The sequence below is a fragment of the Miniopterus natalensis genome, chromosome 19 (assembly GCF_054644295.1).
Source record: "Miniopterus natalensis isolate mMinNat1 chromosome 19, mMinNat1.hap1, whole genome shotgun sequence".
In the NCBI taxonomy this organism is placed as follows: domain Eukaryota; kingdom Metazoa; phylum Chordata; class Mammalia; order Chiroptera; family Miniopteridae; genus Miniopterus; species Miniopterus natalensis.
In genome coordinates, this window is record NC_142099.1 from 19,771,346 (window position 1) to 20,015,138 (window position 243,793).

Here is a 243,793-nt window from a genome sequence, read left to right on the forward strand (position 1 = left end):
GTTTAAGTGCCCTGTGACAATCGGTTTTTTGGTTTTGCCTGTGGATTAACTATTGTGCTTTGTATCAAGATAGCGCTAAATTTTTAACATTGTGTATATTGTGACCATATTGTCTAAGAATACAGACAATGAACAAGAACAATTACAATACCTACCCCAGCATGGCCTACACATCATTGAAAAACAGCACTAAACAACTGTGTTGTTTTAATGAGAGGGAGATAGAGGGACCCATATAACAGGATTAAAGAGGTGAACAACCAAAACAAAGCATGCTGCACAATTTGCAGAAAAGAATTGGGGACTGAGCGTGGTGAAGGAGAAGAGGAAGCATTGACACGAGAATCTCACAGATCCAGGGTGGGAAAAGCAAGCACTTCTCAATCAATCAGCGAACATTTGTGAGTGTTTGCTGCGTGCCCGGTGAAAGATACAAAGAGCAGCAGACAGTTGTGTGAGTGATTACAAGAGATGTCACAACCATTGAGATACAAATTCAGTTAACATTTTAAGTGACAGCTCGTTGCTTTTACATTCCAATTTGTTTATTTTGAAAATAATCAGAATGCGCAGAAAAGCTGAAAGAACAGTGTAATGAATATCTGTCTTCTTCCCACCTAGATTCACCGACTGTCAACATCTTGCCACACCTTCTTCATCTCTCCCCATATGTATACACACTCTTCCCCACCGCCATTTTATTGTTAATCCTCACTGGAGGATATTTTTTCCATTGCTTTTCAGAGAGAGTGGAAGGGAGGGAGGGCAGAGGAGAGACAGAGAGATCGAGAGAAACATGGCCATGTGAGAGACACATGGGTCAGTTGCCTCCTGTAAACTCCCCGACCGGAACCGGGGATTGAACCTGCAACCCAGGTATGTGCCCTTGTCTGGGAATGGAACCTGCAACCCTTCGGTGCTCAGGCTCACGCTCTAAAAACTGAGCCGTACCAATCAAGGCCACACTCTTCTTTCTGCCAAAACATCTGAAAGTAGGTTTCAGACATCATTCCAACATTACCCTTAAATGTCAACCTGCATCTCCTAAAAACAGAAACATTCTCCTACCCAAGCATAATGCCCTAACTAGATTTAAGAAAGTCAACACTAACTCAGTTACATCAACCAACATTCATTCCACACTCAAATTTCCCGACTGTCCACCTATCACATTCACAAGTTCTTCTCTACCCCATAATACACTTCTACCATGCCTGGAAAATAAATGCAACCTCCTTAGGTCTGTTTCCCCCCATTAAAGATGAGCTATATATTAATATTTATTCTACTTAGACTTGCTTTATCTGTGACTCATGAAGAAAATGATTTGGAAAGCATGTCAGGATAGGCTACCACATCACAAGTAGCCTCTAGGTGTCCTCCTTGGATAGAGGAAACCTGAAGTTGCTGCCAAGGACTCGTCCAGAGCAGTCACTATTTGAAGAGACTTTTTTCTCTACTCAATATAGATTGAAGAATCTAAAAAATGACTAAGAATTCTAAACAGAACACAAATAAGCTCAATTTATATGGTTCTACAAACACTTGGCACACATGAGCAAGGTTGGGAGCTGGAGAGTGTGAGGACGATAAAGCATCAGGGCAAAACCAGACCAGGGTAAGTATTTACAGGCTTATTTTCCCTATTCTGTCCCTTTTAAAGGGATCTTTTTATTGCTCAATATTTCATACCTTTGTTACACTCCTCAGTGAAATGGGTAGAGAAACAGAATGGAATGAACCTAAAAAAGAAGCCGTATGAGAGATGTCTGACAGGAGTGAGTGATTCAGGAGGTGAGCAAAAGGGACCCAGAAAGGGTGGGACTTCCCAAAGAGAGAGAAAAGAGTTATTTGGGGGGTTGCTGCTATTACCAGTTGGACTTTGGGGAGAAATTTGTAGGGGATTGTAAGTTATTCTGCCGTGTGTTGGGTGGCATGATTCTACTTAAAGATCTTTCCTCAGATTTATTCCAGTTAGAATAATGTTATTTACTGAATACTAATTACTATGCGTCAGGCAAGTGCTAAGCACTTTGCACACATTTCTCATATAAGCCTAGTAACAAACCTGTCCACTATTATTATCCCTATTTTACAAATAAGAAAACATATTTAGAGAAGTTAAGCAAGTTGTCCAAGGTTACGTAGTTAGTAAATGACAGAGCCAGGAGAGCCAGGATTCTGGTCTTGTCAGACTCCAGAGCCTGTGTTCTTCTGTGTTCCACTATAATATAAATCATTTGTCACTGTCACATGCAATCTGGCAGCACATGCAAAGGCATAAAGCAGCCCACTTCTAGGTTCTGGGTCCCTGCTTGCCAAATTCCACATGTCTTAGGAGTTAATACTGTGACTGCGGGGTTTCCTAGGACAAAGGACTTTCAGTGCTAAAACCAGGAAAGTCCCAGGCAAACCAGGACAAGTTGATCACCTTACCTGACACAATGTTCCTGTGGTGAGTCTGGGAAAACCAAGCACTAATAGAACCCCTTTAAAAAGCAACCTCAGCCTGGCTGGCATGGTTCAGGGGTTGAGCATCAACCTATGATCCAGGAGATCTTGGTTCGATTCCTTGTCAGTGCACATGCCCTGGTTTCAGGCTCTATCCCCAGTGGGGAGCCCGCATGCAGGAGGCAGCCGATCAATGATTCAACATTGATGTTTCTCTCTCTCTCTCCCTCTCCTTTCCTCTCTCTGAAATCAATAAAGATATATTTTTTAAAAGAAAAGCAACTTCAGATGAGCTTATCGCTGAGTGAAGAGGATCATCTTCCCGCAAGGCTCTACTATGCCCTGTGCTGAGATCAGGGTCAAAACTGTAGGAGTATCTTCAGTCAGTAGAGTTAGTGGTCAATGGTATCACCTTATATTACTAAGAAACAATGGTATCACCTTGTATCAGTAAGAAACACTAATACAAGGTGCACTGGCCTAAATCTACTGACTGATCAATGTTAGGGGCTACCCACTTGACATTTTATTAGCTAACATCAGCTGTTTTCCTATATTAGTTTATACTAGCTGTTATATCAGTGGTTCTCCAACCTCAGTGTGCATCAGAATAATCTGGTGGGCTTGCCTGGCCCCATCCCCAGAGTTCCTGTCAATAGATCAGGGGTGGACACTGCAAATTTACATTTCTAACAAGTTGCCAGGTGACTGATGCTGCTGGTTTGGGGCCACACTTTGAGAGTCACTGTCTTAGGTGAATTTTCAAAATCTCAGTGGTTTAACATAATCTTAATTTACCCAACAGTCCAAAGTGTGCATCTGTGGTTAGGTGGCTTTCTAAGTGTGCATCTGTGGTTAGGTGGTTTTCTAAGGCAGCTCTCTTCTCAGTGGTGATTCAGGTACCCAAGTTCCACTGTGTGGTTCTGCCATCTTCAGGAGGTGGTTCCTAAGTTAGTCTAGGGACCATCAACTTCCAGTCACGCAAAAGGAAGGATAAGCATGAAGGGTCACTCCTTGGAGGTTTTTATGGACCAGGCCTAGAAGTTACTACAGTACTCAGACATGGCCCACACCTAACTGCAAGGGAGGCTAGGAAATGTAGTCTAGTTATGTGCCCAGGAAGAGGAGAGCATGGGTTTGGTCTCTGCCATAGTGCACTCTTCTGGTCATCAAATACCCATTTCATTCTTTGCCATACATAGAAAACAAACAACGCAAAGTCTCTTCGACTCATTGCACCAAGTTCAAAATCCAGTATCTGTGGATAACGCAGTCTTCTCCATTAGGTCCTCACGGTCTAATAACTTTTGAATTAGGAAAACAAGTTTTCTGTAAACTGTCCTTTTGCCCTCCCTTGAATATAATCCTGGCGCTAGGGCACTATCCACAGTATAACAAACAAGCAAGCACCCCCATTCAGGAGATAGTTACTAGTCCTTGGCAATTGTGAAAAGCAGCCGGGCAGGCATTGTGAAGGCCTCTATCTTGGGGTGGGAGAAGTTCCTTGATTAGACCATGGTGCTACCTTTTAGGAAGATTTTCCGTCAGCATTCTTCTCTTAGCCTCTGGCTCACTTTCTGAGAGGCTCTCTTACATTATGCTTCCTGGCCGCATCTGAAGTAGGCATTGCAGACCATGACATCTGTGGGGCTTCCTGCCCATGCAAATTTGGATACTTGAGGGTTGTTTTTAAGATCTCTGGATAGGCCAAAGCTTTTTTAGACCAGGCTTGTCGTTTCTTTATCAGTACAATTCCCTCTGCAACTTAGAAGTTTCTGATCTATTTGCTTTTGGAAAGACTCAGGTGCCAGTAACTACTCCCAAAGTTATTTTCTGGAGTTAGGGTTCCCAGCTAAAATATTGGGGGTCCTACATTTTTATTTGCTACATTTGTCAACCATATCTAGATCGAGTTCTCAAGGTTATCTGACCTCTTTGCTTCTTTTCTCCATGATTGCTCTTTCACCTAAAACGTAGTTACCTTCAGCCTTGGCAGAGCAGAGAATATCCTAATCCAATTGCCACACAGCTGTCATTTTGTTTGCTTAGAAATTTTATCAAGGCTTTGTCGCTCGAAGCTTTTTCTATCTTATCCTTTAATATCTGGAGTCTGGAAGCAGTAGGAGTTTCATTCCTATAAATGTCATGATCTCTGGGTTTTCTTCATTCTCTTTGATCTCTGCTTGAATCAAGTCCAGCTCTGTTCTAGTCTAGGTTCACCTCCCTCTTAATAACAATAACTCCCTGAGAGCAGAAAGTTCAACCTGAAACACGCTAGCACTGAAACTCATTCCACCACTTCCTCTAGGCAGGGATCTGTGACCTAGGGGTTTTGAAACTTGGAGGGCACATTAAGTCAAGTTCTCTGGAAGCAGACCTTGAAATGAGGATTCATGTCATTTCACATGATTCATTAAAGAGTAACTGGAAATGAAGAGAAAGCAGCACTATTGGGGAGGCCAAGCTCACATATTAATCCCCTCTGCTCTAGTACTATAACTCAAAACACCAATACTCTTGGTAGACACACATTTGAAGCACTAATCACAATGATCTGTCCAACAAACCATTCCGTAAATTTTTCAAGAATTATTTTTAAAAATTAACGAGAGCCTATTTCCTAAGTCATTGGACAAGGCTCAGAGATGCAGAGGATAGAAAAGTAAATGGTAGACTTTTACCTCAAGGAATATGGTCTAATGGATATGTGTCATACATCCATTGCATTCATTTGTACATACATGAGACACGTTCATTTGTACATTACATTCACTTGTACAGCTATATACACATGATTGTTACATAAACAGAAAAAATAAAATAATGACAAACCAGCTGGAAAACACACTATAGCTTAAAAAATGTCATTTCCCATTTTATCTGTTTACGGGGACTCTTAGGGTAAGATGCTATTTCCAAACTAGCTCCTTATATCACTTACATGCATGATTGTGACCCCAGCTTTCTAACTGGCTTTTCTGGTCTCTTGTTAATAGTCAGTAGTTATTTAATGCCTGACCATACCTTATCTGGACTAAATGAAGGGATTTTAAGTGATGATGCTACCATAGTGACCTTCTGTTCATTTTACAGTATAATCCACAGGCTTACTCACATATTATGGAATTCTCTTCTAGGATCCTGGGGGGGGGGGGGAATCTACTCTCTATTTATATATGTAGTATAGCAGTCTGCCCCTTATCCATGGGGGATACATTCCAAAGCCCCCAGTGGATGCTGGGAACCACGGATAGTGCCAAATTTTCTATAGAGTATGTTTACTTTCCTATATACACGTGCCTATAATTTAATTTATAAATTAGGCACAGTAAGAGATTAATAATAATAAAATAGAACAAGTATAATGATATACTGTAATAAAAGTTATGTGAATATGGTCTCTCTCAAAATATCTTATTACACTGTACTCACCCATCTTCTTATGATGATGTGAGATGATAAAATGCCAAACCTATTCCTGAATCTGTGTAACCATCCCTTACTTGCAGTAAATGGCTTGGTGTCACTCATTTCAGGGGATCCTTTGCTGAAGTCTTTGTACAGCTCAGTGATTTCTGGTCAACACACTGCTGTCAACTGGAACACGTTTTTGGTTCAAGTCTTCCACCCATAAACTTAATGCCTTTTTATGTTAACTAGGCATTATCAGACACTGTGACCATAGTAACTCTTGCAGCTTGAGGTGCGACTGCAAAACTAGCACAAATTTCTGTTTCCTTCTTCACAATTTCTCGGATAGAAGATGCGTATTTTAACTGTAGATCTTAGCAACCTCAGCACATAATTTTTTTCCTTTCCTTATTAAGTCAAGAATTTTCACATTTTCAACCTTAAAGGAAACACTTTGTGGATTTTCTTTGGCAAATCCAAATTGCCAGCATCACCACTCCTGCAGTTGGGGTCATTATTACATAAAAGAAGGGTTACTTAAACACAAGCACTGTGATACCACCACAGTCAACCTAATGACCAAGATGCCTACTAAGTGACTAAAGGGAGAGCAGATTCTATAGTGGGAAGATGCTGGATGAAGGGATCACTCATATCCGGGGCGGGACAGAGTAAATGTGGGAGATTCATCATGCCACTTAAACCAGTGCGCAATTTAAAACGTATGAATTGTTTATTTCTGGAATTTTTCATTTAATTTTTCCCAACCACAGGTTCAAGTAACAAAATCACAGAAAATGAAACTGCGGATATGGGAGCACTAATGTATTCTACAATATATTCATTCCACATTCAGCAAGAAATGTCAAGACCATCATCATGGCTCATAATAAGATTTGTCCCTCCACCTTGGTGGGGGTAGCTGGAAGGCTGGGACCTTTCTCTCCCAGTGACCAGCCTAAGCTTCTCTTACATGGCAACTTTGCTCCAAAAGAGTCAAGGTAGAAGCTTCGAGCAGCTTAAGGCACAAGCTCCAAAATTCACATTACGATATTTCCACCACACTGTCAGTCATAGCAAGTCATAAGGCCCATCCAGATTCTAGGGAGTAGAACAATAAACTCCACCTTTTCGGAAGAGGCAGGAACACCTTACAAAGAACCACAAAACCAGGGACTCGTGATATGTTGGGAGCCATTATTATAACAATCTACTGCAGTGGGGGAGTGCAAATTATTTTGCTACATAGGGATTTGATCAACTAAAGAAAATAATCTCTAGAGATTCCTATCTCTAGATTCCTTGTAAATTATTCCAGAAGAGCTTTATAATAAATCTAATTTCTTTAATCAGCATAAACTATATCGGTAAGCCAGTCTGAACGATTGCGTTGTACCTGGAAAGCAAAACTGAAATTTTGCCTAGAAACTGGCAAGAACACTGCATTTTTTTCCCGTTTGAATTGTGTCTGAAGTGTAGGATTCCTGGGGATTGCGCTCTCAGAACTATAAGCACTATTCAAAAGCTAATTAAAGGGAGAAAGCTAATCAAAGAGAGAAAAGAAGTGACAAACCTTTGTAAGTGACATAAAGTGACAAATCTTCCATAAAGTGACAAGTCTTTCTAAGGTTCCTCTGACACTATAATTGCAATGCCGGAATAATCTGTCCTCTACTCAGTGTGATCTCAGGGGCTCCGGAAAACTTGTCTTCTGAAACAATGCTCCCTTGCTCTCCCATCGCCAGCAATGGGGAAGAATGAAAACATAAGACCTCTACTTTCTGGCACTCCTACTTAGCGGAGCACTGAGATGTGAGATCCAAATTGTTTGAGAAAATGCAAGGAGTTGAGTTAAAATTTGCCTTGGAGTCTGATATCATAATGCTTTTTTAATAAGTGAGAAGATGGCCCTAGCTGGTTTGGCTCAGTGGTTAGAGCGCCTATGGACTGAAGGGTCCCAGGTTCGATTCTGGCCAAGGGCATGTACCTCGGTTGCAGGCTCGATCCCCAACCCTGGTTGGGGTGCATGCGGAGGCAACCAATCGATGTGTCACTCTCACATCAATGTTTCTCTCTCTCTCACTCTCTTTTTTTTTTTTCTCTCTCTCTCTCCCTTCCACTCTCTCTGAAAAGCAATGGAAAAAATATCCTCGGGTGAGAATTAAAAAATAATAATACTGCCTGGCCAGGCGTGGCTGCAGTTGAGCATCGACCTAGGATCCAAGAGATCTTGGTTCAATTCCCCGTCAAGGTACATGCCCGGGCTGTGGGCTCGATCCCCAGCAGGGGGCCAGCAGGGGGCAGCTGATCAGTGACACTCTCTCATCACTGATGTTTCTGTCTCTCCCTCTCCTTTCCTTTCTTTGGTATCAATAACAATATATATTTTAAAATAATAACAATAATAATATGTGGGAAGTTGGAGCCCGGGAAGGTAACACATAGTCTGTGCCACTTACTGCTTTGCAACCTGCATGGTGAAATAGTATTACCTTTTATTTGTTATTAATATTTACCTTCCAGGTGCCTGAAGGTGTGTTGTGCCAAGTAGGCTAGGTTGGCAGGTGGAGTAAAGTCAGCCATCAGGATTCACAGGTTTCTCTCTTTTGGCTGTAACTATTTTTTCACATCTGCCTTTAGCTATCTAAATCCAGACATGAAGTGTGTGTACAGTAGGTGGTGGAATTTCAGAAGAAAACCAGGCTAATTTTCAGGCCAGGAGAGTAGGTTTTATTGTTTTATCAAATGGAGGGCTCTTGGTGACACCTGGAATATGCTCAGAAAATAAGTGGATTTATCTTAGTTTGGGCCTTATAGATAATAAATTGTATGGGTCTCCATGAAATGAAAATGGATTCCATTAAGAAAAAAAAATGGAGCCCTTAACACAAGGATTTGTAAACGAGAAAGGAAGAAAGGAAGGGAGGAAAGAAAGGAGGGAGGGAGGGAAGGAAGGAAGGAGAAAATGAGAGAGGGAGGGAGAGAGAAAGAAAATAAAGGACAAATTAAAAGTAAAAAGAAAAAACCAACATGGAAATTAGTCAAAATTCATTGACCAATTAAGTACAAGATTATTAAGCACAAAAATGCTTTAAAAAAGAACTTATTGAGATTACAACATGAAGTCTTTCAGAACCTTTTAACCTGGGTCTTCAAACTAGAATGCCTTGTTATGGAAAGCACTTGATTAAGAGTCCAGAGTCTTGGTACACAAGTCCCAGCCATTTCGTTAATTACCTGGATGAAGTTGAGCAACCCAATTGAACCTGCTTGTGTTCAGTTTCTTCATCCACAGAATGAAAAGGTTGAGTGATCTCTGACTCATTTAAATGCTGTCATTCTGTGTTGTCAGTCCCGTCATACCCTCTGCTCTAAATCCTACCTTGGAGCCTTTATTAAAAGACATTTCCTATTACCATGTGCATTTAGCAAACCAACTTCTTGTATTTCACAACTGCATAAGCAAATTAAGAAGAAACAGTGAATCTTTACTGACATGTACAGGTGTCATATTATCTTTCTGTAAGAAGTAAGGAATAGGCTTGCCAATTTTATTAGGATCAGGTTTCCTCGGACTGGCCTGGGGCAAGGTGTTTAAAACGTTGAGGTTTGTTATAGGTAGTCTCTGACCCCTCTTTTGTCATCTCCTCCTACTCTCTAATATTGCCTTTGGCCTGAAGCCCAGTGTTCTGCTTTCCTAATACTCTGTACCTGCCCAGCGCCCACTTCTCTTCCTAACCTCCTTATGCCCCACCTTTATGTTTGCCCTTTAATACAGTGCTTCGTTATTAAAATTCCTTCTTACCCACGAAAATCAATGTCCTTTCTTAAAGTTCCTAATTCAGCAGGTATGATGAGGTTAACTATGACTGAAAATTAACATTGTTGTGACTCAATCTGCAACTTTTTCCAAAAAACGTATAATTGGTGGAATTTTAGACTCAGCAGCAAAGTCAAAGAATTTTAGGGAGTAGAGGGAAATTTGGGACAGTACAAGTGGCAGAAAGAGCCTTTCTGCTCTATACCTTTCTACTCAAAGTTGGGTCCTAGGACCAGTAGCAGTAGAGTCAGCTGAGAGCTTGTTAGAAATGCAGAATCTCAGGCCTTCTCAGCTCTACTAGGCAGAATCTGCATTTTCAACAAGACAGGGGAGGTGGTGGTAGTTTGTAGGCACATCAAAGTTTGAGAAGCACTTGGTTTACGGTGTTCCACATAGGTGAACACCTGTTGGCCACCTGTTCCTTATGAGACTCTGAATTCAAATGAAGACTCAGTTTATATTTCTAAGCAGGCTTCCTTCTCATTGTTGACCCAAAGACATCACGGTCACAAATAAAGACTCCATAATTTAGGAGATGGCATAACAAAAGACTTTTATTTAACACAGCACTGAAGAGAAGTACACCCAAAAGAACGGAATCACTTAAGATTGTTTAAAGGTGATCTCAACTTTTCTATCTAACCTTTATTCTTCCACTGTGTTTCTTAAACCATGATTCATGCAACAATGTCCAGGGGATAAAAGAAGTCACAGAATGAATATGGTACATTTTCCCAGTGTTTACTTAAAGATTTTATTTTTTGAAAGTGGGGGTGGGATGGGGAGTGTGAACTTTTGCACAAATATGCTTTGTCAGATTTTTCATTTTAGGGATTATAGCAGATTAGATGTCTAGAGAAATCCTCCTGGTATAGAACAACTGAAAATGCAGAAATACACACACACACACACACACACACACACTCACACACACACTATTTAGGCACTATTTACTAAAATTGAAGATATATATATGACTTGCAATTTCACTCCTGGGTATTCAGCCTGGGGAAATTCTTTCCCATGTGCATCTGGAGACACAACACTTTGTAATTACAAAATACTGAAAACAATCAAAATGCCCAGCAACACTAGAATGAATTAAAAATGATATGCTGTGTAAGCAAAAATGAATGAATTTTAATCACACACACAGACATAAGTGACTCACAAAAGCAATGTGAAACTAAAACAGCAAAGTGTAGAATATATACATATATTATTTATATCAAGGTCACAAATAAGCAACATTATTTATGCTACTTCGTGTTATATTGTTTAGGGATGTCTACATTTGTGGTAAATTATAAAGAAAAACAAAGGAATGATTAATCTAAAGTTTAAGATAGTGGTTTCAGGAAAGGAGAACAGCAGAAGCAGCAATCTAGGAGGGGCACACTGGGAGCTTTAAGGTTCTGGGACATTCTGTTTCTTAAGTTGAGCGGTAGTTACTTGTTCTTCAGTTTATCATTAATCTTTAAAACCCATGCATATTTTGCAAATATTCTTATGATAATTCTCACAAAATTTGAAAAATGCGCATTTATCTAAAATGTTTTGTCATATGTACGATGGAGTAAAACCAGTAGGAGCCTATTTTTCCAAGAAAGTCTATTAGCCAAGGAAAGAAATAGCAAACTTGTTTTCTCCTTTCCCAATAGATCCTTAAAACATTGCTATCTTTTAGAAAATGATTTTAGAGAGAGGAAGGAGGGAAGGGAAGAGAGAGAGAGAAAAGCATCGATGTGAGAGAAACATGGATCGGGAATCGAACCTGCCACCTTTTGGAGTACAGAATGATGCCCCAACTGAACCACATCAGCTAGGGCTAAAACATTATTTTTATATGATACTCTTGATATAGACTGATATGCAAAATTTGCATTCATTCTAAAGATAAAACATGAGGCTTCAAAGGCAATGGTTGTGAATATAGGACAAATGTCTTAATTTCTTGGCAAGTGGGGCATTAAAGTTTTTTTCTCTGTAAGGAGATATTTTGGCAGAAAAGTTTGAGAAGTGCTAGGTCTCCTGGGCAACTTGATTACTCAGTATTTCCTGAACACAATCTGTGTCTTCTGACTTCCATGATTTTCTCCTGCCATTATCTCTAATCAAAGCTTTCAAGTCACAAAATTCACTCTGTAATGTGGAGGAGATGACTAGCCTACTTGTTCTTGCCCAGAACCAGCACATTTTGAGCTACATTCTGTGTTCCCAAAGACGGGAGACAACCCTCTAAGGTTTGTGCAAGTTGATCTTCTGACCTGAAATTTTAAGTTCTGCGTTGTTTCATACTGACTCTGCATCACTATGAACTCAGTGAGGGTGACTGCTTCTAGTTGATAGCTGTTTGGTAAGATTAATAGTTGCTTAATATTATTCCTGTTATTTAAAATTTATTCAGCCCCAACAACCTATTAAGGAATCTTAGTCAAATTCCTAATGAATGACTATTCATTATATTGTTAAAACGGTCACAATTATTACTTGAATTTTTACTGCTAATTTCTAGTGAGTTAGAATCCAGTTGAAATAAAAGGTGGGCTGTTAGAATATTGCATAGAGGATCTTATATAGTTCTAGAGAGTGGTTCTTATCCCTGAGTTTGAAGTTCAATATCTTCCTACCTCTCCTAAACCGACACACCAAGAAGAGGTAAGTCTCATTACCATGCATTGGCCAGCCTGACTCTGAGTCAGTGAACCTCTCACCTACCTCTGTGAATTGTTCATTGTGCCATACTTGGGATGGAAGGAAGACTTATTGCTTGTTTGGTATTATTAACAGAGATGTGACTCTTTGAAGAACTGAGATGTTTATGTTTTAAAACCTGGTTTGGTTCTTGTTCAGGTTTCCTTTCTGGCTCCTGGTAGAACACAGCATCTTCTACTGAGCAGAAGGGCTCAGTCCTCAGGCTCAGGCCATTGCTCCTTTCCTTCCCCACATTAACATTTAGCTGCATCTCTGGGTGGTAGGACATTAGATAGCTTTTATCTTTGTGATTTTCTGTATTTAACTTTATTTTCCGCGATAAGTATGCATTATTGACATCATCAGAAAAAAATGTGAAAGCTATTATAAAACCAAAACAAAACCTGATTGCTTCTTATTCAGTTCCTTTAGGTCCCATTCGGAAGTGGACCAGTTCGGTTTAAATATTAACCCAAGTAAAACTTATTCTTACTCCTTACCTTGTTTTCTTCAAATGCATTTTCTTACCTCAGTTGCCATTAATTCCATCCACCCAGGCTGCTAAGCCAGAAGTCCTGGATATATCCTTAACCCCCACATCCAAACGCTGTCTAATTTTATCAATTGTCTCTTTAAATCTCTCCCAAATAAGCCCCCTTCTTTCCATCCACTTGCTACTGCCCTACTTTAGGCCTTTGTCCTTTCTCACCTATATTACTGCAATGCCCTTCTAATTGATCTCTCCACCTCCAGTCGCATCTCTCTCCAGCCCAACTGCCTAAATCACGACTCTTCTCTGCTTAACAACCTTCACTGGCTCCCCACTGTCTACGGAAGTCTGAGTCAGGATATCTCAGCATGAACTACAAACATCTTAAGCCCCTACACCAACTTTATGGTTTTCCACTTACTTCAACAATACTCAGCTACCTTCCTATCTCCTACATGGTCTGGCTCCCTCTTGTCCTGTTGGCTTTTGACTGTGTTCTTCCTTTGCTTGGAATGTCCTTCCTCCCTTGCCTGTCCACCGAAGACCCCTTCTACTGGTTCAGAAAGCTGGAGTCAGTCTTCCTCCATTTCAACATTTCCTCTCCTAGAGTAGCAGGCTGTGATAATAGTTCCTTCTGCTCCCACTGTATCCAGAAGATAAAAACATCAACAATAATGATTAACTTCAATATAGAAAAGCATAAAGTAAGTCAATATTTACTGAGCACTTCTATATACCAGTGTCTGTACTTGGAGCTTTGCATTATTTAACCCTTACACGGATCCTGTTATGTAGGCAATTTCATTACCTCTTTTTATTACAACACATCTAATTGTCTTGAAATAGCTTAGTTATTATCTATCTCCCAATAGACAGTTGTTCTTACTCATATGTTTATATTCCTAGCAACTATTACAAGTTCTATACATGCGTGTGTGTTTCTGGAATATGATGAAGCAGCATTCACCTTTAACCAAGCCTTGATCCCAAGGATTTTCAGGCCGGTGGCCAGAGAGGCTCAGGAAGGGCAGAGGCTTTCATGGCCCCTCCAATCATATTAAGTCGTCTTCCCCCTTGAGGAAAATGGCATTTCCATCATCCTATTCACTTAAGAAAATACCCTGGAAGTCACCTTGTTTACTACCTTACTTCACACCTGCACATCAGGAACTATACTGAAATTCTTCAACTTCTTTTTACATAGCAACCACACTAATCCAGGCCACCATCATCTATCCCTTGAACTTGTCCAATAGCTTCCTATCATTCTCTGGCCTCCTCCCTATTCCATTTCTGTTCTCCTCCAAGTCATTCTCTACAAAATAGGCTGATTTAAAAAACAAAACAAGACAAAACTCAACCAAAAAAATCCAACATGATGAAGCTCTTGCCTAGCTGCCTAACCTCAGTCTCCTACCCTCCACATAGTGCTTCAAGCCTCCTGGCCTTCTGTTCCTCAAATAATTCAAACTTGTTCAGCATCAGCATTTTACATTCACATCTATTCTCCTCTGTCTAGAATGTTCTTCTTCCCATAGTTGGCATAGTCGGCTCCCTCTCTTCATTTAAGTCTTAGTTCAGATCACTTCCTCAAAAAGTCCTTCCCTGGCCAGCTGGCATGGCTCAGTGATTGAGTGTCAACCTATCAACAAGGAGGTTATCCTTCAATTCCTGGTCAGGGCACATTCGTGGGTTGCAGCTAGATTCCCCAGTTGGGGGCGTGCAGGAGGCAGCCTATCAATGACTCTCATTATTGATGTTTCTTTTTAAAAAAATATCTTTATTGATTTCAGAGAGAGGAAGGGAGAGGGAGATAGAAACATCAATGATAAGAGAGTTATTGATCGGCTGCCTCCTGCATGCCCCCCACTAGGAATCGAGCCCACAACCTGGCCATCTTCCCTGATCAGGAATCAAATCACCATCTCCTGGATCACAGGTTGATGTTCAACCTCTGAGCCTTGCCAGGTTGGGCTCATCATTGATGTTTCTATCTCTCTCTCCCTTCCTCTCTCTGAAATCAATAAAAAAAGTCCTTCCCTGACCACACTGTTTTGCTTTCTTCTTAACACTTATTACCACCTGCAATTATCTCATTTACTTGTTTCATTATTTTTTCCACTAGAAACAAGCTTCTAAGGGCAGGGGCTTCTTCTGTTTTATTCACTGCTGTACCCCTAGCACCAACAGCAAAACACAATCAAATTTTTTGAATGAATAACTGAGACAAAGGAAAAAAACAAGTCTTAATGGAAGGGAAGAGGCAAAGCACAAAAGCCATTGGGATCTACCAGATCCTTTTGTCATCCAGTTGGCAAAAGCAGCTGTCACAGTTGCACAAGAGGCAAACCGGGTAGGTTGCCAATGACTGCCAATACTGAATTGGACTGAATGCTGATTGGGCTTCTGCCTTGGGGTGCACAGTGCTGCCTGCTCTGGGTAGCCAGGTACTTACTTGTCCATCCTCTTATTTATTTGTTTGTTTATTTATTTTTTATTAAAGGGCCACAGAGAGGAGTTCAGATAAACGTGATCCATCTGTTGAGGGCAGCCTGGCCGGGTCATGGGCGGCCACCTGCACCTGCCTGGCACGGGGCCGAGTGATTTAGGCGGGCGACGCTAGCTCGCGCCGTTTGCAGCCCGTGCCTGTGGCCCTTGGGCCCCTGGTGCCCCCGTTCCCTTTTCACCTACCTTTACTCCAAATTCACCTACACCTTTGCCTTCGTAAAACCTAAGCAATGAACTGTTCTAGCTAATCCATGTCCTGAATATCTCTGCATCATTTTTTCTTTGTGAAGTCCCCTTTTTAAATTACTTAAGTGCCCCATTATTTCACGCGTCTCGCCGCCTCCTCACGCAGTTCGCACGCGCTGAAGGACACGCGTAGAGTTGACAAAGCAGCGCCCGGCGAGGGACGCTTCTCAGCAGCGCTTCTACTTTGTTCCTGGAGGGTCGTCGGTTCCAACTGCAACGAAGCTCAGCTTTAGAGGCGGCTCCCGCGAGTCTCGAGAAGAGGTGCCTTTTCGTTCTCGCAGGGGGTTGTCCCGGCTCCGCATCTACCGCACGTGGCATCGCTGGGTCAGAAACGGAAAGCCAGCCGCCGCAGCCGGAGTCACGACCTGCGGGAGCCAAGCGGTTCCGCGCCGCCCCGGGGCCGCCCAAGGGCTCTCGCACCGCTCACCCGCGCGCGTGGTGAGGGGGAGAGGAGCGGGGCGGCCGTGGGCGGTGGGCGGAGCCTGGGGCGCCTGGCCCACCAATGAAATCCTGAGTCGGCGCGGGCCGTGCGCGTGACGCTGCGTAGCGGGCCGCGAGGCTGGGGGCGGAGGGGCCGGGAGTCGGGCGCTTTATCTTCGTCCGCGGTCGGGCTGCGCCAGTGGCCGGCCTTGGCCACCTGAGGAACTGCCCCGAGCCGACGTTCCCGCAGCCGCGCTGTCACGGCCTCCGCGCTCTGCCCTCCTCGCCGAGGTCCCCCGCCAGGCTCGGGCCCCAGGTAACGCCGGCGCCCCGGATCCCCTCCTCACTTCCCGTCTGGGCCCGCCCACCGCGGCCCCGAGAGGAGGGGTCGGAGGCGGCGGCGGCGGATCCGGCCCCGCGGGCCCGGCCTGGCCCTGCGCTGGGGGGCGGAGGCGGCGGCGGCGCAGCCCTGGGGAGTTGGGGTGATGGAGAGGGCGGGAAAGTTACTGTCGGGCCCCCGGTGGCTGGCAGCTTTTTAAACCTTGGTCGGAGGTTGGTTTGGTGTCCCACCCATGCTGGGGCATCTCAAGTCGGTAGTCAAGAAAGTTAGGAATTAGAAGACATTTTGTTCCTTTAAGGGCAAAACCAAAAATGCACTCAGGAAGTTAGCTTCTGATTGATTTAGGGCACCCCCCCCCCCAAACCCACAGCAAAACCTGTGCGAAAGGATAAATGGCACTTCAAGACCGACATTTGTTTGCCTTGGCACCTAAGCGTTTAGTCAAGCTCATAATTTAGTCTTAAATATTAGGATGTAATGAAGTTTCTGTTGTTCTTAAATGTTAATAGCCACACAGTTTAAGTGACACGTATATTTTAGAAGTTATTTGTAAGGGAGAACTGTAAGCTCCATAGTCTCTATATGTAGATTGTTTATTGGTCACTTCTTAATATTTAAGTGGCTGCCATCTGTTTAAACTCCCCCCCCCCCCCCCCAGAGTACTTGCCTTTCCCTTGCACATAGAACTCAACTTGAAGCTTTTTTTTTTTCTTTTCTCCTTTGCTTTAAGTTAGATGGTGTGGATGAATGACTTGTTAGGGAAGTTTGTATGTTGTCTAGACATGAGAATGGATTTTGGAAGGAGCTTTGAGGCAAAGTTCTCCCAGCACTGTTTCCCTTAGCAGCAGTTAATCATCCATTGTAACACCCCGCATTACTTAGATGCTTAGTTTCCTCTGCTAGCATGTAAATTTCCTGAAAGCTGGCTAGTCCATCTTATTTACCTGTTAATTCCCTAGAGTCTGGCCCAGCGCCTGGCACAAAGAATGAATGACTTGCAGGACAGAGGAAGGAACTTTTGAATGGGAAATAATTAACTAGGGAAGAGTGCCTGTTTCCTTTGAGAAGGAAAAAGTTTTTAATAAATTTATTTTTGGAATTTATCACATAGGATTAATGAATAAAGTGACCCTACAGATGTTAGAGAACCAGTCTGTGTTCTTTAGCTTTGCTAATTGACTTAATGACCTTAATTGTTATGTAAATATTGTGGGATTGTATTGGGGCATACCTGTGTTTAGAAGGAAGAGGGAGAAATTGTATGTTTTAGATTGTAAATTTAACTGCAGTTGTTTCTCTTACCCCTCCACTGAACCCAGGAGTGCTATAGCAAAGTTCTTCACCAAAAGTAGGTGCTCAATATTTATTTGTTGTATAGGTTTATAGGTTCTTTTGAAGGCTTTATTAATAGGAACACCGTAGGCAGGCTAAAGTTGACACTTCCTTTAACTTGGTTCATTTGTTTCTCAAATCAGTTCTTTTTGTTTTGCTTTTGTTAAACAGAAAACCATAGGCCCAATAAGGCAGCATTCTTGCTGAAAGCCCTTGATCCCAAACCTAGATTTAATATCCGATCCGATTGCAGTTTCAGTTCTCCCAGAAGCATAATGTTAATCAACCTACCCGATAAGACCCTGGCCTTCCCCCATAGGAAGGTGTCCTTGCCTGAAATAGTCTACTCTTAATTTCTTAGTCCTACCCTCTTTCTGCCTATAAAAACCTTTCATTTTGTACAACTCATCAGAGCACCCTTCTAGTTGCTAATGGTATGCTGCCCAATTCATGAATCGCTTAATAAAGACATTTAGTTCTTCAGATTTACTCAGTTTAATTTTAACACTTCCTTTTTTTTTTATTTTTCAAAAAAAATTGAAGAATACAATAACTGAAATAAAAAATACGTTAGGTGAAATCAGCAACAGATTAACACGTTATTAAGCCAAGTTAGATGCTATCACACTGAACTTTACAAAACCAATGCATAGATTAGATTCTTAAGAAATTGTTTAATCACTGTGTTGAATTTTAAAATAGTTATCTGGTCTGCTTTACATCATCTTGGGTATAAATGTTTTCACTGCCACTTACTCGCTATGTGACTTAGAACAGGTTTGTAGCATTTCCAAATCTTTTACAACTTTTAAAATGGAAATGTTAGGTGAGAGAGATATGTGATACACTTACCCTGGCACCCTGGCATCCAGCACAGTAAATGTTACTGACTTAGCAAACATTAGTGCCTGGTGTCTTCATTGCTTGACCTCTTACCAGACTAGTCTTATGATCAGTATTTTCACTTCCTCAACTCATTTTGCAACCCAGTCCAATACATTTCTTTGTCCTGTAGAAATAAAGTAAATCATAGCTATTTATGTTCCCAAATTGTGAAATATCCAATGTCCCACCCTGCTTTTTTCCTCCATTTTTAAAATTTACTGATTTTAGAGAGAGGAACGGGGTGAGAGAGAAACAGAAAGAAACATTGATGTGTTGTTCCACTTATTTATGCATTTATTGGTTGCTTTTTGTATGTGCCGTGACCGGAGATCGAACCCGCAACTTTGGGGTATTGGGACAATGCTAGAAACAACTGAGCGACCCAGCCAGGACTTCCATTTTTTTGCCTACTTAAATTTTCCATGATACTGGCCATAGATTACCTCTTGGATTGTCTACCTTGATTTTGAACATTGCTTGCTCCCAGTTCACCTCTAATCTCTCCTTGCCCTGCTTTTTTATTGTTCCTTGATTGTCTTATAATATTGGGAAAATTACTTAACCACCTGTAAAATGGGATCTTAGTACCTGTGTACTGCTTAGGTGGTTATGAAGATTAAATGAGCCATAGTAAGTAAAAGGTTAATATTAGCTTTATTATTTCCTAGATAACCTTGTGATTTATGTTCTCCCCGGGAGATCTCCTTGTGCCTTGGCCTTAGCTGCTTGCTGCCCGTACACTGCCGAATTCCAGATTTCCATCTTCAGTCCAAACTATTCCTTTGCCTGTTGGTCATCATCACTTGGCTGACCCACCATCACATCATATTAAATTTATCTACTCCTTTCTCTTCTATAGTTGCCGAGTTAGAAAACTCACTTAGGATCTCTATTTCCAACTGCGTTCTGGATGTGTAGCCACCTGAATATCTAGTAGATGCTTCCGTTTAATGTTTGTAAATTTATCTCCCTTATCTCTTCTTTCTTCATGAAGTCATTTGTTCATTTTGTAAACTCATGCCATTTGAGCCTTACTTCAGACCTTTATTGTTTTCTGTGTGGACTCTTTTCTCCCTGCCAGTATCTCCTTTCTCTAGCACATCTGCCATGTTGTCACCGGAGTTATCTTTAATGACAGATGTCAAGTCACCCCTTTGTTTAAAAAACAATCAGCTCCTTGTTTGTGTGTTAAATCCCAGACTGCTTGGAATGGCCTCTGAGGGCCCTTGATCTTTGTTCTTGCCCTTCTGCAGGCCCTGTGCTCAGCCTTATCCTTCCTTTAAGATTTAAACTAAAATTTACCTTCTCCAGGAAACATTTTCTTATTGCCCCTAAACTCAGTTGGCCGCCAGGCTGAATTCCCGTCTTACTATATGATGTCTCACCTATTGTTCTGTAATACCATTAGTGTTATAATTACATTTTAATGTCTTTTGCCAGCTAGGTTTTCACTTCTGGAGGGCACAGACTGTTGTGGTCATCTGTATCCCAGGGCTTGACACACACCTCAATAAAGTGTTTGAAATAACATTTGAAAAAAAATTTTAGGCACATTGCCTTCCCTTCTATATTTAAACTATCACAGCCTTTTTAAAATGTGTCAAGGTCACTAAAAACATGAACAAGGTCTGTATTTGTTCATGTTTTTCATAGTGTGCTCTCTTCCCATCCTGTTTTGATGCCTAGCAAACTTCTGTTTCTTCTTTGAACTCTGGCTCTAATGCCACCTCCTCCATAAGGACTTGACTTCCCTAAGTAGTTAAGTAATTATCCCTTCTCTTGACCCATCGTATGTGTGTACAGTGTAATGGGGTAGACCTCTTGTTATTATAACACATTCATCTAACATCATTGTAAAAAGAAGTGCTTAATATACATGAATTTTATTTTCAGATAATTGATTGGCACATATCTTTTAAGTGTCAGGACTTAAAAAAGATTTTTATTGCAGATTGCCTTGCCTTCTATGTTGAAACTACCATAGCCTTTTAAGGACGTGCCAAGGTCACTAACGCATGAACTTCAGCTAAGGTCTGCTTTGATACAGTGATGTATTGGGGGATGCGTAAGAAATAGAACTCCTTGACTACACTAAGAAAACAACAAAAAAACCCTGTGCTTGTTCTCTCTTTTTTTAATGTTGATTCCCACTTTTACAGTTTCCTTTCTTTACCAGTCATTTATAATTATGCTTCTGGCAGTCACTACTTTTTTTCTGTTTGAAAATGGGGACAGGATTACCCCAACATAAAGTTATTGTTAGCAATAAAGGAGGCAGTGTACACAAAGGTCTTATCAGAAAGTGAAGAAAATAGTAAGTACCCTTTAAGAGAGCTTACTAACAATTCTGATGATGTTTATTCTAATTATTTGAATTGTTTCAGAAGAATAGTCTCAAGTTTGAGAAGTTTCCAGTGGAGTAAAAAGGGTATGGCGTTTGCCAGCAAATTGTTTTTCAGAGTCTCTTAGGTAACCCAAGTTTAGAATTGGGTCATGAATGGCAGCTGTTGATGAAAAGTCTTAAGTTCTAGAATAGATCATACTTAACAATTTTAATCCCAACCTAGATAAATGTCCTAATTAACTGTTTTATATTTATCTTTTAATATTAATGGATAAAGTTAGAAAAGTGAGCATCAATTCCAACAAAGAAGTACAATTGTTTTATTTTCTTAATGCATGTGAAAATGCTTGGTACCTATTTATTAATTCATTCAGCAGATGTGTACTCAGTGTAGATGTATTCCAGGTATAGTCCTAGATACTTGGGTAAAATGGTAAACTAGACAAAATTCTACTTTTCATGGGGATTACAGTCTTGTGGGGTAGATAGATAGTAAGTGCAATAATGTGTTGGGCAATAAGTGCTTTGAAGAAAAGTTAAGTAGGGTAACAACTAAGAGTTATGGAGTGTCAGAGTGTGAGAGTATTTATTTTAGTTGAGGGAGCATCTGAACAGAGAATTTGAATGAAGTGAAGGAGAGAGCCTTGAGGTTATCTGTGGGAATGAGCTTGGCTTGCTCAAGAAATAGCAAAAGGTCAAAGTAACTAGAGTAGAGTGAGTGAGAGAATTGTAGTAGGAGGTTGAGGGTGCTGGAGGAGTGGGTGGGAGGTGAGTGGCAGATCGCAGAGGAGTTACTAGACAATGGTCAGGACTCAGAAAAATGTTTGAAGGATTTGGACCAGGGGAGTGACTTGGTCTGATTTATCTTTAAAAAGGATTACTCTGGGTGCCATGTTGAAAAATAGACCAGAAGGGAGAAAATGGAGAGAGTCCAGTAGGAGGCTAGTATAGTGAGAAGTGACAGTAGTTTAGACTGTGGTGAAGGTGGTAGATATGGTGAGAAAAGGGTAGAATTGGGTATATATTTTGAAGGCAGAGTAAAATGGACTCTGGATTGGATAAGAGAGAGTAAAGAATCAAGGATCACTTCCTAGTTGTTGTTTTTTTTTTAAATCCTGGCAAAGATTGACTGTTAGTCCCATTAACTGAGATGGGGAAGGCAGTAAGAGGAATGGAATTGGAGGGAACATCAGTAGTTCAGTTTTGGTCATGTTAAGTTTGAGATGCCTATGAGACATCTACTTGAAGTAGACCTTTGGATGTAAGCCTGGAGCTCAGAGAAGTGTGGGCTGGTATGGGGAGAGAAGGGAATTAAGAATTGGTGTGGCGGTATCAGAGTAAGTGACCTGGTGGTGTTCAGAGGGTTAGATGTTGGGAATCAGAATTACGGATGTGGTGCAGTTATTGATAACAGCAAGTTCTAGGGGAAGGTGTGACTGGGACATAGGAGCAGCTTGTTGGAGACAGGAAGAAGTCGAGGAGATCGAAGGCCAGCGTATTGGATGGATCTATCTGTACATGCATGATGAAGTAAAAAAAAGTGTGGAGGAATTAGTGAGTGAGGTGTTCACTTTCTCAGTGAATGAGGGGAGTACCAGGAGGAGAGCACATACTTGTAACGGGAGGATCGGTTTTGATAATCTGGCTGAGGTATTTAAGGAAGGAAGGGAGGAACAGTGACCTGGGGAGGAGGAGGTGACCTAGAGATTATAGGGCACAGGAGGATAACTCCCCTTCTAGGTGCTGTGTTAATGGGTGGGCAAGAAAACACTAGGGTACATGTCACATAAGGGCAGTAGTCTATGTTAGCATTTAGAAACCATGTAGCATTAATTATAGTTTGAATTTTTGACTTTGCAATAGCTCAAGTAGTTTGCCTAGCTCGTGTCCAGATTGGTACGGGGACGGATTCAGTCCTGTTTTAGCTGACTGGTCAAAAAGGTCATCTCACCTTCATCCCTCACTTGGGTGAATGCAGTAGTCTGCTCACTGGCCCCTTGCTTGCGCTCTTGACCTCGTTGTCGTCTGCTCTCTATACAGGGGCCAAAATGATCCATCTGTCTAGAGAAGGAACAGTTGAACTGGACATTACTATAATTTGCCTCCATATTTTGCGGTAACAGCTATGTACTGTTAGCTGACATGCATGGCAGGAGGAACTCAATTTAGACATCATCTTGTATTTTACCATTTATGTGAATCTAAGGATTTGGTTAGAATTGAGGTGAGCCATTTTAAGTAATAGTTATCCTTCCTAACGTTTGTACGTATGACAACAAAATGTTAATATTTTCTTGGAAACCACATGGTGTTTGAGCTGCACTTGAGGAAGTATGTAATTATGGCACTTTATTTACCCTCATCTAGTACGTCATAAAGCAAACAAGTAGAATTTGAGGGAAGACATGGCTTAATGTTTGACTACCATTTAGCATACAGGAGGTATGTGTCTAGATATCAGATCACTTGATCCTTTACACTTGGTTGTTAATAAAATGTTGGCACTTTAGTGCATATTATCATACTTTTTTGTAATGATAAACTGCAGTAGTATTTATCTTCATTTTCTAGATGAAGAAACAGATTCAGAGAGGTTGCAGGATTTACCCAAGGACATAATGGCATGACAGAGCACAGACATAAACTACCGTATTCTGATACCAAATCCTGTGTTTTCCCACTGGGTTGCAGTTCTCACTTCGTGCTAATAGAGGAATTTGAAGCCAACCGTATTAGTATAGACTCAGATAAAAAGGTTTTGTTATGAAGTTAACGTTTTCTTCTCTGACTCACTTTTAGAATAAGTAGGTCAAACTATGGCAGTGTGATTGAGCAAACTTGGTACCTGTGTTTTAGCTTTTGATATAAGGCTTTGTTCTCTAGACTAGGCTGATGGTTCCTGATTTCATGACCAAGGACTTGTTTCCTTTTTCTACAAGGTACCCAGGCTTAAATTATTTTTATTTATTTTTTTGCCTGTTAGGCATCACTTATTTGTCAAACTTGGTTTATTAAGTATTTTTTCACCTCTTAGTTAGTGCTTTTAATCAGCATGGGATAACTGATTTCTCAGTCAGTAGTCTCAGTCAAAAGCAAAGTGACATTGTTTTTGTTAGCCTGTATTGTTTGCTTTATGTGATAAATGTGTAATTGTTTTTTTCATTATTGAAATATTTGAAGTCGTTTTTGCATTCCTTTAAGAGTCTTAGGGACCCTCCACCCCCAGTTAAGAACAGTTGTAGATCTTACTGTTGAATAGGATGTGTAAAGGTGTTAACAGTAATGATGATGCTCAGTGGCCTCCTCCTAGCATATATTTTCCTCTTGATTCTCTAAATTTAGAGCACTGTATCCTTTTACTTAGGATAATGGGTTGTGGTATTAACTGATACATCCACTTACTGTACTAATGCATGCCTGCCATGCTCTGGGGACTCCCCACTAGATTTGGGGGATTCAAAGAGTAAATACCATGTAGTCCCTGTCTTTGAGGAGCTTATACTAGTGCAAGAGGGAGATAATATTGTTACCTGAGTATAGTAGTAAGTGTTAGTCACAGGGTGCAGTGGGAGCTCAGAGAATGTGAGATGTCAGGTGGTGGTCAAAGGAACCTTAGCGGAGGACACAGGTCAGGCAATCCTGTGATTGCAGGATGGGCTGTGGAATCTGGTAGTTCTGGTTTTCAGTCCCAGTTCTGCTGTTGGAAAATCATATGATTTGGGGCAAATTAAATCACTTCCCTAACTATATTTTTCTCATCTGTAAAATGAGGATAATACCTACCTTCTAAGTTTGTAAAGATTTACTAAGAAAATGGAAAAGATTTAGCAGCACAGTGCCTGGTAGGTACATAATAGCTGCTCACCAAGTCAAAGCTGTTGCTGTTCCTCCTGTTGTTCCTGCTGCTGCGGCTGTGACTCTTACTTTGAAGGGTGAGTAGGGTTAGCTAGATAAAGAACAGGCAGGGGAGCGTGGGCTTTCTAGAGACAGGAAAGAGGATAATAGAAGACATGGTGATCAAATACATTATTTGAGGAATAAAATCATAACACCTACCTTAAAGGTTATTCTTTTTGCAAATTTCAATCTCTGTTGTTTCCTTCCCTGATTTCTTCTCAACTTTTTTAAAAAATATATCTTTATTGATTTCAGAGAGAGGAAAGGAGAGGGAGAGAGGGATAGAGACATCAATGATGAGAGAGTCACTGATTGAGCCCACAACCCGGGCATGTGCCCTGACCGGGAATCAAACACCGATCCCCTGGATCCTAGGTCGACGCTCAGCTGCTGAGCCACGCCCGGCTGGGCTCTTCTCAACTTCTTGATGTCTGTCTTCGAGGGCATCCCTCAGAATTTAGTTGTGTGCTCTCAAGTCTCTGATCTTTTTTATTGGAGAACTAGATGCACTTCTGGCTTCCTCCTTCACTGTCACAGAAATTACTTGCAGATTTATCAGTTGCTCTGACCTCTTTCCTAGATTCCTCTTAATTGGATCTTGTTGGTCTCCTAAAATTTCTACTTGACATATGTATGTACTCTTCCATAATTGCTTAATTTGTTCAAGTTCAGAAAAAATTGGAAGGGGACTCATCTACATTTGTCAGATTTTTACTTTGTCAAGCAGTGATATTTAAGAAAACAAACCCTCCATGTACCACATTTTATATAGAAAAGGATATTTTAACCTGAAAGTATAGAGTGATTATAATCTTAGAATTTAAAAATATGTAGCTTTAAAAATAATGTAGTGAGCACTTTATTATTTTTCTTTTTGCTTCACACTACTGAAAACTTTATACATAGTGAAACACTGCTTTGGAGTAAATCTTTTTCTGTCTTGACATCGATCTGTCCAAAATTTGACTTTGATCATATTTTTTAGTGCTTAAACTGGCTCACCACTGCCTAACTGAAAAAAAAAAGCCTAATTTCTTGGGCCTTTACAGTTTGATCCCAGCTCTCTTTTCTAGTCTTTCCCCTCATCATATTTCTCTTTTATCAACTTAAAAAAATTGAAATAGTGGTGTTTATAGTTCGGATTGGATCCCGGTTCAAATCTGGTCTTGTCATTAGCTGTGTGGTCTCTGCAGATTACTGTAATGAGAAGGAGGAAAGCAGCTCTTGGCATCTGAGAGCTTCACAGGGGGGCTGTCAGCTAGGCCTTGGTGTTGCTCTGAGGTAGCCCAGCACTAAAAGCTAGTTCTCGGTGTCCTGTTGAAAACAATTTGACTGACCATCAACATCAGAAAAGGCCATTCTGTGACCATGATGGATCAAGACAAAAACAAGGCCATGCCATTATCATGTCTGAACACAAACAAAACATGATCATTTTCCAAGTCACAAAATTCCCAGCACCCTCCTTCCCAGACTAATATCAGTGATGGTTTCTGCTTTACCAGTTCCAGCTTTAGTCCCCTTTAGGGAGCCTTCTATAAAGATTTGTTGAGAAACTCAGTCATAGCATTGTCTTGGCTTTCTCACAGCACCCAAGCCACAGTGAACTTCTGCTTTATACTCTCACCCAAAATCACCTAGCTAAGTCCCAAATCCTAAATAAGTCATTTCTAATACTTCCGTACTGAGTCACTCCACAGTTTCCCATGGTGTGTGTTCCTAATAAACCCAACTTAGGCAACTGCAGCAGATATGTTCCTGATGTGGGGGTGGAGGGCATTGACAGTAACTACTTTGAGCCTTACTTTTTCTCATTTGTGAACCGGGACTAATATCTGTTTTGCAGAATTGTTATGCAGATTAGTTGGGAAACCAGCAAGCACCTAGCAGAGTCCTTGAACTTAGTAGATACTCAACAAAAGTTTGTTTCTCCTGTCTTGTAAAGTGGTCTGATCAGTTGTGATCTCTTGAACAGGGCTCCTTGTTTTAACCCTTTCTTACTCATGAGCGCTCTGATCTCATTCCTTCAAGACAGTACAGATACCTTCTGTTCTGTGAAACCTTTACATCTTTTAGTTCTCTCTTCTATCTCTGACCTTCAGATATTTATTGTTTTTACCATTTACTTGACTTAACAACCTTACTGTACCTTGTGGCATCTTTGTACTTACCTTTTGTTATTGAGTTCTTAATTTTTCATATACTTATACCTTGTTTGTTCAATTAAATTGTTCTTAAGAATGAGGGCTATGTTTAAATAAGAGCCTTTGAAACCAGTCAGTTTGTAGGGAACAGATTTCTTCACATTTGTTATAGTATTTTATACTCAGAAAATGCTTAAACATGATCAAAGTGAAACAGAAGGAAGAGAATATACCATCATTTTTTACCTCCTCTAAATAGTGATACTGTGAAGTTTGCCTAAACCAGATCCTTGGTTCAAAACCTTTTGCACCTTCTTTCCTAGGTAACACAATGGTGGGTGAAGAGATGTCTCTGAGGAAACGGCAGCCGAAGTCCAGTGACAATCCTGAAGAAGAGGAAGACCAGGGAAACTCTGCAAAGCAGTCCCCAGAAACAACTAGTAATGGTGAGGCTTTTAATTATTACTTTTTTTGGAGGTGAATTAATGAAATAGAGAACAAATTCAGTGTTCTAGAACAGGGATTACCATCTCTTTATTATAAATGGATATGCTGGTAGGCACTGTAATGATGCAGAAGGGAAAAATATACTGATAAAGAGAATATAAAGGAACACCAATTTAATTGTCAGTCACAACCACCTTAGACACTATTGGTAACACAGCACATCTCATAGAGGTGAGCTTTACTGATGTAAGTGCAGTTTGCAATGTATACCTTAATGTAGTATTTATATTATATAGAATTTTATGTAATGAATAAATTAGAAAATAAGCTCTTAATTAATTCAGTGAACATTTTTTGGGTATCTATTTTGTTTTAGATACCATTCATCCATTTATTCATTCCTTCAACCACCTAACCTACCAATAATTATTGGTGCCCTGCTAGGTGCTGAGGCTTATAGCAGTGGTCGATACAGATGAGTTTGTCCTCTTGGAGCTCCTAGTTAAGTAAACGAGAAACACTCCCTCTGCAGTTAACATAGATTATTATGAATAAATGCTACTGATTACTCTCTTAATAGATGTAATGAGCATGAGAGTAATAACCAGGATAACCTAGTTGAGAACCAAACTGTAAATCTTAGGAGAGGTAGAAAGATTAGAAATTTTTATTGTTATACCCAAGTCTGTTTAACACACGAATACAGAGATGAGTAGGACATAGTGCTTGTTGTTAAGGTCAAGGTGTGTGCTTAAGACTGATACACCTGTAAACACAGCTCCAACTGATGTCATCTATTGCATCAGGCTATTTATTTTTGCAATGAGATTTGTATAGGTTTCAGTTTAACAAGGATTTGAAAGTTTGAGACTTGTTTGGTTAACACATACGGGTGGAACTAGGAGACAAGTTGTCTCACATCCTGGACTTCTTAAATAAAGAAACATTTTTTTGCTTTTTCTGCTTAAACTTAATTGTAAATATCAAGCAGCTGGATCCTCAGAAAAACGTTTCTGCTTAAGTTTGCATAATGAAATTGATTGCTATACTCTTAATTAGCTATTTATGAAACATTTGTACTGCATATGGGCTAGTTTCAGTGTGATATAAAATGGGAAATTTGAGCCAACCTTGGGTAGAAACATTCCCCTTTCATAATTTAGGGACTGGGCGAGAATCCATTTTGTTTGACGTAGAGTCAAAAAAATTGTTTTTTATTGAAACTTTCTCTCACCAGATACCATTTTCTCTTTTTGCCGTGATTTTTAAAAAGTGTTTAAATTACTCTAATTTCTACATATTTTCAGTATTCCTTATTGTTTTAGCTGATTAAGATTTAATCATTCCAGGTTTTAAAAATTGAATTTTTAAGCTTGAATCAAGTCTGACCTCCTTCTTGGTTTAGTGTAAGTAATGCTGATCTGGAAATTGACTGTGTTTCTCTAGTTGCTTAAGTATTTGTTTGCTTTTCACTTTGGGGAATAAGCAGATGGGTAAAATGCAGCCTTTGAGTTTTAAGGGCTTAAATCTCAAAGACTTAAGGACACCAAGCCATGCTAGTTAGTGTGGCCCACCAACCAGGATCAGGGCATCTGCACCACCTGGTAGCTTATTAGAAATGTCCCACCTCACATTTATTGAATGCAGTTTCATTTTAATATTCCCAGGTGACTCACATGCAGGTTAAAGTTTGAGACACACATCTTAGTGGCACTTTGCAACTGGGGTGTGTATTAGGGCCTTTCAGAGAAACACAACCAATAGGATATATGTAGGTACATAGAAAGATTTATCATGAGGGATTGGCTCAGTTGGAGGCTAAGTCCCATAATCTTCTGTCTGCAGACTGGAGGCTCAGGGGAGCCAGTGGTGTAGTTCTAGTCTAAACCTTAAGTGTGAAGTCCTGAGAATCAGGGCTGATGGTCTAAGTCCCAGTCTGAAGGACCGAGAAACTGGAGCACCATTGTCCCAGGGCAGTTCAAGTAAGAGAGCCTACATGTCTTTCCTTTGCCTTTCATTCTGTTCAGACCCTCTGGCATTGGAGAGGGTAATCTTCACGCAGTCTACGGATTCAACTGCTTATCTCTTCTGGAAACACCCTCACAGACACACCCAGAAATAATGTACCAGCTATCTGGGCTTCCCTTAGCCCGGTCAAATTGACACACAAAGTTAACCATCAAAGATTGTGCAGGAGAATTACCTGTAGAATGAAAAGAAACCATCCAACAAACAAAAACAGCTTCTTGGACCCCATTATAGATCTACTGAGTCAGAATCTCAAGGGGAGGGTCCAGGAATGTTAAGTTTGGAAAAGCTAGCTGGGCATCGCTGGTTGCAAATCACTAGTATCAAGAACTCTGAGACTTAGCTAGAACTACCTTGTGATATATCACTTTGACAGAACCCCAAGGACTTTTCTTCGTTAAACTCCGCGTATATAAATCTTGAGTTCTTATTCTGTGGTTTATGATTCTAGTAACTGTGGGTGGGGTGACTTTATGTCCTAATTTGGTCTCAGTTTTTACCTGTGTCCCGAGTAATTCTTCGTAGTGTCTGGTGTTCTCAGAAGTGCCCCAGTTTGTTAGATAAATTATATGGTTACCCAGCCTTTGGGTTATTGAATTAATAGTGACCATTATAGTGATTTTACAGTATGTAGTTCACATTTTCACAAAAGTATGCTTAGTTTATCCAGTGCCTATTAGGTGAAATTATGATTAGTTAGCTTGTATTTTGTTGCATTTGTTTGAAATAATACCAGTTCTGAAAATAACTTTTTGTCTAAATTGAAAATGTTATTATCTGATTTTAAAAGTAATACACGCTAATCAAAAAGCTTTTATTGTGCTATGGGATGTATATGCATTAAAGTGTTCAATTAATTCAAAATGTACAAAAAAGATAAAAAAGCAGAAATGACTCAAAATTCCGTCATTGAGAAATGAATATATGTCCTTCAGAGATATATAATTCCCACAAATAAGTAACATTTTACATAAATAGAATATTTTACATGCTGTTTAGTAACTGGGGTCTTTAAGACATTGTAGATGGCTTCCCATTGTCAAGTAATAGATGAGTGGCTATAAAGTTTTGTATTTTGCACATGTCATAGACAATTTACTTGTTTCTCTGATGAATATTTAAGTGGTTTCTTTTTTTTTCTGCTATAAAGAAATGGTAATGAATATCTTTACATATTTGTCAGATGCCTAAAGAAGATTTGCATGTTTAAAGGATGTTATTTTAAAGTATTTATTTTGATACATAGTACTGGATTGCAACATTTACCTTATAAACTTACCCTGTGTGTTTTTGTTGTTACTATGCCTGTTTAATTTTTGTTGTTGCCTGTTTCAATTTTAAAAACCTTATTTCTTCCTTACTATCTCTTTTCCTGACCGTGTACCTATCATTTCTACTCTTTTTCATTTGCACGTCTTGTAATACGCTGTGAAATGGTTTGTTCTAGAAGTAAATAAAAATGAGGACCCTGCATAACTTGATAGGAAAAGCTAAATTTTAGAATCTTACCTAGACCTAGTATTCTGCCACTGGCCCGTTCTGCCTGTGTCCTAAATGTGGAAATACGGTTTGAGTGGAGATGAGCTTAAGTCTGTCTTTTCTCCTCCTTTTCTTTCCTCCTCTTGGTCCCCTTCCTCTTCCCTTCTCCTCACGTGGCCCCTTCTCCTCTTCCTCTTTTTTCCTTCCATTTCTTCTAATGTATTTTATTGGTATAATTCACAAACCATAAAATTCACCATTTTCAGGTGTTCAATTCAGTGGTTGTCAGTGCATTTACGTTTTACAACCACATTGGGAAAATTTCCGGAGTTGGACACTTCCTGGAGGATGGTGCCCTAGAGACCAAAGAAAGAGGCCCGAGCTCCAAAATAAATGTAAGGGAAGCAAGACAAAGCAGGGTGTTGGATGCCAGCAAGAAGGTGGATCCCCATGTACTGCACGGAAAGGGGCTGCAATCTGATACATAGAGCCTCCAGGTGGAACACAGGTGGCTTGCGGCCAGGTGGTTAAGAGCTGTATATTCCAAGGCAGTAACAGTCTAATGGACCTACTTTGTAAGAATACTCCTTTCAGGTGATACAGGCTCATACCTCTCTGGGTGCACTGGCTGTCACTGAGAGCAGCTTGCTTCTTAAGATGGTATCCTTCATGCCAAGCCACAGAAACCTAACAAACTGTCATCATTGTTTAATTACAGAACATTTTTATCATCTCCAAAAGGAACTCCATTCCCTTTAACAGTCCCTCTCCATGCTCCCCTTCTCCCAGCCCTGGCCTCTACTCATCTATTTCCTGTCACTTTGGATTTGCCGATTGTGGGCATTTTATATAATGAGAGTCATAGAATATGTGATCTTTTGTATCCGGCTTCTTTCACATAGCATGTTTTCCATGTATCAGTTACTCCATTCTTTTTTTTATGGCTGAACAATATTCCAGTGTATGGATATACTTACTACATTTTGTTTATTAGTTATTTATCATTTGGTTGTTCGGGTTGCTTATAGTTTTTGGCTATTAGGAATAATGCTGCTGTGAGCAGTGGTGTGTGAACATACGTTGTCACTTCTCTTGGGTATATTCCTAGAAGTAGACTTATTGAGTCATGGTAAATCTGTGTTTAACTTTTTGAGGAACTACCAAACTTTTCCAAAGCAGCCACCCCATTTTATATTCCCACCAGCAAGGTGTGAGTGTTCCAATTTCTTCACATCCTCACTAATACTTGTTATTATCTGTCTTTTGATGATAGCCACTTCACATCTACCAAATGAAGCGGTATTTCATTGTGGTTTTGAATTACATTTACCTGATGGCTAATGGTATTGAACATCTCTTCATGTGCTTATTGGCCATTTGTATATCTTTGGAGAAATGTCTTTTAAGTCCTTTGTCTATTTAAAAATTATTATATTTTTAATTTTTAATTGTGGTAAGAACTAACCTAACAGAATTTGCAATCCTAACCATTTTAAGTATTTAGTTCAATAGTGTTAAGTAGGTTCACATTGGCGTGCAACAGATCTCCAGAACTTTTTCATCTTGTAGAACTGAAACTGTGTCTATTGAACAACTCATTTCCCCTGGAACTGTAAGAGAATAAATTTCTGTTGTTTTAGGCCACCAAATTTGTAATAATTTGTTATAGCAGCCACAAGAAACTAATATACCATCCTAACAATATCAAATCTATCAATCCATGAACATGGGATGTCTTTCAGTTTATTCAGGTTTTTAATATTTTTCAAGAATGTTTTATAGTTTTCAGAATGAAAGTTTTACATTTTTTTGTTGAATTTATTCCTAAGTATTTTGTTCCTTTTGATGCTGTTGTACATGGAATCGTTTTCTTAATTTCATTTTCTCATTGTTTGTTGCTATTATATAGAAATGCATCTGGTTTTTGTGTTTTGATACTGTATCCTGTAACCTTGCTGATCCTATTTTTTTTTTTTTTTAATCCTCAGCCAAGGACATGTTTCCATTGACTTTAGAGAGAGAGGGAAGGAGAGAGAGTGAGAGAGAAACATTGATTGGCTGCCTCCTATATGTGCCCCGACTGGGGATTGAACCTGGAACCTAGGAATGTGCCCTGACCTAGAATCAGACCCACAACCAGTGGTGTAATGATGTATGGGATGATGCTCCAACCAACTGAGCCACCTGGCCAGGGCTGAACCTATCTTTTCAGTCTAATAGTTTTTGTAGTATTTTCTATATATATGATCATTCTGCCTGCAAATAATAGTTATTTGTGGGTTTCTGTAGATGCCCTTTATCAGATTGAGAAGTTCCCTGCCTTCTCATTTACAGGTTATACTTATCCTTGACTACTTTTTATTTTGCTACTTTGTTCATTTGATAGCTAATTAATGTATAATAATAACAATCACTAACAGGTTTATCGCATGCCAGGCACTGTTTTAAGTGTTTTTACAAGTGTTAACTTAGTATATTATATTTCTAGTCAAGTTTGGTGTTGAGATATATATAAATATCTCAACATAAAGAACCACATACCTTTTGTAACAGATTTCGAAAATCCCTTGGCAAAAATATGAAAAAAGTATCATTGTTATTTTGTAATATTGCCCCTTCATCCAGTATATATGCATCTAATCATAAAACTGACCAGTCCACATAGAGCTTTTATCAACTGAATAGGTTGAGGGTACATTTTCCTCCTCTTAGGATGAAAGCAAAGCATGTTTGTTTTAGAGAAAGCAGATAAGCAAAAGTTCAAGTGTTTGTGATTTTTCCTTGAATTCATTACAAATTGTTTTTAGGTCAAAGGGAATGCATATTTATAAGATGATTTGGGTAAAGATTGCCAGATTGTCCTCTGGAAATTTTGCACTCCCAGTGGCAATATGGAAGTGCCTTTTACTTCAAATTTTTTCAGTCTTGGATGATGTGACCTTTTGGGTACACTCTATGGCATTCTGAAAGATGAAAAATTCCACTAACTTGAAAAATGCTTTGTACAATGAGAGATAACATAATTATCAGCAGAAATAAAGTTATTGAATATTAATTAGTACTTTTTATAGCTTTTAAGGTCAAAAGAATGAGATTGAATATCTTAGTTCATTACAGGAAGATTAGTCAAAAGAAATGGAAGATATTAGCTGATACTTTCTTTGACAGCTTTTAAAACTTTTTCAAAAAAGAATTATGCTAAAAAATCAGCCCAAAAAGGTTTCAGATTCTAACAGGGCCAACCAAGTATTGTCAATGATTATTTTTTTCCTGGGGTGGAATGTATTTGAGGCAAATCTGTCTTTTAGGAGAACTGCTAAAAAATCACTTGGGTACAATTTTCTCCAGGCATAATGGGTACGTTCAGTCTTAAATAATGGGACTTGAAGAATAACTTGACTATTTTGAAAGAAAAGGAGGTCTATGATATGTTTTGCTTCTAATGAGATACTCTTCCTGGTTTTATCTCTATGTGTGGCCAAGACCTGGTACAGGAATATAATCATAAATCATAATGATATTTGAATGGGGAAAATATTATACAGTCCACTTTATGGCAGTGTTTTAAGGTGTAGTTGCAAGAAATATGTATGGATAAAATGTTTGAGGAAAGAGCTTGTATTTTTAAATCTTTTTATTGTTCTATCAAGAACATTCTTGGCCCTGGCTAGGTAGGTAACTTAAGGTGTTTAGAGCAGTCTTCCTGATATGCCAGGGTTGCAGGTTTCATCTCCAGTCAGGACACATACAAGAAGCAACCATTGAATGCATTAGTAAGTGGAACAACAAATCGGTATTTCTCTCTCTGTGTCTCTCTCCCTAAAATTAGTAATTTTTAAAAAAAAGGAAATTCTGGAATCTAGTTTTAATAACTTTATCAAAAGATAAATCTTGGAATTCTAGGCTCTTAGAATAAGAATTGGTCTTAGCTCTCATTTAATTATGCCCTTACATACAACACGTGCATCTGATATTAAAGTCTGGTTACTATGCCTTGCAGCTTACAGGTTAGTCTAGTGTCATTAAGCACCTTTGATCTATGTATGTATAAGGCAGTGTACCAGGTTTGCTAGTAGTTCAGAAAAATAAGACACTAAAACAAAGCAGCCCAATGTTATAGATAGGAGTTAAGTAAGTTATAGGAGACTAACAGGGTGAGGTGTTCCTTGCTTTAGAATAGAAGGAAGTCTCACAGAAGTAGAATTTGAGTTTGGCCTTTGAAGAAGAGATTGGGGAGGGCTTTTAGGCCAGAAGAATGTATGAGTTTGCAAAGGCATGGAGTTTAAGACCGTATAGATTATGTGTATGGTGTTTTGTTTACTTTTAGAGAGGATTGCTGGGTGGTCGGGTAGTACAAATGCATTTGTATATTGTTTTCATGGATAGGAAGACAAAATTGGAAAGGCCAGGAGGAAGTGAGAAGATAGGGCTTGAAGTCTTACTGTATATGTAGTCATTGACTGACTGCCTACATACGTGGATGGGGACTTATAGCCTGCCAGTGCTTAGATTTCCTCTTGCAAAAGAAAGGAGAGCAAATGTGAAGCACTGTTTACAATATGTAGCATTAGGTTCATTAAGGTATTATTTTGTCTTCTCACTGATGGTGCTGGCAATGTTCCTGTCCTAGATCCTTAGGTAGCTTTACAATTCTCTGCTATATAATAAATCAATTAAGAATTATAAACTACATGAAATCTTTTGGGGTATTTTTAGTTTTTTACATGAAATCTTTTAATATTTCTACCAGAAAATCTCTCTTTTGGTTTAAAAATAGGATCATATGATGTTGTAAAAGTTTAATGGTAATAAGGCTAATTCTCTTATTGCATGTGCTGTATGGGCAGCCCACACTGCTGATACAGGTGTGTGATAAAAGAAATGCAAGATATTTTGATTTCATTAAAAAAATTGCTGAGCCCTGGTAGGTATTTCCCAGTGGTTAGAGTTCCAGCCAGCACACTGAAGGGTCATGGTTTCAATTCCTGGTCGGGTCACATGCCTGGGCTGCGGGTTTGATCCCCAGTTGGAGGCGTGCAGGAGGCAGCCAATCAATGATGACTCTCATCATTGATGTTTCACCTCTCCCCCTCTCCCTTCCTCTCTCTGAAATCAATAAAGATATATTTTAAAAAATAAATAAATAAAAATGTTACACCAATTTACATTCCCATCTGTGTTGTTACCCCATACTCTTGCCAATGTGCTTTACCAGTCTTTTTTTAAACTTGCAATTTGATGGGTGAAAAACACATAGCATATATTGGTTCTCATAAATTATAAGTGAGGTAGGGAACTTTTAAAATATATTTATTGACTATATATGTTTTTCTTTAAAAGCCCTATTCATATCCTCTGTCCATTTTTGTTCCCTATTTGGTGGCTATTATTTTTCTTTTCTTTTTTGAAAGAGTTCTCTATTAAGGAAATTAATCCTCTGGTTATTGTATAGTGTATTTTTTAACTAGCTATTTTCTTTTGACTTTGCTTATGGTATGTCTTGCCACATTTAGTTTTTATGTAGTCACATATTTGATTACTTTTAGTTTCTTGTCATGTTAGAAGTCATCTAAGATTATGAAAAAAGACATTTTTTATTTATGGTTTTTTAGATTGAAATATTTGATCCATTTGAAATTTATTTTGAATAATGAGTTAGGGATCAAATTTTATAGTTTTTCAAAACGGCTAGCCAGTTGTTTCAATATTGTTAACTCTCCTTTTCTGTAGGAGTATTTGTATACTGACCCTTGTTTCTAGTTCAGATTCCATTTCTTTACAGTAATGCAGACATGTCATTAGTTGAGAATTTTGGAAGGTCTTTGAGGTCAGTGAAACAATAAAAGGTGATAGATGGACTATACTATTTTATCCCCCTTTTTTGTTTTAAAAATAGATAAGCATCTTTCAAGGAATAGTTCTAAATCCAACCATCCTCTGGACATAAAGGTGACTTTCACCTGATTTTTAGATGACTGATATCTCTGGAGGGCAAGGCGAGGCTGGGATGACCTTCTTTTAAGGCAGCGATTTTCAAGCTTTTTCATATCACGGCCCACATAAACTAATTGCTAAAATTCTGCAGCACACCAAAAAAAAATATTTTTTGCTGATCTGACAAACAAAAGAAGGTATAATTTTGATTCATTCACACTGAATGGTTATTGTTGTGTTGGCTGTTGTCATTTTTTTATTTGACAATTTAAGGGAAAAGAGGTCAGTGCCCCTAGTAGTCAGTATTGCATGTTTTAAAAATTCTTGCAGCACACCGGTTGAAAAGCGCTCTTCTGAGGCATAATCAATGAGAAAATGATTTTTTAGAAAATGGTTAGGGTTTTAAAATGAGTTTGAACTTCTAGGCAATAAAAACCTGTTAGTGCCTACGCACTAACTAGCTAATTCTGTACTTGCTACAAACAAAGAATATGTTTGTTAAAGAGCTGAAATGAAAAAATTGTTATTAGTCACTGCTTAGTACTCCTTAGTCATCTTTGGGAATTTAGTCACTATGGGCCTTGATTGTTTTTATTTTTATTTTTAACTTTTTGTATGATACATGTTGCATGACTGGGGGCAAAAGACCCCTAGTTTTGCTTCAGCGCTCAATTACTTACTGGCCATGTGACTTGTGGGCAAGATGTTCAATTTCTTTGAATCTTAGTTTCTTCATTTTTAAAATAGACATGAAGCCAGCTCTATTGCTTGTTTACTGGGTTGTCATAACGGATAAATGATCTGATGCATGATAAATTGTTCATAAATGTTGACATTTGTAGCAGGTTTAATGAGGATGAGAATTTAGGAATTTGGGCTCCATTGTGACTCCAGAAAAAGTTGCAGAAGTGGGCTGGGAATGCGCTGCTAGTGAGAAGGTGAAGGTGGGAGGTGCAAACCACTCTGCTGGTGTTAGCGGAGAATTGTGCGGGTGAAATTTCTCTGTTGCTAGTGGGAGTGAGGTTCTTGGGGCGCTGCTGGAATAAGAATTTCCGGAAGCCCTCACTGGAGGATGAGGTGTGGTAGAAAGCTCTATTTGTCTGGTGTTACATCCCTTGACTTCTACAGGGTCAGTTCCCTTAAACCAGTCCTGGAAAAGGTGCAGATGGAGATCCAGCAGCGTTAAAAGTAAAGCCATTCCACAATTTCTTCAAGAATTATTCAAAATAAATTTAATGAGAACCTTTTAACCAAGGCATTAAACAAAGCTTGAAATGAACTCTACCCAGTTTTATTAAAAGAGCAGGCATTAATTAAATCAGCTGCTTAAATTACAATAGTACCATGACTCAGTATGAAAATAAGAAACTGTCTATAAATATGTGAGTAATAAATCACAATATTCAGTTTATATGGGAGTCATACAGAGCAAATTTTCATAAAAACAAACATTTTAATAGTTTTTAAATGTTTTTTTAAATCATGAAAAATCCTCAAGTCAGATTAATAATTGATTTATTTATTAATGCCTCAATTAATCAACTTAAATATTACAAAGCTATACTACTATAACTTGTTATATGTTTTTTATTAAGCCATTCTAATGCATAGGAAGTGATATTTCATTGTAGTTTTGATTTGCATTTCCCTCATGACCAGTGATGTTGAGCATCTTTTCATGTGGTATTGGCCATTTGTATATCTTTCTTGGAAAAATGTCTCTTCAGGTACTTTGCCTATATTTAAATTGGATTATTTGTCTTTATTATGGAGTTGTAAGAATTCTTTTTATATAGTATGGCTACAAGATCCTGATTAGATTTGCAAATTCTACCCCCCCCCTTCCGTGGCTTGTCTTTTTAAATTTTGAAGCCCAATTTATCTATTTTTTAAATGTTGCTTGTGCATTTTATTAGTCACAGTTGCAAGGTCCATTTAGAGAATCTAATTTCCCATGCTGTCAGAATTGTATCTTATCGCATCATACGCTTAATATAGTTGTAATTACTGTGTGTACATATAGTAGTTTTGCTTTCCTACTTAGCACTTTTATGTATAAATTTCCTTCTGTTTATATTACCCCTGCTTCATTCAAGAGCTGCCGTGTTTGTGGTTGTGCTGTAGTTTATGTTCTTTTCTGCTTGCTTGTTTTTCAGCTTCATGACTTAAATAGTGTTGATATCCATCAACTTAAAAGTTATATATATATTTTATCCTTAGGCCGGGTTGACATGAAAGAGTTGATAGCAAAGAAGAAACAGTTGACAGCAGAGGCAGAGGTAAGTAACTCCCTCTTCCAGAAACAAAAATGTAGAGTGTTAGGGTAAAGAGTTTTGTTCAGTAAATTTTTAATGCTAAAGTGCTTAAAGAATTATTTCCCTTTTTTATCAGTTGACATTGGCTTTCTGTGGAACATAAGGTCTGCCCCTTATCATCCCACATAGGAACCAGGTTGGCCTTTTCTCTTCTATCCCATTTGTCACTGTCACTTTTCTGACTTTTACCAGGGAAACTTGGTTTTAGTGAAGCATATTACAGTTGAATTTCTATATGAATGCCTGTGTAGGTACTTTGTGAAAATAGCAAGTTTCATAGAAATCATAGGCCTCCAGTAAACGTTCAGTCTGAATCCAGAAGCAGATTCCCTGTTAAGGATGCAGAGGAAATATCAACTAAGAAGCAGCGTGGAGCCATTTCAAGCCAGGTAGACAGTTCTGCAAGTCAGAATTGAGCAGGGCCTCAGGAAATTCTGGAGGACAAAGAACAATTTTTAAAAATGTTTAACACCACGTGTGCTTGAGCATAAGTTGGCTTCAAATCCAAGGCAGCCTCCCTTTTTTCTGAGACGATTACTTCCAGAGTTTATTGGCCAACATGGGTATCTAAATATCTAATGTTGTAGATGAAATAGCCCTGTTTTTATCTATTAATTTAGTTACATGTGCATGCATGCACATATGCATTTATTTAGAATAACAAATTTAGATATTTTTATTTTTAGCATCATATTTATATGGGGTTCTTGGACCCAATTCTAACATGGGAGCGTGGGTTCCTTCCACACCAACAAGCAATTCTTGGATGCCAGCGAGGTGTCCCAAAAATTCAACTAAATTCTGACACTGTCTACCTGGAGGTGAAAATCAGATTCCGCACGTAAAGGGCTGTCTCACAAGACTGCCCTCCCTGTCAGATGCTGGAAGTAAGTTCAGGTTATTTGTGCTTTTGACATCTGGCTATAGGTTGGAGGCTCCAGCGGTCCCCTACAACTCAGAATGCCAGTCACAAGTCCAGGTTGTCACCTGTACTTCTAACTCACAGAACTCAGGAAAACCTGTTTACTATTAGATTACCAATTCATTACGAAGGATACGAATCAACATCCAGATGAAAAGTTATATAGGGCGAGGTCCTGAACAAAGGAGTATATGTCCTTAGGGCCTGGCAGGTGGACGCATTCTGGTTCCCCAACATGTACGGCTAACAAGGTGTCCTGCTGGGTTTTTATGGAGGTAGGGATGGGAACTGAAAGTTCCAAACCTCTAATCACGTGGTTGGTTCTCCTGGCAACCCAGTTGTCACTCATCTGTATTAGACAATTTCCCCCTAATCTCTAAAGTGAGAATATTGGACTAGCTGTTTCCAAGTTCCCCTTCAGAAATAACATTCTGTGTCATAATTGTGTAGCTGACTTAAACTTCAGCTCCTACTTCACTATTTCTATAGATCTTATTGGGCAGCTCTTTTGGCTCCACAGGCCTAGTGTTGTTAGATAAAATACAGTATGCCTAGTTAAATTTGAATTTCAGATAAACAACAAATAGTTTTTTAGTCGTCATGCATTGCTCAAGACAGACTAAAAAGGTTATTTGGTTCATCAGATTTAACTGGGTGTTCCTATATTTGTATTTACTAAAACTGGCAACCTACAAAGAACTCTGAAAACTTAGATATATAGTTAGAGGGGCTTATAGTAAGGAAAGCAGGGAAAAAGATTGTCAAGTACTGACTGAAGGGAAGAGGAATGAGAGAGGTGATGACATTAATGGGTTGAAATTAGTCAGTTGAACTGATTGAATCTCTTAAGAGCACTTCTGTGTCTAAATACTTTCACTAAGAAGTTTTAAGTACTTTATTTAAAAAAAAATCTGGTGCTAGTGGGGTTATACAACATTGTGTAACCCTGAGCCATGACCTTGTGAAATCCTTAGAATTGTGTTGTAACAAGACTTACCAGACCTTGGGAACAGTCCAAGGGAGATTCAAATGATTAAGTCCCAAACAACTTATATTGATAGGTAAATTAGCTTTGTTTTAACATTGTATTATTTCAGTTTTTCCTTTTGATTGTGAATAACAGAAACTTACTTTGGCTTGTTTAATAAGTATATTTGATATTTGATATTAATGTATCTCATAGAATCCTGGGAGAAGTAGGACACTCAGGCTTTGGAACAGGAAAGGATTTTAATAGCAAGGGTTCAGATATTCCTGAATTTTTCAGTTAATGAGATTTCCAGTCACTCTCTCTAAGCTCAGAGTTTCAGATTTATGAGAGAGAGAATTGGATTTTGGTGAGAAGGGCAGGACCCATGTAGTACAACCCTGGCCTGAACACTGGGTGCCTATCCTCACCTTTGAGCACAGTTTCCAGAGAAAAGTGAATGTGAGAAGAGAAAAGGAAGTGTTTTTACTATCAATATTTGTAGAACTTTTATTAATGTACACAATATTATAGAGGAAATGTTAGGTATCTTGTGAAAATTGAACAGATGAAAAATTACTTTCTATTTCTACTTAAAAATACATATTGTTGCAACATATCTCATTTGCTTCTTATATAGCATTTCAGGTACTGCTGTGTTTCACATCTATACTTCATGCTATTGCCCAGCCATTAAATGAGGAAACTATAATGAGTAAGACACAGATGGCATGTCTGCAAATGAGGACTTCCCTTCACAGTTTGTCACTTGTTCAAGGAACCTCTTCTAAAAACGTTTTTAGATAGTGCTAGTCTATTTCTTTTTTATTTGATTTTAGAGGAGGAAGGGAGAGAGAGAAACATCAGTGTTTCAGCTGCCCCCATACGCACCCAGATCAGGGATTGAACTTGCAACTTAGGTGTGTGCCCTGACCGGAAATTGAACCTGCAACCTTTTTGGTGTATAGAATGATGCTCCAACCAACTGAGCCACCTGGCCAGGGCCAGAGTATATATTTTTACTGTGTATTTCTTTCTCTGAGCCTACTTTTTATTTTTATTTTTTTATGCCTCTGTGCCTTTGAAAGGGTTATTTTTATCTCTTCATAAATTACCCTGCTCTTTTCTCATTTTAAGATTCATTCCAAAATAACCTCTGCTTGGAACCCTTTTAGAATGCAAGTCTGAACATGTTTATAAACCTTGTGCTTAAAACATTGGTTTCCAGTGCCCTTAGGATATTGATTTAAAAGGTCCTTCATGATCTAGTCCCTAGACCCTGTTTGTCTAGGTTCATGTCCAGTTACTCGTGGTTCGTGCCTTCACTGTGTGTTTCAGCTAGAGGATATTTGCTTCATAGTGGTTTTCCCCATTCTTAGAATCTTAAAGGCTACCTACCTCAGCTGCTTATTTTTAAAAATGGGTTTCTTTGAACTCTAAAATCCAGTGATTCTGTTTCATAGATTACCTACTCATCTGCTTTTCTAGTTTCTAGTTAAGGGCCTGCTATCTTTCTTCAGTTGTCCTTCTGTCCATCTGTCGTTAGGCTGGGACAGTCCATGGGCTGGGTGAAATTAATATTAATAGAGATGAGATTGGGGAGATAAGCAAAGTAGAAAGCCTCTCACCTTTCAGCCTCCTTTTCAGGTTACTGATATTAGACATTACTCAGATTGACTATGATCATGGTTTGATGTTCTAATCGAGGCCAGTTTCATGTTATCAGAGGACTCAGAAGAAGACAGAGTGGAGTGTTTCTTGTACTGTGTTTTTCAATATTCCCTCTTTATTTTCATCAGCATTTGAATATATGAAAGGAGGAGGCTAAGGAAACTTCAAAGTGTCACAGTGGTGTTCTTCCTTGTCTCCCACTAGCAGCAGTTTCTATCAACTTAAATTCCTCAGAGAAGAAAGGCATTAAAAAATGAGCATTAGGCACCTAATGAGTGTAATGCTCTGCATAGGAACGTGGTGGATTTAAGTAGCCACCTTTTAATAGAAATAGCACTAAACGACAGAATTGGCTTAACTGAAGTTTTTATCGTGCATTGTTTTGTTTCTATCATCAGAGGTTAGCTCCAACTGAGTGGGAAGGGTTGGAGCTACAAATATCTATAGAGTGACAACTATGCCAAATACCATGCTGTGCATTTTTGCAGAGTTTTTGTTTTGGGCTTTTAAAAAGTTCACATACCAGTTCAGCAAGTTAGATGTTATTCATCTCAGTTTTGTTCAGGAAAGTGAAATGGCTTGCCTGAGGCCACATGCAGTGGTGGAGGTAGAATTTGAAACCAGGTCTGCCTGGCTGAAAGCTTACATTTCTTTTACTACTTTATAATTAGCACTAAAAACATCTTTTGCCTTAGTATTGTACTAGCTCAAGTATGGATTTATGTGCCACTTACATATAAATTTTACTGCAGGAATAAAAGCTGTGAGTTAATATTAAAAGAGGATCCTTTTTAGCTCAGCATACCCAAGCAGCGTTCTGCACTGTGTGAGGTGTCCGAGGTTGGAGTCAGAGTTGGGGGAGGGAGATTGTGAAAGAAAGTTATAAGGAGACTTAACACCAGTAACCACCTTTTACTTGCCCTCATGCTACTGAGATGTCTGTGGTTTAATTTTTTGCTTTTTATTTGGTTCTCTCACTTAGAACTGTTCTGTGTGGCATTCACTGCACCATTAACAGTGTACGTCATTCTTCATTGATACACGGCTCTGTAAGCGCGGGCGTGTGTAGCTCACTCAGCAGCGCAGGTGCTGAATACTAGAAGCACTCCTCATCCAAATCTCTCTGGTCCCTGAGATGAGATAGCGAGTTGAGATAACAAGGGATACCCTCATTTATGGGATGACTGTAAAAGAAGAAAAGGCAGGAGTTCTAGAGAATGAGGGGACATGAAAGGACTAGGAGGAAGGAGAAAAGAAAAGAGTACAATTGACAAGGATGAGGGTAAGGCGATTGCTGTAGGGTTTCTTACTACATGACTAGAAGTTTCAAGTGCTTTGGAACGTAAGGTAAAGGCTCCTCTCTCGGCAACTAGTAAATAAGGCACAAGACTTTGTGCCATAAGGAGTTGACTACTCCATTCAGCTTGAGTTGGGTGGATTAGGATCTGATTTTAGCAGCTTCTACTGACATTTATAGAACATTCATTATGGTGTTTTTTATGCTTCTGGTCTACTTAACCCAATACTTAAATTGGAAAGGAGACTAGTTCCAAAGCATGAGGAATCGTGCTGAAAGAAATAGCTTGCCTTTCTTTGCCACATCTCAAGATTCCAGGCTTCTTTTTTTACTGTAGAGTAAAATATCAATGGGCTAATTGATATGAGTAAGGGGTATAGTTGAGTAAATTATCAATGGGCTGATTGATATCAGTAAGGGGTAAAGTTGAGTAAAATATCAATGGGCTGATTGATATGAGTAAGGGGTAAAGTGTTAAGACCTTACATGGTTTAGACCCCCTCCTGCCATCCCCCCTTCTTTCCTGACCTTACTTCTTGTTGCTCTTTTGCTTTAGCTATGAAGTCTTGCTTCTTGCTATTTATGAAACATGCCGGGGGTGTTCCTGCTTCAGAGCTTTGAACATTCATGGATCTTTCTTCCTAGTACTTTAAAAAAAATAGTTTATTGATTTTCAGAGAGAAGAGAGAGGGGGCGAGAGAGAGAGAAACATCAGTGTGAGAGCATAACATCCATTTCCTGCCTCCTTTACACCCTCCTACGGGGGATCAAGCCTCTGCAGCCCAGGCATGTGCCCTGACTGGGAATCCAACCAGCAACCTTTTAGTGCACAGGACAATGCCCAACCAACTAAGCCACACTGGCCAGGGCTCTTCCTAGTACTTTTCCACAGATATCCACTAACTTCTGCCCATTTAACTTAGCTTCACATCTTCTCAAATGTTATCTACTCTTTAGGCTTTCTCTGCCGTCTTTATGAAAAATAACACCCCTCCACCACATCCCTCTGCTTTATTTCTTTGCATAACACCATCTGGCATACTACATGTCCTGTAAGTACCAGGTGCACAGGGACTAGATTTTGTTTACTGTTGTATCTCCTGTGCCCAGAACAGTACCCAGTACCCAGCACTTAGTGGAATGAATGAATTCTTTCCCTTCTTTTTTAGTATATTTCTACATGGGACAACATTTTTGTAGCTGGGGAAAAAACCCTTTGTTTGTTAATCAGTCCAATTCTAGAGATTAAGTGAGAAAAGAACCTTTTTTCTTCATGTCGTTTTGGGAGGGGGGTTATTTTGTTTTTGGTTAGGAAAACATACTAATGAAAAATTTCAAAATGAGGATGGATATATAATTGAAATGGAGCAAGCAAAAGGAGCTAAAATAAAGTACTATTAGATAACCTTAATATGAAAAAATAATTTTATAAAAACTTTTTTCTTTCAGGGAACATACTTCTATATTTTGTCCTTAAAACCAGCCTACATCATTTACATATTCTGTTTTGACTTACATTTTTCTGTATCTCTGCTTTTTATCCCATTGTCTTCTGCCACTTTTCATGTAAAATTAAGTCTTATTACTTTTTCAAGGTTTCAGCTCAACTCCAAGCTTAAAAAGACATTGCCAATCATCTCATTCTTGTTTCTTTGTTTGCTAAACTATTATATGTTCTTTGAGTCTTCATTGATGGTTATATTGCTCTGGCCACCCTCTTCTTGTGTTGTATTTCCCATCTCCATCAGCTGTCTTGTGAAAGGCGATATCTTAGTGTATTCTTACTGCTCAGGCCCGAAAAGGCATTTGGGAACTGTGGGAGACAGAGCAATTTGAAAAGCCTTCATATGTAGTTCCCTAAGGTACACTGGAAAGAAAGGACATGGTGAGACTCTTATAACAGAACCTAGAAAAACCTCCTTCAGAGATTTTAGGTTTAGCCTAAATAATTATTAAAAGAAAGAGCATCCCCCCCCCCCCCGTTTCATTAAAGAATTAGTAATACTTTGTTTTCTTTTACGTAGCTAGGTCCTGCCAGTTTAAAAATACTGATATTTATAATTTGAGCATCCAGAGTAGGTGGCCTATTATAATCATACTTTTCAAAAACTGGATGTTAAAAATAGTCTGGGACCGCCCGGTTGGGTGTGACTCAGAGGCTGAGCATCAACCTAGGATCCAGGAGATCATGGTTCGATTTTGGGTCAAGGCACATGCCTGGGTTGTGTGCTTGATCCCCAGTAGGGGGCGTGCAGGCGGCAGCTGATCAATGATAACTCTCTCATCATTGATGTTTCTCTCTCTCTTTCCCTCTCCCTTCCTCTCTCTGAAATCAGTAAAGGTATATTTTTAAAAAAAATAGTCTGGGACCAAAATGTGTAACAATTTTATGTTATGAAAATATGAGTTAGGGTAAGATAAACATAGCTATGGAGTTAGGAATAAATATTATATAAATGTTGGTAATATACAGAAATGACATGATCTAAAATATAAACAGTGGGTACTTGGGTGAAGGGATTGCTTGAGAAGAAAAGGGACTTAAAATTATGTAATACTGATTTTTATTTATTGTTGTTTTCCAGATAAAAATTTGAAGAGGAAAAAATAGACTGTCATTTTTATCATTTGTTATTTTGGTTTTATATATTATCTGTAGTTCATTTAGTAGGTGATTACTTTGATATGCTTAAAACTGTATAAATTTTTTAAAAGACATAAATTATGTTGCTTTTTAGTGGCCATTTCTGAAACTACAGGTCAGCTATAGAAATTATTTTTGTTTTTACTCCTGTGAACTCACTTAAAATGGATTTCTTTAATCCAGCTCTATTTAAGAGAACCCTTTAGAAAAATGCTAGTAACCCATAAGCATGTGTTCTTATTTTTTCCTTTATTTGTTTTAAAATTCTAGGAATTGAAGCCATTTTTTATGAAGGAAGTTGGCACTCACTTTGATGATTTTGTGACCAATTTCATTGAAAGATCAGTATCATTAGAAAGCGGTGGGCATACTCTCACATCCTTTTCTGTTCTTGGAGGAAAGAACAACCATAGAGCTAAGTAAGTATGAGGATTAGATTCTTTTAATGCAGGCATCTACTCTACTGTAGCCAGCTGTCAAAATGTGGACTGCAGTAAAATGCTCAGGTTCAGCCCCTGGCACTACTTTTCATTAGCTGTGTGTTGCTTTGGACATATTATTTAACCACTGGAAGGGTGGGTTCCTCTATCTTAATATGTGGATTATAACAAATGTGTATACTTCATTTAAGACTGTGCTGACACTTGAGTGCTTTTCATTTAAACCAAACTGACTCTGTGTGGTACGTAGTATAACTGTCTGCGTAGTACAGTTTAGGAAACTGAAGCACAGAGCAGTTAAACGTCCAGGATTCCACAGCAGGACTTGAACCCAGAGTCCATGCTCTTCGTCACATCATTATTCTGCCTCTCTGTTGTACTCTCCACAATACTTGTTATAAAGAACAGTGCATTAGTATCTATTTTTCTAATAGGTCAGTCATCCAGAGCATGGAGGGAAGGCTATCAAAGGCCACTGTATGTTAATTTGCCATTCTGTGCTTTCCTTGGTTTTATGCCTTTGTGGTCTCTGTCAGTTTCTCCTGTTCTGGAGGACAGTTTTAACCAAGGAATAGTCAAAGGAAGTGCTGACAGTACTGCCCAAAGCCCAAAAGAAGATGATCATGGTAGATGTTAACAGATGTTAGTAACTGGAAGCAACCTTTAAGATCAGGAGGCTGTTGGGGATTTTCAGAAGTCCTTTGACATTAGTCAGTGCATTTTCAAGAACAGACCAGTAACAGGATGTGAATCGGAGTACGTATGGCTGGGGACCTATCTATGACCTTAAGGATGCTTAGGAGAAGGAAGAGTGGTTGTCTGTGTGATGTCAGGAACTAGCACTTAATTGAGTGTTCCTAACACCTTTTCCTCCCTAACCAGATAGGTGTATACCTGCCTCAAAGCATTGTTCAGAAGGAGTAATGAGCCAACATGCATAAAATCCTAATCATAGTATCTGGATCACAGTGAGATGGCAGTTAGTTAATTTTACCTGCTATAGTTGGTAATATTCTTCCTCTTATTCTTAAGTTTAAATTTCTTATAATACTTGAAGTACTTACATTTTGTTTTAATTTTTGCTCTTCACAGAGATCTGAGAGCACCTCCAGAACATGGAAAGATTTTTGTTGTAAGGCGATCTCTCTTAGAGTGAGTATTTTTAGTGCTTTTGATAATTATTAGTTTGAATTTAAAAAAACACACACTATCCTGATTGTTGAAATCATTGCTTAATCTGTGAATGTTTAATGAGTTTGCTCTGTATTCATATAAATCATTTGTTTTGATACTGCATTTTGTACATTTGCTGTCTCGCTCCTTTCTGATCTCCAGGCTCTCTATCTAGTTTCAGAGGAGGTGTTAGAAATCAGAATGGTTATCTGTCCTTCGATAAACTCCTTGAAGTTGTGCTGCAGAGAACTGGTTACCCAAATATTTATTTATTTATTTATTTATTTATTTATTTATTTATTTATTTATTTATTTATTTATATCTTTATTGATTTCAGAGAGAGGAAGGGAAAGGGAGAGAGAGAGAGACAGAAACAGAAACATCAATGATGAGAGAGTCATTGATCGGCTGCAGCCCGCAACCCAGGCATGTACCCTGACCAGGAATCGAACCCTGATCACCTGAATCCTAGGTCGTCGCTCAACCGCTGAGCGACGCCCGGCTGGGCGATATGTAATTTTTAAATCTCTTTGACTAGGCAGCTTAAACACATGATAGTTTTCTCATATTTACTTATTTTAAAACCCTGATTGTGTGGGTTTTATGAAAAAAAAAAACAAACAAAAAACATCAGGCAATGTAAATTAGTTGTGGTGACATCATTTGTGAACTGAAAATTAAAGGTGCACTTCGAGTATGTAATTAATATTTCTTTTGTAATATTCTCTGAATAAACCTTCCTTCCTCCCTCCCTCCCTCCCTTCCTTCCTTCTTATAATGCTATAATTTAACCTGCATTAGTATAGGTCACCTGAAGTAGTTGGGCTGGTGATTCTTAAGTGATTAATGCTCTTTTCTTTTAAAAATGCATCATACTTATCAGAATTGACTTTCTGTGAGCCAGGTTGATCTGTATTACTTAATTTTGATGAGAAGGCCAAAGTTTTCTGAACATCTAATGTAGAATACCTCTTGAGTATTATGCTATACTATTGTTTGAAGAGATTTATCTTTTAAAATCTTTATCTTGGGAGGAATGCAGGCTTTCCATGCAAAAGGGAAAAGTAAAACTAGTATTTTGAACATTATAATTAAGATATATATTTTTAAATTTATCTTTATTGAAAGTATTATAGATGTCCCCTTTTTACCCATTGACCCCCTGCACCCCTCATATAATTAAGATTTTAATGATAGTATTCTACTATATGAAAAATAAACAAAATTAAAATATACTTTAATTGAAATTTTTTTTAGTCAAGGAAATAAAACACATTCTATGGCTCAGGTGAGTTTTTATTAGGACTTGAGGATCCTTAATCCAGAGATTTAATAGTATTTTAGATTCCTCAAAATGTCTTTTAGGAGATTAGCATACATTTTTCTATAAACAAAGCTAAAACATTTGTTTTAATAAAATATAAAAAAATCCTTATTTTGAAAAAGTCATTTAGAAAGTAGTTGCTGTGTTTTAAAAGTAGCCCAAAAAGATCAAAGAGGATAGAAAGTAAAAGTATTTGTAAGTGGTTACGTTTATAGACTTGGAGGGTGGTAGTTGACTATTAGCATTATAGAAATGCAATCTTAACATCTTGGAAAATAGGTAGTACTTGATATATGTATATGTGTGTGTGTATGTGTGTATGTATAGATTAAGAGTAGGGAGTGGTATGTAAGAATAGGATTTTTTTAAAAAGGTTTTTAGCATTTGAAATTGTTTTTCTGTTCTCTGTTTTCCTACATTAGAAAACAGTCGCTTCTGCTAGGTTTTCAAGAATGCACACCATTTGTTTTAAATGTTTGATATCCATGCTGTTTTCTAGGAAGCAGTATCGTTTTATAGGAAAAAGCCTTGCCCTGAGCTCTTCCGTTAAGATTTGCCTTGGTTGTGTCATTTACTGTTTCTACTTCAGGTTTAATATTCTGTGATTACTGTTCGAGGTGTCTTTAGAGGGTGGATTAAGTATCTTCTGGACTGCTTTAAAGCCTTTAATATATAGTGTTTTAAAATCAAATGCAGATTACTCATTTTACCCCTTCGAACTGCATTTACAGCGAGCTTTTTGAGGTGGACCACATCAGAACGATATATCACATGTTCATCGCCCTCCTGATCCTGTTCGTGCTCAGCACGCTGGTGGTAGATTACATCGACGAGGGGAGGTGAGAAGGGAAGGGCAGTGGCTGGTTGGCTCACGGGGTGGTGCTGGGAGTTGTCGCTATATTTACATTTTGATAGAGGGTGATTGGGTTAAATTTACTTCAGAAAATCCCAAAGCAGCTGATTTGAGGTTGAGATTCCTCTCTTAAAAGTACAACTAAGAAGGAGATTAGAAGTTTCATTACTTTTATTTTTTAAAATGGTCTATTTGAGTAGACTATAATTGGTAGTTTCTAGGTAATTTTCCTAAATGGGAGAATTTTCTATATATGATTTTTCTAGTGTGTGCATTTCAGGTTGGTACTAAAAATAAGTAACTTATTGGAATTTAACATTTGAAAAACATGATATTCCTAAAGTTGAGAGTTGGGGCCTGAAAGTTTTGAATTCTGTGAGTGAATGCATATTTTGAAAAATGTGCTTTTGTATCTTTTCTCCCGGTTTTTTCCCCACAGGCTGGTGCTTGAGTTCAACCTCATATATTATGCTTTTGGCCAATTACCTGTTGTTATATGGACATGGTGTGCCATGTTCTTGAGTACACTTTCAATTCCCTATTTTCTCTTTCAACATTGGGCGAGAGGCTACAGCAAGAGTTCTCATCCAGTGATCCACTCTATTTCCTATGGCTTGCTTTTGATGGTCTTCCAGATTGGAGTTCTAGGTTTTGGACCAACATATGCTGTATTAGCATATACCCTGCCACCAGCTTCCCGGAGCATTATTATATTTGAACAGGTAAGGTTTTGAGTGTTGCCCAAAGCAATGCTATGCTTAGTTAAAATAATAATTAGAACAATAATAATATTGTCATTATTATAAGAATATAATACTGATTTTCTGTTATTTTTAGTTGTTTTAGTTGGATACGTTTTTATAACTGGTTCTTTATGCTGTTATCTAAAATTAAAGTGTTAAACTAGGTCATCTCATCTCATAAAATTTCTTCCAGCTTCAGCATTCTCTGATTCTTAATAATTGAAATAAATAATGTTGGACTGTTCTGGATGAGTTCAAATTTGTTCTTGAACACTTTTTGTAGTTGTCATCTATACTGTAAAATGTTTTTGTAATGAAAACCCCCACTATTGAACCGTCATATTCATTGTTTTGTCATATAACTGTTCCCATCTAAAGAATGGATTTATTTTGTTCATCCACCCTTCAGATTTTCTTAACGTTGGCTGTCCATAATGCTCTGTTTGACTAGTGAAAAGGACCATGTCAGGAACCTTTCTTTGTATAGGCTTTTAATTTCTTAATTTGTAATATACCTGTGATGGTGCTGTTGGATGCAAAATAATATGTCCTTCTTCAGAGGTTATTTTTCATTTGTTCTGTAACAGTAAACTTCAGTTGGTATATGCAAAATTAAAACTTTCTTTACATGACTGCAATCTAGTGTTGTTCTGGGGTTGCTTATATGAGACAAGACAATGGTAGAAAATTCATCTTTTTCTCCCTCTCCCCTCCGTTTTTAGATTCGTATGATAATGAAGGTCCATTCATTTGCCAGAGAGAATGTGCCTCGGGTACTAAACTCAGCTAAGGAGAAGTCAAGTATGTAATGCTGTTATGTCTAAGGATTATTCATAGGGTATTTCAGCCTTCGGTGTTTACTGGGATGCATATTCTTTCCTGCAGGTATTGTGATTGTGTTTGATTTTAAATATGAGGCTCCACGTTGATTTGGAAGACTATCTCACTATTTCCTGATTGTCTCCATTTTGCTTTGGTACCTACAGTTTAAAAACATTGATCATTAGACTCTTGTAACTTTGTGTAATTTTTATGGAATGTTATACTCATTACACCCATGTGTGCTTTTTACTCTTTGAGTTGCTGCTCAAAACTCTAGAAGTTATCTCGAAGTCACAGGAATAACTTAGTGTAGAGGGGTTGGTGTATTAATATCAGAATAAGAAGTCGTCATTTGGGAGGTCAGAAAAAACAACATAAGCTAAGGAGAGGTCATTTTATTCTTCCCTGTCCTGTGCTTCCTTGCTTTCCCTTTGTAGTTCTGATGAGAGCTCCTGACCTAGCCCAATTTTCCTATTCCAGGCACTGTCCCAGTACCGACAGTCGGTCAGTACCTGTACTTCTTGTTCGCGCCTACGCTCATCTACCGGGACAACTATCCCAGGTAATGGCACTGTGAAGTACAAACATGGTGTGCACCATGAGTGAGGTGGGACGGGTGACAGGTGCCAATTCACGTAGGGCTACAGGGAATGTAGAATGAGTTTTCATTTCTGTTTTCTCACTGGCTTGGGTTGCCCCAAATGGTGATTCTAGCAGTCTGATATGATCACAGTAATTCTTGACAGAATGTACTTTATTTAGCAAATGTATTTTGTTCCTTCCTTTTTAGGACTCCTACTGTAAGGTGGGGCTATGTTGCTAAGCAGTTTGCACAGGTAAGTTTTTTTTCACTGTCTAAGGATTGGTGATTGGTGGGAGATGGGGATTTGAATTTATTGTAATAATTTAATCTATTTAAAGTGTTGATAAATTCATGTCTATTGGGAACGTTAGAATTCTTTCTGAAGTTTTGAAGTTATTCTCAGTACAGTGAACAGTGTTTGTTTTGCTAGCATCAACAGTAATTTTCTTCATTAAAATAATTTATTTTAATTAAAGTAATTCCATTTGGTTACTTCAGTCAGTGTTGACATTAATTTCCCCCTCCCCTCCTGTTTTTATATTTTTGGATATGTATGTGGGCCTGACCCCCTACACTCCTCCCTAACCCCTTATCAGAATCAAATACCAGAAGATACCATTTTAAATTCTTGTTTCAATCAAATACCCATTTATGAAATAAATTCTTTTGTTATGGGTTCATGTAGCAGGAAAAGCAGGTTCCAAGAGTCTGATCTTTAACAAATGCCATTTGGTAAAGGGTTGGGAAAAGGTATGGTAGAAACTAGGCCCGAGTAATACCTGGAGGGTACAGTTTGGCAATCTTATATGCTAGTGTTAAATGGAATATATATGTAAACATTAGAGGTGACATATGTATCTTTTGAAGGAAAATCGCCATCTTTCCTCATCAAGCCATCATTCTTATGACTGTATCTTTGCTGTGTTCCAGGTGTTTGGTTGCTTATTTTATATGTACTACATCTTTGAGAGACTCTGTGTCCCCTTGTTTCGGAATATCAAGCAAGAGCCCTTCAGTGCTCGGGTTCTGGTCCTGTGTGTATTTAATTCCATCTTGCCAGGTAACACGGGTACTGGGTAATTTGGCCACTTATAAAGTTGCAAGGAAAATAGAAAGCTATTGCATCTTTGATTTACCTGCTTTTCACTGTAAACTCATCTACATATCTATACCCATCTTGACCCTTTCCATCTCTCTCATAAATAAAGTATATTTCAGTCTCAGGCCAATTTTTCCATTGGTCTTTGGACTTTTTCTCAAGTTTTGCTTTCCCTGACTGGATAATGCATGTTTATGCTTTATTCCCCCATAATCTTGCTCCTAATCCAAGCAGGCCACTGAAATAGCCTTTATTAAAATCACTAGTAATTTCCTGATTCTAAACCCAGTATCGCTTTAGCCTTTACTCCATGAAGCATTGGCTGTTGACCATGTTTTGAAGCCTCGCTTGCCATTTTCTCTTATTCTCCTGTCTTTCCAGCCATACCGCAATCTTCTAACTTGCTTCATTCCACTTATTTTTTTCTGGAGATATGTGAATACCTACTATATTTCAGGTGCTGACGACATAGCAGTGAACAGACATACTCTTTACTCTCTGGAAGCTTGCAGTCTAATTATATACAGTTTTCTTTACTTTTTTCCTTTTCTGTACCCATTAAATGTTGGTAACATTTTCCATGATCACCTCTCTCTTTCTTCTCTCTCTCCCAGACTTCTAATAACCCTTCCTGATTGCTCTCCAAGATTTATTTTAGTAGACTCTTATCTGTCCCTCTAGTAGGATATGTGTGCCTTCCTCACTAGGCTGCAAATTTCTTGAGATCAAGGATTGTGCCTTATAGCCACTCAGCCAGTCATAGTCTCTCCCAAAGTGTCTAACCCATAGCAGATGCTCTCTAAATATTTTTGAGTAAATGAATACTTACGTTATAGTGTAACATATACTACATAAGGAGGGTAAACAAAGTGCTGATGAACTTTGTATCATATTGGAGATAACATTTAACATTGGATATTGAAAATAGGTAGATGCTTGCCTGTCAGAGAAGTGATGGGAAGGTTCTTTCAGATAGTGGGATGGGTGCAAAAGCATAGACTTACTTTAGAATGGCTGGAGTCCAGTTATGTACGATGTTTGCAACCCTGGGAGTGGAGTTGGAGATAAGTTAACCTTATCACTGTTGATATTCAGGGCTGGAAAATTCTTTGTTTGCCTACGCTGTCTTGTGCATTGTAGGATATTTAACAACATTCTGTCCTCTATCAACTAGATACCAATAGCACAACCCCCATCCCTTGAGGTGTGACACCAAAAATGGCTTCAGAATTGTCAAATGTCCCTGTTGGGTGGGAGTTGGGGAGATCTCCCCCAGTTTTAAACAACTGGTTTAGAGGAATGCATAAGGACCAGATTTTAAAGGGCCTTCGGTATCAAGTTAAGCCATACATCTAGGCATTTCTGTTAAAATAGAAATGAGTCATTTGTCATCTGTAAAATTCATTTGGAAGGAAGTTACTGCTTTATAAAATTAAAATAATTAACTTTCAGAAGAACACTATCACCTCTGGAATGAGTAAGCTGGAATAATAATTTTTATTTTACAAAGTAATTCTAGCTAAGCAGGTGATGACATAATTAGCTGCTTGGTATGTGAACTATTTGTTAAGTCTCAATATTGTTAATTTTATTTTTAGGTGTGCTGGGGCTGTTCCTTACCTTTTTTGCCATTTTGCACTGTTGGCTCAATGCCTTTGCTGAGATGTTACGCTTTGGTGACAGAATGTTTTATAAGGTAATATATATTTGGACTCATTTTTCTTTTCACATTATGTCCTCGTTGTCAGGTATTTGAGCATTGTTGGCTACTAGCTTTTTAACATGAACATTGTGAAATAATTTTTTAAAAAAATTCATTTGAAATTGTCTCTGGTTCTGTAGGAGTAATTTCAGCAAATTATTCCATTTAAGGTTGTTGAAGGAAGGAAATAACTTTCTCCTTTTATTTTTGAAAGGCATTAATTCTGCCTGAAATATTATTCTATACTTCCAAAGTTGGAATTAAGCTCTAGACTAGAGCCAGGGTCCAGAGTTTAGTTTGCTTGTGGTTTTGGCACCTCTCCAAGCCTGCCACTCTTTCTCAAAGAAATAAATGAGTGCAGGTTGTGAATTTTAGTTGTCTGATTCCCTTAGTCTGATCTTGAAGTAGGGAGCAAGATAAAGGTATAGGAACACCAGGTTTTGGAGGTAGCCACCATCTCACTCCTTGTACAACTTAAGTTTTTTATTTGATACAACAAACAGCTCTTTAGCGTTAACGTGCTACGTAACCCTATGTGACCTTAGAATTCTCTCATTGTGTTTTAGCAAGGCAATGGGGACTTACAGATTGCTGTTTAGAGGAACACTAGATTGATTGTATATGTTCTGTTTCTTCCACCATAACTTGTTTCATAATGAGACAAAGTGAAACTAGGGAATTAATCATATATAGAACTAGAGTTAATGTCCTCTTGAACATGAATAACCAAAATGCCTTTTAAGATTTTTCTGACATCAGTGTATGGACTAGCAATTTATCATAACACACTCTGGGTATTATGTGTGTATGTTCTTTGGGAATATTTAGGGGTTTTTTGCTTTGGCTTTGTGTGTTTGTGTATGTGTGTGTGTGGTGTCTGTGTAGTTTTATTGCTTTGGGTTTTTTTCCTCAGGATTGGTGGAACTCCACATCCTACTCCAACTATTATAGGACCTGGAATGTGGTGGTCCATGACTGGCTATATTACTATGCTTACAAGGACTTTCTCTGGGTAAGCAGCAAGATTTAGTTGATGTTGTTCAAGAAATGGAGATCCTTTTCCAGAAAGTATTAATATTGTGCAGCTGGAAGAAATTATACTTAGTTGTCTTTAATTCTCTTGCGAGCCATTTATGTCTAAGAAACCTCCTGCTTTGACTAGTACTGCTTAGAGGCCAGTATGGATAGTTACTGGGTCTAGTACCATGTTTTCACTGCGGATTTTATTCTACGTAATTACAAAGTAAGAATGCACACAAGCATTCGAAGAAGTTGAAATGATTCGCCATTTATGGATCATTTCTTTTGAATCTCACTGATAACAAGTAATCTCCCTCTAGCCTTTTTTGGGGGAGGGGAGTTCTGTTCAAAGTGGAGAAACACCTGTGTTTGGATTTATATCTCACCTATTGGTCATATGGGTCTTTGAGACATTGTTCAGAGCAGAGTGTATTTAGACTGATGAGTTGTAATCTTGAATCTCATGGTTGATTAAAAACTGCTTTCTGACGTTTCCCTTTACCCTAGTTTTTCACCAAGAGATTCAGGTCTGCTGCCATGTTGGCCGTTTTTGCAGTGTCTGCGGTCGTGCACGAGTACGCCTTGGCTGTTTGCTTGAGCTTTTTCTACCCAGTGCTCTTCGTGCTCTTCATGTTCTTTGGAAGTAAGTATCTTGGCATGCCACAGGACTGAAGATGATGCCAAAAGAGAAATTTAGAAATTAAAGTATAAAATCAATGTAGGAAACTAGATAATAAGCAGTAATACCATCTCAAGGCAGAATTTGCTCATCAGAGAGTAAGAACATTGATTTTGAGTAATTATACACAACTCTCTTTCAGGATGTTTATACTTTGAAGCAGAGAAATGAACCAAATAACCTCTTGAAGACTATCAGTCACACTGATTTTGTAGGTCACGAAAATAAAAAACAGCATCCCATTCTTTAACTCTGTCATTGTTCATCCGCTGAAAAAGCTGACCCTTTTTTGGGTGGGGGAAAGGGATAAGTTAGAATATGAATGATTCCATGAAATATATTTTCACCTATTCTGAATACTACCTGATTTCTAGTTAATCACAGACTAATAAACTTCAACACTGAAGCTTCATTTTTATTTATAGGAACAGTAGCCAGAATAAAACTCACACACACAGTTGATGCTCATTGTGATGATGAGATGATTACGGCAGATACCTGAGGCTGCTTATAGATTGTTTTGATATGTATACCTTTGTTCTCTTCCTGACTTTAGTGGCTTTCAACTTCATTGTCAATGATAGCCGGAAAAGGCCAATTTGGAATGTCCTGATGTGGGCGTCCCTTTTTGCGGGCCAGGGAGTCCTCCTGTGCTTTTATTCTCAAGAGTGGTATGCACGTCAGCACTGTCCTCTGAAAAATGTGAGTCATCAGTCAGGCTGCAGTGAAAAAGTGACATGTTTGTCCCCAATTGTGAGGGTTGGAAGGCAATATTAAGGGGAAGGAGAGTAGTGGAGATGATGATGAATTAATGTTAAGGGGAGAGAAACATTATCTGATCTTACTGCACTATCCTTGAAATTTTTCTTTGCTTTTCTTCACTTTGAACTCTGCTGTGTTCCCTTTTTTTTAAAAAATTTCCTTCCCTTTTACTGCTTTTTCTTTATATCCTTCTAATTTTCTTCCTGTGTCCTAAAAACGTAGGATATGTGTATTTTCCCCTCCACATACACCTAAACATATATGTATGTATTATTTATTTTTAATACTCACCCAAGGATATTTTTTCCATTGTTGTTTTTGTTTTGTTTTTTTAGAGTGGAGGGGAGGGAGGAAGGAGTTGGGGGGGAGAGACATGGATGTGAGAGAGATGCATTGATTGGTTGTCTCCCACATATGCCCCAACCAGTGCTGGGGATCCAGCCTGCACCTGAGGTATGTTCCCTGACCAGGAATCGAACCTGCCACCCTTTGGGTCCACAGGGCAACGCTGTAACCACTGATCCAAGCTGGCTAAGGCCATATATGTATTTTTTTACCCCTTCCTTTCCAAAGTATTAACTCTTTGTAAAAATGTCCAGCTACAATCATATGCCTAGGATCCCACTTCCCTTGATTCTTTTGTGTGTTTTTCCCCCTCATGATTATGTAAGAGTCTCATTCTTAGAGCTTTAGCTTTTAGTAGCTGTATGTGGATAACTCCCACATATTTCGGAGGGTGATGTCTTTATATACCTGTCTGGGTATTTCTCACAGACACCTATAACTGAAGGTGCCCACAATCAAATGAATCAGTTTCTCTGCCAAAGCTTCCACTGTCTACACTGCTTTTGTTAGGCTGCCCTAGTGTGCCCTCCGTATTTCCTGTTAATCCTCTGTGTGCATTTCAACGAACTGCTCTGGACTACTCAGAGTAGGGGTGTGCTAAAATAAAATGCCAGATACGTAAAGAGGTGGTACCTATTTGAAATTTGGATAGAAGTGCAGTTGTGTAGGGCTTGCTGAACTTTAAAAACTTCATGGAAAGCCTCTAAATCAAATAAATGTATGCTATAGATAAAAATAAGGAACATCTTTTGAATTATTGAGCTGCTTATAACTTAAAGGTTACTGAAATGCTGGGAGGGATTTTAGAGTTGTGAGTATATAACATCAATGCCCCTATCTCCCCCCACAACTCATGCATATAGTGCCCAGAAGTAAGCTACATTTCTTTTTTTCCTCGAAGCCCACATTTCTGGATTATATCCGGCCACGTTCCTGGACTTGCCGTTACGTGTTTTAGAAGCTTGGACTTTGTTTCCTTCCTTGACACTGAAGACTGGGTATCTGGCCTGATTTGGGTCCAGCATCTCTTTCCAGCTGTTACTGATGAAGTTATCTGTGTTATTTGGACCACTCCAGGCTTGACAGATGACTCACTTCATCTAGGTCATCTGAAGCTGAGCTGTTGGAAGTTTACTGGAATTATGTACACTTAAGCAGTACTTTTTTTGTTTTGTTTTGCAGAGAAGGGAGACTTAATAGCTAACGCAATGACAAATCTTTTCTGGGTCATATTTAGTTTAAGCCTCAGAAATTATATGTTTTGTTTCTTGACTGTCTAATTAGAAACTAAACATCATGTTTTCTTAGCCTCTGAATTAGCCAAAACATTTATGAAGAAATCATTTAAATACCTCTGGCTTAGAAATTTTTTTCATGCACACTGTTGGAATGTATGCTAATTAACTGTGCAATTGGGAAAGAAGAAAATAGGGAATGTTTTGCTATTTCTAGTAAAGAGAAAAGATCTACTTTCCAAAGATAATCTTACTGTATATCTTAATTTGTGGGGGGTTTTCTCAGCCTGTATTTTTTTGAAAAAAGTTTGATTCTGCCCAAGTTTTATCTTGTTTTCACTATACAGTGTAGATCATGGTTTCTATGAAGGAAAATTATATCTTTCACCTTGAATTCTTGAGTTTGCATTCATAATATTATATATTGAGAAGAACAGAAGTAGGAAGGAAAAGAGGAAGAAGGCACAGGACAAAGAAAAATATTTCCTCGTAACTTTCAAAGTAATTTTTTTTAAAACTTGCAGAATCAGTCACATGTTTAAATTATTTTATCACGGAACTTGTGTGGAAAATAATTTTAAAAACCTTTAAGGTCATAACTTCTTTTAAGTTATTTAGAAGTATCCTTTCGTTCAGTTATTTTGTTGTCTAATAAATACTGACTTGAATTATTTTGCAGACCAGTAAGTCTGTAACAGAAGTATTAGTCACCTCCATTAATATTAAAATGATTATTAAAGATCCAGAAGCTGGCTTCTGTATTTGCTTAATTATACTTTTAATGGTAGTTACTTTTGGTGAAACAAATTACTGTGATCAATTTCAAGAAAATGTACTGTATTATGTAATGTTCCCATGTTATAAGGTGCCTATTGCTAATACAGTGTGGTGTGAAGGAATTATTTTGTTTGTGTGAGGTGTGATTATGTTTGTAAAAATTGAACATTGGAAGGAATATCAGAGACCATGTATGTAGTTCAACTTTCCGCCCAAAGAAGTAAGACATGAATTACTCAGAAGGTTATTGTTATTTTATTTGGAGCAGCCAACTCGAGAGTCCTTTTGGTATTCTAACAGGCTGACAACTATCCAAAAAGTTTTGGGAAATCTTTTCCAAATGGTTTTAAAGACAGTTTGAGTCTCACAAGAAGGTAAGTAGAGTTTCTTAATAGTCACAACTTAATTTGTACAAGCACCCAGTTTAATCATCTATTTTATTCCCCATGCCTTTGATCCAGATGAATTTAGGCAGTTTTTAAACATTAAATCCAACTTCAGCAGACGAAAGTGCGCCTCAAAGAAGGTTATATTCAAAAAGGTTCCACATGTTCCTACGTGATAATTATCTGCACAGTAGTAGTGTGATTGTAATGGAACTGTAACCTCCAAACAGGACTACTTTAATACAGCTTCTGATTTCTGGTGTTTTTATTAAAAATTAAAATGAGCCAACCACTTAAATTTATAACTACATTTTAAATATAATGAGGGAGCTGAGAAAACAGGGTTGGTGTAAGACTTGGATATGAAGAAGCCAATCTATTGATGTGAGAGAATGGAATTCCTAGGTCTGTATTTCTTTCTGTTCAGTACTGTAAACATTCACTCATTGAGAGGACTTTGTTGCTCTGGACTGGTTCTGAATACTGTATTTGTTGGACTGATCAAGGCTATTTAAAAACAAACAAAACCTCTCATCTTCCTTTTGTTTATTAGTGATTTCTTTCCTGCCCAAGAGTTTTGTGTGACAATAAATAATTAGTGTATAATTGTAGACTCTTTAGAATAAGACCGTCCTGAGAAATTTTCAGAAACACTCAAAGGAATAGCCACTTTCTGTGAAAGAAACTAGTTTGATATAGCCATGGTCTTATTGCTAGCTGCTTCTAGCAAAAGTCTTTAAACAAATAAATTAAAACAAAAACTTCTTACTAACGTGTTTCAGGAAGATTTCTTGATATATTTTTTTTTTCCTCTTGCTAAAATTATTTTCAGTTACTGGATGGTACTTTTTTTCTTTGAAAAGTAATGAGTTTAAAATTTCTTCCTATAAGAAATATTAATGATAGTAACTATTATTTTGGATGTGTTATCCAAGAGAACTACTAAGATCTCTAACTTTGCCATAAATTTGTTAAATGATTTTGTTCTCAATCCTGAATAGTGAAGGAAAATGGAGCTTTTTGGGTTTTGGTGGATTAATCTACTGCAGTTGCCTCATGTTAGAATTTAATTAGGAAGTCGAGACTGTTTTTGACCTATCGGTAACTACATTTGGAAGCAAATGGAGAGGGGAAATATTTTTTTCCTTTTTTAATAATTGCAAGGTAAAAGTGGATAAATGACATTGACAGATTAAAGTACAGCGTGTAAATGTTATATATTTACAAACAATTCATTTACTATAGGCAGTTTTCATTGTAATGTCAAAATTACACTTGCCTGGAAAATTGAATCCTGAAATCTTGTAGAAAACATAACAGAACATTTTGTGCTTAAAAGCTGGTCATGTGATATAATCTACGAATTGTTGAAGTCTTTTATGCAAAAAAGATGATCTTTGTTTTGTGTGATCATAAGTAATTTTGAGTAAAGTTCATTGTTTTGTGTGGGGAAAAGTAATGAAGGTAAACTCATATAGCTGTAGTAACCAGGTGGCCTAAACCATTAAAAGAATAAATTGTTACACTTCAGCCCAGCATGTAAAACAGATAAAATATGGCTGCTTCTGGTTGAGAGAGAGATGGGGGTGCTGGAGCCCTTTGTGTTTGTACACCCATTTTTCTCCTACCCCCAGTTTAAAAACCAGTGGTGCAGGGAGAAAAGAGCACACGCAGATTTTTGATTAGGATAGCCCCATACTTACTAGCAGTGTGCCCTTGGGCAAAGTTGCTTAATTTATCAGGGCCACCGTTTTCCTCATCTGTAAAATGGGGTAATAACTACCTCATAGAGTTGTTGCAAAGCTCTGACCCTGGCAGAAATTGGGCCTCATTATTTTCTTACCATCCATAAATTCTAAACCTACACCCTTATGATCTCATTGGAATCCTTTAAAAATGTGAATGCTTCAAGCGCTGCAAACTTCCAAAAATAGGTGCTTTTCTTTGTAGACTCTCTGGATGACGTGAATTGGTGTTGCACCTTGACTGATGTAATATGCTCTTCATAATGGAATTGACAAGAATTGAACGAGATTGTTAAAGGCACTCACTGATGTTTCCACCTCTCCAGATGACTTTCACATTTATCTGTTTAGCATTACCTTAGGGTGACAAGCTTCTATAAAGAAATACATTTCTGCTTTTACCCAGGTATTTAAGTCAGGTGTTTAGAACCAATGTGTATACTTTTAACGTAAGTTTTAGAATTTATGGAGAGGAAGGAAACTAATGAGGCCTGATATGTGCCATTGTAAAGAATGCTTATAGTCTAGGAAGGCAGAAGAAACTTCTTAATGAAAGATAGTTGATACTTAAGTGACTTGCTTACCAATCTTGTGCAAAATTTCATGTCACTTATGTAGCTTATATAATACAGTTTACGTGTATGTATGGTATGGTAGATATATATGTACTATCAAAGAACTGTCTTGGACGTAGTTTCACGAGTCTTTATCACTAGGCTTTATGTTTATGGCTCAGAAATGGAAGAAACTGGGACATACCTGGTTTGCATATAACCTACACATCCTCTTGTACAATTTAAATCATCTCTACGTTACTTATAATCCATATTATAGTGTAAATGCTATGTGAATGGTTATACTGTATTGTTTAGGGGATAATGACAAGGAAGAAAGTCTACACATGTGCAGGAGATGCAAATATCATAGGCTTAGTGAACTACATAGTACACATCAGCAACAATCTAATTTTTCCCCAAATATTTTCTAGCTGCAGTTGGTTGAATCTGCAGATGCAGGACCTGTGGATATGAAGGGCCCACTGTATGGTAGTAACAGACAAGAAATACTCTCTAGTTGCCCTCCGTGGTGTGGCTTTACCCACCTGCCTCTGCAGGCAAGTGGGAAGGGGAAGTTCCTTCAGAAATCAGACATGCCTCTCTCCTTGATCAATTTACTAAAGTTTAGGGTCCTGTCCTAGGCTCAGCTTGCCTTTGGACCCAAATTAACTAGGTTCATGCATCTGATTAATAAAGTAGGAGAATACCAGTTTGTAAATATACCAGGAGAAATCACACTTGGAGTAATATACTCAGGTTAGCATGGTCATTGAATCTGTTCTCTGTAGAAGCCCAACTTCCTGTATGATGAGAAAGATGAATTTGTTCTAAACTGCATCAACACCAGGTGCCAGGTACTGTGCTATGCACTGAAGAGACACTTGTGAATGAGACAAAAAGCATATTACTGCCCTGGCTGGGTAGCTTAGTTCTAGCATTGTCCCGATACACCAAGGTTGCGGGTTCAATTCCTATTCAGGGCACATACAAGAATCAGCCAATAATGCATAAATAAGTGGAACAACAATCGATGTCTGTCTCCCCTTTTCTCTAAAATCAATAAATTTAAAAAGCATACCCATGTGGAATCAGAAGGAGGGTACTTAGATAAATTGAAATCTGACTTAAAACTAAGACAGTCGGTGGCACCATTTCAGTTTTAATGACATCCTTGTGTGGAAGCAATACTAGAAGCTACCCTGCCCCTGGGAAGAGTTTGGCTGAGCAGTGCCTAGATTTCTCAGTGTCCTTTTTTAAACATTTCTGATTAATACCTTCATTTTTTAGTTACATTAAACAATTCTGGCCTACTTCTCACTCAGCCTCCTTCAGGGAGCTTTGCCTGCTGTGTTTAAATGCCCACAGATGTGTGAGTGAACCCCGCCCCCACACTTGGGAAATGAGTCGGTAAAAGGGAGATTGTTGCAAAAGCCCACCCACTGTTCATTGTGTTTTCCCCAGATGTTATCTTTAGAGAGGAACCGATTTTACTTTGGTTGGCTCCAGCTTAAGCGCATTCTTTCTCTGTCTCCTGCCAAGCAATGCCTCCCTCAAGGAATGCCTTAGGCGCGCTGGGAGGGCGAGGCCAGTGTCCCAGGAAGAACTGATGGAGGGGTCAGGGGCGGGGCAACCTCCACAATAAAGCCTCGACCAATGCCAACTGTTTTAATTACCCGTTTCCCCCAGAATTTGGCCTTTAGAAAGATATGCAAAACAGCGAAAACATGAGGTACATCGCAGTGGGAAAACGGGACGCTCGCTCAAAGCCCGCAGCGCCGGGGGGGAGGGGCGAGGGGCGACCCCCGCCAGGGCACGCGCACTGTCACCGGCCGTGGGCGGTGGAAGCCCCGAGCGCAAGACGCTTTCGGGCTCCGTGAGAACGGCCCGATTAAACGTCTTTATTCTTCGTTGCTACTGAACCTGTGCTGCGATTTAAAACACATCGAGTCCGCGAGAGACTGTTGGGATTCTTAGCTGTCTCCCTCCTCCGCAGGCACCGCGGAAGGCAGCCCCCATTGAGAGCGGCTAAGGCCCGGGGTCCTGAGTTGCTATGACGACGCGTAGGCGCTTCGGGAAAAGGCGGGGCCCAAGATGTCGCGGGAAACACAGTTGCGAGCACGGCTTGCAAGTGTCTGTTTCCCGTCGCTTCTGAGGCAGAAACGGTGCGAACGGTGCGGGACGCGAGTCTGTGCGGCTGCTGTGCGAGGGCGCTGCCTGTGGGGGGAGGCCGGAGGCCGGGCCTACAGGGGTGCCGGCGGCCGGTGGGGGGCCAGCGTTTCCTCCGGGGCTCGGACGCCCACCGTGACCCACCCCCAGGCTTCGTGATCGCGCCGGGGACGGGAGGGAACGCAGAAGTCTCCCCAGACAAGGAAGACCCATGCTAGATGAATTGTCAACTCCGATATTTAACATAAGTTCGTAATGAGTGTCCCCCCCCCCCTTTTTTTTTAACTCCTGCAGGTCAAGGTGGCAGCCCTGCCCAACGTGCTGCTGATTTGTTTCTAGGTTACCTTTCTGGAAGGATATTTCAAATTACTAAAGAGAGTGATTTGAGGTGTTGTTTGTTATGGCTCACTCGAAAACGCCCTCCACGTCGCTTGAGGGCAAAAAACTAAAAGTCTCTGCATGCAAGGAAGAGACAGGTAAAGTTCTCCGAGGGTCCCACAGACGTAAATAAGCATGGCTGTTGACAGAAAGGATCCGTCCACCGTTTTCTTTAATCTGAGATTTTGGGATACCTTAATTAGCTTTGCTTTTTTTCAATACACCTGTTGCAATAAAATCAAAAGCCATTCCTTTTATAGTATTTTTGAGTCACACTGCTGTTTCACTACTGCACCTAAGGACTACTGTATAATTTCTTTTGCAAAGGCTGATGATTTTATAGTTTTAAATTCACCCTATTTTAAATACCAGTAGTTGTATGAAATTACTTTTTTTTTTTTTTTTGCTATCTGGTAAGGAACCAGTATGTATCAGTTTTTCATAATTATTCTACATGAGAATAATTTCTTCTTTAAGATATTCATCCGTATACAGATAAATGCAGATCTGTACTAGAATAAGAATCAGCTAGACTCATTCCTACAGCCCCATTATATTAAGGTTTCCTCTATCTGACCATAATCTTGTTTTTAGGGGAGATTGTGCTAAAGCCCCGCTTAAATTTTTTCTTTCTTTTTTCTTTCCTCTGATACTCTGATTCCACCCCAAACTTTCAAGAGATAGAGATTTAGTAATGTGAACTTTAGAGGTGATCAAAGCATGATACCTCCTTGTGGAAATGAACACAAACCATACTAAGTGAGGGGCAGAGATTAGTGGAGAGCTCTTTAAAAGTGACAACCTGATTTTCCTTAACTGACTTCATAGGAGACCTTTTCCTGTATTAGCCTTATCTTTATAACTCCTCTGCCCTAGTCGAGCTGAGCAGAACACTCTTTGTACTGTTCTTACTCTACCAGTTTGCTCAGACTATTCCACTCTTCATTTCCAACAGTCCCAATTCTACTTTTACTTTTAAACCCAATCCAGATCCCTTCCACTCTATAATAAACGCCCAATTTAATGCAATTATTCTCACCTTCAAATTTATATAGAAAAAGTATACTAAATAATTTGACAGTTTTGAGAACAGGGGGTTTCTTTTGTCATTTCACATCAGAGGGAAAATTATCATAAGGCTGTCCCAGTTAGTTGAGCAAGTGAAGTGAATTTATTTTTCAACTTTGAGTTTGGAATAATGGAAGTTCATCTTTGTACATGAGTTTTTGAACCTGTGCCTGATGGAAGTGTAGGGTGGGCAGGCAATATGAGTTTCTTTTTCTTCACCAGATAATGTTCAGTGTTTTAAATATTCTTGACAACCAGAAGCAGTGTTTGTTTCCTCTGCTAGAAACATATAAACGGGATTGATGAGGCAGCCTGGGAATCTCCAATTAACTCCTAAAAACCACAGTAAGCTTTTTCCCCCCATTACTTTCTCAGGACTTCCTGAACTAAGGGAGAAAAAAAATATGGTGGATCGCTCAAAACCCCTTCCTACTTCTCTTCAGAATGAGTTCATCCCTGAGGAAGTTCTTCTTTCTCTGACCTGTACAGCCAATGCTGGTTCTTGTCCTGAAAATTTATTGCCTCCTAAGAAAATTAAAACCCCAAAGGTGTGTATATACATATATAAAGTACTTTGGGACACATCTTTTTTGGTATTTAGTTCATTCATTAAGTACTTATTGAGCACATGTTATATATTTCAGTTTGTCTTAAAATATTTTTAAATTAATTTTCCACATTGAAAACTAAAGCCTTTTGCATGAATGTTTCTAAGGAAATACTTGAGTATTTCCATTAACTTGTGAGTTACCTAAATGATCACTACTACCCTTAGTTTTGATATTTTTCTTTCATATTGAATTTTCCTAGTTTCAGTCTTTCTTCATAGTATTGAATCAGGTTTTTGCTCTCTCTTTTTTTTTTTTTTTTTGTAGAATAAACAATGCCCTAAATGTAAATCCTCAAAATGATTAATAGATTTTCTTTGACTGGTGCGCCCCCTGCTGTGTATTCATGTTTCTGCTTTTATACCAGGGTACCCTTCCACGCCTTGCTGATCGTGTCTGGCATCACCCTATTCGAAGGGATAAGTTCAGCTATCTCATTGATCATCCTGTTTCCCTAACAGGAGCTGGAAGGTAAAGAAGGAAGATAGCAGGGATAGATGCAGATGACTAGTTTTTTCTCATCTCGGATGGTTTCCTTGGGAGGGGCAGCATTGGAAAAATCAGAATCAAACATTTTAAAGCTTGCAGTATCTTTGATGAATCACAGTACGATCTGAAGAGGGACCACCTTATTATCAGTAGAATGGCAGTAGGCGCTACCTGTAATTCCTTTCAGTTTGTTTAAATTTTCTTTTTGCATGCCTTTCTGTACTTGGCCCCTTACTCTCCTATTCCTTGTGCCCTAGTAAAAAGGACAAGTTCTCACAGGCAGAATGCCTCTAGTGCCTCTTGTATTTGTACATCTGAGAAATGCTGGGTAACCTTGAAAAACAAGTGCTCAATCCCTGGTTGGGGAAAACCTTGAAAAACAAGTACTCAATCCCTGGTTTTCCTCAAAATGAACCCTTAACCTTTACACTGTTTCACATCAAATCCATAAGTAGTATTTGTTGTTTTTATATCATTCCTAAACATATTCTAAATGTCTGCATTTCCCTGTGAAAGATTGTGACCTGCTCATTTTCTGTGTATGATCCATTTGTCAACTCTTTATGCTTCTTACTGAACTATCACTTCATCTAAAAGAAATGTTTGCTGGTGCTTGGACAGGTTATTTAGTCTTTCTGAGTTCCGTTTTCTTATTTATAAGAAGGGAATAATAGACTTGCTCCATTTTGTGTACCTCCCAGGGATATAGAACAAATGAAATAATGAATGGAAGAGTACTTGCAAGACTACATAGTGCTATTTAAGTATAAGGTGTTATTATTCCACTATATCAGTGCTAGAAAAAGTGGCAGAAACTTGGACCATTGACTTTTATGTCTTGGGGACTTAGTGTCATAAAATATATTTTATGCCACCAGATCATGGCTGTAATTATTAATAGTAATACTCAGTAGTTATGAGATGTTTAAAGTACTTTGAAAAAATAATTAGCTATATCTGAATGTGTCAATTAACTGACATTGAAGCTTCCATGTCAAATCACTTCTGTTTTGGAATTTTTTAAATGTGAAGATCTGTTCTGTGGTAGGCAGGATAATGGCCTCCCCCTAAACGTTCTCACTGTAATCCTCAGAACCTTACATGGCAAAAGGGACTTGGCAGATGTGATTAAGGTTAAGGGCCTTGAGATGGAGAGATTATCCTGGATTATCAGGATGGGCCCAAATTAATTGCCTACGTCTTCAAAAGTGGAAAAGGAAGGCAGTTGAATGGGTTGGAGGGATGAGACAGGTGAAGGACAGATTTGAAATCTGAGAGGGATTCAGCCTGCTATTGCTGGCTTTGAGATGGAGGAAGCGAGAAACAAGCTAAGGATTGCCATTGGGCACTAGAAGCTGGGGTGGCCTTGAGCTGACAACCATCAAAGAAACAGGGATCTCGATCCTAGAACCACAAGGAACTGAATTCTGTTAACAACCCAAATGACCAAAAACCAAATCCTCCCCTAGAGCATCTAGAAAGGGACATAGCCCTGTCAACGCCTTGATTTTATCCCAGTGAGGCCTGTGTTGGACCATTGATCTACAGAACTATAAGATAATAAGTTGGTGGTGTTTTAGCTGCTAAATTTGTGGTAATTTGTTTGGCACCAGTAGGAAATTAATACATGTGTGCAGAATTAATAGTATTCATAATAAGAGGTAACTTGTATAGTAACCTTAACTAGTCAGAGCAAAGCAGTAAAATACAAAACAGCCAAGCACATAGCCTCTGAGTAATATTTTCAACAACTCTTCCCGTCAGAATGCAGTGTAGAAAATAAAGCACTCTAGGTATTTTAAGCAGGAAATCGAGTATTTACAAAATTATTGGAAGGGGTAAAGGAGCAAGTGTGAAGCAATAGAGCAGGATGGAATTAACCCCTCATGAAGGCTACTGCCTGCAAAGCTGCCACAAGAGTTCAAGAGTCAGAAAGTGGAGACACCCAACTGTCCACCATTGATGAAGGATAAACAAAATGTATATTTACAATGGAATATTATTCAGCCATAAAAAGGAATGAAGTGCTGATACATGCTACAACATCGATGAGCCTTGAAAACACGCTAAGTGAAAGAAGCCGTTCACAAAAGGACCCATATTGTATGTTTCTGTTTATTTAAAGTGTCCAGAATGGGCATGTTCATAGAGACAAAATGGGTGGGGAGAGGAGAGTGGGGGAATTACTGCTAAGGGGTAAGGGGTTTCTTTGTGGAGTGATGAAAATATTGTGGCATTAGGTACTAATGAAAATTATACAACTTCACAACTTTGCTACACACTTGCAAATTGTGAGTATACGAAAAACTTGTTGCCATACTAAAAACCTGTAAATTGTACTCTTTGAAAGGGTGAATTTTATGGTATGTGAATTATATCACAATAAAAAAATGCCTTCCTCAGCTGTGATCCAAGGATCAGGAAACTGAAATCAAGAAGCTGGCACGGCTGCTGGTAGTGCACTGCCTCCTTGGACTCGGGCTGCAGGAGGATGGATGCTGGAATGTTGCTTCAGGAAAACCACTTTTCCATAATGTCGCTGACAGAATCAGCTAAAACATGGCAGCAAACTGGCTTCTGCCTCACTTCTACCTCCAAAATCTTGCAAAAGGGCATCTACTTATGGAACTGAGTTTACACCCAGAATCCCACCTATAAGGGTGTCTGTCTGGGAAAGCACTTTCCAACCTTCCAGTACAGAGACCGTCCAACACACACCAGAGCCTACTGAATGTCCAGCCCTATAGTAGGTCTCAGAAACATGACCAAACAGCCCTCAAGAAACTTCCAGCTTCCTAAGTCAGAACCTGAATTACGAAGATTATATCATGTTATATATATTCTGTTTAAGAAAGCCACAATGTTTTAAACACATTTTAAGAAGACAATGTTACAAAGCACACCTCAATTATTTGGAAAATCGTATCTCTGAAATGCCTCATTCCCTGACAACTTCAGATAAAGCACATGCTTATTTATGCATATAACAACCAGATGATTTGGAGAAAAGTTTGAAGTATGAACTTGGTTTTATAATTTGGGGGCTAGAGAAAGGGATGAAAAATGTCTTAAAGTTTAATAAAATTTATGTTATGGCCAAGAATCAAAGCATTTTTTTGTTTCTTGTTTGTTTTTAAATAAAAATAGCTTTTTGGAGGAGTGTGAGCAGATGTTTTACCACAAGAATTTAAGAGAAGTAAAACATATTTCTGTTTTAATGAAAAATTATATTCCAACAAATAAAAAACATATTTCCTCTAAAAATAAACCCAATAATTCAATAATAGAAATATAAAAGGCTCTTAAACTTAGCCTTTGAGAAAATTTGAATGACAGTAACCAAACCATTTTCTTTAGAAGGATGTATGTGTGTACATATAAACCACTCATTGTTTTTAAAAAAACAAAGGTTGGTCAACTTATCAAGCTGTCATTGGTGTAATAGTAACTGATGTCCCATCATCCTGAGAGCAGCTTAAAAAAAACTTTATTGCTCTGACATGTGAAAATTGTATGTGTTTAAGGTGTACTACCTGATGTTTTGATAAATGTATATAGTGTGACATCACTACAATCAAGCTAAATAATCTGTCACCTCAGTATAGTTGCCGTGTGTGTGGTGAGATTAAATTTAAGATCTATTCTCTTTTTTTTTAATTTTATTTTTGTTTGAAATGTTACAGATGTCCCTTTTTCTCCCCAATCACCCGTTCCACCCAGTCTCATCCCCCTCCCCAGTCCCTCTCCTCACCATTGTCCGTGTCCTGGGGCTGTGCATATATGCAGATAAATTCTTTGGTTACTCTCTCCCCCTCCACCCACCCGCCCTCCTCCATCCCTCTGACATTCGTCAGTTTCATCTATGCTTCCATGTCATTGAATCTATTCTTTTCATCAGTTTATTAAGTTCTTTAGATTCCACGTATAAGCGAGCTCATGTGATGTTTGTCTTTCAAGTGAGATCATGTGATGTTTGTCTTTCATGTGAGATCATGTGATGTTTGTCTTTCATGTGAGATCATGTGATGTTTGTCTTTCGCTGCCTGGCTTATTTCACTTAGCATAATTTTCTCTAGATCCATCCAAGGATCTATTCTCTTAGCAAATTTCAAGGATACAATACGATTTTGTTAACTGCTATCACCATGCTGTACATTAGATCTCCAGAACTCCTTCAGTTTGCATAACTGAAACTTTATACCTTTTGTCCAACATCTCATTTCTCTCCCCTGCCCCACTCCCTCTTCTCACATGTGAGGTCATGTGGTTATTTGTGTTTCTTTGTCTGGCTTATTTCGTTTGGCATAATATTCCCTGGGTTCAACGTATTGTCACAAGTGGCAGAGCTTGCTTCCTTTTTAAGGCTGGATCACATTCTGTTGTAGGTATATACTCCATGTCTTCTTTATCCATTTGTTGATGGACATTTAGGTTGTTTCCATGTCTTCACTGTTGTGAATCATGCTGCAATGAACATGAGAGTGCAGATACCTTTTTGAGATCTGGATTTAATTTTCCTTGGATATATAGTACACCCAGAAGTAGGGTTGCTGGGTCACATGGTAGTTCTACTTTTTATTTTTTCGGGGAACCAATGTACTGTATTCCACAATAGCTGTACCAATTAAAATTAGGGGGGAGGGGCAGAGACATCTGAAAATCATTTGCAGTGAGTGGCATGATTATAACCTCTGCATGAAGCTAAGTCTAGTAGAAGCATGTAGAATGTATCAGAGAAACAAGAAACCACATGAAAAACAATGACAACCTGGATTAGTGATTTCGGCATTGGCAAAAGACAAAAGGATCAACCACTGGAGTGACAGGAGGGCGGCCGTGCGGTTCATGTGTTAGGGGTCGGTGGGTATAGAGGGCTAAGGATGGGAGGCTAGCGATTACGGACGCCGGGATTTGATGAGTAGAGTGGTGGTGCTGACAGCGGATATTGGAGGGTGCAAGTGAGAATGGAGGGAGACACCAGCTGTGTCTGGAGGTGGCAAATGCAGCAAGGTGAGGTCTGATGGCACTGCCCCGGGAGAAAGTGCAGGGAAAGGAGAGCAGGGGGATGAAGACGATGTTGTGGAGCATTTCCACTTTGTAGTCAGGAGGTCACAGAGAAGTCCGCAGAGCAGTTAGGATAAAAGAACCCGGGAGTCCAGCACAGAAGATAACAAATGTTTTTTAAAAATAGAGGTGACCAACCCTGGAAAAAAATTCAGGAAAATAGTGGAAGATGAGAACTGGTAACTGAGCAGTGGAAAGTGGTCAGCTTTCTGGAGAATAGTTTCAGAACAGAGATGGAGATGGAACTTGGGTTTTTCGGGAAATTTCAAGAAGCTTGATGTTTAACTGAAAATGAGAGATGGGCGATCAATCGAGCGACGGGTCAGCCGATGGATGATGGTAAAAGGGCAACACATGGTCAGGGGAGACCTGCAGGGGAAAGGCCTCGCGGTACAGACCCAGGAGAACACCTGGCCCAGGGGAGGCCCAGAGGTTATGCTTGATGCAGTGGGGACCCGAGGGCGTAAGTGGGGAAGTGTCCTGAGAAAGGGCATGTGTCTTAGCCTGAGCCTGAAGGGAAGGAAAGAATGTGTGATGAGCGTGATAGAGAAAAGACTGGGGAGAGCTCGCGCCTCATGCCTCAGCCTCAGGGACGCATGAGGTGGGACCAGCTGCATGTCCCTTGCTACCCGCGGGAAGGGTCTGTGTGGACCTTACTCTCACCCAGTTGCCAGACTGAAAATTGATTTTGAAAATATGTTTCTCTTACTTTTTAGGGATATTTCTTTTCTGTACGATGTTAAATATGTCAAAGGAGAGGCTCGGGAGGGTGTGCTTTGTCCCCCACACTCAGGCCACTCATTACAGACACATGATGGTGTCATTGTGCCTCATAAGGTAAATAATTTGATAATTACATCTTCCTCTCTTTAAAAAAAAATGTTTTCCCAACATATAAAGCAATGTTGTACTGTAACTACAAACTGCATTGCTTATCAGTTTTCATAGTGTTTTGAATTATTTCTAGGAAAAGGTATTTAGTGAGAAAATCAAAGGTATCTTATTTTAAGCCATTTTCCAAACTACAGTTATTCACTTTAATCTAGAAAATACAGTACAGGAGATTCGATTTTTTTGAAAAAGAAATCCACAGTTTAAAGTTGTAGAATTCTTATTTTGGGGATATTGCTAAGTTGAATTTTAAATTCCTATTGAATTTTAAAGTCAATGGATTTCTGAATAGTATATGGGACACCTTTAACTAATAGACCAAGGTTATTATGTAATTCATGTTTTGAAAAAATATATGCTCTACTAAAAAATTTTTTTTAAAAATATGTCTTTATTTCAGAGAGAGGAAAGGAGAGAGAGAGAAACATCAGTGATGAGAGAGTCACTGATCGGCTGCCTTCTGCATGCCCCCAACTGGGGATCGAGCCCACAACCCGGGCATGTGCCCTGACTGGGAATCGAACCGCGATCTCCCGGATCCTAGGTAGATGCTCAACAGCTGAGCCATGCCCGGCCAGGCTACTAAAAATTTTTTTACTACTTGCCATGTCCCTTATTACTAATATTATTTTTCTGATCAAAATCTCTTCATAAATAGCATCCCTTTAGGACAGCAATTAGGATTTGTGCAATTCGTTTTTTTAAAAAAAACTAATGTTTTCATTCTTGTCATTCTTTTTAAGCCGAAGAAGCTCACAGATACTTTGATTCCTGAAGAATTTCACATTGTATCGAATACAGGAGTTTCAGGTTTGGAGTGCTACGATGAGTGAGTACTGTGGCGTATACTGACTCCCCGACAAGTGGAACTGCTTCCTCCTTCCTATTCTCCCTCCTTTAGTGGAGGACACAGAGGAACCTGAACACAGTTCACTTGTGTTTCTAGGCAAGGTCTGCGTTGACATGAGGAAACCTTTGGCCTTCCATCCTAGTACAATTCTAGAAAGAAATCATTTAAAGAAACTGATGAAAAAGTCTTGAAAGAGTTTGGGACTTTAGTGATTAAGTTGTACTCTGTCTTTTCCTACTGTTTAATTTTGACTTTAAAAAAAGTGGATCTTGGAGGTAGGAAGGGGTGGAATGGGTCACTGGGGAGAAAAAGGACATCTGTAATTTAAAAAAATAAAATAAAAAAGAAAAGAAGTGGGAAAGAAAGTGGATCTTTGTTCTGAATGCTTGACTATGCCTCTTTAAGAATGGCTTTGAGCAGTGACCATGGAGGCAAAAGGAAAGTCACCCTCTAAGCTGGATTCTCATTGAGCAGGGTCCCAGGGCTTAGCTCCACACTGTAGACTACTCATCTCCAGTCTTTCTGTTTATAGGATTGAAATGGGATCTTGTTTTTATTTTGTGAAACAACACTTGACTATTTCACAGTTTAAAAAAGTACAACAGGCCCTGGCCCTTGTGGCTCAGCGGTTAGAGTGCCGGCCCTCGTACCGAAGGATTGAGGGTTTGATTTCTGGTCACAGGCACATACCTGGGTTGCAGGGTCACCCCCAGCCCACGGGAGGCAACCAGTCGAAGTGTCTCTCTCCCATTGATGTTTCTTTCTCTCTCTCTCCCCCTTTCCCTCCCCTCCCTCCCTCCCTCCCTCTCTAAAAAAAAAAATCAATGGGAAAAATATCCTCTGGTGAGGATTATCAGTGACAACAACAAAAACGCACAAAGACAGAATCCGAACTGGGATTTTATAATAAAATATCCAGAAGCTCTCGCTCTTTTCACCTCACCCAGTACATATGTGGTATGGCGTTGCCTTGTGATGATGGGTTTCAGGACAACATTTTGCCAAGGAACTAAATAGAACTGATTGGGGGGGGGTAACTTTTAATATTTACGTAATTTCAAAATCACAGAAATAGGACAAGGAACTCCCTATACCCTCTGTCCTGACTCACTGAATGCTTCATTTGCTTTAATACACACACACACACACACACACACACACACACACACACACACCATTCAAGAGTAAGGTGGAGACATCATGACCCTTTACCAAAAATACTTTAGTTTATATTTCTTAGCAACCCACTAGTTATAGACCTTTTTGATGACTTTTTAACTCCATCATTTCTTCTATATTTATTAGTTCGCATTTTACCATATGGACTCATGGATTTCTTTTTGTTTCCAGTGGGTTATAATTCTTTACTATGATTATTTTGATGTTCAAAAATTTTCAGATTTGGCCAATGCCAGCTTCTTTGAGCTAGCTCTTGTGTTCTTTAGGCACATTCCCATAATTCTTTGAATGTTCTTTTGTTTTCTGGCTCAGTAAGATTTCTAGATTTATCTTGTATTTCCCAGCTCCAGCTCTGGAATGAGCTCTGAGTCTCTTCTCCAGGGGAGTACTGATTCCTTTTAGTGGAGAATGATATTTAGAAAACAAGACCTGGGTGCTGAGTGTGCTCATTGCCCCTGGGATATCATTGCTTCTAGTCCTCACATACTGTGGTACCTCGCTTTTTGAATGTCTCCATTGGCGAACATTTCAGTTTACGAATGCCATAAACCCAGAAGGGAATGCTTTGGTTTCCGAACACACCTCGGGAGTCAAACATGCCCCACGGCTTCCGCTGAGGGCTAGATCCTGAGGCCTCACTGTCGGCTGTGGATCCCTTGATTTTCCAATGTTTCAGAACTCGAACGGGCTTCCGGAACAGATCACATTAGAAACCTGAGGTACCACTGTACTCATTTTTGAAACTGAGTCTTTATATTCCCTGGAGATTTTTCACTGATCTAAAAATTCTGAAAATGGACCTTACTGACCAGTTGTGCTTCAGTAGGGGGAAGAACCAAAGGGGAAGAAAAAAGATGTATAAATAACGAATTTAAAGGATTACCATGTCATTCTCATCGTGATACTCATTTAGCTCTAAACAAGCACTCCCAGAGGACAGATAAGGCTGGGAGTCAGGAAAAATGGGTTCTAGTTTCATCTTTGCTTCTTATTAATGCTATACCTGGTTAGTCACTTAACTTTGTTTACTTCAGTGTTCTTAGAAAATTCTTCTGCCTTTGAAAAGGCAGTTTTCAAATGAATATAGGAATTTTTCATATTGTGACATATTAAGGAACGTGATTAAAGCTCTTTACTAAACAAAGTTCCAAATATGATAAATATCATTACACCTGTATCTGATGATGTCTGAGAGTATTTAGGCACGATGTGTGCAAAATGGTGGGCCTTTCTGATTACCTCCAAGATCTCAGTTCCAGGAGGTCTTAAGTTGATCATGTTGTGATATGTGATAAACAGGCCAGATAGTTTTCTTACAGTAACATTTACCTGTCTTATTTATTGCAGCAAATACACGACTCTCCTCAAAGATAGTGAAAACAGGCTACTGCTCTTCCCATCCATGTAAGTACAGTTTATTTTTGAAAGTGTTTCATAGAAAGGATAGCTATATACATATATATTACTTTCTCTTGATGCTTTATTACATAAAAATATTTAAATGACAGCAGAAACCCAAGACAATAATTGCCCACAATTCTGTCACCTAATCAGTGTTTTCATTTGTCCAATTGCATATTCAATTTTTACATACTTATAATATTTAAATACTATAAAATGCTTTTTAGAATAGTTTTAAGATTCTTTTCATTATTTTTAAATTTTATTGTGGTAAGAACACAATATGAGATTGACTTTCTTAACAAATGTTTAAGTGTGCAGTACAGTGTTAACTATAGGTACAGTGTTGTACAGAAGATCTGTGGAACTTCCTTACCTTGCATAACTGAAACCTTATGTCTGTTGATTAGCAATTTCCCATTTCCCTCTCCCACCAATCCCTGGAAACCACAATTCCACTCTCTGATTCTATGAGTTTGACTATTTTAGATGCTTCATGTAAGTGGAATCCTGCAGTATTGTCCCTCTGTAACTGGCTTATTTCACTTTGGGTGATATCCTCCAGGTTCATACATGTTATTGTATGTGGCAGAATTTCCTTCTTTTTTAAGGCTGAATAATATTCCATTATCTGTATGAACCACATTTTCTCTATCCATTCATTCATCGATGGACATCTGTTTCCATATATTGTGACTAGTGTTGCAGTAAATATGGGGGTGCTAATAATCTCTTTGAGATCCTGATTTTCATTCTTTTGGATGAATACTCAGAAGTGGGATTGCTGGATCGTATGTAAAATACTTTCATGTGCTGCATTTAACCCACCGTATTTCTCCATTTCACTACAGTCTTTGTTTCTTCTTCTTCTTTCCTTTTCCTCTCTTACATTGTGAAGTAACTAATATTAATAGCTTGGTGTTTATCTCTCTATATTTTTTCTATGTTCTTACACTTATAAACAATAGGTGAATAGAACTTTGGTGGGAAGGAGTATTACTTTCTTTTATGAAAGAGAGGATCATATTATTTGCATTTTTTCTTTTTTTTAAAAAACACTGTATTATTAATATCCCATTAGATCAATACTTACAGGTCTAATGCTTTAAGATACCATTAATATTCCATAGCATATGCATTTTCTTTATATGTATTAATATTCTTTTTGTGATTTGAGGATGGCCTGTTGTAACATGAATTACTAAGACTGCCACCTTAATCTTTCAGGAAACCTAATAAAAGAGTAGAAGTGATCCAGCTGAATGATGTGATGGATACTATGCTAGAGAGGGCTGGTGTGGAAAATCAGGAGTATACAGGGCCAACCCAGGTAAATGTAAAGATCAGTGTAACCTAGTTAGTGGTTACAGGCATACACTCTGGATGGTAGAATGCTTGGGTTGGATCCTGGTCCTGCCATTTATTAGTCAGTGACCCTGGGCAAGTCATTTAATGTATTTGTGCCTCAATTTCCTCATCAGTAAATTAGAGATGATAATATTTACCTCATAGGGTTGTTGTGGAGATTAGTGACATAATGAATGTAAAGGGCTGAGAACAGCGCTTGGCATGTGGTAAACCTTGTATACTTAATTGTTAGTACAGTTGACCCTTGAGCAACACGGGTTTGAATTATATGCTTTCCATTTATATGTGGATTTTTTTTCAGTAAGTACTGTAAATGTATTTTCTCTTCCTTATGATTTCCTTTATAATATTTTTTTCTTACTTTATTGTAAGAATGCAGTATATAATACATAAAACATACAAAATATGTGTCAATCGACTGTTTATGTTATTGGCAAGGCTTCCAGTCAGTAGTAGAATATTAGTAGTTATATTTTGGGGGAGTCAAAAGTTGCATATGGATTTTTGACTACGTGAGGGTTCATGCTCCTAACCCCTGCATTGTTCCAGGGTTAACTGTATTATTATTACTGTATTTCATTGAATATTGGGCACTATAGATTACAAGACCCTTATTATTTTACATTCCAATAAAAAACGCTGCCAATTAAGTTGTGCTTTCTCACCATGACTTGTAGTTTTTATTCTGTGCTTAATGAGAGGGCTTTTTCAGTCTTACATAGATTTTTTTATGAAGGCTATTTCTTTTTTGTTTTGTAAATTTTTATAGAATTGGAAACATATACATAGTTCAATATAAGACACTCTTGTGTAACCTTTACCCACATTCACCAGCTGTTTACATTGCGCCCTATTTGTTTTATCATTCCCTCTCCTTCTCTGCGTATCTCTATAAGCAGAGTTTTTTCTGAACCATTTTAGAGTAAGCTGAAGTCATCATGCCTCTTTATCACCAAACTCATTGCAGGCTGCACTCCTTCTGCATGAGGACATTCTCTCGCATACCCATAGTACAGTTTTCAAAACCAGGACATTTTTTTTGTTTTAATTCTCACCCGAGGATATTTTTTCCATTGCTTTTCAGAGAGAATGGAAGGGAGAGAGAGAAAACCCCCACAAACATTGATGTGAGAGAGACACATCGATTGGCTGCCTCCCGCAGGCACCCCTGCCAGGGTCAGGGGTCTAACCTGCACCCGAGGTGCGTGCCCTTGGCAGGAATCACACCTGGGACCCTTCAGTCCATGGGCCAACGCTCTAACCACTGAGCCAAACCAGCCAGGACAAAATCAGAACATTTAACATTGATGTGATAGTCCAAATTCAAATTTGAAAGTTATCAATTCTCCCTATAGTGACCTTTATCAATATTTTCCCCTCTCTTTCAGGATCCCAGGATCACATGGTGCTTTTATTTGTCACTTTTCTTTAGACAACTATAATCTGAAAGACTTCTTTGTGTTTCTTCACCTTGATACTTGGGAGAACACAGGCCAGTTATTCCGTAGAATGTTCCTCAGCTTTGGTTTGCCTGATGTGTAGTCATAATTAGATTCAGTTTTTGTATTTTGGCAGGAATAACATAAAAATGCTATTGTGACCTTCTTGGTGCATCATCTAAAGAGGTACAATGATTAGACAGATTTTTAAAAATAAGATATAATTTTTGTATATATATTTATAACAGAAATTGTGAGTGAAATAAACTAATGAAGTTGTCTCCAAAACTTGATCCACATTCTGGGTGATTAACTTCTAAAATGATTTTTACTAACAAGACCATAATAAATGCTAATGAACTTATCTTCTGCCAGATGCACAAACTACTACATATGTTGAAGAAGGAACAGACCATTTACAATACAGTATTTCATGAGCTTATTCGACAAGTCAGTGTGGACTGTGCAGATAGAGGAGAACTACTCTCCAAAATCAGGTGAGAGCTGTTACTGGAGTATTCCAGTGATGATCTCTTTGATGAATGTCTGTTCTCCAGTCTGTTTTCTCTTTCTGGAACCCTGATTAAATTTATATTAGACATTCTCAATCTTTGCTCTTTGTCTCTTAATCTCCTTTTCATAATTCCATTTCCTTGTCCCTGTGCTGCATCCTGGATAATTTTTTTCCAGGACATTACTACCCTCTTTAGCTGTATCTATTCTGCTCTAACCCATCTGTTGGGTTTACCATTCAATAATTATATCTTTCCCCTAGGAGTTCTATTGGTTTGTTTTCATATCTGTCTCATCATATTTAATAAGTTTTTTTATTACTTATTCATTTTTAGATTTCATCTTTTGTTTCTCAAACATTTCATGCATAGTTTTATATTCTAAATCTGATCATTCTAATATATGAAGACCATTAATATGTAAATCTACTGTTTTTCGTTTCTTCTGAGTCTCATTCATAATGATTTATTTATACAAGTATTTTGTAATCTTTGCTTATGTGACTAGTATTTGTCTAATCTTAATCATTAAATTCTCAGGATATAAATCATGGATGCTTCCCGAAGGGAGGATTTGCATTTTCTCCCTTCCAGAATCCTGGATCGATGCAGTAGTTCTACACTCAGGTCTCCTACTTTAAAGATGGCCAAAGGCTTAGTTTCTGGGACCCAATGTTGGTATTTTTACTGGGGCAACCCTTACTTTGGGTTTGCCTAATGAATACTGCTTACCACCTCCTATTCCATCCTTAGTTTATTGTATTTTGTTTGTTGTTTTTGTTTTTCATCCCTAAAGACATTTTTTTTCTTCCTGCGAGTCCATTAATGCTTCAGAAAGTATGCTGTAGCATATAGTTGTACTGTAATGAGAAGGCCCTGCAGAGTATTTTGTCCCTATGTTGTTAGGAGGGGAAGTCCTAAAGAAGGTGTTTTTATTTATTTATTATTTTTAAAAAATATATAACTTTATTGATTTCAGAGAGAGGAAAGGAGAGAGAGAAATAGAAACATCAATGATGAGAGAGTTATTGATCAGCTGCCTCCTGCATGCTTCTGACTGGGGATTGAGCCCACAACCAGGGCTTGTTCCCTGACCGGGAATCGAACCCCTATCGCCTGGATCCTAGGTCGACACTCAACCACTGAGCCACGCCCTGCTGGGCAAGAAGGAGTTTTTAAAGTTGATATTTCTTGATGTATGACCTGCATATTGAGCTGATAAACTCTCTTTCACTTTAAGTGTTTAAATAAGGGCTGAATAATTCTTTCTGTCCGTGGGTAAGAGATTAACTGTCCATTCCAACTCAAATATATTATAATCCTGGAGTCTTAGGGTTAGGATATAATTCCGCGACCACTTTTAATATAAATGAAGAGTGTTCAGTTACAGTGTCTGTAATTTATCATCTGTGATCATTTCCAAATATTTGGTTTGGTTTTATTCAGAAACAAAAGAAATGACTCTTTTGTATTTAGGTCTTTGTTTATTTTTAAACACTGGGTACATTTTGGTCAGTTTGAGAAAAGTGGTTTTATTCATGAATTCAACCATTTATAAAAATCCTGCCCAGCTGGACATGGCTCAGCGGTTGAGCATCTACCTAGGATCCAGGAGATAGCGGTTCAATTCCCAATCAGGGCATGTGCCCAGGGTGTGGGCTCAATCCCCAGTCAGGGGCGTGCAGGAGCAGCCGATCAATGACTCTCTCATCATTGATGTTTCCCTCTCTCTCTCTCTCTCTGAAATCAATAAAAATATATATTTTTTAAAATTCCACTATATTCAGGGCACTCTGTTAGATGTTATAAATTGGGTATGTAAATACGTAAAACATGGTTCTTATCCTCATAGAGTTTATAATTTAGAAGGAAAAAAGTCCTTATTTTATTTTACACCTCAGATATTCCAAATAATTATGACTCTGGTTAAAATTTTTCATAATTCATTCACTTGTATGTGTATGATAGGAACACACAGCCTGGATCCCTTTCTTTTTCTCTCTTTGTGTCTTTCTCTGACATTACTTTCTCCCTCACATATTTTCCCTCAGTTTTCCTTTTCTTCTGCATGATGTCTTGTTTTCCTTCTTTCCCATGCAGAGAGCGGTATGTACAAATGCTTGACCAAATTGCCCGGCAGATGATTGACTTCTACAAAGACCTGGTAACTCAGCGAATGATGGACCAGCGCATTTTACAAGAATTGTTCAACTTTAAGAATGTTATTGAGGAACTGACCAGGTAAAAACTGCGATTATCTTAAACACAAAACAAAAGTCAAAGCCATGTCTCTAAAGAGAGTCAAGAATATTCAGGGAAAGTAGAATGGTTAAAGGAGAGGACTCTTTTGTTCTCTTTTCATGTTTAGCAAGAGAGTAGAAAGGACTGGATATAGATGTAGATTATAGATATAGAGACATAGGTTACGCAGGTTAACACGAAACTAGGGCTCTGTGTATATTCAATAGGGAAAAGATCTGGTTCTTCCTTCTAAGACAGAGATGTTTATCTTAATCAGGTTTAGAGAGCAGTGCCTTGATTATGGATGTTAAGGTTCAAATGCCAAAGAGAATAAGCATTATATAGCAATCAAGGTTAGTGATCACCTAAACTTGTAGCAAGCTAATTAATGGCAAGAATGAAGAGGGTAGGATAGGCATGTCAGAGGGTAGGATAGAGCAGCCTGGAGGTCTTGCCTGTCAGCACCTCCTTCACTCCATTCTAGAGGGTCCCCCACATTTCTTCCTGCCTTTTCTAGCCAGACTGATTCTATTGCCAAACCGAGCAAGATTCCATCCAGATGTACACTAGGTTTTTTTATTTGGTTTGTGAGGTGGACAAACTAGGAAGAGGTTTAAACATGATAACTGAGAAGATTCCTGAGTAAAAATCTGATTTTCCTGCATAGAAACTTTTTGGAAACCCTTAACTATGATTATAAAATTTCTTTGCTTTATTTCAGGGAGCTGTGTTTGGTTCGGGCACATGATATGAAATTAACAAAGGAAGCAGAGAAGACTCACAGGGATTTGGCACAAGCTCTTATAGATGCTGAAAAGAATGCCAAGTGAGTTACCAAATGTTAGTCATTATGTCACTTGCTTCACACTATATTTCAAAATTTTATAGAAACATTTGAAGTTTTTTTTTAAACTGTGAATTTCATTACATATATTAACTCTTCCAGGCATTGTTGTAAAACACATCTTATAGACATCTAAGGTCTTCTTGGGTGAGAATTTTCCAGGGGTGTATACCTAGAAGCGGAATTACTATGTTATATGGTATACGTAGCCTTGTCTTGCTAGATGTTGCCAAATATTCCACAAAGTAGTTGTGCCGGTATATATCCTCTCATCAGTATATGAGGTTTGCATTTTGCCCATATCTTATTAATTGGATAGGCATGAAAAGATATTAGTATTTTGTTTGCATTTTCATAATTAGTAGTATGGGTCTAGTTTTGGGGGGCAGATTTAAGTGTATCTACTATGGTCTTTATGTTTTATTCTATTTTGGGGATTAGCAAATTTTTTCTGTAAAGGGTCAAATGGTGAGATATGGTTTCTGATGCAATTACTCAGTCAACTCTGCCTTTGTAACATGTGCCATTGTAGTGTGAAAGCAACCAAGGACAATACCAACACATGGCTGTGTTCCAATAAAACTTCATTTGAATTTATAACATTTTCATGTGTCAATGAAATATTATTTTTCTATTGTTTTTTTCAACTATTGAAAAACCATAACACGTAAAATAAGTGTGTGAAAAATCAAAAATGTAAAATTCTTAGCTCATGTACTGTACAGGAAACAAATGGTGGGCCAGATTAACCCACATGCTGTAGATTGCTAACCTTTATTTTATTTCAATTTCTGTTAGATTCTGATTACTAGAAGCTCTTGGGTATATAGCAAAAGATGTGTCTGATTGCATTTTTAATTTTTTTATTTGGTTGATTAAAAATATCATTATATTATCATAGAAGCAGTACATGCACCTTATAAGAACGTTATTCTGAGCTAAAAGGATGAGACCAAGCTTTTATTGTAATCAAGATATTATTCATACTCTTTCAGTGAGTGTTATCTCAGCCTCTATAGGCAGCCATTCCTCAGTGACCTTATGTTTGGATTTCTGTTCTTCTAAACAGACTAAATGAGCTTATGTAAATGAAGTATATTTTGATGATATAAATAGATGTGATTTCCCATGTTAAAAAAAAAGAATGTTAGAAAATACAAACAAGCAAAAATGAATAAATGTTATAATCCTACCACCCATAGATTATTACTGTAAATATCTTAGTGTATATTCTTGTGGATATACTATTATATAGCCTATTTTTTTAATCCACAGTCTCTACCTATTCCAATAAATTTTCACTTCATAAATTGCCCAGGTCATAGTGAACTTTCCCTAATTATTGCTAAAATGTATTTTGCAATCAGTTGCCAAACCCATATTCAGTCTAGGACCACACACTGCATCTTGTTTTATGTCCTCTTTACTCCAGCGTAGACCTCTGACTTGTTTTTAACTTGTTGAAGAGTGTATTTTTAAATGTCAAGAAAAACACAGATGTATACAAAATCTGAATTCAAAAATAGATTCTCACTTTTATTCTAATTTATTTTTTACTAGAATGAAAGGGGGTACCTTGATCATTTTTTGCCCACTAAATGTACTATTTTGTATAGCTAATTCTCTGTTCTTGTAATAGATAACTGTTCTGTACTTTGTCTTCTATATTCATACCTTGAATACTATCTCTCCATCTTTCTGAGCTGGTGACCTTGCTTTATAAAAAGCAGAAGCAACCAGGTGGGTACTGGAAATATCAGGGGGAACATGATTTTCTAACCTTTACACCTGAAACTAATACAAGGTAATATTGAATGTAAACTGTAATTGAAAAAATTGAAAGAATATAAAAAAATAAAAAGTAGAAGCAAACAAGATAACTCAAGCTCTCACCCCTCCATCTACCCACCCACCTGTGTCTGTGCTCATGTATTCTATCTTCCCTTCCCTTAACTGTGGATGAACTGTCTCCTCCTTTCTAAGGCCAGCCTCTCCATTTGTGTACTATTATATCCCCTCTTACCTACTTGAGATACTTTCAGCCAGTATTCCCTGTTTATCTTGTATCATTAATTTCCCCCTCTGCCTGATTAATTTCATAAGATGCTATATTTATATGCTATTATTACTCCAATCTTAAAAACAAAACAAACAAACAAGCAAAAAGACTCCCAAGACACTTAGAACCACATATCCCTTCTACTATGGTCCCATTTCTCTGCTTCCCTTACAGTAAGTTTCAAAAAGTGTTCATATTCATTATCTCCATTTCCGGTCCTCCCATTTTCACTTGAACCAACTCCAATCAAGCTTTTACCCCCACCGTTCCTCCAAAATACACTTGGAGTACTTTCATATCATTAAATCCAAAGGTCAGTTCTCCTTTAACTTGACTTTCCAGCAGCACTGGTCATAATTGATCAGCTGCTCTTACTGGAAACAGTGTCTTTCAGTATATTATACAATGGCACCTCGGTTGTCGAACATTTCAGAACTCAAACGGTCTTCTGGAAAGCCGAGGTGCCACTGCACTCTCCTTCTGCCTTACTGCCAGCTCCTTCTTACTAATATCCCTCACAGGTTCCTTTTGATCTCCCCAGTTTTTAAATGTTGGAGTGCTTATTGCTTGGATCTTTCCTTTCTATACTCACTTCTTAAGTGAATCCATTTCATTTCCTGGCTGTCAGTGCCATCATCCGTATACTCTCAACTCACAGATTTGTATCTCCAGCTTTTAGCTTCTCCACAAATTTGTGTCTGCAGCTTCAAACTTCTGCCTGAATTCCAGACTTACATATTTAACAGCCTTAACATTTCTACTTAGATGCCTAACATTCCCAAACTGACGTGCCCTTGACTGGGAATCAAACCCTTTGGTGTTTGGGCCTATGCTCTAACCACCGAACCACACTGGCCAGGGCTGTTTTACTTTTTTATTGGTTTATTATCTCTCCCAAATAAACTTTATAAGGGTAAAGGGTTTTTTTTTTGTTTGTTTAGTTTTGAACACTACCTGGCATATATTAGATATTTGCTGAATGAATAAAAATAAATAAACTAGAACTTCTTTTTTGCTAATGTCCATTATGAGAACAAAACATCTTCTAAAACTAGAAAGAAGGGGAAGGAAAGTGATAAGGAGATCTTAATTTGTATAAAAAATGATGGTTCTGAAGTAGGGTGGATTTTTTTGCTATTAGAAACTTTTAATAATACTTTTTGCTGATAATTGATTATTGAAAATTTGGAAAATACAGAAACACATAAATAAGGAAAAAAAGAGCATTTATAATTCTTTCACTGTTAATTACTATTAATATTTTGATATATTTTCCTATAAACTTTTTATAAAAATGAGATCAAAATGTATAATTTTATCGTTTGGATTTTCCCATTTTATAACACGAAAAAAATTTTCCCCATACCAAAGTATTAAGAATAAGCTGCAGAATATTTTTATCATAGAGCTACAGCATATTTTATTTGGCTAATCCCTCATTGCTGGACTTTGAGGTTGTTCTCTGAATTTTTTATTTTGCTGTTTTAAACAAGGGTCATTAATTCTCTTTTTTAAATTGAGGTCTAACTTTCAGACAGTAAAGTGCCAAAATCTTAAGGGTACAGCTTGTAAATTTTTATATTTGTATCACCTGTGTGACACCTAGGATGATTAATTTTTTTCTCAGTTAATTGAATAAATGGAATCTCCAAATAGGAGGCTTCAGGAACTGATGCTAGTGGTTCCTGACTTTCAGCAAAATTGAAAGAATTCTGCTTTGCTGGCTTTTAATTCTTGTAGCAAAGTTAATATTCCTTAGGAGGATGTGTTTAAAAAGTTTGTCAAATGCTTTTATTCATTTTACTACTTCTGTGTTTGCATTTCACCTCAGAAGGGCTTTAATTCTAAGAGAAGCTTCAGTATAGGTTAGAAGGAAAAGGTATGTTCTGGTAAACATAATGAAAAAATAGTTCAGAGAAAGGTACTTAATTATATTTAGTTTTTGGTTGGTTGGTAGAGAATTTCTTTTCACACCAAGGGAATTTCTTTAAATCTTATATTAATTATATATAATTTTAAAATGTAATGCCTCACAATGATTGGGCTTTGTGCCTTTAGTAAAGAACCCTGTTCTGGTGAGCAATAAAAACTTAGCAATAACTACTGTGTTATTGCTTCTTGTAGTCTGAATTTTTTATTAGCTATAGTATTGTTATACTTTTGGAATACCATGTTGTGAAAATTCTAGTAGGACAATATGATAAAAACATTACATAGGATGATACTGGCTGCTGCTCAAAGTCTAGTAGGTTTTAAGAGGGATTTGCAGTTTTTAAAATACCAGAGCTATTGTTCACATTTGCTACCATCGCAAATAACACATTTAATCATTACAGCTTGAAATTAAAAATTTTAACAATAAAAACTGTACAAAGTCACAATGGAAAATCATCACTTGATATAATAAAGGAATTGTTTAAAAAAAAGTATTTAGAACAGGTAACAGTATATTGAACTTCTTACTTTAAGACTTTTGTAAGATTTATAAATGAAGTATAAATATTTTTCTTCTATTTTGACTGTATATTAGTGTTATTAATATGTCCAGAAATTATACCATAATTACCTTATGATGAGTTTTAAAGGAACAGCTTATTCTTTTTAAAACAAAGTTTCTTCTTTTAAAAAAATGCCCTATATAGCTGTTTCTTAATTTTTCTGTTAGAGTTGTAGAAGAATACCATGACTTATATGTGTTACAAAGAGGAAGGATGGAGAATGATATTAAACAGTTAATGGCAGAAAGGGATATCTGGAGCTCAGCCACATATGACTTGGCCCTAAAGGTTGGTTCATCTGGAATCACAATTCAGACTTCTTTTTGTCTGGATAAAGTTTAATTTTACAAATTTCAGTTAGACAAAAAGTTTAAAAATGATGGGTCCGGAGCTGAGTGGAGGGGGGCAAAGGGAGAAAAATGGGCGACATCTGTAATACTCTCAATAATAAAAATAAAATAAGAAGAGTCAAATAAAAAATAAAGACACATATTTAATTGATGAGCGATGTAGATATTATGGACCTTGGGAAGGGAGAGTTACCTTTTGTTTCTTTTCTGTCGGGTGCCAGGCTATTGCCCACTTAAGGGTTCTTTTTTTTACACCCCACCAGGTTCTATGAAGTATGAGCAAGGATCTTTTTCTGTTGTTTGTGAACATGTTAAAAATGTCAGCTTTAATTTATACTAGTAATAAAGTAGGAAAAGTGGTTCTTATTTTTTCACATACTTTAACTGTACTAGGATCACTAGATACCTCACTTTGGTTCTATTACTTTAGTAGCCAAGATTACAAGTGAATTGAAATATGGCAACCTGCAAGCCATTTTAGTAATGCTTTAGAGAAATAGCAAAGTCCCACAATATTATATCTGTCTAAAGTGTTTGCTGTTTAGTTGCCTATTCTCACACCCGGCGCTTAGAGTATCAATAGCAAATTATGACCCGGGACAGATTCAGATTTTTGTCCCATTTTCCTCTGGAATGGTCAGACCTCGTCCAGGACACAATGTTCCATCCTGATCTAGAATTTTAAAAGGAACATAGTCATGTCCAGAGGGAACAGTCATGATGGTAAATATATAAGAAACAACTTGGGAGCTAGGCATGTTCAGTAGGAGAAATAAAGAAGACAAGTGAGTTCCCTTGCTCTAGGGGTGAACAGTAGAGAACTAACCCCTGGCAGAGGGTTTTGTAAAAGAACACCTTGAATTGATGGGACTTTGTGTTAGATCACCCCTAAAGTCTGTTCCAGTAGGAAATGACAGCCAGCATGTCAACTCCCTGAAAATAAGGACTTTCTTTCTTTTGTTTACAGCTATATGCACAGTGTCTAGACAGTTGTTCGTTGAATGACTATATAATTGATTCAGTCTATCAGTGGTTCTCAAAGTATGGTCCAAGGACCTCCTGGGGGGTCTATGAGACCTTTTCATGAAGTCAAAACAAGTTTCATCATAGTACTAAAATGTTTTTTGCCTTTTTCACTCTCATTCTCACATGAGTGTACAGTGGATGTTTTTGAAGCTATATGATATGGGATATTGCAACAGACTGAATGCAGAAGCAAGTATGAGAATTCAGCTCTGTTCTATTAAACAGATTTGTAAAAATGTAAAACTGTGGTGCTCTTTTCACTAATTTTTTTTTTGTTTTGGAAAATAAAACTTTTTTCATGAACATAATATTTATGTTAACATGTTTATTAATGTTATGTTTAAGTGAATTAACAAATTTAGATTTTAAGTAATTTCAGTTTTAATTTGCAATACAATAGATAAAATCTTATACACAAAAGCTCTTTGGAGTTCTCAATAATTATTAAGAGTGTAAATGTTTTTTGAGATAAAATTTTGTGAGAACCTCTGCTACATACTATACTCCAATTTGGTTACATTTTAGTAGTTTTAGAAAATATAAATTTGTGATTCAAAGTAGTTCATGATTTATATAGGAAATTGGGATTGAGTTAACGATTTAATGAAAATTTAATGTGAAATTAGTTTGAGTTTAATAAAGTGGTTTGCTAATGATTTAGGTTCTTAATTCTAGTCCTTTTTTAAAATAGGTAATTGCAAAAAATAGAGTCATATTGGCTAAAAGACTTTACCTCAATGAAAAAGGCTGGAGTAAATATGCTAAGCATTTCATCATACTACTATCAACCAAGGTAAACTTCAGTTCACTTAACTTATGGAAAAAGAGACTACAACTGTTGAGGGCTGAGACTATAAGAAGCCTTTGCTAAATTTATAGATTAAATTTTAAATATAGTTTTATATTTGTGCTTTATTGTGGGTGGAATGAAAAATCTAAGGAAAGGCGAGTAAAGGCTCTTTATAATTTGTCTTCTATCCTAATTAAAGCAAGTTAAGCAATTTATCTAAGTAAATAACACTGCAAATGTTATTTATAGAGTTATTCTAGAGTTATTCTATTTATTAGTGTTTAAACTAAAAGATTTGTAAGTAGCCGTGTTTATTGAAATGGTTGTATTATTGATGCATTCTATGCAAGCTAATGGGAAAACTCAGTGAGCACGCTAAGTTGCAAAGGAGGAAAGTGGCATTTAGTGTTTCTAGTCAAACCATTTATCCTAGTCATTTCATTTAATTCTTACAACAATCCTATCATACATATAATAGGAAAACTTAATCTCAAATAGATTAACTAACATTCCCCAAGGTTACACAGCCAGTTAAATGTCTAGGATTTGCATTTGGTTTTGCCTGGCTTTGAAATATCTGTTCTTTCCAGTGTACTGCGCATTCTCCCATGAAAGTTTTATGGGGAAATTGGGCTCTTGTTGCAAAGGAAAAAAATCTTGTCACATACTTTGTGCCATGGAAAATCTACCACCAAAGGGATTGTGTAGTAGTGTCACTGATGATGTTTTGAAAGAGGATTATCTTCTTAATTTTTAATCCATTTTCTATGGATGTCTGTAGTATTACAATATTAATAATGGCCTGGTGTATGCTAATAACTATTTTTTACATGAATAAATGAAAAAGTGGCTTAATTCCATGCATTTTATCTAGGACACTTCGGACCTTGCATTGTTGCAGAAGTTGACACAGAAATGGACAGTCTCAATGAATAAATTTAAACAGGAAGTGGAAGAAAATGAAGAATCTACAAGGGAGAAACTGTACATTGTTAAGGATGGTCTTACCAAATGGCAGCAGTTCTTCAAAGATAATAAGTGAGCCGCCAAGAATCTTGCTTTTCTGATTATACTATGTCATGTCTGATAACTCAATTCAGTTCTTCCTCTCTCTTTTTTCTCTTTCTTTCACCTTGTAATTACTCTAACATTGATTTTGGTGAAGTAACCAGCACCCTTGAAGGGGCACAATCCTTCTGGGTGCTTGAATGGTCTTACGGTTTCTAGTCCTAATCATCTCGGTAGTCCATCCTAATCCCTCTGTCCATCTGCTGCTACTTCTGCTTCAAGTCCAATTCCCTTTTCTTTACTTCTCTTTTCTTCTCTTTTTCTCCCCTCCCCTCCCCTCCCCTCCCCTCCCCTCCCCTCCCCTCCCCTCCCCTCCCCTCCCCTCCCCTCCCCTCCCCTCCCCTCCCCTCCCCTCCCCTCCCCTTTCTTTTTTTCTTCTTTTTCTGTCCTCTTCACTATTGGCAAACTCGAATACTATCTGGACCTACCTGCAACTTCTGAGCGTAAAGCATGTGCAGAGAAGTGGAATCAATGGGCAGCAGTTCTGAGGAGACTGGTTTTGATTGGCTCTCATACTGTGTAACAATTAGAGAAATCTGACAATGGAAGAGCAGCAGCCCATCAAGTGGTTAAGTCTAGGCTGGGTGACTAAATCACAGCGAAGCTAGTGGGAATCTATACTTTGAATGCAGACAAGACTCAACACATTTAGGTACTGTTTCCATTTCAAATTGAGAACAGTGGTTTCAATTTTTTATATCCTCTAAGAGGTTTCCCAGTTAGTAGATTTGGAAGTTCTGGAAGTTGAAGCTGATACATATCCCGGCTGATTGCTGCTGCCGCTCCCATTTGCTGACTCTTAGTTGGGAGGGGAGCACAAATGGCAATGGTTCTCTTCTCCCTTTCTCTTTAGGAACTTTTTTTAAAAAAATTATCTTTATTGTTGAAAGTATTACAGCTGTCCCCTTTTTCTCTCATTAATCCCTTGTACCCCACATCCACTCCACCCCCAGGCCTTCCCCTTACCAATGTCTGTGTCCATGAGTTTTGCGTATAAGCACGTAATTTCTTTGGTTAGTCTCTCCCCACCCACTCCCCCACCCATGCCTTCCCTCTGAGATCCCTCAGCCTGCTCCATGCTTCTATGTCTCCGGATCTATTTTGTTCATCAGTTTATTTTGTTCATTGTATTTCACATATGAGTAGCTTTCTTCTTGTGAACCTTGGGAGATATTACAGGAAACTCTCAGACCAGAAGTTGGGGCTCCTGACCTTAATTACTCATTATGCTTTCTTTCTATTTATATATTGTTTTGGCAGCTGTATTCAACAGGAATTATTCTTATGGTGATCTAATTTTGGATACCAGAGACCCAGAGACCACCCTTTTAATATTACTATGGCCTCTGAGCCTCTGACCCTATAACTTGGTTACTCAGGCATGAGTAGAGTCTGAATTTATATTTTTATTTGTAAATTTAATAATGAATGCCTAGGGAAGGGAGGCTGAACCTGGAAGGTATGCTTGAAAATCATTAAGGAGAAACAGTATTAATTGTCATATAGTGTATGGATTCATGATTTTCTTTCTTTATACCCTGTTCTGAGACCCTGCTCTTTGTGTTTTTCCTTCTTCCAGTGGAGAAGATTTATCCTCTAGTAAAGGAAATATATTTGAATCAGTTCTTCCAGACTTCAAGCAGTGGCTAAAGGTAAGACTTTCTAATAAACAGCACAGTAATCAAAATACTTGCCACTCCTCACCTCCAGCTGAGTCACATCTCAATCTTTAAAAATGCCTTACTAAATTTTGTACAAGACAAGGAAAACAGCAAGACTACAGCAGCTTTTAAAAATATGCTTAACTATTTTATTTTCAGTTCTATTTTAGATTTTTTGGGTCAAATAAAGTTAAGCTGCTGGAAGAAAACAAAAAAGGGAAAGATACTTGGGTAATAGGGAGGGTAGTTCTGATTCTCTCTTCTAACCGTAAGACATAGTAACATTTGTGCCTCTCCTATACCTGGCTTTTGTCTTCAGGACAAATTGGACTTTTAAAATTAATAACATAATTTTTAAAATTGTGGTAAAATATACATAACATAAAATTTACCATTTCAGTCCTTTTAAGTGTACAGTTCAGTGGCGTCCAGTCCAAGTACATTTACATTGTGCAGCCATCACCACCATCCGTCTCCAAAACTTTTTCATCTTCCTAAACTGAAACTCTACCCATTAAATACTAGCTGTCCATGTCCTCCTCCCCTAATGCTTGGTAACCACCACTCTACTTTCTGTCTCTCTGAATTTGACTACTATAGGCACCTCATATAAGTGGAATCATTTAGATTTGGCCTTTTGTGATTGACTTCCTTCTTTCAGCATAAAGTCCTTAAGATTTATTCGTGTTGTAGTATCTGTCAGATTTCCTTCCTTTTCAAGGCTGAATAATATTCCATTGTATGTATGTACCACATTTGTTTATTAATAATATCTTTTTAAAAATATTTGAGCTATGAAAATAGGTTTTATTAGTCAAATTACTATCATGTTATAGTAGTTTGAGAGAGGAAAATATATAAAATACCGAAATTCCTCCAAAGTGAATATCAAACTTATAACCTGATAAAATCTCATCCAGATCTCAGGAAGCCCTTTTCTTTTTCTTTTTCTTTTTCTTTTTCTTTTTCTTTTTCTTTTTCTTTTTCTTTTTCTTTTTCTTTTTCCTTTTCTTTTCTTCTCTCTTCTCTTCTCTTCTCTTCTCTTCTCTTCTCTTCTCTTCTCTTCTCTTCTCTTCTCTTCTCTCTCTTCTCTTCCTCCCTCCCTCCCTCCCTCCCTCCCTCCCCCCCCTCCCTCCCTCCCTCCCTCCCTCCCTCCCTCTCTTCCTTCCTTCCTTCCTTCCTTCCTTCCTTCCTTCCTTCCTTCCTTCCTTCCTTCCTTCCTTCCTTCCTTCCTTCCTTCCTTCCTTCCTTCCTTCCTTCCGTAATTTGAGCAGAATATTCTCAGAACTAAAGATGTTTGTTGTCCTATACACAATATAGCTAGTTTAGTGACTTTTCTTTAATGTTTATCTGGAAATTTTGACATTGCTTAGATAAATAAATTATTTTTCTTCATTTAGTAGGTATATTAATAACTCTCATTCATTAAACATTTACCCTGTTAGGCTAATGATGCTTTTCATATATTATCTTACTCTTCATGGCAGCCACATCATACAGGTGTTATAATCCCCATCTCACAGATGTGGAAATTGAGGCTTAGAAATGTTAAGTAACTGGCCTAAGTTATCTATAAATGGTAAGTGGCAGAGTCAGAATTTGAGTCGATGTCTCTCCAACTCCAAAAATCCTACCATTAATGCTCTGCAACATGGCCTCCCTGTAATAGTTACTCTTATTGAAGTGTGGGTGATTTGATTTCATTATCTGAATCACAGATGACAAACTTTAAATATAAATTGTGCTTTATTTTTTTCTACAAATATTTATTAATATGTCATGCATTGGACTTGGAGTTAGACAGACAAATAAAGCACGAATTAAACACAACCATTACATTCTAGGAACTTTCCTGGTCTAGTGGGGATCATGTAAGCAGATGTATTATATTCTTACCAAAGCATATAGTAACTAAACATGCTTAACGCTCTGGGACTTAATTGCCTATCACTAATTTTTTACCCATATAGGATTTAACATAATTATTTTCATTCTGGTAAACTATGGATTATCTTATAGGGTATCAAATTAATTTAAACTCACTTTAATTTTGAAAATAAAATGTATGTTATATGAAGAAATGGTGTGAACAAATAATAATAGGATATTTAACTCTAAAACAATTGAATAAAGATCTGGGTCGACTTTGATGAAATCATTAGTGGCTAATGGGCTAATATCTTTACTCCCTTTCACTCTCTAGATACTGAACGAAGATAAAGACAAGTTTACTGGGGGTTTTCTAGTGTCAAAATCTGATTCTCTCAAGATTATTAAATATTTACAGGAAAACTGGACAGATATTGGGTATGGGATATTTAATCGCCATAGAAATATGGACGGGGTGATGCCACCAGAGTACCAGCTCATGGAGGAAATTGTAAAAAGCATAGAAAAACTCTACAAGGAATTTCAATTAAGAATAAGTGGGGATAATGGTAAGAAAAAAACAATGATAATTAGATTGCTTGACATAAAGGATTTTAACAGTAATTATTTTCAATACAATTAATATTTAAAAATAATATATGAATATAGCTTTAGAAATAAAGCAAAACAAACCATTGAGCATCAATATATTGTGATATAATTCGTATACAATACAATTAACCTGTTTAAAGTGTACAATTTGATTATTTTTAGTGTATTAACGGATGTGTACAACCATCACGACAGTCAGTTTTAGATCATTGGATGATGTCTGGTTCTTCTATAGGTCTTTTTTTTTCTTCATTTTTTCAATTATAATTGACATATGGTATTATCTTAGTTTCAGATGTACTAGGTCTTTTTTAAAAATTATATTTAATTTTTCTTTATTTTGTTTTTTTCCCATCACCATTTATCCCCCCCATATACTCTAACATCTCCAGCCCCCCTCAACCCCAACAATCACCACACTGTTTTCTGTGTCCATAGTCCATAGTTTTTTTTAATCTTTCTTTTTTGCGTGGTTCTTTTTTATTGTCTGTAATTTGTCTTGATTTTGAGTCAATTCTTTTCATATTTCTGGCTGTTTCTGATTGATGCTGTACATCATGTGTGATAAAGTCCAGAGATAATTAAGACTCTGGATGATGCTGTATTTCAAAAGAATGATTTTAGTTTTTATTCTGGCAGGTTACTTAGGGTAGGGGCAGACCATTTGAATTCACACAGGGCCTGAGCTGAGATGAAGTGTGGCTCCAGGCTTGTCAAGGACTAGTCTCTTCTGTTCCACCCTTACTTTAAGGTATAGCCCTTCAGGGACTCAGGGGGCCCAAGTGAAACCTGGTGTGTTTAGCAGGGCCCCTATTCCTTAGCAGATTTTCAACTTAAATTTTATTTCTCCAGTGGGGTAAACAAATATCCCAGTTTTCCATGAGAGATATTGAAAACTCACCGTCCAAAACCCATGAGAGACATTAAAAATCCATCAAGGCACTTTCATCACTGTGTCGTATGTTACTTAAGAACCAGTCCTTCTCATCAGGCAACCCTGATGCATTGACTACCATGCTTGTTCAACACCAAACTACTCTGGATGGGAAAATGCAACCTTAATTCTCTGTAGCGGCAGTGATACAGTTACAGATAAAATGGCAATACTTATCCATGAGAATATACATATAGCAGGCAGACAAAAGTGCGTTAGTGAATGGCTTACATAGTGAGGAGTCAAAACAGTGAGTGGTAGTGAAATTAACAGATCACTCGAATACTCCTAAGAGATCGAACTTTACTGATGAAAGGCAGCGAAAATATTTTCCTTAAGGGTAAGAAAAAGTTTGCTTTTAAATTATTTCTCTTTTTATATCTCTGAGATGGGAGCATTTTTATTTCTTATTTTGAAAATGAGATAAGACAAAGGTATAAAGAGGTTATTTTGCAATGATCTCACGGTGAATCATTCAAAGATTAGGATCCACATTTCATCCTGGTTCAGACTAAAACTATGAACTTCGTGAAAACCTGAATAGTGACTTAAAAAAGAACTCAAGGACCATATTCTCATTTCTCTTATTAACTATCCTATAATCACGAAGAACCTGTTTATCATCATTGTCTTCTTTTTAAAAAAATGTATCTTTATTGATCTCAGAGAGAGGAAGGGAGAGGGAGAGAGAGAGAGAAACATCAGTGATGAGAGAGTCACTGATCGGCTGCCTCCTGCACACCCCTGACCAGAGATCGAGCCCGCAACCCGGGCATGTGCCCCGACCTGGAATCAAACTGTGACCTCCTGGATCCCAGGTTGATGCTCAACCACTGAGCCACATCCGGCCAGGCCATGATTGTCTTCTTAACAGAAAAACTCAACAAATTAATGCCTTTTCCAGAAAACTTTAGTTCATAGTTTCTGGGTTTAATGTATTTGGTTTTCTCATCTGAGAAGACAAGAGACTTAGAGTATAAGCTGCCATCAAAGAAATAGTACATCAGTTAGAAAAGCACCAATTATACACTATTATTAATTCACTAAACATTTATCTAGGAACTACTCTTTACAAGCTTTTAGCTAAGCAAGCTGTAGGGTAATAAAAAGATGAAAAAATATATGCCCCTGCCCATAAGTATTTTATAATTTATTATTGAAATAGTAGACTTACAAATACTTCTAACAATTAATGCTTTTCTCACTTTTCTAGGTGTCACTAAAATTCTTACAAGCTTGATTAGTTCTCTTGACTTCTATTCTTTCAAGTTAGAAAACCATCTGGAATTTCTTGAAGAATGGGAGGGACTTAATGAAAAAATTAATGAAATGACAACTCAGTTGGATACACTGTTAAACATTATTGGTACTGTTCCACAGTACTTAGAAACAGATTCTGGCTCGTAAGTTCCCATAGAGCACTCTTTGCTGGGCAGAAGAAGGGAATCCCTACTTCTCAACTGCATTTTCCCAGTACCTAGCCTCAGCAACAGGTAGCTGGGGTCAGATGAGAAACCTTAAAGCCCTGTTGCTCCCAGGAAGAAAGCCCATCTGACTGGGAGCAGGAAGGCAAGGGCGTGGTCCATTGAGCTGGGAAGGGGAAAAACAGGGGTAGCCTTGGTTTAGATACCATAGATTCTTGCCTTTTTTACTGAATCTTCATAGATTGTCTTGAATAGATGTTTCTTCAGTTGCTGTTTGTTCTTAGGACCATTTCTAGCTTTTGATTTTTTTTTTTTTTTTTTTAAGAACTAATTCTCACCAGTTTCACTGGGGAACGGGTCAGCTTTGTTCCTCACACTGTGATGCTGGAAGCTGATCTCTTGAGAGAATTTAAAAATTCATTCTTCTCATTTTATGGTCTCACTGGTCTAGAAATGAATATAAAGCGTGTGAGTTTTTACAGTAGAGAGCTAACCCTGAAGGTAAGATCTGCATTGTTCAAAGTGCATCGGGCTGGTTGCTGTTGGTATTAGGAAGCCATGCCCAAGATACCAGATAATTCAAGGCTGTCGTTCACCTTTCCCTGAAATCTCAAATAATTGTCAACACTAAGTTTACTAGGCCCATCCAAATAAAACCCTTTCTTTTAACTGATAGTTACTTTTTTATATTCTAAGTAAGCCACTTGTCTTTATTTTACTTAATTTTTCCTTCAGAGTACTTGAAGCACATATATTTAACATGATTCAACAATGGCATTTGAAGATAGGCAATGAGATTGCTGATGGTAACATTGAACTTCAGCGCCACGTATGTACTTACAGGGATTTGTGAGGTTAATTTTGCCTTGGCTGGGAGTTTTCTTTAAGGAAAAATCAGGTCATGCCTATGCAATTAAAGCAGGAGATTGGGAGGGCAACATGGGAACTTACGTAATTACTCAAATGATTTTCAATGGCTTTTTAAATGCAGCATGTTTCTATTTCTGAAATAAAGTTTCAGAGATGATCAAAATTTTTTGATTTCTAATTATGATATTTAATCTTTACTTGGTAGACTGAATATTTTCCCTTTAATAAGGATGTGGACATATTAAGTATTTATGTTGGTGCCCCTGACTGGCTAAAGGGATGACAGAAACATGCTGCTTGCTAGAAGGAATGACAAGATGCCACAGTATTAGAACAAATAGAATTGTTCTTCAGTTCTGAAGAACCAAACCCATGGACTTCTTAACCAGCACAACATGAAATAATTTCTGGAGGATGTCTTAGTTTATTACATTTACTCCCACCTTCTGGTCTTAATTATAATTTAAATTTACACAGAAAACCCCCACCTTATTATAAGTAAACTTAATAGGATAAAATGAATTTAATTCTTCTTATTATTATTGATTTCAGAGAAAGGAAAGGAGAGGAAGAGGCAGCTAGAAACATCAGTGATGAGAGTCATTGATTGGCTCGACCCCTACTGGGGATCGATATTGAAACCAGGGCATGTGCTCTGACTGGGAATTGAACCATGACCTCCTGGTTCATAGGTAGATGCTCAACCACTGAGCCACACTGGTCGGGCTAATTTAATTCATTTTAATATTGCTTAAATTAGGAATTTGAAAGGCAGAGTTCATCAGCTATATGGGAACACTACTTATGAAGCATTACATTACAGTATATCACAGTCTGTGAGCACGTTATAAATATATAGAAGCAAGAGTTGAGGGGCAAATATATTAAGACTGGAAGTACGGATCCAGGTTGGAAGAAATTTCTGCGATTTGAAAGACAATCTAAATTAATTTTTAAAAAGGGAGCAGAGTGCCTGTCATACAGTGGGACTCAATAAATATTTGTTCACTGAAGTAAGGTTGAACATTCCAGATGTGCAAACAATTATAATAGAGAAATGTGCTAAGTACTAAAGAAACATAGAAAAAGGAGCAGATTAAAGCCAGTGGAAGTTAAAAAAGTCTTCTCAGAGTAGATCATATTTAGGCCTAGAAGGATACGTAGGAACTCACCAGAGAAAGGGACTGGGCATTTGAAGAGAACAGTGTGTTTGATGTTTGCATTTTATTTCTGGCACCCAGCCTCAGCAAACGCCCCAATGCAGAGGTTCCCCAGCTTTCACCTTTCACAGTGCCCTTAGTGCCCTACTATTTTCATACTCCTCCGCCAAAAGAAATACCACAAGTTCAGTTTATTAAGTAGGTAAGTTCAAACAACTTACTAAGTATTTACGTCCTAACAGTAACTGTTTGGAAAAGTAGAAAATGCTAAAATAGCTAAAACAAGGAGGCCATTGGACTAAAGTAGCTCCACTGCCTTTGGTAGCCTATGTAAACAAACCAAAGCCAGAGTCAGTGCACTCGCATCTAAGAAAACAAATCTCAAGAATAGCTCATCGTAACCAGTCAACTAGATTTTCTTGAATATGAAAAAATGAAGCTCAAGAACAATGATCATAATAGCCAAATAACTAAATTTTCCCAAATAAGGCAAACATTTAAATAATTACAGGCAATTAAATAATTGCTTTGTTTCAGCATCTTCTCTATAAACATCTCTGCCCTACCCTCTGCCCACAGAGAGCCCCTAACCATTTTCCAGTTTTGGTTTTGCCCAATTGGAATTGTTGTTTGCTGGAATAAAGTAAAATTTAATGCCTCAGTTTACCTTTTTACACATACAAACATTGGGAGAAAACCTTTTATTCTTAATGAAAATTACTAAGGGATGTATGTACCTGGGTACTGTATAACTTCCCTAACCTTGAAATCAGGTTGAATGTTGCCACCCGCATTTCCCGTTTCACTTAGATTGTCTCACAGTACTTGCTTTTACCACATAACCACCAATAAAACCAGCTTTGCAAAGATATGATGTTATCAAAGTGATATAGTGTATGTAATGTTGAAAGTGTGAACTATGTCAGGTTCATGCTATGTCTGACAGGTGTCCCATATCACTGTTATTTCCCTCAAGAATTTAAAACCCCATGGCATCCTTGAGAGTTCGCTGTGGAGCCCTGGGATGCCTTGGCACACAGTTTGGTAACTGCAGCTTTAATACCCTGCGCCAAGCTAAAGAAGAGTTTAATGTAGCACAGTTAGCAAAAAAATATAAGGTTATACCAGTTGAGTAGTGATGATTCATTTCATTAAGAACGATAGTGTTGTTGAAAATTGGACACAGGTATGATCATTTATATTTTTAAATTTGGCATGGTTTTTACTGTTTGATTTATTTAAAATGGGTCATTTGTATTATAACTGTTTTTTAACAGATGGATGAATTGCATATATCTATGGTCAAGTGGATGGTAAATTTGCTGACATTAATGGTACCTGACTTTACTGATCAAGACACTCTGCCAAAGTTAGAGAAGGAAAGTGCTGAAAAACATGATATAGGCATTGCAAAGTTAGAGATAGATGCAATTGCATTGGCCAAAAATTTGTCCCGATACTCCAGTTATTTGAACAGGTAAAACTGTCTGGCTTTTTTTCCCCTTGCCCCTTTGAAGATTAAATGTGACATAGAGCAGAGGAGAGAAAGGCAGTTAAGTAGCAGCAATAAGGAATTGTTCTAAAAACCTTGAAAGAAGCACTAGTTCAGTTTTTAAACTAGCTTCAAAGCTGCCCAGTCGGAATATGAGATTTTGGTGTTTTCCCAATGGCTCTAGAATTCTTTTGAAAACAGTGTTAGCATGGGAAGGATGGGGAGTATGCACAGATGTGGGAGTGACAATTAGTAACAAAACAAAAAGACCCACTTGTGTAAGTAAGAAACATCTTGCACTTTTGCAAAAGCTGGGGGCATTTATGAAGAAGCTTGTAGTTTCCTGCGTAATTCCATGCAAAGCTGAATGTATACTTTTATATATTTCAGTAAACACCAACCAAAACATCTCTTTAAAAAAACAAAAATAAATTTAAAAAACTTTATGTCTGGAAAGCTAGAGGATTCCCACCAAATAAAGATGAAGTCTGAAAAATTGTAAAATGTTAACTAGTAAGCATACTGTTGCTATGATTACTTGAATATTATGCTGAGCAAAATAAGCAAGTCAGAGAAAGACAAATATCACAGGGTCTCACTTATATGTGGAATCTAGAGAACAAAATAAATTGACAACCAAGAAAGGACCACAGACATGGAAACATGAAACAAATTGACAGATCTCAGAGGAGAGGCAGGAAGGAGGGTGGGGAAGAGATAAACGGAAGAATTTATAAGCATATAGGAGTAGCCCAAGACACCAGCAATAGACAGGTGAAGCCTGGGGTGGGCTGAGAGGTGGGTGGAGAGGGGCAAAGGGAGGGAAATGGGGGGCATCTGTAATACTCTCAATAATAAAATAGATTTTTTTTTAAATTTGGGGAGCTTTTATAATCTAGCCAATTGCATCTTTTATTTCCACTCAGTGTTACCAATTGTCAAGAGTGAGAGGAATGGGGGGCAGTGGAGAGGACAAGGGTAAGAAACTGAGAAAGACAAATTATACTCTTTGGTGAATCAGTAGCTTAATTGTTAATGGTGAACTTCCACTGTATTTGGATTTAAAACACGTAGGAGAGGAACCAACAATAATAGGTCATGCTGTGTGTGTGTGTGCTTTTTCCCCCAGTTGTTGCAAAGGGATGGTAGCAGCTATGGCTCTGAGTATAGCCAGCAAATTACAAAAAAGTGCTGCTAAGGATCTTCATGATCTGGCTAAGATGAAGGTAATAACTCTGTCTTCCCCTTGCTTTTGTTTTGTTTGTTTTGAGCAGACATTTTAGGTTTAATTTATAACAAACTACACATATTAAAAGTGTACAATCTGATAATTTCTAAAATGTGCATACAGCCATAAAATAATTACTATGATAAGAAAAGAAGTGTTTCCTTGTACACCTTTGTAATCTCCCCACCCACCCTCAGCCCAGGCAAAGTCTGATCCACTTTCTAATGCCAAAGATTATTTTTCATATTCTAGAATTTATATAAATGGAATCATATAAAATGTATGCTTTTTGTCTGACTTCTTTGACTAAGCAAACTTATTTTGGGGTTCACACATATTGTTACTTTTATCATAAAGCATATTTTATGCTTTTTAGTGCTGAGTAGTATTAATTGCATGGATATACACAATTTACCTATTCTCTGTGGACGGCATCTGATTTGTTCCCACTTTTCAATTATAATAAATAAAGCTTCAATGCATATTTATGTACATGTGCATTGTTTTCATTTCTCTTAAGTAAATATCTAGGAATAGAGTGGCTGAGTCATATGGTATGTGTATGTTTAACTTTTTAAGAAACTGTTAAACTGTCTTCCAAAGTGGTTAAGCTATTTTACAGTCCTGCCAGTAGTGTATGAGAGTTCCAGGTGCTTCACATCCCCACCAGCACTTGATAGATAACCATCAGTCTTTTCAATTTTAGACATTCTAATAGGTGGGTAATGGTATGTATGCCGTTGTGGTTTTAATTTGCATTTCCTTAATGACCAGTGATGTCGAACATCTTTTCATGTGCTTATTTGTCATCTGTATATCTCCTTTGGTGAAATGTATATTTGAATGTTACTAAGAGAATAGATCTTAAAAGTTTTCATCACAAGAAAAAAAATGGAACTACATGAGGTGATGGATAGTAACTAAATTTAATGTGGTAATCATTTTGCAATATATATATATATTTATCAGATCATTATGTCATATACCTTAAACTTATACAGTGTTATATGTTGCTTATTCAATAAAACTAGAAAAAAGACACAAAAATTCAATTGCCTCCTAATTTGGTTAGTTAATAGGTGAGACATCTAAATAATAACTTACAATTGTCTCCCGCATGTGCCCCAACTGGGGCCAGGGATCAAACCCTGCAACCCAGGTTCATGCCTTTGACCAGGAATTGAACCCAGGACCCTTCAGTTTGTGGGCCAACGATCTAACCACTGAGCAACACCGGCCAGAGTATGAGCACCTTTTTTAAAACAGTGCTTCAAATCTGTATTCATTTACTTTATTGGGGGCAGGGTAATATTTCTGTAGTGGTTAAGGCCACCTGGATTAGAATCCTAGTGCCATGTTTATATATATGACCTTGAGCAAACTATTCAACTGCTGTATCCCTTAATTTCCTCATCTAATAAAATGAGGATAGTAATAGAATATATCTCAGTTCTCATCACAAGGGAATAAATTTTATACCTATGGTGAGAAATGTTAACTGGATTTATTGTGATGAGCATTTGGTAATATATATAAACACTGATTAATTATGTCGTACACCTGAAACTAGTATAATGTTATTTCAATTATACCTTAAAAATAATAGTACATATCTCATATTGAGAATCAAATGAGTTAATATATGCGCATTGCTTAGTACAGAGTCTGGCATATAATTAAGTGCCACGTTAAGTGTTTGCTGTTTTTACTGTTAATGTCAAACAGCCACAGCTGATCTGGTCAGTTGCATAGTATCTGTTGGGACAGACCGTTTGCCCGCAGTAAATTCAACGCTTCTGTGTCTGATTCGGACGCTTCACTCCTCCGTGTCCCGCTATAATGATGTCCGTATGCAAATGACAGGATTTTAGTTCTGTATTCATAGAAAGTCACTTCTGCGCAAATCTGTGAACTGAAGCGATACGAGGCTGGTTGAATGGAGTATATTTCGGGGACCTGTATTTAGCAGCTCCTCGATGGGAGTGGGTGAGCAAATGAGCTGGTGTACTCTGATTGCTCCTGCTTATAACGATCTTCCTTCTCTCTCCTCAGAGGGAATGTTATGAGTGGATCACCACATGCTCTCACCTCCTTTCTGGGATCAAAGGCAAAAAAGTCAAGTTATTGACAGATGAAGAAAAGGAACAGCTGCTTGAAGAAGAGGTGTTTGTCATGTGCTAGCAGGAGTCATTATTCAGGTTCTCCCTGTGTTTTAATAGATGAGGGGTCAGTGACTTTTCACAATCAATGTTCTGAACCCTCAGAAGAGAATTTCGGCTCCAGCCAAGAGCACTGGCAGCTCTTCCCCCTTCTCAGGGAAGGGGTCGTCCCCCCAAACGTGCCTCCTCCACTTCTCGGCGATGACTCGGCCTCCCGCTTCATAAAGGAAGGGCGGCTCTCAGAGGCTGTGTTGCCACTCCCCCAGCAGGGCTCGGCCTCGCCTGCCTCCGAGCCCCCTTCCTCCTCCCCGCAGCCTGGGGCTTCCCATCAGCCTTGTTTCATCCCACGCTCGCTGTCCTCTCCCTTTTGTATCTCACTGCCTTCAGGATAAAATTCACTCTTCACCTGGCATGACACACTGCCTGCCGGCCCCTAAGTTTCTGTCCTGTTGAGCTGCAGCACTTCTGTCCTCAGAGCCAGTTATGCGCGTACAGTATCCTCTCCTTGTGCCCTGTTTTTTTCTCTTCTTCAGGAAGCCTTCCCGACCAGCCCTGTCTTTTCCCCGCATCCACCACCAGATCAAGGTTAGGCGCTTCTAGTACCTGACTGTATGTATCCACAGCACTTCTAGCCTTTCCCTGTCTGCTAAACTGTAGGCTTCTGAGGCGCAGGGACCGTTCCTGCCGACATTTGAATCCGTGTTCCTAGCACGGGGCTTAGTCACAGGATTAGTGCCCTTTAAATATCCTTTAGTGAGTAATTGCTAATATAGCACTAAAGTAAGCATATGCGCTAAGCTGTAATTACAATATTGTTTTATGCCACAGGACATTATCAAAGAATTCATGGAGTCTAAACTAGACATGCCTTCTAAAGAAGATGAAGAAGAAAGTACACAGGAGAAGAAGCTTGAGAAGGAGCAAGAAAAGGGAGCGGAAGTAAGACTACTTAGTACTGTTTTTTAAGGAATTTCTATATGGACTGTTGAAAATAAAAGCAGATGACCTGGAGTAAACTCTTCAACTTAACGAAATGCCTTTCCTCATATAGACGTAGCCATATCTGATGACACACTTACCTCTTGATGCTGTCCCGTTAGCCCCTCATTGCCAAGTTCTTTAAATAGTAGTGTAAGCGCTGTTTCCACTTCCTCAGCTCCCATCTGAACTGCCCTCCCCACCTCCTGGGCCCATCTCCACATCTCTCCTTTCCTTACCCTTCTCTACCCCTGTTGGCCCATTAGCAGTAATAACCTTTCCTGGGGCACTTGTAATAATAACAGAAATACAGCGATAATTACCAATAACTGAGTGCCTGCCATGAGCTATGTGCTTCACACATGTTATCTCTTATCCACACTATAAGTAGCACAACCAACATTCAAACCCAGGTAAGTCTGGCAAGAGAGCCCTTGTTGATTCCTAGAATGAATACTGTCCTTGGCTTTCAGAACTCATTATGATCACCTAACACTCTTTATACTGTCTTAATTTACCTCCCTGATGTTTCTTCACTGCGAATAGTTTAAATGTTGGCATGACCCCAGGCTCTGGCCGGGGTCCTCTCCTCAGTGTACATGCAGGAGAGCAGAACAGAGAGCTGTACAACACCCAAGCCTCTTTGGACCAGCGTTTTCTGTTTTATTTATGGTACAGTGCTTGCATATAGAAGGCACAAAATAAATGGAAAACATTATTATTTGGTCGCTAAATTCTGTCATACCTCTTCAATCTATAAAGCATTACCATCTTTCCTCCTCCTGTGGCCTTAGATCAGGCCACTTCCTCTCTATTTTACAAACTCCTACTCGGCCTTCAAAGATCATTTTCTCTGTAGAAACTTCCCTGAGTGTCTAGGCAGAATGGAGGACCCTTTTCTGGGTACACACAGCTCTTGGAACATGCCTCTATGCTAGCAGTAATCACTTATAATTTTTTTTATTGCCTGTCTCTCTTACTGTACTGTAAGTTCCTGAGGTCTAGAAGGAATCTGTTTTGTTTTCTCACAGTTGCCTCCCCTTCCCCACCGACACTAAATTATCACACAGTGTTTGCTGTAAGTATGAAAAAATGGTGGTTCAATGATTAAAGCAAATGGAAAACAAAAGCTTCAGGCGACTTGCCCTGCGACTGTGTCTCACAGCAGCTCACTAACAGCTCTGTGGCGTTTCTGTGTCCTAGAGACCTTCAACATCTACAGAAGATGAAAAACTCATTCGATTTGTTGGAGAAGACGAAAATGTCTATTCCGTGCCTGTGCGTAGAACAGATACATTATCTTCCTGGGTATGTATCTGAAGCCCAACTAGAGAATTCAAAAGTAGAGAGAAAAGCTGGGAAATTCAACATTATGTAAAAATGGTACAGATCTAACGTAATTTTTATCTCTTCCAAGAGGAGCAGGGACTTCTAAGTAATAATATTTTCCAGATTTTTTTTTCTCCCAGCATCATTCATGGAAAACTCTGACTCCAGCAATATAACAACAAACACTCCTTATTGTCTTCTGTAAACCTTATTTTAAAAATAAACATCTCATCCATTTCCTTAATTTAACAATACCTTGGTCAATTGACCAATTTTTAAATATATTCATTCAGCAGATTCTATTGAGAACTGTGATAAGAACATACCTCCAGCCACAAGGATTACTGAGAAATTGGAAACCTTTAGAGAGTGGCTTTAGAAACTGAGCAGAAAAACAGATTTAAAATTCCTCCACAGAAAGTTCAAGGGCCATGGTAGAGCTGTTTTTGTACCACATATTTTTACTGCCGTAGTATTTATGAAGTCCCCTATCAAACTAAAAGATCTTACTGGGCTTCGCAATGTTATGTGCTTAGTGAAGTAAATTAAGGTAAATATAATTTCCTTGATATTTAACTTGATTTATTAGAGAAACACGTTTACCCTTCTATTTATTTTTTAAGCCTTTTCTTCCTTCCCTGGCTCTTTCTGTTGATGTGGTTTTCCTTGCTGCTTCTTTACAACTCTAATCAAATCTATGTTCAGCTGCAGCATGAATAATTTGCAATCTGTTGTGCTATTTGGCCACAGGAAATCCCTATTCTTTTTTTGTTAAGAGTGGGCTTAATTGTCTACTATATAGATACGGACTGTAGAAAAAATATTCTGAAGAAGTAGGGTATTAACTGTTGGGACTTAACAGTTTATTCATTGTGCATATTTCCTTTGTCAGAGAGAATCAGCTAATCAAGGTACATTGGCCCCAAAGTATCTTGAAGTGATAACTATAATTGAACACATGGAGGGGAAGTTAATGTAAGTATGAGGCTCCACAATGGTAAGAACAGGAAGAGGCTGGCCAGAGGTTTGGCTGAGGAATCCATACTTCTTTGCTGACCTCTGGTCGTCCTGCTTCTTTCATCCTTACTAGTGGGATGGGTGTCTCCAAATCTTCCTCTAGAGTCAGTAAACTACACGCTGTAGTGGGAACATCTGTCCTCACCCATGTAGAGGTGGAGGAAGTCAGTGTATGTGTGTATGTGGGGGAGGGGGGTAAGAAGTGATCCAATTCAGTGTGCTTCTAAGACAGGAGCTAGAGAAATAACCCCCAAAGTGGGAGGAGCAGCATAGTTAAGCTGGCTGAGAATGCCAGGACAGGGGCCTCGCCATAGCGGCATGTGCTGTAGTAACTAAGAAGCACATCTCAAACTGGTTTTCTTTATTGTAAAATCTGTTTTTAAAGATGCTGGAAAAGAAGGGAATGAAAAAAAAAAAGACTTTCTGGGCACTTATGCTCAGGATTTTTTTTTAAAGAAGGGATACTATTGGATTTAGTTTGTTGGATCACATCAATGAAGAGAGGCCGAAATTAACTTATGCAAAGTGGTTCCTTGGCTATTGATAGAGAATCCCAGATACCCAAATGTCAGATTTCACTAAGAAATGATAAATATGTTTATTCTTAAATCACAGCTTGACTGCAACTCTGATATTACCATCCAGAGTAGCTCGCAGGCCCCCATTCTTTTTTTCTTTTTCTTTTTTTAATATATCTTTATTGATCTCAGAGAGGGGAAAGGAGAGGGAGAGAGAGAGACAGAAACATCAACGATGAGAGAGTCATTGATCCGCTGCAGCCCGCAACCCGGGCATGTGCCCTGATCGCCTGGATCCTAGGTCAACGCTCAGCCACTGAGCCACGCCCAGCCAGGCAGGCCCCCATTCTTGCCTAATCATTGATGCTGCTGCTTCCCTTATTTGCCCCCTTTCATTAGATGCGTCCATCTCATCCCACTGCCTTTTTTTTCCCCTTTTGAATCCTCACCCAAGGATATTTTTTCCATTGATTTTTAGAGAGTGAAAAGGAGGGGGAGAGAGAGAGAGAGAGAAACATAGATGTGAGAGAGTCATCAATTGGCTGCCTCCCACATGAGCCCCGACTGGGGCCAGGGTTCCAACCTGCAACCAGTCACACGCCCTGGCCTGGGAGTGCAGCTGGTGGCCCTGGGAGTGCAGCTGGTGGCCCTGGGAGTGCAGCTGGTGGCCCTGGCAGTCCAGCTGGTGGCGCTCCAGTACACAGGCTGACGCTCTAACCGCTGAGCCCATCCGCCTGGGCCCCACTGCCTTTTCCAGACGATGCGTTTTTACGCCTGAAGGATACCTTCTCAAAGCTCTCCATTTTGTTGTGTTTCCCTGGATGCTGTCCACATCAGAGAGCTTGAAAACCGAGCCAGACAAGCGGAGGATAAGTTTGATGATGTCAACGAGGAACTGCACTTCACGCTGATGAGAAATAAAGAGCTGGAGAAGCAGCTGGAGGAGGCGGTGGCCAGGCGCGAGGAGAAGGAGCCCGAGGCGGCGGGAGAAGAAACCCCAGGAGGACGCGCGGAGGAGGGCCAGGGAGGAGAGGAGGAGGCGGAGGAGGAGGAGGAGGAGGAGCCCATCTCGGCCGAAAACGCCTCGAAGCCCTCGAGGAAAGGTGAGGCTGCCCTGCGCCTCTGAAGGGGCGCCTGGCTGCGCCCCGGGCCTCGGAAGAGCCCCGTGGGCCTCAGCTCCTGCTGCCCACGGCACTGCGCCTGCGTTTAACTCTCCTCTTCACACCTCTCTCAAAAAAGAAAGCCAAATGGCTAACGACTGCAGACTGGTAAACTAACCTGAGACACGACTTTGACTTATAAAACTGGCAAAGATTGTTTCAAACAAAAGAATACAATGCTGGCCAGAAGGGGCCGAGTAGGTAGTTTTACAGAAAACTTGTGGGTAGACCGACGAAAATAACTTGCAAGTATGTGTGGCTATGCCTTAAAGCAGGCATATACTTGACCTAATAGTTTCACCTTTGAGAATCTAAGGAAATAATCCTAAATACAGAAAAAAATTAATGCACAAAGATGTTCAGTGTATCGTTATATGTAATGGGAAAAAATCAGAAACGATCTCTCTCTCTCCAATCATGGAAGAAAGATTAAATGTTATGCTATCTTAATATACCCAAGTATTATACAACTATTAAAATGGTGTTTATGAGGAGTTTATAATGACATGAGAAATCTTTATGATAACATGTCATATACAAGAAATAAAATCTGATACTATTTTTTTTAATGGGATGCTTCACGGATTTGCATGTCATCCTTGCCCAGGGGCCGTGCTAACCTTCTCTGTATCATTCCAATTTTAGCATACATGCTGCCAAGGTGAGCACTGATACTGTTTTTTAAAGCTAAAAAAAAAAGACCAGGAGTAAATATGCCCAGATATTGACAGACATTGTCTCTGGTTGATGGAATTTTATGGGAGATTTTGTCTTTATTTTTTTGTACTTGTTGGATTTTCTGTGATGAAAACAATCTTTATTCTATAGGAAAAGGCATTTAGTTCTTTATTTTCTTATCTCTAACAAATATTCCCTCAAGCAGTTCTCAGTATCCCCAGTATTGGAGGCTGTTTTTTCATCTTCAACCTGTGGTCTGTTCCCAGGACAACCCCCGGTACAAGGGGTAGTCCCCAGAAGATACCTACTTTCTATCTTTTGCTCTCACCCCAGTCTCCACCTACACCCCCAGCAACAGCAGTAAGGTAGCCGGTCCCTCAGTCTTCAGCCCCACGTATTGTGAATCAGCACTGTTTGGAGGAAGAGTCCAGGCCCATTTTCTCTTCTGTTAACTCTGAACTGGTAAAATGTTATTATTCCTAATGTGACAGTCCTTTAGCTTTAGTTTTAAATATATGTGAGATAATTTTCATGAATTAAAAAAAAATGTCATCTCATATTGTGGTGCAGCTCTGTCCTGATGATTTGAAAATTGAACATTTTCTTGATTACAGAAAAATAAATGTGCACACCATGCAAAAGGCCTATGTGTTGAACTGGAGAGGTCACCTCAATATGGAATGAGTGACTTTAGTTTGGTCCATTTCTATAAAGGCCTTGGGGATTAGGTTAAATCCAGAATTGAAAAGTTTTAGTAATTATTGATAGAGGATAACTATGTATGGTTAGTCCCCAATCTGCAAACAATAACCTGCACAAACACATAGCACCCATTTCCCGCCTCCTAGACACCTATCAGAGTCATTGCCAGGGGGCTCAGAAGTGTAGGATGGGAAGCCCTGAAAAGTTTAGGGGAATTGGCTAACACAGGGTCTGTGTTCAGGAGGCTGGAGAACGGGACCAGGAGGCAGAGCAGGGGTGCAGGGATGGATCTGGCAGGATTCTGGATGCTGGCTCCATTTGAATTTTCCCCCCACCAAGTCTGGGGTATGTACAAGATAGAAGGAGGAAGTGTTCTTCCTCTTTCTCTTCTCTCCTAGACCACATGGTCCCCTTTTCCAGGACCCAGAATTCAGGCTAATTTGCTATACTTAAACTTTAGAAAAATGCATTCTGAATCCCAGTAACAAATTTAGAGTCACATTTTGGGCACAGAACCTGTTGGTATCATAGCAGTTACTCAGGCAGAATGGAATTTAAAAAATGCTTCGTAAAGTAAATAGTCTTTAGTATAAAGTGTTACTACGACATTCTAATTCTTTTTTTGTCTTTCAGAGGCACAGCGCAAGGGGAGTTCTTTCAGCAACAAATCCAGACCCCGGACTAAATCCAATAGTAAGATCAAACCCAAGCAGCATCCATAGGGTGCTGGGCGTCACCCTGGCTCCCTACCTGAACACACCCCAGGCATCTATGAGCTGACAACATGGCTCAAACGGAGGGCTCGCTCTGCAACAGCTATTAGGAAAGCTATGACATACAACCTAAGAACATTTCCTTTAAAAGTCACAGCGATGGCAGTAGGGAATTGGTATATTAGCTTAGTTTCCATATTAAAAATAGCTTGTGCAAAAGTTGTTTTTTTTTGGTTTTGTTATTTATTTATTTATTTATTATTTATTTTTATTTTATTATTATTTTTTTTAAATATGTATAATTTTTATTTTTGTTTAAAGTATTACAGATGTCCCTTTTTCTCCCCAATGACCCGCCCCCCCCCCTTCCGGAATTCCCCCTCCCCAGTCCCTCTCCCCACCGTTGTCCCTGTCCTTGGGTTGTGCATATATGCAAATAAATTCTTTGGTTACTCTCTCTCCCTCCACCCTCTCTCCCCCCTCCCTCTCACATTTCGTCAGTCTCAACTATGCTTACATGTCATTGAATCTGTTCTGCTCGTCAGTTTATTAAGTTCTTTAGATTCCACGTATAAGCGAGATCATGTGATATTTTTCTTTCGCTGCCTGGCTTATTTCACTTAGCATAATATTCTCCGGGACCATCCATACTGTCCCAAAGGGTACAAGATTCTTCTTCTTTACAGCTGTGTAGTATAGTTTGCTAGCCTCTTCAATTGATTTTCTACCAGAGGCCTGTGGAAAGTGTCTGTTTCTGTCAAGAAAATAATACTTTTTGAAGGCTTTGCACTCTGCCGAGTATTAGGGGGATTTGCCTAGGAAGGGGCGTACAAGGCTTGTTGAGAGTTAAAAACAGATTTATTGAAAAACCACCTGGGTGCAGGTGGAGTGAGGCTCAATGGGCAGTCACTACCCCCCGAGGAGGTAGAGACTGTTTTTTATAGGGCTTAATTGGATGGGAGGGAGGGGGACTGGAGAGGGAGAGGGGAGTGGACAGTTGGATAAAGAATCAATCTTGTTTGTTCTTCCTGTGTTCTTTCTGTCATCCCTGGAGTCAGGTACAGGTGTTCTCACCAGTTGGTTGTGCTTTGGCAAGGGCCTGTGGTCACTTTGTGGTTTGTAGGTTGCTTATGTGACTGCTTGTACCAAGATGGGAGTTTTGGACTCGGGTTTCCAGGGACTCGGGTTGCTAGGGACCTTATATCAAGAAGAATGACAAATAAAAAACATCATTTTTTCAATTTAAAAGAGAGAATCCTGATATTACTCTTAGATTTGTGCAGCATTTTCGAATTTCTTATGGCTTCAGGCATTCTTATGATTTATCTGATCTTTACAATAACCCTACAAAGTAGGTGGGGGACATACTGTTATCCTCATTTCTCAGAAGATGAAACTGAGGCCCAAAATGGCTATAAGCCTCCCCCAAGGTCACTGAGCTGATTGGTGTCAGAGCCAACTTGCTGGACACGTGACTAGATTGTTTGACAATGGCCATGGGCCATCAATGCTCAAATGGCTTCCTTCACAGGGGCCAGTATTGCTGAAGATTCACCCAGAATCATCATTTTTTGCTTTTATTGCCTCATTTATGTATACTGTTGGTGACCTTGGATCCTTCTAGGCACTAGAGTTGGACTACCTGCAAAAATAAGTTGCAAGTGACAAATGCATGTTCTGGGCAGTCACTTAGCAAGAGTCCTTCCTACCTCTCTGCTCCTGGGTCACTTGGATTTGCTCTTGTCTCTATGGTGAGACACTATGGTGAGACTTCTGCACCTGCTTTGGCTCCACATACTTGGTGTTCCTTTAGATTTTTCTCCTGAAATTTTTGACCTTTGCCTGTTCCTTAAGCCTGAGACACCCCCACTCCCAATTCCAGAGCCCCCATCTTTATTTAAGCCAAACTTCTGACCAGGCCTGGCTCTGGCCATCATCAAAGTATGTGTGGGGTGGGTTTCAAAAATGCTGAGCGTACTGGACCATTCTTTAGCTCTGGGAGAAGAAAACATAAAATATTTCAGACAGTTGGCTGTGTTCACAGTCAAATGAAAGCCAAAGCGGAGGCTCACAGGTACTGTTACCACCTGCTGGGCACACCCAGCCATACCCTTTTGCTTTCCCAAACAGATCTTGGATGATTCTAGTAAATTAAGGGACTTTTAGGTGGGATTTAAGAATACTTTTTAACTAGTTTTTCAGAATACTTTTTTGTTAACTTCAGGGACCTTAGGAATTATTGACGGTCCATAAAAGCCATTGTTACATGATCACGCTGGCATTCATTTCTCACTGTTCTGTTCCTGGCTCTGGTTATACCTGAACCAACATGACCCCTCCTCCTTTTTCAGTAGTCATTCCAGTATCTGTCAACCTGAGATCAAGAACTGTCTATATGGGGGAAAAGTGACCAAGAACCCTTGATGCCGTCTTAACTTCAAGCAACAGTACCCTGGGATCGGTACAGGCCAATACAGTGGTCATGAAAATTTCTCCCTGCTTCAGGAATGCTCTAATTGCCATTGGCCCTTCAAATGGGCTGGGCCATCTATGACTGTGCCCTGGCTGGTCCACAGAAGCAAACTGCAAACCCTAATAGATTAGACATTCTAGGAAATCACCCAGGAGTTCTCCCCCTCCCCAATCTATCTGCATCCTTAGTGCTTGCTTTCCTCTCTCTGGCACCACACTCCTGGCTCGGGCAGATTTTATTAACTGCCTTTGGCTTACTTGGATTTGATTACATACTTTGTATTTTGACACTTGAACATGGTTTAGAGCTTTGCTTGCTCCTCTGGCTTCAGAATTTCCCATTGCCTCACAGACTCTTCGATCCATGGCTTTCACCACTGCCAGTCCCCCACAACCAAGTCTGATCCTTGGGAGCAGGATCTGGGAAAACTTTCCCAACATATGGAAACATTTTTTCTGAATTTGGCATGGTTATATGAATATATAGGTTTTGAAATCATCTGATAGGCCTGCATTATCTTGGGAAGAATCATTGCATGGCTCAAGTCAAAGGCATAGCAAGGTTGGGCTGGAATGTGTTATCCCACTGTGGATGGAGGTGAGGAGGTGGCCTAGAGACATATGACAAATGGCCCTGAGGTTGGCATCATGATGTACTGCCATATTAGACTGCTAAGTAGTTTTTTAGAGGGCAGGGGGGATGGCAGAGGGAAAGGGGAAAGAGTATTGAAGTGATTGAGAGATAACAGGATAGGCAAAGCACCGTTGGTTTTAGGCCTTGTTTCTGTTATTTAAACATAGAAAACAGCCAGTCTTCAACAGACAAAATGCTTTAAAAATTTCTAGGTCCACTGTTAGGAGCTCAGAATACATTTCTCTCTGAAATAATGTTCAGCAGGGTTTAATGGGATAACATTCATAAGCAAAACTCCTTTATGGGTGTTTCTACGCAGAATATTTAAAATTACCATGGGGGAGAGCAGGAAGACATCTCCAGTAACAACATCAGATAACATGAAGAGTAAAGAGGTACTTTGAAGGAGAGAAATCACCAACTAGTGAGCACTGGGGGTCCTACCACCATTTCTTTCTGTTATAGCGACATGCAAATTCCCATTTTACTAACAATGCCTTTTAGTCACATTTTTTAATGTTAGTAATATTTTATAATGTTACTGATTTTTAAAAAATGTTTTTGTTGATTTCAGAGGGGGGGGGATAGAAACATCAATGAGAGTCATCAATCGGCTGCCTCCTGCACGTCCCCTACTGGGGATCGAGCCTGCAGCCTGGGCATGTGCCCTGACCAGGAATGGAACCGGGGACCTTAAGATGCATGAGACGATGCCCAGCCAATTAAGCCACACAGGCCAGGGCAATGTTACTGATTTTTTTAAAAAGTTTATAAAAAAATTCATGATATATAAATATATATTTATTCTTATTTACTTGGCTAATTTTTTTCTGTAGATATATATTTCTAATTGTATAAGGCAAGTTAATGGAAATTAACACCAATTATATTATAGAAATATGTTCACAATAAGGAATATCTAGACAAGAAAAGAATACTTCAGGGTATGTATAGATCATATAATGTTATTACTGTTTGAGAAATAAGCAAGCTGGTCAATTCTACACTGAAAATACATTGGCTCCATATTTATATTGATGCTTCCTCAGATTTTAAGCAACATGTATCAGATAAATGTTTTTGTCCTTTTATTTCTCTATTTAAAAAAGGAGTGTCCATAAAAAGAATTCCTTTTAAATTCTTTATGTATATTCAGACCAAGTAAATCTCTTTTACTTTCATTCACTCGGGGACATTTAAGTGTCACTGTGGTGCAGGTATCGGGGTTAGGAGTAAGGACTATGGGGGGTGGAGTGTGCAAGGCTGAGTGTGGCCAGGGGAAAATGACTCAGATGCACCTTTGAGGAGTTCATAGTGTAGCTGGAGAGAAGCCTGCATCTCAGGTACAGGACTCTACAATACAGTGGGGTAAGCACAATGACAGGGGCATGTAGAAAGGGCCCTGGAGCAGCAAAGACCTCGCCAAAGGGGCCGGAGGGCCTACAGCTAAAAGGACATTTGAACCACATCTTCTAAGTTTAGCCATATATTGACTCGAAATTCTTTCCAAAGTAGAATGTTGGCTAAAGCTCTTTCGCGTAATTACTCCGACTGGATGATGGCTTCTCCGTCATTACACGATTCACTGTCTTCTCATGTAGGTCGCTGCATTGTAACTTCACACATTTCAAGGGCATTCTCCCTGGCAACCAAAGGAAGGGCGGGACATGAGCACTCCCCTACATGGTCATACTACCCTTCGCTCCTCCTATAACATGGGAGAGTCTTTCTTTTTAGGATTCAGTGGTTCAACGAGTTTGGAAGGATTTGGGAAGGGGATGCTCCCTTGAGACCTATTGCTGGGAGAAGACAGGAAATTTATCATGTCGAATGGCAAAGGTATAACCACGGTGGAAGGTTTCTCTGTGGACAGGGACTGAAGAGCGTGGAGGTACCGAAGCTGGACAGCAGCTGGAGTGCCCGAGAGAATCTCAGCTGCCACCCTCAGGGACTCGGAGGCGGCCTTCTCCCCTTCCGCAGCGATCATCTAGAGGACGGGTGTGAAGAAAAGCAGAGTGATTTTTCTTCTTTGTTCCTTGAAAGTGTCAATCACTATTCAGCCCGAGTACATCTCTGAGCACCTGTTATGTGGCAGGTGCTGCTCCTAGAACAGGTGGTCTTCCTTTACAAGGATCTTGATCCAGGGGCTACACTGTGAATTATAATTTAGGACAGGATTTGTCAGGGGCCCTGGCAAGTACACTGAAGTGTTTGGGGAGTTATTACTTAGGTCTAGTGGGCCTTGAAAGATCAGTAGGATTTTGCCATATAAAGAAAAGGTTGGCCAGTGTTCCAGGCAAAACCATGGAATCCATGAAAGGGTGATTCCCGACTCCAGCAAAATGAATGGGTAAGTCTTTCAGAAGGAAAAGCGCCAACCTTGCCACATTACAGGGCGCAGAGAAGACTAGACACAGCTCTGCCCAGAAGCCTGCCTTCCTCCCCCACTTCCCCTCAGTTATCAACCGTCTCCGTGGTCAGGGGTCTTTCCCACCTTTCTGTTCTTTAAAAGAAATCTGCCTCCCTCAACCCTCATTTTCCCTTCCCGACAGCCCGCCCCACCCACACAAGAAAGGAGCTGCTGGCAGCCACATCTCTGCTTGTCTGAGCAGCAGCTGCGGGTGGCACAGCCTGCTCGGCTCTGGTGTTGAGGAGACTGGGCCCTGGTCACGGCTGTCCCTCAGAGCTGGCGCAGAGCTAGGGAGACAGGTCTGGGTGGCATTAACCTACAGGTGACAGGTGGCTGATGTTACTCAGGAAAAAATGCCAGCACAAGAGAAGGAGGAGGAAGCTTGGTGAGAGGCCTTTAGGGAGAGAGAGTAAAGGCCAGACTCAAGCCGGAGGAGATGGTCACTGTTACCAATGGCTTCCGAGAGAGGGTGTAACAGGGAAGAAGGTGCTGCATTAGCCAGGCAGGAGCTGCTAGCACACTTTAAGAGAGAGATTTTAATTCAGTTAGTTGGGGTTGGGGGCACGAGCCAGATGCTCAGTGCTTGGACAAACGGAGGTGAGGAAGCAGAGGGAAAATGCTCTGTGCGGGCAGGCCGTTTGGATTCTCTGGTGCTCCTGAAAGAACAGCCTCTGGTGGCTGATGGCCTGCTCAGCGCTGGCTCACCCGCACTCTGGCCTGTCTCTGCGCTTCGGCTTCCACAGCCAGGGAGTGCTGAAGCCCGGCCGGCAGCCTCACATCCTTACTGAAAGAGAAAGAACGTAGCCAGGTAGGTGTGCGGCCCTGCTTTCAGCAGCCGGAGCTTTCAGACAGTCTTACCACCTTCCCTACTGTTGTTTCAAAGTGCCCAGCAAAGCCTGATTAACAGAGCGCCGTCCCGAGACCTCTGGCAGGCAGTGGGCTGAGAGTGTCTCAAGGGTCAGTGCCCCGAATGCAGGTTTTTATCATCACCAATGCTATATAGTAGAGCTAAGGTCTTCTCTTTATATGTAGAACAAATTTTCTCTTGATGGATTATGTTGATTTTCCCCCACTTAGTTTAATCTAAATCCCAGCTATTAAATCTGAACAATGAAAAAAAGCCTTGAAGAGCCACACTATTAATAATAAGAGAAGTCATCTAAGTTTATCCAAGAGAACTAACTTTGAAAAGGGTAGAACTGACCAAATAAGAACAGTACTTAATGTACTGCATAAAAGATACAAACTTTTATTTTTACCCTGAATGTAACTCTGAAAAATATATAGATAGAAAACAGTCTGGCAGGTCCTCAGAAAGTTAAATATAGAGTTACCATATGAACCAGTCATTCCACTCCTAGAGAACTGAAAACGTATTCACAGAAAAACTTGCACATGAATGTTCACTGCAGCATTATTTATAATAGCCCCGAAGTGGAAGCAACCCAAACATCCACCTCCAGTGAGTACATAAATAAATAGTGGTGCAGTCACACGATGGAATAGTATTCGGCCGTAAAAATGGATGACAGACTGATCCACGCCACAGCATGGATGAACCTTGAAAACATGCGAAGTGAAAGAAGCCAGTCACAAAGGCCACATATAGTATAAATGCATTTATATCCGATGGCCAGAGGAAGCAAATCCAGAGAGAGTGGTTGTCAGGGCCTGGGAGGCAAGGGAAAATGGGGAGTTTCTGCTAGTGGGTGCAGGCTTGCTTTCTGGGGTAATGAAAATGATCTAGAATTAGATGGTGGTGACAATTGCACCACTTTGTGAATATACTAAAAACCACTGAACTGTACTTTCAAATGGTTTAAAGGAGGAATTTAATGTTATGTAATTTTATCTCAAATCTTTTTAATCCATAGAAAACGTGAAAGTAATCTGCCCAAATGTCACAGTGATCGTGTTATGCTTATGAAATAATAGGCATTTTTTCTTTTTTCTCCCCCAAATTTATGCTAATATAGTTATAGCCATACTTATGCAATGAAAATATCAAATAAAAAATTTTAAATGAAACCAAAATGTTTCCATTTATCATATTGTTCTTCCCAGTTAATTTCCTACCCACATTTCTGTTCTCTCCACTTTGATTCCCCAAATACAGGTCACTGAATCCAAGGCGACCTGTGGAGGGAAGAGTTGAGATGTCAGTGACAACCTGTGGGTGGTTCTTATTAGTGTCCTTATAAGAGGGGAGCAGAGGGAGGTCTGACTGCAGAAGAGAGGGTGATGTGATGATGCAAGCAGAGAGCAGAATGATGCACTTTGACAGTGGAGGAAGGGCCGTGAGCTAAGAAATGCAGGTGGCCGCTAGAAGCTGAGAAAGACAAGGGACGGATTCTCCTTTCACAACCTCCATGAGGAACCAGCCCTACTGACACCTTGACTTTGGCCTAGTGAAACTGACTTTGGACTTCTGGCCTTCAAAACTGTTAAAGATTAAATTAATGTTCTTTTAGCCTCTAAGTTTGTGGTAATTTGTTATAAAAGCAATGGGAAGTGAGCCTGGCCAGTGTGGCTCAGTGGCTGAATGTTGACCAATGAACCAGGAGGTCATGGTTCAATTTTTATTGGGGGGGGGGGCTCACTGCCTGGTTGTGGGCTTGACCCCCAGTAGGGGGCATGCAGGAGGCAGCTGACTCATCATTGATGTTTCTCTCTCTCTCCCTCTCCCTTCCTCTCTCTGAAATCAATTTTAAAAAAAAAACATATTTAAACATATTTAAAAGCAATGGGAAACGATACTGATGGTGTACTTGTTAAATCTGTTTTAAAATGCACTTATTAGGGACCAGAGTCTGTAGTCTCTCTCCCAAATCGCTTTCAATTACAGGTATTTGCATGTCCTTCCTGTTGGTGGCATTTAACCCCTCCTGCCTTCCCCTTCCCTGACACCAGCTCCCACTCCCACCACTTTGTGCTATGTGGGCACTTTACAGTGAGTCTAAAGCTGCTGGAATAGAGTTAAGAGCAAAAGCAATAGCAACGATTCCCCAACCTGCACTAGATGGTTACTGTGATTGGCTCAGGGTCAATGTGCAGCCTTTTACTTAGCTATCAGCTCCGTAAGGGGTGACACCTTCAACAGTGAATGTCTGGCACATGGAAGATTCAATAAATGACCAACAAAAAAAGTGAATAAGAGAGAAAGAGATATTCCAACACATTCAACATTATCAAGGTACCTTTACATCTTGGGCAATGTTCTTCCTCTCCAGAAGAATTTCAGTGAAGGATCGATGTGCTAGCAGACGCTTCATGGTGGTTTGCACGAGGAACTGGACAGCTTTGGACACATGAGCAAGACTTCTTAGGAGAAGAGAGGCATTTTCTATTCGGTAGTAGCAGATGGCATCTATCTCCATTATAAACATGTCTTTGGTCACAACCTAAGCAGAAAAAAAAGTATGGCTGACAGGCCTGATTCTCAGACTCCTTTCCCATGCGGGGTTAGAGGAACTGGAACTAAATGTGTTCAAGGGGAATTTTCTCAGAGCAAGATTTTAGCAAGGAAATAGTAGTTGCCCACCCTTTATTCAAAATAGACATGTTTCTGAAGATTATGGAGTTTTTATTAACTACACCAAAGAACTCACAATTTAAAGGAGTCCTGTTGTAAATCTTTTTGTAAAAAAAAATCAGGAAGAATTTTCTTATATGAAAACATCAGTTGTTTATCAGGTCTTTTTAAACTGATGCCAAAAAAATATGCTGAAAGAGAACAGTCTGGGAAACAAGCACTCGTATGTTCTGCGTGCTGGGTGTACACTAGAGGGCAGACTGGTGACGCACACCACGCCCCCTAACAGACGCGTGTTCTCAGCATCTCTGTGTTTAGAAACTATCATAAGGACAGAGTATAAGGATTTAGCTGCAAGAATGTTATTCACAGTATTGCTTACTGTAATAAGAAACTGGAAACAATATCAACAATGGGGAATTGTAAGTTGTGGTACATACATCCATACAATAGAATGCTATGTATCCATTTAAAATAAAAGGGTAGAAACACAGCTAATACATGAAAAGATCACAAAAATTGTTGGGTAAAAAAAAATCATGCTACCAAACAATGTATGGTTCGATATATATTCCTTTCTGTAAATATAACCATATACATAGATAAGTCTGAAAAGATACACTTCAAAACATCAATACCTATAGGTAATAGGATTGGGGATAAATTTCATTTCTTCCTTTTTTACATTTTATTATCTAAAATAAGCCTTTGATATATATGTAATTTTTATTTAACAAGAGAAAGATTGAGAAAAACTTCAAACTACAAGTGGGGGACAATTTAGGAAAGGATTGTAAATCTAAATTACTAATAGAAAAATCTAGGTGTTATCTCTTCTTTTAATTTTTTATTGTGGTGAAATACACATATCAAATCTATTATCTTAACCATTTTAAGTGTACAGTTCAGTAGTGCTAAGTGCATTCATATTATGCAACCCATCTCCCAAACTCATCTTGTTAAACTGAAACCCATTTAGCAACCACTTTTCCATTCCTGCCCCCAACCCCTGTAACCACCATTCTACTTCCTGTCTCTTTGAGTCTGACGACTCTGGGTACCTCATATAAGTGGAATCATCCAGTATTTGTGTTTTCGTGACCGGCTTATTTCACGGAGCTTAATGTTCTCAAGGTTCATCCACGATGTAGCATATGCTTGAATTTCCTTTTCAAGGCTGAGTAACCTCCGGTGGTAGGTATGCACCACATTTTGTCTGTCTGTTCAGCCACTGATGGACACTTGGGTTGCTCTCACCTTTTGGCTATTGTGAATAATTTTGCTATGAACATGTAAGTGTATGAATACCTCCTCAAGATTTTGCTTTCTTTTCCTTGGGGTATATACCCAGAAGTCCCAGATCTTTAGGGTAGGTCAACGGGAGACCCAAGGAAGAGTAAATGTTGCTGCTCAAGTCTGAGAGCAGTCTGTAGGCAGAACTCTCTCCTCCTCAGGGGAGGTTAATCTTTCTCTTAAAGCCTCCAGACCATTGGGTGAAGCCCAGCCACGTTATGGAGCACAGTCGGCTTTACTCAAAGTCTACTGATTTAAATATTAATCTTATCTAAAAAGAACTTACACAGCAACATCCAGATGTTTCTGACCAAATATCTGGGTACCAAAGCTTAGCCAAGTTGACACATAAAATTAACCATCACAAGTCCTTTTCCATTTTTAATTTTTATTGTTTTTGCTTTCTTGTTCTTATATTTCTTTATATATTCTGGATATTAACCCGTTAGCAGATACATTATTTTCAAATATTTCCTTCCATTCCATAGGTTGCCTGTTCATTCTGTTGATTGTGTTCTTTGATGTACGGTTTTCATTTTGACGTAGTCCATATCTCTTCTACTTTTGTTCTTAAGTAGTCATTTTGCCCTGGACCAGAATTGGTAGCTCAGCCATGTAAAATGTAGAGAGAGAGCAAAATCCATTATTTGGCTTACCTCATGAAAGGGTACCTCCAAGGTTTGGAGACGAAGGTCAACCTTGTGGTAGGTATCCAGGCAGGGCAAAAAGAAGAAAAGCCCTGGAAGGGGAGGGGGTGACAGGTGAAAGGCTAGCATGGAGACTATTTGGGGTTCACTTTTGGGGGGTCAGGTTTCACATTGCATTGCTTTTCTTAACCTGCAACTATATACAGGCCATGGGGTGATCCCACCATTGCCCCTACAGTGTGTTTCTTGTTGCAAAGGTTACCATGTAATTGTTGTTCAATCTGGAATACTTTTGAGGGTGAAAAGAAAGCACTGTTACAACATACTCCAGGACAACAGGCATAAACAGAGATGGGCCCCAGCAAATAGGCGGTATGGCCACCTTGGTCATGGTGCGGACTGCTCCACATTCTGGGGTGACATGTCTGTCTCCTTCCCTAGATTTGAATTCCCTGACAGGAATGTCTTACGCACTGACAGGAGTGTTAGCTTTACTGCCTGACTGAGTGCCTTTTAGGTGCTCATAAAATTAATTTTGAATCCATGCCCGTACCAAGGTGACAAACTTTAGAGCCAGCAACTTCCATGTTGTATTTCTTAAATGGTGAGCCCCAGAAGTAATCAGAATCACGATATCATGATACCAGCCTTCTCTTTGGTTAATTATTCGTCATCCACCCAATGCAATGTTCAGGGTCAATGTGCAATGAATATTTTCAGGTTGACTTATTGAGATTTTTCTGAGATCCCACTGGACACTGTGGGCTCCTTTAGAGCCAAAGCTTTGTTAGAAGCAGCAGCAGCTCACAGAGCCCAGGATCTCTCCGGGAAGCCCAGCTACTAGTCCTTTCTAGCCACAATCGAGGATGCCAAAAACTAGAGCCAGCCAGTAGTCCCTGTCCTAGAACTACTGGCTCTGGCTCTACTTTTGTGTGGACCCATCTGTTGATTATGAATCTTCAAACTTTGATTTGTATCTCCTAGTCTGGTCTCTATTCTCCACCTGTTTCTGTAGAGCTGGCTGGGAACTTGGATCCTTCCCAATATATGCACCCTGGTATTTTCCTCCTCATGCTTTCCTAGCTCGCTTGAATTCCCAAACCCCAACTACTAGACTTTCCAGACTAACCATACTTCTATCAGTGCCCATTAGCAGCTTGGACCTCCGAACATCAACTCCACTAGACATTAAGGCCCTAGAGGTCAGAAACCATGTCTCATTCCTCCACCTTTATATCTCTGGAGTTATACAGTATCTGAAGTACAAGAAGTGCTCAATCTATGTATATTAAATTCCACCAACTAAAGACCAGTTTTTTACTTGGACCTTGAACTCTGCCTATCTCCCATACTTTGGTTTGACCCTCTAGACTCTGAATTAGCTCCGCTTTGCTCTGAGAATTCACAGAACTCTGACCATACACACATTCTATTAAAACTAGTGCCTGGCCATGGGTTCTAAGGCTACTTGTTACTCCAGCCAGCCTGGCCCTGGCATTTAGCTCTCTGCAGCCATTCCCTCTCTTGGTTATTGTGACCTGGTAGTAATGCTCTCTGAAGAATTTCTTAATAAACCATGTTACAAGTAACAGATTAGAAAATGGAGATATCATAAATCAAGTTACTTCATGTAATCTGAAGTTCATATGACAAATATGCATGGATTAAAGAAATTGGTAAGTCTACAGGGAGTTAAAAAAGTGTTCCTTACCTGGGCCTTTTGCTCTTCCTGGAAGCAGATGTCCCAGTCGGAATATAATTACTCTCTCATGTTCCTGTACAATCTAAAAGGAAATTTAATACTTTTGAATCACTCCAAGAAAGAAAAAGAGAGTCTTCCAAAGGCCTTCACATGAGAGTGATCCTAGTTATCAGGAATCTTTTGTTTTGAGAACCAAGAAAAAACTTAATACTTAGGCAGCCAAAATCTACATTTAGTAAATGTAGAATTTCAGAAACCAATGAAAAAGTATATTGGCCATGTTCATTTTCAAGACTGTGAAAAGAATTTTGATTAAAGAGTCATGATTATCTAAAAAAAGAATGGCTCCACTAATGTCCAGCGTTTCCTAAATCAAAGAAATCACAGCATGTCTACCACAGCATGTTCAATCTTGTATTTTTCTGTGACTTCTGAATAATTAGCTTCGATATGTATTAATTATTAGTTAACAGAAAAGGAGAGTATATTTTAATACCACTTCTTCTATTTTGTTTCAAACTGTGAAAGATATCATAAAATAATACCCTGATCTTCTACCTCAGGACACTGGAAATAGAAGAGTGAACTAAACCTAAGGCAGGAAGAAAGAAAGTAATGAAGGTTAGAGTGAAAATAAATGCGATAGAAAACAGAAAACCAGCAGAGAGAATTGACAGAATCAAAAGTTGGTTCTTTGAAAAGATCAACAAAATTGACAAATATTTAGCTAGACTCACCAAGAAAAAAGAGAGAAGCCTCAAATCGCTAAAACAAGGACTCAAAGAGGAAAGATACAGGGACATCACTACTGTCCTTAAGGAAACAAAAAATATTATAAGAAAATACCATGAACTATACACCAACAAATTACAGCGTCCTATAGATACACAAACTACTAAAACTGACTCAAGAAGAAAAAGAAAAACTGAAAAGAACTACAAGTAAAAGATTAAATTAGTAACTTAAAATTTTCTCACTAAGAAAACTCCAGGATTAGATATCTTCACTGGTGAATTCTGCCAAACACTTAAAGGAAAAGTAACACCAGTTTGTCACAAATTCTCCCCCAAAATAGGAGGAAGAGCAATCAGCAGTGGCCCCAGCAGCATCCTTAATGCTCCAGTCAAGGGTACGCTCTTGCCTGGCAGCTCCAGGAGATGGCTAAGCAGGGCAGGGGCTATTTCTGCCCACTGTGGGACTCCCCCCTGAATCAGGCTTTGCCCTGGGGTTCCCCTGTAGGCTGGACAAGCCTTTCTTTACAGCTGCACCACGGTCTGAGGCTACTTCTGTCCAACCCTTTCCTTCCTCTTCTCACAGCAAAGGTGTCAGGCCTGCACCCCTGCCCGAAGGCTCCCCCTGCCCACTCTCATTCCCCTTCCCTTAATATTTCACAGACAACGCCACCCACAAATCCCTCGCACTTCTAAATCTTCCCAAACTGGTGCAGGTCTCCATTTACTTCAGGGGCAAGCAAGTGTCCCACCTGTGGGCCAAGATGATTGTTATTCACGGTCCATGGAAGCTGCCTGAGAAGCTTCCTGGAAGTGTCAGATTGGGCATCATGACGTCTTTGGGGCTGGTCTCTGTGTTACTGAGGGCAGATGGCCTACGTGCCGCCTCTGTCCTGAAAGGGCTCTCAGGGTAATGGGAGAGACCGGGTGCCAACAAATATTATACATGTGCTAGAATGGATGTGAAAGCATGAGGAAGGTAACGACAGTCTAGGGGAGTCAAGGGAGGCTCCCCAGTTACAGCTGAGCAACGTCTTAGAGGAGTAAGCGCTCTCCTGCACGGTGAGTGGGAGGGCATTCCAGGCAGAGCGGACAGAGTGGGGAGAGTTAGGGAGAGGCTCCGGGCAATTACTTCTTGGGTCCTCATGGGATCTCACCTTTATGCAGAACCAGACAGAAAAAGGGAAGGTCACGATGATGAAGAGCAGGGACGCGAGGACAAGAAGCCACTCACAGGCCCCTAAACCAGACGACTTGGTGCCTTAAAAATAAAAAAAGAACAAGTGTATTAAAACTTCGCCATCGTCACTGACTAGTGCATGTTGGTCAAGTCCTTGCTGCTAGGGTCAGAGCAGTTTGTAGACTTTGGTGGGAATATCAGAGTGAGCTGGGTATCGGAGAAGGCAGTTCCCAGGGCTAGTGTACTGTTGGTGCGAAGGCCTCGAAATTCCTTCCTACAGTAGTTCAGGGATGCGAACAGAAAACGAATCCCTAGGCCCAAAACCTAACTTGAAGCTTTGCTCACAAAATATTACTCACTTGGAACGAGTTCCTTGAATATCCAATTTGTTTCATTTAAGTGACTAGCGAACCATTCGATGTTAAAGCAGGAGGAGTCTTTAGACATGACACAGTCCAAGAATCTCCAGCATTTTGGTAAAGGGAAGCTCCTTTTCGTTTCTCCCAGATCTTAAGCAGCCTGGCTGGGGGTGTGCGGTGCTGAGTGAGGATGTTGCTGCCTCTCGCTTCCCTTCCTCCTGGGAGCCACAGAAACCTCCCAGCCAAGGGCTCAGCAAGGCTGCCTCATCCTCAGTGAGTCGTCTCATCCACTGCTTAGGGCCCCAGGCTCCAGTCACTTGGTAGCTGGAGAGACCGAGTGAAGCCCACACATGTGAAGCTATTTGCCCCACAGCCGGTTGGCGGCAGTGCTGGGACCATGACCAGAAGTCAGGGGCAGCACTATGCAAGGAGGGGCTTTTCCACCAGCCTGTCTTACTCTAGAATTTCGGCTTCTCCACTTCCCCGCTGTAGGTCTTGGACAAGATTCTTAATTTCTCAGCATTTTCCTTCATCTGTGCTATGGGAATGATAATACTCAGCGAAACACCTTGCCTCCCCCTCCGATGTGGTCTGAAGCCCATACAAGCCCTCTAATCTCAGCCTCACTGTAGCACTGAACCCAATAACCATTTAATGACCGATGGAAGGGCATCACGTGGGCAAAACAGCATTCACAGGGTCCGTGCGACGTGGCCCTGACTGCACAAGTCCTTCTCAAACCACAGCTTTCGGTGCTCCAGCAGGTACTGCATTGCTGGTCACCAGGACACGTTAAAACGTCACAGCCGGCAGAACGCAGTGTAATGCAACGATTCCTTATTTAATTTCCTTTAAGCTTCATCCTGCACTTAAGGTGTAATAATTCTCCCCCCTTTTGCTCATTATTAAAAGGACTGGAAGCAGATAAACGTGTTCCTAAGGGCTGCTTGACCTGCAGAAGCCAGACGCCTCTCCCTGCGAGTCCCTCCTTTGACCTAACCTGGCTCTCTCTCAGCTTGAGGGGTCCTGTTTAACCGAGCGTGCTCCTTGCTCCAGGCTTTGAGCACAGTGCTCTGGACGCCTCATCGGTGACCCTCACAGCTACCCTCCGAGGCAGGCGCCGAGGAATGAGCCCGTGGCTAGCGCGCGGCGGGGCTGAGGCCTGAACTCGGGTCTGGCTCTCCTCTGCCGGGCTCCGCTGCCTCTGTGTTTAGAAAAACGATCATCCCAGGGAAGCGTGACCAGGCTTCCGGGTGGGCCTGCAGGGTGGGTACGAGGAAGGCCCGGTGCTGCAGAGCTGCCCAGGGCCGCCAGCTCACGCGCCCACAGGCTCTCCCAGGGGCGCCCACAGGCTCTCCCAGGGGCGCCCACAGGCTCTCCCACGGGCGCCCACAGGCTCTCCCATGGCCTCGAACCCCGGCTGCAGGGTTTCTCGGCCGCGCGGGCTGGGCCCGCCTCCCGCGCCTGGCTGGCCCCTGAGCCAAGGGTACTGGGTTGTGTCGTCCGTGTTTCTTCCGAAGCGTCTGGGAGCATGCCCTGCGGGGGGGGGGGGGGGGGTCGAGCAGGCTCCCGCCTCGGTGCTCGTTCCAGTTTATCCGACGCCCCCCGGTTCCCCCCGCAAAGGCCGCGCCCCTCCCGAGCCCCGCCGTCCGCTGTACCTTCCTCGGGCCGCTCGCTCTCCAGCAGCGCCATCGCCTCGGTGCCCTCCTCGCCCGAGCCGCGGACCTCATCCACGTCCACCACGGTGGCTGCCGCGGCGGGGGGCGCGCGGGCCTCCCCGGGGCTCCCCGACCGCCCGGCGGCCCGGCGCCCGCGGCCCCCGCCGCCCCCCTCGGCCTTCGCCCTCTTGCCGTCCTTGGGCGGGGCCCCGCCGCCCCTGCCCCGGGGCTCTCGGGAGGCGCCCCGAGCCCTCCGCTCCATCCTCAGAGCGCCAGGGCCCCGGCGCGCAGTCCCCGCCGCGTCGTCTGCGGGACAGTAATGAACGGGGGCGGGGCGGGACCCGGGGCGGGGGCTTGGCTCGGGCGACGCGGGACAGCCGCCCCTCGGAGGAGCCGCAGACGGGGCGCGGCCCGAGGCTGGGCGTGACCTTCACGGTGGGCGCGGGCGCGGCCCTTTCCCGCAGGCCCTGTACCCGGAGTGCCCGCGCCGGGGCTGCGAGCGCCCCCTGCCGTAGGGCCCTGGGGTCCTGCCAGACAGCGCGGGGGACCAGAAAAGCCTTCCAATTAGGGTAACTGTAAGGGGAAGTCAGAAACCGCCCCCCAAGCGCGGCCTCTCCCCGCCGCGGAGCCCGCCCGAGGCCGCCCGGCCCCTCCCCTCCCCCCGACGGCTTCGCGCGCCGCCCCGCGCCCCCGGTGCTCTCGCGGCGAGGCGTCGGGGCTGCGCTCGGCCAGACCGCCGGGGCATTTAAACGCTAAAAGGGGGAAAGGGGAAGGCCTTGGGGTCTCCCTCCTCTCTCGCACACACACTGACGTCTGAATTTTTACAGGGGCTCGAGCCTGGTGATGACGCGACGCTTCTCTAAGGGCCACCGGAGGGAGGAGACCTGGTTAAGCAGCTGCGCCCTGGGCAGGGGCGCGCAGGCTTCCCGGCTGACGGCGGGCGCTGTGCTTTGCGAGGTTCACTGGAAATGCTCCCCCCGCAGCCAGCCGGGGAGCGGCCCGCGCCCTGCCGAGCGTCCGGACCCAGGGAATAGGTTCTCATTTGCTCTCTGCTCCTAACTTGTTTCTCACTGAACGCCAGGTTGGTCTAGATACCCCTACAAACTCAAGATTTATGGTTCTACTCAAATAGCTCAACTCATATGATGGTAGAAATGATGTTCACTTATTATTATTATTTTTTTAAATGTATATGTCTTTATTGATTTCAGAGACAGGGAGGGAGGGAGGAACATTTGATGAGGGTCACTGATCCGCCGCCTCGTGCGCGCCCCCTGCTGGGGATCAAGCCGCAACCGAGCATGTGCCCTGACCGGGAATCCAACCGCGATCTCCTGGATCGTTCATCAACTGCTGAGCCACGTGGGCCGGGCTGTTCACTTATTTTTTTCAGTGTCTGCATTCACACAGCAATAGCTTCCTCCCCCACCCCTCAAAAATCGTATTAAAAATGAGGACCCAAATAACACCAAGGGACCCGGAAAAACCATTTCACTGCTTTCTCCCATATATTCCAAGTTAGGCCACTGGGAATAAACTAATGAAAAGATTAGTAATAAAGCAAGTTGAGTAGATGTGGTTTTTACTCTCAACCTAGGACCTCTTATGTGCCTGCATCAGGGAATGTTCCTGCTCAGAGAAGCACAGTGAGAAAAATTCTGAAGCTGCATTTGGCCCTTAGAGGGAAAAGTATCATTACTTAGCATTCACTCAAATTAACAGTTGCTATTAAACACAGCTACCTTATCATCCTGTAAAGACTTCCCTATTTGAAAAAGTATTAAAGTGTTGGTAGCACTTAGTGATTTTTTCCCCCTCAGTCTTTGATTCTGTTACAAATTAATTTGACTGAGAGTCCTAAACTCTTGAACTAAAATTTCAGCTCAATTTTTACTCCAAGAATTGGCAGGATATCTAGGAAAATGATGTTCTCAAAACTGTGCCCTGTCTCCCAATAAGATAGAGGGATTTCTTGTAGAAGAAAAACTGGTGAGAAAAGGTCCTGTGTGGTGCTGGACCCAAGTTGGGTGCTTGTTCTCAGTCTCTTTTGCTGTTGGGCCACTGACAAGATACATAAGCATTACTTCATTTTTTATATCCGTATGTAACGGCAATTGATACAAGCACCTGCTTAGAACACAGGCCTGTTGGGGTTATAAATGACGACGACGGTATCTGAGAAAGTGCATCGCACTCCGTGGTAAAAAGGTCAACACAGCATCTCTGAGAGGTGGAGGAGAGCTGAGGCAGCAACAGGAGTCCAGCTGGCTGGCCTCATCTACTCTTTTAATGATGTGGCTGTTTTCTTTCAGATTCCTTCTTAATTGATGTCGGTCATCCCTTTGTTGAAAATATTATATGTACACATTTTTAAGCCCTTAATACTTTACTCCTTGTTTGGACTTAAGAGACTGACGTCTATGGGAATGGGGTTACTAGAGGAAGGGGAGGAACAATTAAATTTGTTCACTTTTCAGTTTGTTTCTGAGTCAAAAGGTCATGAAAGATTTCAAGACTTTTTACATTACACTTATTTCACTTATTGTTTTGAAATTGTATATCCGTTTGGATAAACAAAGGAGTGAATATTGACTTGTATGAATTACTTAATGAAAAGGCTGGAATTCATTGTCACTAGATAAAATTGTGAATCTCATCTTAGAGCTGTAAGAAGCTATGGGGATTTAAGTTTGACTTTTTTTCTACTTCACTTTAATTTGACTTTCTCAATTAGTAGGTGGCAGAGAGACCAACCAAGAGGGCACAGCAGTGGGCCAGGAAAGTGGTACTGATGAGAGCCGATCCGAGGCTTTGGCATTAGAGATGGCCTGAACAAACTGGCCGAGCAATTTATAGCCAGATACAGAAGGTCACCTCCCTAGATAACATCTAGGCCTCCGTTGTATTTGAGTTCCAGGCCCAGAAAAGCAGTAAAAGCAGGTGGGTGATGCCAGCCCTGGCGCTGACCAATCTGTAGAGACCATGACCCTGAAAGGGCACACCAGGAAAACTGATGACTATTCTGCTGAAACCCTCCTGAGACCTCCCCTAAGATTCCTGCCTGCAAGAGAGATAAAAGCCCACCTTTCCCTTCCTCCTGTTCTCCCCCCACACGTACTCATCTCCTAAACTTTTAAGGACTCCATGAGACTTGCAACCAGGTAGCAATGGGCAGCAGCAGCTCATTCCAGGTTAACCTCCTGAACTTGTCTCCAAGGTCCCCTTTCCTTTGACTTCCCAGTGAGCTAAGGCACCCCTGCTTGGGCTCTTCTGTTGCTTTTCCCCCCTTTTATACAATATACTTTTATTGATTTCAGAGAGAGGAAGGGAGAGGGAAAGAGAGATAGAAATATCAATGATAAGTCATTGATCAGCTGCCTCCTGCACACCCCTTTCTGGGGATCAAGCTGCAACCTGGGCATGTGCCCTGACCGGGAATCGAACCTCAATCTCCTGGATCTTAGGTGAATGCTTAACCGCTGAGTGATGCCGGCTGTGCCCATTGCTTCTTCTAAGCTATGTCCTTCCTTATTTCACTGTCCCCAGTTTTAATAAACATACCCGCATAGCCACCTGGACTCATGAAGTTTTTCCTGCACAAAGTCAAGAAACCACATACTACCTGCTGGCCCTAGACAGTCCCACTCAGGGCGAAGTTCCCTGCCCAGTAACACCTTCACCTTTTTCACCCAACCCCATCATGAGGCATATATTAAAGCTTCAGAGGCTCTCTCACACACACACACTCTCACTCACTCTTACACTCCTTACTGGCTGTTTTCTAAGGAAGGAATGCTGGTAGGGGCAGCTGCAATTGAAACACACTCCCAGAGGCAAGCAGGAATGGGAGGAGACCAGGTGGAGACAGTTAATTACCAGAAGAAAACGGGCTCTGGTCATCATAATAGGCAGCAGGGTGGAAAACACATTGGTCTTGACTCACAGAGCTCTCTGGTTATGCTTAATCAATTGTAGGATCCAAGGAATGAATTTAACATTTTGATATACAATGGTACCTCAGTTTTCGAACATCTCCGTTGACGAACATTCCAGGTTAGGAACGCCATAAACCCGGAAGGAAATGCTTCGCTTTTCGAACATGCCACGTGGCTTCCGCTGAGGGCAAGATCCTGAGGCCTAGCTGTGGGCTGTGGATCCCTCGGTTTTTGAACGTTTCAGAACTCGGTCTTCCGGAATGGATCACATTCGAAAGCTGAGGCACCACTGTATGTAACAACAAAAAGTGAAAAACCAAGAAAACACAATTCCAGGTTTGGGGAACAGAGGCAACTCATGAATGAGAGACATGGCTTGTCACCCCATTCGCAGAGCTAAATCAGATCCCAGACCCAGAGCCTCTTGGGCATAGCCCAGATATTTTTAAAAACTTTTACTGTTGAAATAATTACAGATGTCCCCCATTTCCAGATATTCTTAAAGAGGGATGCTGCTGAAACACTGCATCCAAGTACAGCACTACAAACCTTTGTCCCAGCCTTTCCCCAAAGGCCGCGTGATCCCTTATGGATAACTGCTCTGAAGAAAAGAAAATACCCAAGCTGTTTTTCTTCACGGGAATCGAACCCGCGACCTCCCGGGGCACGCGCGGGCGCTCTAACCACTGAGCCACGCCAGCCAGGGCTCAGGGCTCCTTCTCGATTCAATTCCCTTGGTTATCTTTTGGCTTGGCTTGCTCCTTTAGTTAGATTGTACATTTTAAGGTCGTGCATTATGCCTCTCTAGTCTACCCCTTAAACTGGCTTCTGGTTTTCGAGCACGTTATAAATTTGGCTCATCCCACCCATCCAATACAGCCATCCTGGGTTCGTTTCCCAAGAACATCCTCGTCGTCAGTCTCCCAGCTCTTCCATCTCCAGAGGCTCCTGGATGTTCCCCGCTCACTCGGGAAGCCCTCCTCAGTCCCCTGCAGTCCTCCAGTTCTGGTGACTCTCCGCCGGCGCCAGGACTGCCCGCGGTCACCCCGAGTAGGTCTAGAGCCGCTGAAGCCGCGTCCCTGCGGCTCAGCCCTGGGCATCTTCCCCACCCCTCCCCCCGCGCTCCCCGCCCCTCTTCAATAAGCTCCCCCGGTGATTCCGGGGCTCCCCCAGGTTAAGAACCCCTCCGCCTTCTCCTCCGGGCGGCCGGGCCCTAGGGCGGGGCGGCCCCCCTGCCCCCCTGCCCCCCTGCCCCCCTGCCCCGCGCGAGGCCGGGGGAGAGGCGCTCGGCCCCACCCTGCGTCTCCGGCAGCCACGTCGCAGGAGGCAGGCCGCGGCGACCCCAGGAGGCAGCCGCAACGCTGCCTGTGAGCCGGCCCAAGCGGCCCCCCACTGCGCCAGGCCCCAGCCCGGACCCCGGCGCCGTCAGTCCCGCCCAACCGTCCCGCGGGGCCCGGCGCGAGCCGTCGACCGTCGGGCGGGCGTGCGCAGGCGCAGAAGCGCGCGGGCCGCCTCCACCGCGCTCTCCCCGAGTCGCTCGTCGGACGGAGCGCCCGGGACTCTGCGGGGCCACAACGGCAGCGCCGGCGCCAGGGCGACGCGGGTGAGTGGCGGCCACGCAGGGCCGGGCCGCGCCGCGCCGCGCCGCGCCGCGGGGCAGCGCCCCGCCGGCCCCTCCCTGGGCCTCTGCCCCCCAGCTCGTGCGCACGGCGGGCAGGTGGAAGGACAGCTGCCCGCACCGCCCGGGGGCCTTGAGACGTTGGGGGCGGGGAAGGGGTCGGCTCACCCCGCGAAGTGGGGAGGGGCGGCCGGGAGGACCCGGGTGAGAGGAGGCGGGAGCCCCCGTGGGTGGGGGCTGGGGAAGGTTTGCTGGGGCGAGCGCCTGTGCTCGGACGGCGGGCGGCGGCGGGCTGGTTGCCGGCCCGGTCCCGGAGCCCGTCCGTCCAGTGGGGCGCGCGCAGGTTCATCCGCGCGGGCCGAGGTGGATCCTGGGGGCAGGGCTTTGCCGAACGCGGGTTTCACGGGACCCTCGTGCTGCTGCTTCTGCCTTAACACTTTTAAAACTCACATCTCAGTTCCTGTTTCCCTATTGGTCGTTTTAATTTAAAATTTTTTTTTTTTTAATCTTGTGTTTTCTTGCTTTTTTTTTTTTTTTTTTTTTTTTAGGAGCTGTGTTTCTGCCTTAAATCCCATAGGGTGCAATGTCTGAACAAGAGCGCGTACTGGAATGCCTGAGGAAAGAAATCAGGTCACTTCTCATTTCCACCAAGGATGGTTTGACCCCGCAGCAGTTGGAAAAAGAGTACCTTTTAATGGTCGGCAACCATTTACCGCTGCGGATCCTCGGGTATCGGTCCACCATGGAGCTGGTGCTGGACATGCCGGATGTTGTCAGCGTCTGCCCCTGCGGGGACGGTACTGTCATACTGAAAGGTACGCTTTGTAATAATAGTCACTTAGTAAAGCTTTAGCAATTATCCTGCATCTTAGGCAGGGGATTTTAATTGGGGGGGGGGGAGTGGGGAGGAGGTGATTATAGGCACCTGCGGTTGAGGTTGTGAGTAAAGTTAAGAGCGTTAGCAAAATTAACCCCCCCCCCCAATGTGCATTTACAAAAACTGTATTTGCACATGACTTCAGGTTATGGTACCTTAAGTTGGGAGAAACATAACAATGGGACTTTTTAATTATAAAACCATTTTTTTAATTCCATGAAGCACACACACACACACACATCCAAGGGAAGTTTGTTGTTCATCTCAAGAGTTTCAAATCTTTCAAGGAGTCAATTAGCAGTAATGATGATATTGTGTATTTTACCTTTCTCTCTTCATCCTTTGGTAGAGGAGCTAATAAGCTGTTGTCTGAAATGCAAAAAATAGAAGAACCAAGGATTCATATTTATCATGCTACCTAGATACACATCTACATGGAGAGTTTAAACATGTCTATATAACCACAGATACAAAGGATGAAGACGGGAGTACATTTTCACCTACATATGATTTCTTTTTTTTGCATCTCTTTAGCCATTCCAGATGAATCTACCAAAGGAATAGCAAGTTTAGTTGCAAAACAGAGAAGTGGTCATAAGGTTCGAAACTCCATGCAGAAAGGAAGGGCCAGTGTTTGCTCTGGGCCAAGCTTTCATCGGCGAGTACCTTACCGAGGAAGGGTGCCCCCTATTCTTCCAGCCGTTGTGAAGAGTGAGTTGAAGGACCTCCTGGCATTATCTCCCATTCTCCTTTCTGATTTTGAAAAGGCATTTGCTAAGCGATTTGGACGGTCATTCCAGTACATGCAGTATGGGTTCCTGTCTATGTTTGAAGTGCTGAATGCTGCTTCGGATGTTATTTGTGTAGAGCAGACCAGAGCAGGTTCTTTGTTGATGCTAAAGAAGAGCGTATCAGAAGAAAAGCAGAGAGGATGGCCAGCAGGTAAGCATGTTAGCATTGGTAACTTGTGGATGAACAAATTTTGGAGCACTCGTGACACATAGGTATGTAATGGCTAAGCTCCACCAGTTTGCTGAAGTTAAATGTTGGCTCTACCCACTCACTAGCTGAGGGATGTCAGGCAAGTTACTTAAAATGTCTAAGCATTAGTTGCCTTATCTCTAGAAGTGATAATACTTGCTTCTTGGAATTGTGCTAAGGGTGAAATGAGATGAGGACTGTAAATCGCCTGGCATTTAGTAAGCTCATAGTAAGTAGTATCTATTATAAAAACACAAGATCAGCTCTCTCTAGAGCACTGTAAATGAACATTAATTTTATGTGTTCACGTAAAGAAGATAAAACACGGAAAATGAAGTTTTAAAAATCATACTAGTTAGTAGCATTTGCCATCTGATCTTTGCCATCACCGATCTTTGATGTCATAGCAGGCACTGCATTAGTTTATGTAGTGTAATGATAATGACCTTATTTGTGTAGCAATTTACCTTGGGTTCTCATTGCCATACCAAAGACAAGTAGGGTGAGTAACTCGGTCTTATAGAGAAGGACACCAAAGCTCAGGAAAGCTAAATGACTTTTCCAAAATCACATGGTTGGAAAAGTGGTAGAGTCTGGTTAGACACCCAGCTCTTATTACTGCTCATCCAGTGCATTTCCTTCCCAATCACTGTCCTTCTCAAAGGCTCAGAAACCAATATGATCATTTGTATAGTGTTTCTCTAGACCCTTAACAGTTTAGAATCTATACACTGAACCTTTGGGGAGATTTTATGCCTATTTCAGTGGTTTTTTCTTTTCTCCAAAATGTGTATTTAGATTAAAATAGGTGAACCGTGAGAATGTCATGAGTTTACAAACCAACATGTAAACAGTGGTGGATAATGTAGTTGGATGGGGATATGCCAGGGGGTTTACATGCTCTGGTCAGGGAAGGCCTTGGGGGCCGCTGTGTGTTTAGAATCTAGTCCTCAACTGTATCAGTAGTCTTGAGGTGCTCACACTTAGGGAGACTAACTCATGCGATTAGACTTACAAGAGGTTCATGTTCCCAGGCCATGGCCCTTCCTTCTATCCTCAGGATATCTTGGAAGTAATTGGGTGTTTTGGTGAGCTTGAACTTAGGATAAAGAAAGAGGGAGGTCCAGTGTTACATCTTTCATGTTGTACAACAGAATACACCTCTCCAGTGCTATACCCCTGCCTACAAATCTTGAAGGAAAAAAATCTATACTCTAGAGTAATATCCTTTATTCTGTAGCTTTTCATTCCTCCCAACCCATTTCCCTGCTCCCACATATTTACCGAGTTTGAGAAGCATAGTTCTAAGCAGGCTTCTTGCTTGGGAGACTTTTTGGTCTCCTAAACTAGACACAGCTTTTTGGTTTTTACCTATTGAATCCTGCCTCTCTGTAATGATACTCAGATAACCTTAAGTGGAGTTTTAGATAGTCCTGACTTTTTCAGTGACACACTTAGGATTTCTTGGTTTTCTTCCATTGAAGACTAATCACTTCCATTATATATAAATTTTATTGATTTAATATTTAAAATGTAAGCTTACTTTTGTTAATTTTTAGTTCTAAGTTGAGGGCAATTTAGCTCACAGTAGCCTCTGTATATAACCACTAGAAAATAAACTAGAAATTTCTAGTGACAATGTTTCTCTCCTTTTATTCACAAAAGGTAAAATTTTTACCCAGCCTTTTAGAATGAAACAAGAAGGATCGTACCCCCCAAGCTTCCCAGTAGCAAAGACACGCTTTTCACGACCCACTTCAAACATAGAACCACTGAAGCAAATATTGAACATGGAAAAGACTTCTAAGTCAAATGTAGTAGAGACTTCAAGGTTGAATCACGCTGAAAAATTAAACCAGGTGAGATATCAGAGTTTGGAGATATAAATACACTGAAAATGTGTTTAAATTCAGTGATTATTATGTATATCTGATTTAAAAGCTGGTCTTTTAAAATTCAAGTCATTCACTGATCAGATGTAACAAGTATTTTATTTGGTTCTGTGGATTAGTAAGAAATGAGAGATGGCAGTGAGAAAAAAGTACAATTTTGTCAATTCCAGGGTTTCTACCATTTTCTACAGATGACTCCCAGATCTGTATCTCTAGTTCCAGCTTCTCACCAAAGTTATAGAAGCTTATTTACAACTTACCTCATGAATATCTTCACCTGAATGGCTGCCCCTGAGCACTACAATCCTCGTATTTTTCTGTGACTATAATACTGAAAGACTTTGAATAAAAACTAAAGTATAACCAACAAAGGCCTGGTTAAGTTAGCAAGATAACAAGTTGAGCTCAGAATAAGCCCATGGAAATTAAATTCAAGACATAGAAGTGCCTTATTTCTGTAAGTTAAAAAAATTAGCTTTATGTTATTAGTAACATAATGTACACATAATAAAGTTTACCCATTTTAAGTGGACAGTTTGACTTTTGACAAATTGTATGTAGTCATGCAGTAACCATCAAAATCAAGAAGCAACATTTCCATCATCCCCCAAAAGTTCCTCCATGCCACTTTGTAGTTGATCTCTTTCTCCACCTGCAGCCACAGACAGCTGCTGCTTTCTATAACTATAATTTTGACTTTCCAGGAGTTTCATATCAATGGTATTAAATAACATCTAGCCTTTTGTGTCTGTCTTCTTTAACTTGGCATGATGCTTTTGAGTGAGATTCATCTAGCATATATCAGTAGTTTGTTCCTTTTTCTTGATGAATATCATTCTACTGTATTGTATACCTCAATTTGTTATCAGTTCCCCATTAGATGATATTTGGGTTGTTTCCTGTTAGGGGTATTATGAATACGTCTACTGTGAATATTTGCATGCACTTTGTATGACTCCCGATGACTCCCTTTTTCTTGAGTAAATACGTAGAAGTAGGAATGCTGGTTCATACACTAAGTGCATGTTTAACTTCATAAGAAACTGCCAAACTGTTTTCCAAATTGGCTCAACAATTTTACTTTCTTACGAGCTACTTTGCAGCTTTGTTAACATTTGATATTGTCAGTTTTTAAAATATTAGCCATTTCAGTAGGTGCATAGTGGTATCTCATTATGGTTTTAATTGAAATTTCTCTAAGGATGAGTAATGGGCGTCTTTTCATATGTGTATTTTCCATTTGTTTATCTTCTTTGAAATATCTGTTCATATTTTTTACTCATTTTAAAAATTGGGTATTCTTTGTATTGAGTTGGAAGAATTAAATAGTTCTAAACACAAGTCCTTTATCAGAGAAATATTTTCTCCTGGTCTGTGTTTGTCTCTTCATTTCTTTAATCTGATTTTTGTGGAGCAGAAGTTTTTACTTTTGATGAACTCTAATTTATATTTTTCTTTTGATTCTTGCCTACATTATAGATCTTTATTTAACCTGAGTTACAAAATATTCTCCTATGTTTTCTTTTAGAAGTTTTATGATCTTTGTTTTTAGGTCTATTATCCATTCCAGGTTAATTTTTGTATGAGGTAACCTGGTATGGGTCAAGTTTTAATCTACTGGGTTATAATTTTGGGTGTGCGTGTTTCTGGGCCAGTTCTATTTTCATACTTCCAAAAAAATAATATGTTCTTTTATTTTAAAGAGGAAGGGAGAGGGATAGAGAGAGAGAGAGAGAGGTAGGTAGGTAGATGATAGATATAGATGATAGATAGATGATAGAAAGAAAGAAACATCAGTTGACTGCCTCCCTCATGCCTCCTCCTAGGGATCAAACCAGTGACCTCTTGGTTCATGGATCAACACAACCAACTGAGCAACACTAGCCAGGCCTATTTTGGTACTTTTAAATTCACCTTAATGTTTGTTAGGGAAAGTCTCCCCCGATTAGTCCCTTTTCAGACTTTTTTCTATTCTAATATATTTTTTCCTGGACGTTTAGAATTATTTCTCTAAGTTCTAAAATTTCAGTGAGCTTTCCCTTAAAATTAAATTTTTAAAAATTTGAAGACTTCACATATTACATTAAATATATTTATTTATTCAGTAACCCATGCAGCTTTCTATTCAGTATTTTATGCTCATCAGTGGAGATATCTAGTTTTCTTTATTAGAGTTTGGCACATTTCTTGTAAGTGTATTCTTAGGTATTGTATACTGTAACACTTTTGTTGCTATTGAGAATGGGGTTCTAACTACTTACGGCTTATGAGACAAGAAATTGGTTTTTTGAAATATTATTTTGAAACTGGCCACTTTACTGAACTTTGAACTTGTTTAATAGTTTTCTCATAGGTTTTCCAAATAGACCATGAAAATGTTTATAAACAATTTTTCTTTTTCAATATGTAAAGTTCTTATTTCCACTTTCAAAAATTATTATACTGAAAATTCCAGAAAAAGATACTAAAAAGTGAAAGTGCGTATTTCTTTTTCAGAGACTTTAAACTCTGCAGAATTGAGTGGGAAGACTCTGCCTTTACCGTCAGAGCCAGGCAGTAACAAATGCAGAGTGTAGGACTTTAGCCCCTGGCGTGGCCCCTAGGAGGGGTGAGAGAGGTGCAGACACACCCTTTCTGTATCTTTATTTTTCTTTGAGTTTCATCCTGTGTTTTGCCACTCCAAGAATCCCTCATAGACACAACCTAATAACTACATTTCACTTCTAGTTTCAAAGGTTTTGCCATCAGAACTATTTAAATCCTGTTCTAAGGAGTGGGCTCTAATTCCTAAACTATATATTTTAATTTCCTAGCAGGACAGACTATATAATTAGCAGACCCTACATAACCTTATTTATAAAAAGTATAACTTTCCATTTCTTCAAGTTGTAGATCTATCCGCTTGCGAGGTGTTTCCTCAAAACTATTTATGCCCCTATGTTGTAATCTTTTGTTCACTTGATTTATTGCCCATTCTTTGTATTTGGCATATGGGCATCTGAAACAAAAGCATTTTGAAATCAGGGACCCTCTTGTTTCTTTCCTTATGTCAATCACTGATCACCACCTACTCTTCCTTTACCCCACATTATAACTTCTGCCCTCTACTTACAATTTTTCTTTTTCAATATGTAAAGTTCTTATTTCCACTTTCTAAAATTATTACACTGAAAATTCCAGAAAAAGATACTAAAAAGTAAAAGTCTATCTTTTTCAGTTTTCCACTACTTTCCTAACGCCTTCAGGCAAACTATTATTTTTTTCTTTTTTCATGAAGTTCCTTCTACCTTTGTTGCCATCTTTTCAATATTTTCCCCATCCTTTAAGGCCCTTCTAAAAGGGAGCCTTCTGTGTGTATTTAATGTAATATGAATGTATCCTTCTGCACTTTTGTACCTCTTTAATGGTGCTTAGAGTCAGCCTTAGGTTATAGCTGTTTATGCATCTATCTCATTTTCTATTTAATTGTAAGTGGGTTGAGAGGAATGACGCTGTCAAAAGTGACCTTTTTTTGTCCCTGAAACACCTATCACAGTGATAATTTAATAAATTGTGTAAAAACTTCAAATGGTGAGATACTTTTGGGATGTGAAAAGTCAGTTATCTTTAGATTCTGTTACTGTTCATTGGGAGAGCTTTAGGAATCATTTCGTGGCAGATACAGAGAAATATAAAGAACACAAGGCTGAAGCCTCTTGTGAAAGCTAGTGACATAATCATAGGAATCTAATCCCCCCTCCAAGATCCCATTTTCCTGTCAACCTTATGAGATTATCTTCATTTTTCAGATGAAGAAACAGACCTAAAAGGTCATAGTTTCTAAGCAGTGACAGGCCAAGTGACAATAAGAAGAAAGATTACAAAATAAAAAGTTTAGAAGGAAAAAGTGTTGATAGTGATTGTCTTTGTGATAGGATTTTAGGTAATTTTGGGTTTTTCTTTATATCTTTGCATCTTTTCTATTATATATATTTTATATTTACTTACATCTTTAAACATAACTCCGTGATCTTTCATTCCACTTTAGGTCTCCCCTGCCGTGGCTGTGCACTGGACCTTGGCTATCTGCATGTGCTCCATGCTGCTCTCCGATCATAACCTCCTGTGCTTCCAGCTTATTTTATCAATGATTCCCATGCTCATCTTTTTACCTTATTGGGGTCTCCCTGTGCCTTTGGCTTCTCTCTACTAAAATCCTCAGACCCCTGCTATCTTAATTTGAGCGTCTCCTATGTCCACTCCCTATCTGTTAAGTTTAGGTAATCATCCATTATTTCCTTAACTTTATTTTTCCACTTTCTCAACTGTGTGAGCTCCCTCCCTTTCCCCTCTATTCTTAGGAGTGGGCCTTGCTTCTGAACTCAGAATATATCGGATTGTAGTCTCTGTACCTTCTAGCCCCACACTCACAGAGCCTTCCTGTACCCCTGCTGGTTTGTTCTCTCTCCATTTCTCTTTGAACAGAAGAGCTTTTCCTTCTGCCCTTTAGGGCCAGTTGTTACACCAGTGCCCTAGCTCACACCGAATCCAGCCCCCCAGGGACCTGTCACCATCCCACCTCTTTCCTGCATTAGGCACACACTAAGTGTGTGTTTAATAAACATTGAATACTTTTATAAAGAGAAGAAAATTAGTAACAAAATTTTTTTCTGGGTAAGAGTATGGGATTGAGTAACTGAAGACTCTAAAATCTCATTGTTATAGAGAATGTTAATTATCCTGGAAAATTTCAGTGTTTAACTTTATAAAGATTTTATCTACTCTAAATGAACTTTATATGTATGAAATTTTACAGTTACTCTTGAGAACAGTCTTTTATCCATTTGATTGAAATACATTTCCTTTGATAGATGTTTTCTTTGCATACTATTTGGATTTGTCTTTGATTTTTAATTTTTTGGGGGCTATAACTTGAACTTTTCTTCCTTCTCCGTAGCTGGAGAACACCTTCAAATCAGTTATTGCACAGGTCGGACCTGGTGGGACAATCAGCCCAGAACTAAAGCAGAAGATAAAATTTGTAAGTATTTTCTGTTTCTGGGAAATGGGTAAGAATAGTTGTACATTTGTATATCCTGTGTTGGTCAATTTTTATTTGCATGTAAGTGTTTATTAGTTTTATATTTATGCCTGATCTTTTTAAATACATTGTAGGTGGAGTAGCTATTCCTTTAAGATCAGGAAAAAAACAACAGTAAATAAATTATAGTCTTAAAATTTTTTAAAAAATTATTTAGAAAATGTAAGTTCCTTACCCTTACCCCAATGAATTATTGGGGTAGTCTTTCCAATATCAGTTTTATATATATTTATGTCAAATATTATTCTAAATTGTGTATGATATCCCATTGTGTTGTTGTACAGTATTTCACTCATGAGATTTGTTATTGATTAACATTTGGGTTATTTCTAGCTTTAGCTATTAAAAAATGCTATAGTTAATGTCTGTGAACATTTATCTAGAAGTGTAATTGACAGAGGTATTGATTAAATTTTGATAAATACTACTACATTGTCCTCTAAAAGGTTTGAACAAATTTTCACTCCCACTGACAGTGAACTTGTTGGACTTTAAAAACAGGTTTTATAGAGTGACAAGCTATCCTTTAAATCATGAATAATAGGAATATGTTTGTGCATAATCTGGTTTCTGAAATGCAGCAACAACTATCTCTGAATCATGGGATTTTAGAATAATTTCTACTTTATATTTTTCTGAAACTTGAATTCGAATTTTAAATAAAATACATAGCATCTTGAAAAATTAGGAAAATGCAAAGCTCAAAAAATTTTTTTCATTGATTTTTAAAGAGAGGGGAAGGGAAAGAGAAACATTGATTTGCTCTTCCACTTATTTATGCAGTCACTGGCTAATTCTTATTTGTGCCCTGACCGAGGATTGAACCTGAAACCTTGGAGTATCCGGACGACACTCTAACCAAATGAGCTACCTGGCCATGGCCAGCTCAAAACTTCTTATACTTTATTGGGATAGACTGAATCCATTTCTAGGAATTTATCCTAAAAAAATAATTGGATAAGTGTGCAAGATGCAACTATGAAGATAATCACTGAAATGTTTGTGATGATGAAAAATAGGAAATAACCCTAGGGGATTGAGTAAACAAATATAAGCATATTGAATATTTTGAAAATTCCAGCCAGTAAACTTGTTGATCCATCTTTGTTGACATGGTGAGATGTACATGGTTTGATATACTGGTTATAGAAATAATTACCTATTTTTATATTAAATATAGGTATTTTTATGTACACATGGACAACAGTGACTGCTAACTATATTTTCTCTTTGCTTAACTGTATTTTTCAAACTTTTCTATAATGTGACTATTTCATTCACTCAATAACATGCTATTTTTATCTTTGTTACTATTTAAGATTATACTGTCTTATTTTGATATTTTATCACCCAGCATTCCAATGATATCTATTTATATTCGATTTCATTTTCTATTTATTAGGTTGTGTCCAAGTTTCCAGAGGGTTTGCTTATTTCCAAACTGCTTAGAGAGTTTGAGGTGAGTGTTTCCTTTTTCACCAACCATGGTTTTTTATAGCTTATGTTTTTGTTATAGATACTTTGTTGTTACTTTTTGGACCTCCAAGTCTATGCTCTAGAAAAACATCTTGTTTTGCATTTTGATGTCATTTTCTTTACTAAAAGAGTTCAGAACATGGTTCTTAATAAATACTTCATGATGCATAGGAAGGTTATTTTTTCTACTTACTATTTTAATATTATTATTAGAAAAAATGTTATTTTGAATGTTAATACCAAGTAGCAGAAGGGATGTGGAGAGACACAATACCTCTACACTGCTTGTGTGACAAAACCCCTTTCGAGAGCGTTTTGGCAGTACCAAGTAAAGCTGAAGATACCCCACTGATCCAGCAGCTCCCCTTCTACACACACGCTTTAGAGAAAACTCTTATGCACGTGCACATGAACACATACATAAGGTGTGCACATTGCAGTATAGTAAAAACTGGAAACAAATTACATGCCATCACTAGGAGAATGGAGAAATAAATTGGGATTGACATTTATACAGTGGAATAATATGTAGTAGATAAACTAAATGAACTAGATTTGCTCTGAAACCTAGAACATTTTTGGAACCATCGTGTTTAGTGAAAAAAATCAAGCAGTATGATAATTGCAGTATGATAAACCAATTTTTAAAAATGTTACGACCTATACATATGTTAGCTGTGCCACGCTGTTCTGAATGTCTTTCATATAGTAATTCATTAAGTTTTCACAGCAGACAGGCACAGAGAAACAACTTGCCTAAGGGTCAAATAGCGAGTATGGATGGAGTCAAGATTTGAATCCTAGGCAGCCTGGCTTCAGAATCCTACCTCCTAACTGCCAGGCCATAAAAACTTCCATATGTTTGCAGATATGAACACGGATATTGTGAGATACTATAGCATAGTGGTTAAGATACATTGCTTCTGTGCTATTTTATGGATGATATATAAAATCAGGATAATGTTACCTAATTTTACAGAGTTTTGTGAAGTTTCCAGTGACTTATAAAGTACTTAGAACAGTGCCTACCACATAGTAATTGCTCAGTAAATGTTAAAAGAAGAACACTAGGAAAAGTACACATCATCCCTCAAATAGTGATGGAGAAAATTTAAATTCACCTTGTTTGAAAGAAATGTATCTTTCAGAGCCACAAAGTGTTTTTCAAGTAGGCCCATGAAGAAGTTAAAACAAAGGCTCTTGATGTGTTTTGGATTAACAAGTAAAGACACTTATCTAATAATGAAATTACAAAGTAAAGTCTGTAATAGAATATGATTTAATTATCACAAAATTTGTGGGTAAAATCAGCCTCCTGTGCCAGACTCACAGCTCAGACTGAGCAGTTTTCTACCACAAACATTTTAGCAAATGTAGCTTCCTCTAATAAAAGTTCAGGGGGTTAAGGTACAAGTTAATAATCTTGGAGAAATTAAAACAAATTTTTTAGTATTACAGAAAAGCTCTTTGCCTTTCTTAGTAAACAGACAGGCAGAAATTCAACTTTATGATTATAAATATATAGTAAGTATAGGTTTTATTTTTTTATTCTAAATTATAGAAACACCTGCTAACCCCTTATTTAAACATGATATAAAAGCTACCTGTATGATTTGTTCTCTTGAAATACCTGGTCAACAGTCTGCCATTCCTTCAAAACCCTTTATTAAATTGCTAATTGAAGGGAAGATGGTACATCAGCAGTATAGCTTTTGGATCTTCCTGAAGCTGGAGAGAGAAACCAGAGAGCAAAATCCACAGACAATATTTACAATAAAATTGGGTAATATAAATTGCACAAGAAACTGGAGAAAATGGTTACCTCTGGGGAGGTGATCTCTTGGGTGACTGACAGATGGGAGTGGGATGGAGACTGTTTTTGCTGTATACCTTTTTGAGACTTTTGAATATCACTTACTCAAATAATTAACTTACATTTAAAAAAATCCTTTCCAAACTAGCCTGTTCAACTGAATTGCATTTTCATAATACTGGGCACCTATAGAGAAGGTAGAGAAACCATTAAAGTAACTAATGAACATAAAAGGGAAAGAAACTGTAATACATATGTAATATATAAAAAAGTAGAGATACTAAATCTAATTCATCATCACCCCTCCTGTGTCCTCGACCAATTCTTTATTTCTTGGGATAGTCATAATTGGTTTTAGATACAACATGAATGATCCTTCTAAACCACGACCTGACTGATACTGCTAGGTCCCCAGTTTTACAAGCTTCCTGGGAAAAATCATAAACAGTTGAGTCAAGTCTTAGAGCATCACACAATCAACAAAGTATGCACTTGAAACAGTCCTATTCTGTCAGGGATCAGTCCTGTTCCAGTGTCGCCTGCTGTGTTCCTGTCCATACTATGTAGGGTAATGAAGTCGGAGCAAGGGTTTCCTACTAATACCCAGTCAGAGGAAGAGAGCAGTAATAGGATTAGCTCACCTGCTTTAACCTAGGTTAGGGAGACAAAAATTTCAGATGTTCAAAAGTTAAGAATTTGAACATTTTTGCCCTGGCCAGCGTGCTTCAGTGGTTAGAGCATTGGCCCCTGCACCCGGAAGGGTCGCGGGTCCTATCAAGGGCATGCACCTGGGTTGCAAGTTCGATCCCCAGCCCTGTCAGCACGTGTGGGAGGCAACCATCAATGTGTCTAAGTCCACATTAAAGCACTGTCCAAGTATCTGTAGATATTATATTCCTGTTATCTAACATTGCTGTTTCATGTTATTCCTGTGTGTGTGTGCTGTTGTTGTTGTTTGTGACAGTTAATTTTTAAAGAGCAACTTTCACCAAAAAAATTGGGCTTCTTAAATGTGATAGAACTTGTTGGCGCTCTTAGTGACATTCTCCATGTGGAGTTCAGGGAAGGAGAGCAAGACTTACTAGTGTTTGATGCTGATATGAAGCCTCTACCACGTGGTGAGTTGAGTTACAACCTGATTTTTAGTTGTCCCTATAAGGACAGGAAAAAGAAAGCATTGTTTGTGTAAGATTCTTGATTATAACCAAACAGATCACACATTAGCCTTGAAAATGTTTGTCTATAATGACCTTATTTCTGGTGATATTTTTTGTAATGGGCTAACCTGTATTATTATAAAAGATCATCTGAATTTTTAAAAATTTACTTTCTTCGCCCGGCGGGGCGTGGCTCAGTGGTTGAGCGTCGACCTAGGATCCAGGTGATCGGGGTTCGATTCCCAGTCAGGACACATGCCCGGGTTGCGGGCTCGATCAATGACTCTCTCATCATTGATGTTTCTACCTCTCTCTCTCTCCTTCTCTTTCCCTCTCTCTGAAATCAATAAAGATATATTTAAAATATATATATATCTTCATTGCCCAGGTTTTTGGATGATTCTGAAGAAATCAGTTTTCTGAAACGGTGATCTGATAGGGAAGCGCTAAGTAGTTCTTAACTCTGGCTGCATATCAAAAGCTGTTTAGAAATATATGGAGATACAGAATAAATGGCTGTGCATTGGCATCCAGCACTTGTGATTTTTTATTTTATTTTGGGAAAATTTTAGGTTTACAGCAAAGTTGCAAAGAAAGTACAGAATTCCGCCCCGCTGGTGAAGCTTGGTGGTTAAGCATTGACCTATGAACCAAGAGGTCACCATTCGATTCCCAGTCAGGGCACATGCCCAGGTTGTGGGCTCGATCCCCAGTAGGGGGCTTACGGGAGGCAGCCGATCAATGACTTTCATCATTGATATTTCTTTCTCCCTCTCCCTTTCTCTCTCTGAAATCAATAAAAACATACTTTTTTTTTAAACAAAAAGATAGTACAGTTTCCATACGCCTTTCATCCAGTGTCTCCTAATAGTAACATCTTATATTTCTATGATACATTTATTAAAACTAAGAAATTAGCATTGGTATATTACATTAACTCCAGATTTTATTTCAGTTTTACCTGTTTTCCAAAAATTGTTCTTTTTTTGTTTCTGAATCCACTCCAGGATACCACATTGCAATTAGGGCACTTTATTTTTGTTTATTTTATTTTTGTTTTTAATGTGGCTTAATTTTTTTCTTTTGAAATTTGATTGACATTACTGTAGATTCACATACAGTTATTAAGAACTAATACAGACATATCCCATGTACTCTTTCCTCAGTTCCCTTAATGGTAATGTTTTGCCAACCAATAGTACATCATCATACTTATATATATTTATTTTTTTTTTTATTTTTGTTAATCCTCACTTGATATTTTTTCCATTGCTTTTCAAAAAGAGTGGAAGAGAGTGAGGGAGGAGGGGAGAGAGAGAGAAACATCGATGTGAGAGAGAGAGACATCAACTGGTTGCCTCCCACATGCACTCCAGCCAAGGGCAGGGAGCAACCCCACAACCCAGGTATGTGCCCTTGACCGAGAATCAAACCTGTGACCCTCCTGTGTCCCATCCAGTGCTCCAAACACTCAGCCGTGCCAGTCATGGCACATACTTACATTTTTATAAGTTTCTGCAAATGATTATAATGGACAGCTATTTTTTTTCCAAAGTATAAGTGTATCTTTGTTGATTTTTCTGATTAAAATTACCCGTGTTCATTCTAAAAAACTCAAACAGCACAGATGAGTAGAAGGTTGAAAGTGAACATTTTTCATATTTTACCCCCCACAAAAAATGCTGTTAGAATTTTTGTATAGCCTTCCAGACTTTTTTCAATGTATATGTAAGCATAGCTAGATTTTTAAAATATTACAAAAGTAATATTTGCTTATTTAAACAATTCCAACAATGCAGAGGTAGTAGCTAGTGTTATTAGTTTTAGAGGGTCTATTTATGGACCTCTTCTGTATAACATAGTTATATAACGTAAACTTTTTTTACACAAAACAATATATATAAATATTGTATTAGTCCTTGCTTTTTATACTTCATATATTGTGGATGTTTTCCCGTATCAGCATATATAGATTTCATTCTTTTTAACTACATACGTGTCTTTTATGTGACTATATTATAATTTGCTTAACTAATCTCCTATTGGTGGACATGTCAATCTTACCCATTTTTCATCATTATGAAAAAATATAGTGATAAATATTGTGTCTACTTGTCCACTTACTATTTTATTTTTTAGGACCCACTATGGTTTTAGATGTATCTGGGGTCTGTCTTAATGTGCCAAACTCTTGTAATCATCATACATATGTAAATTTGAACAAATTATGTGACTGATTTGGGAATTCCCTAAAAATTAAGGCATATTATGGACTACTAAGTAGTCAGACACGTTGCATGAAGTAACAATGAATATTCACTGCTAAAGTTGAAGAAGAAATAAATTGAAATCAGGATGTTGAAAAATAAAAGCTTTCACCAAAGTTTAAGAAGCCTTACCAGAGTCACCCTCTCCCCCTAACATAATTTAAGATTTGTTACCATCTAGAACTTCCTTATATGTCTCCATACTGAAAGGCTCTTCAAAGGCAGGTTCATATCTCTTATCCATCACTGTCTGCCCAGTGCCTGGCACATAGAATATGCTTAGTAACAGTTATAAAAGTATTTTAACACATATACTTAGGTTACTCTATTGGTCATTTCAGATGGAGCTCTTTCATCAGTAAGAAGTTCATATTTAGTTCAATCAGATAAGAAAATAGAAGCCAAAACTTGTGTCTCCAGTCCCCCTAGAAATGCATTGTCTACTGCTGCTATTAAGGAGACCCCATGGGTTTGGTCTTTTAAAAACCATAAAGAGCCAGAACAGAAGATTTACAAGAAGCCTAACCTGGTGGTGAAGCCTTTACAGCTGGTGAGTGAGGTTTACAGACTTGTGCACTGAGATCCAGCATTATGGAGGGTAACTGGGTGACTGTTTCCTTAAACCAAAATTCTGTTCTAGAAAAGTCTTATTTCTGGGTATTTGATTTCTTGGAAGAGACTAGAGCTTTGGCCTGAAGTCACCTTATGCAGCATTTATTCTGGTTATCAATCTTTTTTATCAGTAGCTTTCCCTCAAGCCTCATTTTGAAGTTTTCAGATGGCTTTGAAGATTTGACAGTTCTCTAAAAATGACGTTGCTGATTCTCTGTCCATGTTTTTCAAAATGTAGGCTTGAAAACCCCGGACAGCTTTAGAGGGAAGACTTGAGGAGCTTTGTGTTAGTTGTATGTCTGTGCCTCAGCAGCTGCTGCAAGTGATCCTGAACTATCCTCAGTTACACGGAGTTTTTATTTTTTCTCTTCATTACATCTCCACACAAATTTTCCCTTTTTGTGTGCTCATCTCCTGTTACTTACTCTGCTGTTACTGAGGAATTAATTGCTTACTCTCCTTCCCTTCTACCCTCTATATCTGCTGCTTTCATGGAAAGAAATTATTTTGTTAGGAGAGCCTGCTGTCTTTTCTAGAAGAGAGTAGGAATGCCTAAAGGAAAATAATTTATTTTAGAGTGATTGTTTGAGAAACCCTATTTTTTATTATAAGACTAGTCTGAAATTGACCCCATTCTCTCAGGTTGCCTTTGTTAGTAAGGTTGGGTAGGATGAGAATCTTAGTTCAACCTGAATATTTGAAGTATAATGTTTTCAGTTTTGTATAGAGTAGTTGAGCAATACACTTTTAACTCTACCTAATATAAGGCAGTAGGTTTTTATATTTTACCATAGGTAAGGATCACCTAGGGAATTCTTAAAATTCATACTGGGAGCCACACTTCCAGGTATTCTTAATTAGTAAGTGTGGGCTAAAGTCTAAGAACCTTCGTTTTTAGAATTTCCTAGGTGATTCTGATAAAGGTAACTCATGAAATACACTTTGAAGAATGTTGTCATGTAGTTTGAAATGTCACCCAAAGATTTATGGTGGCTTCAGTGATTTCTCTTTTAACTTATAGCAAGTAGAAATTGACAAATCACAGCTCAACCTGGCAATGGCAAATCATGATATCCCACCAGATGCTGCCTGGGACAAGAAATTACGCAGACTGCCACCATTAGATACCAGTACCCTCGTGGGAGTCTTTGTGGAGTATATCATCTCTCCTAGTCAATTCTACATCCAAATCTATAGCAGAGATTCATCAGAGTTACTTGAAGACATGATGATTGAAATGCGGTAGGAGTCTGTTTTCAGTATTTTTTTCACATATCTCATTCTAAATCAGCAGTTCTCAAACATTTTGGCCTCAGGACTCTTAAAAATTAAGGACTCAAGAGAGCTTTTGTTTATTGATATTTATCATATAGAAATTAAAATGGCAAAATTTAAAAAATATCTTTTGTTTAAAAATAATGGTAAATCCATTTGTGTGAATATAAATAACATTTTTATGAAAATAACTATTTTTTTGTAAATTAGAAATGTGGCATTGTTTTACATTTTTGCAGATCTCTTTAATATCTGGCTTAATAGAAGAAAGTTGGATTTGTTAATATTTGCTTCTGTCTTTAGTATCTTGAGATATGTTGTTTTGGTTGAAATATATGAGTACACCTGCCCTCACCCAGATATGTAGTTGGGAAAAGGAGTATTTTTAAAGTCTTTTCAGATATTGTGAATATTCTTTGATACTATACCAAAACTTGACAGGTAGTAGTTTCTCAAAGATTAGCTGCAATGTGGAATTTGAACTTCTAATACTCTAATATGGTCTGCCTTTGCACTTTGAGTGGATCCAGGATTGGATGTGCAGACTCCAGTGCAAAATTACGCAACTCTCCTTGTTTAAAAATTATTAAGAAGTTCAAGGCAGCAATAGCAGAATATTAGAGCAATCACAAGGCCCTTGTAAGAGTGTACTCAATGAAACTGATCCTGAATGGGTCGTTTACCCCCTTCTATGATTTTAAAACATCAGGCATTAGTCATTTGGAAAATACTGGTTCACTGAGTTATGCATATCTTCCAAATGTTGACACATTTTATCACACAATTTGCCAGCCAAAGAGGTGTGAGTGAGTGTGTGCAGGTCCAGTCACTGGCACCAAGGCCAGCATTAACAAAGTGAGCGGTGTGCTCTGGGAACAACAAATAGGGAAGTCAAGTCACCACTGGGTGAGGCTGGGGGGGGACAGTGACTGAGTGTGAAACTGAAAGACTAGGGAAGGGCTGGAGTATGAGCCCTGTGGGAAGGGATTTTGACTGCTGTAGACAGTGAGGAACCCCCTCTGAAAGTTTTAAGAGGAAGAACATCAAGTTCGTATGTTGTAAGGTAGCGCTCGCTGCTATGTAGAGGATGGGTAGAGCAAAGGGGAGAAGACCCGTTAATAGGCGAGTGTTGGTGAGAGAGAGTGAGAGTGGAAAGGAAGAGAGAAATTAGGAAAATATAATTGTCAAGTCTTGGTGGCAAGAATGGAGTTGAAAATAGAGAAAAGGAAAATATGAAAACTGTGGTGACTTGAGAGAGTAGGTAGGTTTGAGCTGGGGTTAGAAGTTTACAGATAGTGCACCTAAGGTGACCATGGGATGCTGAATTGACAGTGCTGAGTGGATAATATTAGGATTAGGTTTAGCCACTGTTACAAAGACATAAGTTAGCTGTAGTAGCATGAAGATAAAAGTTTATTTCTTCTTCCCATAATAGTCCATGTATAAGCAATACAGTCTGATAGGGTAGCTCCAGGTGTTAGGGAACGAAGGTGTTTTCTGTCTTGCTGCCCCAGACAATGTATTGGCCCATCCACATGGTCGAGAATGTAGCTTACCACCAGATTCTCTGGGTCTTCATTCCAGCCAGTGGGAAGGGGGCGGGAAAGGTGGAGGGCTGGAGGCATCCTTTTTTCTTTGAAAGACACAAGGTGGGTTTTCGCACTTTACTTTTTTAAAAATTGTGGTAAAATACACATTAATTCACCATCTTAATCATGCATGCTTATCTTTTTCTCGCATCCCATTGGCCAGAACTTAGTATTCACATAGCCACATTTAGATGTAAGGGAGCCTGGGAAATCAGTTAAAAATAGGGATTCTATTGCCCTGGCCAGGTGGCTCGGTTGGTTGGAGTGTTGTCCCATACACCAAAAGGTTGCGGGTTCAATTCCTGGTCAGGGCACATACCTAGGTTGCAGGTTTGATCTGCAGTTAGGGCATATATGAGAGGCAGCTGATTGATGTTTCTCACATCAATGTTTCTCTCTCTCTCCCTCTCTCTAAAAATCAATGGAAACATGTCCTTGGGTGAGAATTAAAAATAAATATTTTTTTTAAAAAAATAGGGATTCTATTACTACAGAAAAGTGGGAGGAGAATGGAAATTGGCAACAACTAGCATCTTTTCCATACAGTTGGAAATAAAGTTTTAAAGTGCAGAAGGGATGCATGTTCTAAAGACAGAGATGGAGAGTCATCAATTTATCATTAGTGGTATAAGGTATGAAAATGGATGAGATGGTACACAGCAAGGGAAATAATAAGTATTTAATATTTAGGTGTTTACTATATTTGGACTCTGCTGAAATTTCACATATTTAAGGCTTATCACCATCCCATCTTCAACAAGTAAGCTGAAGCACAGATCAAGTCGTCACACAGCCAGTAAATGATGGCGTCAGGATGTGAACCCAGGTTACTGGTTTCAAAGCCTAAGCTCTTAGTATGTTACACTCCTGAAATATAAGCCCCCAGAGAACCAAAACCTGTAAGGTAATTGCAGAGCCTTTATTGGAATAATTATCGACAAGGAAGAAGTAGGAGAAAGTGTCTTGGAAACTAAGTAGGATAGAATTAAAAGAGGACAGGATCAGGGTCATTCTGCAGAGAGACCGAGTTGTTGAAAGCAGAGGAGAAATGGTTACTGGATTTGGGAATTAACAGGCCGTTGATGTCTTTACAATGTCTGGTTTAGGAAGTTCTGGGGAATGAAGTTGGATTGCATTCTTCCACAGAGAATGTGAGACAAAATGAGTATGTAAGTTTTCTATTTATAGGTGACAAGAAGGGATTTAGATAAGAAAAAGGAAAATTAAACTAATTGGTATTAGTAAGCATTAACAAATCAGAAAAAAGCGAGGGTGTTTTTTTTGTTTCATTTTTTTTGCTTTTTGCCCAGACTTTCTTGCTCTTGATACACTAATAAAAATGATCTTCAATTGTTGTTCTCCTATGGGTTTCCATATTATGGAATTCCACAGGCGCTGTTATTCTAATCAGCTGGTTTCTGATCGATACGCCATGCCAGAGTATTTTATCCAGCCGGGACATCTCTGCTGTGTAAAGATTTCTGAGGATAAGTGGTGGTATCGCGTCATTATCCATCGAGTTCTCGGGAAGCAGGAAGTGGAAGTGTTCTACCCGGACTTTGGAAATATTGGGACTGTTCAGAAGTCCTCCTTGAGGTTCCTCAAGTGAGTTAACAAGTTTAGTAAGGACAACTTAAGTTTTGAATCGTAATGCCAAAGATCTGTGGGGTAGGGTCTCTGTTTCCTCTTGTCTTCACGTCCTCTGTCCTTCCCGCTTACCATCCCTCCTCTTAGTGCAGACTTGGCAAATGGCCATTTAGTTTCACAGCTGGATTATGATCGCGTGTCTTTTTTCACATGACGGTGAATCTCAATGGACCATGAGACTAAACTTCAACCTCTTACTAAGAAAATGTTTCTTCAGGTCATGCTAAGAGTTGCATTTATATAGCATGAAGCTTTCCTCTTCCTGCCTATATTTTAATTGCATGGTTTTCAAAAAGTAATATATTTTATAATTTTATTTCTTAGATTGTTTTACAGTGTAAGACATTAATTTTAAAATGTATGAATAAAATATTCTGAAATGGTGTGAACAGCTAAAAATCAAGAAATGGCTGAGAAATTCCATAACATGCAGTTTAAAATATGGTTAAATATTCATATATTTGATTATCTATTGCAGATGCTGCTACACAAAGCTTCCAGCTCAGGCTATCCCTTGTTCGTTGGCTTGGGTGAGACCAGTAGAGGTATGTTTGCTTGGTTTCCCCTTAATCAGAAAACATGTGATGCCAAGAATAGATCTAGGTTCTCAGGAAACAAAAATAAAACATGGAATGAGCCCTCAAAGAAATCATTGTACATAATATGGAAGACAGACATGTAGACAGAAATAACTACTGTGTCATATTTGCTATAGTAGTTACTGCTGTATATGGTAGAAGTGTCCAAGCGAGAGTGTACATCTCTGTTTAAGGTAATCAGGGAAGGCCCCACAATACAGGTGGCATTTGAGTGGAACTACGAAGGAAGATTTAAGACTGTAACTGGACAAAAAAGACATTCCAGGCAAAATGAGAGTAGCACAAAACATGTCAAATTTCAGAAGTTTGAAGTGGTTCTGTCTGGCTACGTGATATAGGATGAGCTGGAGTTGGTGCGTGGTGAATGCTGTCAGAGAAATAGACAGGAACCCAAGGCGGAGATCACGTTCATGTTCAGGAATCTGGGCGTTGGCCTTTAGATGCTGGGGAGCAACTACAGGCTATCCATAGGGAACTGCCGCAGTGAGTCTAGTAACATCTTTGTGGGAGATGATTGTAGTGGGATGAAGCAGGAGGCATTTTCACCCAGGTAGTTACATTTGTTTATGTAGTTATACTTATGAACCTAATACATGGTTTTCCCTCAGAACTCTTAATTATACATGCCAAGCATATTGTTATACTGTATTTGTCTGCTTAACCCAAATAACTTAACAGTTGCTTACAGATACATGGATTTTTCCCTTTAAAATTCTTTTTAATCCAAAAAACACAGTAAAGAGGAAAGAACAAGAAAAAACATTACCTATAATTCTACCACTCAAACACATTAAATTTAGAAGTTTGATTGTATGTTTCTTTCAGTTTAGTTTTTTGGTTGTTGGGGGATGAAGATTTTTGTAGCCTTTTCGAGAGTTACATAAAATAGTAATTCTGTTATTTCATATTTGTGTACCACCCAGGTGATGTGAAAATCGAGCTGCAAATCCATGTGAAGAAGGCTAGTTTGTTTCTTTCCCCCCTTATCCCGAGTGTGTGTCCCTACAGGGACTCAGCGGAATTAAGGAGAATTCTCCTCTCCACGCACTACCATGGGTTTTGGTTTCTTTTCCCTTTGACCTGTGAGAGCATCAGAACCAAAGTTCAAATTTGCCTGAATTAGCAGATACCCTTAAGGCAAAAATAGTTCCCACTTTCTCTTTAATTTTCCCTTGATAATTTTTTGCTCTCACAAGGTTTTTCAACTTTTTGGAAATGTTTTTAAAATACTTTAGACTATTTAGTTATTTCTGTAAGAGGACTGGTCCAGTAATCTGACTGAATCATATCTGAAAATGAAAGTTTTCACGAAATAAAAATATAAAAATTTTTCTACAATCGCATTTTCCATTATTTTTCTTTCTTTCTGACTTTTCGCATCCACAGATCATAAATATCCTCCATTGTGTTGTCCACTAAGATCTCTAGTTCTTCGGGAATTCATTTTTGCATATGGTTGCTATGATTCATGTTTGAGTTTATCATATGAATCTTATGTCTTGATTATATTTCAGGAATATTGGACATCCAGAGCCATTTTGCAGTTTCAGAAGTTGTGTGGTTTGAAGCCACTAGTGGGAGTAGTGGATGAATACATAGACGGAATCCTTAACATTTTTCTTTGTGATACGTCCTCAAATGAAGACATCTACTTCCATCATGTCTTGAGAACAGAGGGCCATGCTATTGTATGCCGAGAAAATGTCCCTTCTAAGGTGGAGCAGTATTTTTTAATATGTTCTATTGGATCTCAACACTTCAGGGTGTGAGATAATTAATACAGAAGGTTGTTTCATTTATTCTTTAGTCTTAGGTGCCTGTGAGACTCCTGCCTTCTGAATGCAGGGCGCTCTCTTCCTTTTCAGATGACTATAAAAACTGCATTTGGCTTACTATTCTTTAGACTGTGAATACTTATGTTTTAAATAATTGATTGAGAATTTACCCTGAAGCATTTCATTCTCTCAGGTGTACTTAGAGAAGAACAACACTCTTATTTTGCAGTTATTGATAGCAGTGTCTGCATCACCCTTAATATTAATGTTGATAATTTTTCTGACTAGGAAAAACTGTCAATATAGAAAACGTTTTAACTATTAAATTTCAGAAGATAATACATTTTCACAACGTTTGAAAATTATGAAGTGCTAACTTTTTTACTTTTCTCTGAGTAATTAAACCCTTTCTTCTTTATTTAATCCTAGGGTTTCAGCGAACTCAATCCTTTAGCTTTATACACTAAATCCAGTGGAGGGCCCGAGGATGTCTTGACAGAATTGGGTTGTCCTTCCCAGCACCACTATTTTAATGAAGACCAAGAGATAAGTCCACAATCAAAAGAGAGTGATTTATATACCACGGTAATAGGTTTTTGCAAATATAGTTATAATTCTTTTTATTGTTAACATTTAATTGGAACTTATTATATGCCAAACACTGTACATAGAACTTGAAGTATGATATTTTAATCTTCATAAAATTCCTGAGATATAGTTACTGTAATAATCTTTATTTTATAGGTGAGGAAACTGAGCCTTTCCAAACCTGGGAAATGATCTAATGAGAGACATTTACCTATGTCTCTCATTAATTGCTAGTTTAAACCTTTGTTTCAATCATGCTTCCTCCTGTACGAATTCTCTTTACACTCAACTTTGATAGCTGCCTGTGACTTCAGCAACACCAATCCAAATACTGACACCCCTCAACTGCTTCTTCAGGTGTTCTCATTTTTCCCTTCCTCTGTAAACACTTTTGCAACTCTCACCCACAGCAATAAAAATATTATTATTATTATTATTATTCCCGTAGCAATAATAAACATAAAATAACCAGCAACATAGTATGAGTTCAACCTTTATTGAACTCCTACCATGTGGCAGGCACTGTTGTAAGCACTCACACGTACTAGTTAATTTGTCTTCACAGCCACTTTACCAGGGTGGTGCTTTCATACCCCCACTCCATGTAAGTGAAGCACATAGTTAGTACTTAAATGGTTTTCCGCCAGTGAACAAATAAACATGTCCTTTGAGTCTTATATTCCTCCTGTCAGCAAGTACTGGGCTAAGAATATAGGATGTGTTTAATTGGAGCACTAAGAAAGTGGGTTTTTTTAACATAATAAGGTTTATTTTCTTTGAATAAAATATGAAAATATTTTAAATACATTTTATATATGTGGCTTTAAAATTATTGATATGATTGTACTTTTTTAGTAGACATTAGCTATTAGAAAAGAGAAAGGAAAGGCCATTTTGAGTACTGGGAGATTAACTGGCTTTGAAAAATATGTGTGAATGTTTACTGGGGCATGTTTAAAGCAATATAAGGATTTTCTGTTTCTAGTTTACATTAAAATTAATTGGACTTGTTTGGCTTTCTGACGCCTGAACTTTTCTTAGTCATTATTACTTGACTAGAACAATAATATGTCCTGATTCTTTTTTTTTTTTTTAATGTCTTTATTGATTTCAGAGAGAGGAAGGGATAGAGAGAGAGAGAGAGAGAGAAACATCAATGATGAGGGAATCGTTACTGATTGGCTGCCTCCCACATGCTCCCTATTGGGGATCCAGCCCACAACCCAGGCATGTGCCCTGTTGGGGAATCTCCTGGATCATAAGTCGATGCTCAGCTGCTGGGCCACGCCTGGTCGGGCCTGATTCTTAAGTAGTGAATTGAATTCAACCTTCAAAATTTTGAGACTATCCTATCATCTCTCTGTTGATGTCTTCAGATAATCATATTTCAGTCCTAAAAATGAAATAAGGCCATCTTTTTGCAAAAGAAGTAAGTCTTAAAACTCCCCTATTCCATATTTTAACATATCAATACTCCTGTGTGCTAAACACACACACAGACACACACACACACACACACACACATATATATATATATATATATATATAGAAAGAGAGAGACACACACACACCCCAACCTCTTTCACCTAGTTCCCTATAATTCCACTCTTCTTTTAAGCATTCTTTGGTCCTTTCACTGTGAGGACTCTGCACTAATGGTAGTTCTGTGATTACCCGATGGTGTGTTTTCCTGCTGTATTTGAGTTCTTTTAGAGCTGGAACCTGTTGTACTCATCTTTAAATTCACAGAGCTACCCTGTACACATTTCATAGTATGTACTAAGTAAATGTTTATTGGCCTGAACTACTTTAGCAGGATGGGAAGTCTGAGGTTCATGAATAAAGTTAGCAAATAACTTAGCATTTGTGTGAACCATAGCAAAAAATCCTCCCCTCCCCGAATATAGGCATGCAGCTTTTGGAAACAGCATTAGTATAAAAAAGTAAAATAATTTATTTTTATATCTACAGCAGGATATGAGTGATGCAAAGGCTGTCACTGACCTTGAATACCAGTCAAAGAAGCCATTAAAGGGTCCTGAGTTCTGCTCTCTGAAAACCCAAGATGAGAGCCGTGAAGAAGACGCCAAGTGCCCTCTCCCAGGGCTGCAGGGCCTGAAGGAAGAAAATGAGGTAGGAGAAGGAAAGGTAGCTTTTTAAAGTGTAATTAATGTAATTCAGATAACCCGTAAGTGAAGGGGGCTGTCATCTCTTTTAGCTGCTGCTTTTGGAATTTACTCCTATTTCTTTCATTAAGTAACATGCTTGTGTTGTTATTTCTTGTTTTTTTGGTTTTAAATATGTATATATGGACTTCCCCCCACCACACACAAACATAGCCTTTTTGTCTCCCCCCACTATCTCACTAATACAGTTATCATACTTCCTTTTAGCTCACCATTCAGTATTTACAGTGTTATGACTCTGTAAATGCTATTCACTGACTGCAAAGTGCTTTTCCTTCCCTGCATAATTTTTCTTTTAGTGTTAATATTTCTTTTTAACCTAGCATACAGTAAATTGACTTTCTTTTGATGTACTGTCCTATCAGTTTTATCACATGTATAGTTTTGTGCTCCACCCTCAGTTGTACTCTCGAGAATACCCTCTGGTGTTCCAGAAGGAGGAAGACTTGTAGTTGCCTGGGTCCTTGAAATGGGGGCTGAGGTGGTGGTGGAATCTGGTCATCTAACTACTACTGGATTTTTTTATTTTTTGTTTTTATTTTTCAATCACAGTTTATTTTCAGTATTGTTTTGTGTTGGTTTCAGGTGTACAGCATAGTGATTAGACAATCATATCCTTTACAGGGTTCCCCCTGCTATTTCCAGTACCCACCTGGCACCATACATAGATATTGAAATAATATTGACTATATTCCCTATACTGTACTTTATATCCCCATGACTGTTTTGTAACTACCAATTTGTACATCTTAATCCCTTCACCTCTTTCACCCAGTCCCCCAACCCCACTTCCATCTGGCAACCATCAGTCCGCTCTCTGTGTCTATGAGTCTGTTTCAATTTTGTTTGGATCTAACTGCTTCTTACTCAGACTTTCAGCCCATGCTTTTGTTTTCATTTCACTTTGCCCCCTCACTTCCAAAAAGTTTGTGTGCCATTCCTGCACTTTTGTGGTACAAATTTGGGGTGGTTCTCAGTTTTTCCCACTGCAAGCTTAGGATCCCACTTTCTCAGGACTGCTTACTCAACTGTCACTTATCTGCCCTCCTGTATCCAGAATGTAGACTGTGTTTTCTGCTCTTCTGTTCTCTTTGACCATGAGTTTATACCTTAAATCTTTAAATTTATTTCGGTGATGTTTCAGGAGGGAGTGAGTAATAAAGTATGTATTCAAACTGCCATCTTTACCTGGAGTCAGGAAGAAATGATAAACCTAAATTTTAAGATGTGCTCATATAGGAACTATAAGTTAAAGCTTTTTTTAATCTTCTGATACATTCTAGGATGAGATCCCCACTGGAATGCCGTGCCTAGAATCAGTGACCATAGGTGATGATATTTGGGATGAGAATTGGTTACCTTTGCGACCTAAAATGGGAAAAGAGGGCAATGCTGCCTCTCACTTGTTTACCTCCAGCCGTGGTGGGAAGAAGCCATACCTGTCATGTAAAGAAATGCCAGAAAAGGTTAGATCCATGAGTAAATCGCTACTGAAAAAAGCAAATGTAAACTCAATTGTTCCACCTCAAAGAAGCTATACATTATGCAATTCAAAATGATTTATCAGAGGATAATTCAGAAAAATGCACTGTTTCTTTCAAAAATAGTAGTGGTAGGAGGGGATAGGGTGAAGCAGGGCCGAGTAGACCGTGGACATGCGGTGCCTGTCTACCCTCAGCCATGGTGATTTTTGTTTCATCATTGGCATCCGGTCAGGGCCTTAGGGTATATAAATAAACTGTTTTCCCCATTTTATTTTTGTTGCACTAGTCTTGTAATATAACTTCTGGATGTCTACAGTGAGAGAACATTTGCTAATATTGGTCCTAACTATATATTTAAATTTTAATTTATTTCTCACTGGTTATGAAAAATAAGAAATGTCTGCAGTTAAGGTGTTTCTTATCATTTATGCCATTTAAATACTATATGATCATGGAAATATTTAGTCATGAAAACAGTATTGAAGAAAATACTTCAAATAAGCCACATTTGTTTTTATGAAATCTGTATATTCAGAGGAATTCAGAATACTGGGTATGGATCAATAACACCAGGAGGAAAAGTCACTGATACAGAAAGTTAATAAGTACTTTTTCTTGTTTAATATACATTCCCTTCTTGCCTTTACTTTGCCTAAGTTATCCTTTGTTTGGGCCTTGTGGCACTGTATCTCAGTTTATTGTTGCAATTTTTCCTCTGTAGGATTGGTGTTTTTCTACACAAGATACATGGGATGATTCATGTCAGCCTTTAGGCCTTGTGAATGGAATGCAGGGAGAAGTTCAAAAACCAGAAGGACTGGATGTTCAAGAAAAAAATACTGGGACAACCAGCATTCAAAAGGTAAATGTCTAGCCCTGGCCAGTGTTCTCAGTGGTTAGAGCATCAATCCCTGTGCCCCGCACCCCACCAAAGGGTTGAAGACTCAATTCTGGTCAAGGGCATATACCTGGGTTGCAGGTTCAATCCCTGGCCCTGGTCGGGGCATATATAGGAGGCAACCAATTGATGTGTCTCTCTCACATCGATGTTTCTCTCTCTCACTCCACTCCCCCCTTCTACTCTCTCTAAAAATCAATGGAAAAAATATCCTAAGGTGAGATTTAACAACAACAACAAAAAAAGGTAAATGTCTAATGTTATTTTCACAGCTTTTCATGGGGAAGTGCTTTCATTTTTAGAAAGTAAATTCTGGGTAATGATCCTTCCCTTGCATTTCGTATAATACATATATATATACAATGTATGTTGATTTTAAAATTTCAGTGAACTTAATATAGTTATTCATCTGTTCAGAAGAAAATCCTGAGCCTAAAATTAAAAGATTGATTAAACGTCTATGTTAGGGGTAGAGAAACAGCTATTTTTGTATAATTTAGCTATATGTTTTAAACTCTTACCTGTCCTATCATGTAGGCCTGTTTTCTTCTTTCATGTTGCTTTGGCAGACGCACTAATCCTGGAACAAAATGCATTTGTTTCTTGTTTCTCAACTGTGTTATGAGCATCCTGAAAACAGCAGGACAATTTGTGTGAATCATGAAGTTTGACCACTAGGCCTCTCTACTTCTGTGTGTTAAAATTTGACACTCCATTCATTTACGCCAAATTCAGTCTCTGGGATGTTCATCTTTTTCTGTCAAAACCATGGTTCCTTAGTACTTCATTGTGTCACTTCTTCTGAGGAGCCTTTGTGTTGAGTTAATGTCTGTCTTCATGGCTGCTGCAGCACACACACTGTTTCCCTGAGGACTGTGAGTTCCTTAGGAACCAGGATCACGTCTTCCTGGGAGGTGGTGTGATTGGGCAGAGAACACAGACTGGACTGAGTTTAAGTCTCTGCGTCATCATTTATTTGATTGATGTTGGATAACTTATTCCAGCTCACTGTAATACAAAAACATAACAACCAAAAAGTGGTCATTCTGATGCTGAAATGAAGAAACACATGCAAATAACCTAGCACTATGCTTAGTGAGTGTTGTGTCTTATTTCCTGCCACTCTTCCTTAGCTGTGGATGGCAGCGTTTGTTAGGTGCATGTTTGCTCATAATATGTGTTTAATGAATGTTTTATGAATTAATTGTCACTAAGTTAGTGAACTTGTTTTTTCTAGAAAGTATCTAGTTTCTTAAAAATGAGTTTTATTTATGATATGAAAAATATTTGCCTTTTATTTATAAGTAAGGAAACAAAACAGGCTTAATTCTTCCATTATACTAACAGTTACTTTTCATGCTTTTGCCTCATTTTTCCCATTTTGCAGCAACCAAACTTAGAAGGTTCTTCCAGTTCTTCCACATTACCCAAATTGGAAGAGTTCTACATCTCTCTCATCCAGTCACAGCAGTCAGCAGAAGGGAGCCAGTGTGAGCCTCACAACGTGCAGACTCAGCCACAGCAGGTTCAGCTCTCTGCAGCAGCACTTGCTTCAACCCCAACAGTGGTTGATTCCCCAGAAAAACCCTCTGGTTCAGGTAGGTTTACATAAAGTTCACAAGTACAGTGGCTTGCCATATAGCTAAAAACCTTATCTTTTTCAGAACATAAATTGAAAAATGCTGACTTTAGCATTTGTCTCAAGTCCTGAACTCAGTTGCCCCTTTTACTTTGCCACTTTTCTTTTTCTCCTGCAATTTGGGAGGTTTCAGGCTTATGTAAAATTTGCCAGTTTTCAAGTGTACAATTCTGTGAGTTTTGACAAATGTATACAGTCTCATAACTACCACCACACTTGTGATATGGGACATTTTCATCAATCTGAAAGTTTTGTCGTGTTCTTGGGCTGTCATTCCCTCCCCCTGCTTTCTGGCTCTTGACACCCTACTTTCCCTTTTCTAGAATTTCATGTTAAGGGAGTTATAAAGTATGTAGTTTTTATGTGTGAAGAAGAAAGTGACTTCTTTCACTTAGCAAAATGTTTTAGAGATTGATTCAAGTTGTCTTTGCTGTCCTGTTTCATTTTGGATATATTGTATTACTATGTCACTGAGTGTACTAACCTTTTCTTGTTCAGTGTGTAATATGTTCTTTTCCCATCCAGTATATTTTTCATCTCAGAAACTATATTTCTCATCTCTAGAGATTTGGTTTGGGTATTTTTTATATCTTCCATTTCTCTCCTCATCATAGTCATATTTTTCCTCTGCCTTCTTGAAAACCTGGTGTTTTCTTATAACAACTGTTGTTGTACTCTTGTCTTACAATTCTAGCGTATGTATTGTTTCTGCATTCTGTCATCTGTATCATTTTTGGAATCAGCCTCTATTGATTGTTTTTTCTCTTGATAACATGTCATGTTTTTCTGCTTCTTTGCATAACTGGTAATTTTTTATTGGATGGCAGACACTATGAATTTTACATTGTGGCCAGAGCACTACTTGGCCTAAGATTCAAAGGTACCTCTCTGCAGACCTCCAGCTGCTTCTCTCTCCACAGCTGCCTCATCTCTGGTATTTTCCCCACAAATTCCAGACTCTGTCTTCTGAGCCCAGTAAGACCCTCAGGCTTAGCTTGGAAAATTCTCCCTCCTGTAGTAGAGCCTGGAAACTATCTCCAGTGAGCTAAGGCACTTGTAGGGCTCACTTTGTTCTTCCCCTCCTCTCTAGCATCTCTGTCCTGCATACTTATTCAGGTCTGAAAGCTGTTGTTTCGTATATTTTGTCCAGTTCCCCAGTTGTTTAAAGCAGGAGAGATTGTTTTTCAATCCTTGTTAAATTAACATCTTGTTTAAAAGCAGAGTTTTGCCTCTCTTTTAAATTTTTTAATCATGTGACCCTGCTTTCATATTTTTATACCTTTGAAAACCTGAGCTCACTGAAGACTTCCTGTCAAACCACATGATTGCATTAGAACTCACCATCTCTTCCTCTTAGTGGGCATCAGTTACAGTTTTGTGGTTGCAGTTTTACTTTTTAGAGTAACCTGTCAAATCCTCCTTGAACATAGTTCATCACAAATTCATGGACCATATACCATATGCTACTGCAGTAGCTCCAGCTAAAGAGGCAGAGGAGAATAAAATACTGGATTATGCCTGCTTTTGCCTCTAAATTTCTTTAAAAATCTGTGTTTTTAAGGTATAGATCAGTGTTTTCAAAATGTAGTCAGCCTATGGGTGCCAGTGTGTGAAGTATAAAGGAAGCAATATGCTGGAAAAAGCTCCTCTCATTGTAGGCAAGTAAACACTTCATAGACCAGCTGCTTTTAGTAGAATTGTCTAGAGTACACATGTGGGAACCTAGCATTCCCTTCTTTGGCTATTCGGGACTCTGAGAAATATGAGCTCCCAGCAATTTATTTAATTTAAAAGGTTCTTTCTTCTTTTTTGTTTTTATTATTTTTCAACCACGGTTTACATTCAATACCATTCCACACCAGTTTCAGGTGTTCAGCAAAGAGGCCGGAAAACCACGCACTCTACACAGTGGTGCCCCCACTGCCCCAGGCACCCCCTGGCCCATGCCCCGTTCTCTCGACATCACTGACTCCATTCTCCATGCTGCAGTCCACGTCTCTGTGGCTAATCTTACAGCTACCAATTTGTACTGCTTAATCCCTTCACCTAAAAGCTTCTTTCTTCTTAGTTGAAACAAATTCCTAAAGAATTCATGTTATAGCTGATAACTGGTTTTTAGAACTTCATAGCAGCCAGTCTTGGTCAGTTTTTTCACACTGGCACAGACTGAATTGGGGCCGCTCTGGCAATAGAGAATGCCCAGGGAAGGAAATAGGGCAGCTTAAGACTCTTCCCTGGAATTGGAATTCTCTGCAACCTGTCTCATGATGTCCCAGAAAGAAAACCTCCCTCCCTTGCTGAGAGTGCGTTTCCTCTCTCTGTCCTCATCGAGACAGGTGTTTATTTTATCTCAAGGCGCCATTCCTCATCCTCGTATCCTTTCCGTTTGCTGACTGGTTTCTAAGTCTCGTCCTGTCACCATCTAACAAAAGATGATTGTGACACGTTAGTAGAGATCTAGAATAGGAGAGAGAAGGCGGCGAGTGTGAGAACCCCTTGAAAAGCCTTGTGCTTGCTTTTTTAGTGGAGAGCTCTCCAGAGAGCCTCAGGAATGAAGATTCTTCCGGCAGCCATGAGGTCACAGTGTTCAAAGACAAGAGCTATGGAGCCATGGACCAGCTCTCTTTGATTTTGTCTCCTGAGCACCAGATTTCTCAGAAGTTCTACATTCCTAGAAGTACAGCCACTGCCGCCCTAGGAGCTGCTGCGCGGTTAGCCACATCCAGGAGCTTCCTGCACTGGTACCCCAGCGTGAAAAGAATGGAAGCGTGAGGGGGGCGGTTATTTAGAAAATAAACCCACTGCCTCGGGCTTGGTGACTTCCCAGGCCAAAGCGAGCGCCCACTGAGGCAAAATAGTATTTTGGTAGTTGAGGCCTTTGTCTCTCTGTGTGACTATATGTTACCTTTATTGTGCTAAGTCTACTTTGTTGTGTAAGTATTGGTATTTATTGTTAATTTTATTTTTATTGATGATGTTTTTTATTCTGTATAGTTTTGTTCACCTTTGTTTAATGTAGTTTTTATTTTTAATGTTGCTCCATATAAATGTTTTTCTTGTACATATCATGACTGATAAATGAAAACTGAAAAACTAATGTTTTATGACCCATACTTAGTAAGGCAAAAATGATCTCACAGCCCTGTCTCCAGAAAAAGGATGTCTGAATGTTAAAGGTGCTTTTTCTATTTCATTTGGAATCTTCCATATCAGAGAAAGAATTCAGGGCTTGAATCCTTCCCATCCTTATTTCTTTGCAGTGCCAGGATCAGTAAGAAAATCCATACCTGAAGCTTTTGTCATAGAAATACTTTTACATTAAAAAAAATTAAGCTGTCTCTCAGTATAGGCAAATCCTTGGAGACTGATAACGAAGTTAGAGGCTGACTGTTGAAACTTAGCTGAGCCATCTCTGTAGTCACCACAGTTCCCAGGAGCCTCAATGTAGCAGTAGTTCCACAGTGGTATTTAAGCATTTATATAACATTATGTTCTCTGAAGTCCAATTGTGTGAAATACTATGACATTCCATTAAGCTCATAGTATGAATCATACATCAAGAGAAAAGAAAAGCCTTAGAAAAGTGAAATTAAAGAATGTGAATGATACTCATTTTTTTGTGGTAAAATACCAGACTTATCCCCAAAATCTAAAAATCCAATACAGAAGCATTTCTTAGACATAAAATCAGAGAAAGATGTGTGAATTATTGGCATGCTACATGTAACTAGCCCCTCCTATGGCCTCCTGTTTTGGCATTAAAGGGCAGAGCTGGCCCTTAATTCCTTTCTTTCTATAATAAGGAATCTCTCTTCTTTCCTTCTCAGCTACTTAATCAGGAAAGTGTCCACAGAGGAAGGGAGTGAGATGAGAGTGGATATGAAAATGCATTTAAATTTAGAAGCTTACTGGTTGCAACTTCTTTCTTGGGCGTTAGTAATTGTAGAACAAGTTAAACCTGGAGTCTCTAAATATGAATAGTTTTTTTATTTAAAGACATTAGAAAAAACGTGTAATGCAATAAAATTTAAAACTCTAGATTCACTTTTAATTCCAGTCATCTCTTAAGAATGATGATAGAACAGTTGACCAAAAACATAGTCATCTGGAAACATTGTTGACCCACCAGAAAGAATAGGTTTCTCATTTGGATTTTTGTGATTTTTATATCAGACATTATTTTTTGGACAAGACATTTGAAGAATTACATGGAGGGTCAATAAACAATCAATATGACAGTTAAATAGCATACACTTTCTTGAACAGAAAAAGGTGAGAAAAGTCTTCCTCCCCTACCCCACCCCCCCACCCCCTCCCCCACCCCCACCCCCAGTATTCCCTGCCACCATCCACTAGTTGCCTCGGATATTAACCCCGGAGTAACATCATCCTGGACCACGCCCCGCCCTTCATCCCTGCATTCAGGGCCTGTCAGATTCTGCCTCCTAAGTACCTCATCAGTCCACCTGTTTTCCGGTAGATCTGCTGCCACCACCTGAGGCCAAGCCACCTTCATGTCTTTACTGGCACAGAGTAGAATTTCAGTCAGTCTTACTGAGTGAATGAAGAGTAAGCAGGACAAAGTGTAAGATACAAATCAGGTCCAACTGATTGCGACTCCCTCCACCTAACGACGCAGCCGGAATCCTCGGTTACCAGGGACCCAGCCAGCCGGGTAGCCCATGGCCTGCGTCTTCAGTGCACCTGGGACCCGCCCTCTGGCACCTGCATCCCTGCACCTGGCCTGAATCAGCACCATCACCTGGCCCCCCTGCCTCCTCCATTGCTCGCCCTTTTCCACAAGCCACCCAGAGAGAACCTTTCAGTCCATATGTCGGATGGAACCTCTCCTCTGCTCAAGGCCTTCTAAGGGCTCTGGTTTTTACTCAGAGACCCTACAGTGGCCTTCACGCGGTGTTGCCAGATAAAATGCAAGGTGCCCAGTTAAATTTGGATTTCAGATAAACAGCAGTTTTTTAGTATCTCTCACACAATATTTGGGACATAGTTATACTTTTAAAATATTCATTATCCAGAATTTAAATTTAACTGGGAGTTCGTATTTTTATTTGCTAAATCTGCCAACCCTACCCACAGGCCCTGCATGATGCGTGCCCCCCCATTATCTCTCTGACCCCACCTCCGCAATCTCCTCCTCGCTTGGTTCACCCACCCACACTGACCTCGCTTTCCTTGAGTCCAAACCTGCAGCTCCCACCTTGGGCTTTGCCTTGGCTGTTCTCCCTCTAGTATCTGCATCTTCTCAAAGATATCATTTTGAAAATTACTAATTCTGATCCCTCTTACCCTCCTCTACTTGCTTCCATAGCACCTATTTTCTAAGATACAATATAACTTTTTACTGTTCATTGTCCGTCTCCAACAACCAGAATATAAATTCCACAAGGCAGGTGCTTTGTCCGTATTATTTTGTTCATGTTGTATCCTAACCAGCTAAAAGAATAGCACACAGGTACCTGATGAGTAGTTGGTGAATGAATGAATGATTTCAAAAGCCTACGCTCCTTTCCACTGCATCATATCCCCTCTGTTTCAACTTGTCTTACGACAAACATTTGAAGAACCTGATACTATAGAGCCTAGAGAGGAGAGTATTGGCCGCCGTGGGAAGTGCACTTACACCCCAGCTGTCAGGATCCCTCTGCTGGGACATTCTGGGTCAAGGCCCAGGATCGTCCGCGCCTCCTGCCCAGGCAATTATGGAAGCACTACGGCTTCCAACTTCCTTTGTATCTTGTCATCTCCCAGCTTCCAAGTCCCCTTGGTATCTTGTCATGTCCCCTAGGTTTTTTCCTACTCTGGTAACCCCCAAGAGGAAAACAAAGTGAATCTTAAGCAGGAGCAGTGAGAAGAGCATCTGCTCTAACCTCCCTGTGACCCCAATGCAGCAGCTCAGCAGAGATAAATTAAAGCGGGCGCAGGAAGCCTGGTGGCGTCAGTCTCGAATGACGCCAACAGGAAGGTGGAGCGGGAGAGGGAGGGTGTGTGGTGCACACATGGGCGCAGAGAAGCAGATTTGCTGCTGAAAATCATTTTCCCCCACAGCGTCTTAGGAGGGAAAAAAAAACCCACCTTATGCCTGAGATGATAATGTTTACTCAATAGCTTTGTATAAATTTTCAACCCACGTTATTCCTGCACTGCTATGTTCCTGAATTACTGAGTTGAGAAATTACCATCTTCACATGCAATTGCTAAGGAGGAAAACCTAGGGCAGTTTACAGAAGTGTAGTAGTAACGTGGCTGAAATGCAGAAACTGGAAGCTGAAGAGAGAAGTATCTTTGGCGGCAGGCAGCTTTCTCTTCTCCCTTTGCCCGCTCGCTCTAGATGGACCTTGAAACATGCACCAGTCGCTAAATGAGGGCTGTCATCCTCTAATTCAATGAGCATTTACTACGGGCCTGTTTGACGCAGGCTGTGTAACTTCCTGTTTCCATGGCATTAAATTCACTAAGAGAGCCCATCCTTTACTAAAAGAAGACGGCGCCTGTCGCAACGGACCAGGCATAGGGGGATAAAAAGTAGGCCTTGGGATCAGCCAAATGCTGGCAGTGCCAGTAGCAAGAACTTGTCCTTTCTTCTTATAAAAATGACCAGATGTCTCAGGACACCTTCGATGGCAGCCCAGGATTCTACGGGGAAATCCTGGCCCTGGAAGATGACATAGAGCAGGACTGGCCCTGCAAAACGGAGTGAGCCCCATTTGCCCTCAGCCTTCTCTGGGCTTCGTTTTCAGCTCTTTTCCCTCGGACCTTTGTTCACTGTACCCCGTGACTGGCCACAAATTTCCCCCGCCCTGTATCCATGAGTTGGTGTTTTTGTTTTGTTTTGTCTGTACGTCTATTACTTTCCATATTTTGGCTGTTTGTAAACAATGCTGCAAAGAACATAGGGGTACATAGAGCTTTTCAAGTTAGTGTTATCCTAGTCTGGGGGTAAGTGCTCAGAAGAGGAATTACTGGGTCATAAGAGTAGCTCTAACTTTTCTGAGGAACCTCCATACTGTTTTCATAGTTGTTCCAATTTACAATCCCACCCACAGTGTATGAGGGGTCCCTTTTCTCCACATCCTCTAATGCTTGTTATTTCTTTTTCTTTTCTTTTTTAAAAATATGTCTTTATTGATTTCAGAGAGGAAGGGGGAGGGGGAGAGAGAGATAGAAACATCAATGATGAGAGAGTCATTGATCGGCTGCGAACAAAGCAGAGTCCTTGTCTCAATGAGTTTACACTCTAGTATGGAGAGCTTTAGGTGCTGATAAATCTGTGAGAAAAAATAAAATAGCCTGAGAAGGACCAGAGTCTGAGGTCCTCAAGGAGCCCATGGTCAGCTCTGTTAAACGCTGCCAAAGGTTGAGTGTGGAGTCAGATGTAGTGATGTGTCTACAGGATTTCCCAGTATGAAGTTGGCTGGTAACCCTGATAGTGGAGGGCAGGGAAAGGAGCTCCATCATAACGGGCGGGAGAATGGATAGGAAGTGGGACAGTGGCGACGGTGTTAGGCCGCTCGCCCTAGAGATGTGCTCTGAGTGGGCAGAGGGATGGGGCGGTGGCTGCAATGTTGTTGTGCAGGTTCAATGAAGCAGCGCATATGAAGTGCTGGGCCCAGCGCCTGGCACAGAGTGGGCGCACAGCTGCATATAGTCTCGCATATCCTACCCCTAGTCCTTTCCATGTCTAGTCAAAGTTCATTTTTTCCTAAAAATGTTTTCCATCTGTGATTGTCTTATTTGAGTCCCGGGAATGTACGATCACTCAGAGAGTCACCCGGAGTTATGGGTGATGGTACCTCTGGCCACTGTAGACAAAAGTTACTCTGAGAAATTGTAAATGGAAGGGCTTTGCGTCTTAAGTGGCCTGCCAGAGTGCATTTGGTGCTGATAGGATGAGGTTAGATGGCAGCTTTTTTCAGCTTGAAGTAGTGCTTTGGAGGGTGTGAAGGGCCCGATTCCAGGCAGTCAGCGATCTTTCTTTTTTCTCTGCTGCTCTGTCGCACCTTCAGCTTGATCACAGGACAGATGTGAGAGCAAAAGGGAATCCGTCGTCTCTAGACAGGTGTTCTGGCATTTCCCTCTTTTCCTGTGACAAATCGGGAGGAGTGGTGTTGGCAAGTTTGTGGTTTATTTGATTTCAGTCCTTTGTTTGCTAAATATCTGCCAAACAGACGCGTTGCCCCAGTTGTCACTATTTATGATGCCTTAAATGGCCAAAGACTGCCCACAGGGATAAAAAGACAAAGCCACTTGCGGAAGGGAAAGAGGGCTGATGGTTCCTCCTTAAGTCCCTGCGGTGCTGTTCGGCAAGGCACCAGCTCACTTCCCAGGCAGCAGGTCCAGATGTGTTTCCAAACCTGGGCATCTAGGCACCACTAAGCCCCGTTGAAGAGCCCGCTAGCTAATCCTGGGTTCTCAGTCAACGCATCTGTTTGTACCCAGCTGGATAGCTGGTGTTCTGGGGAGAGGACACTCCTCATCTTCGTGGCTCACAGAGTAGGGATACACCCTGTTTCTCCTGCCAGCTGAAAGCAGCATCCCGAAGCTTCTCCCCTCGGAGCTGTTTCTTAAATCCCTCCCTTGTTGTCTCTCTAGCACAGTCTCCTTTTCCCAAAGCAATGCAGTGTATGTTCATTTTATCGCCCCATGTGTCTGCGACTTCAATCACCCATCGCCCTGCATTGACATATAGTTGTTTTGTGTGTGTCTTATTTTTCCAGCTACAACTGTGAGCCCCTTAAACTTCTTTGAATTCCCTTCAGCGGAATATAGAGTATAGGCATTCTGTAAATATTTTTGAATTAGTTCTGATGCGTTGCTTTGCCCTCGGGGATCTTAGAATTTCACTGGGGAGGCAAGGGATTCCCAGATGAAATAATACAACGACAGGGCAAGGCAACAATTCAGTGCCAAGTGGAAATGTAGAGCCAGGAGGTCCTCCTGTGCTGAGGATGTCAGGGGAGAAACGTCAGGAGGCTGGGCCAGTCTGAGACGGCTCGTACTCGCCTGTAACAATCGTCACTTTGCCCTAAGGGAAGTCAGTAGTTGCTTTCAGAGTTGGCCTTTCTGAATCTCGCTAGCGTGACAGTGTTTCGGCAACTGTCACTTTGTCCTTTGCACACTGATCTCTCTGCCTCCCAAAAGGAATTTGTTCTACAGACCACCCCAGCTCCTGGCCTCTAGGCATCTCACAGCAATTTACTTCTGCCCTCTTTTCCCACTGTCCAAAGCTCTTTCATCACTATTCTTTTTTAAAAAACCCTGTTTCTATGAAAAGATTTAACTTATGGTTCAGCTCTCTAACAGAAAGAGCCGACAGCAGGCGAATGGGCATTGAGAGGGTGCATATGCTCTCCTGCGCTGCTTTCTGGGTGCTGCATTTGTGCTTTTAATCCTGCTGCTGTCAAGCTCCATTAGGAGGTTTGAGCATCAGCTTCCTACCTTTGGGGCCTGGCCTCCCTTCAGCCCCGGCAGAAATGAGGACGGTGTTTGAGATTGGTAATCAAGAAGAAAGACAGGTTGGGCATTGCAAAGGGCGCTTACCCACCACCCTTACAGCCCAGTCGCCTTTCACATTACACGGGGGCGTTTATCCCCTCGCTTACAAGCACTGACTGCATTTGGGAGGCCACGTGCTGGCATCATAAAGTGGTTTTAGAACAGTCGTAGAGAATCAAGGCTAAGCCTCTGTAGCCCTTGCATACGTTTGAAAAGGAATGGATTTCCTCTTTGGGGGAATGTGGAGAAGAGCCCCCTCTCCCGCCAAAGCAGGCAGAGTCATTCCAAACAATCCTGGTGATCATGGCAACAGATGTTACAGCCAGACAGCCTTCACATCTGGCCTCTGATGTGGCTTTGGTGAGTCAAAGCAGCACTTGGACTCTTGCCTCAGAGGACTGGCAGAGAGTTTCTGGGAAGAGGCCCCCTGGTGACGTTCCCTTTGTTGCTATTTGATATAAAGTGGAAGCCAGTGCCATAGAAAGAAACTGACTTTGGGAGATTTTTAAATTTTCTGTTGTAGGCCTGTATAAGAGAAAACCACTGATCTAGGCTTCATAATCTGATCCCTCTCTAGAGAAATCTGTGGTCCTAATCACTGATTAAACAGTACGTGACATCTTTAAAAAGATAACTTAAATCCTGGCTCTGATTTAATACATGCCATGAATGGCAGATGGCAGAGTTGGCCGAAGGGAAGAAATTAAACCAACACTCCTTTTTGATATCCCAGGAAGCTTGCAACAGAAGAACCTGTTTTTAGGTTTAAAAAAAAAATTCTCCCCCTAATTATACTGACAACACCAAGCTGCTTTGGAAAATGAGGACTAGCCTCCTCAGATAAGGGAGGAAGAGATGCTTCCACTGGCCAAGGAGACTAGATTGAGGTCCGAGTATTACCTCACTCCTGTTAAGTGATGTGGTCCCTGGCTAAATAGTCCTTTGATTTTATAATGAAAGTCAATAGACAAATATTATTGACTTTACATGTCACTTTACCAGAATACATCTAAGAGAGCAAGGGATGTGTGTAATTATTTTTTTCCTTGATATATTCCTATATATCTTTAGCAAAAAGGCAGTTTCCACCCCAAATAAGTCCTCCCAGGTGAAAACAACAGCACATGAACACATGCAACCGGGGACCTTCTGCTTTCCGATAGTGGCAGATTAAGTAATTCAGACCCATCCTCCTGAAGCATAAGCTGGAGATAACTACAAGGTTGGTTAAAGGTTTATTTTCTAAACTAGAATGAGCTTCAAATCTTCTTAAAAACATCAAAGAGTTAACAAGTTAATGAAGAATTGCTGGCTTTAAAGCCCCAGGAGTAGATAGAAGTACAAAGAAATGAGCTTCACAATCGGGGCCACTGGGGGGCATTTGGTGATTCTGGTGAGAGGTCTGAAGGTGGAGTCCATGGCTCACCAAAGATGCGGATGCTGCTAAACCACCCGCTGCTCTGGGGTGGGACCATATACTCTAGGGTAAGTTGAACAGCAAGGGGAGCAGCGCTTGTTCTTGGGTGTGGGCTGGGTTCAGTGACCCCCTCCTAACGAACAGTATGTGGCAAAAGCGGTGGACGCGCTTTCTCTACATGGTCTTTCATCCTGGGCTTCTTTACCCCATGGTGGCCTCATGGCTCCAAGATGACAAGGGCAGATGTCATGAGGCCTCGTGAGCCTTAGGCTTTGGAACTCATACAGTTACTTGCACCGTAGTTCACTGTGTTCTGTTAAGTCCCAAGGCCAGCCAGAGTCGAGGGAGTGGAGACAGAGACCCCACCTCTTCATGGTGGAGGGACAGAGTGATCCCGAAAAAGTGCCACGACTACCGGACTGAGAGAAGTTCCCTGCTGTGTAAAGAGCTTCTGCAGCCCGGCCGGGCATGGCTCAGCGGTTGAGCGTCGACCTAGGATCCAGACGATCGGGGTTCGATTCTCGGTCAGGGCGCATGCCCGGGTTGCGGGCTCGATCAGTGACCCTCTCATCATTGATGTTTCTGTCTCTCTCTCTCCCTCTCCTTTCCTCTCTCTGAAATCAATAAAGACATATTTTTTTAAAAAAAAGAGCTTCTGCAAAGACCCGCAAATGTTAGACAGTTAATGGCGAAACTTTAAAAGCTGTGCTCACATATTCATACCTGAGAAGCGGCATTTTAGCTCAGAAATGAAGGAAGCAAAAAGTGACAGAACTGAAGGGAGAGATGCAGAAAACTAGACGGAGGATCAATAATGATGCCGAAGGCTTGGGCTGCACTGTGACAGCTAGGTGTTCGCCCACCCAAGGCTTTCTGTGGGATTGTTTATAACCGGGGGGCACGTCTCTGGGTGGTTCGGGGTCGCCTTGCAGGGGAAATGACATGGAGGCATGTGGGCCTGAAGTCTGACTGTGCGAGAAAAGGCAGCCCCTGAAAATGTGAGGCCGGCATGAAGCACCTGTGAGGGGGGAGAGGCAACAAGTGGCCTGTTGACCCCGCCAGTCAACCTGCTGGGAAGATGGGCAGCTGGCCTTAGGATGTCTGTCTGTCTGTCTGTCTGTGTGTTTAGGTCAGTGCTCTAGGAATAGCACAGGCTGCTCCAAGTGCTAAAAAGTCTTCTTACTCCCCCTAGTCTCCAGGTTGGGCGCGGGCTGAGGGACCCAGATTTTTATTTTATTTTTTGTTGACACGTCAATGACCGCTGGCGGGAGTCCTCCAGGCCCCCCCGGGTGTGCGGCCCTGATGGGGACGGCGCTCCCCGGGCAGTGCTCCCGTCTGAGCGACCCCCCCCCCCCCGCGGGCCCGCCGGGGCTCGGAGCCGTCGGGAGACCGTGGGCGGGGCCCAAAGCCGCAGGTTCCTTCCCCTCGTTGGGTCGCGTTCTCGGGGCCGGTCAGAAACGGCCCCGGGGCACAGCACAGGAGCAACCGGCGGACTCTGAAAACATGACAAAAGGCTGATTTTAGACAAGAAATCTAGGGCGCCGTTAACTGGGGTGCGGGTGCCCCTCCGCTCCGGCGGGTCTCCCCACCCAACTGCAGTCACGGGCTCCCTGCCCCGCCGGAAGACGGGGCGCCCCTCAGCGGGGGGCTGCGGGTGCCACAGGGCCCCGGGGCCGTGCGGGCCGGGAGCGGGGAGCCCAGGAGCCTCTCGGGCGGTCGACAGGCAGAGCCCGTGGGCAGCGACACGCGCCGGACCCTCGGCCTCGCTCGCGGGGGTTCCGCGCGGACCCGCCCGCCGCGCCCTCGGCTCCCGGCCCCCAGCTCACGCCTCGGCCGAAGGGCAGCGGCGAAAGGCCGGGTCCGAGGCGCCCGCCCGCGCTGGTGCCTCCCCTTCGGCCTCGCGCGGGCAGGCGCGCTCGCGGGGGTCTCCCAGCCCCGGGGGAGCGCCGATCGGGGCGCTCGGTACCTGCCCGCAGCCCCGGCCCCCGAGGGGCGACGCGGTTCCCGGCGCCGTGCGGGGCCAGCGCTCGGAGCGCCGCCCAGCCCGCGGTGCCCGGACGGCCGGGCGCGGGCGCGGAGCGCGGACCCCGGGGAGTCGCCTCCCGCGCAGCGGGCTCGGCCTCGGCGACGGTAACGGGCTGGGGCGCTCCGGCCCCTGGGTTCCTCCGAGGGGGGAAAAGGTGGGAGGGGCCCGGGCCCGGGGCGGACCGAGGTCCCCGCGGGGCACGGGCCGCGCGCGAGTGGACGGCCCTCGGACGCGCGGCTCAACACCCGGGGAAGCGCATGGAGGGGGGGGCGGCCGACTGTCCGGCTGTCCGGCTGTCCGGCTGCCCGGCTGTCCCGCTGTCCGGGTCTGCGCCAGCGAGCGTCGGCTCCGAGCGGCGCGGCTGTGCGGGGCAGGTGGGCGACCCCCGCCCGCGGCCCGGCTGCGGGTTGCGGTGTCCCCGCCTCCCGGCCGGACTCGCCCCGTCCCCGCCCCCGAGCGCGGTGCCGTCGGCCCCGCCGCTCGCCTCCGCCCCGCCCCCGGCGCCGCGGCGCCTTCCTGCCCCGGGCCCCACGCGGACGCGTCTGCTGCTCGGCGCCCGCGGACCCCGAGGACCATGCGGCGGCCGGCGCGCGACAGCGGGGCGCGCGTGAGTGAGCGGTGCTGGGGCGCGGGCGGGGGGAGCGGCCGCGTCCGTCCGTGCGGCCGGGCTGGTCCGAGCGCACGGGCTCCCCTGGGCCGCCCGGCCCCCGGCGGGGTCCGCCGGTGGTTTTCCTGAAGTTGTACAAGGGGAGGGAGGCGGTGCGTGAGCGGCGTGCGGCCCGCTTCTCTGCCCGTGCGTGTGGGTCCAGAGCGGGGTGGGGATGCTGGACCCCCGCCCGGGCCCCCAGCGCGCCCTCCGGAGACCCCGGAGCCCGCGCCCGCCCACCGCGCAGGGCCCGGGCGGCCCCAGCGAGGCCCCCGCGCAGTGGTCTGGGAGGACCATCTGGCCCAAGCGGAGAGACAGGGGGCAGGCGGAGAGCCTCGGGGTCGGGGGGAGAGCCGAGTCTGCGGCTCCGGCCCCCGCATCCGAGCCTGGCCAGGGTGGGGCGAGCCGAGTGCGGGGCCCCGCGCGCCGCCCGCGAGGGTCGCTTCCTGGGTCCCCAGGGCAGCGGATGGGGACCTGGAAGTTTGCTCTTCTAGCAACTTTGGGGGGATGGGGGGCAGGTATCCAGCCAGGGAGCCCTAACCCTAAACCCCAGCGCACACTCACAGGCGGGCTGGGGCACAGGGTTCCGGGGATCGGGGCCCCATGGGCAGGGCTAGGGGCTCCTGAAGAGCCAGCAGCGTAACCGGCAGGGGCTGATGGCCCCGGTGCCCTGCCCGGCCCCCGTGTCTGAGCCACTGGGGGTGAGAGGGAGACCATGCTGCGGGGACTTGGGATCCTGCAGGTTGGCTCTGCCTGGGAATCGCGGGGATTCGGAGCTTCAGGGGGAAAGGCGGTTAGTTTCCTTTGTGTCCTAGTGAAGTACTGGCAAGTCCACTCAAGAGAAAGATAAAGGAATATTCTCTGAAAACAGTTAGACCTTCTCAGATCTCTCAGGAGGTTCCAGGCCCCGGCCTGAGAGGACCTCCACCAGCATATAGAGATAGGGGGTCACGTTGGCGCCCAGGCAGGAACAAAAATGTGCTCCCCAAGGTGCTGCCCTGGCCTTAGCTGAGTCAGCAGCCTCGCGTCCCCTCTCAGGTGAGGGGCATGGGTGTGATTTCTACAGCCTGGGAGATGAAATGAGCCAGGACCATGTGTGAATGGGAAAAGCCACTGAAGTGCTTTGGGGTGGGGAGGGTGGGTTGTCACCATGTGTACATGGAAACCTTAGTTTGGGGCATCACTGGCATTCCTGCCAGAATTCGAAATCTGCATTTTGTGGCCTCATTGAAAACTGTGCTTGGGAAAAGCGCCAGTGCTGGTGAGGGCAGGTTTTTTATTTTGCCCAGGATCTCTGTTTTGTCTCCAATGTGCCCATCTGTAATTGGAAATGAGTTCTGCTTAGTCCAGAGAGCGCCTCTGTCTGAACACAAACATCATCTGGTACCAGGAGAGCCTGGCACTGGAACTGCCCCCCACCCCAGGCACAGGGAGGGCTTTTAGGGATATCTCCTGCTAACTTTGGAAGGAAGCTACGGTGGATCAGAGGAGGAGCTGGAGATCCTCTGGGTAGCTACTTAACAGAAGAGTGATTTGGCCCCGGCTGGCCCATTCCAGGTTTTGTCAGTTGTGAAAAGTGCCCTGAGGTCTAGGATCTGGCCTGATGATAATTGATACTAATGAAAGTTGCTGCCATTTATTAAGTATCTTCTATGTACGAGACACAAGGCTTTGTGAAATCAGTATTATTACCCCTATATGTCATGTGAGACTGAGTTTGGGAGAAGTTAAATAACTTGCTAAGATCTTTAAGCCAGTAAGTGGCAGAGCTGTGCTTGGAACTCAGGTCTCTCTGTTTCCAAAGTCCCTGCTTCTTCCACAGGGTCACACTCCTCCCATGAAGAACTGAAAATCCAGAACCTTTGTGAATAAGGACTGTTATTTGTAGGTACAAGAGATGTTTGTGACCCTGTTTGGCTTCAGGGATAGTGCTGGCCTGATAAATGCACACTCTTCACTCTCCTTAGGACTTAGGCGTTTAATTCATACATGAAGCTTAATTCTTTAACATGTAAAATGCAAACTACAATGGCATACTCATTTACCATTCAGTTGGCAAACTTCAGAATGATTGATAAACTGCTGATGAGGTTCTGGAAAAACAGGCACTTTCATATATTGCTGGTGGGAGAATAAATTGGTACAACTTTGGAAGGTATTTTAGAAACATCTCTCAAAATTTGAAATGCCCCATTGGCACAGTGGTTCTGTTTTCAGAAATTTAACTTGCTACTATACTTGCCTATGGGCACAAAGACATATGTATATTGTAGCATTATTTGAGCTGTGAAAGAACATCCTGCATGCTCATCACAGGGGGACTAGTTAAATATTTTGTGGTACTTCCAGATAGTCGAATACTGTCCTCTCCATCCATAAAAAAAAAAAAAAAAAAAAGTAGGAGAAGCTTACTCTAAAACTGACGTGAAACAATTTGCAAGATACATGGCTAGTGGAAAACAGGTGTAGAGTGTTTATAACATGCTACTGTTCATGTTATGAAAGAGGAGGGAGAGTTCCAAGACATTTGCTTGTCAGTGCATCACTGTATACGCAGAACCTAATAATATCTGTTCCCTCCAGGGAGAGTGGACCTGTAAACCCTTTGTGTCTTTTCAATTTTGAGCCATGTGATTTCATTAACTTATTTTTAAAAATCCTCTCCTTGCTCTGTGCCTGATGTTCTCTCAAGCTCTTCTCCGGCTGAATGGCGTGGGGCTACCCCTGCCCCCACCCTCAGGTTGCTTAAGAGGTTCCCCCTGGAATAAAAGCCAAAGAGCTGTGAGACCGCACAGAGCCCGTAGTATCTGGCCATCCAAAATTCCTGTTGCTGTGCAGGTTGTGCTTGGAGAGCTGGGTTGGGGGCGGGGGGAATTTAGACTTCTCTGAGCTGGGTAGGCTCCAACTTTGAAAAGCAAAACTGAGAAATAGAAGCTACCCCTCTTTTTATTGCCCTAATGTTCCCCTATACAGGATAAAGCGTCAGCGACTGGATGGCATTAGTAAAGGCGCGGGGGGGGGGGGGGCACACACTCTGTGGTTGGGCACCTGAAGGGCAGAAGGCATGTTGGTTTATTTCTGGTGTTGCATTTGGAGAGCATGAAAAGGGTTGAAAGAAAAGGGTTGGGAGTTATTCTAGGATCTAGGGCTCTACTGCCCCAGCGGAGGAGGGAAGGTTATTTATGTGAGTTGTCCCACTATCAGTCAATGTGCCCCTGATTGCTCCTTTGGGTGCTTTTTATCAGCACAGAAGCCCAGCCCAGTTGTCCCCCCACCAAGAATTCCTTCTATTGATCATCTAGCCTGGAGGCCAGCGGATGCGCGGAGGGGATGGAGGCGGGTATCAGACAGTGCCCTCCCTCCCTCCCTCCCTCCCTCCCTCCCTCCCTCAGGCAGGACAGGCTGTTGAAGTGCAGAAGCAGCGGAAGGAGGGCTTGCTTCCTGCCACAGGAGACAGGGCTCTCCTGCTCCGCTAGGTGGTTGGGCTTCACTGGGAGCTTTCTGTGTTCCAGTTACTCTGCTAAGCACTCTGCCTACATTATGTCATCGAATCTTGATGGGGTATGTGTGAGAGCCCAGGCTCAGTCATCAAGCAAGAACACCTTTCTGCTCTCTGCACAGTAACCTGCAGCACAGGCGCAGTGGTATCACACAGGTGCTCACAGGTTCAGTTTGGGTTATAACAGCATGTGGCTGAGCATTTCATGCTTTGATGGAAGATCTGGAATCTCTGCAGCCTGGGTAGGTTTGTACAAGGCGCGGTTCAGGGACAAAGCAGTCAGCGTTCTTGGTTGGGATTTCCATCTCTCTTGCTTCTATCTCCGTGTGTGCATTAGGACTGGGCTGAGTGGACATTGCAAGTGATGTTCCCCAGGGATGGAGGGAGGAGAAGGAGTGATTGTCTCTGCTTTGGTCCGGATGCTAGTGGTGAGGAGAGTGGTCAGGATGGGCTCATGAGCCCTGTGTCTGCACCCAAGGAGGAGGGTGGACCGGGTAGTCTCAGAGATACAGATCTGTGCTGGGAGTCCGTCTGCTCTTTGGAAAAAACAGCCTGAGAGCTGAGAGCCTCCCTCATTGCAAACATTTCTCCTCCCACGCAGCTCATCTAGGGCTCACAGCTGACTCCATTCCACTTCAGAAAGAAACAGCTTGAGTTTTTCCCCAAATAAATTCTGGAGCACACTGTGCCGCGGCTTCCTCTGTGTGTGGCTGTTGCCCACAGGGGTGAGAGCGAGAAGCTGGATGGGGCCTCAGCCACAGCTGCCAGAACCTAGCCAGGAGAGGGAAAGCCAGGTGCCCCAACTATTTTTAAAAAGTCACTTTATAACAAAAAATGTTTACATAGCATACTAGTAGTGGATGATCAGTTTAACCACTTAAATTTAGAAAATATTTATTGTTCAGGGCCCTGGGAAGGCAGAAAGATGTGCGAGGCATGGTCCCTGGGCCTGAGCTGCCCACAAGGCTGAGCAGGAGAGGAACACTCACCTCAGCAACAGGGCTCTGCTGACTGAAGGACACACTAAGAGCTACGAGCAACGTGCTGTCATGTGCAGAGGGGCTAAAGTGAGTCAAAGGCTGGCCCAAGTAACTCTGGTAGATTATTAAGGTCCTTTCGGAGGAGGTGAGATTTTTAATTGGGCCTTGAAAGTTAAGTATGATTTTGACAGACGAACTCCGTAGACATGGCTAAGAGAACAGCTTGGCCAAAGGGACAGGGTTATCATAGAGTGTTTAAAGGTAAATTAATATCAGTAATGTCATCATTTACCCAACTTCTGCTGTTGACATAATACATGGTATTTTTTAGGTGCTTACAAAATGAAACTGTTTATATCCCCATGAAATGGTCAATCACTGTGATTTTTGTGTGTGTTAAATCAACAGGGCTTGATTGTAGATTAGATATTAAAAGCGAAGCTCACAAGCGCAAGACCTATAAAATTATAGTCAGTTTATATCAGATTCATTTTGCTTTAAAAAAAATAACGATGGTATTTTCGAGATGTAAACTCAACATTTCTGTGCATCAAACCTGTGTCACCATGAGTTTTTCAGTGGGGAGGCGGCAGAGCACAGGAAGAGCACTGGCGACAAGGATTCATTTTCTGCCTCACCATTTATTCATGCTTATCCACTCACTCATTCCTGCGTTCAACAGACACGATCCGTGTGTCTGGGCCAAGTGCTCGGCTCACTAGGGAGAGATAAAAGGAAGAGCCACAGTCCCCGTGCCCTCCAGGAACTCAGGCAGACCTTGGGCATAGGGCATGTTTGGTTCTAGACCACCACAATAGGGTGAATATTACAATAAAGCGAGTCACACAAATGTTTTGGTTTCCCAGTGCTTATAAAACTTACGTTGCCATGCCCTGCCGGGATGGCTCAGCGGTTGAGAATCGATCTATGATCCAGGAGGTGGAGGTTTGATTCCCCGTCAGGGCACATGCCCGGGCTGCGGGCTCCATCCCCAGCAGTGGGCAGGCAGGAGGCAGCCGATCAGTGACTCTCATCATTGATGTTTCTATCTCTCTCTCTCTCTCTCCCCCCTTCCTCTATCTGAAATCAATAAAGCATATATATGTTTAAAAGTTATGTTTACATAACTATACTGTAGTCTATTAAATGTGCAATACCATTATGTCTAAAAAATTTACATACTTTAAGTAAAAAGTACTTTATTGCTAAAAAATGCTAACCATCACTGGAGGCTTCCGTGAGCTGTAACCTTTTTGCTGGTGGAGGGTCTCGCCCAGCAGCATCCAAGATCACTGATCACAGATCACCGTAACAAACATCATAATAATGAAAAGTTTGGAATATTATGGGAATTAGCAAAATGTGAGATAGAGACAAGGAGTGAGCAAATACTGTTGGGAAAATGGTGCCAATAGACTCACGCAACATGGGGCTGCCACAGACCTTCAGTGTGTAAAAAACACAGTATCTGTGAAGCCCCATAAAACAAGGTATGCCCGTATACAGAAGAGATCACAGCAGAAGCTGATAAATGCCATAGTGAAAACAGGGACAAAGGGCTGTGGGGAAATATAATATGTGTTCAATAAATGCTGGTTGCTAAGATAAATAAACATGATAAGCAGTATCCGATACCCCCAAGAGAACAAATCAGAGAGCAAAAAAGTATTTGGATTTGGCCAGTGAGTCTCAAACACTTGTTCATGTCTTGAACTCCATGGAAATTGTGGTGCTCTCCGGATAACGCTATGAAATATTTACATATTAAAATGGCTGAATAAAGTATAATTTTGAAATCACAGACCATCTTATGCTAGATTCTACCACAGACATAGACTAGCAGGCACCAAGTTTTAAGAAAGAAAACGATGCGGAACCAAAGCTTCCAATTGAGAATATTGTGCCAGCTCATTTTTCTATGAATTGGGGAAAGACTGCCAAGACTCTATTTTAGTGCGGGAAACGCTCAGTCCAGCTGGTAGAACACCAGGGCTCCCCAGGAGCGCAGGGGTGGCAGTTTGAAGGTTGTGGATGACCTTAGCAAGGGCAACTGCAGCGGAGGAATGAGGCCAGAACCTAGATAGCGTTGGGTGGAAGAGTGAGGATCGCATTTGCGAGATGTCAACAAATATTTATTGAATGTCACGGGGGAATACAATATTGGGGGGGGGGGGGACCAAAACAATCAAAGCCCCTGCCCTCCTGGGGTTTGAAGTCATGCAAGGGAAACAAATTTGCCACAAGTAAATGTAAAGTGACACTGTGATACAGGCTATAAAATAGAGGTATGCGGAGTTATAAGAGGTTGTAATAAGAGCTCTGGGCCATTCAAGGAGGACCTGGGGACCCGTTCTGAAGAAGTGACGATTGAGCTGAAACCTGAAGAATGAGTGAGAGCTGGGGAGGGGGGTTTGGGAGCTGGGAGAGGAGAGTCCAGGCAAGGGCCCTGGCTAGAGAGAACATGGCGTTTTGAGGTGCCAGGGCCGGGGGGGGGGGGGCAGAGAATGTGAGATGATAGGAAGTTAGAACTGGCAGCCTTATCAGGCCCAGTAAGGAGTGTGTCGTTGATTCTAAAGCAATGGGTAGTCACTGTGGTACTTAAGCAGGAGGGTGACAGTCAGATTTTTCCATTTCAGAAAGATCACCCTGGCTGTATAGTGTGGACATTATATTTGAGGTGGTCAAGAGTCCATCCAGGGAGACCTACTATTAGGACACTCTTGAAGTAGTGCAGGTGAAAGATGACAGCTGTTTCGACTGGGACGTTTGTAGTGGGGATGAAAAGAAGAAGATTTGAAAGGTTTAGAGAGTAAAATGGACAGGAAGTGATGGTTTGGATGTGAGAGTTGAGTGAGGAGTTTTGACGATGAGTCCTAAGACAGGAAACAGTGAGGGAGAACCAGCCTGGGGTAAACATCATGAGTTTCGTCTCAGCCATGGTGAGCCTTTGAACCATCTGAGTCGGGAGGCCAAGAGGGCAGGTGGAGATATGAGCAGAGGTCTGGCAGGAGAAATGCCTCTGGAAATTCATCAACATGTGGGGTGATTGAAACCAGGGCATGGATGTCGCTGCCTAGGGAGAGAGGACAGGCTCAGGAGAGAAGGTCTGGATTGACTCTGAGTGGAAGATAAGCCTGAAAAGTAAACAGGGGAGGGTGATCCTGAGAGAGAGAAAATCAAAAAGAAAACGGGAGGTGGAAATCTCATGAAGGGCAGAGCATTTCCCAAAGAGAAGAGAAAGCATGGGTTCTGCTGAGAGGTCAGTTAAAATTAGGAATAATAAAAGTCCACTTGCTTTTAAAGCGTGGAGGGCACGGGTCACTTAGGCAAGGATTTCAGAGATGCCATGGGCAGAGTCAGGTTATAGTTGGGGGGGGGAGAGGGCGGACCATGAGGAAGTGCGTGCTGCACGTATAAATGGGCCTCTCTAGAGGTTTCCGCTGTGGCATCTGTAGAGTTAGGGTAGCTTCATTATGTTTGAATGGGAGACACTTGAGCACATTTAAATGCCAATGGAAAGGACCCAGTTGCTTGGAAAGTTACAGGTTAAGGAAGGATAACTCACAGTGTAAGATTCCTAAGAAGGCGTGTGAGCAGCACCCACCGTGCAGGTGGGGGGACTGACTTTGAGAGGAGGAGGGACTCTCGTTGGGCCAAGAAGAGAAGGAGAGGGGGCAGTAGGTTGTGTGCGGTGGTGGGAGATGAGGGTGTTGCCATAGAAGGAAGGGTGGGTAGCGGGGAGACAGGAGGGAGAAGAAGCTTATTTAATGGGAGTGATGACGGTGAAGAGAGTGAAGAAACTAGAGAAAGATGGTCACACGTGAGCACTTACTAGCTACATGACGTGGAGCCCACTTTCCTGCCTGTGAGAGGGGGAGCAGTAAGGATGTTGCCTGGCCCGGAGCAGGTGATCAACACACGCAGCTATGTTTTAACTTTCACCCTCACTGTCCGCGCAGAGCTGAACGCATAATTGGTTTTAGTATGGAATCGTCATCAGTACTCCCCGATTGTTAGTGTCTAAGAAGTAGATGGGCATCTCTCTGTCTACACTTGTCCCGCTTCCCATCGCCGAAGCACTGATCTCTCTCTTCTCTAAGCACTTTTGGAAGCTTTTCCACTACTTAGTGCTAAGGGATTTGTATGTGGTGCTTAGCCAGAGCAGATTCTGTTATGGAATTTAATCATACGGGCAGGGCGCTGGGCCAGGGTGAAGAGAGAAAAAGGTTAGATTAATTCAAGAGCCCAATCTCCCCTGACCTCATCCATAGAACAGTGGGCAAGTCATCTATGGGACTCATTCCTTTATTCCTTTCCTGATGCCTGTTGAAGCCAACTTTGAGCCAGGTCTGTACCCAGCCTGAGATACAGAGATGAATAGTAATGGTTCCTGCCCTCAGCTATTAATCTGATCAGATAAGTGGTGTAAAGACTGTATCACATGCAGGGGAACACAGGAGGAAGAGCCCCTAGATGTGCGCAGACTAGGTAAGGAAGGCTTCCCATAGAGGGTATTGTTTGAGGTGGGACATGGAGGTGAACATTTCTATAGGCAAGAAAGGAAGCTTCCTGGGCCTTCCAGGCAGAGGGAGTCCAGAAAGCCCAAGAAATGGCGGGGGGGGGGGGGGGGGCACGACTGGAAATTGCATAAAATCCAGTAATGTCAGGTTATAAAGTATTGTGACTAAAGGCTTTAAGTTTTTAATCCCAGACAACTGAACAGTGATGATTGTGTTGATAGAAATGAGAGTTATTTAGGGGGAAACTTGGGAGAATGGTAAGGATGTTTTTGAGCATGTTAAATTCGGGGCAGTGGCAGGGAACCAATAAGGACAAGACTTAAGGTGATGAGACTATCTCAGGGGTATGTGGCTGTTAAACAAAAGCCAGCATCCTCTCCAGCCTCCAGACTGCATAACAGCTGTTTGGCTGGGCTGCTGGGCAGAATCTCCTCATGCGGAGGAGGGGAAACCAGAGAGGTTCAGTAGCCTGCTGTGGGAGAGTCTTTGAGCACCAAGTGACATGGGCTTATAAGTGTTGCTATGTTACTGGATTCCTGATGCCTTGTTAACTGAAAGGCCAAATGGGGAAAGGTAGGTTGGGTAAGAACCTGCTGATCTGACCTGGACAAGATTGCTTCTTTGAATTTCAGAGCTTTCCTCAATCCACATCATCTTCCCAAGTGTTTACCCAGGGCAGAGGCATAAAACCCAGGCAGGGACAGGTGAGAGAAGGCGAGGGGGTTGGCAAGGGCCAGATCTCTACAGCAGATGCAACCTTTGGGTCTCAAGGGGCAAGTGACAGCATGGTGGAAACAGGAGTAGATGAGAGGTGTGGGGTCTCCAAGCTCCTTGTCTGGTCTCCTCTAGGGCATCCCTCTTCTTGCAACCGCAGGGTTCTTTCTAAAGTCTAGAACTGCTTAAAACCGCCCAGTGTTCCTCTCGTGTGTGCCACGATTCCCCACCGTGGCTCCTGAGTGCCCTCACCCCACGCCACTCCGGGCATGCCAAGCGGCATTTACTTTTACAAACCCAGCCCACTCTAGCATGCATGTGCCCCCAAAAAAGAAATCACAAGATTGCTCTCACAGTTAAAATAACTGCTATCCACTGAAATGTTTAAAAATAGGGGACTTCTCTAGTAAACCAGCAGCTACTTAAAATGATGTAGCAACATATTTTACATGAAAAGATATTTGTGATCTGTTTTTAAATTACAAAACAGCATGTGGACAGTTTAACCCCTGTAAGTATGTGTGTGTGTGTATGAGAGTCTGACAGAATGTTAACAGTGCTTATCAGCAAGTGGGAGAGTTACAGGGGACTTTAATTTTTATCTCTTTTACTTCTATACTTTTACATTTTTCTAACACACAATTATTACTTTTATGACAAGAAGTAAGCAGCAAACAAAACTGCTCTAGGGCTCTATCTGGTTGACCACGCTCTCAGGAGCGATTGGCCTCTGGCTGGTTAACCTGACTGCTCCTTGTAGACCCGGCAGTATTTTTCCCAGGACTGCAAGCGAGACTAATTCATTAAGTGCTTTCAGTCCTGAAGATGACAGGAGCCAGGAAAGCATAAAGTCTTGTTACTACGACAGCCGGTAGCCTTGATGTCTGCGTGTTTATTTATTAGCAGGACTTTGTGTATCTGTCCTCCACAAGCTCCGGGACCTTCACAGCTAACTGATACAGGTCACATTCTCCATTTGGTACAGCCCAGCAGCCAGAACAAAGTCAGGGCCAGCTTGCCAGGGGATCAAAACAACGAGAACGCCTTCCGAAGCGGCAAAATGAGCTTGAAAGAATATTGACGGGGATTGGTGAGGTGTTAGGTGAACTGAGGGTTGAAGAGCGAACTGGATTCTAGGGTCACTGGCCTTAAGCTAACAATTAATTAGTGAATGCCTTTTTTTGTGCCAAGCATTGAGTATTGTTCTTCATACAGTTTTCTCTGTTTAAACGTCACAACAGTTCTAAGAGGAATTATTCCCATTTTAGAGTTGTTGAAACTGAGGCTCAGAGAGAACGAATTACTAGTTAGTAACATAGCTTAGGTTTTAACCTAGCTGTTTCTTTACTTAACAGCTCCCCCCCCCCCGACCCCCATTTAATGGATATTGCTTAAAGGCAGGGAATTTTAAAGCTGGGCCTCCAGTCTCCCCACCCTACAGTCCCCCGCAGTGACCTGGCCTGGGAGAGATCTAATACTTCCTTGGCCACTTCAGAACATGGATCTGCATCGTATGCCTCCACTTTGGATGGATGGGTCCAACTCTCCTGAACTAACATAAATATAAACAGCTCAGCCCTCACATTTGAGGCATCCTGACTCCTTTTTAGAAGCCTTGAACTATAGAGTCCTCTTGCCATCCCTCCATCCAGTGCAGTGAATATGGCCTCGGCTCTCTGGCCTGTGCAGAGTCAAGGGGAAGCTTCCCAGGAGAGTCAGACAGGTGGAGCTGGACGACCTCCTCTGCCCACTGCGGCCTGGATTCCCTGAGACCAGGATTGTGCTAATTTGCAAAACGGCCTGATGATGATGAGTGCTAAGAGCACTCTGAAGACCCCAGCGCAGCCCTGGGGAGGGACTCACGGACGCAGTCTTTCCAGTATTCCCTCCTCCACATCCCTGTCAGCAGCTGTGCCCTTTTAATCTCCCACGTGTCTGCCCAGTGTACTGCACATTTGTATCTGTCACTTTGGATCCCCCCGCATGACTGCTCCCGGCCGACTGGGCCTTCTCCCTTCTTCCCAGAATGTTCCCCAAGGACAGCGCACCGGTGATAAAGGCTGCTGCTTGCTTTTGTTTCGCTTACTTGGTGAAGCCCAGCCCCAGCCCCCAACTCCTGCCGGGCAGAGCCTGCGCAGCCCCCTGGGGCCCCCTTACCTGCAGCCGGCTGGGACGCAGCCTCATGTAGTTTGTCAGTCGTTTTTAGTATATCAACATTGTTGAGCAACAGACCTCTAGAACTTTGTCCTCTTGCAACAGTGGAACTCTTACCCACTCAACATAGTTCTCCCGTCCCGCCGGCCACCTTTCTACTTTACGTGACTATGATTTTGACTACTTTAGATATTCCATGAGTGGATTCATGCAGTGTTTGTCCTTTTGTGACTGGCGTATTTTGCTTAGCATAAATAATGCCCTTGAGTTTCATCCATATTGTGGCGTGTGACAAGATTTCCCTTTTTTAAGGCCTTCCATGTTCTGGTACTTTCCTCAAGGCACTGTCCAGCGCCAGCTGCTGTCTCAGCCCTGGGCGGCTTTGCTGAACTTGACTGTGCCCCCACGGGAATGAAGTAAACTGCTTGTCAGGAGCTTCTGCTCCACTGGATCCTCCCAGAGGCTTTTCCCAGAAGCAGCTTTTCTCAGAAGAGCGAAGGGCGGCGCTGCGGTGGGCTGGGGAAGGAGGGAGGTGCCGAGGGCCTGGAGTGGAGCCTCAACCACGGAAAAAGTGCACCTGGGTGGGAAAAGATTCTGAAGAGAGAGAGGGACAGGCATCTGGAGAAAGAAAAAGGGGTTCAGGCACAGACCTGGGAGAGTGAGGAGGAGTCACGGAGTAAGGCAGAGCCAGCATTAAAGGGCCTGGAAAGAAAACATGGAAGGCCCCCCCCCCCCCCAGCACAGCCCCCCTGGGCCCTGAGGGACAAGCACGTTGAGGTACAAGGGCTACCAGCCAAGCCAATGGAGTGAGAGAGGCCTCCTGGGCTACAGGTCAGGACCTCTCAACCCTGAGCCCATGAACTCCAGGGGGCTGTCCAGGGATGGGCTCTGGGGAAGTCCATTTGTCATTGTGGCTGGGGTCTGCACTTCCCTCTTCAAGCCCTGCCTGTCTTGTCCACAGTTGCAGCCCCAGTAGTAGGTTTGCCCAGTGCCTGGCAGATGATAGACATTCAATAGTCAATAAATATCAACTGGATGGATGGATGAAAAGATGAAAGAGTATACAATATGTGAACTTTTGTGTCTGGCTTCTTTAACTTAACGTGTTTTTGAGGTTCATCCATGTTGTAGCATGTTTCAGAATGTCATTCATTTTTATGGTTGAATAATATTCCACTGTGTGTATATACCACAATTTTTAATCCATTCACCCACTGATGAACATTTGGGCTGTTTCGCCTTTTGGCTGTTGTGAATAGTACTTCTGTGAACATTTGTGCACATGTATTTGCTGTGTGTCTCAGGCTTCAAGCTAGAATTACAAGGCTTAGGAAAGATTTCATGAGCTGAGATAAGACTGGGAGGCAAGGAGTGTTTATGTTTTATCTTTATCTCTAAATATTTCAATATACACTCATGTATTGAAAAATGGTAGAAAATATTAACAGTGATTATCCTGGGTTATGAATCTGGGCGATTTTTGTTTTTCTTAGACTTTTAAAAAACCTTTACTAATGTTTATGTTATTAGAAAAGGAGCCAATAAAAGTTATATCGAAATAACCATTTAAAATATTTTATACTGTCTGTAGTCTGTGAGGGGTCACAAGGCTCTGAACCAGAGCACTGGTTGCAGAAATGGAAGAAGGGTTGGATTTGAGCCTTTTTGAAGAGGAAGTTAGCCTAGGCTGGCTGGGGTGGAGGGGGTTGGCTGGGGTGGTTGGGATCATGCCTTTATTTTGTGACGAAGCAGCCCCAGGAGAGCCCTGGTCCCCCGGCCCATCAACGTTGCTCATCTCCCAGTACTGTAATGAGAACGAGTGAGGCTGGCTGACCGCGGGTGGCTCTTAGCTGGCACAGAGAGCTGCTTCCTCCCAAGGCCTTAAAAGCCCCAGTGGGACTTGGTTAGTGGGTCTCGGAGAAGGAGCCCAGGCAGTGACAAGATGATGTTTCAGCTAAATGAATAGACTGAAATGTTCCAGGGAACATGGTTTTGCATTTCGGCATTTGAGACTAAAAACTGAATACTAATATGCGTTCACATTTCCTGCTTATATGCTCCCATTGGTTTTTGCTATCCCACGGTAGATAAACGGATAGATTTATGTTGTTTTCAAGCAGCGGTCCCAAGGCCTCCATAATGACAGGTGGGGGTTTAACTCTGGGGATCCATGTGAATGATAAAGCGGTGATATATGGCCATGGCCTTGGTTAGAGGCCTGGCTTCCACTGCCTGGGGGATCTTGGGAAAATCACCTCAATAAACTGAGCCTCCGTTGATATATGTGTTAAACAGAATAATAATACCGTCCCCACCTTATGTCATAGGATTGCTTTGAGCTTTATGTTAGATGATGTGTGTGTGTGAGAAGTTACTGTTGTGAATATTATCATTTCCTCTCTGAAGAGAGATGGTTGTTTTTGCAAAGCATGCTTGCCCTGAAGGATGTCTGGCCATGACCCAAAGTATGATATTGGTTCCATCCCTGTAGCAAAACCCTGGGGGGGGGCTGGGGCTGAGCAGGTTCATGTGGATATCAGGAGACAGGACATGACACACTTGTTCAGAGGAGAGCCCTATAGGTGATGGGCCAGAAGGGCCCAGGACTATGCAAGTGTATTTTTATGTTATGGCCAAAAACCTCAAAGGGGACCATAGCTAGTAGGAGACTGTCATCTGTAAATTTATAGTCACAGTTCTGTTCAGAAGGAGAATTATTTACTATTTGATTACGCACTTTGCAAGCACATTAAGGAGTTGCTGAGCTCGAGTCCCTAGAGCGCAATGGAAAATTTTGAATGTAAAACATACTTATGAAAATACAGGCAACGTTATTTAGCAGTGACTATAATCGGTGAGCTTGAAGAAGTGACGTATAAACAAAGCCGAATGCACGAGATGGTGACTGTTCTTCCATGCCATGGCCATGAGCCCACGGGGGTGGGGACCACGCATGCACCGCGTCAGTGCTGCCTCCAGTGCGGCGCCGAAGCGGGCGCATGAGCGTCCCTGGGAGCTGGTCAGAGACGCGCCTTCTCCAGCCCACCCCGGACCTGCTGACTCGGAAACGCGGGCTGGGGCCAGCGCGCACGGTAACACGCCCTCCAAGGGGTTCCGATGCTCGCTAAACATTTCGTGACTCTCTTTCCGGTACCTGCCCCGAAACAGCTTGCATTAACCCTCTTTGCGGTTTCTCCTGTTTGCTTAAAATGCCTTACTCTTCATGCCAAAGTAACTAAAGTTCTTGACGCTGGTGAACCGCCTAACACTATCTAGTTATATCAGCTACACTGGAGCTGTGTTCCCAGACTTACCAAAGGACCAGGAGTGTGCTTCTCGGCATCTTGGTGATGCAGGGTCAGAGGGCATCCGTCAGTTGCAGTGTGTGGCGAGAACCGAGGAATCTGCCGTTTTTTAGAGCCCTGAGTGAAAGCATCCGGTGTGCTTCATGCAAAGGTCTCTTGGCACCCAGTTAGGAACAAATGTAGAGATGGAAAGGGGGAAGCAGGTATGCGGGGTGACTCTGAAGCCCTGTGATTCAATAGGGGCAGAAAGGAGATTCGTGGCTTCCAGGCCTGGGGAAGGGGGAGAGTGGGGAGTGACTGCCTAATAGATACGGGTTCTTCGGGCATGATGAGAGTATTTTGGAATTAGTGGTGGCTGCACAAAATTGTGAGGATATTCAAGTACCACTGAACTGTAAGCTTTGAAGGGGTTAAAATTTGAGTTTTATGTCATGTGAATTTTATCTCAAAAAGTTTTATAAATGGTGTTTTAAACAGGAGTGATTATATTTCTGTGTCTCTCCCCCCCCCCCCCCCCGCCCCCCATCCAGCCCCAGGACGGCTGGGGCAGGTAATAGATGTTCTGAGAGCTCCCTGTTGGTTGGCCGACTGCTCCGAGCCCTGAGAAAGGGGCTCAAATGGGCAGGCACCTGGGAATTAGGACGTGGTAGGACTGTGGTCCCTCAGGATGGCTCCCTGAGCAAGTGTACCCTTTGTTGGAGTAAATCTTCCCCTCTAGTTCGAGATTCCACTGAGATTGTGGAGGGGCAAAAATGAACGCAGGGTAGAGAAGAAAGACTTCTTGCTTTGAGAGTGAGTTGTTTCCAGTTCCCTGTGATGAGCACAAACTGGCTTATGCCGGTGAGGCAAAGCCGGGGAGACCACCTGCTGCCCCTCGGTGTGGAGAAGGCGCCTCTCTGGGCTGACTCCTGCCCACGCAGACGGCCCCAGGGAACCGGGCAGGATGATCTCACGGGCCGGGGAGGGGCGTGCAGCCTGGACAAGCACCAGGCCCCTCTGCTCGCAGATATAATCAGCTGTGATGGGCAGGAGTTGAGGCTGTTTTTCCAATTAGAGCTGTTAGAGGATTCTGGCAGGGCAGCAGTGGGCTTAATTTAACAGACCCGGGACTCATTGAATTAGCAGATGCAGGGGGATGAGAAGGGCTAATGCGAGGGGTGCTGGGGCAGCGATGGGCAGGGCCGAAGGGGGCCCAGTAGGTGTCTGTCCGTAGGGACGCAGTGAGGCCAGGAGATGTGGTCGGGGGTGGCTGCCTTTGAATGTCCTTTACTTGTCAAAGGAGCTGTGCGAGTAGGCGTGGGGCAGAGCCCCTCGGCTCTGATAAGGTTGCCTGGGGGGCTTTGCTCGTGGAGACCTGGATTCTTAAGGGCCGTTGCCAGGGTTCTGGACAGTTTTTTGTGTCCATCTGCCTTCCCGAGGACCCTGCAGCTACCGCCGTCTCCTTCACTTTCTAGAACCCACAGTTCTAGGCCCACTGCACCAGGTAGCTGTCCTGGTTTGAGAATGAAGAATATTAGGCCAGAGTATTTCTTAAAGGTCCTGAGTCTACACCTTCCTTTTGCAAACAAGTTTAGGAATTTGTCTGAGTTTACCTAGTTCATTAGAGCTTTGTCAGGGCTGCAACCCAGGCCTCCCTGCATCTATGCTTTTTTACACACCCCCCCCAACATTCCACTGAAATAACAGGAGAAATAGGAAAAGATAATTTTACTTTCTATATGAGGAAAGCAGGTCACAGAAAGGTTTAAAATTTTGCCCAAGGTCACATTGATTGACACTGATCCTAAGTCTGTGTGAACCTTTAGTCACTATGTGGGACGACCACCTCTCTATACTTTCCATATATTCTACAATTGAGCACATAAAAAACCTAACTGTACTTCCTGATGAGCTAGGCTAGGAGGCTCTAAGGAGCATTATACCTCCTGGCTCTGGAGTTTGCTCAAACCTTGGCCACTTTACCCGCAGGGGAACATTTGGAAGAGAAGTCCCTAAGGAGAGATGTGCACGTGACCTCCTCTGGGCCACCGAGAGGCCTGTCCATCTGCACAGGAGCTGGAGATTGGCTCTGGTCTGCAGTGACCCGGCTGGAGGATTTCTGGGAGGCTGGGGCAGTTCAGGGTTGGGCAGAATTGGTTCTACTTGAAGACAAGCCTACCCTATACTCCCAGAACCTTTAGCCTTCCAGAATCTCCTGCCCTCTCTAAGAATGACCTGGCCACAGCTATACTTGTCTCTGTGCCCCTCTTGGACCCGTGACTCCTCTTTGAGAGCAGTGGTGGAGGGGTAAGCTTGGGGGACCCAAAGCTGTGCTGCTGAAGTCCATATCCCAGCTATCCAGCTTCCTAGTGACCTGGGCAAGTTACTTTAATCCCTGAAACTCTTGCCTGGTCTGAAAGAAAGACAGTTCTGTGTTATAGCATTTGCTGTGAGGATGAGCTAAATTTGCAGTTAACGCCATGCCTGGCACATGAAGGTATGTATTCCTCTGGCATAACCTCCTACACTTCCTTTCGCACTCTGTGCCCAGTATTGTCCTAAATACAGTTGTCGCTGAACAAGATGGGGATAAGAAGCGTCACCCCTACCCCCTGCACAGTCAAAAATCCACATATAACTTTTGACTCCCCCCCAAAGCTTAACTTCTAATAGCCTGTTGTTGACCGGATACCTTATCAATAACAAAAAGTCAATTAACATGTATTTTGTATGTTATATGTATTATATACTGTATTCTTACAATAAAGTAAGCTAGAGAAAAGAAAATGGTATTAAGAAAATCATAAGAGAAAATACATTTACAGTACTGTGCATATTCATTGAAAACGATCTGTGTATAAGTGGGCCTGTACAGTTCAAACTGTTGTTTGGGGGTCAGCTGTACCTACAAACGCGAGTTCAGAGAAGATATGACAGTAGATTCATTTTTAGCATCATCTCTAGAGGGGCTTATCTTGTAAAGGCAAAAACACCTGCACATGTGAGACACAAAATTGTAAAGAAAAATAGATTAATGTTTGCTGCATTCCTGTTATAAGCCAGAGAAAGGAAAAAGGCACTGTGTCTCATTTCTTTTATGTAGGAGATGGCCCAGAACTGAGACACATCACAGTGTACAAAAGCTAGGTGCTGGTGGTGGTGGGGGGGGCATTCCTTCCAGTCCCCTTCCTGTGTTTATTTTCTTTCAGTGACTTCACCAGGGACTTGAATCCTCCCCATCCCTATCCCTTCAATGCTGCCAGGCAAGCTGGACTCTTTTGTTGCCTGGCTACCAGGCAGGTGGTCCCAAATGTGGGAAAAAAAAGCTGCCTAACCTTAGAAATTGGCTACGGACGTCACCGCAGGAGAACAAATAAATATAGAACATCAAGAGATTATTCATTTAGAGCCCAGCCTCTCCGGCATCTCCTTGCTGTGATCCACCAGATCAGTTAGAGGCACCATAATTCAGTGTGTCAGGGAGGCTGTGAAGAGAACAGGTCCCCCTTCTCCTGCTACCCCCCTACCCCTCTCACCCCCCCCCCCGAATCCCACCCCCACATGGGCCCACATCCCCTCTCCACACCTCCAACCCTCACCCTGGCCTCTGATGGGATTTGCTACTCCCTGCCTGGGGAGTAAGTTACCACCGCCTATTTCAAGAAAACCAATTAAACAACCATAAATTGCTGTTGACTAGAAAGGTCACTGCACCGGCTATAAATACGGGCGTTTCTAAAGCACAAGTGGAAGTCTGTAGCACACCCACGCCTTCCAGTTGAGGTTTTCCTTTGGCAAAATGAGAGAACATCCCACTGGGGAGCAAAAAGGCTCCCGCTGCAGCAGCCGCCTGGGTGCACCTGGGAATGCTGAGCCTCTGGCGGGACTGTGCCTCAGGCACCCAGCCCAGACTCCAGGTTTGGTTTGGCTTTTTTTATAGCAATTATTTCTTCACAATGTATGAAAGGTATATGAGTTCAAGGTAAAAACTTGGAAAACATTGAAAAGCAAAATAACATATAGTCTCACCCCTTTAAAAAAAATCTGTTAACATTTTAGGATGTATTATTCCAGGCTTTTTCTTCCTAGGCTGTATGTATATGTATTTGTATTTCTTTACAAACACATGTTTAAAGAGTGTCCTTTAGTAATGCTGTTTTGTAGCCTACCTGCTCCGCAGTGTTTATGTTAATGTTATTTTCCCATAGTATTGTATATGTACCATAATGTACTTAACTTTGCCCTTGCTGTTAAGAATTTAGATCACTTCCACGCTGTCACTCATGTGTAATGCTGCAGTGAACATTACTGACTTAGACTTTGCACATAGCTGTAACTACTTCTTCCTGGGAAATATGCGAAGTGGATGTGATGGGCCCTTGATTTTTAAGACTGGCACATGTTGACACATTGCTTTTCTAGAACAGCGATTTTCAACCTTTTACATCTTATGGCACACATAAACTAATTACTAAGATTCTGTGGCACGCCAAAAATATATTTTCTGCTGATCTGACCAAAAAAAAAAAAAGTATAATTTTTATTTATTCACACAGGACGGCTATTGTTGGCTGTTGTCATTTTCTTATTTGACAGTCTAAGGGAAAAGAGGTCAGTGCCCCTGACTTAATAGTCAGGTATTGCATGTTTTAAAAATTCTTGCAGCACACCGGTTGAAAATCGCTGTTCTAGAAGGTTGAACCTAGTTACACTTCTCTAGTGTATGCTTGTGACCATTTCCCACACCCTTGAGAAAAACTGACTACCAATTTGGTGGATTAAAAAAAGATGTCCTGTTGTTTTTATCTAAACCACCACTTAGCACCTCCTCACACATCACCAAAGGCTCCCAGACCCCAGGAGCTTAACCTGGAGTGGATGCTCCTTCCTGCACCCTCAGTGAGGCCCTTCTGAGATCCTCTCCCTCAGGAGGGTGGCAGAGACAGCACCAGGGTCCCAGGGCCCCCCCGGGTAGATCCAGAACAAGGCACAGGTTGGCTAAAGAGCCCATGTCCAGGGCCCTTTCTGCAGGCTCCAGCCGTGGATGGCCGGCTGGGAGAGCAGGGTGCCTGCGCCCCACACTGGCACCCTGCCACCAGCTCTGCCTGCACACTGGCCACATGAGGCCTGCTGCCAGGAAAATGGAGCGAGGCCGCCCTCGCCATCAGGAATACGGGAGGGTGAATTAGATAAAGCCCATTAGGCGAACCTTGACATCCTTTGACTTACAAAGCAGGATTATTAATAATGTTGGAAATGAGATTATTTCAGAAACATTAAGTGGTCATGGAGTAAGTGGTATGAAACCTAAAGCAGAGTCTTCCAACTCCTCGGCAATCTCTTTAGCCCAGGCTCCTCTTAATTTGTGGTGAATACAGTAAGCTATATAGCCACATTATTAGGCCTTTGAGTGGAGTGTTCACCCTAAACACATCTATTCTTGAAACTTGCTTGATCTAAAGTGAACATAAATGGCACCTCAAGGTACCTGCATGCATGTGTGTATACAGTCATTCATTCATTCATTCATTCATTCATTCATTCATTCATTCATTCATTCAGTGTTTATAGAGCACCTAGCAAGTGCTGGACCTGACCAGACACAGCCCCCTACCCAAAGGCTCCCTTTCCCACATTCTTTTGCAGTTAAATGTGTCTGTAATCAAATAACTGCACAACTGAAAACAGTGCTAATAAAAGATTACAGGCCTATTACACCTATTACAGGCCTGGGGCGAAATCAGGAAACACTTCATAGAGGGGCTTTGAACAAGGCATCAGGAGAGGGTAGGAGTGAGGTCTAAACATTCACTCTACGGAGCCCTTAAGTGTCTGCCTTTAGCCTGAGGGAGTTAGGGAGAGAGGCAGGGGAGGGGCCTGATTAGGTGTGTTTAAGGGAACTTAGTTTGGGACAGATTGAAGGGACTGGACAGAGAAAGACTGGAGACAGGAGCCTGAGCCCACTGCAGGGCCCAGGAGAGAGACCATGGGAGGCAGTGGTTGTTGGCCTGGTTGAGAACAGCAGTGCCCAAATCCAAGCCCCGTGGGAGCATGTAGCCATACAGCTTCCCTGCAGAGATTCTGATTCCATTGGACTGAGTGGAATCTGGGGACCTGAATGGTAACAAAACTCCCCAGATGACGCTGGTGCCCTCTTGGGAACTCCTGGCCCATGTGTCCTCCAGATCAGAGTTCTAGAAGACAGTGAGTTAATCTATAGGCCTTGTAAGCTGTAAAATGCTATGCAAATATGAATAATGTGTTTCTCGGGATTTTTCTCCGTAAAAGACGTTTTGTCGCATGGCAGCACCCGATCACGTCTCTCAATGTGTGTAATCAGTGGCAGGTCTGACCTTCAGCCTCTAACACTCCTGTATCTGTTTCCCTGGTCCTCTGACCAGTCAAGGCAAAGAATAATTCTCCGGCTAAGGGAACCACTTTTGAAAGTGACTAATCCTCCGTTTCCCACTATCTACTTACCTGTTCATATATTTGGTAAATCCAAATGATATTCCTCTGGTTTTAAATAAGACTGTTACTCCCGGACTGCACTTAGTAACCACTCAGAGCCCATTTGCCTTCTCCCAGAGGGGCTTCCTTGACCTGAGCCTCAGGAGGAAGCCTGCTCTGGCCAACACCTGCCCTTCCACTGACCCTGTTGCCTCCCTGTAAGTGTCAAAGCCTATCAGCACCAGTGTAGGTCTCTTATGAGCTGAGTCCAGATAACCTGGATGTGTGGGGGGGGCTTTGGGGCAGACAGACTTGGGTGCAGATCCTGGCCGTGCCTCTCACCAGTTGTATGGGCTTGGGCAAATAATTTAAATTTCTGAGCCTCAGTTTCACCATCTCTAGACTTTAGGAAATGAGAACCTCCATCCCAGGGATCTTGCAGGATTGAAATGAAGTGATGCCTGTCAGGTATTGGGTATGCATTGTGCAAGAATACTGAATTGCAGAGTTGTAGCTTTTGGGAAGAGAGACGTCACAAAAAGCAGAAGAGCTCAGGAAGTCTGCGAACAAGCCACTCGGGCTCTGCGACTGCTTTCCAGTGCAAGACCTGACGCTCCAGCCTGCCTCACTCCCTGGGTGGTGCGCTCACCTGGCAAACTGCCCCTCTCCGTGGTGCCCAGCATTATGTCCAGGGCTCAGCCCTTGCTGTGCTCTGTGTTCCCTAAAACGGCCTTCTCAGTTAGCACATGTCGGCCTCCATTTCTCAGATTACTATTGAGTTTGGGCAGCTCTTCATTTTCTTGTTGGTCTCTGGGTTTCCTCTTTCATAATCCACCAGCCCAGTGCCCATTACTATACTGAGGTGCTTCTTACCCCCGCCTGATGATTTGCAAGGTTCCTTGTATCTCTTAGGCCCCTTCTCAAACAGCACTGGCCTCTTTGCTGCTGTAGTTGCCCATCTGGGGCAAAGGAACGGATCTGACCACTGGCTCCTCGCACCGTCATCCTGGGGGTCAGGGCTCGGTACTGGCCATAGGCCCAGTCCAAGTAAAAGGAGCCCCTTCCTCCCATGCCCTCTGCCAGCTTTGCCTGAAGCTTGCGGTCCTGGAAGACAGGTAACAAGGAAAAACCTGTTTCTCTTCTCCCTGGCTGCTAGCTCGCTGTGTCGATTTCATGAGTTAATAAATGGTTGGAGAAGGCTTAATTGCATCAGAAGAAATTGAGATCAGCCGGAGCTTAGGCCCCACTCAATTAACCTCTGCTCCTAAGGGGGCCGAGCAAGGAGCAGGGGACGGCCATCATTAATTACATGTGCCGGTGCCAGCTGCGGCTGGCGTTTTCTTCTAGTGTTCACCCAGGCAGTGAGGGAGGTGACCCTGCCTCGGCACGATGAAGTCACTGAGGGCAGGGACCCTTCAGGGAGAGCGCAGACCCCTGCCCTTAAGGAGAGTGGGAAACTCACTTCCCAACACATTCTTTCGGGTGGCTTTTAATGGGCCCTGGCCTCCACTAGAAGAATGGCCTTAAAGGTCCCTTCCTGACCTCTTTGTTGGCTCCATCCCACACAGGGGCCCGAGTGCCTTTGGTTCTCTTCACACTCCCCTCTCCTGCTGCATTCTTGCTCGTTTGCCCCAACGGCACAGAATCCAGAGCCAGCTGTGTTATGGGCAGCAGCTCTGCAAGGTCACCCACGTCCCCTGAGCCTCCAGCCTGAAATCCTCCCAAAGACCTTTTTCCCCGCATCATTTTCCAAAAGGGCCAGATGGTAAGACTCGGCCCTGTTAAAAACAGATTCTGGGGCCCCTGCCTGGCTGGAGACGCTGCCTCAGGAAGTCTGGAGTCTGTTTTTTAACACGTGGCTCAGGTGATTGTTACCATCAAGCCAGTTTGAGAAACCCTACTCCAGGGAACACCTTAGTTCCTGGTGAAATAAGTGCAGATCTTCTGGAAGGAGAGACAGCATCTTAATGGCAGGGCCCTGGCCCGGGGCCAGGCAGCTTCACTCCCAGTGCCTTTCCCACTCTGTGTTTATCGTGCTGTGTGTGGTTGAGCAAGTCACCTGTGCTCTCTGAACTTGGTTTCTTCACCTAGAAAATAATGATATTGGTCCAGCTCTCTTAGAGTTCTTCCATTTCTGTGGATCATTTTTCTTTAAGTAACTGGCATGTTAAACAAGCATATTGCACGGTTTGTCCTCAAAAAAGCAACTTTGATTTTTGTTTTTTTCAAGCATCCTTTTGCTTTAAAAATGTATCCAGTGGGAGAACTCTTCCCCTGCCCCTAGATAAAAACTTGGGCCAGTCCCTTGGCTTTTTCATCCACTCTTAGACAGTCTTATAGTCATTCCAAGTTACAGATGGCGTCTCAACTCAGAAATTAAAATGCCCATCACGAGTAATAATCAAAACACTCCCAATCTGACAGCACTGGGCTTCTCCTTTCCTTCAGTCTGATCTGCTTCAGTCTGGAAGCAGGCAGGGAGCAGGGCATGTCCCTCTGCTGTTTACCTCCTTGACTGTTACCTTCCACCCCCAGAACTGCTGTGTCACTAAATGCCGGGATTAAATGGGAAATTCTTGATGCTTCCAAGCTGTCTCTTGCTTTTGTGAATGTTTTGTGGGCTCTTTCGAGGTTTTCTGCTGGGCTTCCCTCTCCTGCAGTTCCCTTACCCCAGGTGTCCCTTGCAATGCCTTGCTCAGCCACTGGCCCCCACTGAATCCATTCCTCTGCCTACACCCCATTCCCAGAGTAAGGCTCATACTCTTCTGAATAATGTTGAGTGGATATTTACAGAATTTTGGTTTGAAGGAACTCTCACTAATTAGCCTACGCTGGGTTTCTAAGTGTTTCAGTTGGGTCCTGCCTTCCAGTCCTCTGAGCACGATGATCTTGTTATCACATAATGATCTTGTCATCTTGTCCGACTTGTTCATCCAACTGTCCAGTGGCCCTGCTGTCCTGACAGGTGTTGGGAAAGCAGTGTGCTGCTCGTGGGAATGTGGACAGACCCAGGGGAGAAGGGGGGAGGGGACGGGAAAGAGGGATGCAGGGCCACGGAGAGAGGTATCAGCTGTGCAGGTAACAAGGACACATCACTGGGGGACAGGTCAGAATTCTGCAGTGGAGCATGAGAGAGGCAGTGGACTCCCTTTCCCCAGTGAGCCTCACTTCCCAGAACAGGCAGAGGCTCTGGCCCAGCGCCCTGCTGCTGCTCTGGGCGGAGGGTTCTGGACAGTGGCACTGAGAGGAGACAAGGACCAGTTGGGATGTGGCCTCAGGTTCTTAGGGTGGGGGCCTCAGAAACCAAGGAAAAAGGTCAAGGAAAAAGCCCTTTTGGGGATGTCCGCTCCAGAGTCTTGGGGTCACAACATGAGCCCGTCTGTCCTCTCGCCTCCCCTCTCCCTCTCGCTGACCGCCCCCTCTCTTATCCAGCAGAGACTGACGCCCTGGGCCATGACGCATCTCCATCTGTCTGCTCAGGCTCCGCCTGTGTGACTGAGTCATCGCTGCCACGGCTGTTTCATGTAAGTGTGAGGCTCAGACCAACCCCTCTCCCCCCAAAACGAAGGTGAGGGGTTGATGGGGATGGAGCTCCAGAGAGTTGTGTTCACAGAGGGCAGGGTCTGGGAGTGTTTAGTTGGCAACAGGTTTGTCTTCTTTGGCTGCCCTGGGTCCCTGAGTGGGCCCCCACTGAATCCATTCTGAGGGGGAGCCAGGCCATGAAGTGATTTGCCTGGTCACACAACAGCAAGACTGAGTTAGAACTCACGGGCCAGTGCCGTGGAGCTTCTGTCACACCAGCCTCCTCCTGAGGGCAGGAGAAAGAGGTCCCCATGTTTCCTCCTAGGGCCTCGCAGACATGAATCTCACTTTTTTTTTTTTTTCTCACAGTTATTCCTATAAACTGAGTTTTTCGTTACTCTCTCTTTTACAAGAAAGGTGGTCAGTTTACAATCTGGGGTGGCTGGTGAGGGGTACAATTGGGTCTCGAATGGGCCTTCAGACCCATGACTGCCTGTGCTTCCATCCCCCCCCCCAAGTCGTTTCCAGCCATTTCTGCTCTACAGCCTTCAAGGTACTGAAAGAGGGGGGGCCAGGCATGGAGGGCAGGAGGGAGGGCACTGGTCTCATTTGGCTTCATAATTCCCTGTCTCCTAAACAGGCTGGGCACACCCCAGGGGACTAGGCCAGGGCTTTTCGGCAGATTGGGTCACTGCTGCCTCGCCCAGCTTCAGTTCACTCCATAGACCTCTCTGTCTTTTAAGCAGCCCTCAGTGGTGAGCAGGGGAAGGTGGAGTGGTGTTTTTGTGAAGGTAGATAAATCCTTCCTCGGCTGAGCTTCATCCCACGCCAAATGTCCAGTGAACCCCTGGAGCATGGCCCACCATGCACCTGGGCAAACCACATCTGCATATAGGATGCCCTCTGAGAGATGCAGCTTGCTGCCCCCTGGTGGTGGATTAGAGTCGTAACTGCCAGGCCTGTGAAAGAAATGCTACACCAGATGATTACCAAACTTTTATTAGGTACCCACTGTGTGCCAGGCACTGTGTATAATGCTGCAGGGAGGTAAAGAAACCATACAAAGCACAACTCCGAATCCCAAAGGACTCATAATTTAGTGGAGGAGTCAAGATGTTCCCACATGAATGTTGACAAGCATTCTACCAAGTCAGGGTTTGAAAAGTGGCACATAGAAAGGCGTTGCGAGGAGCCCAGAAAGAGAGAGAGCATCGTGGTGGGGCAGTCGGGGAGGCATCTCAGAGCCTCAAGAGATGGCCAGGATTTAAATAGGTGGGGAAAGCGAGATCATGCACTCCGCTCCCAAAAGCCTCCAGGAACCCTGATCGTCTCAGGGAGAGTTAAATCCCTTGCCGGGCTTATAGCCTCTCCAGCTTTGTGCCTACCCCGCCCTGTCCAGGCCTTTCCAGATTCCTCACAGGTCCTGGAGCCCCCATGTTCTTTCACACTCCTGCCCTCTCCACCATGTCTACTGGACAAGCTCCTACGCAGCTCTTAGGATTCTGCTCAAGCCTACATCTTCCCTGGCATCTTTCCCCAAGTACTTAGTTGCCCCTCCTCTATGTTCCCCCAGTCCCTGGTCTGTGTGTCTCTGTTTGTGTGTCTTACACCAGATCATAAGGTGTGTTCAGTGTCTTTTCATCACTAGACTATAAACACGTCTTCTTGGAAGCTGCATTAAGTATCTTTTCATCACAAGGCATTAAGCTTCTTAAGAACTAGGCCTGCCTGATGGGCAGAGGATTCATGTAGGAAGGACACTGGGGATGTGGAGGGGGAAACATGAACTGGTGGTGAGCATGCAGGGAAGTGGGGCAGGACAAAGCTGTTGAAGTTTAGTCTAAAAGTTCATGCCCAGGGAAACACTTCCTGCAGGCAGTGTGATGCTGGGAAGGCTCTGGAGGAATAGAGAGGCACTGGGGCCTGATAAAAGGCTAAACTGGGGTGGTGCTCAGAGACAGACCAGCGAAATTGATTAGGAAACCATTGCACCAGGGCATGCATGCCATGCAAAGTGTCTTCACTGATGTGGAGAACAGAAGACTGGGGGGAGGCAGAGAAGAATTTAGGGATTGGAACGTCTAGACAATTAGGGGCACATGCTGAGGCTTTGTCAAACTCTACTATGCAAATTAATCATCTGGGATCTTGTTGCAATGCAGATTCTGCCTCATTAGGCCCATGGTGGGGCCTCAGATGCTGCATTTCTAACCTGCGCCCGAGAGCTGTCCATGCTGTGGCCCACAGCCCGCACTGTGAGCAGGCTGAGTGAATTAGAAGCAGGGCCGGGGTACGTGCTGTGCTCTAGGAGCACATGGTGAGGAGCAGATGGTATCTTTGGGTAAAGAAAGGTGCCCCTTCCACCAGGTGAACACAGCACAGTGTGTGGCTTCGTGAGCAGAATGCAACTTGTGGTCCCGCCCCCACTCGCCCTTTGAGTAACGAACAACCTGCAAAACCCTTCATAGCAGCTCTGTGGACCTGCTAACAGACAGAGGTCAGAGGTGGGGGACCCATGTGGAGAGCAGGAGATGACTTAGCCCGAGTTCGAGCTGCAGTGGGATATCCGAGTGAGATATCTGTCTACTCACAGTTGGAGACCCAGCTGGAGATCCAGCCTTGGGACCCGTAGGCTTCTTTTTTAAAAAAAAAAAAAAAAAAAAAAATGTCTTTATTGATTTCAGAGAGAGGAAGGGAGAGGGAGAGAGAAAGTTGAAATATCAATGATGAGAGAGTCATTGATCGGCTGCCTCCTGTACACCCCCTGACTGGGGATCGAGCCCGCAACCTGGGCATGTGCCCTGACTGGGAATCGAACCGAGATCTCCTGGGTCCTAGGTCGATGCTCAACTGCTGAGCCGCGCCCAGCTGGGCCCGTAGGCTTCTTGATGCTGGAGCAGCAGTGAGCGAAGCAGGATGAGGTGAGGTGGAGCTCAGGGACTAAGCTAACCCATGGGGAGTTTCGGGGGGCTAACACCCTTCTTCCCTTTTGTTGTCTTGCAGGTCACCATTCCCTTACTGAACGTAAGTGCTCTCGGTCATTCTTCTATCCTCAAGATGCCAAGACATCTTCCCACCCTCCTTCTCTGTTGGCACAACCATCCTTGGTCCCCATGAGCCTGGGACGCTTGGAAATCCCATTCAGTGGCCTGCAAGGGGAGTCCGCATGAGGCTGGCCTCTGTCCCATGAGCTCACGTTAGCCAGGACCCATGTCCCCAGCCTCACCACAGCCTTCCCAGAGCCAGAATGCCACCTGCCTTCTTCCTCTGGGCTCACCTGGCCCTTGTTTTCCACAACAGTTGGAAAGAGAGGAGAACCAGTGTGGAGTTGAGCCAGGGTAGAATTAGGGAGAAAAAAATTTTTAGATTCAAACCCTGTCTCCTCCAGCTGGGTCAAGGACTCAGGGAACTGGTGGTTGTACCCTGGAGGGCAGTGATGAGAACATGATGTTGGGGTGAACCAGGCTGGGTGGGATCTCAGCCAAATCATTCAAAGCCCCATTCATCACGTGTGAAGTAGGGATAATTAAGAACCAACCCATCCTGGCTGGGCGTGGCTCAGCAGTTGAGCAGCAACCTAGGATCCAGGAGATCATGGTTCAATTCCCAGTCAGGGCACATGCCCAAGTTTCGGGCTCGATCCCCAGTAGGGGGCGTGCAGGAGGCAGCCGATCAATGACTCATCATTGATGTTTCTCTCTCTCCTTCTCCCTTCCTCTCTTTGAAATCAATAAAGATATATTGAAGAAAAAAAAAAGAACTTGCCCAAAGGTTATGTGGAGGATTAGCTGAGATAACCAGGGGAGTGTGTAGGGCACTGTAAACTCTGTAACGGAAGCTACTTGTCTTTGTGTCTTGGAGCCTCGGGGTGGGGAGAGGACAGTTTAAGCAGGTGTAAGGAGAGGAGACAGGAGAGGGAGAAGAGAATTGGGGGAGATTGAAACTGGGTAGAAACAGGAAACAGAATTATGCCTTCGGTTAGCATTCTGCCTCCTGTCCAGCCTGCCTCAGCCGTAAGCCCCTGCCAGAGGCTTCCCAGGCCACAGCCACCCCCGTCGTCAGGAAGCCCCTGGTGTCCCAGTGCCCAGGGCCCTCCTTGCCTCCAGCTGTGCAGAAATTTCCAGAAGGGCTCCCTGCCCAGGCCCAGGGTGGCCGCTGTGGCTGCCCTCACCTGTCCACACATCTCTTTGCAGAGTTGGATGGGGCGTCGGGCGGATGACAGCGGGAACAGTTGTGATCACGGGCGGGATCCTAGCTGCAGTCATCCTCCTCTCCATCATCGCCGTCCTGTGCTACTGCAGGCTCCAGGTCAGTCCCCGGGGCGTGGCCAGAAGCCACCAGCAAGCCACTTCCCCATTAGGGGGGCCCACACTGGAGGCCCACTTTGGGGTGACAAAGCCCAGGGCTGTGGATTGTGGGAAGTGCAAGTCAAGGGGGCTGGGAGTTGGGGGTAGTCAGAGGGAGCTCTGCGTCCCCCACGCTGCACCCAGAGAGCTCGTTGCGCATGTCTCCCATGCGGCTGAGATGTCAGGAGTGGTGGGAAGGGCTCCGTGCTGGGGAGACTGTGACAGCCGCTCCCAGCCTCCCCAGCCCTGTCCTTAGTACGGTTGTGCGTCCCGCCTCCCCGCCTCCCCCAACCACGGCTGGAGTCAATACACCAGGAAGCAGGGGAAGGAAGGCGAAGTCTTACAAGGCTGGGAATCTCTATGCGGCCTCTGGTATTCGATCAACAGTGGAGCAAGGGCGTGGGTGCCCGTGCCACTTAATGGGGGCCCTCTGCACTCCCCCCCAGTATTACTGCTGCAAGAAGAGCGGAGACCAGGATGCAGATGAAGAGGAGGAGGAGCGCGAGCTGCCCACACTCCCCGGAGGCCCCCCCTGCAATGCCTGCAGCTCCCAGGCCCTGGACGGCAGAGGCAGCCTGGCGCCTCTCACCAGTGAGCCCTGTGGCCAGCCGTGCAGGGTGGCCGCCAGCCACTGCGCCACCTGCTCCCCATACAGCTCCCCCTTTTACATACGGATGGCGGACATGGTGCCCAATGGGGGCGGAGGCGAGAGGCTCTCCTTCGCTCCCACATACTACAAGGAGGGGGGACCCCTGCCCTTCCAATTGGCAGCACCCCAGAGTTACCCGGTGACGTGGCCAGGCTCTGGGCGTGAGGCCTTCACCAATCCAAGGGCTATTAGCACAGACGTGTAACCCCTCTCACCCCCCACCCCCACGCACACCAACACTGCAGCTCCATCGGGAGCACTAGGGCCAGCGGCTGGCCCCTCCAACACCCCTCAAGGACTGTCTCCGTTTCCTTGGCTTTTCCTGCCCCACAGTGGAAGGTTCGCCAGGATTGAAGCCATTGGGTGCATTGAGAACCAGGGCAGGGCCTGGCCCCCTGGCCCAGAGGTGGGGCCTGACACGTTCGAGTTGGCAGCTTTGCCAGTGTCTCTGTTGGGACGTTCCTCCGGCCAGCTCCAGCACCCCCAGCTTGCCTCACTCTCTGGCTTTGCCAGATTGTGAGAAGAGGGTAAGCTTTGCAATGGTCTGGAGGCCTCCAGAGCCCTTGGGGAGTGAAAGAAGAAAGAGATCGCAGGGCAGGGGCCAGGGGCAATAAGACACCACAGAATTTCAGGAAGAGGAGGGTGTTAAAGGGACTGCTTCAGGACTGGCTTGCTAGAACGAATCCAAAAGCCAGTTCACAATCCAGTTTTCTATGTTTGGTTGTCATAGAGAAATAGATACTGATTCCTGTCCACATCACAGCTGTGTCTGTCTCCTTCCTTGTGGAACACACTGAGTTGGCTTTGAAGCCATAAGGTTACTGCGGGTTAGGCAGCAAAGTGACTGTCAACGTTGTCTCCCCACACATCCTTTCTCTGCTTCGGGAACCAGCTGCCTAGCTGGGAACCTTTTCCAAGTTTTGTTACTAAAGTTAGAGTAGCTTAGGTTAGGGAGTGAGGTCCTGCTGACGGTCTCTGGGCCCGTGGTCCCCCCCGCCGAGCGGTGTGCGTGGGTGCAGTCCTGGGAGGGCGCATGCATTCTCAGGTGTGTGCACACACCTGTCACCGAAAGCACACAAGCTTTGCCGTCTCCAGGAGCTGCAGAGTGGGAGGGTCTCGGATGTAGCAACTAGAAAGGAAAATCTGACCCCCAGACAAGGTGATCAAGGTAACCAATCCCCACAGTAATGACGTGGCTGGTACAGGAGGAGGCCGAGGAGTCTCCCATGGGATGTTGCTGCCAAGTGTGCCCCTCTAGAGCCTTCTACTCGGGCATTCAGCCACGACACAGTAGAGCCAGACCACTCATTCCACCAGGGACGGAGGCCCTCACTCTTGAGGTCTAAAGGGATCTGACTTAGCAATTCAGTTCTGCTTGCTGTCCTCCCTCCACCGCCCCACCTCCAGTTTCCTGATGAGGGCCTACTCCTTGCTGTCTGACTCTAGCCCCAGGTCCAATTCCTACTTCCCACTTATAGCCCAGCCGTGGCCTTACGCTATCTGAGTGAACGCATCTGATGAGTTTCCCAGCTGCCCTTGCAGTAAGGAGTGGGCTGCACCCCCTCTGAAGGTCATAACTAACCCCCACACACTCTTGAATGTTGCAGAGGGTAGGGCAGGGAAGGAGCTGGCCCCTCTGCTGATTTTGCGTTTGAGCAAGGGCAGGGTGCAGCCACGGGAGGGGGGACGACAATTCACACCTTTGCATCACTGTTCAGGCCCTGTCACCCTGCACTCAGTCTGTAATGAAGGCACACTGGGTGGAGAACCAGAGGACCTCGGTCTGGCCACGCTTTTGTCACTCATTAGCTCCAGGACCAGTTACTTACCTTCTCTGAGACCCCATTTTCTTCAAGGAACTGAGACTTGCCCAGATGGACTCTAAGGACCCTTGAGTGCTCCATGAAGCCAGGACTCCATGAAAGGTCTGCCAACCAAGCCACACTCTCCCGGCCCAGTCCTGGCAGGGGCTGGAGCACTTGCCTAGTGCCTGACCCTGTGTGCAGGGACGCCTGCTGAGGGGTGCAAGACGACAGGACTAGCAGGCAAGGAGATTCAATTGTCTGTGAAAAGCACACGCTTGTCTGGCTCTCCCATGAGTGACCTCAAATGGTAACATTTCTCTTATACCAGAAGGCAGCTCTAGGGGGTGTAATGAGACCTGTCTCCGAGTCCAGAGGGACCAGCTTAGGACAGCAGCGTTAACATTCCCCTGGCTGGGCCACGTGCACCCCCTTGACATGAGTTTCTGGGCCTGGCAGCCCTGGCTACTTCCTACCAGCCCCAGTGCCTTGCTGCCCGGGAATTCCACAGCCAATCAACCCCAGTAAGGGCTGTCCCTCCTCCCCACAAAATAACCGTGTCATCGTACCTTTTGCCTTTGCAGAAGTCAAGACAACCTGGTCAACAGTCACCTGCTTCTTACCCCTGGTCTATTAGGTTCCCCAAGTGAAAATCATCTGGTGCAGTCTTATCTCCCTAGCTTTCCCAGCCTCAATCCTGTCAACCCACAAATGAGAGTTTGTTTGGGGGCGTTGGAGAAATGGGGGGCCACGGCTCTCCCCCACATCCGCCCCATGTTGCTTGGGGCACAGGCTCAAGATTGCCCACTGGCCTCTGTAGCCACGAGGGTCTCACCTGTGCAAGAGGAAGCTCACCCCACTCAAATGCACTGCTTTTTAGTGATGGGACACTGGGACACTATCTGGACACTTTCCAAACTGCACCCTGAACAGAAAGAGGAGAGGCTGGGAACACCCTGTCCTCCCGCCATCCTCTCCCCACCGGCCACTTCACTGCTCCTGCTGCAGATTTCTTCTCCTGCGTCTTTGATAACTTAGAGTCACAACTAAGCGAATGTCAATAAATGAGGAGTTTGAAATAGAAATCCCACGGGGTGCTCTGTTCTTCACCTGGGGAGGGGCAGCTGGGCACGGGTTTAAGAGTGAAGACTCCTGTTCGTCGCCCAGAAAGTGGCCTGCCAGCTTCCTCGCCCCTCCTGCACCCACGCTGACAAGTCCCCTCCACCTCATTGCCTGCCACCCCCCCCCCCCCCCACTGCCTCAGTCTGAGCTCAGTCCAGGGAGGGTGTGTTTGTGGGAAAGGGGTCTTGCAGTGTAGCTGCTGCTCCCTGCCGACCACAGGGCCTCACAGGGGGCAACCCAGGCTTCAGCCCTCTCCATGCCCCCACCTGCAGCTCTGGGTTCAGTCACCAAGGCTGAGACCTGGAGTGTCGCATGGCCAGCTCCTGCATGTTGGGAAGGGAGGGAAGGGAGGAGACTTTGGGGACCAGATCCTCAGCTCTGACCCCGGCAGAGTGCAGAAGCAGGGGCGGTGTGGGGTGAGGGCCAGAGAACCAGGAAACAGCTGTTTGTGGAGAGGGAGACCAGGGAGGGGTAGGAGCGTGGGTCTGTGTGTGCCCCGGATGGGTATGAGAGAGAGAGAGATGTCTCTCCCCACCCCAGGGCCACCCAGAGCCCTGACTACGGCTGGGTGGGCAGCAGGCAGCCTGGGCTGGGCAGTCCAGCACCCCTCCCTCCAGAAGACTGCTCCCCAGTCACAGGTGAGCTACTTCCCCAGGAGGTCCTTTTCCAAGGGTTCTGGTCCCTGGGGAAGGATTCGCCCAGACCTCAAGGGGAGCACTTGGCTCCCACACTTCCTGTCTATCCTGTCATCAACCACCCCACCCCTCACCCCCCATGCTACACACACACTCCACCACCACCAGCAAGGAACCCCAGCCACAGCTAGGAGTTGGGGGTTAGAAGATGCAGCCCTCCCCAGACTCGCCAGCTCCCAGGGCTGCCACCCAGTGGGTAGGACAATTTGGGTCTTCACAGGGGTCAAAGTCCAGAGGCTTAGTGGCTGCCACACTGGGCATGAGATCCCCTTCCCTCCAGGTGTCCACAGAGGATGACAAGGTCATCGCCTCGACCACAGACATGATCACCAGGAGGAACACACGGGGCTCCAGTGCTGGCCTGGAGGTACAAGCCAGGTCCTGGCTCCATTCCAGCCCATCCCGACACCAGTGTATCCTTCTGGGCTGGGTTTCTCCTTGGGCCAGAGGTTTCCTACCCATTGGGAATTACACCCTCATTCCTAACGAACGACCACTCTGCTGAGAGGATGTGTGTTCTGGGTCTAACTAAACATCCTAAAACTAAAGCAGAGACCTGTCCCTTCTGATAGCGTCCTCTGAATTCTTTCTCCAAACATAAAGGCCCTGACCACAGGGACCAAAGTGATCAGGAGACTCCCAATTTCCAGGCCCCTGCATACTGAGGGCCTCCCAGCCCCTCACCCTTCCCTTGTCTGCCTCCTTCCCACCCACCCAGCCCCTAAGACCCCATCTGAGGAGGAGTCATGAACTGGTGACAGTGAATGAGGAGGAGCCCCAAAGAGAAAAATTAAGAATTGAGAATTTTAATTAAGGGGGAAAAGTAGTAACATAAAATGTACCTGAGATAGACATTGGAAGGGTACATAAAACACTAATAAAAATGGTTCCCTCTGGGAGGAATTGGGCAGTCAAGATGGGGCAGAAACAAAGCTTTTCAACGTCGGCCTTGCTGTATTATTTTGATGTTTGTGACTCTACACTTCAAAAAGATATTTTTTCTGAGTTAAATTATACCAAAACTGTGCCTGAGGATAGAGAGTGCATTCCAGATGCTCACACGTGTCTGGCTGGGAGCAGGGCCCTTGGGGGCGCCTGCAGAGGCCTCTGCTCTGATCCTTAACTGTAAGAGGAGCTGTGCTGAGAGCCATCCCCCGGTCACGTCATGATCCCTCAACATGCTGCCACATCCGAACCCTTCCAGCTCCGTGGCTGGGACACATGGGGCCTCGCAGGGACTCGCCACAGGTGAAGGGTCTTAGAGGACTGGAGGGACAGTGTCAGCCAGCATAGGCTCATATTGTATAAATTTAAAAACAATTTTTTGTTCTTGTGGTAAAATATATATATAACATTTATCATTTTAACCGTTTTGAGTTGGCGTTGATTACATTCCCAGTGTTGCGCAACCACCACCACCACCTGTTTCCAAAGCTCTGTTACCATTTATGTTTGGATTATTTCTAACAGCTGTTTTAATTTTGTTGCATTAAAACAAAGTTGTAAGGGAGGCTCGTCCTGCTGATCCTGCCAGAAGGAAGGGGCTCACCAGGAGGAGGCAGGTAAGTGATCATCGCTTCCCTTCTACCATGATGAGGTGTCTTAAGCAAAAAGTGGCTTCAAGGAAACTCCAAAGATGACAGGGTGGGAACATAGCCTTGCAGCCTATCCTGAGGGAAAGGGGAGGGGAGGCCTGGGCGGGCAGCATATTTTAAGGTGAAAAGAGAATTTGGACAGTGGAGAGGAGGAAGCGGCTGGAAGGTGCTAGGCGCTCTGGGCTGAGACTCCCAGTTGTGGGGTAGGCAGCTTGGAGGCCAGGCCTCCTTCCTCCCTGGCTGTCCGCATGCCCAGGTCCTAGGCCATGCCAGTCAACCAGATGGGTGGCCAAGGCCTCGGGCAGACACTCATGCGTCTCCAGGCAGCCCCAGGAGTCATCTCCGTAGCAGACCTCATTGCACTGGGCCTGCTCCAGTGAGCAGCCACCTGTCCCCTCATGGTCCCCAGACTGCCGCAGTGGTGGAGCACTAGCCACAGCGAGGGAAGGGGAAGGGAAGGGGGAAGGAGAGCCAATCAGTTGCACCCCAGTTTCTGCCCAGAGACTTCAACCAAACCGATGTTTCAATGCACATGAGGTCTGTGAACCTGCAGGGTTTCAACGTAAATGCATGTGTATCAGGTATTCATGCCTCCCCCAGCCAAAAAAAAAGTTAAAAAATAACAAAACAGAATTTTCCTGATCCTGTTCATCCCACGTGCGGTGAATTATTGAGTACAACTGTGTCCACAGATACCAATGGTCACCAACTCAAATTTCCGGTGTTCATCAAACCTTTTCCCTGATTCAGTGATTACTCCTTGGCCACCCCAGAAGTGACGGCTTCCTTAGCTGCAAAACCAGAGCACCTTCTCTCTGCTCCTGTGTCGTTCCAGGTTGGAGCGCTGGTATTTGGTGTGTTCCTTATCTTCCTGGGGCACAGGCTGTTGGTGGGGGGTGGTCTCACCACTGCCCCAGCCCAGCCACCAGCACAGTGCTCTGCACACTTTGCAGTGAGCCCTTCTACAAAGGAAGGCGGCTGCTGCTGCTGCAAACCCAGGTGGATTATGATAAAGGGATTTGTAATCAATAATATTCAAAATACACATGTAAAGACAAATATCAAGTGATACTCAGTGCTCAAGGTACTTTAATTTTGAAAAAACAAAACCACTATGACTATTCAACAAATTTTAAAATTAAATATATTCTGCTCTGATTGGTAAACAAAATAGAAAAATGAATACTGATTTAATTACATATTCAACCTGAAAAACAGATTAAAAACTGCTTTTATAAAATGATACTACTTTACAAAGATGTACTGGTTTCTTTTTATAATTATGTTTTAATTTCAAATGATAAAAAGTTTTCATGTTGCTATTTGAAAATACTTCTTTATTCCCATTAAATTATAACCCTAAGCAGGTATAATAATTATATTTTCTATTTAACATTAGTGTTTGAAGTGCCTGAGACCTGTAAAAGCTGCATAAAAGTTTTGGTCAGAGATATACCAACATATTCCAGGTGAAGGTCCTGTTGCTGAATTATCACTTTCACATGCTGTATTTGCTTGTTATTTTTAATGTCAGAGCTCATTACGCTGTCTGTCTTTAACAGGTGAAAACATAAACCTGACAATTAAAAACTGTGAAAGGGTCAAAACCACCTCAGCAGCTAGCACTGTTCAACGGGGTCCTTAGCTGGGGGATGGTGGGTCACAGGCATGCTGAGCCTTATTGATTCAAAAAACAGAAACAGTATCATTACTTCCTTTAGTGATATGAATCCCCTGGAACTTTTCTGCCAACCCTTAAAAACTATCTCACAGGGGAAAAAACTCAAGCCCAGAGACAATTTCTGATTCCACCAGTTGCTTCTAGAACTCTGGTATCAATCTAAAAGTGATTTATGTTCGTATACAATGTGATGCAATTTGTTCTGTGATAATAACTAAATGGTGATGTTTGGGTATCATGTATGGTGTCATAAGTCAAGTAAGCAAAATATCTACTATAGTAATGAAAGATGAACTACTAGACACACAAAAGAAAATTTGGAAACTTGAAAAATGTAAAAAATAGAAACAATCGAGTAGAAATTAACCTGAGTCTATTAGATAATACATTTTATTTGTTCACTTAAAAATATAAAATTTTATGCTTTAAAAATAATCATTTTTCAAAGACCCAGAGCTAATAGACTGCTTCTTTTTAAAATGATTTTTGAAACAGTAGAAAACTGACAACAGTTTCAGTTGATTGCACTTATACATGGAAGGAAAGTGTTTTTTAACAAGGCTAAACAGCAAACAAAATTAGGACTTTTTGAAATTTCCTTTTCTAAATTATATCAAAAGGAAATGATGAAAAACCATATTCAACTGAGTAAAGAAATAAGAATCTTTGTCTCAGCCGTGACCTGAGTCACTGGCATGTCAGACACGCACACTTCACCCTGGTTCTTTACAGACCTGAGGGAGCCCAGCCAGCTGGCCAGCGTCACAGTTCTACAAGGCACCATCGGCTTGTGCGATGTAATGCTAGCTAGCATCTGAGATCTAGAAATACAGAAAAAAATTCGAATATGGTATATAGATTTTTCTTCAATTTCCTCTGAGTATATATTGGATTGATATTATATTCACTATACTTTAACTTTTTACTCAGGCAGGTCTTTTCTCAACTCTATTGGAAGATTCCTTCATAAAGTCCCAAATGAAAATAGTTCCTTTAGTCCACAAGTAAGGCCTTGGTTAGCATAGATTTATCCGTTTTTCCTATGACAGATATTTTCAAATAAATTTGTCCCCCACGTCTTTATGATCGCTTTTTAGCTATCAGTAAACATACCTGTACCTTCCTACTGTTTCTGAAACTCCTTGCATACTTTAATCATGTGACTTGTCGGCTCTCATAGAGGGCAGAGAAACCAAAATCTAGTCAAAACATTCCTGGAGTATATGAGCACGGGGATAGGACTGCCATGTCATGGGACAGACCCTTCCTTAGGTCAAGGTCATTTACCAGAGTTCTGCTTTCAGAGCTGAAATGTGAAACAAAAAAACTCCAGTCTCCATAAACACTGTCTCAGTCTTTCTACAATCACAGAACACCATCCAATAATTACACTGAACACTAGAACCTCTTAGACACTACCTACCATTTTTGCTTCCTCTCACAAAGCATACATCTCTGGCATTTCTCGAATGGTTAACCTACTGAACGGAACTTCTAACCAGCAGCTAAAGAAATGAGGTGCGTTATATAATGTTCCATCGCTACTTAACAAGCAGGCAGCCGTATGGCCAATTTATGCTAATGTACCTTTATAAAATCTATTCAATTGGTTATTAAAATCTTTTTTCTTAAAGGGCACTCACTCTCATCCTAGACAATTACAAAATTCCATTCGGGAGAGACAGAAATGATGATTCACAGAAATTAACAAAGGTATCAGAAACATGCTAGAAAATGCTACTTTAAGCATCCTGCTGCACCTGCAGGCCTTTACCTTTCATAAGAGCGCGTCTCTACCGTAAACCTCTGCTTTTCCTCTTCCTGCCGTGAATTTTAATACATTCATTTCCGTCTGCGCAATTCCTATCTTCTAAGATGTTTCCTCACTTAGTGGTTTTCAAACTTCATTTTCAGTGGGACTCTCTGTTCCAATTAAATCTTACGGAGAATCCCGATGAAACACAAAACAGAACTGCTCTAACACAAAGGGGGTGGGCGCAGTGGACACAGCGTGAAATCTCTGCTCTAGATAATTTTAAAAGGCTGAGGTAAAGATATATCCAATTAGAATTTCTTCATTCCCAATGATTATAAACAGTTCCCCCACTGTCTCCAATTTTTAAGAACATTTCTTGAATACAGCTGCTTTTACTTCAGCTCATTAACAGAAAAAAGCACAGTGCCTTAGATATAGTATTTAGGTATTTGAATACAAATTTCCTTTTTTCATACTATTAAAAGTTGCAAATGAGTGTAAAATGTAAACCCACAACTAAGCTATTAAAATGTATTTTAAGAATATTTAATGTATGATAGAAAAAATGTTAATTATCACTGCTTCATAACTGTAATTGCTTTAGTCCAAATACTACCCAAAAGGATTTTTAGAGTCTCAAGAAAACAAAAATCAAAACGGGGACATCTGTAATTCTGTCAATAATAAAGATAAATTTAAGAAAACAAAAATCACTCTGTAGTTACTCTGAGATTATTTTCCTGTGCAATAATTCTGCTGCTATATTTTTAGATTTTTAAAAATCCTCAGTTACATATAGTGTGCTATATTTCAAACTTGCTTGAAAAGCAAGAAAAAAAAGTCAGCTTTTACCTTCGTCAAGCTTGGATTAGAAAAATTTTACAAAAAGTAAAAACTAAAAGATGTGTTTTCTAAAATAAGCTCACTTGTGCATTCCAGGCGATTTCCTCACCCTCATCAATCTCCTTCCACAGACATGGAAGGCTTTTAAACTGTCTTTAACAAACCCTAATAAACTCCCATTACCAACGCTCCGTGCTTAGCTTAGAGCCGGCAGCCCTGTTCCTCGATGGTCCTCACTGGCTGGACAGGGAGCACCAGGTGTGAAATGCGGCTCCACAGCCCACTCAGTTTATCCGAGTCCATGTGGTTGAAGGAGTTGGGAGCGTTCGAGTTGGTAAACCGGGCCCAGAGTAAATCTCTCACTTTCTCTTCGGTTTCCCTTGGGCTGACGCTTGCTTCTAATGTGTCGTCCTCTAGGAGCACGGTCAGGACCAGGGCCACGTCTTTGAAGGCAGCGTTCTCGTGGTCGCAGTACTTGTAGAAGATCAAGGTGGAGCCTGCAGGAAGGGACTCGAAGCGGTGCACCACGGCGGCCTTCTTGCCGTTCTCAAATCCAGAGCTCAGTTCCATGTCTACCAATAGCTTGACGGTGTCACTGTCCTGCAAGGTTCTTCCGGCCCCGTCGATCTGAATGGCAGAGACTTTCTGGGAGGAGGTGTAGGCATCCGCGACGCGATGGCTGAGACACTTGAGGGTCTCCCTCCCCTCTCGAGCGGCAGTGAATATGACGGTGGCCGGCTCGGTGGGGTGCGAAGCATTGAGGTGCTTCTGGAGAAACTTCTGTCCTCTCTGCCACAGAAAGGCACTCTGGCCTGGAAACGCATCCCTCAACTGGCTGAACTGAGCCAGGAAGGCCTCCAAGGCTGGATTCTTGAGCACTTGCTGAGCTGGGGAGGAACAGTAGCTTTGAGCATAGCTTAGCAAAACAATCACAACCAGGAAGCCAAGAACGACGGCGGAGCCTGTCCGAGAATGAAACAGAGAAACGACAGAATGAGAGAGAACGTGAGTCAAGCAGAGCCTGTGGTGAACTGAAATGAGGCAGAGGGGTGCTGTCAGGCTTTATGGGTTGTGGCTTCTTTTGCCGGAATCCTTTAAGCTTTCCACTCTTAAAATCTATCAGATATACTTTTTCTCCGATTTCTTAGATTTAATTTTTTGAAGATACAATTTCTATGTTAAAAGGTGAAAGCTAAGTTTATGTAGTTTTGTTACAATATGTTGAACTATCAGGATATTCTACCTTCTCCAAGTACCTACCACCTGTTACAGGCCTTTTATTTTTTCAAAGGGTCAAAGTATAAAAAGGCTACTTGAGAGGTTAACATCCCCTAATCGAAAAGGCAGCTTTAGTTTCTCATTTATGAAGTACCTCTCCTCCTATGGGAGTTCCCATTTTATTAAGGATGGCCAAATAGCAGCCAGCACCACTGAAGGAAAAACCCCTAAAACTCTATTGCTCTATCTTCCTGTTACCTGCTAGCAAACATTTTTTAAAAACATTATTAAACTGTTTAAATCTGCAGATTTTCGAGGTATTTTCTCAAGGATTTCTGAATGTGAATGAACACTGTACTAGGACCAGCTTTGTTCTCACCGTAGCTAAAAACATCCTTTTTATTACTCTTGCTTGTGGCATCCTGCGCATTCTCTTCGTTTTCTTCCAATGCTGCTGTTTCTTGTGGGTGACTTCCAGCTTCTGGAGGGGGAAAGAGCATTTTTTTTAGGCAGTACGCTAATGAGAGTGTGTACAGCTTCCTACCTCTTACCAAACCAAAGAGTTATTTGACCAAGAGGATTTCTATACTTTGTAAAATTTTCTTTCTATACAAGGCTAACTCTTTTCCTGTCTTTTCCTTAAGTTTCACTATTATTTTTATTCCACTTAGAAGAATAAAATGTAGTGCCCTGAAATTCACTGAAGAACACCGTTGTTACATTCACAATTCCTCCCTGGCCCTACATCAAGGGTACAGAGGCAAGTGTCCTAATACTGCAGCCAAACCCACCTATGTGATTCAACCAAAAATGTACAAAATTAAGAAGTGATTTAAGAAATGTCAGCTGTACACAAGGTTCAACACCACAGGACAGTGGTGCTCGAATTCCAGTGTTCGAGCCTGGCATGGCTCCTCAGGGCTCCAAGTATACACATAACAGAGGCACTAAGTTCAGAGCCAGGAGAGGTTACTGTACAGTTACAAAGCAGCTTACAAAAGCAAGTCTGAAACTCTTCGTGAAGGAGGCATGTGTACAAAGCAGGGAATACAAGGTTAAGAATATTAATACAACAGTGAAAGCTGAGTATTGCCCACAACCCTTACTGGGAAAACAACTCGAGTATCACACTGTACTAACATAAAGAGGTAGAATCATCTTCACCTGCAAAGGGTAGTTCATGTAGTCATATCACACCAAAAAAATAGATGTTTAAAATATCGTATCAGAGAATTTAAGGACTGAAGGATCTTTAAGGATCACCTACTACAGCCCCAACCTTACCTATTGTGGCAAAAGATCCAAGGATGTTAAGGACTGTGCCCAAAGTCACAAAGAGAGATGGCTGGTGGCTCAGGTGACATTACAACAAGGTTTCTCATCTCCTAGGTTAGTTTATTCCATTATATTAAGTTGCTTTCCACAAATAAACTACATTTTAAAACAGTATTTTCTTCCTCTACTCAGTGCACCTGCATACCAGTGAAATTCCGAAGGCAGATCATGGTCCATACAACTCTCATTTATTTCTTCAGTTAACAAATATTTATTAAGTTGCTTCTCTGTGCCAGATGCCACCAAAACACGAGTGAGAGAGAAGCCGTCCTTGCTGTCACTGAAGTTACAGGCTCTTTTAATTATTAATGAATGAAACCTATGGTATTTGAGATCATCCACTGATTTAATTTAAAGGGAAACATGAATTTCTAGCCCTTAGTCAAGTCTCTGATGAACAGAATGTCTTATATTTTATGCTCCTTTGCACTGACAAATAGGCATTTCAGACTGAGCTCTTCAGAGTACTTATAAAATACAAATCCTACATTAAATAAACTATCCCAGGAGGTGAGAGCTGGAAGAGACCAGCTGGATAGCTTCTTGTCCAACTTCTTCATTCTACAAATAGGAAACTAAAGTACCAGGGAGTTAAGAGACTTGTCCAAGGTCACCCAAGTAGGAGGGCCACTACTAGAACCCACGGGGCCCGAGTCCCAGTGAGGACTTACTGGTTACAGTGAGGGAAGCGGTGATGCCTGTTCCCTTAATATACAAACGGGGGGGGGGGGGGGGGATCAGTTATAGAGAAATTAACTGATTTGCTCCAAGTCCTAGAAAACTGAAAAGACTGCATTAAGGGTACTTCTACTATTGAGGCTGGTTTTTAAATTTCCCATATCTTAATTTTTGTAGCATTTAGTTTCCCCAAAAATAAAAGATTTTAAAAACTGTAAGAGAAAACATGCTCACGAGAAATAAAGAAAAAGCCAGAGGTGAATTTTTTAAAAGGCATGCCCTTTTTTCCCCCATCACACTGCATTAATACAAACAGTAAATAAATGAAAACACTGTTTAAAAATAGTTTATTTAATGTAGTGGGATGAACTAGTCTAGGAGATAAGAGACCTCATTCTAATCTCAACTCGGTCACTGTTCTTCATGTGACTTTGGGCAAGGCCCAAGCAAAGAGATGTTCTCTGGAAAGGACCCTGACTTATGCTGTGTTCTCAGAGACAGAGCAATATAGACAGGACAGAAGGGCAATGGGCGCTCTCACCTGGCTCCACCAGCCGCCTCCTCAGTGTACCCTGGCTCTCCAGCTGTTCCCTGGAATAACTAGGACTCTGGGCTCCCCGGGCAGCTCTGGGTCTGTTGCTCGCTTCCTCAGGGAGGTCAACAGAGCTACTCCCTGACTGTGCATCTGCTCTTCCTGCCTCTTTGCCTGGAGAACGGTTGGGTTTTGGATGCAAGGATTCTTCACCCAGACTTTCAGGATGCACGGGTTCTTTACACAGGCTTTCAGGATGCACAGGTTCTTTACGCAGGCTTTCAGGATGCACGGGTTCTTCTCCCAGGCTTTCAGGATGCACGGGTTCTTCTCCCAGGTTTTCAGGATGCACGGGTTCTTCTCCCAGGCTTTCAGGACGCACGGGTTCTTTACTCAGGCTTTCAGGATGCACGGGTTCTTCTCCCAGGCTTTCAGGATGCACGGGTTCTTCTCCCAGGCTTTCAGGACGCACGGGTTCTTCACGCAGGCTTTCAGGATGCACGGGTTCTTCTCCCAGGCTTTCAGGATGCACGGGTTCTTCTCCCAGGCTTTCAGGATGCACGGGTTCTTCTCCCAGGCTTTCAGGATGCACGGGTTCTTCTCCCAGGCTTTCAGGATGCATGGGTTCTTCTCCCAGGCTTTCAGGATGCACGGGTTCTTCTCCCAGGCTTTCAGGATGCACGGGTTCTTCATGCAGACTTTTTGAAGAGAGCTGATGCTCTTGTTCACCATCCTGAAAACTCTGGTTGGTCTTACGTTCTGTTTTATCCTTTGGATATTTCCCATCATTTGTTTCATCTGGACTTTCTGATTGGTCACCTGTATCTGCGCTTCCTGAATATATTGTTTCTACCTCTTGGTGGTTTTTGTTGAGACCAGAGGTAGGGCTTAGGGTCTGAGATTCTTTGGTGGTACCTGCTGTCACTGTGGTCTCCTGTGCCTGAGAATTTATTGATGGATTTTCCAAATCCTTTTGAGAGTCTATGGAGATAAAAAATTTATCATTTTTATTGAAAAACATTCCCTCTTTTGTATTTTAACAAGGTCCCTGATTACCAATAAGTAATATTTATATAGATTTTTATGTTTTATAAGGCATTGTATTATCTCTTGACATCCATTACAGGAAATTAAGACAAAATAAACAAATTTCTTATCATGTTCATGAATTTAACAAATATACTAATGTAAAACTTCTGAATGACAGAGCCAACTTTTGGTTGTATTAAATTCATCCTCTTTCCTAATGAAATAATGGATCCAGGCAATCGTCAACTGCAGTAACTAAAACCATTATGGAAAAAGCTGAAGAGGAATTTTATAATGGACGACCAGAATGGACCACTTGATCAATCTTAACATTGAACAAAGAGGGAAAACCAGACGTCATTAACTTCCCGATTCAAAGCAATGGAAGTACTGTATCACCTAGGAAGTCTTCCTGCAAAACAACGGAACCTGAATCTCATCCTGCTTCTAGAGCAAACTACCAGGTTCCAAGAAATACAAGGACAGAGGAATGTATTAAATTATGCCTCAGGCCAGGCCGGTGTGGCTCAGTGGTTGAGTATCGACCTAGGATCCAGGAGATCGTGGTTTGATTCCGGATCAGCACACATGCCCGGGTTGCGGGCTTGATCCCCAGCGGGGGGAGTGCAGGAGGCAGCCGATCAATGACTCTCTCATCATTGATGTTTCTATCTCTCTCTCCCTCTCCTGTCCTCTCTCTGAAATCAATGAAGACATATTTTTTTTTTTTAAATTATGCCTCAGGAATGTAATCAGTAAAACCTAGAATGTGGGATATTCCAAGGGACAAAAGGCTGTTTCTTTAATAACAGCAAGAAATAAAAAATGGCAAGTAAAAGAGAAAAAGGAGTGGTGGCCTATTGACTCAGAGAGACTTCAGAGACACATCAACCAAATGCAACGTGCGGACCACACTGCTCAGATCCAGTGTCAAAGAAATCAATTGTGAAAGAAATATTTATGAGACAATCAGGAAAATCTGAATGCCAGATATTTGATGATACTAAGAAATTTTTGTTCAACCTTTACAACAGCAAAGTATTGCGATAATGTTTTTTAAATCCTTATCTTTCAGAGATAAGTATTCAAGTATTTATGGCTAAAATTATTAAGTCTAAAATTGCTTCAATTAAATTATATGGGGGAAAGGAGAAGTGAGGGAGCATAGATAAAACAATATTAGCCATTCACTTCATCTCTCTACTTTTATGTGTTTGAAATTTTCTATAATAAAACTTTAAAAAAAAAAGCAATCTAAAACATCTATCATTCAAATGCAGCGTGTTGCCCCAATGCAAAGAGAACACAACACACACAAAAACTCAACTGTGATTGAGACAACTGGATAAATGTGGATACTTGCTGGATATGTGATGATATTAAGGAATAACTATTAATTTATCTTTTAGGTGTGATAATGCTATTTTGGTTATTTTTTAAAACCTGTTTTTAAGAGAGAAAAAACTATTTACAAATAAAACGATGTAATGTCTTGGATTCACATTTGAATATTCCAAGGCAGGCCACAAGTTCGGCATTATGTAGGTAGTAGTTGAAGTGAGGTGTCGAGTACACGGGGGTTCATTATACTGTTCTACTTTTATATTTTTTAAAAATATCCTTAGTAAAAGATTTAAACATGCTCTTATTCTCTCCTGCAAAATCTACTTCATAGTTTGCCTATTTTATATACCCTCTATATATACGTAAGTAGGATGAATTTAAATTTCATCTTTCCCTAGGATTGAAGGAACCCCTCTAAATATATAGCACATCACTGTTTTAACTTTTAAAAACATCTTGATTTTTTTTTTAAATAAAGATTTGTCTACGATCCTTTTTAAGAGCCATTGCATTTTTCCAACACTATAGGTTCCTACGATTGGCGTCTCTAAAACATGAATCTTATTTATAATTAAGGTCGGGTACGATGGTAAATTCGGTAAATATAAGAGAGTAAGAGTAACCGTAAGAACTTAACCTATTAAATTCTTTTTTACTTCCAAACTTCAGGTTTCAGTCATCACAGATTTCCTCTCAGCACAGCCCTGGTTTCCTACAGCACCAGCCTCCGCGCTGTACAAACTCCTCTTACCCTCTGGAGTGTCCCCAAGACCTCTGGACGCCATGGCTGTGTCGTCTCTCTCCAGACCTTGGGAAACTGTTTGTTAGTGTCTGGTTTTCCTTGTGAAGACGTCTTGTTTTCTTCTTGTCCCAAGTCCCAACAGACTCATGCTTCCCGTGGGCTCAGGAAACAAGGCATATATATAGCCACTAAAACAAAATGAAAGAAGTAAATGACTTTTTGGTCAGACATGGGAGAAATGCCTACTGCAGCTTTACTTATTAAATCTGTTTAGTGTGAGTAATATTTCCTCCCTCAAACTTTTTCTAATGAAGAGAATGTTTTCTGCCTTGAGGATCACATGCCAAATTCGGGTCTACAAACAGAAAAAAGCTTCAGATTAGTAACTTGGAATGCATAATCTCCCAATACATCCCATGGTGGCTGAGAGAATATGAAAAAGTTAAGACCAAGTGACCAGAATCTTAAACATCTATGAAATTGAAATAAAAAGTCATTCTATGAGTATAAATTTAAGTCACTGCTGAGCTACTCACTGCAGATTTCCTTTGTCTTCAATTTCCATCCCATGTAAATTTCTCCAAGTTTGCCTGTCAGAAGCTTACTCTACACAAGTAAACAATGCACAGGGGCTATCTGCAAACTGAGACTGCTGCCCTGGTATTTGGAAGAAGTATAGGCGTTTCATCACTGCCTTCTTTGTGGTATTCTTTGTAAAATATAGAGAAGTCTCTCTTTATACAATGCCTTTTTAGGCAGTACTTAAAGAAGACATAGATTAATTATTATGAGCTACATATGAAGGGTATCAAAAGGAATCAAAAGCAGAGGCAATTTAAAAGCAACAAAAAGAGTTATATCATTTTATAGTTAAATCTTATTTTTTGTCAAAAACAATACTATCCAATAGTATCCAACAATACTTCATTGTCTGTAAACTGATTAAAGATTGCTATGAGGATTAAATACAAAACCATATGTGATCCTCAAAAAATTAAGAACTACCATGTGACCCAGCTATTCCATTTCTGGGTGTCTGTCCAAAGAACACGAAAACACTAACTTGAAAAGATATAGGCTCCCCTATGTTCACGGCAGCATTATTTGTAATAGCCGAGACATGGAAATGACCTACGTCTCCGTCACTGGGTGAATGGGAAAGCTGCAGTACACACGCACAATGGGATACTACCCAACCATAAAAAAGAATGAAATTTTGCCATTGTAACTACATGGATGGGCTTAAGCGAAATAAGTCAGACAGAGAAAGACAAACACTGTAGGATTTCACTCGTATGTGGAATCTAAAAAACAGCAACAACAAAATGAACAAACAAAACAAAACCCACAGATACAGAGAACATGTTGGTGGTTACCAGAGGGGAATGGGGTCAATTGTATGGTGAAGGATGGTAACGAGACTTTTGGTGGTGATCACTTTGCAGTATATACAGATGTCAAATTATAATGTTGCACACCTGGAACTTATATAATGCTATATACCAATGTTTTATTTTAACTCAATAAAAAATATATATATGTGTGAAAAAGCTTTGTAAAGAAAGTGTTATATTTTAAGAGGCTGGCCAACTAGCTTACTTTGTATCTTTCTCTCAGTACAATTTTGTAAAATTTAATTTTACAAATTAAAATTTTAATCCCAAATGCCTAGCACAGTGCCTGGTGTAAAGTAAGAACTCCATATTTTAACTGAAAATAATAATGAATGAATGAATGAATGAATGAGGGAAGGGAGGAGTTAGGGACAGGCCTCCTTTCTACTGGTACAGGCCTGTGGACTACAGTCATTAAAAAAACGTATCTGTAGTTGCTGGGGGAAGACATACTGACTGGAAAAGAGCATGAGAAAACGTTTTGGGGTCCAGAAAGTATTTCATATATTTATTGAGGTGGTGGTTACAATCGTCATCAAATTTAAAATCTGTACATTTTATTGCAGGTCGAATATCCTTTATAATGCAACGCTTTCAAAATGTGTTACTTGGAAACAAAATGTATTACTAGGTTGCAGCCAATAAACAACCTGCAAAGGAACCATCACACGCATTTCTGTAATCTTACAAATGCTCAATATACACCTCTCTTGTTTCAAGGCACGTGCCATTCCTGCAGCCCACTGCATTCGGGCCCTTTATAATGTATCCTGTTCACATGTTCATAGTTGAAGTGGAATTCCCTCAAGGCTGCAAGTTAGAAATGGTACAAACATGGACCTTCTTGACACATCCTCACAAGTCACATGCTGGGGTATCTGGGAGATCTGGAGGCCACTATGCCAGAAGCAGGTCAACCTTTTGAATGTGTCCAATCCATAGCAGGAAGTGTGCACATTAGGAACCTCTGGACTGCATAATGGAAGTGAAGCAGAGCCTCATCCTGATGGAAATGGCGATGCTGGAGACTTTCTGCAGCTGTAGGAAAAACCATTCCGTACCTATGTCTAAAAAAGATACCTTTGAAGGGATCTTTCGCAAAAATGAACAGATGAAGACCCCATGTGCTTCATATGGCATAAAAACATTTATGTTTAGTGAAATCCTTTCAAACTCAACCATAAAATGTTAGTTTTCAGTGCCCATATGTGGAGGTGATAATGATTCATTTTCCACGTATGTGAAACTTAGGCTCATCACTGTCGGTTATCTCCACTTCCCTGTGACCCTGAAATTTACAGCAAAACTTTTATCATTTTGCTTCAACTGCCCCCAGGAGGGCCTGAGACAGGTTAAAGCAATAAGGCTTTATTCTCTATTTACGGAGATCGCACCAGCTGGTAGAATGAGGAATGCCTTCCTTCATTTCAATATCCTCAGACTTCTTTAAAGAGGTACACAAATTCGTCTCACTGCTTCTTCTGCAGTTGTGGCTACTCTCTGTGCGACAACTCCTGTACCAATGGCAATGCTCTGACAACCCGTTAGGTGTTCACTGTCAGGTACACCGAATGACCTTTGCGCTGCAGTAGCACAAGCAAGTTTAGCAAACTCTGACAAACAAAACTAAATGTTGTCAGGGTAACTCCACAAGCTGATGTGTATTACATATTTATTAAATAACTAATAAAAATTTGAAAGTGTCCAATTCTTTTTATTGTTCTGTACATTGTTTAAATATACATAAAATAAAAAATTAAGCACACGAATAGAAAGGATAGACATCAACTTCCACTTAGTGCTTGCTTCTGCGAGGGAAGGCCAGGAATCAGCTGAGAATAAGGATGGGATTTAACTGTATCTGTAACGTATCTTTTAAAAGAAAGAACACAGATAAATGCGGCAAAACGTTCATGTGATCTGAGTACATAGGTAAATGTTATTTTCTGCACTTTTCCATACGTTGGATGTAGTTAGTAGTTTTTTAAATGAGTAATAAAATAAAATATATTAGCTTCTGTGGGGAAAAGGCCACACTTTCAGCCCACAGGCAATGAACTTACATTCCAGTCACCATTCAACCACAGTCTCCCATATATTTTATCACAGCCAGCTGGGAGGAGACAGGACAAGGAAAAGCTGTGGGGAAACAGTAGGACCTCACCCAACCTCGATTCCATCCTGAAAACCTCTAGTCTGGCCAGGGGCACCAGGCAGAAAGAGGGGAGGGGATGGAGGCCTGGAGGAGACGTGCAGAAGAGGGAAGAGGCAGGTATCAGGAAGCACTGGTATCTGCAACACCAAGATGTGAATATTTCTTTAAAAAAAGGAGAGGAAAATTAGAAGTTTAGCAGCTGAGAAGGAAGTAAGAGAATCAGTAAATCCAGGACAGTAGTTTAGATATAAATGCCATCATGAAAAACGTATGGCAGTCAGGACCCAATAAGTATATATCTTTTTTTCTACTTTTAAATGCTCATATTAGTGAATGATGCCATTTTAAGCTCTAAAGATAAAAAGCAGCAGATATCATGGCCCCAAAACAACTTACAATCCTGCTACAGAGACAAATAACAAAACATACACAACAACAATAATAGCTAACATTTATTAAGCACATTCTTTGGGCCAGGCAGCCTGCAAAGCACTTTATGTATTAACTCATTTAATCTTCACAACAATCTTGTGATGTATGGACTATGATTATTCCTTCTCTTTTCCAGATGAAGAAAATGGATACAGAGCTTAAATCGCCCAAGGTCATTCAACAGTCACAATTTGAAGACAAGCCCAGGTCAGCTGGCTCCAAGGCCATCATTTTTCTTCTGTAACAAGTCATTTCCAAGTTGTGTTCCCAAGATTCCAGGGAGACTCAAGGGCTGCCAGGGGAAACTAAAGAGCTGGAAGGGGTATGACTCATCTCACTTGACAGATATCTATAATATGCTGATGGCCACATACTCTTTGAATGCCAGAATTCTTTTTTTGCCTGGGCTTGCCTGCTTGCCTGGGGTTCTTTCTCCTGTGACTTAGAGATGAATCTTAACTGTAACCTACAACCCAGGACAGCTTTCTTTTGATGAGACATTTTCTTCCCCACCTGCCCAGGCATGTTCCATTAACCTTCCACTCCCAGGTCTGCCATAAAATAACAGGTAGTTATAAAAGTCATTTTTAAAATGGTCACCACTATGTGTAAGTAATATTATCAATGCCTCCACAGTATGGAAGATTGATATGGGCTTATATAATCCAAAATAGTGGATAACCCTCCAGATAGTCTGTCATGAAAATTAATTTCAGGAACATACTTATACTTTAAAATTCATTATTCATAACTCTGAAGTGGAGTATTCTAGAATGACCTACAATATTTTAAGCCAAGTATAGTCATACTGAAATGACCTAAGCTGAAGAGCTAAAAAACTTCCTAAATTTTCTCCCTTGCTTAATTTTATGAACTCTCCCACATGATGTTATTTTGGAGTGAACCATAGAACAGGTATGTGATAACCATGTCTGAAGGCAAAGTACCCTTCTTAATGTAATATTAAAATTAATATTTTTTATTCCTTTCTTTTGCCCATATACTCACCATACAGAACTGTTTGTGAGGAGGGCTACAATGGTGCAATCATTTTAATTAATGAGAAACATCTGACCGAGTTGTAACCTGAAATATGAAGTGACCTTCAGTCTGACAGGAAATCTCTTTATGTCACCAGCAAAGTACAATTGTCTATCACTATCTTGTAGCATTAAGAGCACTCAGTTCCCATCCTTCTAAGCCAGATATACAAGGCTCCTAAGGCACTATTTATAAAATACAGATTCCTGGGCCCAGCAAGCAACCCAAGGAATCAAGATTTCTGTAAGACCAAGAAATCTGCAATTTTTGACAAGCTCATCCAGGTACTGATTTGAAAATCAATGGAATATATAGCCATTAAATTTGTCTTTACTACTAAAAGGAGAAACGGATTAAAACGAAAATAAAAGACCTCTTCTCTATTTTGCTGGTAATTGAAATTGCACATATGTAGAGTGTTTCTTAGCAGGTATCTGAAAAAATTTAGGGAATAATATTGATCATAACATCATCCTCAAAAGCAATACCTCAAAGTAAATGTTCACTTTCTGGATCAAGCTTTAGGATAGTGAAGGAGTTCTTAATCAAAGGTTAATGATAAACTACTAGTCTTCACTCAGTTTAACAGTCCACACAGTTTATTCAGCAAAATAACAGAAAAGAACTTCCATCACGAGAAACATAAGGCAGATACAGGGTAGATCTCTGGGGTACATTCTTTATACAGACTAACAAATAACTCAGGTTTCACATGTGGCAGGCATGAGTTCTTGCATAAAAACAGCCATTCATTCCTCACTTCTTCCTTCCTAAAAGAGCCTTCATTTTATTAGGAGAGACAATGTGCCCTACCCAGGCACTGCTGGCCCCATTTCCCTTTGCCTGGCTTCCCAGGCTCCTATGTGAACCAGTACCTTCTAATGAGATGTAAGAGGAAATCAGTGAGGGACTTTTAGGAAAGATTTCCTTTTCAAATAAGACAGTCTTGGAAAGAGAAAGCTTTTTGCTCCTACTTCCAGCCTTTGGGACTGAAATGTCTGGAGCAGCAACAAGCCACACTGTAATCACTGAGGACACTATGAGGACAAAAGCCAATGAGATAAGGATCCCAGAGGGGAAAAGCAGAAAGAACCTGGGACCCTGAGAACGTTGTTGAGGTGCTACACAAGCACGGGATTATCTAGCATCTTCAGTGGAATTTTAAATTTGTTTGGTGGCCTCTGAGATGCCTCCACAGTTCTAAGTTTCTAACCCAAGCTCTGGTTCCACGATTCTCATGAACAAGTGAAGGCCAGAATGTAGCTAACGCCCAGCAAGACCTTCTTGGTTTTAAGAAAGATGCTTCCCTTTGACTGCTCATAATATATATGTAGTCAAGCTTGATAGCTCCTATTGTAGCCTATCTCCTACAGGCATTTTTCCATTTCCTGGGTAGGACATTTTAAGTTCAGTCACCACAAAGACAGGATGGTCTTTGTTTATGTAGAGCCAAGGAAGTATAGACAGTGGCATTTCTCCATGTTTTTGTGTAACCTAGGCAGGTGTTGCCTGACAGAATGTGACTTCTCTGACGGTGACCAGCTATTGATAATGTCAAAGCCACACTGAGGCCAAATAGAGCCAATGATGAATAAATTACATATAAAATCAATGACTAATGTATAAGAGGTGGAACTTAGAACAATGTAGTTTCTTATTAAAATGTCTAGTTGTTTTACCAAAATAATCTAGAATCCAGCTACCACGAAGATGCTTTTCCACAGAAGTTATCACTAGAAATATCATGGTATGCACAGTATGGGGCATCTCCTCCAGGACTACCTTGTCTTGTATGTCAATAATTAGGCTGTGGAGTTTTTTAGAAGGGGTAAGCTAATTCCAAAACATAGGGATCATGAAATACTCTGGTTCTAGATGAACAGTCTGGCTGGAATACTGATTAAATTCATGCTGAACAGAATAGTTGTAGACCATGGCAACAGACCCAACAATTTAAGCAGTTCCCCCAAAGTAGTGACAGTCTGGATCAGATTTAAAAGGAGTCATTTTTCCATCTTCCTTGGGTTACTAGTACAAAACTCTCTAGAGCCTCCATGATTTTGACTGTTTATGAAGTTATTTGCTGTGGCCAAGTTTTTTGTTTAAGGTTGTGTCGGTTCTGGTCAAGATTAACTGCAATGCAGGGTTAAAACCAGCTATTCTAGAGTCATGTATCCTCTTTCTAACCAGCGGAGGGCCCAGAAGAAACGGATGGCAAGCTTTTTCAAAGGTCCACCTGGTAAGATTTTGGGGAGCCCACTCAAGTGGGAAAGACCAAGGAAGAACAAGGCTTCTATTAGCAGGATTATCAGGGTAACACTCCGGGCAATAATCAGCTCTGTTAATACGGTCTAAGAATACTTGGTAACATTCATTTTCAATAAGTTCAGTTTGGTACAACCAATGGCCTAGTTCTAAACTAGGAAACCACTGTTGTCCACAGTCAGGGCAATGTGAATTATCTGAGAACATCTGGGCCTACAGAGACAACACAGAAAGCAATGTAACAGTAACAGGCAACAAAGACAGAGAGAGACACCCAAATAACCTGTCCTGTCACAGGTTTGGTTTAGCAATTTCTCAGTCCAACAGATACTACTTGGAGAGTTAAATTTGGCTTGCACTTATGTGCAATTCTTCAAGATTTCGTTGTCTATTTTTCACTCAATTACAACTCAGTCTCTCAAATCAGCTACTGATCCAGTCTATAATGTTATCAGTCACTTGCTAGGAGCACAGATCTCAGAATAGCTCCTTCAAATCCCAGCTTCTCAAGAAAAGCTAGGGCTTGGGTCTAAATTATTTTTTCTTGTGTGTTAATCAGCTGATGATCTCATGCAGAGGCACTTGGCTTACTCTGCTTTGCTGGTTAGCTATCGTGTCTGCTTGGTCAAAGAGAGGAGCTGATAGGTCCAATGGGTCTTTGTGGGCGCTGGCACTCTTGCCGCTGTGATACACGTACCCAAGTCTTATGGTCTTGGCACTTTACAGCAACGTAGGGGGGTGAGGAAAACCTGTGACAGTCCTCTTGAGCGTGGATCCAATGAAGTCTTTCTTGGTAGGAGTAGCTGATGCTGAGTTGGTTGGAGGGTCTGGGAATGCTTCACATACCTGTAAATGATAACACTTCAGACGACTCATAATGGGTTTTCAGTTGCTCACAATATTATTAGAAACATGCATTTGGAAATCATGAGTCAGTCAAGGTGTACGGGAATTGTCTCATGGGTTTTCCCATGACAATTTCATCTGGGTTCAAACCAATTTATCTGTTGGGAGTTATTCTTATGCTAATTTGGGCACTAGGAAGGGTTTTGGCTCATTTAAGATTTGTATTAGCATAACTTTTGTTAGGACTACATGTCCCTTTTCTACTCCTTTTACACTTTGGGAATGTCTGTTATAATCATGTTTAACCTTGTGGAACTGAGATTTCTTATATATCTCTTTTGTGAACTGGGTGCCTTACATGGTATTTCCATAAGGTGAGAGAACGTTAACAAGGGTGGCAGTCCTTCTACAGCAGACTTCAATCCATTTAGGAAAGAGCTTACAAAACTCTTCAGTAATGTTCTTACAGCGAACAACAGGAAGATGGATGAAATCCTTTGAGGGCTGAGAAAGAAACCTAGAAGGGTATGTCTCATTGCCCACATCTGTCTTTACAGGTTTGCGCGTATTACAAATTTAAGGAGACAAATGAGGCACAGTCCTGAGCAATGGTCTGAGCTACTTTTAGAGAACATATAGTAACTCAGTTGGAATCTGCAGATGCTAGCATCATCTTTGTAATGCTTCCTAGCATGAATGTAATGAGTAAACGAGGTGGGGTAGCAGGATATATGCAACAACCAGAGAGCCACCTAGGAAGTGCCACAGATCATCAGAGTACAATGCATACCTTGACCTTCTCCGGTGTTATTTTTGTGAATTTTGAGGCTGGCTGCTGTGAGAGCACTAAGGGGTACAGGAAAGGCATGAACGTTAAAACTGCATAAAGCTTTGGCCTGTAAAGCAGAGGGAGTTACAGCCATGGTTGTGGTAGCCAAAGCATTTTCCTTACAGACTATCACCAATAGCTGTGATTCTTAGATTTTAAAATGGCAAGTTTAATGGGGCCAGTATTTTGATAGAAGCCCCAGATGAGGTGCAAAAAGTGTCAGTGTAGACATATTGATGTATTTTTTGAGGCCAGGTAACAATATGCAGTGAGAGCCACCAATTCAACTGCCTGGGCAGAGCGAACAGATGGTATAGGGTTCCTGACTCAATGACTCCAGTGGTGACAACACAAGGCAGAATAGATTTCCCTGCAGGTCTACAGACAAGAGCCACCAAAGTCAAAGTTTCAGTTGTTGTACTGAGAAATCTTGGGTGTGTAGTACATGCAACATGTACTTGATGATGAACCCACATGATCATGGGGTTTAGCTTAGAAATCAGCAGTAAAGTTATATGACCAAGTCTGACATAGAAAAGAGAGAATTTTGGATTTTTAGAGTGAAAAGGGGAAATGCAATTAATACCATAGGATACTATTTCACATCTTCCAGACTAGCAATAATTAACAAGTTTGACAAGAGGGGCTCTATAGATTCTATACAAAACCACCCCTCCCCCAGGACATCTCCATTGGCAGAGTTGAGAGGAAGCCCTAAAGCTCCAAATGCTCAGAATAAATCCACCCTTACCCCAAACTTCATTTCTCCAACTTCAACAGTCAGGCAAGCACTAGAGCTCCAAGTACTCCTGAATCAAGAGAACACTAGTGTTCCGTATGCTGCAGACAAGACCGCCCCTCCCCTCGTCCTTTAAACCACTCTGGGCAGGAGTCAACGTGGGCCCCAAAGCACTACGTGCTCAGAATAAGATCACCTATTACCAGCCTCCTCACTCATTCCTCAGCCTTACCACTACTGGACGAGTGAAGAGGGCCTCCGAAAATGCTCCTGGCAATATTCTCAAACTCTGACAATGGGAGCATAAATTAGTGCAACTACTTTCGGAATTAATTTGGCATTCTTTAGTAAAGCCGACAATGTGCGTTCCCTGTTATTCAGTAATCCCAGTCTTAGCTTTCATACCCTAGAGAAATTTGCACATGTGCATTTAAAAACATGAATAAAAATATTTATTGATGGTAGTATTGTGTATAGTAGCAAAACAATAGCCAAAATGTCCATGAACAGTAGAATGGATAAACTGAAGTACTGCCATACAATGGAATACTATACATAGATGAAACTCAAGCATATAATATGGAGCTAAAAAATAAAAAGCAAGTAGCAGAACACACACACACACACACACACACACACACACAGTTTCTATTTACATGAAGTTTCAATATATTGTTTAGGAATAAATATGCAATAAAGTTAAAAAGAAAGACAAGCACAAGGATAATTATTACCTCTAATGGGAGAGGAAGAGGAAGCAATCATAAATTTTTTTTCTTCCACTGAATCATAAATCCTAATAGTTTACATAATCTCTATTCAATCTTTTATCATAAAAAAAAAAAAAAAAAAGAGTAGAGTGGAAACAGCAACGGGCTAGGAAAAGAGAATAATAGGCACAACCAAACTTCCACATTATGGACAAGAAGAGCAGCAGCAGTTACTCTGCTCAGAGGAAAAGAGTGACTGATGTACTGAGGAAAAGAGGAGCCCTATAGGATCTGGATCTTTGTTTTTCTCATAAAATTGTAAGCAACTATCTTCACAGAAATAAGGTAAAGCAGGCCTACCCTAAAAGAAAGTTTACCTTGGCATACTCCATAAAGACATGCATCTGTTTGCAGGGAGGATATTATCTCATAGGGTGTCTGTGCAAATTAGAAAAAGGCAGCCCTCAATCCAGGAAAAAGTCCAGAGAACCTCACTTGGCCAGGTATTCAACAGTAATCCTGTCTGTGAGATAATAATACTTAGTAACAATAGCTAGCACTTATTGAGTACCACTTTCTGTTCTAAGCACTTTACATGTATTAACTCATGTAATTCTTATAATAATTCATTTGAAGAAATAGAGAACTTGAGCAACTTGCCCAAGGTCACACAGGTCGTACATTAATTAATTGGTATTTGAATCCAGGCAGACTGGTTCCAGAGCCTGTACTCTTAGCCACTATGAAATATCACCTTTCTGAAGCAGTGACAGTTGAACTTAGAAAGCCTTCATAAATTATGTGCAAATTTAAAAAGATACTCTTCAATTGTGTATATATATTGATCAAGGTGGACATGGGGGGAAATTACCTCTAACTTTCCTCTTCCACACAAAAAGGTCGAGGATAGGTTTCAGAGTCCTGAACTCCCTGAAATTACTTATAAACGTTTTTAAGTACACATATGCATTTTTTCAGGAAAGAGAGTACTACATACTTTTAGACTTCCAAAGGAATCTGAAATGATTCAGAACCATTAGGTATTGCTTCCTTCCTCAACTCTATTAGCTTAAGTCAAAAGCAGTTGATTTGAGGTAAATATATGATTACTATCAGGCCCGTAGAAGTGCTGAAAACACCTACAGAACCACCATTACTCTACTGATTATGTAACATAATTGTTTGAATTATTAAGGAAACCACCATGTACTAGGCCCAGTGTCAAGTTCTATGTATATAGGGAGAAAAATCTTACTGGACTTCTAGATGAGCAAGGAATCCAGACTGGAAACAATTTTAGATAAAGGCTAAGGACTTTTAGATGGATATAAAAAGATCGCCTATAGAGATCCTATGAAATTCAAGAAGGCCCACAGAAGAAGCTGCAATGCCTTTATTTTCAAACAAACCTAACCAACAACAGTGGGCAAAAACCAAAGTTTAAAGAGCTCCCCTACTGCACAAATACTCCCCAAAAGAAAAACACAAATCAGGTTTTGTTGTGAGAACTAATGTAAATTTAAGATTCTTCCTGAAACTTTATTAGAGGATTAGAAAATAGCAATTTAAAGCCAAAATTGAAAATGCAGTTTTACTTAATCCAAAAATTTACATAACTAACAATGGTGGCTTAATATATATTAAATAATTACCACCCGGTCGGGCGTGGCTCAACAGTTGAGCATCGACCTAGCATCCAGGCGATCGGGGTTCGATTCCCGGTCAGGGCACATGCCCGGGCTACAGGCTAGGCAGCCGATCAATGACTCTCTCATCATTGATGTTTCTATCTCTCTCTCTCCCCCTCCTTTTCTCTCTCTGAAATCAATATATATATATTTTTAAAAATTACCTCCCCTAAATATTCTGATTACATTTCATTCTTTGCTATTTCCTGAGTGGACGTTAGGAAGCACACTCAAATCTGCCCTTCACAAATACTATGCCCTTGTTCTTTTTGGATGTAGGATAATATAAGTTCCAGAATGACTCAGGATTGGATGACTTCTCCAGGCAAATATATCCTTTAGACTTTGGTCTCAGCTGACTCCTCCTATGCCATATAAAATCAAAAGATATGCACATAGAAAAAATTTAAATGCTTTAAGCCATCTTGAATTCCCATTTTAAATATTTTCTTCCATAGGAAGGCTAATCAATAATTAAAACTTTTTTTGTACAAGACAGTTTCTCTAAGTTTCAAAAACTCTAAAGTGAAATCTTTGGAGCTTCATATTTTGTAACTAGTTTGGAATTTAGACGATGGGAAATTAAGGAGAATGGAAAAAAAGGAATCAATCACTCTTCTTTTTAAATTCACATAATTTGTTAAAAATATATTATGAAAAGAAATGTTCCTGCAGAAAGTCTTCAGCCTAAGTTTTGTGAAGCACTAACTTTTAATTTGGCAAAGTCTTGAAGTCTCCAAGAGAAGGCACCCGGATGACAATCTTCAGCACTACTTCGTACACACACCGTCCCCTTATGAAGAACAGATAAGCCAAAGGAAAAACATGATCCTGACTAAGACAACAGCTGCAGAATATTCTCCCCTCACCCATGAGCTGACAAAACAGGTGTCTGTATGCATGGCTAGCATACCATAAAGGGAAATACTGGCTGAGAGATGTACTGCTACTCTGCAATCCACCTTGCCCTAATGGACTAAAAGTCCAGGGTTCAAATTCTGTCTATAGTTTCACTTTTAAAACACTGGCAGCTAAACCTTTTGTTAATATGCAGCTTTCAACAGTGAGACCTAGTTCCAAGCTTAGGTGTATCTATACTTGTACCAGCTATTTGTGTCTGTGTTTAAAACTAGTTTCTAAGTCTTGCCCACTTCTTCTCACCATATCCACTGGCATAATATGCCAGTATTATTACTTTCACAATTTTCCAGATACTATATATATTTTCTGAGTACAGAAAGTCTTCCTTTCCTTCTTACCCTCCTTACTCCCTCCCAACTCCCTTGACTTGTATCTCAGGTTTAGGTTGACCAGTAGACGCAAAAAGCAATGCACAAAGGATCTAAGATTTTTTACAGTGGGAAGCATAACTGATTCCCAGTTTTAGTTCAACTCTCATCGTCACCTTTAATATCTACATCATGCCAACACATTTTTTTAAATTTATTTTTTTAATCCTCACCCTAAGATATTTTTTCCATTGTTCTTCAGAGTGGAAGGGGGTGGGGTGGGGGGGAAAGAAACATCAATGTGAGAGAGACACATGGATTGGTTTCCTCCCGCATGTGCCCTGACCACGGTTGCGGATCGAGCCTACAACCAAGGTAGGTGCCCTTGGCCAGAATCAAACCCAGGACCCTTCAGTCTATGGGCCAGTGCTCTAACCACTGAGCGAACCGGCTAGGGCCCAGCACATTTTTATTAAACTTTTTATTTTGAACTACAGTCATGTGCCCCATATGTGGTCAGTGACGGGCCACACACAGGACCACATCTAATAGAGCTGAAAAATTCCTATCCCGTAGTAACACTGTACGGACGCCGTAGCCCAGTACATTAGTCCTGTTTGTGGTGATGCTGGTGTAAACAAACCTACTGTGCTGCCAATTGTATAAAAGTATAGCATGGATACTTATGTACAGTACATAATACTATGCTACTGGTTTATGCATTTACTGTACTACACTGTTTATCTTTAGAATGTACTCTTTCTACTTATAAAGTTTGCTGTAAAACATCTCGTGTTTACCAAGTCTCCTGAGTGCATCATTTTCTCTTGTGCTTGATTTAATCTCAGGTTGTTTTGTGCAGTAACATTATACGGGCTTGAAGCCTAGAAGCAATAGGCTATACCAACCATGTAGCCTAGGTGTGCAGTAGACTATACCATCTAGGTTCGTGTAAGTGCACTTCATGATATTAAGACAACAAAATCGCCTAATGAAGTATTTCTCAGAACACATCTGTGTCATTAAGTGGTGCATGACAGTAATTTTAAAAGTTGCAAAAATAGAGCAGAGTTCCCTTATACCTTTATCCAGTTTCTCCTAAAGTCAACATTTCATAAAATTAAAGTACAATTATTAAAAACAAGAAATTAACATTGGTACAATGTTTATGATTACACTGGTACAATGGTATAATTAACTAAACTACAGATTGATCAAATTTCACCAGTTTCTCCACTACTGTCCTTTTTTTGTTCCAGAGTCCAATCCAGGATCCCACATTCCATTTAGTTGTTAATTCTCCTGAGTATGCAATGACTTTGGTTTTTACCTGTCTACTGTGACCTTCCCTGATGTTCGTGACCTTGACACTTTTTAAAGTACTGGTCAGTTATTTTGTAGAATATCCCTCAATTTGGGTTTGTATAATGTTTCTTCATGATTAGAAAAAGGGTTTATGCATTTTTGACAACAGCACAGAAATGGTAATGTGTACTAACTGCATCTTGTCACTGGGTTCCTAATGTTCACTGTTAACCTCAATCAGCTGGTAAACATTGTATCTCCAATATTGTTACATTTTTCCTTTGAAGCTAATTATCTTTGGGGAGATATTTTGAGACTACGCAGGTATCCAGATTTTCCTCCAACTTCCACCCACTAGCATCACAGGCCATTACTACAGTATGGTTTGCGTACTGGTGAATTTCTTTTTCATGCTTCCCATGTTTATTCATTGGAATTCTTCTATAAAAAAGGGTTGTCCCTTCTCTCCTATTTATTTAATCAACTAGGTTAATATGAACTCATGGATACTTACTTTATTCTCTGTATTAAAATCCAGTACTATAATTTTCATTTTGTTGCTCAAATTGTTCCAACTTTGGCCATGAGGAGCTCCTTCAAGCTGGCTCCTGAGTCCTTTCAACAGCCCTCAAATTTCTTTGAGCATTAGCTTAATTTCAAGCACAGTCAGGTATTCCAGTCTGATTTTGTATTTTCCCTGTCCGAGCCCTGGGATCAACTATTCCAAAAAATCCTGGTTCTTTTCATAGAAGGATAGTGTTTAAAAACCAAGAGCTGGCGGGTGTGGCCCAGTGGTTAGAGAGTCAGCCCACACACAGAAGGGTCTCAGGCTTGATTCCTGGTCAAGGGCACATGGCTGGGTTGCAGTTATATCCCCAGCCCTGTGGCATGTGTGGGAGGCAACCAAATGATGTATCTCTCACATCTATGTTTCTCTCTCTCTCCCCACCTCCCTTCCTCCCTTCCACGTTCTCTAAAAATCTAAAAAAAAAAATCAACGGAAAACATATCCTCAGGTGAGGATTAACAACAACAAGAAGAACTAAGAGCTGGGTGCTCCTGCTTTTACTATCAGGCCAACAATTTGGACAACCAGCATTAATATTTGCTTCTTTACTAAACTCATTAGCTGGAAATCATTAACATCCCTTGGAAGCCTGTTTGAAATGCAAATTCTTGGGCCCTACCCCAGACCTACTAGACCAGAATCCTGGAAGGTCTGATGTAGGAGTTTGTGTTTTAACAGGTTCACCAGATGATTTAAGAAACACTGCTTTAAAGAAGAAAAGTTAGGTTTCTTTGGCACTATGTTTATCTCTAATAAAAAAAGGGAAAAATTAGTCTTAATGACGGGTATAAATCATATTTTTACTGCCACATCTAATAAAACTATAGGTGAATGCTTCATTTGTTAAGGTACTAAATGCTTCCCTATTCTTATTTTCCTATAAAAAAATGTTTTTAAATGTGGTGGTCACAGTAGTAATTATAAAGTACAAATACTGTTACTTTTATACAAAGAAGTTGTAAGCCCCAGTCAACTCCTGCCTGTATGTTTGGCCTACTCGCCACATAGTGAATGTATAAATATAAACTCCTTGCAGGGCTGTCCTCTGGAGCCAGACTGCCTGGGCCTAAACAACCTGCTCCAGCACGTGACCTGCTGCTCTTCTCCATGCCTTGGTTTTCTTAACCACAAAATGGAATAACACCACCTAGGTGAAAGAGGCACTGTGAAGCTTAAAGAGAGAATGCGCAGCACTTACCACTATGGAGCACAAAAGAAGTTCTCAAACACTCTATTATTATTTACCGTATTAAAAAACAACCAGAGGTTTCATTTTGGGGAATGGGGAAGCAAGGGAAATTGTGCTAAGGGAAAGTCCTGCTGTATCTTTACTAGTGGATCAGAATAAAGACTAGGCCAGAGAGCTTTATTTACATAATAAAAAGAAAACCCTCAGAAGTCAACAAACCAATGTTTTAAATGTTATGACATTCACATCACGTATACCTATGGCCAATGATTAAAGCAGAGGACAAAACATTAAAACAATTTGATTTATTGAGTGGGATTGATTTATTGAGTGGGATTATGGGTGACTTTTATTCCTTTTTACTTTGATCAAAATCATGGGTCAACAGCTCCTTTAATGTTAGTAGAGAGGAAAGTAGCCCGATTAGTAATAACAGTTCCCATTTATTGGGTCTAAAGTGATCCCATTCAATACTCTGAATAACCCTATGAATCCCCACTTTACAGAGGAAATGGACTCAGTGATCACGTTAGTAGACAGGAATTCAGCTCAGGTCTGACCCCAAAGTCTACGCCTGTTCACCGATGTTGAGGGCATTCTTCTTTATTATTCACAAATGCTGGATGTGCCGAGCAAAAGTAAGGATAAAGTATAATAGTCGTGACATTGAATTATCTCGTGGGACACAGGAGTAGCCATGAGATGTAGAAGATTAATAAAGTTTTAACAATTAAAGTTCTGAATGAACAATGACAACCAAAGGAGTCACGGCTTCTCCGAGCACACTTTCCTTCAGAAAGCTCGAGTGCCGCTTCAGAGAAACTGGGATTTCCAAGGAATGCAGCTTAAAATGACCTCCCAGGCAAAAATAAATTATAGATACAAGACCCAAGACATTATTAAAATACCCTAGGATCCTCAAATAATTTACTAAATGCTTACGTTACTTTATTTGTGAATCAAAGCAGCTCTCAGCCCAGCATTATGGCCTCTACCCTCGGAGGGAAAAGAAGTGAAAGAGCGCTTCAATGAGTCACTCAAGGCTTCGGGACAACCGGCGGCCGAGCCGATCACCGAGCCGCGGACTCTGCCCGGGCCTGGTGCGCATTACCCAGGAGAGGCTCTCGAGGCTTCCACAGCCCCCGTCGGGCTTTCAAACCGCTCCGGGGCACGCACGCACTTCCAAGAACATTTTTAGTTCCTCCACCATAAAGTCTCCTTTTTAAATTAAACGATTCTCCACTGGCCATTTGTATACTCATCGTGCGCTGAACCGTCCTTAGCCCTAATTCTTAAAAAAAAAAAAAAAGTGACAAGGGGAAGATCTTTCCTACAGATCCAGAATAAAACGTTTTACAACCTAAAGGCGAGTGAAACTGAAACAAAAACCAGTAAGTGGACTCCGGTTAAGGTAACGGGTCTCTGGGGGGCGCCGAAGGCCCAGCGACTCCGCCCGGCGCTTGGAGGCGGCGCGGGGTCCGCTTCTCGCCGGGGGACGCGCGGCCCGAAGCCACGCGCGACGTGCGGGCAAAATGGGCCCCGCGGGGTCTTGCTGAAACTTCAAACTCTGCCCTCGTTGGCACCTTTAAGGTGACAAAAAGGTGCGTGGAGGCTCCTACCTAAGAAGGATGAAGGCGGCCAAGGACGGGGTCCCGCTGGACGCGGAAGGAAAGGGAGTAACCGCCCCGCCCCGCCCCGCCCCGCACAGGTAGGCTGCCGGGGTGCGCTGAGGAGCGCCGCTCGCCTCAGAGCCCAAACCCAACCCGCACCCCCACCTTACCCTACTTAGTATTTACGGGGCTGCTGCCCGTCTTTCAGACTCCGAAACAAGAAGAGCCGCTACCTGCTTCGTCGTAGGGTTTTTGCGGTAGGCAGGTGGGGGTGGGGAGGACTCGCTTCCGAAAGATCTTTCGAAAGGACATCAGATCAGATATTGAAACGTGGAAAAGTTGTACACACACTTTATTTACTTACAAGTTCCAGCGCAGTTTAAATCGTCCTCGGTCAGTCCCAGGGGAGCCCTGCCGGTGCCCTGGTCCACGAAACCCGGCTGCACCCTCGGACGTGGCCGAAGAGAATGTCGCCCGTCCCTGCTCACGTGACCGCGACCTCCGCGGGGAAGGGAGGCGCCCAAGGAATGCTGGGAGTGGTAGTCGCCCCGCCCCTCCCCCACCCCGTACCCCCGCCCCTCCCCCGCGGCCCGGGCAGCCGCCGGCGCCCAGCAGCCGTGAGCCGGCGCCGCAGGAGCGCAGGTGTCCCCGCGTTGTCGCGCTGCTGTGGGACAGGGAAGGCGGGCCTCCCTGCGACACGACCCTTATCATGATCCCAAGTTCACAGGCTGGAAGAGCCCATGGAGCCCGCACAGGGAGAGGCACCACCCAACGGTAAGGGCCAGCACCCGGTCCGACATACCGGGACCCGGCCAATACCGGTACGAGGTGCGCGTCCTCAGACTCAGCGTGCTCCTGCCCAGTGGGGTGGTTGTGAGTGAAAGAGCTAATGTAGTGACGGTGTCAGCTAAATGGCAGTGGCAGATGAGCAATAAAGACGGCTACTGTTTTGATCTATTTATTTTATAAATGTGAAAATTGGAAAATAGAAAGCAATTTACCCAAGAACACATGATGGGTTAGGGGCAAGGTCGAGTACAGCTGACTGGAACAACACAAGTTTGACCTGTGGGGGTCCACAGATACTTGGATCCCCCCCCCCCCAATGAATATACAGTCCGCCCTCCCTACAGGAGTTTGGCCCCCGCAGATTCAACCAACCGCAAACGGAAGACAGGACTTAACATCGGCGGCTGGGAATCCGGGCATGCAGAGGACCCGCGGGATGCACTGTTCTATGCCTTGTATATAATGAGCTTGCCCAGGCGTGCACTTTGATATGGGCAGTGGTCCTGCAACCAATCTCCCTCGCATATGGAGGGAAGACTGTAGTTAAGATTTTCCACTGCGTTGGGTTCAGGGGTCCTAAAACCTGCCTTGTCCAAGGGCTAAAATTCGTGTTCCTGACCTACACCAATTCAAGACAACATTGAAAAGGTCTACTCACGTAAATCTCACTTCCCCGTGCCTCATTTTCCCCCCAAACACTCTACCACACTATTTTACTTATTTTTATTTTTATCTGACTTCCAAAGAATCTAAACTCCCAGTAGGCAGGGAGAGTTGTGTTTTAGTCTGTTGTTTCGCTGCTGTATCCCCACCACCTAGAACAGGCCCTGGCTAGTACACAGAGACTCGAATAGTTATTGGATTAATGATTCTTCACGGAACAGTGATTTTTGGTACCTTCACCAGTCAATCATCCTCTTTTGGCAGAAGTCACAGGATTTAAGAACACTTAGATGCTGTTTAATAATTGACTGTAATTTCTTACTCAACAAAGAATAAATGGAAGAATATTATATTCCACTCACTTAACTGGGTTTAAATTTTCTTAATTTCAGTACAACATTTCCAGCTACACATTTTCATTTGTATGACCGGCCTTTAAAATATTTTGTCTATCACTTATGAGAATGGCAAATAAATGAAACTGGTTACTATAGCTTTAATTTCCTTCCCATTATTTA

The 243,793-nt window shown here is 41.7% G+C and overlaps 7 protein-coding genes and 1 non-coding gene across 12 annotated transcripts; 4 read left to right on the forward strand and 4 right to left on the reverse strand.

Annotated features, from left to right (window-relative positions):
* Window positions 1–27,236: 27,236 nt before the first annotated feature.
* On the forward strand, window positions 27,237–59,462 carry SOAT1 (sterol O-acyltransferase 1). 2 transcript variants are annotated; one of them, XM_016205030.2, is made up of 15 exons: window positions 27,237–27,428; window positions 39,091–39,149; window positions 46,957–47,105; window positions 48,219–48,278; window positions 50,356–50,463; window positions 50,917–51,199; window positions 51,943–52,021; window positions 52,523–52,604; window positions 52,833–52,878; window positions 53,556–53,685; window positions 55,323–55,420; window positions 56,340–56,438; window positions 56,954–57,089; window positions 57,682–57,827; window positions 59,134–59,462. In XM_016205030.2, exons 1-15 carry the CDS (start codon window positions 27,314–27,316, stop codon window positions 59,188–59,190), a joined length of 1,647 nt encoding a protein of 548 aa, XP_016060516.1. In that variant the 5' UTR covers window positions 27,237–27,313; the 3' UTR covers window positions 59,191–59,462. The 2 variants fall into 2 exon arrangements, with proteins under 2 accessions (XP_016060516.1, XP_087684048.1); XM_087827922.1 differs by lacking the exon at window positions 27,237–27,428 and having other exon boundaries at window positions 38,535–39,149.
* Window positions 59,463–65,493: 6,031 nt separating this feature from the next.
* On the forward strand, window positions 65,494–111,734 carry AXDND1 (axonemal dynein light chain domain containing 1). Its single transcript, XM_087827621.1, has 26 exons — window positions 65,494–65,574; window positions 66,920–67,092; window positions 67,520–67,623; window positions 73,422–73,542; window positions 74,340–74,425; window positions 76,973–77,029; window positions 78,254–78,356; window positions 80,209–80,330; window positions 82,446–82,586; window positions 83,308–83,412; window positions 88,155–88,275; window positions 90,055–90,156; window positions 91,028–91,191; window positions 91,682–91,683; window positions 92,806–92,873; window positions 95,086–95,320; window positions 97,511–97,700; window positions 98,457–98,550; window positions 101,029–101,228; window positions 102,373–102,469; window positions 104,524–104,634; window positions 105,459–105,569; window positions 106,812–106,916; window positions 107,830–107,912; window positions 109,310–109,575; window positions 111,646–111,734. The coding sequence occupies exons 1-26, from the start codon at window positions 65,499–65,501 to the stop codon at window positions 111,732–111,734; spliced, it is 3,126 nt and encodes a 1,041-aa protein (XP_087683747.1). The 5' UTR covers window positions 65,494–65,498.
* On the reverse strand, window positions 110,195–110,301 carry LOC148090915 (U6 spliceosomal RNA). The gene has a single exon (XR_015716155.1). It is a non-coding gene; the product is annotated as a U6 spliceosomal RNA (small nuclear RNA).
* Window positions 111,735–115,629: 3,895 nt separating the features above from the next.
* NPHS2 (NPHS2 stomatin family member, podocin) lies at window positions 115,630–128,605 on the reverse strand. Of its 2 annotated transcripts, XM_087828121.1 has the most exons (9): window positions 128,344–128,605; window positions 126,304–126,407; window positions 124,425–124,497; window positions 124,182–124,292; window positions 122,723–122,805; window positions 120,439–120,642; window positions 119,322–119,377; window positions 117,947–118,025; window positions 115,630–116,818 (listed from the first exon to the last, which is right to left on the reverse strand). In XM_087828121.1, the coding sequence occupies exons 1-9, from the start codon at window positions 128,603–128,605 to the stop codon at window positions 116,540–116,542; spliced, it is 1,251 nt and encodes a 416-aa protein (XP_087684247.1). In that variant the 3' UTR covers window positions 115,630–116,539. The 2 variants fall into 2 exon arrangements, with proteins under 2 accessions (XP_087684247.1, XP_087684248.1); XM_087828122.1 differs by lacking the exon at window positions 124,182–124,292.
* Window positions 128,606–134,449: 5,844 nt separating this feature from the next.
* Window positions 134,450–166,503, forward strand: TDRD5 (tudor domain containing 5). Its single transcript, XM_016205029.2, has 17 exons — window positions 134,450–134,711; window positions 135,308–135,715; window positions 137,420–137,613; window positions 142,583–142,666; window positions 144,129–144,185; window positions 146,980–147,133; window positions 149,781–149,989; window positions 151,073–151,293; window positions 154,308–154,520; window positions 155,041–155,107; window positions 156,676–156,876; window positions 157,366–157,521; window positions 159,496–159,657; window positions 160,994–161,176; window positions 161,916–162,056; window positions 163,480–163,690; window positions 166,256–166,503. The coding sequence occupies exons 1-17, from the start codon at window positions 134,480–134,482 to the stop codon at window positions 166,501–166,503; spliced, it is 3,141 nt and encodes a 1,046-aa protein (XP_016060515.1). The 5' UTR covers window positions 134,450–134,479.
* A 10,710-nt stretch (window positions 166,504–177,213) lies between these two features.
* LOC107531041 (protein FAM163A) lies at window positions 177,214–209,595 on the forward strand. 2 transcript variants are annotated; one of them, XM_087828300.1, is made up of 5 exons: window positions 177,214–177,294; window positions 202,367–202,458; window positions 205,460–205,480; window positions 206,650–206,764; window positions 207,249–209,595. In XM_087828300.1, exons 4-5 carry the CDS (start codon window positions 206,672–206,674, stop codon window positions 207,654–207,656), a joined length of 501 nt encoding a protein of 166 aa, XP_087684426.1. In that variant the 5' UTR covers window positions 177,214–177,294; window positions 202,367–202,458; window positions 205,460–205,480; window positions 206,650–206,671; the 3' UTR covers window positions 207,657–209,595. The 2 variants fall into 2 exon arrangements, with proteins under 2 accessions (XP_087684426.1, XP_087684428.1); XM_087828302.1 differs by having other exon boundaries at window positions 177,239–177,294; window positions 202,370–202,458.
* A 4,141-nt stretch (window positions 209,596–213,736) lies between these two features.
* On the reverse strand, window positions 213,737–242,274 carry LOC107531046 (torsin-1A-interacting protein 2-like). 2 transcript variants are annotated; one of them, XM_016205026.2, is made up of 5 exons: window positions 242,188–242,274; window positions 223,833–224,011; window positions 220,718–221,689; window positions 218,543–218,644; window positions 213,737–217,907 (listed from the first exon to the last, which is right to left on the reverse strand). In XM_016205026.2, exons 2-5 carry the CDS (start codon window positions 223,864–223,866, stop codon window positions 217,147–217,149), a joined length of 1,869 nt encoding a protein of 622 aa, XP_016060512.2. In that variant the 5' UTR covers window positions 223,867–224,011; window positions 242,188–242,274; the 3' UTR covers window positions 213,737–217,146. The 2 variants fall into 2 exon arrangements, with proteins under 2 accessions (XP_016060512.2, XP_016060513.2); XM_016205027.2 differs by lacking the exon at window positions 242,188–242,274 and adding an exon at window positions 231,808–231,893.
* Window positions 229,423–231,813, reverse strand: LOC107531047 (torsin-1A-interacting protein 2). The gene has a single exon (XM_016205028.2). It carries the CDS (start codon window positions 231,315–231,317, stop codon window positions 230,922–230,924), a length of 396 nt encoding a protein of 131 aa, XP_016060514.1. The 5' UTR covers window positions 231,318–231,813; the 3' UTR covers window positions 229,423–230,921.
* Window positions 242,275–243,793: the final 1,519 nt, after the last annotated feature.

Coding starts and splice junctions, on each gene's coding strand:
- SOAT1 (XM_087827922.1), top strand. CDS start 38,922: ATGTATAAATTTCCTTCTGTTTATATTACCCCTGCTTCATTCAAGAGC. Junction 47,106..48,218: donor AAGAACAACCATAGAGCTAA/GTAAGTATGAGG, acceptor TGCTCTTCACAG/AGATCTGAGAGCACCTCCAG. Junction 52,605..52,832: donor TACCGGGACAACTATCCCAG/GTAATGGCACTG, acceptor CTTCCTTTTTAG/GACTCCTACTGTAAGGTGGG.
- AXDND1 (XM_087827621.1), top strand. CDS start 65,499: ATGGCTCACTCGAAAACGCCCTCCACGTCGCTTGAGGGCAAAAAACTA. Junction 73,543..74,339: donor GTGTCATTGTGCCTCATAAG/GTAAATAATTTG, acceptor ATTCTTTTTAAG/CCGAAGAAGCTCACAGATAC. Junction 82,587..83,307: donor GTTATTGAGGAACTGACCAG/GTAAAAACTGCG, acceptor GCTTTATTTCAG/GGAGCTGTGTTTGGTTCGGG.
- NPHS2 (XM_087828121.1), bottom strand. CDS start 128,605: ATGGAGCGGAGGGCTCGGGGCGCCTCCCGAGAGCCCCGGGGCAGGGGC. Junction 124,293..124,424: donor AGGAAGAGCAAAAGGCCCAG/GTAAGGAACACT, acceptor TGTTACTTGTAA/CATGGTTTATTAAGAAATTC. Junction 119,378..120,438: donor ACATTGCCCAAGATGTAAAG/GTACCTTGATAA, acceptor TTCCCTCCACAG/GTCGCCTTGGATTCAGTGAC.
- TDRD5 (XM_016205029.2), top strand. CDS start 134,480: ATGTCTGAACAAGAGCGCGTACTGGAATGCCTGAGGAAAGAAATCAGG. Junction 151,294..154,307: donor GACATGATGATTGAAATGCG/GTAGGAGTCTGT, acceptor GGAATTCCACAG/GCGCTGTTATTCTAATCAGC. Junction 162,057..163,479: donor GGACAACCAGCATTCAAAAG/GTAAATGTCTAG, acceptor CCCATTTTGCAG/CAACCAAACTTAGAAGGTTC.
- LOC107531041 (XM_087828300.1), top strand. CDS start 206,672: ATGACAGCGGGAACAGTTGTGATCACGGGCGGGATCCTAGCTGCAGTC. Junction 206,765..207,248: donor TGTGCTACTGCAGGCTCCAG/GTCAGTCCCCGG, acceptor ACTCCCCCCCAG/TATTACTGCTGCAAGAAGAG.
- LOC107531046 (XM_016205026.2), bottom strand. CDS start 223,866: ATGGCGTCCAGAGGTCTTGGGGACACTCCAGAGG. Junction 221,690..223,832: donor TCTTGGGGACACTCCAGAGG/GTAAGAGGAGTT, acceptor TTATCTCCATAG/ACTCTCAAAAGGATTTGGAA. Junction 217,908..218,542: donor AAAGGATGTTTTTAGCTACG/GTGAGAACAAAG, acceptor ATTCTCGGACAG/GCTCCGCCGTCGTTCTTGGC.
- LOC107531047 (XM_016205028.2), bottom strand. CDS start 231,317: ATGTTCTCAGATAATTCACATTGCCCTGACTGTGGACAACAGTGGTTT.